Source organism: Phacochoerus africanus, chromosome 4, assembly GCF_016906955.1.
Source record: "Phacochoerus africanus isolate WHEZ1 chromosome 4, ROS_Pafr_v1, whole genome shotgun sequence".
In the NCBI taxonomy this organism is placed as follows: Eukaryota; Metazoa; Chordata; class Mammalia; order Artiodactyla; family Suidae; genus Phacochoerus; species Phacochoerus africanus.
This window is the reverse complement of record NC_062547.1, coordinates 38,537,484-38,793,162: the sequence shown is the minus strand read 5'-3', so window position 1 is coordinate 38,793,162 and position 255,679 is coordinate 38,537,484. Positions and strand designations below refer to the sequence as shown.

General features: G+C 37.5%; 2 protein-coding genes and 1 pseudogene across 3 annotated transcripts; all 3 read left to right on the top strand.

The window, feature by feature from the left end:
- Positions 1 to 42,773: 42,773 nt before the first annotated feature.
- Positions 42,774 to 124,726, top strand: ANO5 (anoctamin 5). Of its 2 annotated transcripts, none has more exons than XM_047776131.1 (22): positions 42,774 to 43,484; positions 53,833 to 53,879; positions 60,710 to 60,757; positions 67,456 to 67,497; positions 70,415 to 70,528; positions 74,067 to 74,135; positions 76,163 to 76,447; positions 82,088 to 82,201; positions 85,099 to 85,214; positions 94,819 to 94,953; positions 95,763 to 95,868; positions 95,967 to 96,027; positions 101,123 to 101,274; positions 103,640 to 103,714; positions 104,838 to 105,060; positions 107,235 to 107,404; positions 107,757 to 107,854; positions 113,210 to 113,340; positions 116,192 to 116,397; positions 118,390 to 118,568; positions 120,173 to 120,278; positions 122,539 to 124,726. In XM_047776131.1, exons 1-22 carry the CDS (start codon positions 43,013 to 43,015, stop codon positions 122,758 to 122,760), a joined length of 3,171 nt encoding a protein of 1,056 aa, XP_047632087.1. In that variant the 5' UTR covers positions 42,774 to 43,012; the 3' UTR covers positions 122,761 to 124,726. The 2 variants fall into 2 exon arrangements, with proteins under 2 accessions (XP_047632087.1, XP_047632088.1); XM_047776132.1 differs by lacking the exon at positions 42,774 to 43,484 and adding an exon at positions 43,495 to 43,669.
- A 19,880-nt stretch (positions 124,727 to 144,606) lies between these two features.
- Positions 144,607 to 145,519, top strand: LOC125124505 (40S ribosomal protein SA-like; annotated as a pseudogene).
- An 11,963-nt stretch (positions 145,520 to 157,482) lies between these two features.
- On the top strand, positions 157,483 to 196,339 carry SLC17A6 (solute carrier family 17 member 6). The gene is made up of 12 exons (XM_047774275.1): positions 157,483 to 157,980; positions 160,674 to 160,926; positions 162,485 to 162,603; positions 181,803 to 181,917; positions 182,580 to 182,667; positions 183,177 to 183,263; positions 185,811 to 185,953; positions 188,951 to 189,100; positions 192,271 to 192,403; positions 192,814 to 192,924; positions 193,388 to 193,515; positions 194,208 to 196,339. The coding sequence occupies exons 1-12, from the start codon at positions 157,895 to 157,897 to the stop codon at positions 194,541 to 194,543; spliced, it is 1,749 nt and encodes a 582-aa protein (XP_047630231.1). The 5' UTR covers positions 157,483 to 157,894; the 3' UTR covers positions 194,544 to 196,339.
- Positions 196,340 to 255,679: the final 59,340 nt, after the last annotated feature.

Genomic DNA, 255,679 nt, shown 5'->3' with positions numbered 1-255,679 from the left:
CAGGAACTCCAAATTTTTTTTTTTTTTTAAGTGCCATGCAGGAGTTCCCGTTGTGGCACAGTGGTTAACGAATCTGAGTAGGAACCATGAGGTTGTGGGTTCGATCCCTGCCCTTGCTCAGTGGGTTAACGATCCGGCATTGCTGTGAGCTGTGATGTAGGTTGCAGACTCGGCTTAGATCCTGCATATGCCGCAGGAGCGGCCCAAGAAATGGCAAAAAGACAAAAAAAATAAATAAAGTGCCATGCAAACTAAACAAAATAGATTGCAAATCACATCTGCCCTAACATTCATTTTTGAACATCAGGCCTCAGGTCATTTTGACTCTTTTTTTAATCCCCTCTGCTGAAATAGATCATCATCCATATCACCACCTTATTGAAGTCTAAGCCCTTGTCATTTCATGCCTACATTACTGCAGTCATCATCTAACTGGTTTCATTACTTCTTTGCCAGATTAATCTTTTTTTAAAACTTTATTTGGCCACACCCACAGCATATGCAAATTCCTGGGCCAGGGACAGAATCCAAGCCACAGCTTCAACCTATACCACATTTACAGAAATGCCAAATTCCTAACCTACTGCACCAGGCTGGGAATTGAACCTGTATCCCAGAAGCCAGATCCTTAACCCACTGAGCCACTAGGGAAAACCCTAGGTTAGTCTTTCTGGAACATTCAATAATCTATAATGGTTCCCTACTATCTATCACATTAATTTCACATTCTTCTACATGATGTTGAAGATGCCCTCTAGTTGGATCCCCTCTTATTTATCAGATTGCTCTTCTGCTCTTCTATAAAGGCAAAACTAGAGTTTCAAGAAGCTAGACTCCTCCTTTCCTTGGAGGCAAGTTTGTTTTCACTATGCCTTTGCTCTAATAGTCATCCAATCTGAAATATGTTCTGACCTCTCCATACCTATCAGACATCTATTTTTTATGAGATACCCTTGATACCCTCACCTATACTAAACTGACACTACTTTCTCTGAATTTCTATCTCACATACATTCAGTAACAAATAGCTTAACAATACCCAATTATTCTCCAATTGTATTATATGTTAGTCTTATATATGCAATTGGATTATAATATTCTCAAGAACAAAGATGATATATTTTTCTTCTTTAGATCTTCCATTGTACCTAGCATGGTGCTAAATACCTTAGGTGGTCTTTAAAAGGTTTTTTTAAAAAAGTAGGGAGTTCCCGTCATGGCTCAGTGGTTAACTAGGAACCATGAGGATCTGGGTTCGATCCCTGGCCTTGCTCAGTGGGTTAAGGATCCAGCGTTGCCGTGAGCTGTGTTGTAGGTCCCAGATGCAGTTCGGATCCCGTGTTGCTGTGGCTGTGGTGTAGGCTGGCAGCTACAGCTCCGATTAGACCCCTAGCCTGGGAAACTCCATATGCCTCGGGTGCATCCCTAGAGAAGACAAAACAAACAAGTAATACAATCAAAAGAGCATAAAAGCCTCAACAGGAAAACTAGAGTTTGGATAGGAGCTTATACAGAGCTGGATCCAAGTCCAGGATCTACCATGAAGGAGTGTGAAAAATCAGTCTTCTTATATGAAATAGTAATAATAGCTACCATTTATTGAATACTTACTACTCCAGGCCCTCTTCTAACTACTTATAACTCAATAATCATCACAATTCCCAGGCTAGGGAATTTTCCTATTCCCATTTAATCTGACATGAGAAAACTGAGGCATAGAGAATAAGATTAACTTACCCAGAATCAGAGCTAATATGAGTTAGAGTCAGAATTTGAAACCCAGCAATCATTGTTCAGTCTACATTTGTAATCACATTGCTATGGTAATAATATAGTACCTTGTACAGATGGCTGGTACCAAATTGTGACTGTAGTCAGAGAAGCAGTATCTGTTTCAACTTGGAAAATTATTTCTGTTCTCTGGTGTTCAGGGTCATTTTTACCATACCTACTTAATTGGAGCTACTGGAGTATACAAATGGGATAATTCATAAATCTTTAAGTGAACACTATAGATTCTTGTTTTAATGACATTATTATACTGTGAAGGACTCGGCCTTTCTACCACAAATAACTTCTTAATTTTTCTTTTGTCCTTGCCCATAGCATATTGAAGTTCTCAGGCCAGGGACTGAACCGCCTCCACAGGAGTGACCACACTGGATCCTTACCCCACTGTGCCAGGAGGGAACTTCAAGTTTTTTATTTCTTCACAAACCATTGTAATTAATGTCAACTACAGCCAATTGGAAAGAAACAAATTCTTTGACACAGAGAACAGAGTTTGGGTTTCTGAGGAGGGTGGAGTGGGATGGATGGAGGTTTGGGGTTAGCAGACACAAAAACTATTGGAGTGGACAAGCAATGAGATCCCGCTGTTTAGAACAGGGAACTATATCTAGTAACTTGTGATGGACCATGATGGAGAATAATGTGAGAAAAAGAAAATATATACTGTATGTATGACTGGGTCACTTCACTATACAACAAAAATTGACAGAACATTGTACATCAACTATAAAAAATAAAATAAAAGCTCATCAGGCTTTCAACCTGCCACAGATAACAGACATCCTAAATAACTCAGGAGATAGACTTCCAGGCCAAAACAAAGAAACACATTTATTTTGGTTTTTAACCAACAGGGTATCATTATGATAAAGTATGTGCAATTTTTACTTGGTTTCAAAAAATATTTGGAGGAAAGTAAAAACACCCACATTTTTGCCTTCTGGATCTCAGGGTGCTAATTCTTACATGCGTTGGTAGAGAGGCTAAGCTGATTCACTTACTCCTTACACTTCCACCCCACAGATTCAAATATCCAAAATGGCCTTCAACTCACCCAGGTATGTTTTTATTTACTGCTTTCTGATTTATCGACAATCAAAACTTCTGTTTAATTTTTTCCAAACGGTCCTATGATGACTGTTGTTTTTTCCTTTGATTCAGGAGTTATAAAATCTTGAATGTGAAATCAGTTCTGACGGATGATCCAAGAGAAATGAGTGATAATTCGTCAAGTGAGCAGTTTGAGGAGAGCCAGCATAAATAGTTCAAGGGAGAAAATGAGGTGGAGTTCCCTTCTGGAATGCAAACATCCTGACCTCATAGGGCTAGCAGTTTAGGGGCCACTGAGGGAGATTATGCTCAAATAAAATTTGAATCAGAGTGCAGACAACTGCTCAGGACTTTCTTTGTTACAACAGTGAAGACCTATTTACCATGGGCCCTATGAGGTATTCTAAAGACAGGCAACTAGAGTTCCCATCGTGGCTCAGCGGTTAACAAACCCAACTAGCATCCGTGAGGATGAGAGTTCAATCCAGTGTTAAGGATCCAGTGTTTCTGTGAGCTATGGTGTACGTCACAGATGAGGCTTGGATCCCGAGTTGCTGTGGCACAGGCCGGCGACTACAGCTCCGATTCAGCCCCTAGCCTGGGAACATCCATATGCCTTGGGTTCAGCCTCAAAAGACAGTAATAATAATATTAATAAAGGACTGAGGAGTTCTGGAGGGCTGTCTCCAAGAAAAAATAAAGACAGTCTGCCTCCATTTGCTTGCAAGAATTGTAGAAAATTATATTGATTTTACAGCAATCCCCACACTTATGGGTTATGCAGTATCTTCTTGCATCTAGCCTAACTCAGATTGAAAACATTCTTAAAGGTTTTATGCTTTTTAAAATTAAATCAAATTTTAAAGTCCCTTCTAGCTAATCTAATCCCGTTCTCAACACCATACATATTCCCAGATGTCGTCGGGAAAGAGCTAGGAGATGAAGAAAAAAAAACAAAACAGTTATGGTAGCATTGCTCTAGTTCTAAGTGGCTTTTAATCCTTTTAAATTCAAACTAAGCTGTGACCAGGAGACTTGTGCTACACATCAAAAATCCAAAATTCTACATTTGCTTGTTTTGCAAATTGAGGGAAAGAGAAGTTCTTCACCTTCTACCTCTAATTTTATTTATAGATGGTTGTGTCTAGGAACCAAGTGTGAAAACATCTTTGTTTAATAGGTGTAATCTAACTTGATTAGCTATGAAGGAGAGGAACAAAGGACAGCCACTGCGTGACAATGTGATCATTTTATGCTGTTCTGCACAAAGATGAAAATTTTCATTCCCCTCTCAGTTCACTAATAACTCTATCATTATACTTCAATATGCTTGATTATAACTCAACATTATTCTATTCCTAAATAGTAGCAGCCATTAAAACTAAACCAACTGTGAATATGGAGGTTGATGGCACAGAGGGGGTATTCATCAGGCTTTCATTCGGGAATAATAATAATGTCAGCAGCAGCCGTGTTCTCTTTTTTCTCTGCTTGCTGATCTCTCTCTTCCTCCATAACAATAGTACAACCAAACGTGAGTGAACCAAACAAGGCTAAGACAGCTCTTGCCATAGGAGGAACACATACTTGGGAAAGGACTTCCTCTTTTCTGAGATACATCATGCTTAGAACTTTGCAAACGAGAAAAATATTTCTGGAAAACCAAAGCTTTAATTTTATCCTGTATTTTTATCCTGTATTTTTAAGTGAAGAAGACATTACAAAGGATTTTTTTTTCTTTTTGACAAAGGTCAATGAAAACTAAATCAACATAGGAAAAAAGTGAAAACAAAAAAAAAATAAAAAGCATTTCTAAAAGTTGGCTCTATTTTTATCTCCTTGCTCTTTACCAACCTATAGCAGAGGCTCCCAACCCAGTGTTTCATAACTCTCTGCCATGCCATCAGTGGGCTGATGGTCTGACCACATACTCATCCCCACCCACAGCCTTCTTCATGGCCAGATGTGGCCTGGAAAAGCCAGAGCTGTTAATCTTCTATACAACCAGACCCATTAACTTTTTTCCCAATGTGTCTACAAGTATTATCATATTTTATATATGCCATTACAAGATAAAAGTTAAAACATACATGCTTACATAAGCCTTCTCCACAGGATACACCATATTAATCTAGCCATTTCTCTGTCAGGGTGTGTGTGTGCACACTCTTTCAGAATTAAACATTCCTAATGTTTTTGAGAGCAGCAAATCAATGGTCTAAAATTTTCCACTGGTACAGTATACAATGCTCCACTCATAGGGAGATCTTGATAATAAAATGATGGTTGAATCAGTCCTTTTTGTGTCCAAATGAATAGGGACAGACACATCACCCACTCATTCAACTGAGGCAGCATTCAGACCAATCCAGATGAGGGAATGATTTTTACTGTCAGCATTCAAGTGCTGATGAAAAGACACTGAATTCAATGTAAAAAAGAGTGCCTTGTATTTTAATTTTTTATTATTTTCCCCAACAAATTTTTTTCCCCACTGTATAGCATGGGAACACAGTTACACATATAGGTATACATACTTTTTTCTCCCATTGTCGTGCTGTGTTGTATCTAGACATAGTTCTCAGTGCTACACAGCAGGATCTCATTGTTAATCCATTCCAAGAGCAATAGTTTGCATCCATTGACCCCTAGTTCCCAATCCCTCCCACTCCCTCCCCCTCGGCAACCACAAGTCTATTCTCCAAGTCCGTGATTTTCTTTTCTGTAGAAAGGTTCATTTGTGCTGTATATTAGATACCAGATATGAGTGATATCATGTGGCATTTGTCTTTCTCTGACTTACTTCACTCAGTATGAGAGTCTCTAGTTCCATCCATGTTGCTGCAAATGGCATTATTTCATTCTTTTTTGTGGCTAAGTAGTATTCCACTGTGTATATGTACCACATCTTCCTAATCCAATCGTCTGTTGATGGACATTTGGGTTGTTTCCAGCTCTTGGCTATTGTGAATAGAGCTCCAATGAACATGCGGGTGCACGTGTCTTTTTTAAGGAAAGTTTTGTCCAAGAGTGGGATTGCTGGATCATATGGTAGTTCTATGTATTGATTTCTAAGGTACCTCCATACAAAAACAATACCTTTTAAAATCACAAAAACAAAAATACCTAGGAATAACCCGACCAAGGAACTGAAAGACATGCACTGAGAATTATAAAACATTAATAAAGGAAATGAAAGACAATTCAAATAAATGGAAAGATATCCCATGTTCTTGGACCAAAAGAATATCATTAAAATGGTCATACTACCCAAGGCAATCTATAGATGTAACGCAATCGCTATCAAATTACCCATGACACTTTTCATGGAACTAGAACAAATAATCCAAAAATTTATATAGAACCATAAAAGACCTGGAATTGCCAAAATAATCCTGGGGGCGGGTGGGGAAACAACAACAAATCAGGAGGCATAACTATCCAAGGTCTCAGATAATACTACAATGGTATAGTAATCAAATAGTGTACTGATACAAAAATGGACATAGGATCAAAGGAACAAACTATATAGCCCAGAAATAAAGGCACATGCCCAAGTTCAATTAATTTTTGACAAAGGAGGCAAGAGTATAAAATGGGAAAAAGTGTCTTCAGTAAGTGGTGCATGTAAATCAATAAAATCAGAACACACATTCATACCATGCACAAAAATAAACTCAAAATGACTTAGAGACTTAAATATAAGACATGATACCATAGAAGTCCTAAAGAGAACATAGGTAAAACATTCTGACATAAATTCCATAAATGTTTGATTAGGTCAATCTCCCAAGGCAGTAGAAATAAAAACAAAAATAAACAAATAGGACCTCAAACTTACAAGATTTCCCAAGCAAAGGAAATCATTAAAAAAGACAACCTATGGAATAAACAAGCCAATTGAAAAGTGAGAAGAAGACCTAAATAGATATTTCTCCAATGAAGACTAACAGATGCCCAGTAGGCACATAAAAAATGCTCAATATCAATAATTATTAGAGAAATTAAAATCAAAACTATAGTGAGGTACCACTTCATACTGATCAGAATAGCCATCCTTAGAAAGTCTATAAGGAGTTCCCACTGTGGCACAGTGGGTTAAGGATCCAATGTTTTCTCTGTGGTAGTGTGGCTTCCATCCTCAGCCCAACACAGGGGGTTAAGGATCTGGCATTGCTGCAGCTGTGCCGTAAGTTTCAGCTGCAGCTTTGATTCAATCCCTGGTCAGGAACTTCCATATGTTGTGGCTGTGGCCTCACCCACCCAAGAAAATTGTCTATAAATAACAAATGCTAAAGAGGGTGTGAGGAAAAGGGAACCCTCCTACACTGTGGGTGGGAATGTAATTTGGTGCAACCACTGTGGAAAACAGTATGGAGGCTTTTCAGAAAACTGCAAATAGAATTACGATGTGATCCAGCAATCTCACTCCTGAGCATATATCCAGAGAAAACTCCCATTCAAAAATATATGTGCACCCCTATGTTCACTGCAACACTATTCACAATAGCCAAGACATGGAAACAACCTAAATGTCCGTCGACAGATGACTAGATTAGGAAGATGTGGTACACATACACAACAGAATACTACTATTCAGCCACAAAAAAAAAAAAAGAACAAAACAATGCCATTTGCACAACATAGATGCAACTAGAGATTCTCATATTAAGTCAGAAAGACAGATACCATATGCTATCACTTACATGTGGAATCTAAAATATGGCACAAATGAACTTATCTTCAGAACAGAAACAGACTCATAGACATGGAGAACAGACCTCTGGTCGCCAAGAGAGAGGGGGAGGGAGTGGGATGGAAGGAAGTTCGGCGTATACCAACTATTATATTTATAATGGATATGCAATGAGGCCCTACTGTATAGCCCAGGAAACTATATACAATCTCCTGATTAGATAGAAAAGAATGTAAAAAAGGATGTGTATATATGTATATAACTGAGTCACTTTGCTATACAGCAGAAATTTCACACCATTGTAAAACAAATATATTTTAATAAAAATTTTTAAAAACTTTACATTCAATGGTTCTAATTTTATAAATGAAGATTGGCATAACAATACTTAACACAAGAGTTGGTAGGTAAGATACAACTCAAATTGGTGGCCACATAGCTGGAAGCTGGTTTCTGGTCCTCAAAATTGCTTTAAAAGTTTTTCTATGTACCAATTTCTCAAAAACCTATTCCTTTAGTTTTAAGTCACACAGTCTGTGGGTTCCCCCTGCTGGCTCTTTTAATGGTTAGAACTGAAGCTAAAGACAGCTATACTTGTACAATGAAAATCAGTTCCAGAGAGATGAAAGACATCTGAACGGTGCCTGCTTCTGGAAGATTCTAGTTCAGATGGGCAGAGAGATGGGAAGATAGGGCTAAGTCTACTTAAGCCAAGAACCACTGAGACTCAGTCTATTGTGTGACATGTTCATCCACCTAATATTTTCATGAAATGGTTACCAATATTTAAAATCTAGATTTAGTTTCCCTTGAAAGGCTGCCAACGGTGAGCCAATATTCCCCCATGGCTATGGTAAACGGCATTTGACTTTAGGTAGCATGTGCTCGCTGTAGTTTGCCACAATTACCAGGATTCGCTGCGACCTAATCCCCACTGACCTAATGTCACCTGATTATCAGCAAATATGAGCCATTCTTTATTGGACATTTGGCCAATTTCACTCATTATTGCTGTGTGCTCAATTTTGTCAGGAATCTTGGAATTCTGCTTTGACACATAATTCAAGAACCACTTTCTCTAAAAACTGCTATTGATTGTTCCACATCCTGATATCTCAACCCCCTTCAAATTAAGTGTTTTTTGCTATTTTGACATAAAAAAAAAAAGAGCTACCATGCCTGAGGAAAGTATACTAGGAAAAATGTAATTCAGGACTTAACTGCTCATAATGAGACAGTTCCTATCATCTGAGGTTTTAAACATGAGAATACATATAGAGTTCTCTTAATGAAGAAAAGCTATCAAAAGAATACAGTTTAGAGTTTCTTCCAAAGTTTTGAATCCATTTCTACAGCTGCAGCAAGGGAGAAGAGGGAGAGTAGTACCCAGAAAACTTTATCAGTCAAATAGCAGAAGAAAAAATGTACTGTGACCGAGACCAAGAAAGGGACGAAAGAAATATTTGTGGTCTTTCAAGAAAAGACCATATAATCTTATCAAGACCTGTCCAAGACAGGCTGGAATTTAGGAAACGCAAACCTCATTTTAAACTGTATTTGGATTTAAAGCAAAGCCTTATTTAGTTTATTATTATGTGATTCCAAGAAACTTGAACCTTCTATCTGGGTTCACGGCTCTTTGACAATAGAGACTTCAGGCATTGACAGTTCACCAAAGCAGTTAAGTTTACTCTGCTTATATATTTAGCATAAAATGAGTTTTTTGTTTGTTTTTAGTACTGGAACAGTTAAATAGTGGTTTTCTGAGAACTTTCTAAGACCCTCCAATTGCATACTACAATTATTCCTTTTGATACATCTCGGTAGTTCTTTTAGACATAATTAAATGGGGTAGCATAAATATTGCAGCCTAAAAGTCAGGATTTCTGGGTCCAAATCAGTTTTGCCACTGACCACTGTCTGGGCTAGCTTCTTCCATTGTCAAAATGCACAGTTTGAAATACAGGAAAATGCATTTCCCCCCCTTTGATGACTACTACATCATTAAGATATCTATGTACAGGTGCTTCTCTAGATTAATATTTTTAACAGGTGAGTTAAAGGGTCCATAGTGGGTATACAAGAATTACCTATGACTCAAATATAAGTAAAATATATATGGAGGCCATATCACATCTATTTCCTTTTGGCAGGAAATCTTGCATAAGGATCCCTTTTGTTTTGTGATGAAATGTTAGTTAAATGAAACCTGAATAGCTGAAACTGCATAATGAATTACTATCAGCATCAAATAAAATTGCTCACTGATCTAAGCCTGTTAGCCTGATACTTGGGGGAGTTGTTCTTACAGACAAACAGATGGTTAGGTTACACAATGCTCAAATGCTAAGTGGTAATCACATTCAAAACAAAAATTCTAGGAGTCCTCAGGGCCAGCCTGGCCATAACTAGCTCATAGGGTGAATAGTGGATGCCAGGTATTAGATGATCATTAATATCTTTTCACAATCTAATATTCCTCTCCTGGTCTTTCTTGCTAAAGCAGTATTTTCCAAAAGGCATTTCATGTGATTTCACTTCAAGTTCTAAAAAAAAAAACAAAACAAAAAAAAACGAAAGTTGTGGTTTTTTTTTTTTTTGGTCTTTTCAGAACCACACCCACAGACTATAGAAGTTCCCAGGCTAGGGGTCGAATCAGAGTTGCAGCTGCTAGCCTACGCCACAGGTACAGCAAAGGGATCCAAGCCAAGTCTTCAACCTACACCACAGCTCACCACAATGACAGATCTTTAACCAACTGAGCGAGGCAGCCAGAGATGGAACCTGCATCTTCATGGATACTAGTCAGGCTTGTTACCACTGAGCCACAACAGGAACTCCGTTTCTTTCTTTTTAGAAAAATGAGAAGGTCTATATTTATTTAGGATATGCTGGATTGAATTTAAAAATGTTCTTTAAGAGGAATTCTTCTCAGAGTCTTTAATATACCAGATGAAAAATTAAAGGCTCTGTGAATTTGCATAAAATAATAGTTACATTTGTTCTTCATGCTATTTTTGGTACCCTCAATCAGGGGTCATTTAAAAATGTTTTAGGGTAATTTTGATTATCATTATGGCTGAGGACTTCCTTGCATTTAAAGGTCAGGTAGCATGGATGCTGAATGCCCTGCAATACTGGGGCAGTCCCACACAACAAAGAATTTTCTGGCCCTAAATGTTAGAAGCTTCTCAGTGACACTGGCAGAGACTGCAACATTCCCCAAAGGAATTTGACCATGGAGCCTTTAATTTAGAGAGCAGCTTTTGAGACTAGTATTCCCTGGGATCCATTTTGGGAAAGTTATCCTAAGGTTTATACTTCAAGGATTAGATTGCAGCACTAACCAGCACTCCTGCCCACCTCCCCATCACCCTATGAATTTCTCTCTTTATAAAACCGAATTGTCTTTGACATTAGTTTCATGTGTTTGATATAATGATTTGGTATTTGATACATTGCAAAACAAGCATCGAAATAAGTCTTGTTACCATCCATCACCACATATAGTTACAAAAACTATTCTCTTGCAATGAGAACTTTGAAGATGTACTTTCTTAGCAACTTTCAAATATGCAACACTGAATTTTTCTTTTTACCTGGGATGGATGAAGACTAAAATTATTTCATTCCCTTTAATAAAGGTAAAGTGAAGGCAGTGGAAGGGAGATGGGTACTTGAAGGTAGAAATTCTGCCTTGAATCCACTGAATCAGAAAGCCCGTTTTGTCTTAGAACATTTATGGTTCACTTGTCTTTCTTTCCTCAGTGTTAGGATGACTTTATAACCAAAGCCTTTCCACAATGTAAGTCAAATTGCTGAAGTAGAAAAGAACCATCATCTACCTACTGGGGCTGGTTTCAGGCCTTTGACCAAAGAGGAGAAGATACAGAAATATAAATGTTTTGGGAAAAAGAATCTGAGTCTTATATACACCTATACAATCAGCTGTGGCACTTCCTCTCCACTTCATCAACAAGTTTCTTCCTTTCCACTTTCACAGAAACCTTCTCAAAATTGTTACCCTTTTGAGATGTTTTCTCCCACCTTAAGTGTTGCTTGCATACAGGTCAAACATGTGATTTCAATTCCAAATGAAATTAAAAAGAGTAAAAGAGAGGAGTAAACTGGGATGTGATAGCCATTTGCTTCACCTTTCCTCCCAAAATGATAGCCATTAACTTCTTTATCCATTGCAAAAACACTTGGGTCATCTTGAGCAAATCATTAATATTTTTTTGGAGTCAGTTTCCCTATTTCTGAAATAAAGTGAATAAAAAATATCTACTTCACAAGATTGTTGTACAATAAAGGAAATGAGAAATGAGATAAAGTAGCAAAAGTCCTTGGTCCTGATACACAGTTAAGGGCTGAATACATAGTAAAACTGTTATTTTTATTATTAATAATGATGAATCAGGTCTTTTGACTTAGTCCATGGGTATTTGGCTATCTGCCATGCTCAAAAGGCACACTTCTGCTTCCAGATGTCGCTAAGAAGATGCCTTATTCATACTGCCCTGACCATACTGATGCAAGCAGACAGCAGCTGCAGCCCACACCCTGGCTTCTCTCCACCTCGCCTTAGTCATTCCCTTCTCTGTCACTTAAAACTTCAGTCAAAAAGGCACTTCAGCAGAGGCCACCCAATTAACAACTTCTCCAACATTCTTTTTTGTGGGATTTACTACTCCGTTTTCAATTTAAACTGATCCCCTGCATAGTTGCTAAATACCATTATAGTTTTTACTCTTTATTAGCTGGCCCTTTTGGCAACTTAGGGGTAATATTTGCATAACATGACTCTGTAAGCAAGAAAAAAAAAGGATCCACAATCATCAGAATTGACTGGAGCTGTATCTAGCAACCAGTCCAACCTCCACATTATTATAGAGGGCAATTCTGAGGCCTAGAGGCATCAGTCACTTGTCTGGACCTCATAGTAGTAAGCTGAAGGATTAGAACTAAACAGATTCTCTTGGTTCCTTCAGAAGACAGAGAATACTAAAATATTATTCTTGGTGCTTTTTGCAACCATAAGCCAAAAAAGCAGAAAAATTCAGATGTAAGAATGTAAATAAACTAGCAATGTATTTAAGTTAAACTCAGAATGTAGGTATGTTACCAACATTAAGGATCCTTAGAGCACTGGACTAAATACAACATCAACAAAACAGGACACAGTCGCACAAACACGAATCATCAGAAAAAACATCCCGTAGTTCCTCCTGTGGTGAAGTGGGTTAAGAATCCGACTGCAGCAGCTTGAATCACTGTGGAGGCCTGGAGTTAGATTCTGCCAGGTGTAGTGGGTGAAAAGGATCTGGCAGCTGTGGCTCAGATTACATCCCTGACCCGGGAATTTTCATATGCTGCAGGTGCAGCCATTTAAGGGGCTGGGGGGTAGGGAGACGAATGAAAGGAAAAAACATCGAGAAGGGCAATTTGTCAAGAGATCCTGAGGCTGACCTTCCCCTTTGAGGAGGATAAGATGGCCAATGTCTTTTAATCGATTCCTAGAGGCATTCTGCCATTAAGCTCTGCCTTTTACCTCAGCTCCTTGAACAATGTGGCTTAAAAAAAAACACTTGCTAGATGTAACACACTAGAGAAAACGGAAAGAACCTTTACCATCTTTACCAACATAGGGGAAGCAAAAGAAGAGTGAATCTCCCCTCCCTGGACTCATCACACACCCCTTCTCCTTCAAGCTTTTGTAGCCTCTCCAGAGCACGGGCTGCAGTCGGGTACTGGCTCTCCACAGCCCCAGGAGCTACACACCTTCTCTTTCTCTTAGTCCTGAACCAAGGGAAGCCTTTCCCTGACTTCCATCACCCCCATCCTCTCAGCCAATTTCATCACACCCTAGGCTTTCTTTTCATATTTCTCAGCTGATTTTAGTGGCTCATTAAACTCAGACCCTCAATTATTTCCATTTCTTTGGGGGAAGAGAGTTCTAAATCTTCAAGCTGTCCAGGGCATGAGAAGAACCACTTACATTCCGTTACTTCAGGTTAGCAAAGAAAAGCAAGAAAGTCAACCAGGTAAGTTTCCATCTTAACATCAATTGAATATTTATGTTCCACCCTAGTTGTAAATGTGAGGAAGAAAGCACAAAATTCGAATCCAAATTCCTTAATCTCAACTAACTAGCTCTCTGCTCTCCATTTCTAATTCCTTCAACAGGGTTTCTGCCTGGTAAAAACCTCTCACCTTGTTTATCCTTTAGGCTCCTCCTTCCTGTATTTCTTCTTAGATTTATCAATTCCAGCTCCTGGGAGCTTACAGTAGGGGAAAAAATGGAAACGGTCCACGAGCAGAGTCCAGGGCAGGACAATTACCAAAGCATCTGCGGCCAGCAAAGCCCACTAACAATTCCAGGGAAATAAAAAGAGCACCTGAGCAAAAAAAAAAAAAAAAAAAAAAAAGTCTAACCTTTCTGTTGTCCTTCGTGCTTCCTCTGGTTTCACTTGGTCCCAGGGCAGCGTGTAGAAGCCTCACACCAGGCCCTTGAGACCAGAGCTCCTGGGCCCAGCACTTCAGTTCTGAGACTGAAAAGATGGCGGTGGGGGTTTGGAGAGACGCTGAGCCAGAGCTGATATCTGAGCAGCACACCTGCACCCACCTGGGAGAACTCCACCCCTTCTATAAAGCAGCTCCACCCAATGGCCTTTCAGGGAGGGCGTTTGCTCATCCCCCTCCATTCTCTGATCAGCAAATAAAGCTTTGCTTGGTTTCTGAACCAAACTCAGCCTGGTTCTATTGGCTCCGGTGACACCAGGCAGGAGAACCTTGTTGGGGCTGAAATTAGTAACACATCCTCTTCTGTAAAATGGGGGTGATAATAATAGGGTCTAATGTATACTGTCGTGGAGACTAAAAGCTGATACTTCATATGAAGTATTTAGCCTTACCCATGGCACATAAAATTGCCTGATAAGTGCCTACTAGTATTACACTTGTATAACAAAATTTTCCTCAGAAAATAACCATTTGGCTCCTCCCTTCCAGTGAAGAATCTAACCTCCATAGCCCACCCTCCTCCTGGTGATCCTTGGCATCATTAGAAGTTAGGAGGCAGTCTTACAAGTTGTAGAAGGGGCCAGCTGAAGTTCATCTTGTACTGGCTTCCCACAGAAGCTGGGAGCTAGGGGCTTTGTCTTCCTTGATAACTACATTTCAAAGAGATGATTCTCAAGTCCTTGACAAAGAGAGCATTCTTGGGTTGAAAAAATGAGCAACTGGCTGTTTAAAAAATTTACATCTCAAAGGAGTAGGGGGAAGATATGGGATTACAGATTCTCTAAATACTCCAAAAAAGGGGAGTCTGAGGGTCTGGGCTCTTGAAGAAACCAAAGTTAATCTGAGGGGAGTGTTAAGGCTGTGTGCTCAGGAACCCCTTCTTTTGCACTTATGCAACCTCATGTCCCGAAACTGTGAGGATAGCATCAAAAAAGCTAAATCCTAAATTGAAACAACACACATCCATTAAGACAGCTACTATATTGGGAAAACTTTTGGCAAGTTGCAAGAGGAATGGGGCAAGTTTTGCACTTAGATTTGAAAAGCGAACACACATTTTACCTAACACCACTTCGGGTAAATGAACCACCGTTTCAATCAGCTCAAATTCATCAGATGCCAAGCATTTTACCTGGCTTCCTAAAAATAACTAAATCCTCACTCAGTAAATGGAGGTATAAAGTGAAACCTACACTGAACTGCAATTGAGTTAGGTCTGGACACCTGAGGTGGCATCAGATCTTAGGAGAAGCAGGATTGCTGAAGTTCCCTTAAGTGCAACGAGCAAAAACACAAAAGGTAAAGACTGTGTTTGGGATCCAAAAAAAAATTTTAAATAACTGGTACCTACATGTAAGGATTCAATTTTTCCCATCTTCTAACTTTTAACATCCGTTTAACAAATGATTATCAGTACCTGGTATGTCCAGACACTTTTCTTTGGTATCTTATTTCTATTTTCTCATGGTGCTTACATTCATTGGGGAGAATACAGACAATAAAACAAGTACATAAATATATGTCAAATGGCTTATAAGTGCTAAGAAAAAAAAGAACATAAGGTAGTTTAGAAGAAAGACAAAGATAGAAGCAGCAGTGATGGGGAAGGGGCAGAACCCCAGAAAGCCCCTTCTCCACAGAAGCTCTCCCAAATTGGACATTCCAGGCTGCCGTCATCACAATGAACTTGTCCCAGAGTCTGCTGGCTCTCTCTGAGAGCAAATAAATTTGGGGGCCGTGATAATAGTAGGTGCACTAAGCATAACATATCACTGATAAAGTAATTTAAAAGTGATCCATAGTCTGCCATTGAGCACAAAAATAGATGAATGTTAGACTTTTCACTCCTGCAACGCTGATCCTATCAACATCAAATATATTTATAACATACTTTGTGGATTTGCTTTAAATGCTGCTTCTCTTTGGAAGTCAGCTCTTCTAAAAACTGCTTCTTTGCATGGAAGTAAAAGCTCTGTTTAGTACTTAAATTTATCTGGATGTTTTTCTTTGAAGAACAAAAATCAATAATACTTATATTGCTTTTATATATTAGTATGCTATGTATTCAGATTTGCTGATATGAATAATAATATTTCACATTTTAAAACTACTTTTTAAACTATTCCTTTATTTTTTTAATTTATTTTTTTTAGGACCACACCCATGGCATATGGAAGTTCCCACGTTAGGGGTCAAATCAGAGCTACAGCTGCCAGCACACACCACAGCCACAGCAAGGTCAGATCCCCGAGCTCTGTCTGTGACCCACAATGCAGCTCATAGCAACGCCAGAAACTTAACCCACTGAGCAGGGCCAGGGATCGAACCTGAGTCCTCATGGATACTAATTGGGTTGGTTACCACTGAGCCACAACAGGAACTTAAAACTATTATTTAATCCTCATAAAAGTCCTATAGAGAATTATTACGCTAATTTTACAGGGGAGTTTAGTGAAGGACACTGATGATAGCTGAAATCCTACACCTGGCAAATGTCAGCTCTACTAACAGAAAAACAGAAAAACTCATTTACGGCTTCATTTGGAGAGGCCATCATCTCAACAGAGCTCTCTTTCCCAGTTTAGAAAAGAAGAGTTTAGACTAGGTGTGGCTGAGGTCCATTTTAGCTCTAAGTTTGTGGTTTTGCTTCAGTGGTTTTTGTAATTACAACTTCAACTCCCAGTCTATATGATACAGCCTGTATATTTGTATTACTAAAGGGCCTTCTGAAGGCACAGTTATCTGCCAAAGGAAAAACTCAACTCTCCTGTTTTCCTTGTGTGAAATTAAGAGACTGGATGAGAACACACCAAAGAGAATCCCCAGTTCTGTTATTCTACAAACTGTTCTGTAGGACTGCAGTTTTTGTAGAATTTTGTCTTTTTTTAATTATACAATTTTTTTTGTTTTTCTTTTCTCTTTCTACTGTAAATATGATTACCCATATTTTTGCATTTTTTTCTGTAAATTCACACAAAAAAAAATCTCTTTGTATTCCCTAAGTGAACATGCGCAAATAACAGAGGCAGCCAATCCAAGCCCATCAACCAGCAATGAGGTGGAGATCTGCTTTTGTTAGATTGATTTAAATACAGCTCATTCCAAGTGTATTAAAGTGTTCCTTTCCAAACCTCAAGTGACATTTCATTCATCTCACTTAGAATTTATTTTTTTAACCAAGGATTCAAATGAAACCACATTTAAGGGGTTATACTCTATGAAAAATGTTGTACCTATACCGCATGTACTCTGACCAATTTGGCAAAATTTCCAAGCCCTTCTGCGTGAAAAACGCGATTGGCAGTGGCAGTATAAAACCAGAGTGGTTGCTCAAAATCCCTGCCTTTGCCTTATTTAAATTATGCAGCTACCCCCTTCCAAATATAAAAACATAATTTATAGTGTACAGCTAAAGGAGCCAACCAAAAAAGTAGAAAAGAAATTACAACCCAGCTGAATTTAGATCCCATTGATTAGCATGTGTGTGAAGGCCAAGAACGGAGGAGGAGAATGCCAAGTTTCACTCCCTCCCTCCAAGGTATGAGGCAAATCTAGAGTCTACTTTCTGGGCCCTCAGTTTCTCATCTGTGAAATGAGGGGGGTGGGTTAGGCTAGTTGTTCCGGAACCCAGCTGGGCTTTGGAAGGGGTCAGAGGGAGATTGACACCCACGCACCATGCTCGCGCATGTGCACAGATTCCCACACCTTAACCACAGAGCACCAAAGCAGAAGCAGGTGTTGCATGTTTAAAAATGCAGAAATATGCATTTGTAAACAGCTGTGAAAGGGGCATTGATGATCTGTAAAGGCCTCCTGCCTCCTTCAGTCTTACCCCAATCCCAGCTGCCCACTGTCCTCTAGTTTGTGTCCTGCTGTCAAGAAACAGCATTTCCTCACCTTACATTTGTCTATGACCCCTGCACCCCTTCCTCCCACCCTACATATGCAAGTAAGCTGCCCACGTATGCTGGTCTATCTTTACCTTTATTGGTGTCTCCTCCTTCCATAACTGCTACATAAATATCCCCTGTCCCCTAATTCTAGGAACACTCCCATTCTACTTAGGTAAGCATTTCTTGGCTGTAATTAAAAAAATATTTGATTCAACTACCATAATGGTTAAAAGCCAGGTTTTAGAATCAAACAAACTACTCTGCCACTTACTGCCTGACATTAAGTAAATCATTTGATTTCCCTAAGCCTTACTTTCTTCATTTGTAAAAAATATTACCTTTTCAGTAGGTTTTGGTATGTGGTTTTTGCCCAATACATATAGCCATTATTTTTGTTATCACTTTATTTTTGTTGTTATTATTAAAGAGAGAAAAATCCTTTCAGAAGAAAAATCCATAATATGGAGGAGGGAAATAAATTTAAATTAGATTAACTCATGGTAAAATGTATATTTATATTATACTGGATTGAGCATTAGAAGATCTAGGACTTGATCATGTCTCCTCATTGTATAACTTTATGCAAGCCCCTTAGCCTCCCAGATTGTAAAATATACTATCATATAACTTTAAGTTGTTGCCAGTTATAAATATATTTCTTGATAGGGCAAAAAGCATAATTCATTTCTGCTATATGAAATAGAGCCGGCCCTTAAACATTTTTTTTGTTTTGTTTTTTTGTTTTTTTGGTCAGCAGGCATCATTAAGCTTCCTCAGTAGGGGGCTCTAGAGAAACATGGCAGAAGGAAGGGGTTTCCCCTCCTGGTCATGCGGTCCTTGTTCAGCTGGCTGCTACTGCATCCAGCTTCCTATGGACAGCAATACCAAGTGGGCAGTAGCTTCTTCTAGAATCCCCACACCCAGGCAGTTTTGTACCTCAGATAAGACAGCATGTTGCGAATAACTTTCCCCAGCCCCACAAGGTAGATTTCCTACAAGTTCAGAGGGCCCACCCCAGCAAGTTCCACTAGTGAAATACCACAATAAGTCCTCTGCCACCAGTGAGCCACAGCAGAGCCTCCTCTGACGAGGTGTGGATCTGAGCTTTGGGGTTGAAAGGGGGACTCCCTATTGAGTGCTTTATCTCATCCCTGGAGGTGCCAGCTGCTCGTTATATCTCCTGTTCCTATATTCTTTAGAACTCTGTTTCTTCCTCACCAAAACCTCATTAGTCCAATCCTGTTACAGTTGATACTTTTTTAATTTAAATTTTCCTTATTCAATAATATGTAGATTTTGTCTTCTGATTGGACATTGACTGCCACACAACTCTAAGATTTTGAGACCCAGAAGTACTGAATTCAGAGGTGATGTTTTTAGGAACGGGATCTTCCGGTTTCACTGCTAAGCCTCCCAGGGGGGCACTGTTTCTGAAGTGAGAGGAACAAGGTTTTTGGAAAAGGAAACCTGTATTTGAAGGACAAACAAACCTTAATTTAGGATGTCAAAGATATATGTCTTTTAGATTCCAAAACCTTGTAAATAATCAAGAGGGGGCATTCAAAAGCTTTGACGTGGTTCTGTATAGCCATGAGTTAGCCAAACTGTGAGATTAAGAGCATAATTCCGCAGACTGTTAAGTGTGCCCAAGACTTCTGACACCAACTGCAAGTTTGGGGGTTCCACCATTGGTTTTGATAACGCACTAGAAAGACTCACAGAACTATTATACTTAAGGTCACATTTATTACAGAGAGAAGACACAAATTAGAACAAGCCAAAGGAAGGAATGCATAGGGCAAAATCTAGGAGGAGTCAAATCATGGAGTTTCCAGGCATTGTCACCCTGCGGAGTCATGGGCAAATATCTCCCTGTGAGGTATGACAATATGCACAAGTTTTTCCAACCAGGGAAGCTTACCTGAGCTTTGGTTCCAGAGTTTTTATTGGCATTCATTTTTGTAGACACGATTGATTGAATCGTTGCACATGTGGGTGAATTCCATCTCCAGGACCCATGCCTTCCCTGGTGACAGGGTAACACCACATGGCCATAGGGGCCCACCATGAACCACCTTGGTAGCAGGTGGTATAAATTATCAGATGAGGTCCAAGGGGACCACCATGAATAACAAAGATATTCCTTCGCTCAGGATAGTCTAAAGGCTTATACGTTACTTCCCAGGAATCTGGAACAAAGGCAGACTTCTCTTTGCAAAGGTCAAATTTATTACCACATATGCATCAAATATATTGGAGAGCTAAGCTATAGTAGTTATTACACTAAAGCCAGATTTTATTGGCAACAAAAGTAATTGCTTACATAAGGTCAGTCTCTTTGAAAGGATAATAGCATACAAAAAAGAAGGGGTAGCAGCAAAATAGAACTTGCTACCTCATCATTTTTACCTGCTATTTCAGATATGGGACCCAAAGTTTCATACAATGTCATGAAACACTGTTTAGAAGTGAAATTAGTCACATTAAACCCCCATTTCCTTTCTTTTATATAATAGCATTTTCATCTACATACACTTGTGTGCATCTCTTTGTAGATTTTCCTCCATAAGCATTCTGAGAGCACAGAGAAATCATTCTATGTCTCCTTCATCTCTCCTCAACCCCAGGAAAGGTTAATATGTCAAAACATCACTGTCCCATTAGCTTCTGTGGTCAGATAGGTTCTTCGCATTTCACGTATAAATTTACAATTTGGCAATTTGGCACAAAAGCTCTTCAAACACAACACATCCAAACATCCTTAAAGCACTGTAGTAGCTTTCTATTTCTCTTAAGATGCAGATGTTGGGTGAACATCCATGCCTTCAAAAGTTTTACCCTTCTTACAATGGTCCATGTCCCATCCATTCAATTGAACAAGACAGAAATCTGGGGTTATTCTTGGTAACATAGGATATGCTCACATACCTTCTACAACCAATCCATTACCAAGGCGAGTCAATTTCTGCCTTAAGAATTTCTTAAATATATCTGCTTTTTCTATCTCCAAGGACACATTCCAGTCCAAGGCACCAAAATGATATGTTCTAGCCAGAGTGACCTAATGATATCACCTCAGCTAAAGCACTTCAGTAGCTTTCTATTTCTATTAAGATGTAGATCAAAATCCTTGAGTAGTTTACAATCCTCTGTTTGTCCTGACACCTACTACCCATTCCTCCCCTGCCCCTTGCTTTCTTTGTTTTAGCCATATCAATCATCTTCAATTAATTGAAGTGTCACATTCCTTCTTGCCCTGTCTTCCACATGAAAGAACCCTATTTCTTTGCTCTGCCCAGGTAACTCCTAACTTGTCCTTAGCTCCCACTTCACTATCTCCCCTCTAAAGCCTTCCTGCTATTCCTGTCTAGATCAAATCTCCCTGTTATACGCTCTCATGGTAACACTGACCTCACTTTCATAATGTTATATTATTTATGTTAATTTCATTAATCTTTATATCTTCTATAGGACCATACACTTAACACTTAGAAGGACAGGGAACATATCAATTTATACTACCCCCAGAACCTACCATAATGGATAGTTAGCTTTAAGAATTTGTCTTAAGTATGTAAGTAAACGAAAGATATATTACTAGTTTCTGAAATACAAAATCAGTTACAATAGCAGATTTACTGCATTTGAGTGTAACATTTAACATTTAACATATGAGGAGGAGGCACTTGGTGGATTTCCCTTTTGTTGCCCTTATTGAGCAAAATGTGTCCATCAAGAACTTGGAAGGTCTCAGAGGTGATCCAGAGGTTGACTGGGAGGGAAACTAGATAGGCAGTTAAATGGTGGGGAACCAGGAGTTCCCTTCATGGCTCAGTGATCAATGAACCCAACTAGGATCCATGAGGATGCAGGTTCAATCCTTTTGTACTCACTCAGCAGGTTAAGGATCTGGTGTTGCCATAACTGTGATGTAGGCCACAGACGTGGCTCAGATCCAGCTATGCTGTGGCTGTGACATAGGCCAGCAGCGGTAGCTCCAATTTGACCCCTAGCCTGGGAACTTCCATATGCCGCAGGTACAGTCCTAAAAAGCAAAAAAAAAAAAAAAAGAGAGAGAGAGAGAGAGAGAGAGAGAACCAAACACCTCCACTTGAACTGGATTAACTTTGATTTTCCCTGTGTTTTACTATAGATTTCCACAGACTACTTTGTTTGAATAAGTGCCTACTCTTCCTCTTCCCCCTCAAAAAGTTTTGAAAATTATTGTACTAGGTAAATTTCAGTGTAGAAATAAGAAAACTGAAACCTCCATTAAATAAATGAAATAACCCAAAGCTGCAGAGGAGGTGAGTGTAGAATCTCTCTATGAGATGGGAAAAATGAGACAAATCCCCTAGAAAGAACATGGTAGTCTTCTGACAAGAAAGAGAAATCACACTTTTCTCTCTTCTGGTTGTTCCCTTCCCCTCCTGCTACTTTTATACTCACAATAATTACTATGTTATCAAGAAGTGGACTTCACAGACTGAATGTGAATATCTCATTTTCTGACTTTGTAAGGTAGAGCCACTCTGGTAACAAAGTTTTCCAGGCAGTTTTCATTCTTTCATTTGCCAGATGGAAATCCAGATACTTTTTAATGCCAGAACTCTTCCAAAATAACTATTGGCTGCCACTCATTTTTATTCCTGGAGTAAATATGAAAATATTCAAACATTAGCTCAATCTGTACTGATATAATTCATCCATGTGAAGGAATCCTAATAAGCAAGAAACAGTGTGGAGGTAAAATATATTGCTATCTTTTCTTTGCAAACACCAGAGGGCACTAAATACTGAAAAAGAAGTCAGAAATTTTACAAAGTGTACACATACAGATTTTCTCACTAGAGGGAGCAAAAAAAAGTTAAATTAAGAATTTGGGGTTAATAGATGCAAATTATTGCCTTTGGAATGGATAACAAATGAGATCCTGCTGTATAGCACTGGGAACTATATCTAGTCACTTATGATGAAGCACGATAATATGAAAAAAAAAGAATGTATATATGTACGTATGAATGGGTCACCTTTCTGTACAGTAGGAAATTGACAGAACATTGTAAACCAGCTATAATGGAAAAAAAATTAAAATCATCAAAAAAAAAACACAGTACGAGCACACTTAAAAGAGTCTCTCTCTATGGAACATATATGCTACGTTAATATAAGGGAACACATATTTATGTTAATCTAGAGAAACATTATTATCAGAAGAATTATAATAAAAATCAGTAAGAAAAATGATCTCTTCTTCAGGAATCAAAGTAATAGAAAATCTATATCTCTATCTATATAGGATATTTCATTGCTATCCTTTCTCTGTGTCTCTCTCCTTTCCTTCTCCTTCCCTCTCTCTATATTTATACTTCTATTTCCATTTTCATCTCAAGCTAGCTTTATACATTTAGATAGTATATGGATAAGTAGCTGTCTTTTTCTCTCTCTCTCACTATATATAACTATATATGTATAGAATGAAAACATAATTCAAAGAAGTAGCATGGCAAAAAAAAAATTATAAGGGAAAAAGTTTATCTACCATAGTAAAAAAAAAGCAATATAACATAAAACTAAAACAAAATTAAAGTGTTAAATGCTTGTAAGTAGATAGCAAAATAGACACTCATACACCACTGGTAGAGGTATTAAGTCAGTCAAACAAATAAGAAATTCCAGAAAACAATGTGAAGATGCACGTGTTTAGACAGATTTCTTTAATCTGAAAATCTACTTCTTTAAATCTACCTTAAGAAGATGAGAGATACATAATATTTGAAAGTACAGACATTTGCCAGATCAAAATAATAGTAACAAAGTAGAAATAAACTTAATACTTTACAGTAAAGAAAATGGTATAATAAATTGCTGTTATAGCCAAAGATAGACTATTATTCTGTTATTAAAATTTAGGTATTCAAAAATTATTAAATGATATTTGATAACATTATAATAAAATGTCAAATTTTTAAATGAGAAATAAAATTATATACACAATATGTTCCAAATATATTTTTTAAATATTCTTTCATTAGCAGTGGTTAGATTTACATAGTAGGGTTACAGATATATCTTACTTTCTTTTAAAATTTTTCATTCTTTCTAAATTTTCTAGAATGGACGCATACTAATCTAATAATTAGAGAAAAGAAACATTTGTAAATTGTATTTTGAAAAAAAAAAGTTACCCAAAAGATGCAAGAATAGCAAAACTTTTATTAAGATACATTTAAAGAACTGAAAATGTTCAGGCTAAAAGATGTGTCATTACCTATCTGTCCATTCATCCTTCCAACAATCACCTATCAAGGCATACACTTAGGAGTTATCTGTTTTGCTATGTACCTACCAGCACTGAATATTATAATTTGTTTGTGTTTCATGTAGCATTGCTTGATTACTATTGAAGCTGAATATGTGTTATGATTTTTGGCCATTAGTAATTCTACCACTGCATTAAATTTCCTGCTATTATATTGTGTACAGACCATATTCAAATTTTACCTATATGCCAGAAATTTCCATCTTAGAATTTTTTCATCAATCAAGAACCCATCCAGGGTTACACAATACAGTTACTTGGAATACTTCCTTAGTCTCCTTTAATCTAGAACAGTTCTTTAGGCTTTCTTTGCCTCCAGAAACAGTGATTTCTTTGAAGACTACAAGATAGTTATTAAGCATAGTGTCTCAACAATTTGTGTGGTTTTTTTTTTTCCTTATAATTCAATTCAAGGTATACTTTCTTGTCTCAGATACTAATAAAGAAATGTTTTCTCCTCAGTGAATCATATCAGATGTCCTATTTTTGGTGATTAGTAAGTAATCTCTGGAAAGCTACTTTGAGATAATGTGCATACCCTATTTCTCATCAAAATTTACATTATAGTTTTATCATCTTTTGATGATTCATGTCTGAGTCAGTCAGTACTGTGATAATCACAAGATGGTGACTTCTCTATACTTTCTTTTTTTCTTTTTCTTTTTTTTCTTTTTATGGCTGCATCTGAAGCATATAGAAGTTCCTGAGCTAGGGGTCGAATTGGAGCTGCAGCTATGACCACAGCTATAAGGCAACACTGGATCTGAGCCACATCTGCAACGTATGCTACAGTTTGTGACAACACATGATACTTAACCCACTGAGTGAGGCTAGGGCTTGAACCCACATCCTCATGGATACTAGTAAGGTTCTTAACCTACTGAGCCACAATGGGAACTCCAATGGTTACTTTCTAATACCATCATTCCTTCTACTTTTGGTAGTTGGCATTCTTCTATTATAAAAAGCTTTCCTTCCCACCCATTTACTTAACAGCAGTATAGACACATAAGTCCTTCTAATCAATGAGTTATAATACATTTCTATGAATTTTTTATTTCAATATTCCAATTGTTGTAAATTTAGTGACTGGAAGCCTCTTAAGGTTAGCCCTTTGTCCTTTTGCCATGTCCTCAGCATTTTTTTTTAACACTTTCTTACTTTGTGGCCCTACAAAATGTTCCAAGCTCATCTTGTGCTTTTAAACCATGGAAAATTCCAATCTAACACTATAGTATTCTTTCTAGCCTTCCTCTATTTCCATAATTGTGTCTTCTTTCTCTAGGACTGACATGCTGGCTCCAAACATCGTCAATGTTCTTACCCATTAGCTTAACACTGCAATACACAGAAAGTAGTTTTTTTTTTTCTTTCTTTCTCTCTTTGTATTTATTTATTTGTCTTTCTAGGGCTGCACCTGAAACATATGGAAGTTCCCAGGCTAGGGGTCAAATCAGAGCTGCAGCTGCAGCTGCCAGCTTTTGCCACAGCCATAGCATCACAGGGTCTGAGCTACGTCTGTGACCACAGCTCATGGCAACACCAGTTCATTAACCCACTGAGCGAGGCCAGGGATCATGGATCAGTCAGGTTCATTACCGCTGAGCCACAACGGAAACTCCCACAGAAAGTAATTTCTGAATTGCTACACTCATACTACTGTGAAATGCAAGCCTACTAAGTATGTTCAAGATTAGTTTATAGTTCTTTTGTCTTTAGAATAAGAGTACAGTTCAATGGTTATTTGGTATAGACAATATTTTTAAAAATTATTTGGTTAGTTCTTTTATACCCCTTAGTTATGTTATCTGAAAAATTATTTTTTACAAAGCTAATTATATTTGTTTAAATTTAGCTTATGTGAAAAAGTTGGTATGAAGGTTCTTCTGAACTTATTAATGCATTTCAATTTGATACCAAATTAGAAATATTTTCATTTACTTTGTTTTTTTACAATATTACCCAAAGTATAAAATAAAGTCCATACTGATGCAAGTAAATGACTGAGTAAATAAGTGGGGAACTGGAAACAAATCTCCTATGCAGAATTCCAAATAATTTATGCAGTTATTTTGTCCTCAAGGAGATGGAGCATAACTCCATTATATTTAAGTGTGGGCTGTGCATTATGGCTTTCTGTCAAAGAGAATAGCATGAAAAAGAAATAAAAGAGTAACTTAACAGTAAGGGAATCTATCAAACACTCTCTTGTCAAGGTTAACTTCAACAGTGATAAATCATTTTGATAGTACTACCCTTGTGGGGTATACAGGAATTCTCCCTGTTCTTTGTAAATTTTCTGTAAATCTAAAGATATTCTAAAATTAGAGGTTTATTTTAAAAACCAGTGTGAAATACTTGTAAAATAAAAATGTATGAGGAGGAAAACTTAATCATTTCCACTTTCCTAAATGAATACCTTTAATATTTTTTGTATATTTCTCTCTCCCCTGCCCTTCCTCTTCCCTTTTTTTTCTTCCCTATTTACCCTTGTCCCTCTATTCTTATTTCCATCTCTTTTAATATTTTTCATACTTCCCTTTCTCTCTCACACACTCAGTGACTCTTTCGGATGAGTATATGTGTAATTTCACTGAATCCCAGAATAAAATAGATGGGAAACTTTAACTGGCTCTTGACTATCACAACCAAATCAAAAGTATAGAAGGAATGGAGAGTAGGCAGGAGAATTGAAGAGAATTCCTTAGAGAAAGCTCTTTCTACAATGTGAGTCCTCACTCCATCCCACTGAAGACCTTGGGTAAGAATCTGCTTGAAGCTTATTGAGGCAGCAGAGAACTCACAGACTTAAAATCTGTTTCTGTAGTTGAGAAAACTTGTCCAGTAAATGATTTGGGTCTGAGAATGCCAACATAGCCTATGGCAGCAAGGTAGAGAGAGTTATATTGGGATAGGTCTAAACTCAGACTGTGTTAAAGCAAGGGAGATGAGAGTTTTCCCATTAACCAGACATAAACCATGCAGGAGCAAGAGGCAGTATTGGGTTAGCCTGGGTCTTGACCAATGCAGCTGTCTAGATGAGCAGAAGAGCCCTAGCTGCAAGAAGCTGGGTATGACAAATAGAATCTTGGGGGCTAAGGAAATGTGCTATAAGCAACCACTTGGAATAAGGATGCAGCCACTTAGGTCAAGGGAATTGCTTGGAGATGTGCTTTACTAATCATAGTCACTGTGGATCTAATAATACCTGCCAGCAACTGAGACCATAAAGCCATCCAGCCTAGTTGGGATGCCTCTGTGACTTTTGTAGGCTAAATGTTCATATCCTCCAAAATTCATCTTTGTGTGATTGTATTTTGAGGTAGGGCCTTCGGGAGGTGATTAGATTTAGATGAGGTCATCATGGAACCCTAATGATGAGATTTAGTACCCTGGTAAAAGGAGAAGAGCATTCTCCTTCTCTCTCTCTGCCTCGAAGAAAGGCAATACAAGGTCACAGTGAGAAGATGGCTGTTTACAACCCAGGAGAAGAGGCCTCACCAAGAATTAAACTGCCCAGCACCTTGATCTTGGACTTCCTTATCTCCAGAACTGCGAGAAATAGATATATTTGGCTTAAGACACTCAGACACTATAAGTCTGTATAGCACCCAAGCTCTTAGCTTGGCGCCTTTCCTAACTTCTACTTCCTCTCTTCTCAGCTTTGCCTTTAGAAACCAGAAACATCAGATGGCAGGTGGATTAGGAGGAAAGGATAGAGATGAAGAGACCAATTATACAGCCTCTTTCTGAAAGCAGGTGGGTGACTTCTACAGACCTCAGCAGGGAGGGAGATAAGAAGTCTTATCTTTCAATAAAGATTGAATCACTTGGAGTTCCCATCATGGCGTGGCAGAAACAAATCCGACGAGGAACCCTAAGATTGAGGGTTGGATCCCTGACCTCACTCAGTGGGTTAAGGATCTGGCATTGCTGTGGCTGTGGTGTAGGCTGGTGGCTACAGCTCCAATTAGACCCCTAGCCTGGGAACCTTAATATGCCATGGGCACAGCCCTAAAAAGCCAAAAAAATTAAAAAATAAATTTAAAAAAGGTTGAATCACTTGACTGATATCTGGAAATGAGCACGTTGCAATTACAGAATTGAAATAATATTTTGTAAACATTAAGTGATATTTTAACTCTTTAAAAGCAGAAAAGTATTGGACTCTTTCCAAATACCACCCAGGGTCAGGAAACATTTACCTCCATCAAACAAATATTTAAGGGGACAGGAAAAGACTAACATGGATTAGCATTTCAATTGTAAAAAAAAAAAAAAAATTGTTCATTATCCTGAAGGTATATATGTGATGGGCTGAACTGTATTTGCCCCAAATTTCACATGTTGGAGCCCTTAGCCCCAGTACTTCAGGATGTGACTATATTTGGAGAAAAAGGCCTTCAAAGAATTAATTAAGTTAAAATGATCCTAATCCAATATGGCGGGTATCCTTGTAAGAAGAGGGAATCTGGATATACAAAGACACACCAGGGGCATGTGTGCACATAAGGACAACCATGTGAGGACAAAGAGTAACAATAGCCATCTACAAGCCAAGGAGAAAGACCTCAGGGGAAACTATACTGAACTGAAACTGCTTACACCTTGATCTTAGACTTGTAACCTGCAGAACTGTAAGAAAACAAATTTCTGTTAAGCCAACCAGTCAGTGGCAGCCCTAGCAAACTAATTCAACATCACCTATTTGACATATCACACTTATTTCCTCAACACCTCCCTGCTCTGTTTCTAATCCTGAATGCATTCCTCAAACTAATTCACTCTCCTTTTTCCTCTGTTGTTGCTCTTGGCTTCCCTCCTAATCCTTTCTCTTGCATTAAGCCTGCTTTTAGCCTTTATAGGTACAGAACAATCAGATCTAAATGGATGCTGTCACTTTTCCTGAGGCCTATTTTACAGGGCTAATGCAACCACCAGATGCTATTCTTTCCATTCTCAACCCAAATCCCGTGGTTGAATTGAAATGAAGTCCACCAGCTCTACCTTATAAACATCTCATCAACTAATATCCCACCAAGGCTTGGAGAAATGAACTCCCCCTAAGCATCAGAAACATGTAGCAAGTCATACAAAACCTGAACTACAAGCTCAAAATCTTTGTTGGCTCCTCAGAATAGGGTCAGCCTCAGGAGAGGGGAATAATCTCTGACAGCTGTAGATTTGCTCTCTATCTATAATCTTCTTCTTTCCTTTTATTTTTCTTGATGCTATTCAGAGTAGAGACGTTTGGTTACGTGACAGCCTTGTCAAAAGTTCCCTTTGGTTGGAAGAACAAAGATTTTTTTTCTTCTTCTTTTTCTTCAAGAAGGAGGTGCCAAAGCAATGGAAGAGATGGAAAGAGTAGAGGTAATGGGACCATGTTCATGGCCCATCATACACCTAGAGTCATCTGAGAGCTCCTGGACAAGAGAGGAGTTAGGACCAGAGTACAATGAAGGCTCTGTCATGAGGGACCCAGAGAGGGCTGAGGGACTGGCACTGCCCCTGTGGGACTTGGTGGCTAAAAAGCTGAGTAGAGGATCATTCCCCTCCCTTCTTTAAAATATTCTGCTTTGACCTCCAGGGACATCAGCAGCTTTAACTTAACTGCATGCATGTATTATCACAGGCACCCTAAGATTCCCTCAAGCAGCTGTGAAATGCTGGATTTTGACAAGGGAGAGCCAAGTGAGATGTGGCAGCTGCTACATGCTAGCTGTGGCTGAGCGGAGAGACTGAATTTTGAGCATGTTTGACACGTGCTCTTTGAAGATACCTGGAAATGGTAAGGCAAGATACTTTGCTGGGAGAGAGGGTATGGAGTACATTGGAAGGAATGACTGGGCATAGTATTAAGGTGGAAATCTACCTCCTTTCTGTTTCATAATTCCATGTACCTCTAGTTCATAATGATCTGATACTCAATTTCTTTGCATCTGTGAAGATTCTATTTCCAAATTAAGTCATATTTACAAGTACCAGGGGTTAGGACTTAAACATATCTTTTGGTGGGGACACTATATAACTCACCACATTTCCCTACAGAAGTGTTCCTTTAGTTGAGAATCACTATATTTTTTGTTCATCGCTACTAGGCAAGACAATTGCTGCAGTTTGTATTATCAAAAATTTCGTGTTTTTTATTTTCTAAAAAAATTATATTTACCTGAATTTTGTTTTTCAGAATAAATTCTCTTACCCTCCTCCCATTCCTATGGGTTAGGAAGCCTCCCAATACCTAACAGTTAAATTGTGTTCCACTGATATCTACCAAGAAAGGCAGCCTTGGGCAGTTCACTACATGGATTGAATTATTATTTCCCTTTCCTCCTTCGCACCATGCAGACTTGCATTTCCCACTGTTCTTTGCAGTTTAGTGTGGTAATACAGCCAAATTCTGTTCAATGGGCTGTGAGCGGAAATACTGTGCCCCACTCACAACTGGCCCTTAAAACCCTCTCATGAGGTTACCTACCCACTTCTCTCCCTAAACTCCCTGACCCAGTACTAATAACTACATTCAGGGCAGTACCCCTGACCCAGTATCCCCAGTCTAGACAACCACATTCAGGACAAACTTGAAAGCCATGGGTTGATGACAGTGAATCTTCCATCAGTCTGAGTCCTCAAATGATTAAGTAAAATAGAGCTCCCCAACTCTGATCAGGAACACCGTCATGGAATAAGAAATATACTTCTCTCCCATTCAGCAGGAAGTCACTGAGATTTTGAGGATTATCTGTCAGAGGAGTAAACATTCCTTTAATTGATATAAGCAAATAAGGAAATGAGTAATCTATTCACCTAGATCCTTCCTAATTAGGAAGACTGAAATCCAAAGACACAGAATGGCAAGGATAATCCATGGAAAAATGAGAGTAAAAGTCACACATTTCACAGTGACTCCCTGCAGCCTAATCAAGAGCCTCCTATTGTTCATACTGGTCTCTTTCCGGAGCTTGAATGTAACACCTGGCCTTTGTGTAGGCCACTCTATCTTATTGGATTACTCTTCCTTCTATTCTACGCAGTTACTTTCTTATCATTTAAGTCTCAGCTTAAACATCATCTCTCTAAAGAAGCCTTCCTAACTGTTCCTATATAAACTATGGGTAAAGTAACCTCTGTCATACCTTTGACCCAACAATTGTCTATCCCATTAATCTCTTATTGTTCCTATAACCCTTTGAAAAATGGTCATTTTAATTTTTTACCTGCTTATTTCTCTCTCCTGAGACACCAAAAGTTTCATTAGAATATGTGTTGGTCACTGACATTATTTTGTCTTTTTGTCCTTTTAGGGCCACACCCTTGGCATATGGAGGTTCCCAGGCTAGGGGTCTAATCAGAGCTTTAGCTGCCAGCCTACACCAGATCTGAGCCGCATCTGCAAACTACACCACAGCTCACGGCGTCCTTAACCCACTGAGCGAGGCCAGAGATCGAACCCACAACCTCGTGGTTCCTAGTTGGATTCGTTTTCCGCTGCACCACGACAGGAACTCCTGTTTGGTGATATATTTTGAATGAATGAATGAGAGAAAAGGGAAAGAGAAAGGAGAGAGAGATATGGCAGAACACCCCAAAAAAATCACTTATAATATACTTACAAAAAACTCTCTCTAGTTAAGTCCTGAGTGTATCTTTTCCTTGTTCTATGAAAGGACCTAATATATGCTACACTCTACTGACCTGTGCTATACCATGCTATTCTATACATACTCTTAGAGAATACTATTCTTTTAAATTACTCACCTAACTTTTTTCCAATGTATTTACTTCATACAGTAATGGGCACACTTCAAAAAGAAGAGAATATTTAATTTGGATCAAAGATACCAGAAAATGCTTTCAAGAAGATTTCAGAGTCTGAGGACAGAGAATGGACAATTAGCTGGTTTTGGTTGCAGTAACAGAAGGGGCCTTAATCGAAGACTATCAGGGCTCAGAGATTCAACATTTTATGGAAAACTGAGACACAATTTCCAATCCATACTGTGCTGCTTACCAGCTTTGGGACCATGGGCAACTTCTTAATCCTCTGACATTCAGTTTCCTTGTTCATAACCGGGGACTCATCATAATGAACTAATAGGGAGGTTCCTTTCCGTCCCCTCTGCCTTTCTCTTACCAAGCACCAAATCCAGTCCTGACCTCCCAGGAGTTCTCCAAGGCTCCAGAATCTTCTCTCTCCTTCTTTCCCCTTGTCCAGCCTTTATACATCTTAAAGGAGGTAACTTGTGTTGCAAACAAAGGAAATTTTAGTGGTGCAATTACAGGCAGGTAGAGTTATCTTTGTCAGGGCAACCCCCCCACCCCTGCCACAGCCCCAGTCATTTACATAACATTGATGAGTAGTCACTTCTGCTATAATGTGTCTGCTGGGCAGTAAGAGTTTTCAGCTGTAATGTATAAAATTAATAAACCATGAGGAGGCAGAATAGAGCACAGAGGAAGAGCATGATCTCCTGTGGAAATCCTGGCTCCATCACTGAATGGTTGTGCAATGGTGGGCAAGTAACTGAAACCCTCATGAGAAAAGGAAGGAGACAGGATATACTGTATGAGGTGGTTAGAGACTAAATGAGGTCATATATATAAAGTGAACTTTGAACAGTGCCAGAACTGGAATTAAAATCAATTGAATAAAACAGTTGAAAGATCCCTAAATATAAAGAAAATGATATATATTCTTATACTATTAACCTTCTTTTATTCAAAACTGCTAAACCTATAGTATAAGCAGACTAGCAAAGTGCCTCAGCAATAGACACCTCATGCTCCTACTAAATGAAGGTTAGGCATGCAAAGATTTATGAAGTATGACACATACTAGTCACTCATTCATGCATTGAGAAGAAAAACAGATGACCCAGTCAGTCAGACATCTTAGCCTCTCTCTCTCACATATACACACACCACATCATTTATTGCTATGTCCTACACTAGCTCCATCTTATTGCAGGAAAGACTGTTAATTTTTAAACAAGCTGAATTTAAAGCCATTATAAAAACTAATTAGGAACTAATTTAAAACTATAGTATAGTAGTTAAAAGCATGAACTCTGAGTCATATTTAATTTCTTTATCCGTTTTGCCTGTCTTAACAGATAAGCAGATTGAGATGAGGAGGTGCTAAAATAATTGCACAAGATGATGGGAGGGGGTGTGAAGTGACTTTTACTGAGCATCTGTAATGGGTTAGAGGCTTAAATTCTTTGCTCACCTAATCCCCACAATATCCCTCCACAAGAAGACACATGCCCATTTCACAACTGAGGAAACAGATCCGATAAGAACTGGAAGTTCACACAAGATTACAGAACCAGTAAGTAGCACAGGTATAAATTAGACTTCAATTTGCCTACTCACATGCCATGTTTTTTTCCTTGGTGAACCTTTGTCACTTTCCTGTAGATGGATGAAGCCATATGAAATTAATATTCAATTTATAGATTAATATGATCAAATTTGGGACTTTTCTATGTATCAATATACTTAGAGATATGCTGTGCATAAATCATCACAGCTCTTTACTACCATTCTTGCTTCCTTTACCTTTTCCTTTCTTTTCTCAGATTCACAGCTTAATACCCCATGGGTACCGACACTGATTTGAAGAGAACACCACTGGAAAGGATTTTAGAGAAATATAAGATATGGTCTCTACTCTCAGATGACTGCAGTCTAGTTGGGAAGATAAGACAGTCACAAAAGAAATGATCAGAAAGAAAAACAATGAAGGAGAGATGCATCTAGACATTAATGCATTTGAATATTCATGTCTAGCCCTGGGCTTGCCTCTGGTGAATGCAGAGATGCATAAGGGACATGATTTGTGCCCTCATGGAACTACAAAGGAGAGATCAGTGAACAAATAATTAAATGATTGCCCATGTAAAATAGGCTTATCTGTCTGTTTCTCTTCTGGCTAAACACCCTATCTGGACAAGTCTTTCAGACCCTGCTCTTGGGTCCCTCTGCAGGGCCTTCTCTAAACCTCAATAGAGTGGCGGTTGACCAGTTAACTTTTGAAGCAGCCTGTTTTGCTTTTACAGACTCCCATTTCTTGGTCTTTGAAGATGACTTTTCTGGCAATTCTGGGATAGAGACATGCCCTTAATGTAAAGCAAATATGTAATCAAGCAGGGTGGGCTCTCCTTCTCCGTGAGTGACTGCTTGAAACTACAAATAAGTATCTGGCTTGCGGGAACTAAATAAAGAATGTGCTTAAGAACTTTCTCCTTAAAACATGAAATTAAAAACCACAGCAGGCTCAGTTATAAGAATGTTCATGATTTGGGGAGAGTCAAATATATTCTTGATGCTTCTTTTGCTACTGGTTAAAACCATGTAGCCACTGGGTGGAGTCCTAGAAAGAGGATTTAATTAGATAGACAAAATGCCAGATGTAACCACTGAGACAGTGAAACTCTTTAATTGCATTTTCTTTGTACTTATGGTTAAGATTGTAAGCAAATTGGGTACTTTGAAAATAGGCTGTTTTCATAAACATATTTTATAAAAGGCCTTCCAATTTCAGTGCAGAAAATTGTAAGCCTTCACTAACTTGAAGTGCCTGTATTTCAGTCAAGTTTGGTTTTCTATTTAACCCAAGTTTCAAGGACTCCTTTAAAATTTCAGCAGTGGGTATAATATATTTTAGGGAACATGAATTGGATGACAGCATATTTAAATCCAAGCATTAAATCATCTTTTAATGGGAAATTGATATTGCTCAGAAACTTTTATTTCACTGCCACAGCACTAAAGATCATCTGAATGCTACATAATGGAGCACTTTAATCAATATGTGAGTCCACTGGGTCTGAAGAGTATTGACAGGTTTTTTTGGCCGTTCCGGCTATATGTGGAAGTTCCCAGGCCAGGGATCGAACCTACACCACAGCAGCAAACCAAGCAAACTGAGTGGATCCCACTGCACCACAAGGGAAATACCCTATTGACAATTTTTTATTGCCTTTTTAGGGCTGCACCCGGGGCACATGGAGGTTCTCAGGCTAGGAGTCAAATCAAAGCTGCAGCTGCCAGCCTACACGACAGCCACAGCAATGCAGGATCTGCAACCAACACCACAGCTCACAGCAACGCCAGATCCTTAACTTACTGAGCAGCACCAGGGGTGAAACCCGTGTTCTCACGGATACTAGTCAGGTTCGTTAACTGCTGAGCCATCACAGGAGCTCCCCCTTATTGACATTTTTATGCATGATTCATTTGATTTCAAAATCCAAACATCTTTCATTTGCTTCAAAGACTACAAAAGAATTATGGACTAATAAAAATAAGTCCTTTCATAGAAATTAAAGGCATGAATATATATATTTGACAATAAAAGGATCCAGCTTGTCAGAAACCTTACCACTTAAAACCAACAGATCAATCACAATAATACCAAATGCAATAAGGTGAAAATGGCATTCCACGGTTTAATATTTGAACAAGTGAAAACATAAGAGTTATATTTATTACACCAAACAATCCTGTGAGTTAAGAGTTATTTTCTTTAACCTATAAATAAGGAAACTGAGGCTCAGGGAGGTTAAGAATCTCACTAAATATCACATTGTTAAGAACTGAGAGAGTTAAAATTTGAGATCAGTTTCATCACACCCCAAAGCGAACACACTTATCTATAAACAAGATTGTCTGATGGAAAGGAAGGAAATCAACTGTCAGGCTGTCACAGGAATCTAAGAGGGAGGTATAGAGTGATCGCTGTAGGAAATGATTCATTGTGGCCTCAGCTGGAAGAAATCATTTTCAATAACTGCAGAGGGAGATGTTTCCAAAGAAGAAATGACATAAAACTGGTCATTTAGATATACATTATAAAAATATTGCACAAAATCAAGGTGATTTTAGTTTCCACATTGCAAAGCTGTATGGTGATTAAGAACATGAGCTGTGGAGTCAGGATATTCCAGGTCCAAGCTCTTCCTCTTTTAATTGCTATGAAATTTGGGGCTTAACATTTTTAAGCCTCGGTTTACTAAATAATTTTTTTAAATAGGCATTAAAAATGATAATTTTGTCTTACCCTGGATTTCCCCTAATAGTGAAGCTGAGGGAAGTAGACTTATATACAGGAAGATTATTTTGGGAAGTGATCTAAGGAAGGTTGGTCAGGTGCTGCTGGGAAGAGTCAAATATGAACAAGCCAAGGGCAGATGGGAAGATTCTCCTGATGAACCCTTTAAGAGCTGTGCTAAATGCACCTCAGATTTGTAATATATGCAAAGCACACTGATGAATATTTTTGATAATAACAGTAGCTATTATAATTACTAGTCACTAACTTGAGATAATCCTGGTGACTTTGAAATAAATGGGAGAGTTGGGAAGCTGAACTGGTTTGGAGGAAGATTGATGTAGCCTTACATTTGTTCAAATTAGAGTAATGTTAAAACATACAAGTGACATATGTTTTGTAAAGAATTTAGAAATTTTTAGTGATCAGTTAGTGTGGAGCTGGATATTTGAGTGGGAGCCTCAAAGAAGAGATAGTTAATAGAAAAAAAAGAGTAAATGGGAATAACAAGGGGGATGCTGCAAAAAGATGAAAGGGATGAGGAAATCATTGAATGTATTAAAAAAGATGAAAACTAACATTTCTTTAATGTATGCTGTGTCAAGGACTTAGCATTATTATTTAACTTCATAACCACACCACATGGTAGATATTATTGTTTCCATTATATAGATTAGGAAATTAAGGCTTAAAGAGGTGCTGAAGTTATGCACTTCAAACTTGGACAGGTCTGCCTGATCCAGAACATCGGATTTTAATGTGCATGCTTTTTCTTCCACATGCTTCCTGAAGAGAGGGAAAGTCAGAATTGTGGATGGAGACTCAGAATGGCCCAGGTCCATTGTGAAGATGTGGAAAGAGGCATTGGATATAATAACTGATACAAGGCAATGAAGGATAACATTTAAGGAATCAGTTTCTTTCAGTGGCATGATAAAGTTCAAAAAAGATTTGATGGTCAAGAAAATGTAGAGGCATCTCTTTTTAAGGCCCAAGATACAGATTCTTATTTGATGAAGCCAGCATAGATCATATGGACTCATTTTTTTTAATTTCCTGTTTATGTGTATGCCAAAGAAAAATAATAGCCTAAGCATCTGCCATTGAAAAAAGAGGATGTGATAACTTTATACTAAAGGACACCTGTTATTAGAGGAATATAGTAGCAGTAAAGCACAGATGGATTTTTGCTTGCCTCTTCTTGTCATCTGCTGCCTTTGCTTGTCAAAGGTCTGGAATATGTCTTCAAAGAGAAGCCAAAAGATGCTTATATGGTGAGGCGAAGTCCTGATTTACTGTCTGTATGTCTGTCGATTCTAGTTGTAAGAAGGTAAATCTGATGTGTTGTTTTTTTTTTTTTTCAGAATTAGAAAATTGTTTCTCAGAATAGCACTGGCACTTTTGGAGCCACAAGCCACCACAAATGTGTCATCCATTTATTCTCCCAGATACAGGAAAGCAAGGGGCATTGGAGGAGTCAGCTACTGACTCAGAGAACAGGAAATGTGATGATAGACTTGGATAATTCATTCAGTAAGTATCTGTTGAGAACCCTTCTGTGTCAGGTAACATTTTAAGTACCACAGATACACAGAGAAGAAAACAGAGTAAGCCTTGGCCTTCCTGGAGCTCATTCAAAAATAAATATGCATGAGCAAATAAGTGTACAAAGTCAGAAAGAGCAGCTATGAAGAAAAAAATCCACTAAGAGGATAGTGATGTGAGATTTTTGCTTTAGGGTAGTCAACAAAGTTCTTCCCAAGGAAGTGACATTTGCATAGAAAACTGAATGCTGGAAGTAAATGAACCATCCAGCATCTGTGTGAAGATTTTTAGGGGAGAGAACAGCGAGTCCAAAGTGCTTGGGAAACAATGGGAAAGTGCTTACTGGAGTTGAGGAAAAGCCTCAAGACAGCATGGCCGGAACGTGATGGGAAACGTGGGATCGGGTCAGGCTCAGATCATGTAAATACAGTGTTGCAGTCCTACTGACAAGAAAACTGTTTAGATTTTCCCCTATATGTGACTGAAAGCCATAGACAGACTGCAAGCAAAGAGGTGGCTATTTCAAGCAGGCACGGATGGGGGGATGAAACTATCACTGCTCCTCATCTTTTGCTGAGAGAGTTTGCCAACTTTTTAGTCTGGGAACCAACGGCATTTTTCAGTTACAAGGCATAGTAAACATGCCAACCTAGGCCTTTATGTTGGCAAATACCAAGCATGCCTCTGAGTGCTAAGTATCATACTGGCTTTACTGATGACTATAATGGTTCCAGAGGCTAGCCTGTAAAGTGAGTTTTTATAGGGGAGGGAAGAATGCCTGATAGTAAGCAGCAATGAAGGTCATAGTAAACAGGACTAGGGCTGATTGCAAAAGTCCCAGACCTAAGAAAGTCTGAATTCAAAGAAATAAATATTGCAAATAGAAAGACTCAGGCCCCTCCTCTGAAACCAGCAGATAGTGAGTGAGGAATCTGCGTGGAGTCAGAACATGCCTTCAAAGCCCAGAGAAATGGCTGAAGCAGCATTTTGTTAGGGTGAAATAACAAACTACACATAATACCCCTATCTACTGGTAAATCTATAACTTTACCCCGGCCAGTCAATAAACCTTTCTCATGTTTGTTGCATTTTTATTGTTTCCAAAGCCCTTTCAACTATGATTTGTTTGACTTTCACAACTTTGGGAGATGGGTGGAACAGGCCAAAGACTTTAATATCCACAGATGAGGAACAGGGAAGTAAAGTTATCTGTTCAAGGTCATTGTGCCCTTGAGGTCATTCAGGGACAGAGACAAGGAGAGAATGCAGGTCTTTTGATTCCTGATTCAAAGATTCCATACCACAGAGCATGCTATTTTACGTGGATTGTAATCATGTTGAAAATACATTGAATAAATGAAAATTTTAGGGGCTAAAACATTAATGAATGCCTATTAGTTCAAAAGGAAGACATTTACTGTAGGAGTTAAAGCCTTGACATGTAGAGAAATTGAGAAAGCACACTGATCCAAACCACAGACAGGGGCACCCATATCCTTACTTTAAATACTAGCCGGTAGAAGGATTCATCAGCTGACTTTTGAAGGGTGTTTCTAGCCTCCAGATTATAGGTCATGAACTTGTCCTCTTCAGAATTAAATCTGTTTATTCAATCAGGCTTCTAGAATAAAAAATATTTGCATGCAGGTGTTGTTCAATTTTATACATTTTAACTTTCAAACAGATCAGGGTTTCATACTGGTATCTGTAAAGTGTCTTTCTTACTGAAAACTCATTCTTTTACTTAAGTGTTGGCCAACAAGTATTTCAAGCAAACCTTTGAAAGTTTCCCAGGTATCATCATTTATATATTTATAGTTGTGTTTCTATTGTCATTTAAACACTTTTGCATGCCATCCTTAGTATAGGACACAAAAGGAGAATTTTTTAAAAAGGCACTACCTGGAGTTCCTGTCATGGCTCATTGCTTAACAAACCCGACTAGTATTCACGAGGAAGAGGGTTCAATCCCTGGCCTTGCTCGGTGAGTTAAGGATCTGGCGTGGCATGAGCTGTGGTGTAGGATCGGATGCAGCTCGGATCCTGCATTGCTGTGGCTCTGGTGTAGGCCAGCAGCTACAGCTCCTATTGGACCCCTAGCCTCGGAACCTCCATGTGCCACGGTGCAGTCCTAAAAAAAAAAAAAGACCTAAAATAAATAAATAAATAAAGGCACTACCAAATGATGCAATAACACTGAAATAAAGACTGAATAATCTGGAAACAAAGGTTGAAATTATTTGGAGAGCTAAAAAAATATAATTTTTTTATACTTAACTGTGCATTCAATTACATTAAAAGAACATGTATTCATTATTCATAATTCTAGAAACATGATTGAAGATTGTGTCTAAGAAGGCCGGGTATAGCAATGGAGGAAATTAGCAGATTCTAAAATTATGAATGGACAAGCAAAATAAAACATTTCAATGATAAGAATACAGAGAAGATTTCCCAAGATCTCAAGAGTTATGGATAAGATACATACCTTTCTCAAAAGAACACAAGTAAGGAGTTCCCATTGTAGTGCAGTGGAAACGAATCCGACTAGGAATCATGAGGTTGCGGGTTCGATCCCTGGCCTTAATCAGTAGATTAAGGATCCAGCATTGCTGTGAGCTGTGGTGTAGGTCTCAGATGCGGCTCAGATAAGGTGTAGTTGTGGCTCCTAGCCTGGGAACCTTCATATGCTGCAAAGAACACAAGGAACATCTAACTTTTTGTTAACGAAGTTGAGATGATACAATATCAGCAAATTCAGCATCAACATATTCCATTTAATTTTGCATAAAATCATTAATGTGTTTTCATATATATATCATTTTAAACATGGTGTACAGTCAAGAAAAATAAAACATAATTACATAAAATTATATAAAATAATTATATTAATTTAATCTACCTAAAGAAAAGATTGTACCAGCAATCACAATATCCACAGCACCTAGCAGAGTACCTGGCATATGGGAAGAAAATGAAACAAACCACATTGTAAACATTTTATTAGATTCAAACCATGATTAATCAAGAGGTAAAAACCCAACACTTGTTACACAACCAGCAATTTATTATAATTACATGTAAGTCTATTCCTCAGACTTATGTATACTCACATTTCTAACATAATTCCAATCTGCATTAGGTAAGGAATTATGTATTGTCTCAAATCACTTGACCAGAATTGATGAAGTCCTAGAGGTTTAAATAGTGAACAGATAGCAAAGCATAGGGAAAAAAGGTGATTTCAAATTCCACAGTTAACCATAATCTCTAGTAAAACACCTCTCTAAAGACCTACTTTCTGTAAAAGGTAATTCCTGGAGTTCCCCTGTGGCTCAGTGGGTTAAGGATCCAGTGTTACTGCTATGGCTTGGGTCACGGTTGTGACACAGGTTTGATCCTTGGTCCAGGAACTTCTGCATGCTGTGGGTGCAGCCAAAAAAAAAAAAAAGAATTAATTCTTGGTCCTAAAATGTCCATAGAAGGAAAAAAAAAGTAACATGAAAATTAAGGAAGGTCAAGTCTTCCTTGGTCATATCCTCATTTAAAAAAAAATAAAATTATTGAAGTACAGTTGATTTATAATGCTGTTGATTTATAATGCTGTGTTAATTTCTGCTGTACAGCAAAGTGTTCAGATATATATATATATACACACACACACACATATATGTATTCAAAGTGTTCAGATATATATATATATACACACACACACACACATATATGTATTCTTTTCTTGGTTTATCACAGGACATTGAATATAGTTCCCTGTGCTACACAGTACAACCTTGTTTATCCATCCTACATATACTAGTTTACATCTGCTAATATCTTCCTTGTTCTTAAACAAGTGACTGCCCCAAACTCAGTCACTTTTTCCATTGGACTCTCAAGGCCTTCAGCTCAGATCTCCACTTCACCTTTAGGGCACCATCATTTGTCTGTTTCCCCCCCCATTAAGACAGTACTTCTTATCTCCCAGTTATTGGGGAGCTGGCTATTGATAAAACCTCAAACACAGAACTAATTCAGAGGAGCCTGTGAAAAGTGGGACCAGGAGTTCCCGTCGTGGCGCAGTGGTTAACCAATCCGACTAGGAACCATGAGGTTGCGGGTTCGGTCCCTGCCCTTGCTCAGTGGGTTAACGATCTGGCGTTGCCGTGAGCTGTGGTGTAGGTTGCAGACGCGGCTCGGATCCCGCGTTGCTGTGGCTCTGGCGTAGGCCGGTGGCTACAGCTCCGATTCAACCCCTAGCCTGGGAACCTCCATATGCCGAGGGAGCGGCCCAAGAAATAGCAACAACAACAACAAAAGACCAAAAAAAAAAAAAAAAGTGGGACCATTGACTATGATTGATGTCGAAGTACTCAAGTCACTGAGAAACACTCTGAGGCCGAGCAGGGCTCAAGGGACAACGGGTTAGTCTTGATAGCAGCTAAAATCTCAACGCGTTTTGCCCAGACGCTTCAACTTGCTCCTCACAAGGCCCCTCGGTGGGAACTGTTAATGGTTCTCCTGAGAAAAAAAGCTCATACAAATTTGACCAAAGCAGTCCAGCTTTTAAGGGGCAGAGGCTGAACTCGAACTCAGGCCAAACATGTTTGCCTTTCCACCGACTGTGTTGGACAGACATCACGTTTGCGTCCAGGAAGCTGGCAAAGTCAGTACTCATGCGCAGGACTCCCGAGGGAGGGGGCTGCTAGAACCTGGGAGGTCTGTCCACGCGCGGGCCTTAAGGGATGGGGTCCCCTTAAGGACGGACGGCTTTTTCTCACCCGACAAAAAATAACTCCTCAACTGGGAAGGGGTTCTCTCCTTCTAGGCGGAGGGCTGGGCAGATGGAAGAGGACCAGGCCAACTGGCTGAGGGAGCAGGTGGCCCGTCGGCGGGCGTCGGAGGAGGGTTCAGAGGAGGGAGAGGCGGCTGCCCGGGAGAACCAGGAGCCCTGGACGTGGGCCAGCCCTGTGGGATGGGACCAGCCAGGACCTTGGAGCAGGGAGCTGCCGGCTCTAGAGAGCCTGGAGGCACCGGGCCCTGGGGGGGAACAGGAGGCGGTGGAGGCGGGACCAAGCAGGACAGAAGGCGGAAGCCAAGAGGAGCCAGGTGGCCGGGAGCCGGGCGGGCCGGGGGGCGGGGAGATGGCGGCCCCCGAGGTGGAGTTCGGGAGGAGGAGAGAGAAGCAGGGAGCGAGCCTGGAAGCAGACTCCAAAGGGGAGTTGCAGGAGGGCGAGAGTAGACAGTACTCAAGGAAGCGGGGTGACCAGCATCCCGGCACGTTCCGGGAAAGGTACTGGGAGAGGTCCCAGGAGCGCTACCGGGAGAAGTCTGTGAAGCTAAAGCTCAAGAGTAAGATCGAGGAGAAGTATCGGCTGGAGAAGAAGCCCAACCGGCTGAATTTTCCGAGGCTGGGGGAAGCCGAGGACAACGAGGTTAACAAAGAAGATTTCTTCATCCCGACTCCGGGCCGGCGGCCCACGATCAGATTCAGTCTCCAGCCCAGAACTCGCCAACTGTCGCAGCTGTCCGCCTTCTGCGTCCCTTCGAACAGTGTCATCAACGAGCTGGCGAAGATGGGCGACCCGGATGTCCTGGAAATGGTGCAAGAGGAAGGTGAGAGCTGGCGGAGTGGGGCGAGTGGAGGCTGGTGGAGTCGGGCTCCGCGCGTGGACCAAGCCACTCCAGGCGCAAGGACCCCGGGGGACGTTGGCGGCCCAGCGGCCCGGCTCCCGGGGACGTTCGCGGAATGGCATGCTCTGCGCGAGACAGGATCTGCCAGGAGAACAATCCCTGCCTGGGTAGGTGGGTAGGTGTCTGCACTCTAGGGTTTCTTCTTCAGCTCCAGCGAGGCCCGCACCTGTGTGGTGCGACCCTTCCCCCTCCCCCCCCCCAAGGTTGCGAGACCGCTTTCCTTGCTCCCGCTACGCCGCGGAGAGGTTGAATAGTGCAGGGAGGAGACGCGAGCATGCTCAGCAAGTGAACCGAGGTGCCAGGGCCTCTGAACCCAGGCAGAGGAAGGAGAGAGTCTAAGCTTAGCAAGCTTGACCGCTGTGCCCTGCGTGGGAAGTCCTGTTGCTTCTAATTGCTGACTACTCTTCAAGCTTTGAGATCCTTGTTAATTATGGGAGGAGCAGAGCAGACCTTAAAGGTCCATGTGCTTAAGATTTTTATGCACTTGGGAAGGCTGTCGGTTTAGAGGATTTCACTGAATATTTAGTTCCCTTGAGAAATGTTTGCCCATTGTTTGCTAAGGCCTTTGCATAGACCTATTTTTTGAGGGTCTGTTTTAGTAAACACATTTTCCTGAAAATGCACGTATTTTTCTGGGTCTGTCTCCAGGGCCCTCAATGATACTCATTTCTCTCAATGACTCTATGTCTTCATGCCTTATTTAGTATTAGATCTAAACATGGAAACAGCTTTTTTTTTTTTTTAGTGATAAATGGTCTAAGAAGTCATACTCCTTAGTCTTCAAAAACACCAAGAAATACAATGCATTATTGCATCCTGTCTCCCCTTTCTTAACAGCTTTATTGAGAGATAATTTACATACAGTAAAAGTCACCCATTTAAAGTGTACAATTAAAATTTTAGTATATTTAGTTTTGCAATCACCATAATCTAATTTTAGAATATTTTCATCACCCCAAATAGAAACTTACCAGTCACTCCCCACCCCCACAACCCCCATTCCCTATCCTCTGCTCTAGGCAGCCACTAATCTATTTACTGTCTCTGTAAGTTTACCTATTCTAGACACTTCATGTAAACAGACTCACAATATGTGGTCCTTTGTAACTGGCTTCTTTCTCTTAGCATAATGTTTTTGAGGTTCATCCATGCTGTAACTTGTATCAGTGCATTGTTCCTTTTTACTGCCAAATAATATTCCATTGTATAGATATACCACACTTTATCCATTCATTAATTGGTGGACATTTGGGTTTTTCTTGGCTACAGTGAATAATGCTGCTGTGGATGTTTATTGCAAGATTTTGTATGATATGTTTTTATTTTTCTTGGATATAAACCTAGGAGTGGAATTGCTGAATCATAAGGTGGCTCTATACTGAGCATTTTGAGAAGCTGCCAAGCTGTTTTCCAAGTGTCTGCACCATTTTTTATATTTTCACCAGTAATATATAAGGGTTCAAATTTCTCCACATCTTCACTAACACTTATTATTTGTCTTTTTTATTTATAGCCACTCTAGTGGTTGGAAGTGATATCTCAATGTGGTTTCGATTTGCATTTTCTTAGTGACTAATGTGTTAACTATCTTTTTCAATGTTTATTGGCCATTGGTACATCTTTATTGGAGAAATAGCTATTCAATCCTTTGCCCATTTAAAAAATTGAGTTATTTGCCCTCTTAATTACTGCATTTGTAAAAGTTCTTTATATAGTCAGTATATGTGACTTGCAAATATGTTCTCCCATTCAGTGGGTTCTCTTTCTGTGTTCTTGATGGTGTCACTTGAAGCAACTTCCCTTTTTTTAAACAAAAAATAATTTAAAGATAGGGGGAAATACAACTGCTGAAAACTGTAAACTTTGATTAATGGCTCTGCTAAATGATGCAGTAAACTTATTTGTTATGGAAAATAATTGATGTTCATTGGTGCAAAAGAAGTCAAATGGGGAGTTCCCATCGTGGCACAGTGGTTAACGAATCCGACTAGGAACCATGAGGTTGCGGGTTCGGTCCCTACCCTTGTTCAGTGGGTTAAGGATCCGGCATTGCCGTGAGCTGTGGTGTAGGTCGCAGATGCGGCTCGGATCCTGTGTTGCTGTGGCTCTGGAGTAGGCTGGCAGCTACAGCTCCGATTAGACTCCTAGCCTGGGAACCTCCATATGCCGCGGGAGCGGCCCAAGAAATGGCAAAAAGACAAAAAAAAAAAAAGTCGTCGAATGTCTTTTAGATGTATAAAATTTGAAATCCCTTTCTGTACTTATTCAGTGGCTTCCTCCTTTGCTGAGAGTTACTTCCTGTTGTAATGTCAGTAATCTGATGCTCTTAATAGATTTTGCTTTCATTTGAAGCATTCAATATTTACTTATAATCAATCCTTCTGAAGTAGAGCTATGAGAAATATGTCCTTCAATGAAGGAAGAGTGGAGGAAAAAATGTGGGTGTGCAATTTTATGTGTATAATGAAGAAAATAATATGTCAATATGGCATTACAGATTTGACCACTGCTCTCTTTCAGATGTTAGAAGATCCAGTTTAGTCTCTCAGGATAATTTTGCTTACTAGACTGTATATTTAAATTAGCATTACTTGAGGTCAAGATTACTGAATCTTTAGTCCATCTGAGGGAGGTTTTAGAACATTTCACCAAATAATAACAGTTTCGTATTTTCTTGGTAAAGGCCTTTGATTTATATTTCCTCTCGTTGTGGTAAAAGCTTTGCCTCTGATTTGGGTGGAGTAGGAGAAAAGGATATTGATGTAGAATACCATATATTTGATGACTGGGTCTCATGAATGCATCCTGCTCAAATTCCTGTAACCTGTTTTGTTCACTGATCCAGAATCCAAGTGGCAGAGAAAAGTGGCACTGGTGAGAGCAGAATCTAAGGAGGAGGGAAGTCTAGGTCTCTCAGATGACTCTTATTTTTCTAAATGTCTTTCAATATGTCAGTTAATTTGCTGTGTTGTTTTTACTGCCCTTTTTTTGAGACTTTTGTTATTTCTAGGATCATATGAAAAGTACATGGCAATAAGGATGGCTTTTTTTTTTTTTTTGTCTTTTTGCCATTTCTTGGGCCGCTCCTGCGGCATATGGAGTTTCCCAGGCTAGGGGTCGAATTGGAGCTGTAGCCACTGGCCTACACCTCAGCCACAGCAACTTGGGATCCCAGCTGCGTCTTCGACCTACTCCACAGCTCACTGCAACGCCGGATCCTTAACCCACTGAGCAAGGCCAGGGATGGAACCCTCAACCTCATGGTTCCTAGTCGGATTCGTTAACCACTGCGCCACGATGGGAACTCCAGGATGTATTTTTTAACACCAACAATCCTGTGGACTTTTGGAAACTCCCTTCTAAATATATGTTTCTTCCTGGAGTTTAATGACACAATTATGAAAATAAAAGTGTTGATTGAAGAAGGCTGAAAAATACTGAGTTTTTTGAGAGCTACTTTTTTTTTTGTCTTTTTGTTGTTGTTGTTGTTGTTGTTGTTGCTATTTCTTGGGCCACTCCCACAGCATATGGAGGTTCCCAGGCTAGGGGTTGAATCGGAGCTGTAGCCACCGGCCTATGCCAGAGCCACGGCAACGCGGGATCCGAGCAGCGTCTGCAACCTACACCACAGCTCACGGCAACACCGGATCCTTAACCCACTGAGCAAGGGCAGGGACTGAACCCGCAACCTCATGGTTCCTAGTCGGATTTGTTAACCACCGCGCCACGACAGGAACTCCGAGAGCTACTTTTTGAGAGTATTTTAAAAAGCTACATTTATAATTATTTGAGAGGGTTTTAAAATATAAATGGATTTCTTAAAGTAAATTCCCCAATATAGGTAAGACTGTATCTTCTGTAATATGTATTTCCTAAATCCCCTTTGAAGAGTAAATATGAGAAAATTAAACAATTGATGTACATGTGATAAAATGAGAATGTTAACATTGTGCGTTTCAGACGTAATATATATTTCTAGAATTCGTTGTATTTCCTCAGTTTATTTTCTTCACAGTTGAACACACAAGCAGTCAGTGATCTCCAATTAGCTATTTTCCTATGATCTAATAATTTTTAAAATGAAATTTTAAGGGCAATGTGCAATAGAACATTTAAATAGTTATGTAAAGAAAGACTGCTAGTAAAATATCAGTGCTCCTGAAATTGAACTATTGACTGGTTGACATTATAAGGAAGTTCAGATTTGAAATATTCATTCTCTCACTGATTTATGATACATCTGGTGTTGGAAAAGACAGTTGAAGGCTTAACATTGGAAAAGGAAGTTTTAAAGTTGAATGTAAAGTTGCTTGCATCTTTACAACTACGTCAAGCATCATGTTTAACCAATCCACCTTTTCCTTTAGTAACATGAATATTTGATTGCATATATGTTATTTTATGCTGCTGGAAGAAGTGTAAACTGAGAAGATCATTTGGCAAATGCAAGAGCTATTTTTGGGTTCTGGAATTGCTAGAGTATGTATTCTTAGTAGGGTGCTTTCAGTGAAAACTCAAAGCTGAGTTTGTGCTGGCTTGAATTTTAGCTCATATTTTATGATTCTCCATAGTGACTGGTATGAAATTCTTAATAGATTTGGTTTCTAGCTGACAGGAAGAGTATAGTCAGTTCTACTCACTTTAGAGGAGTTGCAGGAATAACAAAAAACTGATCTAGGATTGTTGGCTTCACATCCCATCCCTCCTCTTCAAATAGGATTCTGCTTTGACAGAGATTTGGAGATTGTGCATAGTTTTTAACAACTTTATACTTTGTGGGTGAGTGTGAAAGTGTATCTGGGTCTATGACATGTGAATATTTGTGCGTGTGTGTGTGTGTGTGTGTGAGAGAGAGAGAGAGAGAGGGTTAGCATGTTTGAGAGGGAGAATGCTCTATGAGCAAATACTTCTATATTCTTTAATCTTTCTGCTTTTCAGAAAAGGATACTTTAGAAAGTGCACTCCAACTGGCCTTCAGAGAGCTTGAAGTCTTGTGGAGAGAGATATACTTGGGCTAGATACTCACAAAGGGCTAAATCCAGGGTGGCAAGGGAGCAGGTAGGAGGCTAACCCAGAAGCAGATTAGGAGGTTTCAGGCAAGGTCTGAAAGGAGGATGTCCAAACTGATATAAGGGGAAAAATAAGCAAAGAATTAGCTTAGAAAGAAAAATAAGCAAGAATTAGCTTAAAAAGAAATAGGGCGTGGAAGCAGTGAGTTGAAGGGTGAAAGTGTAAGAGGGAATTAGTATGGATAGAAGATAATCTGGAATGGGAGTTCCCGTCATGGCTCAGTGGTTAATGAATACAACTAGGAACCATGAGGTTGTGTGTTCGATCCCTGGCCTTACTCAGTGGGTTGAGGATCTGGCATTGCCCTGAGCTGTGGTGTAGGTTGCAGACGCAGCTCGGATCCCGCGTTGCTGTGGCTCTGGTGTAGGCTGGCAGGTACAGCTCTGATTCGACCCCTAGCCTGGGAACATCGTTATGCCGCGGGAGCGGCCTAAGAAATGGCAAAAAAAGACCAAAAAAAAAAATATATATATATAATCTGAAAGAACTATATCATTCCCTTCCCAGATTCTCAGATAAATTCATTGCATCAAGTTCTGATAGGAGTTTGAAAATATTTTTTAACTAGTTGTTATATGTTAAATGTGGCAAAAATAATTAGAGGAAGGAGGGGTTAATGCTTCCAGTTTTTCGACTTTCTTTTACCAAAATATATAATTACAAAATACTCTACAACTTAGCTTAAGGTGTGCATTTGTTTGCTCTGTGCTTGGAACTATATTTAGTTCTATGTATAGTAGTGACTGTCTTTGTCTTCAAGAAAATAAATCCTCCCTACATCGGTGCTCAAGTACCATACACTGAGAAACAAAGCATGTGTGTCTTAGAATCCTATTCTTTATATACTCATAAGAGTTTATTATATTTACTATAATACAATAATAAATCAATAAATATAATAAATTAATAAATATAATAAATTAATAAATTAAATATAAAATAAAGAGTTTATTTTATATATAATAATTTATTATATTTAATCTTTATTAAAGGTTTCATTTTCATTGGAAGGTCCAACAAGAGGTAGTCAAGACATTGTGGAATTTTGAGCTTTACATATAGACAGCACTTATGAGTAAAAACCCTTTGAAGGTGGTACTGTATGATGCCTTATATTTTTCAAGTAATTTTTGCTTGTGTTTTAATCTTTTATATGAGAAAGCCTATACTCAGAAAAGTGATGTAGTTGTAAGTAGCTACAGTTTGTTGGTTTTCATACTTTGCATACAGTAGACATTACCTTTTTTTATAGATCCTACAACAAAACGATTTAAATACAAAAGAAATTGTTTCATCTTTATTCTGACACTCTAAAATGTATCCCAAAGAATTTAAGAGAGTTCTGAAAATTAATAAAATGATAAAACATGCCCTAATAAAAATAACAATATCAATAAGGATAACTAATATTCACAGAGCTTTCTGTGCCAGTGACTATCTGAAGCAATTTATATGCTTTTTTCATTTAATGCTTGTGCATATCTTGAGATAGGCATTAATATCATTTCTATGATATTTAGTAGCTTTGAATTTATATCGTATTCTAAAGTTGCAAGGAAGACTAGGCAAAGTGGTTTTTTGTTCTTTTTTTCCTAGTGCTCACTGCTGCACCATATAATTAGTGCTTTGTTAGTAAAGAACAAGGGGAAAGGATATTTGTGGGGAGCCAGCAGCATCAGCTGTATTAATTGCCCACCATTAATATTCTTCCCCATTTCATTAAATGCAGTCTTAAAGCCTAGGAGTCTTCAGTCCTCTTTGTCCTTCAACTTGCACATTTGAAATATGATAGCAATCTGTTTCAAAGTTTTACTCAAATATCTGTAATCCTTCTACAATGCTTTCACTTGCCTGCTCCAACTCCAGGCCAGACTGCCATCATTTCTTGCCGTTCATTGCAACAACCTCATAGTTTGTTTCCTTTCTCCATTCTTACTTTCTTTTAACCCATTCTCCAGTCAACAACTACTGCTTTTCCTAAAACTTAAATGTAAATACCATTTAAAAGCTTTTTTTCTGGCAGACTATTTCACTTTGAAAAAAATCCAGGCATACAAGGTCCTCCACAAAGTGTCCCCAACTCCGTGCTTTTCTGGCATCTTCTCATGCCTCTCTGCCATTTACCTACACGTCTAGCTTGACCTTCATTTCTTTGAACATGTAAAGCTGTTCCTGTCTTACAGCCTTCCTGTGTTCTCATATGACTTGTATCCTCTCAATTTGCAGATCTCAGTATAAATATTGTTTCTCGGAGAGCTTTTCTGAGTTCCTCAGGTCCAAACAATACCCCTCCCTGTTTCTTTCTTCCTCTCTGCTCCTTTTGTCTTTTTTATAGCATTTATCACAATTTTCGGTCTGATTCCTCTACAGAACTGTAAATTTCTTAATAATAAAGAATCACTACATGTAGCCATTATTATTACCGTCACTATTATTATTATAATACTGATGATCAATGTTAAAAACTGTGAAAAGTCTGAGATCTTACTGTACTTGGAAGTTAAGTAGCCTGTTACAATTTCAAGGATACTAGTAGGAGACATGAGACACCAGGATCAGAGACAAAGGACTGTTTATTACTGACTGCAATAACAGCACCAAGAATAGCAGCATTTTGTGCCATTTTCCTGAGCCCAGGTTGCCACAGATCAGTGCAGAGGACTTGCCCATAGGGTGGTTTGCAATACAGGAGAGCAATCTGAGTTTAGGAAACTTGAGTCTTTTTTATTGCCCAGTAATTTTGCCTTCCAATTGCTCTAGTGGGAGACACTAATCCAATCTTCCAAGACTGTATGCAGACTTTCCCTTTGCTCCACAATGTGAGGCTATCTCTATCTCAGCAAAGATCCTTGAAAGATAATCTGGAACAAAGGACCCTGAGTATCTAATTTGCAAAATGTGCAGAAGCTTGAAAGACCCAAGGAAAATTGTATCCCAATAGCATCATGCCCTTAAGTATTCATCCCTGAGTAACATACTTTGGTTTTGTGTAGTTAAATTTAGATAGTTGAAATGTTACTAAATATTTCTGCTATTTTTTGCTAAATAATTTTTGGGATATTTATCTATGTTTTTGCATGTAATTGAAATTTATTTAGTTTTGTTGCTAAATATAATATGTGGCATGATTACATCACATTGTATTTATCCATTTTACTATTTCTGGATATTTAAGGAAATGATGGTTTTCTATTTACTCCTAATATACTGTTACTGACATTCTTATACATTCCCATAGTGCATGTATTCTACTGAGTTTGTACCTTAAGATAGCATTTTTCTTTTCTTTCTTTCTTTTTTTTTATTTTATTTTAATGGCCACATTTGTGGCAAATGAAAGTTCCAAGGCCAGGGATCAAATCTGAGCCGTAGCTGAAACCTATGCCACAGCTACACAATGCCAGATCCTTAACCCACTGCTCTGGGCCAAGGTTCAAACTGCACCACTTCTGAGACAACACTGGATCCTTAACCCGCTGCTCCACAGCAGGAACTCCAAGAAAATAATTCTTTTTACAACAGTATCAAAAAGAATAAAATACTTAAGAACAAAATTATCCAAGAATGTGAAAGACTTGTACAAATAAGACTACAAAACTTTGCTGAAATTTGAAAAAGCATAAACAAATGCAAGCTCATCCCATGTTCATTGATTGGAAGACTTAATATTGGTAAGATGTCAATACTACCAAGGCAATTTACAGATTCAAAGCAATCTCAATCAAAATTGTAATGATATTTTGGAAAGAAATAGGAAAATCCATCTTCAAATTCATATGAACTCTCAAGCGACACCAAATACCAATCTTGAAAAAGAAGGACAAAGCTGGAGGACTCACACTTACTGATTTCAAAACTTCCTACAAAGCTACAGTCATCAAAATATAGTATGATGTCAGTATGAAGGTAAATATATAGGGAGTTTTGGGTTAGTAGATGCAAACTATTACCTTTAGAATGCAAAAACAATGAGATTCTACTATATAGCACAGGGAACTCTATCTGGTCTCTTGGGATAGACCATGGTGAAAGATAAAGAACGAGAATGTATATATGTGGATGATTAGGTCACTTTGCTATACAGCAGAAAATGGTGCAACATTGTAAATCAACTATACTTCAGTAATAAAAAAGGCAGATATATAGACCAGTGGAATAGAACAGAGAGCCTAGACATAAACTCTTGCATGTATATGGTCAAATGATTTTTTTTATAAGGATGCCATGACCATTCAATGGGGAGATGACACTCTTTTCAGCAAATGGTGCTGGGATAAGTGTGCAAAAGAGTGAAGTTGGGCCCTACTTAAATAGTCAAAAATCTAATTATAAGCTCTAAAACTAAAAACCTTTTATAAGAAGACATAGGGCAAAAGTTTTATGACATTGAATTTTTTAAGCCATATTTATTTTATTCTTAAAATTTTACAATTAATTTCTTTTTTTAGGTTTTTATTTTTTATATTATAGTTGATTCACATTGTTCTGCCAATTATGACATTGAATTTGGTAGTGGTTTCTTGTATATAACAAAGGCACAAGCAAAAAAGAAAAATAGACAAATTGACTTCATGAATATTAAAACATTGTGCAGCAAAAGACACTATAAGTGGAGTAAAAAGTCAAGCCACAAAATGAGAGAAAATATGAGCAAATCGTATATCTGATCCAGATAAGTAGAGAACTCCTAAAACTCAACAATACAGAAAAAAAAAAAAGTCTGACTCAAAAATGGGCAAAGGACTGGAATAGTCACTTCTGTAAAGAAGATATAAAATTGGCCAAGGAGAACATGGAAGGATACTCAACGTCATAATCACTAGGGGAATACACATTTAATGCTAAGAAGAAGTACTACCTCAAACCCATTAGGATAGCAAAAAAAGCAAAACAAAACAACAACAAAAAAACAACAAAAAAAACAAAATAGCTGCATTTTTTCAGAGATAAGTTTATTTCTTAGTGAGTGAGATTATATTTTACACACCAGTATTTGATGCTGTTCCTCTAGTACAAGTTTTGGTACTGAATTCTTTTTGTTTTGAACAACTTATCTCCAGGAAGATCTTGCATCTCCCAGTATTTTTCCCATTGAACTCTTTTTTAAAAATTTTTGAATTCCTATTTTCTCCTGATCAGACTTTTAACATATTGTGATCAGTCGGCCATTTTAACATGATTTTTTCGTTGTTTAATTTAGAGAGAAAATCCAGTAGAGAAGCAGACCGCTGTTTTGAAATAGCTGAGGTAAGTTAAATATATGTATTAGCTTCTTATATGTCATAACAGAAAATTGAAACAAGTTTAGAAATATACTTCATAGAAATACTTAGGTCTTTGTACCTTAGTTTTTTGCTTGTACTGCATTGTTTATATTTTGTCCTCTAGACCATTCATTTTTGAGTCAGTAAAGCAAATTACATGTTTCATGAAGATTTTTTTTTGGCCCTTCATCGTGCAGAAGTTCCCAGACCAGGGATCAGTCCCAAGCCACAGCAGTGACAAATGAGACAGAGCAGTGACAGGGCCAAATCTTTAGTTACTAGATCACGAGGGAACTCCTTGCACAGATTTAGTGTTGAATCTTTCTGGATATTACAAGGGAGCAGACATAAATTTTGATTTATTCTGAGGCTTCCTGTAAAATACACTCAGATATGCTGAGACTTGATATGCAAGAAAATGTTATTTGACTAACACTTCGTCTGAATATAAAGCAAGTATAATATTTGACAACTTTTTTTTGTTAGTTATTAGTAGTACGTGATTAGCACATTTTGATTGAGGTATACTTGACATGTTGATTTCAGATGTGCAACATAATGATTTGCTATTTGTATATACTGAGAAATGTCAGTATAAGTCCAGTTGCCATCTATCATCAAAGTCACAGGTTTTTTTCTTGCGATAAGAGCTTTTAAGACCTTTTTTAGCAACTTTCAGATATGCAATACACTTCTATAGACTGTAGTCACTATACTGTATATAACATCTCTATGACTTATTTGTAACTGAAAATTTGTACCTCTTGATGCCTTTCACCCATTTTGCCTACCCCCAAACACCTCTCTTCTGGTAACCATCAGTCTTTTCTCTGTATCTATGAAATTTTTTTTTGATCATTTGTTTTATTTTTTAGACTCTACATGTAAATGACATCATACAATATTTGTCTTTCCCTGTCTGACTTATTTCACTTGCATAATACCCTCAAGGTCCACTGATGTTGCAGTTGGCCGGATTATATTCTTTTTTATGGTTAAGAAGTATTCCATTGCATATATATATATATATATATATATATATATATATATATATATACACATATTCTTTTTATGGTTAAGAAGTATTCCATTGCATATATATATATATATACACATCTTTTTCATTCATCTATTCATGGATAGTTATGTTGTTTCCAAAATTTGGTTATTGTAAATAATGCCACAATGAACATAGAAGTATGTGTATCTTTTCAAATTAGTGTTTTCATATTCCTTGGATAAATAATTAAAAGTGGAACTGCCAGATCCTATGGTAGTTCTGTTTTTAATTTCTTTGAAGAATCTCCAAGCTATTTCCCATAGTAACTGTACCAATTTATATTCCCACTAGCAGTGCACAAGTATTCTCTTTTCTCCACATCCCTGCCAACACTTGTTATTTCTTGTTTTGATGATAGCCATTCTGACAGGTGTGAGGTCATATCTCATTGTGGTTTTGATTTGCATTTCCCTGATGATTAGTGATGTTGAACATTTTTGCATGTGCCCGTTAGTCATCTATATCTCTTTGGAAAATGTTTATTCAGATCCTCTGCCTTTTTTTTTTAATTGGATTTTTTTTCTATTGAGTCATATGAGTTCTTTATATATTTTGGATATTAATCTCTTATCGTTAAATGACTTGCACATATTTTCTCCCATTCAGTAGGTTGCATTTTGATTTTGTTAATGATTTCCTTTCTTGTGCAGAAACTTTTTAGTTTAATTTAGTCCTACTTGTTTATTTTTGCTTTTGTTGCATTTGCTTTTGGAATCAGATCCAAAAAATTATCTTTAAGACTGATGTCAAGGAGCTTACCACCTATGTTTTCTTCTAGGGTTTTATGGTTTTAGGTCTTACATCAATTCTTTAATAGATTTTGAGTTAATTTTTGTATATGGTTTAAGATAATAGTATAGTTTAATCCTTTTGCATGTGACTGCTCAGTGTCCCCAATGCTTCAATTTGAAGACACTATCCTTTCCACATTGTGTTTTCTTGGCTCTTTTGTCATAAATTAATTGATCCTATATACATGGCTTTATTTCTGTTCCATTGTTCTATGTTTCTGTGTTTATACCAATACCATAATGTTTTGATTACTACAGCTTTATCATAGTTTGAAATCAAAAAGCATATGCTTCCAGCTTTGTTCATCTTTCTCAAGATTGCTTTGGTTATTCAGGGTCTCTTGTGGTTCCAGGCAAATTTTAGAATTGTTTGTTCAGTTCTGTGAAAAATACCATTGAAATTATGATGGATTAGTCTGTAGATTATTTAGGGTAAGTATGTCCATTGTGTAATATGGACACCTCAACAATATTAAATTCTTCCAATCCATGAACATAGATATATTTCCATTTACTCATGTCTTCAGTTTCTTTCATCAGTGTTATTTAGGTTTTCTTAAATTGGGTGCATAAATATTTACAAATATTATATCTTCTTGGACTGACACCTTGCTTATTATGTAATGCCAATCTTTGTTTTTATTGCAGTCTTTATCTTTACATCTGAAGTGAGTCTCCTGGAGGCAGCATATAGAGGCTTCTTATTATTTTTACCCATTCAGCTACTCTGTTGTCTTTTGATTGGAGAATTTAGTTGCTTGTTACATTTACATTAGTTGTATTTATTGCTGTTTTGTTCATTCTTTTCTGACTGCTTTGCCATTGCTTTCTTTTCCTTTCTTCATCTCTTGTTGTCTCCCCTTCTGGTTTGAATACTCCCTGTGTGGTATGGTTAGATTGCTTTCTCATTATCTTTTGTGTACGTGTGTGTGTGTGTGTGTGTGTGTGTGTGTGTGTCGTGTGTATAAATTCCCCCAACAGCACCTTCATCCCTGGAGAGAGCCCTGACAGGCCCTCACTCCTCTGATATATATTTTAAGATTGGCAAACGAATCTTTTTCACAAAGTTTAGGTGCTTTTAAAATTGCCTTTTATGCTAGGATCCATGTTGAGTGAGTCTGCATGTGAGCCCTTTAAGAGTAGAATCTTAGTTCCACATAGCCCTAGGTCTCCTGGACATAAGCCCTCTTGATTTTCAAAACATTCACTTTCGGGACTTGTCTCCTTGGTGCAGGTCTCAGGGGTCAGGGTGCTTGATGTGTGGCACAGTCCCCTCACTTCTCAGGGAGGAGCTCTCTACTTGTGCTCCCTCCTGATTGTGGATTAGCCATGCCCAAAGTAGGGTTTCGGTGGGACTGCATTTCTGCTTCTTCTACCCCCATTGATGTGGCTTTTTTACCTTTGTTTCAGAGGTGCTAGTAAGAAAGTTTTCAGCTTTTTCAGAGAGAATTGTTCCATTTGTAGCTGGGGATTTGGTGTGTCCGTGGAGGGAAGTGAGTTCTGGATCTCACTACACTGCTGTCTTGAACCTGAGAAGTGCTTATTGATAATTATGCCAGGGTTTAAGTTATTCAAACTGAATTAATTAAATATGTTAAATAAAATAAATAAATGAAATGAAGTAAAATTTATAAAAATGCAATATTCTCTTAAGCAAAGACTTTATATTATTTATATAAACTTGCAAATAGATGCTAACAACTTAGATTCGGGGTTTTGGTTTGGTTTGGTTTTGGGGTTTTTTGTACATAGAATGTAAACATTCTAATGGTGTTTCAACTGAAACAACCTTTGGTAGGCTTGGTTGACCCAGAGCAGTGCTCATGGAGTTGGGTGTCCTTGAATTGGGTTAGGGATGAACAGTCAAATAGAAGAAGTCTCTTTAAAAATAGCTTTTTAGGAGCAACTGAAATGCCCACCCTGGGACACACAACCTATAAGAATAGGTTGGCTGTGTGCTAGTTAGCTGGGTAAACTGGCCCAATAAGCTGGTCTACTTAAGATTTCTAGAAGTTCTGGGTTCATTTAGAAGCTTAGTGACCAAAATGCTGAATGAAATAGAATATGAGGTCTATCATATTTTTTAAAAGATAAAGCACTTTGAAATAAAAACAGTATCTCTCTGAAACAAAGATGAAGAATGGCTGATTAAATTTATTAAATAGTTATATTATTGAATTACTTCAAAAATGACTATAGTTTTTACTCTGGAAAAATGAAGTAGACAAAATTGTCTCTAGTTCTTCAGCTAAGTACAGGTAAGAACCCTGGACATTATATATAAAACAAACATCATAAGAATGTGGAAGTCAGAGAAGATAAACTGGCTAGGGACCTTGGGACCCAAGGAACAGCTGTGAAGTTAGTTCCCTGGGTTTTCTCTTTGCTTCTTCATGTGTTAAGACTAGATGCTTGAGCAGCCAGTTAATACAGAAATACTAGCTCAGACAAATAAAACATCAAGAAAAACCTGTTGTCCCTAACCGTTGGACCAGGAAAAGGGTCACCTAGGAAGACAGATAACTTTTGGTTAATAACTGCTCTTTTTACCCAAACACTACAGGAGAGAAAATATTGTAGTCCTGCCACTCTTCTGTGCAAAAGAGCTCAAGTGGGGAGACCAGACTTTCACCTCTGTCTGCAGTAACAAGATGTCCCAACTCCCCTTAGAGTTGGAGTCAGAGAAGGCTGACTCTTCAGCCCCCACTGAGTAATAATGGACCCGTTTACACACTTTCTGCAAGATGTTGGTGGAGACCATGTGGGTCTCATGTTTAGTTTTATACTTGACAAATAAAACATGTACACTGTAGGCTGTGATAAATAATGTATATACAATATAATTAATATCAAAAGCAGCCATTTTAAAAATTATGTAAAGAGATACACTCAAAAGCTGTTTAGATAAATCAAAATGGAATTATGAAAATAGCCCCAGTAACCCACAGAAAGTCATAAAAATAAAATAGAGAAACATAATACAGAAGGAACAAATGGAAAGCACAAAAATAAAATGGCAGATTTTTTCATTCCTAATACACTGATAATTACATGACGTGTAAGTGGTTTAAACACACGAATTGAAAGAAAAGAGATTTGCAGAGTGGAGTGAAAAAAATGAAAGTAAAAGGACTAAAAATATGCATTATGGCTGAAAATAAATGCAAACATTAACAAAAAGAAAGAAGTTCTACATTAATATCACATAAAGTATACTTTGGAGTAAGAAAAATTACCACTGACAGAGCAGGACATTCTATAATAATAAAAGGCGTCCATCCAACAAAAGACACAGCAGTGATAAATTCTCATTTAACAAATAATAGCATCACAATGTGTGAAACAAAAACTAATAAATGGGAGTTCCTGTTGTGGCTCAGCAGTAATGAACCGGACTAGTATTCATGAGGTCACAGGTTCCATCCCTGACCTTGCTCAGTGGGTTAAGGATCTGGTGTTGCTGTGAGCTGTGGTGTAGATCACAGATGCTGCAAATGGGACCCTAAAAAGCCAAAAAAAACAAAACAAACAAAAAAAACACCTCTAGAAAATGGAAACCAGTAATATGCAAATCTATAATTATAACCAGAGATTTCACCCTTTTGCCTAGAATAAGATCAACTGAATACAAAAATCAGTAAGAATATAGATGAACTCATCTCACATCAACCAATAGGATGTAATCAACATTTATAGAGTACCTCACCTGACAACAGCAGAATTGACATCTATTTCAAGTGCTGATGGAATGTATGCCAAGACAAACTACATTCTGGGCGATAAAACAAAACTTAAATTTAAAATAATTGAAATAGTAGAGAGTGTTCTCTGACTACAGTATCATCAAACTAGAAATCAGTAACATTGTTAACAGGCATATCTCCAACAATTGTAAACTAAACATACTTCTAAACAGTCTAAGGGTCTGGAAAGGGCCTCAAAGGAAAAACAATACAAAAACAAAAAACTCCAGTGACCTGAATAAAAGTAAAAATGCAACATATTAACATTTGAAGAAGTAGACGTAGCAATTCTGAGAGGGAAATTTGTAGTGCTATATGTTAATATAGAGGAAAAGTCTCAAATCAATAATAAGCTTCCATTTTAAGAAGGAAGAGCAAAATAAACCCAGAGAAAATAGGAGAAAAATAATAAAGATAAGAGCAGAAATTAGTTAAGTTGAAAATAGAAAAACATTAAAGCATTGAAACAAAAAGCTAGCTCTTTGAAAAGGTAATAAAATTGAGACTTCTAGCTAAACAGATGAAAAGAGGAGAGAGAGAGGGAGGGAAGGAGGGAAGAAAAGAGAACAAGAGGGAGAGGAAGAGAGAGAGATGTTTGAGCCATCTCAGGAGTATATGCTGTGGTATGTGATCTGACATGGAACATTTAAAATCCGCCTTACAGCAAGAGAGGCATCACTGTTGCTTTAACAAAATTGATGTATGGCTTTTCTCTTGGGTTATAAGTACAAATCCTTAAGAATTCTGGTGGTGCATTTTTCCCAAGGTATTCACTTTAATGGTTGCAGGCAAATGTTGAAAGGCCTAAAATAGCCAGATAATTCTGTCCTTCCTTTTAGTCCTGGATTCAGTGTCATTCAAAGAATGGAGCTCCTTGTTATTTCTATGCAGTGTAGTACTTCTTAACCATTTCTTGTGTCTCAGATTTTTTTTATGATTTGTTAAAGCTACCTTCAAAATTCTCATTTTCTCTCAAGGGCTCTTTGCGTCTTGCCCCATTCCCCACATATGTATACACACACGTTACACACCTACATATGCATGGCTATACGCATAGATACAGATAGTTCTGCATCCAGTTTCAGGTGTTTCATAGATCCCTTGAGTTGTAGGTTTAGAATTTATGCATGAAAAACCTAGAGTTTTTGTTAAAATATATATGCTCTCCATTTGTATTGTTATTAACAGTGTTTTATCTTCTCCACGGTGCCATTTGCAGGACCTGAGCAGCAAAGAGTCCAGCTTTCTCATCAATGAAGAACCAGTGGTAAGCAGCCGTCAGTACTATACTTTCTCACATGGAAGTATGTCTTTTTGTAGTTATCGATGGTCAGTTCACAGTTATTTTTCAGGCTCTTATACCTGACAAGTTTGAGAATTTATTACTTAGGAAAAAAATCATTTTCTTATAGGAAAAAAGTAGCATCAGACACATTCATGAGAATGACACATAAAGCATTGCACTTTGCTTTCATTTACTTTCTCAGTTTTACAGATGAGAAAATGAAGGGTCTGAGAGGTTTAATGACTTGACCAAAGTTGTTCATATGTTTAGGGGGCAGATCCTACACTAGATTAGAACCCAAGTTTCTGGGCTGCATTTGTTATTCTTTCTCCATGTATCTTTCTTCTTACCTGTAACTACATACCTAAGAGTAATCATGAAGAAGTAAAATTTATTTAAAAATCAAACTTGAGGAGTTACCTTCATGGTGAAGCAGAAATGAATCCGACTAGGAACCATGGTTGTGGGTTCGATACCTGGCCTTGCTCAGTTGGGTTAGGATCCAGCGTTGCCATGAGATGTGGTGTAGGTCACAGACGCAGCTCGGATCCCACGTTGCTGTGGCTGTGGTGTAGGCCAGCAGCTACAGCTCTGAATCAACACCTAGCCTGGGAACCTCCATATGCCTTGGGCACAGCCCTAAAAAAAAGCAAAAGCCAAAAAAAATAAATAAATAAACTTTGAATATCAATTAAGATGTTAATAAAAGGATTCAAAATTTTTCATTAGTTGCTTAGTAAATAAAAATGCTGTTTGGTAAGATGGGGAAGTAGAGTTATGTTCTTATACCGACAGCTTTGATACATATATTTTGCTTTTCACTAATGTATTTTATGTTCCAGAGTTGAGATCATGGAGTTGACCAAATTATAATACTTGAGGAGTTCCCTTGTGGCACAGTGGGTTAAGGATCCAGCTTTGTCAGTGTAGTGTCTCTGGTCACTGCTGTGGTGCAGTTCCATCCCTGGCCCGGGAACTTCCATGTGCTGCTACGGCAGCTGAAAGAAGAAAAAAAAAATTTACAAAAAATATTTGCCCGTGAAAGCATATTGCTTCCTAAATCCTTGAAGGGGCTGGTGCAAGTAAGAGGCACTGAAGCTTAGCTTGTATTAATTTGAAGGTAAATCTGTCTCAGTTTGCAACTATAAAGCAAAGCAGTTCAGAGAAAACTTTCTTCCTTTTCTCTCTTAATCCTTCTGTAGCAACCATTTTTATTTTGTTTATACTTCAAATGTGTGCTTTACTTTTCTGTGGGTATATATACAGATGTATATTTATATTCCTCTTGCTTCTTATACTAAAGGCAGCATTCTTTGTATACTGATCTATTCCTTGGTTTACACTTAAAAACATATCCTGGGGTTCACTCTATATTGTGTACAGATTCCACTCTCATTCATTTGTATGCAGCATAGTGTTCTATTGCGGGAGTTTAGAATTGTGCATTTATCCTTGTCAGGTTATCCAGTCCCTTTACTTATGGACATTTGAGTTGCTTTTAATCTTGGGAATCTTTTCTCTTTTTAGTCCTTAACCCTGGAAATCAGTCTTATAATATTTTGGACAAATTGTATCTTTCTAAATAGGATTTAGGTATCAAAAAATAAAGTCATATGAAATTTTACTGTATAGTGCCAAATTCCCCTCTGTTTTGCATTTCTAAGAAATATATGAGAGTTCTATTTCTCCACAGACTCATTAACAGTGTTTTAATGAGTTTAGAAGTTTGCCTATCCATTAGAAAGATAGACAGTTAACTTTTTTCATTTGGGAGCTTTTTCTGTTAGTTCTATATCCTAGAATATTTTAAATGTGCATTTCTCTCAATATGAATGAGACATTTATCTTTTTTTCTACATTGATGGAATGAATTTCATTCATTGATGAAATGAATTCTATCATTTCAGTTTATCTTGCTGGATCATTCTATTTTTATTGTCTCTATTTTCCTGTCAAGCTGTTATGTTTTTCTTTTTCCTCTTGTTTTTGGAGCTGTTTACATATTTATTATTGCCACCTTACCTGTGATATAAGTTGCAAATAATTTCTTCAGTTATATCATATACTAATAATTGAAATTTTAAACTCCAAATGATTTTAAAGTGATTTATGCTATTTCATTCTATATGATGACATTGTCTTTGGTTAAACAGTAAGTTGTTAAAATTAAGCAATAAGTTTATTTTTTAATCAACTTTTTTTTAGTATACTTTTAGGCTTACAGATTTATTGTGAATCTAATACATAAAGTTCCTTATACCTTATATCAGTCCCCTCATTATTAGCATCTTGCATTAGTATGGCATATTTGTGGCAAATAATGAACCAATATTAGTACATTACATTAACTAAGTCCGTATTTTGCTCACATTTCCTTAGTTTTCCCTAATTTATTCTTCTGTTCCAAGATCCCATCTAGGGTACCACTTTGAATCTAGTTGTCATGTCTCCTCAGGCTCTTCATGGTTGTGATGGTTTCTTAGACTTGTCTTGTTTTGGATGACCTTCACAGTTCTGAGGAATACTGGTCAAGTGTTTTATAGAATGTCCCTCAATTATGACTTTCTTGATATCTTTTTCATATAGACTAGGGTAATGTATTTTGGGGAGGAAGACGATAGAAGTAAAATGGCTCTTTTCATCACATTATATGAGGGGTACATCCTGTCATTGTGACTTACTATTCTTGATGCTATCCTTGGTTGCCTGGCTTGAAGTGGTATTTGTCAGGTTGCTCTACTGTGAAGTTTTTCTATCAATTTTCCATTTTTATTCTGTCTTTGGAAGAAAAATCACTATGTGCAGCCCACCTTTAAGGATTAGGGGGATTATGCATCACCTCCTTAAGGAATTCTATAGGAGAGATGTGATTTATTTATTCATCAATAAGGATTATGCGCCACCTCCTTAAGGAATTCTATAGGAGAGATGTGATTTATTTATTCATCAATATATTTATGTGTTTTATGTATGTATTTATTTATATCAGTTATGAATTCATGGACATTTATATTTTGCACTATAAACCCAATTTACTTTGTTGCTCGAATTCTCCTTGCTTTGATTATTAAGAACTTTTTTGATTGACCCCTGTGTGCCTTTGATATAATCCTATTGATTTTTTTTTCATTTTCTTACTTTCTGGCACTACAGGATACTCTAAGCTCATCTCATCTTATACTTTTCCCATGTCAGTCCTAGAATCAGCCATTTTTTCAGGGAAATTTTCTTTTCATGTTACAGAAATATCACAAAAGAAAAATCTTCTGTTTATCAATCAAGGTCCTATTAGGCATATTCAAAATAGGATAATTGAGGAAGGCTTAATTAAAAAAAACTTTTACAAAAATGGGGTGCAGGAGAAGCCCAATGTGTATAGATCTAATAACCATGAATCCATTATCATTCATAGAACTGAAGGGAATATGGAGGGAACAGTTATTAGAACTCAGGAGAGAGTCTTAAATAAGATATTCTTGAGAGGCTCAGTGACCTGCAGGGGAGAGATACAGACTTCCTGAATCCAACCTCAGAAAGGAAGGCACACTCTTTTCCCTCCCTCCAATCATTTGTGGGAAACCAGAGGTCAAAGGAGCTCTTTGATGTCTATAACTAGTCACCCTCCCAAGAAAAAAAGAAAGGTAGAGAGGGGGTAGAGAAAGGACCAAAGATATCCAGCAAGATATCCCTGGACATGTGTTCTTTTTGGAAAAAAATTATGATCATTGTTATGATAGAACTCCACTGCTAATGATTCTGTAAATACAGAAGAATTAACATAAATGAACATTTTATTTTATATAAAATAGTCAACAGTGGATTCGATTGAGTACCCAAATGGCTAGCTAAATTGCTTGTATAGAAGGATGCTAAAACCATTAAATGGAATAGAGGAAAATGGAGAAAATTATACCTGAAAGAACCTGTCTCAGAGTGAGTACCATTTGTGTTTGGGAGGAATAATTTGAAAAGTACTTAGTGTTTAAAGAAGGAGAAATGGGAATTGGATGGGCATACTAAAAGCATGCCTGAATAACAACCAACATGCCTTTACCAAGTTTTGAAGGGGTGTGGGTCTTGTTATCCTCAGGATGATATTCCAAATATTTAATGACATTCATGGCATAGGCAAAAACCGACCAGAAGGTACCACTGAATAAGTAGATCAGAAGCAATTAGTATGACTATAGCTTAGTATTTATAATTGATCTATGTATATATTTAGATATGATTGCTCCAGGACTCAGACATTTAATTCAGACTCCAAAGGATCTTATTCAGTCTCATGGTTTTAAATGCCATTGATATGTTGTAACCCTAAATTTAAGTTTCCAATATAGACATCTCTCCTGACCTTCAGACAAAAAATATCCAAATGCTTTCTCTATCATGTCCATTTGGATATCTAAAGAAATTGTTGCTGAAATATGGGCTACATATGTACAGTGATGGTGAATATAAACACAGAGGCAGAGTTGGAGGAAACAGCAAAAGTAGCTGTAATTGCCAGGCAGAGAGTGAACACAACAGGCTAGTGCCTCAAAGACTGTATCCCCACCCCCTGGAGAAGGTAGTAAGGGGTCTTACAGTGTTCAAGGAACAGCTCCTGGACATTTTCCTGATTCGTTGGTGGAGAGGTAATTGGGAGTCTGGGGTCTCCGTGCCTGTGGGCAGCATACTGTTAACTTTTTCCACCTGATGGGGGCTTCACCACCTATAGAACAGCTCTAAGGGCATGGTTCAGAATATTGTCTGTAATCCTTGAGCAAGACCTAAAGGTCCTTGATTTCGCTGAGTGGCTAAACTAGTATTATTTTGTCTTTTTTGACTGTTTTCCTTTTTCTCTGTATTTTCTCACTTCTGTGGTTAAATTGATTGTTTAAAGTTTCTCTATAGACAGAAAGGCAGGCAGGCAGAGGACACAGGTGGGGTCTGTTCTGGGAAGGCCCCACAGGGTCCTGTTCAGTTACAACATCTACAGATTTACATATCTAAATTTTTTTTCCTAACAAAAACTGTTCTGTTGAAGTCTTTCATGTCTCAGCCATACACTGTCTATCTTTCTAGGTGTTCATGACAAAATGTTCTTTAAAATTATCATCTTTATTTTTTTATACATTACATACAATAAAATGTGCCCATTAACAAATTTTAACGAATTACAACAATCTCAGCACTTGTAATGTGGTGGTATTTAGTTAACCCATAACTCTAGGGCCAACTTACTCTTTATACATGGTAGTCACAGTGCCTACTAGGGCCCATGATACTTTTTGGAGCCTACAGAAATGTTTTAATTTTAATTTCTTTTAAAACCAGAATATAAAACAAAACAAAATATAATCATATATTATATTTACTTGGTTTTTGTTTTTCAATTAAATTTTTTAATAGAGGAAGGGGCCCATGAAAGTCATAATGGGGCCCTGTATAGCCCTTTAGTATAAGACTCTTTAATTTCCCTTCACAATTCTGTGATTTCTCAGATGACATCTGAGAAAAACAGTAACCTGTGAATCTTGAAGATTCCCAAGGAAATCAAAGTGCTGAGATGAAATATTTCAGCCTGGTAGAAGAAGATAGTTTAAAATATGCTTTATTAAATGCTTCCATCTTGTATCTGTGGTTTTTAAATAACAGCAGTATTAACTGATCTTTACGTACCAGGTGCATCAGTTTACAGAGCAGGGATTTTCCCTGCTTAGTCACCAGTTGCTCAGGTCTCTGCAGCCTGTTCCAGACAAACAACACTTTAAGCAAAACTGCATGAAAAGAACTGAAACTTTTTATTGATAATTTTATTAGATTATTTACCATTTTGTTATACTTTAAAATACTCACAATACTTGCCTTTTTTGCCGTAGGTTGTTTTTCTTTCAAGTATTATTGAATATCCCAGATGTTTTTAGATCATTGCTTTGGTATTTTAAAAATAATGGTCATAGTAACTGAAGACTGAAGACAACCCAACATTTAGATAATTAAATGACTTTCCTTTCCCTCCCCTAGGATATTGGTAATGAAATGTTTTAATGGTAATGAGAGAATCTTATTCTTTTTTGAATCTGATTAAAGATTTGGAACCTCTTCTAAAAAATATAATTACACACATACATGATAATTTCAGTATACTTTTCATTAATGAAATATTTTATACTATTGGGTGAACTTTCCGTACCATACATGGTCGCAGTGTAACTGCAGTAATTTTGCTTTCTTTGCCTGGTGTATACAAGCATACTTAATAGAATACCTATTTTACTTTACATTTCCATTATTCTCATGTTTTTCTTCATTATTCTCTTTCCTTAACCTAATTCCACAAACACATATTATTTATAGTTACTGTAAAATGATTTAATTGATACAACACTGTAAATCAACTATAATAAAAAAATAATGCAACAAAAACTAAAAAACAAAAACAAAAAAGAATTTAGGGAAATGTACTTTGAAGTCTCCTTTTTCCTCTTTCATTTATTCTTTATTATTTTCTTCTTATTTTTGTTCTTTTCCTCTTGCTGTCTTCTCCCACCCTCCAGTTTTAAGTATTACACACACACATGCACATTTGCATGAGTGATCATCCTGAGGGTTTGTTTGTTTGCCTGCCTATGTTTTGGGAATCTTTTCTCTAATCCTGGGCAGAATTTGATAACTCTCTATCCATTACTTCACAGTCTGCAAAGCGATACAATTTGTTCCTGAGGCGGCGTCTTATGGTAACCAGTGCTGAATGATGCTGCTTGTGCTTTGAATGGCTGCAGTGCTAGCCTGAGACATTTTTTGCTGCAATGAATACTATTGATATGGGGGAATTTGTCACTGATTCCTATTCCCCAGCCACCTGAGTTTTTAGAATGGTTATTCTTAATATTTGGGGGGATCTGATTAAAGCTTTGGAAAGCTCTTCCTAAAAAATATAGCTTCACACACACACGCACACACGCACCATACACATATACAATTTACATACAGTTTCAGAGGTTTATGAACCTCCATCATGAATCTAGGTTTGGGAGTTCCCATTGTGGCTCAGTGATAATGAACCCAATCCATGAGGATGCAGGTTCGATGCCTGCCCTTGCTCAGTGAGTTAAGGATCCAGTGTTGCTGTAAGCTGTGGTGTAGGTTGTAGACAAAGACTTGGCTCCTGCATTGCTGTGGCTGTGGCCTAGGCCAGCAGCTGTAGCTCTTACTTGACCCCTAGCCTGGGAACTTCCATTTGCTGCAGGTGTGGCCCTAAAAAGAAAAAAAAGTATAATTTAGGTTTATGAACCTCAGAATAACTACCTAATTCAAAAGCCATGCAGATATTTGCCTCATGTCCACACTCTGTGGAAAATGATCTCAATGTCTTGTCTAGAGCAAAACGAAAGAATGTTGTGTTTCAATAGTATTCAGTTATATGTAATGAATTACCAGGTTTTTCTTCCCCAGTTATTTAGTTTCAACCAGTTTTTGTTAACAGTCCTAAGATATATATCTCATGGCGATTTACAAGGCTACCAGTGATTTCACAGTATTTTTAAAAAATTTACTGTTTATATTAGAGCAGGACATAATGACAGAAGTTTGGATTTTCCTGGGTACCCTGTGGCTTTCCAGAGAAGGGAGTTATATACCAATTTGACTAAACATTCAGTGAATAATTGGATTCACTATTCTAGCTACTTCATTCCCAAATAGTCAAAAACTCTGAGTGTGATTTTTATTAATTTCTAATGGCACATCTTCTGTCACCAGAACTTTTCTCTGGGGACCTAGATTTAGCTTGTTTGAACAATATGAACACTTATAAATATATGTTGTTTAAAAAATGCAAAATGTGACTGTCACTAAATTAAAGCAAAAGGATTATTGTTTCTTACCCCTAATTTTTTTGCTTTGATTATATTTAGTCTACTTAGTATTTTTTCCTTCCCCAGTTAGTTCTAAAAATGTTGGTGAATTTCATAAGATATGCTAACACTGTGATGATTTATAAGAGATCAAATAATTTCTTGTTTACTTTTTAAGTGATTTGTGTCAAGACATAACATGATAACAATTTGAATTTTCTCAGTATTTTTAAACTTTTCTTTTAGGAAAAGAGAGATTATTATGCATTCTTTGGGGTGCAGAGAACTCCGACATAACATTTGCATTAGTGTACTTTGATTTTTAATCTCTAGACCCTCTAAATGTTTTTTGTTTCTTTGTTCTCTTTTCCACTCATTTCCTCCTGTGCATTGGGAACTAGTTCTGAGATGTATCAGTTATGCATTCATATAAAGTAGAGTTATTCTGTTCATAGACCACAGATCAAACATGAGATTTATGTCTTATTCTTACTTGTCTGATCTACATCCAATCCTTTTTTGGGCAGGTCTGCCTGGCCTGATTTGATTGATAAACAGTGTAGTGTACCATAAAAGAAATTCATGAATTAACATGAAACCAGTTGTGAATATTAAAAACCTCCAGTTCTACATTCACACCTTAGCTAGAGCAGTTACAAAGTTGTCTATGTTATAACTTTGCATCACAGGTTAGAGAGATCATTGATATCACTACATCATCTATTTGCTCATTCTAGGTGCTATATGTAGGCTATTGTATATTATATTAAATATTACATATTACATATAAACTAGGAAGAAGACCAAATCAGTCAAACATGAACTCCATTCTTTATGTGGCTTTCTAATTTTTTTTTTAGTTTTGAAAGAGGAGGACTTAATAAACTGTACATGTGAAAGTTTAATTTGTAAATTTGGCCATTATATTGAGAGAATTGATAACACAAATTTAAACACAAGATTGAGGAGTTCCTGATGGGGTGCAGTGGGTTTAGAATCCAACTGCAGCAGCTTGGGTCATTGCAGAAGCATGGGTTCAATCCCTGGCCCAGCAGAGTGGGCTAAAGGATCTGATGTCTCTGCAGCTGTGGCATAAGTTGCAGCTGTGGTTCGGATTCAATTCCTGGCCCAGGAACTTCCATGTGGTATGGGTTCGGACATAAAAAATGAAGAAGTAAACTAAGGATTGATTTTGGCTCACTTAGGAAATTGATATTTAAAGGAGATTTGCATGAGAGTACTTTTAGTGAAGCCAGCTGGCAAGCTAACTTGCTTTCTAATTTTTAACTGCACCTTGATTTTATTTTAACCCTTCAAAAGTTGAGTTAGAAAGTAGTGATTCCATGAAAACATAGTATAACATTAATCATAAGTTTATGTTCTTGCAGTGAGATTCATTAATTGGTCTATAATTAATTATATTCCCAAAGTAGTGAGTGACCATGAATTATTTGTCAGATTAATTGGTATGTTGTTTAATGAAGGTGATGTCATCTCTCTCTGAATGTGCATTTTTGAATCAATGTGTACATATGTTCATTTTGCAGCATTTTTTGTGTGTGTGCATGTAGTCGATATGCTTCGCTTCATCTTGAGTCTTGATTGTTTACTATATAACTCCCTCATGGAATTTCCCTTTCTAAAGTAAGCATTGATGAAAACTCTAGTTGTCTTCCTCTGTCATTTCAGACTGAAAATAAAGGTAGATGATAACCACATTTTAGCTAATACCCTTTATGTTTTTGCCATTTGAAAATTAAACTATAATTTAAAGTTGTGTCTTTCATGTCCTCTGCAGTTTAAAAAAGATGAACAAAGCAAAGATTCTATCTTCTTCCGGGATGGGATCAGGCAGATTGATTTTGTGCTTTCCTATGTTGATGACATAAAGAAAGAAGCAGAACTGAAGGCGGTAAGTACTTATATGAGAGAAATGGGAATAATAAAAAGAAACACGGTCTATAGTTTGACAGGGATGATTCCCCTGAATTATATTATAAAATCAGAGGCCTCAGAGTGTTACTGAAAGCTGAAATTGAGAAGACTGCGCAATATGCAGCCCAAGAATAGATATATAAAGTCAATTTTATTCTTTGGACATTTTGCACAATAACTTCTTCTTCTCCCAAGTGACTGATATATTTTTATATAGAAATATATAACGTTAGAAATAAATGTGACCTTCAAAATTTGAGGTGTACATCCGAATATAATATTTATCTTCTGTGTTAATTTTCAACTTTCATTAATCCATTCTATCTGAAATAACATTGACATTATGTTCTTTCTGAACTTACATTACTATGTTCATTTTTTAAAACTGCAATCTCCAACACCATAAATTAAGTTAAAAAAAACCAAGGACTTTTATCTTGTTCGTTACTATGTACTCAAATGCCTTGAATAGTGACTGAAGCATAATGGATGCTTAATAAATATTAGATATTTGAAATGGATTAATATATTAATTCATATGGGTGAGCATATAAATACACACTAACATACATATGAAATAAATGTCATACAAAATAAAAATAAAATCTATAGATTTAATCCCCATAAGACCCAGTACATAGTCATTTCTGTCCATTTCTTTTACCTTTTCCCTGGAAACTCTTCCACCAGGCCTCTACAGTTCATTCACTGTCATCATTTTCACCTCTTCTCTGAATGTCCCCTGCAAACCTGGCTCCTCATGAGGGTTTGGTACCTTCCCCACCAGTCCTCTCAAGTGGTGTTGGTTTTTCCAGACCCTTTTCCTGGAGAGAGATGAATCCCTCTCCCCTTGTCCAGTATTGTTTCTTACAGTCCACCCTCCCTCGTGTTGCCCTGAAACCTCTGAACTTTGAATTTCACTAGAGTTATCACTACCCTGCATTGTTGTTTTCATTAATCAATCTCTGGTCTTCTGTTTCATTTCTCAACAATTTTAGCTCCTGGTTCACTATCACTCTCTTCACCAATATGCCTTTTTTTATTCATTGATAATCTCAATGCATACATAGAGGGTCATTTTGACATTCTAGCCTCTGTTCCTTGAACTCCCTTTTCCAATTATCTGAGTCTCTAATTCATTCTAGAATGTGTCATTACTAATAACTAGAAATATTTGTAATCTCATTCCAAGTATCCAGCTATCTGACTAACCCCTCATATCTGTTTGAACAATACTCTTCTTTCTTCAACTGCACCAAGATCAGATAACAGTTATCTTAACTACCTTTTTTTTTTTTTTACTGCTGCTCATTATCTTTCTGCTCTTTTTAATGCTTATTCAGTTTAAATCTCATATCTATAGGTTATACTCTATTGCATATGCCATCCAGCTTACCCTGCTCTCAGTTGTAGTAGCCAGAACAACAGCTTTAGTTAAACCCAACTCTCCACCTGCCAGGGCTATGCAGAAAGAAATACAATTCTTTTACTGGTTTTTACCTCGTACTTGTGCCAAGGGACCTCAGCTGCATCTTTAACTCTGTCTGGCAGTCATACTTTACTTCTCTATTCACTTTATCCACTCTTCTTGATGATTGTTTCATAACTTTTTCTCTCTCACACCCCAAATATGCCCAGACCACTTTCAAGCTTAGCTGACCACACTTTTCTACTCTACTGAGAGAACTGACGTAAATGGAAGAGAAATTCTTAATTTCCATTACCACATCCTTCCATCTACCAGCATCTTCACCTGAATAATCTACCTCTTACCATAGGAAAACTATTTTATTTATTCTTCTATCTAATTCCAGTACCTCTGCTTGTGTCCTGGATCCCATTTCTTCTTGCCCCTTATTTAGGAATCAATAAGACTACCCTAAGGTTGCTGATTCATTAAGAGCACTCATAGAATACAGCATATAGCCCATACTCAATGGCTATGTTTTATTACAGCAAAATAGTACAAAGCAGAATCAGCAAAAGGAAAAGAAGCATGCAAAATCCAAGGGAAACCGGGAGCAAGTTTGTAAGAGTTCTCTCCCAGGGGGAGTCACACAGGATGCACTTAATTCTTGCAGTGAGGATGTGTGACATCACATTGGAAGTGATATCTAATAAAGAAGCTCATTAAAGACTCAGTGCAATAGGATTTCGTTGAGGCTGGTCACCTTGTCACCTTATGTCTAGTATAAACCAACATGTCATAGTCCTGGCAGGAAGCATATATTTAGTTATCAACTACATAATTTGTACAAACAGCTGAGGTGAAGTGAACCCCTCTTAGTAGTTCTGGGAATGGTGGGAACCCTCCTGCAAACCGAGTTCCCAGATGCCAGGACCAAGTTTGTCAACAGGCCTTTCTAAGGACAGCAGTGCCAGGTTTGTTACATTCAAACTCTTTTCTGTATGTCCATTTAGGGAGATTGTTTTTACAATCCTTTTCCTCTCTCTCCCGAATTACATTTTGTGTTGTTCTTTACTGAATCATTTCTTTCAACAAATAAATGTGTTGTTAATTCTTCCACATTCAAAAATATTAAAAAGCAAGAACTAAAACCTTCTCTTGACCTCCGCACAACTTACAGAAGAGTTTGTTACTACAATGAAAAGAGATATTCATTTTTTAAATGTTGATAACAATATTTGGAATGTTCTTCTCTTCCCCTTGTTTTTCATTTTGTTTTGTTTTGCTTTGCTTTGGCTTCCTGGAAGTTTTCAGTCTGCCTTTGATAGCATAAGAGAAGGGTAATTGTGGAAGGTGGCAAAGAAAGGAGAAAACTGTTCATGGACATATTCTCACATGTAGTAAACTTTGGAAGTGGAGAAAAAGATCACGTTAAAATGATCTTCACTGACAATTGCTCAAGGTGGATTTATCCATTTGAAGACGTATCCTATGTCTTAGTTAAACATTTTAAAATTTCAGTTGCCATGTTTCACACTTAAATCACAGTTATAATTTTTCACTTAAATTATAAAGCCAAATGATTTTTCAATAATCGATCATTGTTTTAAAGCCTACAAGAAACAGTTATTTGCATTTAAATAATTAAATTTAGTTTTACTTTTTCTAAGTGAAACTCTTCTTCATGATCAAAATATCATGATGGTACTCTGGCTTAAAATTACATTAAATGTGTCATTTATTTGAAAATTACTGATGTCTTTATAATATAAGTTCTTCCCAACTAGGAAGAATATGATATGTCTCTCTGTTTATCAAAGTTTTTTTTTTTTTTTCTGTTAACTGGTAAAGTTTTCTGTGTTTGTTTCCTATCGAGGTCCTGCTAATTCCTCGGAGATTATTCCTAGATCTGTTGGATTTTTACAGTTATATTGTGAATTATAGCACAGCTTAAATGCAGTCCACAGCACTCAGATGGGGATAATACCTAGGGTACTTTTGTATACAACTAGGGCACCATCTGGAGGCACAGTCCTTGTGTGACAGTCAGCTGATCACTGGGCAAATAAAATGTTTTCCATAATTCTACTGATTTGTTTTTCCATAGATGAGAAGAAAAGAGTTTGAACAAAATCTCAGAAAAACAGGTCTTGAGTTGGAAGTTGAAGATAAAATGGTAAGTGGAGTTGTCCATCCCTACCAGAATCTTGGTGTTTTAAACATTGTTTTCTCTTGCTCTGCCTTTGACTGGCTAGGCTTTATATTTGGGAGCAAAACAGTAGCTTTTTTTAACACAGACATATACCATGGGGTTGGCAGGGCCAGTGATCTTCCAGGCAAGTAAGTAGGTCAGTGCTCTCAATTTGAGACGATGAGTGGAACACTTTAAAAATAAGCATACATCGTTCTCTTCAGTATCCAGAGAAAGTAAAGTCATGTTTGTTTGTTTGTTTGTTGTTTTATGGCCACACCTGGGACACTGAAGTTCTCAGGCCAGAGATCGAGTCTGTGCCATAGATGTGACCTATGCCACAGCTACAGCAATGCTGGATCCTTAACCTACTGTGCCAGGCTGGGGATTGACCTTAAGCCTCCACAGTGACCCAAGCTGCTGCAGTCAGATTGGATTCTTAACCCACTGTGCCACAGCAGGAATGCTAGGATATGGTTTTTGTTTCCTATCTGTCTCCTTTCGAAGGCTTATTGTAATCTGACACTGTAACTAGTTAGCCTGGCTACTTTGCAACACAGCTTTCTATTTAAGCAAAGACACTTTTTCTGCTCATGAATATGCCAAGTTCTTATTTTTTTTTTAACCTCCTACCATTTATTGGTTTTCTAGAATTTCCTTCAAAACAGCTTTAAAAAAACCTATTTCTGATTCCACCCTGTCCATAGATCTCTAATACTCTCTAGTTCTAAATTAATACTTTCTACTTTTTATCCCTGTTTTTGACTGAACTAGTAAATATACATTTAACCACATATTCTACCTATAACCTAGTTGTTCTTTGGTGTAATGGAACCCTTATTACTTAAAGTTCTTACTCTGGTGTAGCCTGTACATACAGGTGAGAAGGCTGAGTTGAGGAGAGAAAGTAAGTACCTCCTACACTTTGTGTGTATTTCTCATATGCCCTCAGCACAGCTCTGAGCTTATAGGTAGTTGCTAAAAACTTAATTTGCCCAGAACCCCATATGTTTCTGTGGATTTTCAGGTAGTGTACATTTACCCTGAAATATACTTTTTAAAAATTTTTTTTTATTTTTTTATTTTAATTCTTACTTCCTCAATACAGTTTTTTTTTTTTCTATTGTACAGCGTGGTGACCCAGTTACACATACATGTATACATTCTATTTTATCCCATTATCATGGTCCATCATAAGTGACTAGACATAGTTCCCAGTACTACACAGCAGGATCTCATTGCTAATCCATTCCAAAGGCAATAGTTTGCATCTCTTAACCCCAAGCTCCCAATCCACCCCACTCCCTCCCCTTCTTCCCTGGCAAACACAAGTCTATTCTCCAAGTCCATGATTTTCTTTTCTGTGGAAAGGTTCATTTTTGTATATATTAGATTCCAGTTATAAGTGATATCGTATCGTATTTGTCTTTGTCTTTCTGACTTACTTCACTCAGTATGAGAGTCTCTAGTTCCACCCATGTTGCTGAAATATACTCTAAAAAATATTCTCGGGAGTTCCCATCATGGCACAGCAGAAACAAATCTGACTAGGAACCATGAGGTTGTGGGTTCGATCCTTGGCCTTGCTCAGTGGTTTAAGGATCCAGCATCGCCATGAGCTGTGGTGTAGGTCGCAGACGCAGCTTGGATCTGGCATTGCTGTGGCTCTGGTGTAGGCCTGCAGCTACAGCTCCAAGTAGACCCCTAGCCTGGGAACCTCCACATGCCGTGGGTGCGGCCCTAAAAAGACAAAAGACAAAACAAAAAAAATTCTCTCTTTGTCTCTATGTCACACACATAGACACACACACACACACGTACATACATATAGATATGTGTATATTAAGTATTATATATGTAACTGTTTTGAGCATTTGCTCTTCTAAAAGTTTTGCTGAAATTTTTCAATAAACAAATGCCATGGCATTTTTAATTTTTTGAGATTTTACAAAATTTTCTTTCTTTAATCAACTGAGGAATCTCTCAGTTATTTTTCCTCCATTTTTATGCAGAACTCTGAAGACGGAAGAACTTATTTTGTGAAGATCCATGCCCCTTGGGAGGTATTAGTTACTTATGCTGAAGTGTTGGGAATCAAAATGCCTATTAAGGAGAGTGATATTCCCCGAGTCCAGAGATTGCCTTTTAGCTGTGTGCTCGGGCCTCTGAAGCTCCCCAAGAACGTGAAGCATCCGCATCCCGAATATTTCACTGCCCAGTTCACCAGACATCGGCAGGAGCTCTTCCTCATTGAAAATGAATCAAGCTTCTTTCCATCCTCAGCAAGAAACAGAATTGTAGGTAGAGAAGACCTCAGGGCACATCTCTTCATATAAGGGGTGTGTGCCTGTGTGTGTTTTTATTCGTGTGCATGTGTGATACTCTGTCTAAGGGTGTTTTTGTGTACGTTTGATGAGTATTTGGTGGAACTGGTCAAGTTTGAAAGTCCACATGGACCTCTTACACCTGTTAACCTCCCTCTTTTTCAAACTGTTGTCATAAAATGAATGGTTGATTGTGTGGACACAGCAAAGAAAGAGGCCTCATGCAATACTGGGGAAAGCCCTTAATTGAGAGCCAGAAGACTTTGATTTTATAAGGTCTTTGTAAAATAGTTTTATAATTGTAGAGTTTAGTCTTATAAGTTCATTGAACAGTAGGAGGAATATCAGTCATTCCAAAAGGAAATGAGTGTTTTCATTCCTTTATATGTGGGGTTGACTAAAGAAAATGCACAACCTAAAAGTGGAGAATTATGTTTCATTTGAGATATTACTGACAACTGTAGTCCAGAAACAGCCTCTCAGATAGCTCTGAAGAACTTCTCCGAAGAGGTAAGGCAGGAGGCAGGATATATAGGAATTTTTGCTGGAAAAAAATACATGTAGTGGAACATCAAAAGATTGCTGCTAATCACAAAAACCAGATATCTCATAGTTCCCTTGTGGCCCAGTGTGGTAAGGATCTGGCTTGGGTCACTGCTGTGGTATAAGTTTGCTCCCTGGCCTGAGAACTTTCACATGCTACAGGCATGGCCAAAAAACTCCAGATATCTATATCTTAAATTAATGATTTTAGTGCTTTTGTATATATGGAAAGATGCAAAAATCTAGGATCTTTGAAATTATTCCTTCGATACATACTTATCTATCTAGGATCTATATCTTATTTTTCTCAGTCCTGAATTCCCCACTGGGGGCTAGCTGCCATGGCTAATGGCTTGGTGGCAGGCAACATTATTATTATTATTATTATTATTATTATTATTGGCCACAATAGATAGCATTTGAGAAACATCAGAACTTTTTCCTTTCATTTAAAACCATTTTCATTATTTTGAATAATAGTATTTCCTCTCCATTTGTAGTCCTGGAATCTTTAATTTTCCCTTTAAAAACCTCTCTCCTAATCACAGTTCAATGCCATTGTTTCTTCCTGTTAAGATAGGAATAATATCCACCTCATAGGTTACCCTGAAAATTAAATGAGTTAGAATGTGAATGACTTTGCATAGTTGCTGGAATATACTAAGTGTTCAATAAATGTTAGATATTACTATTATTACTATTGATCTGACTTTAGAGAAAAGAAATTCAGGTTCTTTGTTGCTCTTACCCCTTCCACCTGTTACCTAATAATGAAATCACCAGGGTTCTAAAAATCACAAGACTCTTTCCCTTGAAATTACTCTCTTTCCCTGAGGAATAAAACACTTCATTCCCTTTAGGTCCAGCATTATTAAGTGTCTAAGAAGGATTTTGAAGTAATCATTTTTCTAGATATAGCATCTGAAGACCTGGTTTAAATTCATGACTCTACTTTCTAAGTAGGATAACATCTTAAAACAGAGAGAATGGTAATTAAGACCGGCATCATTGGGAGAAGCAAATGAAAGGATGAATGTGAAGCAGTCTACAAACTATAAACACTTCAGATATACTTGTTGCATTGAATGCTACAAAAGGTCAAAGAACCTGTAGGACCAAGTTAGGAACTTAATCAGGTATAAAAATATCAGTACTCATTTATCTTTACTTGTTCTTTGTAATGAGTGCCAAAACCTTAGGCTAATTCAGCATTAAAACACAACAATTTCCCCTCCTTCATACTGGAGCAATACTGTTCTTGCTGTTTTGGGAAGTTATGTGGAAGACTGATGTAGAAAAAGACCTTCCTATCTTCATCCAGAACACTGTATAGTTCATGTATGTATACATTGCATAGTTTTGCAGGAGCATCTTACATTTATAGAGTTTCATACTTTTCAAAGCATCGTTACAATCATTGTGACATCTGATGCTCTCAATATATATTTCATAGTATCTAATTTATAGATGTAACAGATTTATAAACCATCTCCACTTGTGACAGCTGTTGAATTTGTTTCCAACTTTTTTGATACTGCAGTCATTACTGCTGTTTACAACCTGGTATTTACGTATTTCAGCACATACATAAAATTTTTCTGAAAAATATGTACCACATAGAAAATTTCTGGATTTAAGAGCATGCACATTATATATATATATATATATATATACATATATATACACATATGTGTATATATATATATATATCACTCTTTACAAAAAAGATGTACTAATTTAGAGTGTAACATAAGAGAATACTGTTTTCTACATGTCTTTCTCAGCACTAAAAATTACCTATTTCCTTTTTCTTTCTTTTTAAACTATAGCATAACATAAGTAGAGACAAGCCCATAAGACTTCAGTGTATGGCTATTTGAATTCAGTCACAAAATACACATAGTCATGTAATCACCAGTCAGATCAAAAGAGAAAACCCTCCTAGCCCTCCAGAAGCCCCAGTGTTTTCTCCCAGTCACTGTTCCTGTCCTCAGCAGAGGCCACCTCTTACTTTTAACAGCAAATATTAGTGTAGCCTGTTTTGTTTGTTTGTTTGTTTGTTTGTTTTGTTTTTTACGTTTGTTCCGTTTTTTTCCTTTTTTCAGCTGCAGCAGCAGCATATGGAAGTTGCCCAGTCAGGGGTCAAATCTGAGACGCATCTGTAACCTGCACCACAGCTTTAGCAACACTGGATCCTTAGCCCACTGTGCCAGGCCAGGGATCAAACCAGCAATGCCACGGAGATGAGCCAGATCATTAACCCACTGTGGCATAGCAGGAACTCCTAGTGTAGCCTATTTTTAAACTTTATAAAAAGGGAGTCATAACATATGTATTCTTTTGAGTCTGGCTTCTTTGACTCAACATTTATCTGATTGATTAAGTTAGCTATGGTTAGTTAATTGTCCAAGTTTTGTTCATTACTTTTCATTATTTTCTTCTTCATTTTTTTCTTCCTTCCTTTCTTTTCTTTTTCTTATTGATATATTTTAACATGTACCAAACTCATATACCCAGACTTGTATTCTTAAAGTAATTATATTCAGAAGTACATACTTAATCCAGTATCCCTGCAAATGTGCAAAATAATTTTGAGATTCCTTAAAATACTGGTATTCCTAATAACAGCAAATACTTAAACAGCACTTACTATGTGCTAGGCACTATTTTTTTGTACAACATAGTGATTCAATATTTTTATAGATTAAACTCCATTTAAAGTTATCATACATTGTTGGCTATTTCCCTTGTGCTGTTCAATATATCCGTGTATCCTGTTTATTTTATATATAGTAGTTTGTACCTCTTATTCCCTACCCTTATCTTGCCCCTCTCCTCTCTCTCTCCCAACTGGTAACCACCAGTTTGTGCTCTATATTTGTGAGTCTGTTTCTGTATTGTTATATTCATTTATATATTTTATTTTTTAGATTCCACATATAAGTGATAATGTAGAGTATTTGTATGTCTTTCTCTGACTTCTTTTACTAAGCATAATACCCTCCAGGTCCATCCATGATGTCGTGAATGACAAAATTGAATTCTTTTCTGTGGTTGAGTAATATTTTAGATCTACACATACTCTTACAGTTTCTTCCTTTTGTCATTACTTTATAGTAATAAAGGTTAGACCAGGCCCTCCACATTGCTGTTCTTTGTTTCGTAGAAGTTTAGCTGGGATGTTCCCATCGTGTCTCAGCAGTAATGAACATGACTAGTATCCATGAGGATGAAGGTTCAATACCTGGCCTCACTCAGTGGGTTAAGGATCTGACATTGCCATGAGCTGTGGTGTAGGTCCCAGACAAGACTTGGATCCTGTATTGCTGTGGCTGTGGTGTATAGGCCGGCAGCTACAGCTCCCATTCAAGCCTGGAAGCCTCCATATGCCTTGGGTGCAGTCCTAAAAAGACAATAAATAAATAAATAAATAAAAGTTAGCTGGACTGTTTATCCTCATTGATGCATTGAAACAAAGTACTTGTTAGGTGAATTGACCAATTGTTAACTGAACTTCTTTATTGCCCCAAAGACCCTAAACTTTAATGTACCCTCAAACTGATCCAACATTGGCATGTAAAACAGCCCTTCCTTAACACAAAGAAAGATACTTCCTGAATTTGGTTTACTTCTCCCTACAAAAGAAAAGCCTTTTTCTGCCTGATTTTTCAGATGTTCTTAGATTTCCCTGTTGTAATAGCCCCCTCATCCCCTGCAATAATCCTTTATAATAAGGTCTTTCTTAAGTCTGGATTTGTTTTAATTTGACAATACCATGCTCTATTTATTACCATAACTTTATAATAAGCCTTAATATCTGGAGGAGTGAAATTTATCACTTCATTAGCTCCCCAGTACAAACTTCTTTTAGGTAAATCTTTTCCGGGGAAATAATTCACAGTATGTAAAATAGTTAATATTTATACCACATTATTTATAAAATTAAAACTACTTTGCATAAATTATCTTTTATTTGCTGAGACAGAATATCAAACTGCTCCTAAAATGAATAACCAGATTAGATAATGATGATTCAAGAGTGACGAAGATTACAATCAACAATTCCTTAAACAATAAAATATTTAAAAGGGAAGGAGAGAAAGATATCTTAAACAGTGCTAAAAAGGCCACATTTAGCAAACAGAAAAACAGAAATTCTGCAAAGTTCCTGAAAGACAAAAAGCAGATGAGATTGAATTGACAGAAATACAAGAGCAGAAAACACCAAAGCTCAAATTATATGGAGGAGAAAACTGATAATAATATATAGATGGTTGCAAAGTAGTTGCAGAGGTATAGAAATCTTGAGTTAAAAAATTCTGATATCAGGAGTTCCCGTCGTGGCGCAGTGGTTAACGAATCCGACTAGGAACCATGAGGTTGCCGGTTCGGTCCCTGCCCTTGCTCAGTGGGTTAACGATCCGGCGTTGCCGTGAGCTGTGGTGTAGGTTGCAGACGCGGCTCGGATCCCGCGTTGCTGTGGCTCTGGCGTAGGCCGGTGGCTACAGCTCCGATTCAACCCTTAGCCTGGGAACCTCCATATGCCGCGGGAGCGGCCCAAGAAATAGCAACAACAACGACAACAAAAAAGACAAAAGACAAAAAAAAAATTCTGATATCAGAAAAAGACCCTGAAGAAGTCATCAGAGTAATTACTTGAACAATATTCAAGACAACTTGGCCAAGCACCAATTCTATTCTGTATTCCCCTAACTGAACCATTAGTATCAGTGATGTTGGACTACAGCTCCAAGCCCTTATTACAGTGTGAATTCTGGCACAAGGGACTCCCAGAGGAGCTTGGGATAGAAGCAAAATAAGTTATGACCCATTCCTGTTCTCCCCAAGGAAATAGGGAGCTCTCAGGCCCAGGAGCTGAAATTCCTGTAATTCCACCCAACCCCACCCTCTGTATCTTTCCCCAGATAAAAAAGGTGAAGATTCCTTTCTTAATCAGAGCCCATATCCAATCTGAGACAAAGTAGACATTATTAAATTGTGATTGAAAAACACATGTGGAATTTTGGAAAGCATAGTGTTCTGAAATGTGAGTCTCTTTATGCCTGATAGGTTTATTATATTCTCTCACGGTGTCCTTTTGGCATAGAAGATGGGAAGAAAAGGTTTGGGATTGAAAGACTGCTAAATTCTCACACTTATTCAGCTGCCTTTCCACTCCATGATGTAAGTATGTGCTTGGGCTTGAAATACTGAGCTTTATTTACCTTTCCCACATTCAGAAGTTGCCTTTTGGGGAGATGGAACCCTCCATTTGCTTACTTTTTTATGACAGGTTACTTGCTTCTCTCTCACATTGGGACAATCCTCATAGACTCCCTAGGTTCAAGCTGAGAATATGCTGAGATACATAGTTACTACTGCTACACATAGAGTCTTCAATGGAAATTTATTAAAAATATGATTACCTTTGCACATGGATTTTCTTTAGAACCCATATTGGACCCCTAGCCTGGGAACCTCCATATGCTGCAGGAGCGGCCCAAAGAAATAGCAAAAAGACAAAAAAAAAAATTAATTAATTAATTAATTAAAATCAATCCAAGAATCCATTAATTAATCCATGGATAAATCCATGAATCCAAGCTCACAGAATAGGAATTTGGGGGAAATAAAGCATATATACACTTGCAAAACAAGCTGAAAACTTCAGTCCATAAGAAGAGTCAGACAAACAACTGAGATTCTGAAGGATTCTTTGGGACTACCAGATCCTTGTACAAAAATATTGAGTTCAACAAAGAAGTCACCTTTTATATGATGGATCCATTCAACCAAACTTGAAAATTTGGCTTGACAACCTAGGTAGCCTAGTTTCTGGAGGTTTCTTAGAGAAACCTTTCCTTTTGGATATTCAGTGTTCGAATTTCATCTCCTGTTGTCAGTAGACATTTAGCTAAACTATATAACCTACTTTGAGATCACCTTCTGGAACTTTTGTTTCCTTTGGTCCTGTTTTACTCCCCCATACTTAAGATAAGACTTTTTGATGATGCTCTCTTTTCAAGAAACACATTCCTTTGGAATGTGGAACTAGGTATTACTGTTTAAACAAGTGCTGTCTAAATCATTGCCCATGTTTTTGAAAATGATGTTGCTATCATGGTTTCCTAAAGCCCAAATCCATCTTTCCCTTTTCCATGTTTCCTCTGTTAGTATTTATTCAACTATGATAATTGACTGTAGGTCAGCTCAACATTGGTTAGTAGTTTATCTTTGATATGTTTCCTATAAGAGTACAGCAGAATTTTCCAAAATGAGTGGCAGTTTTCAACAGGGGTATTGATTCAGGTGAATTTAACTTGTGTTAGAGAAACTACCTACCCTCCACACTCAAGCACATGCACGTATTCCCCTAGGGCAAAAGAACTTCTAGGGGATTATGGATCCTAAATAAGGCCCCACATTAGACCAAGTAGAGAGATCTATAGCAAGTTAAGGAACACTTTGCAACTCATTCTTTGTTAAGTGTTCTTCACAAAAGGGCTCATTATTTATTTTTTGGAAGATTTTAAAGATTTTGTTTGTTTGTTTTTAGGGCATTGATTCTTTTCTTATTATAACCAGGTAGTAAAGCCAAACAAACTGTCCTTAGTCGCCAGCAATTTTAATCCATACATCTAGCCCTCCAGTGGAATCCTGCAAGCTCACTAGGAAATCAGTGTTACTGAGCTATTGCTAGAGAGTGTTATCATTGACTGTTAATTTTACTTTTTTTTTCTTTCTTCTCTCCTGAATGCAGATTTAGGTATGGATTTTCCCTTATGTGCTTTAAAGAATTTTAAGATACCCAAATAGGTATACCTATATAAGATACCCAAATAGACTGCTTATACCTATATAAGATACCCAAATAGGCTGCTTATACCTATATAAGATACCCAAATAGGCTGCTTATACCTATATAAGATACCCAAATAGGCTGCTTATACCTATATAAGATACCCAAATAGGCTGCTTATACCTATATAAGATACCCAAATAGGCTGCTTATACCTATATAAGATACCCAAATAGGCTGCTTATACCTATATAAGATACCCAAATAGGCTGCTTATACCTATATAAGATACCCAAATAGGCTGCTTTTTTTTTTTTTTTTTTCATTTCTTAAGATTCAGTAGGACTAGCTACAAAAGACAGAAGTTAGAATCTGGATGATATAAAATTGTGTACCTTATCATACAGAGATTTTCAGATGTGCTTACTTTTAAATTGGATGTTTACTCAATGTTCTGCGCTTTACTTGTGTAGGCAAATGGTTAAAAAGGAAGTATTAAGGAGTTTCTGCTGTGGCACAGCAGTTTAAGGACCTGATGTTGCCACAAAGCTGCATTGTAGGTCACAGCTTCAGGCCTGGATTCCATCCCTGGCCTGGGAACTTACATATGCTACTGGCATAGCCAAAAAAAGAAAAAAAAACTATGTGTAGACAGTACCCTACTAGGCCCTGAAGGGACAGTGATAAAGCTACTCAATTCTTAACAATGAAGATACAATTTATGGAGGGAAAACAATACTGAGGCTCTTAAGTACTAAAGCCTGCTGTATATATTTTAAGTCCTTTGGGAAACTGATATCAGTGAAGGTCAAAGAGGACAGGACAGGTTCCCTAGAGACCATCCAGTCATAGCAGGGTGACCTTGGATCATTCACTTAGCTTTCCTTGGGGTTTAATATTTCCGTCTGTGCAATCAAAGTGTCAGCCTATTTCCAAAGTCCCAGCTGGTTATGTCATTGTGGGAATCCCTGAGCTGTGACTATTGGATCTGAATATTGCTGAAATGAGCATTCCAGGTGAAAGGAGCATCTTGAGTAAAGCCATAGCCTCAGACTTGGGCTCGTGTTTTTAGATAGCTGCCTGTGAGAATAAATAAATCATCATTATTTTCACTTAGTATAGAGTGTAGTGAATAATTTATATCAACAGAATATGAGAGTAAAAATAAAAAAGTGAAAGAGAACATTTGCCTCATTCACTAGCCTTCTTATAAAAGCAGCATGTCTTTATTCACTCTGTGGTTTGCTTTGTCATTCAGCAATTTCTTCTTTTGTATGTGTAGGGTCAATACTGGAAGCCATCAGAACCTCCTAATCCTGTCAATGAAAGGTACATACTTTGCCAGAACTGGGCTCGGTTTTCCTATTTTTACAAGGAGCAGCCTTTTAATTTGATTAGGTAAGTTTCTTGCACAGCATCAAGCCAATTAAAACTTGATTATGTGTTTTTTATTCACAGTGGTGTCATACTCTATTCTTTTTACTACTATTTTCACCCATTACATTTCCCATCTTCCCTGTTTTATATCTACGCTATCATTTAGTTATTTGTTTGTGAGTAAAGTGCTATTGCCAAAATGGTCTTAACCACTGTACAGAGTTAGCCCAATGGTTCAGAGGTTTGGGCTTGGTGTTTAGGTAGAACTGGGGTCAAATCCAAGCTCTTCCTCTTAGACGCATATAAACATGGTCAAGTTACTTAACCTCTGTGAGACTCATCTGTAAAATAGGAATAATAATAGTATTATTTCTTTATGGGGTTACTTGATAATTAAATGATATATGTATTTTTTAGTATGGGGTTAGCACTTACTGTTTAATGTATATTAGTTTCTTTTGGTTTTCTCTGTGTATAAGAATTTAGAAGATAGCAGAAAGGTCATGTATGGATGTTTGTGTGGGTGTATTGATCTCAGAGAGCTGTGAAGACAATTGTCTCTGATCTCAGTTCTTTAAACAGTTTCATTAGCTGTGCAAGAAGACTATGGTTGCAGGTTCTTGCATGAACCATGACAATACTACATACCTACAGGGTTTTAGGATACTCCTGCTGTGCTTTCAATAAAGAAATAGTCAGATTATAGGGACCCCTAGTTGCTAGAGATAGAATTTTTTTCTCAGTGATTTATGCCTTTACTATTATACTTGCACAGTATATATCCAAATCAACTGAAATGTTCTTTCAACAGTTTCATTTAAGGCAAATAACGAGGGAACATTTTAAGAATAACTAAAAGGCGGCTCACATAAAAACGGGTGCTTTCTATAAATCATTATATGAACTCTTCATTGGATGGATGTTTTAGTTGTTCTGAGTAAGGGCCATTTAATTTTTTAATTATAAAAGTAGGACATTTATCTAAAAAATTCCAAGAAATAAAGAGGTGTGCAAAGTTTTAAGTGAAATTCCATCTCCATTGAACTCCACAGATGTTAACTGTGCTTCATTTGGTAATGGCCATTCAGTCGTATTTTCATGTGCATGCATGGTAAAATACATATACAAACTTTTTTTCCTGGAGCAATGGATCTTTATCTACTTTTTTTGCTAGGATTGTCTTTTTCACTAAACAGTATATTAATTGGTGTACTTCCCTGTGAGTACATTCAGAGCTATCTTGTGCTCTTTAATGGAACACAGAATGCCCTATTGTAAGTTTTGCCTAATTTATTTGTCTGTTTTTTTTCTATTGAAGAAGCTTATACTGTTGCAACATTTTTACCATCAGTGCTATTAAGAACATTTACAAATATTGTGCCTTTGGAGAATATTTTCATAGTATATTTTCCAAGAAGCAAAGTTTTCAGAGTGAAAGTTTACGTACTTTACATTGTTCAAAATATGTTGAGAGGATTTAACTTTCTACAGATATTTCTGCTATAAATATTCCCCAAGGGTTTGTATTTATAACCCACAATATACACAAATACAGTACATCTCAGGTCAGTACTTGTTTAGCATTTGCTGATTTTCTTTTACAACAGAATGGAAACGCAGCTATTTCATCAGATGGCAATGTCTAGCTTAAACTTAACTTTTCAAAGTTTGTCATCCTATTTTTATAACTTTTCCATTTATAGCAATTCATACTGCTTTCCATTTCAGTAGTGAGGTCATTTTTTAAATAAACTGAAATTTTTAGCAAAATTTAAGGTAAAGAATTGATCACTATGTGTAAAGTTTTCAACTAAGTAACTGATAAGGCAAGAAAGCAAACATTATGTTATCACAGAGGGAGCAATTGCAGAAAACAGCTTATTATCCCTAAGATTTCTTTTTGGCGATTGTGTAAGATAATATTCATATTCTTAGTAATAGAAAATGAAATATTTGAGAATAATAGACCATGATGTGCATATTCAACCAGTTTACTTGCAAACGATTCAGAAAAAGGTATATATATAACGGAAGTACACGAAGAGAGAGAAAATGCAAATGGAACAATATTTTCACAATAAAAGACTTAAAGGGTATACGGGTATTATTTGAATTATTCTTGCAACTTTTCTGTATATTTTCAGTTAATTCCAAAGAAAAATAAAGGAAAGTCTAGGATTAGATCCACACATATGTAGTCAGTTCATTTCCAACATGGGTGTCCTGTTATTCACTGGGGAAAAGATGGTCCTTTCAAAACAAGCGATGCTAGGAGAAATGGATATCCACATGAAAAACATGAGTCTTGATTCTTTCCTATACAAAAGTTTAAACTATCTTGAAATGAATGAGAGAACTCATTATAAGGCCTACAGCTACAAAAACTTCTAGGAGGATATGTAGGAGGATTTCAGCTTTGGGGAGCACCAGGTTATTTGTGAATTTTGGTCATCCAGTCACAATCTGATCCTATTTCACAACTCTATAGATTATATTTTTCCCCCTGCTTTTAATAAGCCTCTTGTTTTTTTGTATTGATTTTGGTCACCCAGTTAAGCATTTGTTTAATTTCTCTACCATTTTTAACCTTGCTAGTAATAAAGCAATCTGTGGGAAGTTCTCCTACTCATTAAAATTTCCACCTGGATGTAGCATATATACTAATTCTTACCTGAATCAATCTTCACTGTTTCGGTTTCAAAATAATTTTACAACTGCAGCCCTCCTTCCAAGTTTACTTGTCACTCAACATTCTTACCAAAGCTCCATTGTGAGCCCTTATAGCTGGATCCTGTGACAATATAACAGTCCTCCTCTATCCTCCCCAAAACTCTGCCCTCTCACCTCAGGTACAATAAGATATATTTCAGTTTGTTTTCAATTTTAGTTAAAACTTAGGGAAATGGTACTCCCTCCCATTTCCCTTTCACCCCATTCCTTGCCCTCTTCTCTTGTTATTCCTTATAACTAGCTAACCAGCTTCATTATTTTCTGGCATGTCATTTTATAAAATAATGAAAATATACATATTCTCTCAAATTTCTCCTACCCGAGTTCCTGTTGTGGCTTAGCAGTAACAAATTCGACTGGTGTCCGTGAGTATGCAGGTTTGATTCCTAGCCCTGCTCAGTGGGTTAAGGATCTGGCATTGCAGTGAGCTTTGGTGTAGGTCACAGATCTGCTGTTGCTGTGGCTGTGGTGTAGGCTAGCAGCTGTAGCTCTAATTCAACCCCTGGGAACTTCCATGTGCCATAGGTGCGGCCCTAAAAAGCTAAAAATAAATAAATAAAATTTCTCCTACCTTGTTAAACAACAAGTGGATTCTACTTAGACTCTTTTGCAGTTTACTATTTTCATATAATAATATATCTTGAAAATCAATCCATATGAATTCATAGAGGCATGCTACATTCGTCTTACAGCTTAAAGGCATACCATTATGTGTATTTGGACTCAGGTAATTTCAAGTATTTCATAATTATAAAAAGTGCTTTAAGAAATAACCACATACATGTGTATTTTTGTATCCTGAGGGTGCATCTTCAGGGTAAATCTCTATATATGAGATTGCTGGGTTGAAGGGCAAATGCGTATGTAGTTGTATTAAAGATTGATGAATTCCTCTTCACTGGGATTGGACTGTTTGGAATTCCCACCAACCATGTTTGAAAGTATGTTGTATGTATGTATGACAGAGTGCACTTTCAAGTTTTCTAATTTTTTCCAAGCCAACAGGTGAGAAATGGTATTTTAGTGTAGCTTTAATTTGCATTTGCCATTATCATGAATGAAATTGAGTATCTTTTTGCATGCAAAGGGACTTTTTTGTATCTTTTCTTATGACCTGCTTATTGCTATATTTTGTCCATTTTTATAAAGGATTTCTGTTTCTTAATGTTCTCAGTATTCTTTATATGCTGAGGATTTATAACCCTTTATCTGTGATATATCGTTCTCATATTTTCTCCAGATTTGTCATTTGCATTTCAATTTTGCTTATAGGATTTTTGGTTTTTTGTTTGGGTGGTTGGTTGGTTTTTGCTATGCAGAACTTAAGTTTTCTTACATGAAGGCAAAGTTGTCAATTTTTTTAAATTGGATTCATAGTGACAGAATGCCTCCTTATACACACAAGTCATTTTCTTCTACTTGCACAGTTTCATTTTTTTTTTATGTTTAGATTCCTGATCCATTTGGAATTTGTTCTATTCAGGGAATAGATCTACTTTTATCTACTTGTCCCAAAATTGTTATTAAAAGTTTATCATTGCCTCAGTGATTCGAGGTACCACCTTTATCACATACTGGATTTTTATATGGAATTGAGTATATTTCTGTATATTCCAGCTATTCTATTTCTCTAGCTACCTATCCATGCAGCAGCACTAGACTGTTTTAATTGTAGTGGCCTTGCCCTAGAACGTTTTGATATCTAGTTGGGCTAATAATACTTCATCATAGCTTTTATTCTCGGTGTTTCCTTCTACATTCTACATGTTTATTCTTTTTTTTTTTTTTCCCCACTGTACAGCAAGGGGGTCAGTTTGTCTAGCTTGTTATGAAAAAAGATGGTTGGTATTATGGGGATCGCATTAAGTTTGTAAATTAATTTAGACCTGGTATTTTGATGTTGAGACATTGTAATCAGGAAAATTTATGTTAAGGAAAATGACATCTTTCTTTAAGCCTACTTTTGGGTTTTTCAGGAGTGTTGTAGAAATTAAACTTCATGTTTAATCCTAAGTATATTTTTGTTGCTATCATAAATTATATATTCTCTTACATTATGTCTTCTAACTAGCTATTATTTATGTTGAATGCTATTGACTTTTGCGTGTTAATTTTATGTTCTAATGCCTTGATGAATTCTTTACTGAATTAGTTTCATCATTGATTCCTTAAGGCTATCCAGGTATATAATCATGTCGTCTTTATTACCAGTTCTTATGTCTGTAATTATTTTATTTTGTTCAAGTCATTGGCTAATAATTGCAGAACAATGTTAAATAATAGTGGGTGTCTTTGCCTTGTTCCTGATCTGAGTGGAAATACCTCTGAGAATTTCTATAGGATCCTATCTGCCCCTCTTTTCTTTCTCTTTACTGCCACACTTTTAAGAAGTACCACCCTTTATATCAGAAACTTCCCCAGAGACATTGTTTCTCTGAGCCTACCACTTTCAGTCTTACTCAGTTTCTTTCAGGTTCCTTTCATTTCACTAGTGCAGTGAATTACCAGGTCCCAGCACGTGTTCAGTATTATGGCATTTAGTTAGACTTTCCCCTCAGGAGTTATTTTATGTATTTGTTTAATGTTCCAACCCAACTTTGCATATTTTCCCTAGGAGTTCTTAAGAATCTTTTTCATTGCTTTCCCTACTTCAGGATTTGGCAGGTGGTAACAGGAACTCTGTTGGAATTGGGTTTATTTTTTTATTTACAGGTGATTTGAAGATCATGATGTTCTCTGTCATGATGCTTGAAGGCCTGTATCAGGTGTGGCTTTATCTCCTCTTGCTGATTTTTATAGTTTTTAGGAAAGATTTTTGTGGGAAGACTTGATAGAAATAAAAATATCCTTAGAAATAGGAAGGACTTATCCACAGAGGCATAGTTTCAACAATACCTTCCTTTAGTGAACCTTTGTTTAGCATCATTAGATATCAGCAAGAGGCAAGGGCTGTAAAGATAATCAAAACATGATTTCCTAATATGAATACATTTGTAGGAAGACACAGAAATGCATAATAATTACAGCACAGTGATAGCCATGAAAGAATTCAGCACAGAGGGAAAAGCACCTACCTTTATGACAATAAGCAAGTTTCACATTGCTTATTCTTGAGTGCCTCTTGAGAGAGAAGTAAAAGGTTGCTAGGTAACCAAGTTAAGTAAGAATATCCCAGGTGGAGAGAGCAAGTACAGAACACTGGCTAAGGGCATTGTGCATTTAATTCTTCATGTAGGAAGAGTTCCTGGTGAGATTTGAACATTTATCCGTAAAAAGATCATGAAGACGTAATGACAAAACCATTGAAGGAAGGAAGAGGGCATTATTTAATTTTTTGCTTTAGAAACCTCAGTCTCTTGGAAAATGGGCAGATAGTTTAGAAGAATGCAAAGGAGGCTGTTAAAATTTTCCAGTAATAGATATTGAAAGTCATACCCAGGGCATTGGAGAAAGCAAAGGGAGGATACTAGGGATTAGAAAAAGACTTTTATGACAGAATTTATTGGACCTAGTGGATTGGCTATGGAGGATTAAATTTAAAAAGAGAGAGAGAGAGAAAGGATGACTAGGGGTGCCTAGGAAGAGATTTAGAATATAGGATTCAAATTCCTACATTTCACACATTTCATGTTATCTCTACACCAAACTTAGGTACCATGTCCAAAAATTTGTAAATATTTTTACTCCCTTTTGGATACTGATCATTTTATCATATGAGAGTCTACTTTTTTCAGTGAAAACGGGAATACCAAGGTTGCCATTATTGGTTTATCAGTCTTTAATTTTATATGCCTTCCGATCCCATATTTTTCTTTCCAGTATAAGAGCTCTGTGTAATTTATCTTTTGATATCACCAATTGTGGTGGTTTAATACTTATAAATACAATAGATATAATTGTATAATTTCTATGTAACAAATAAGTTAGAATAAATATATTTACAGTGACTATGATGCTACTATTAAAAAGCCAAGATAGTGTAATAGCTAAGTTTCTCAGATGTCCGTGAATTTGTGTAAAAATGGATCACTTTAGACCAAATGTTTATTCATTCCTTAAGCCTGTATTTATTTCAGTTCTATCATCGTTTTGATTATTTATATCTCAGACTACGTACCAAGTCCTGGGAATACAAAATTAGACCAATTCCATCTTACAAGATCATACTGCCAATATTATTGAATGTTGTCTACCTATCTGATGCCATATTTGATATTATGGGGCCACAGACAAGTTCAAAGTTTAGTATATCAAATGGACAGGTTAAGATACCATAGTTGAAGATCCCATTGTGGCTCAGCAGGTTAAGAACCCAACTAGTGTACATGAAGATGCGGGTTTGATACTTGGCCTCATGCAGTGGGTTAAGGATCCAGCATTGCCGAGAGCTGTGGTGTAGGTCTCAGACGCAGCTCATATCCTGCTTTGCTGTGGCTGTGGTGTAGGCTGTCAGTTGCAGCTCTGTTTTGACCCCTAGCTTGGGAACTTCCATATGCCACAGTGCAACCCTAAAAAGACAAAAAAAAAAAAAAAAAAAAAGCGCGCGCGCGCGCGCGAGAGAGAGAGAGAGAGAGAGAGAGAGAGAGAGAGAGAGAGAGAGAGAGAAAAAGAGAGAGAGAAGAAATACCATAGGTGTAAATAAAAGGAAAAATTTCCTAAAAAAATAATACTCAAAAGAAGTATTCATTCTCCTTACATTTGACACTTTATAGTGTATCTCATGTTATTAGACTTTTCTTTTTCTTTGTCATGAATAAGATAATTATTAAATGTTATTTCAATAATATGTAAATAATATATTTGGTTTTTTACCATAATACAAATCTATGACATGTCTCTTGCTTTTTGCATTCTTAAGGGACTGTTTAGTTGTTAATCTATTCTGAAGCTCTCCAAATCCAAAGTTTAGTAGTTTCTATAATTCTATATATAATAACTATTCCTTTGAGACTTTCTCTTTTTGAGAATCTTTTAAATACTAAAGTTCTAGAATTCTTGAGAACTTTTATTTCTCAATGAACAAGATTCTTAAAACTTGAAAGAAAATTGTAGTTCAAGAATAAAGATTTGAAATATCCAGTTTCTTTATGAATTTTCAAATAATTTTTTGATTAAGCCTACAGCAATAATATTTTACCTTAAAAATCAATTCTATCATTTTTAAATATCGAATGGAAGTAGACATGGTAAATAGTAAATTTTCTCAAATAAAATATCTTTATTCTTTTGGGGGGTGGGAATTTTGATATTATAAAGTCGTATAGTAATTTCTCTATTTTTTGGCCAAAAAAAAAAAAGAGGAGGTCCCGTTGTGGCTCATTGGTTAACGAACAGAACTCGTATCCATGACGATTTGGGTTCGATCCCTGGCCTCACTCAGTGAGTTAAGGATCTGGCGATGCAGCACTGCCATGAGCTGTGGTGTAGGTCACAGGCACGGCTCAGATCCCGTGTTGCTGTGGCTCTGGCATAGGCTGGCAGCTACAGCTCTGATTGGGCCCCTAGTCTGGAAACCTCCATATGCCACCGGTGTGGCCCTAAAAGACGCGCACACACACACACACACACACACACACACACACACACACACAAAGAGCAAAAGCAGGTTTACTCATCCTGTGTGAGTGAACCTAAGGAAGTCATAAGTGTAAATTAACAAGGTGATACAATAAATAATTGGCTTTCAAGTTTATAGTCATTTGAAGAGCAGTACAAGGGAAAACAACAAGGTAAAAATGTTTATTATCACTGAAAAAAATGAAATGTGGTACAAGGAGAAAGATTCCTATTTCATTAGAAAATATTCAAAACTTTGAAAACTGAAGAATGGGAGGTTCAATAAAATTAATATTATGAGAAATATTATAAACCTCACTTGGAAATTGTTTTGGTTAAGTCTGTATTAAGTTTATGTTATATAAAATTTAAACCCTTTGTGTTGAGTTGCCTGTTTTTTTGAGCATGTGTGGGAATTACAATTTAATGTAAAGTGCTTTAATAGGTTTATATGTGTAATGCAGTTAGAACCTAAAAGGACTCACATCTCTCTACATAGAAAACTGTGGAAGGACTTCACAGATTTGGTGAGCTGAGCTCTACGTGAATAAGGGGAAAAATTAACCTATTTTTTTAATGTTGTTTTTTTTATAAACCTGGTTTTCTGAGGTAGAGAAAAACCTAGTTCTCTGGTTCTTTGAGGGATTCCTTAAGGGAGAAGTCGCTTTAAAATCAACAGAAAAAAAATTCGGTTATAAGAGATGAACATTGATGCCAAATAATGCTGTCACTTTTCCACTCTTTGTAAAGCAAGAGCTGAACTGTATATTTTATGGAACTTCATTACACAGTCATTCTTGATTCCTTGGTTTGCTGCCTGTCTTACAACCCCATAAGCATCCATCAGTGATCCACATTTGAAGGAAGGTGGACATTCATGTGTACAACGACGCTCACCTGTTGTGGTCCTCGTACTTTCTTCAGTTTTAGAGAGGAAGCAAAAGTTTCTGAGCAGACCGCGAATGTGATTTTGATTTAAGTTAATTACTAGAAGTCACACCACAGAATGATTTGCACTTTATTTTAAACTCTCTTTAAAATTAAAAAGCTTTTCAAGTTACCTTATTATTTCACAAGTAAAACAGCTTGTACTCAGTTGGCTTCCTGTTTATATTTGTTATCTCTTTTAATCCTTACACCAGTTCTGTGGATAAGCATAATCCTGCATTTTATGATGTGGCAACCAAAGATTAGAAAATTTAGTAACTTTATCAAAATTACATGGCTAGAAAGCAGTGGAGCCAAAATTAGAATACAGGCTTGTCTGAATACAAAACCAAGACTCTCTGGACTGTATCATTCTTGCAACCTCTGATTCTATTTTTATTCTCTTTCATAGGGATTATTATGGAGAAAAAATTGGCATCTATTTTGTCTTTCTTGGATTTTACACAGAAATGCTATTTTTTGCAGCAATAGTTGGCTTAGTTTGTTTTATTTATGGCTTATTCTCAATGCATGATAACTTAAGCAGGTAAGTGCAACCAAGTTGCCCAAATAGAGAAAGAAATCTTATACTAACTGAAACTGTTGTTATTATTTTTTCTGGAGTTTGTGTCAGAATGTTTCCTATGGCAACAGATAATTGATACTTCTGAAAAAGACCTAAACAAAGCAGTTACCCCTCACTTGGTACTTCATGGAAAATCTACTGGGTTTTTTTTCACCTTTATTGAAATATAATTGACAAAATTGTAAGATATTTAAAGCATACATCATGATGATTAGATATACATATATATGTGAAAAAATTTCTCTCATCTGGTTAATTGGTGTATGCATCATCTTAACATATTTTTTTGGAAAATCTGTTTTATAATGATGGGCACTAAAGATCCCATTCCTCAAAGCATTTCACAATGATGGGAGGTAAAGATCCCATTCCGCAAAGCATGACTTGACCTGCATTGCTCCTTCTGCCATATGTGACAAGCAGTGTAAAGTTGTTCTGTTAAGAACAGCTTTGGACTTCTGCCCAAACATGTCACTTTTAAAATAACTTTGCTGGAGTTCCCACTGTGGCTCAGAGTTAAGAACCCTTCTAGTATCTGTGAGGATGTGGGTTTTATCCCTGACCTCGCTCAGTTGGTTAAAGGATCTGGCAATGCCAGAAGCTAAGGTCTAGGTCACAGACGCAGCTTGGATCTGGTGTAGCTGTTGCTGTGGCATAGGCCGGCAGCTGCAGCTCTAGTTCCACCCCTGGCCTTGGAGCTTCCATGTGCCATAGGCGTGGCCCTAGAAAAAAGAAAAAAGAATAAAATAACTTTGCTCTTCCTTCTGCAGCACTGAGATCTGTGACCCTGAGATTGGAGGTCAGATTATCATGTGCCCACTCTGTGATCTGATGTGTGACTATTGGAGACTCAATTCCACGTGTTTGGCTTCAAAGGTGTGTATGTATTGTGGTATGTTGAAAAGACTTGCAATTTCCCTCCTTTTGTATTGTGTTTGTTACTAAGCAGTTTTTCTGATGTTGTTGTTTTACAGTTCTCCCACTTATTTGACAATGAGTCAACAGTGTTCTTTGCAATATTCATGGGAATTTGGGGTAAGTAAATAGTCACACTAAAAACAACTTTCTCCATGTTCTGTTATATGGCCATTCATATAACATATACAGATGGCATTTCTTATAAACCCAAAGTGGTTTTACATCTTTGTGTCTTTGCTAGCTTCAGTACACTGATGGAGTCCACATCAGTGGTCTTTAGGTCTTGGCCTTTGGTCCAGAAAGGTCTCTCTTATTCATCTGCTCATTTCTCTAAAACACACTATGATTTTTTAAACTTTATATATATTCAGCCCACACTTAACACCATAATAAAAACAGTCTCAGTAAGTGCTTCATTCACAAGACCATAAGTATTTGGTGGCTGAAGGATATTGAGTCATGGATACAAATGAACAAAACTCAGAAAATGTTGAGCACTAATCAATCAGTGTTTGAGTTTACATTCCCTGTGTTGAATTCTAATTTCAGCTTCCATGTCCATTTAGTAAAAGTCTTCCATGTAAAGTGGAATTCCCCTTAATTTTGGAAATGTCCCCATGTTTCCTCTTCTATATCATATGGGAAGTGAAAGTGTCATGAGGTTCCCACCATCTGTAGGAAATATTTTCTGTAAGAGTAACTCAGCAAGAGTAGGCCTAAAAACTTCTAAACCATGTCTCAAAATTTGGGGGAATTCTAGGAAAAGAGAGACCTTTTTCTTTCCAAGTTAACAAAAAGTCTTTAACAAACAAAAATATGTCCATTTAAAAACCGGGCAAGGGAGCAGCTTGGTCCAGGCAAATGAATGCCAAATTTCGTAGGGGGAAAGGAGTGTATGTGAGACAGAGGAATTTATGGGTTTCTGTCACTTCTGCTTGGATGCTGTGATCCAAAGGGAATGGTCCAGATTCAAAGGGAGAATAGGGGACACAGAGAGTCTTACCAACAATTCTTGGGCAGCCTCCTCTGGTTAAGTTAGTATATGGACATCTCCCTGTCATATGGCTGCCAAATCCTGCCTCTATCACATTTTGGAATCAGAAATGGATGATAGGTACAAAAATTATAACAAATGTAATAGTTTTCAGTTGTTTACATTGAGAGAGATTGTACACCAACACTAGCCTTATATTTCATAACAAATAGGGGAGCAACCATACATGGAACACCCAGAAGCTGCAGCAACCCTGGGAGTGAAGATATCATTTCAATAGAGATTTTGTTTCCTTTGGATATACACATAAAAGTGGGATTGCTGGATCATATTGTAGTTCTATATTTAATTTTTGAAGGGACATGCATAGTTTTTTCCGTAATGGCTGCACCAATTTACATTCTCACCAACAGTACACAAGGGTCCCTTTTTTCAGTTTTGTTCTTTTGCAAATGAATATCCAGGTTTTCCAAGACGTTTATAGAAGAAACCCTTCTTCCTTCATTCTTGGTTCCTTTATCAAATGTTTGTTGACTATAATAACTAATTATGGGGTTATTTCTGGGCTCTTGATTTGATTCATAAGTTTGTGTGTTTGTTTTTATGCCAGTAACATACTATTTCATTACTATGGCTTTATAGTATAGTTCGAAATCAAAAGTATGATGCTTACTGCTTTGTTCTTCTTTCTCAAGTTTGCTTTGGCTATTTGGAGTCGTTTATGGCTGCATACAAATTTTAGGATTGTTTTCTCTATTTCTGTGAAAAAAAGCTTTGGAATTTTGATAGGCATTGCATTGAATCTGGAGATTACTTAGGTATGAACATTTTTATAATATTGGTTCCTCCAGTCCATGAACATGGACTCTCTTTCCATTTATTTGATATTTGTATTAAAGTCTATTTTGTCTAATATAAGTATAGCTAGTCTTGCTTTCTTTTGGTTTCTGTTTGCATGGAATATCTTTTTCCATCTCTTCACTTTTAGTTTATTTTGTGTCCTTACAGCTGAAGTGAGTTTCTTGTAGGCAGCACTTGGTTGGGTCTTGGGGTTCTTTTGGTTTTTTTTGGTTTTTGTTTTTGTTTTTGTTTTTGGTTTGTGGTTTTTGTTTTTTTAATCAGCCACTTTGTGATTTTTGATTGGAGAATTTAGTTAATTACATTAAAGTAATTACTGATAGGTATAGACTTACTATTGGTATTTTGTTAATTGTTTTATAATTCCTTTGTTCCTTTCTTCTGCTCTTGTTCTCTTCCTTTGGGGAAGAGGATTTTCTGTAATGGTATACTTAGGTCCCTTTACCTTAGGTCCCTTTGTTGATAAGATTTTTTTTCTCTGGGGTTACGAGGCTTACGTAAAACATCTATAACATTTTGAAGACTAACTTGAAATGTATATTAAAGCTCTATGTTTTTAGTCTCCCTTCCATACTTTATTTTTTTTGTTGTTTGGTTGGTTTTGTTTTGTTTTGTTCTGTTTTTGTCTTTTTAGGGCCACACCTGTGGCATATGGAAGTTCCCAGGCTAGGGGTTGAATCAGAGCTGCCGCTGCTGGCCTACACCACAACCACAGCAATGCGGGATCCTTAACCCACTGAGTGGATTCAGGAATCAAACCCACGTCCACATTACCACTGAACCACAATGGGAACTCCATGTTTTATGTTTTCGATGTCACAGTTTATATCTTCTTAGCCTGTCTATTCTTTAACCAATTACTTGTTATACAGTTTTATTGTAGGTAGTTATTTTTACTGCTTTTGTCTTTTAACCTTTATAATATATTTATGAGTGTTTTACCTGCAACCGTTATAACATTAGAATATTCTGAATTTAACTATACATTTACCTTTACCAATGAAATTTATACTTTGATATATTTTCATTTCAGTTTAAAGGGGTCCCTTTAACCTTTTTTAAAAAGCCATCCTTATTGTGATAACTCTTTCAGCTTTTGCTTATCTGGAAAACTTTCCAAGTAGAGTATTCTTGGTCCTCAGGTTTTTTTTGTTTTTTGTTTTTTGTTTTTTTTTTCAGTGCTTTGACTACATGCTACTCCTTTCAGGTGTGCAATGCTTTTGCTGAAAATTCTGCTGATAGTCTTATGTGGGTTCCCTTGTTTGTAAAGATTTTGTTTTTGTTTTCTCTGACTGCTTGTAAGATTTTCCCTTTGTCTTTACTTTTTGACATTTTGATTACAATGTGTCTCAACATGGTTCTCTTTTTTTTTCACTTTTTTTTTGTAATTCAGTGGCTTTCCTAGATCTGATATTTGTGGGGGGGGGGTTTCCTCCCCATGTTAGAGATGTTTTTAGCCATTATATCTTTGAATAAGTTTTCTGTCTCTCTCTCCATCTCTTCTCCTTCTGGAATCCCTATAATGCAAATGTTGGTCTATTTGATATTGTCCTATAACTCCCTCAAGCTAACTTCACTTTTTTCACTTATTTTTCATTTTCATTTAATTCATTTTTGCCCCCCTGACTGTATGAATTCCTCTTCCCCTGTTTGGAGTTTGCTGATTCTTTCTTTACTTAAACTAGTATGCTGTTGAACTTACCTATTGAATTTTATAATGCAATTATTGTATTCTTCAGCTCTATAATTTCTGTTTAATACTTTCTTATATTTAACATCTCTTTGTTCAGAAACTTAGTTTGTTCATGCATTGTTTCCTGGACCTTTGTTATGGAAACAAATCTTTATGACCATTATTTTGAACTCTTTATCAGGTAAATCACTTATCTCCATTTCATGAAGATCTTTTTTTGAGGTTTGTCTTGTTTTATTTGGAACATATTCCTCTGTTTCTTCACTTAGCTTGCCTCTCTGTGTTGATTTTTGTGCGTTAGATAAAACCATTACCTCTCCCAGCCTTGAAAGTGTGGCCTGTGATTGTCCAAGCTGCCTTCTTTATTCTTAGTGGCTCCCAATATTTGGGAGTTGTGCCAAGACCTATTGGTATCTCAAATGAGAAGATCTCCTTCAGCACCCAGATTCAGACTGTTTGCAAGCTGAATTATCAGGCAACTGCTTTTAAAGTATGCAAGTAGATTTCTTTCAGGGAAAGATTGGACCATGGGTATTTGTGTCTGCCGCCCTGGAGAGATAGCCAGTCAGGAACTATTTGTTTTCTATAGCAATCAAAACAGTATGATAAAGATAGACCCACAAACCAGTGAAACAGAATGGAGTCCAGAAATAAATCCACCCATATACGGTTGACTAATCTTCGACAAGCTTCCAACAAAAAAAACCGCAATGCAGAAAGGATACTCTTCAACAAATGGTGCTGAGAAAACTGGATATTGACATGCAAAAGAATGAACTTGGATCCTTATCTTTGTTGACTGAAAAAGAAAAAAAACACAATCTAGAAAATGAGAATTATGTATTTTGTTTGTTTATATGTTTGCTTTTTAGGGCTGCATCTATGGCATATGGAAACTCCCAAGCTAGGGCTCAAATCGGAGCTGCAGCTGCTGGCCTACACCACAGCCACTGCAATGTGGGATCTAAGCTGCATCTGTGACCTACACCACTGCTCACAGCAATGCCAGATCCCCAACCCACTGAGCCAGGGATTGAACCCACATCCTCATGGATACTAGTCAGATTCATTTCCACTGCACCACAGTGGGAACTCTGAGAGAATTATGTTGTATTTGGTGGACTTTCTGAGGACTTCAAGCCCACGAGGTAGCCTCTCATACTATATATAATATCGTATGTTATACATATAGAGAGAGACAGACAGAGCAGGAGAGAGAGACATACTGCACTGTGAAATGGGTTCTTATGTTTTCCTTAAATTTCCATAAGCATGAGCAAGTGGTACAGTTGCTTGAATGATTTCAATAAAAAACAAGCAAACAAAATCTAGGTAAAAGTCAAGTTAGTAAAAAGTCAAGTTCAAATATTACTTCAAATTATCTGAATGAAGAGAGAGAATAATGTTCCTGAAAAATTTTTTCTTGTATGGACTGTTGTCCAAGAAATCAATTTGTATTTATGTATGTATGAGTTATTTTCAGTACTACTAAGTAGTATTATGCAACATTAATACTTTTATATTTATCATCAAACATTATAGTGACAGAAGAACCATCATGCAACCAAAATGCTTTTTAAAATAAAGAAAAACCCGGTTATTTTTTCGTATTCATTTATTTCTCCATCTCTTTATTATATTTGTTTTTATACATTTCTTTCTCATAGTCACATTATTTTTGGAGTTTTGGAAACAGCGACAAGCCAGACTAGAATATGAGTGGGACCTGGTGGACTTTGAAGAGGAGCAGCAGCAGCTTCAGCTGAGACCTGAATTTGAAGCTATGTGTACACACAGGAAAATGAATCCAGTGACTAAGGTAGATGAGGGGAGCAGCATGGGCAGCATATTTCAACAGACACACTGCTGTAGGGGGCCTCATAAATAATGACGTGTATTTTAATTAGCCTTTAAAGTAGTCTCTAACATATAAATCATATAAACCTTTTTACTTGCTTCTAATATACATTTCAAATACATGTGAAAGTAGATAGAAAAGTATGGTGAGACCCAGGATGGAGCCATCACCCCGCTTCAATTATTATTAATTCATGGACAGTCTTTTTTTTTAATTATACACCTGTCCCTCCCTGCCACTAGATTATTTTGAAGCAAATCCAAGTCATCATATCATGAACTATATCATTTTAATACTAAGTGAAATAAAATGAAATGGAAAATAGTGTGTATGCTGTGGGCTTTGTGTGTGTTTGTGTGTGTGTTTATACATAAATGGAAATGATACTAAGTTAATATGCAAAAGTTAAAATTGTATCATATTATTGTATTAAGATAGAGGGCTTATGAGTGATTGCTTTATCAGGCCAAAGTTTATTCACTTAGTCCATTCTAATTATAATGGGAAGATCATTGCACTGGGGTCTGGGAAGGGAAGTCTAGGCTTTGGGATAATTGAAAAACTGGCTGTACGTTGTTGACTGAGTTGTTTGGCTTCTTGGTACCTCATTTTTTTCTTTTCTTTTATTTGTTTGGTTTTTTAGGGCTGCACCTGTGGCATGGAAGTTCCGAGGCTAGGGATGGAATAGGAGCTGCAGCTGCTGGCCTACACCACAGCCATAGCAATGCAGGATCTGAGCTGCATCTGCAACCTACACCACAGCTACACCAGATCCTTAACCCACTGAATGAGGCCAGGAATCGAACCCACATCCTCAATGATACTAGTCGGACTCATTTCCACAACAGGAACTCCACCTAATTTTTTTTTCCCATGTGAAATTGAAAGGTACTTGGCAGACTTTTGGCTGCATATTCTTTTAGAGTCCCTACCTTTCCACAATCTATAATCACCATGGTACCTGATGCTATTAAAGAGAGAATAGAATATGTCTCTAAAATCTCTTCAGCAGAATGTCCTGTTCTGTTCAGAATACTATTCTTGTGTATAATACTCACAATTCCTTTCACAGTTTAGGCATTAATTAAACATTTATTCAATTTCATTGAATACTACAAGAATTCAGTGAGTGAATGAAAAGAAAAAACCACCTCAGAAAATACATTCACAACCTGGGTGGCAATTTGCAGTTAATTGAAATACATTAAAAGAGATCATAATAATGACATTGCAGGTATCTATTCACACCTCATGGGATAAAAATGAAAATAAAAGCAGGTCTTTTGGCTTTGCCAAAAACTGTTGGGCTAAAAACAAGATGTACTGAATGTTCACCTTTGGAACCAGTTGAAAAATACTGTGTATTGATTCACTGTGAATCATCTACTTCCCTTAGCTTTAACGGTTTTGAAAATGAGAGGATTTCTTTTTTCTTTTTTTCTTTCTTTTTTACTTTGTAGACGTGCTTCTTCAGTGGCTAAGCACAACCAGAACTTTTACATTTGAGTCTATTGGGAGCACACACAGGCACGCATGAGCACACACACATTGGATATACACATGCATAACCAATCAGATGTATGCACACACATCCTGGGATTCTGTAGAGTTCTTAGGCAACCAACTCTACCTGCTAAGTTCTGTTTCCATTCTGTCCTTTCTGAAAATCCCTGGGCTACGAAGATGTAAAATCTTATCTGTTAAATAGAATTACATGATTTAGATTTCCACTGACAGATATTTTTTACTATGTGACAGTACTTGAGGGGTAAGATCTAACTGCCTCTTGATATAGCTAAAAATATCAGCTAATGTAGTTAATATATTCCCTCAATGACTTAAAAAACTGTTATGGTGGAAAAGTCTGGGCCTCTGAACTCTGTGGAAGAAGACAGTTAATCCTACGCGTATAAAGAAGGTACCCTATGTAATATCATGCAGAGCACTTACAGAGCACTGCAGTTCAATTCAATTCAATTTAACTCAATTAGAATAAACTTTTAATGTCATTAAGCCATGTCCACTTCAGCAGAAGCTTAGGCTTTGACTTTGTTTTCCTGTCTGCCTGGACCTGAATACCATTCTAATTCAACACTCAGGAAATCATGTGGATTATTTATATCTCATGTCATTTGTAAATTATCTCATCTAAGAGCCCTAAAGGTTTCTATTTAAACATAAGGACTCGTTACTAGAATGTAGCTTTCCATGAGCTGTAGTGAACCCATTGGGGAGGTTTCTACCTCAACTGGGCTTTGTGGACTGTTTAGAGTCTCAACTTTGAGGGCAGATTTTGAATTGTGTTGTGATTTCTTCAAAATTACAGGAGATGGAACCTTATTTGCCTCTGTGTAACAGTATCCCATGGTACTTTTTATCGGGAGCCACCGTGACATTATGGGTGAGCATTCTTTAAAAACCGTTATCATTTATTTGACATAAGTTCATATTGAAATTATCTCAACAGTTTCATCTACAATGGTTCTTGAGTCCCTCTCTTCCCTCCCCCTCCATAGTATGTTTTATCTTGAATGGAATTTTTATATAAAATAAACTATAATTTACATGGGTGTCCTGTAGTTGAACCTTGAAAAAATAGTTAGGGGGAGAGGGGTGCTTTATCTTAAAGCCTGTCCCTCACTCTCTCCCTTCTCTTTGTTAATTTGGTGATAACTTGAAACCAGAACAAGATAGCAAACAATTGGATTGCAGAGTATACGGTTATTTTTTAAATTATTAATTTATCTCTATCTCCATTTAAAATAGGATATAAAGAGGTAATGAACAGTATAAGAAACTGCTTAAAAATATTCTGGAGTGTGGTTCCAGAAAGATCACTGTTACTTATTTCTAGTACTCATTCGATTTGATTCAGTTCCTCAACTTTCAGAATAAAATCTTCCAATCATTAAATCTTTATGATTTTGCAATAAGGGAAGGTATAAAATTTATACTAGGCATATCAGATCACTAATAGCAGTATTCTAAAATGGAATGAAATCTGTAAACATATCTTTTGTGAAAGGAAGCAATCATCACACAACATGTTTAACTACAACCTAGAGCAGAGATTGCCAGACATGTGCTATAAAAGATATATTTTAGCCTTTGCAGGCCGCAGGTAGCCTCTGGCACAAAATTGTCTTTATTGTCCTTAACAACCTTTAAAAATGCACACAGAAAAAATTCTTACCTCAGGGGACACACAAGAACAAGTAAGGCCGTGAGTAGACTCTGTCCTGATGGCTAGTTTCCCAACTCATTCTAGAGGATGGACCTAGAGGATGGACAATGAATACTTTTGTATTTTTGATTTACTCAGCTGATGTCATGCACCTTCTCTCTGATCCTCTTACTTTCCTAGTTTTCATTTCCTGCCATCGATGGTGAGAGGACCTAACTTGCCTTGCTTTCCACATCAGAGCTGCTAAACTTAGTACATGAGATGAAGGAAAGTGTGTGTTTCAGTTATGCAAGTATCACAGGAATACAAAGAGTGACCAGTTTTTGTTTCCCTTCTGCAGATGTCTCTGGTCGTCGCGTGCATGGTGGCTATGATTGTATACCGCCTGTCAGTCTTTGCTACATTTGCTAGCTTCATGGAAAGTGAAGCATCCTTAAAGCAAGTCAAAAGTGTCCTCACTCCCCAGATAACCACATCTCTCACTGGGTCATGTTTGAACTTCATTGTCATCTTGATCTTGAATTTCTTTTATGAAAGGATATCAGCCTGGATTACAAAAATGGGTAAGCTGGCCGAATCATTAGTATGACTCTGAAAAAACGGTTTCTACCAATGATGTACCTCCATTTTTAGATTGTTGACTAATAAAATATGCACAACCTAAAATGAAGAGTTATATTGTATATGGTGGACAAAACTGAGGCCTTAAGCCTGGGAAGCAGCATCTCAAGAACCCTGAGAAAACTGCTTAGAGGAGGCAAAGTGGGGAGCTAGGATGCATAGGAGTTTTGCACCAAGGGCAGGTATTCTGAATAAAAGTAAATTTAGCGCTTTTCTAGGGGAAGATGCGAGAGTCTGGGCTCATTGAAATCATTCCTTTGATAGGCACCTCAGCCATCTGGGGCCAGTAACCTATGTTTTCACATCCTCAGGGCTCACCATCAGGAGTGGCTGCAGTCTGATGGCTGCTAGTTGGCAGGTATTCTTTGTTTCCTTCCTGAGTTCCTTCAAGGCTCCCAGATCAGAGGTGGTTGCAATGGCTGATGACTGTGACATCCTTGTTTACGGATATGGCAGCCAGTATTTTATTTTTCAGGATCATCTCCCAGGGAGTTCGTTTTTTTAAAGGCACATTTTAAGGCAGTTTTGCTCTACAGGTAGACCCATAACCTGGTACTTCAGAATCCTCTAACAGCTACATTCAGGCCTGTTATAATACAAGCACGAAGAAGAACTAAAAAGAATTAGGACTCTGTAGATCTTCTTAATCCTTCTTTGATGAGGTTAGTTGAAACCTAAATAAAATCCTCATACTTTTCTGAAGGCACAGATCCTTTTTATTTCATGTGTATGGTTTTTAGAAGGCATTGGATTTTGAAAACAATTGTGAGGAGAACAAAACAATCGGGTCCTCCTGAATAAATTTAAAACTTAGTGCTCCTCTTTTCAGTTGCCATGTCTTAGAACCTGGATTGTTTTCTTTTAAAATTTTTTAAATGTCTCTTAAAGCCATGAGGGAATGAAGGAGTCACAGGTAGGGTGGGAAGTTCAGTCAGGGAGAGGAGCACAGAGCAGACCTTCTGCTGGCCTTGCCCCCAGCAAGTTAGAGATAAGACCAGAGACTCAGCTCCAGGCCTCAGCTGCTTTGGGGACCTCTCTCTCTGTCGGACCTCTTGCCTCGCCTCTAAATCTGTACACTGACATTGTGCTCAATGGTAACCAAAAAGGTAGCATAGAAATTACTCTAGTGCACTGGAGTAACCATGAGAAGCAGATGTTATTAAATATGGAGTTCTTCCTCAGTTTTATTTTTTTTCCATTAGCAACAGCAAAATATATATATATTATATATATAGTTAATATGTGTGTATATATAATATATATATATATATATGCAAATAGCACCTAAAAACTAAGCACTTAAAAATATCTCACTTTCATCAATGAGAAAAATCACTTGTATTCACATTAGAGATTTTTTTTGTAGTGCAACTAAATTTTAGTAAGATGGGGTAGTTTTTAGAATACGGGTTGCAATTTCAGTGTCACTGACGATGTCATGGATTTGGCTGGATCAGCTCAGGCTATCAAGAGATCGTAAGCTTGGAAGACACTCTCCCTTACTCTTAGATACTTCCCCTTGTTCTACTGTGCCGTGGAGAAACTCCATTTTTCTTGTCTTTAGAATTCATTAAGTGATAGATCATGATCATGCATTTTAAATGAAGGAGAGGGAAAATGGATACTTTTTACTGCCACCATTTGCGTGACATTGTTTTCAAAAACTGATGAAGCCATATAATTCATGAGAGGAAAGCACAATTCAGTTTGGAAATCCTCCTCTGCCCTTTAGATGATTTACTTTGTTTAAAGTGGACTGAAAACAGACGAGAGGGATCTAAAATGTATACAGGATGTTGTATAATGTAACAGGAATGAGCATAAGGCTCTTCAGTCTGGTAAAGGTTTGAATTTCATATTCCAGTAGTTCACCCCTCTGAATGTACTAATGACAGCTCCTGAGGCTTCTCCAGTGATTAGATTAATGCAAAGTCTCTAATAGAATGTCTAGCACACAGCCATAGTTACTCAATATCGGTCAGTTATGAGCAAAGTGGGAAGCATTTCAACAGACTCTCAGAATAGTATGACCAGATATCCCCTTGTCCTAGGGAACACAGAATTTGGGGAGAAACAGGAAGGCACATTATTAAACTCTGGTGTTTTTATTTACCAGAGATTCCTCGAACTCACCAGGAGTATGAAAGCAGTCTTACCTTGAAAATGTTCCTGTTTCAGTTTGTAAATTTTTACTCGTCCTGCTTCTACGTCGCTTTCTTTAAAGGGAAGTTCGTGGGCTATCCCGGAAAATATACATATTTGTTTAACGTGTGGAGAAGTGAAGAGGTAAGAATTCTCTTGAGACGTGAGCCTGTGGCTTCAGCAGCTCAGTGTTAACTACCTACCTTTTGATGTGCCTGGCACAAACTCAAGTTTTTATCCAGCCCTCACCCAGATATAAATATACGAAATTTTCTAAGAATGAGGCCCAGAAACTTGTTCTTAACATTTCACAGCTGACTCTAATATAGCTAGACGGTACTCATCTGTGACTATGCTTGGGACTCTTGAGCTAAATATATCTTTACTATCCACTCAAAGACAGATCTTCAGAGTCTCCTTCTGGTTTGGGATTTCTCTTGTGGAAATCCATCTTTCATCATTCACTTTACTTTGGTTTTTTTCCCCTTCTTACCAGTGTGATCCTGCAGGCTGTCTAATAGAATTGACAACTCAGTTGATCATCATAATGACTGGGAAACAGATCTTTGGAAATGTTAAGGAAGCCATTTATCCGTATGTATTGCTTGGAATTTTTTGCTTAATTTAAGTAACTAGGAGAAATTTCCTTTGGAAGAAGATGGAATTCTTTGATTATCATAGTACCTTTGTTAGCAAATGTCAACAACAATAACAACAACAACAAAAAAAACCTTCAGTCAAGACTCCATTAAGGTAATACAGACTTTTAAATATGCATATCTGGAGTTCCCGTCGTGGCGCAGTGGTTAACGAATCCGACTAGCAACCATGAGGTTGCGGGTTCGATCCCTGCCCTTGCTCAGTGGGTTAGTGATCCGGCGTTGCCGTGAGCTGTGGTGTAGGTTGCAGACGCGGCTCGGATCCCGCGTTGCTGTGGCTCTGGCGTAGGCCGGCGGCTACAGCTCCAATTGGACCCCTAGCCTGGGAACCTCCATATGCCGAGGGAGCGGCCCAAGAAATAGCTAAAAAAAAGACAAAAAATAAATAAATAAATAAATAAATAAATAAATATGCATATCTGTTACTTACGTTGAGGAAAAGGTAATTCTCGCCTCCTGTGAAGATTCCACTGGAACATCTAAATGTTATATGCTTTCTAGATTATTCTCCATGTTGCATTTTATTACAGATTTCTCAAAATTTGTATATTTGTGAAAATTACTAAAAGATGAGCTCTTTTAAAAAAATCTACGTGTCATGGACACATGGACACTGAACCAAACTTCAGTCCACCTGCCTGCATACATTGGCAGAAAAGCCAATGTACTGATGATACCAGGTTGTGGTGAGGAAAAGTTTAAAGTTTTTTGTAAGGCACACTACAAGTAGTCCAGGACAGCTACTGCTAAAAAAGCCTGAACTCTCCAATGTGTTTCTGTTTCAGGAACACATTTTTTTTATTTTTATTTTTTTTTATTTAAGTGATTTTTATTTTTTCTATTATAGCTGGTTTACAGTGTTCTGTCAATTTTCCACTGTACAGCAAGGTGACCCAGTCACACATACATAGATACATTCTTTTTCTCACATTATCCTCCATCATGCTCCATCATAAGTGACTAGATATAGTTCCCAGTGCTATGCAGTAGGATCTCATTGCTTATCCATAGGAACACATTTTTAAAGGCCAGGTGAGGGAGGGGATGTTTCAGGAACACTTTTTTTTTTTTTTTTTTTGCTATTTAGAGCTGCCTCTGCAGCATGTGGAGTTTCCCAGGCCAGGGGTCAAATCAGAGCTGTAGCCACTAGCCTACACCACAGCCAAGGCAATGCCAGATCCCAGCTGCATCTGCGACCTACAGAACAGCTCACGGCAACGCCCAATCCTTAACCCATTGAGCAAGGCCAGGGATAGAAACTGCGTTCTCATGGATGCTAGTCAGATTCGTTTCTGCTGAGCCGCAGCAGGAACTCCCAGGAACACAATTTTAAAGACCAGGTGAGGGAACTGGTGTGTATGATCAGCTTGTGAACAATTCTCTGACTGGTTGATGAGATTGAACCCACTCCAGAAGGACTGGGGTCTATGCGCTCAGGATCATCAAATAGTTACCATCTTCCATTTTATTGGGGGGCAGGGAGTCGTTTGTTTGTTCTCTGCTCACAACTGTGCACCTGGAAGTCCCCAGGCTAGAGACTAAATCTGAGCTGCAGTTGCAACCTGCATCACAGCTGCAAAAATGCGGGATCCTTAACCCACATTGCTGGGCTGGAGATTGAACCCTCACCGCCTCAGAGACAACACTGGATTCTTAACCTGCTGTGCCACAGTGGGAACTCCTCTATTTTTTAATTTCTTTTTTTTTTTGTCTTTTTGTCTTTTTGTTGTTGTTGTTGTTGTTGCTATTTCTTGGGCCGCTCCCTCGGCATATGGAGGTTCCCAGGCTAGGGGTCCAATTGGAGCTGTAGCCGCCGGCCTACGCCAGAGCCACAGCAACGCGGGATCCGAGCCGCGTCTGCAACCTACACCACAGCTCACGGCAACGCCGGATCGTTAACCCACTGAGCAAGGGCAGGGACCGAACCCGCAACCTCATGGTTCCAAGTCGGATTCGTTAACCACTGCACCACGACGGGAACTCCATATTTTTTAATTTCTTAATAGTATCTTTAACCATAGGTTCTCATCCTCAGTACTATTGACATTATAGAGCAGATAATTCTTTGTTGGGGGGAGGGGAGTTGTCTTTTGAATTATAAGATGATTGGCAGCATCCTTGGACTCTACCCACTAGGTGCCAGTAGCCCACCCTCCCAGCTGTGACAACCAAAAATGTCTCCAGATACTGCAAATGTCCTCTTGTGAGCTAAATCACTTCCAGTTGGGAACCACTGCTATGGATGGACAAAAGTACATACATACTTTAATATAGTAGAATTTATCAGTCTTTCCCTTTATGGTTTAGCATTTTTAAAGTTTTGTTTAATATAGTCTTCCCTACCGCATAATCAAAAACCTATTCTGGAATTTCCGTCGTGGCACAGCAGAAACAAATCCGACTAGGAACCATTAGATTGCGGGTTTGATCCCTGGCCTTGCTCAGTGGGTTAAGGATCCAGCGTTGCCATAAGCTGTGGTGTAGGTCTCAGGCACGGCTCAGATCTGGCATTGCTGTGGCTCTGGCGTAGGCCAGTGGCAACAGCTTGGATTAAACCCCTAGCTTGGGAACCTCCATATGCCACAAGTGGGGCCCTAAAAAGACAAAAGAGACAAAAACAAACAAAAAATAAACCTACTCTCGTGTCCTTAGGTCTAAATATTTTTAGCACTTTACCATTATTATTACCTTTCTCTTTTAAATTTTTCACATATATGAAAAAGATTTTTGTATTTGACATGAAGTTCAATTTCTTGTGCATGTGTGCGCACACTCACACACCCACAACCACACACATATCGTGTTACCATTTATTGGGAAGACCTCCCCTCTCTGTGACCCACAATACCATTGATGCCATACAGCAAGTACAAGGCTGTTATACTAGGGCTCCATTCTGTTCCAAGATTTGTCTGTCTCTGAACCAGTACTATACTATGTTAATTAATACAGCTTTATAATAACTTCTCATACCTGGTGGGGCAAGTTTGACTGATTTATTCTTCATCTATAGAAATCTCTTGGTTATCCTTGTCCTTCCTCTTTCTGTGTTAATTTTAGAACCATCTTTTTTTTTTTTTGTCTTTTCTAGGGCCGCTCCCTCGGCATATGGTGGTTCCCAGGCTAGGGGTCTAATCGGAGCTGTAGCCACTAGCCTACGCCAGAGCCACAGCAACGCGGGATCCGAGCCGCATCTGCAACCTACACCACAGCTCACGGCAACGCTGGATCGTTAACCCACTGAGCAAGGGCAGGGACCGAACCCGCCACCTCATGGTTCCTAGTCAGATTCGTTAACCACTGCGCCACGACGGGAACTCCTAGAACCATCTTATAAGATTTCACATGGACAATTATTTTGTTTTCTTGACTGAAATTACATTTCAGTTGTTTCAGTAAATCAACATTTTGTTATGCCAGGTCTTCTTATTCATTAACATTTATTTTGGACTTTAATGAGTTCAAATAAATATTTAAACTTTGGCAAATGGGTCTTATAAATCTTTTGTCAAACCAATTTCTAGGTATTTTTAACTTTATTATTTTAAATGGTATCTTTTAAAAAATTATTTTCTACCTATGTTTTGTGGATATATAGGAATGAAATATATCAATTAACTCATTATTTCTAATAATTTTTATTTAACTTCATTTGGGTTTTCTATGCAGATAATCCATTCACATTACTGTTAATAATCATGGATTTCTCCTTCATTTCTAACTCTTTTGCATTTTTCTTTTTCATCTTATTATGCTGGATAATATCCCCAATAAAGTCTTGAATGTGATCATACACACTCTATTTTCTTCTTGATTCTAAAGAGAATGCTTCAGACTTTTCCCTACTTAAGAATGATGTTCATCCCAGGATTTTGGTAGATGCTTTCTATCAGATTGAGTAATTTCTTTCTTTTCCTACTTTTTTTCTTAAATAGGTTTTAATAGGTAATTGAACTACCTCAAATACATTTTTCTGCATCAATCAATATGATTTCGTATTTTTCTCTTTAAATTTGTTAGTATGGTCTCTTACATTGATTGAGTTTTTAATAAAAAGAAAACTTTTGGAGTTCCCGTCGTGGCGCAGTGGTTAACGAATCCGACTAGGAACCATGAGGTTGCGGGTTCGGTCCCTGCCCTTGTTCAGTGGGTTAACGATCCGGTGTTGCCATGAGCTGTGGTGTAGGTTGCAGACGCGGCTCGGATCCCGCGTTGCTGTGGCTCTGGCGTAGGCCGGTGGCTACAGCTCCGATTCGACCCCTAGCCTGGGAACCTCCATATGCCGCTGGAGCGGCCCAAGAAATAGCAGCAACAACAACAACAATAACAACAAAAGACAAAAAAAAAGAAAGAAAACTTTTGATCCTTAAAGTAATCCATCATTATCATGATCTACTATTTTTTATACAGTGTAGAATTTAGTTAGGTATTTTTTTGTTTAGGATTATTTCATTTGCTTTCATAGTTATATTAACCTCTACATTTCCTTGTCATACATTTTCTGTTGTAACCAATTTCTCATTTCCCCAAGTGTCTTTCTGAGTATCATGGCAACATCAAGGTTAGTAAATTGAATAGAAAAAAAAAAAAATCCTGTGGTGACCCTCTCCTCTGCAGAACTGTGTCTGAGTAAATACATTTCCATGCAGAGTCAGGGTTGTCTTTCTTTTCTTTTCTTTTTAAATTTATCGTATTTTTTTTTTATTTTTTTACCTTTTACTGAAATATAGTTGATTTACAAGGTTGTGATAATTTCTGCTGTAAACAAAGCGATTCAGTTATACATGTACATGCATCCATTCTCTTTCAGATTATTTACCCATATAGATTGTCACAGAATAATGGGTAGAGTTCCCTATACTATACCTTCCATATACCTCAGTGTGCATGTGCCAATCTGAAATCCCCAGTCCATCCCTCCCCCCACCCCACCCCCTTTGGTAACCATAGGTTTTTCAAAGTCTGAATCTGTTTGTATAAGTTCATTTGTATCTGTTTTTTAGATTCCACATATAAGTGAAGTTAGACAGTGAAAGACAAACATCATATGATATTACTTGTTTTACTTTCTTAAATCACCCTAATAAAGATCTTTTGCCCTCAGCAAATATTGTGAACAGAACACTAGATTTTGACTTGGAGTTTAGCTGTAGTCATATCTTTATTTGTTCTGTGATCTTAAGTTACTCAACCTCTCTTGCTGCCAATTTCTAGCTCTACCATTTTGATTATCTGATCTCTTCCTTTTAAACCCTATTTCCTATATATTTACTCTTATCACTTCCAACAGCTTGATTCTGAATTGGTGGAGACGCCGAAAAGCTCGAACCAACTCGGAAAAGCTATACAGTCGATGGGAGCAGGACCATGACCTTGAAACTTTTGGTTCTCTTGGGCTATTCTATGAGTACTTGGAAACAGGTAATTTTCAACCACTGTCTTGAAACACAGAATAGACTGAGTAAAATAAGTGTTTTTCAGCACTTAATATTTCTTCCTGCCTTGGACATAGTAAGTGTTCAATAAATCATTGGACAGTGGATGGATGGATATGGAAAATATTGGTTCACTATTTCTATTGGCCACCAAATAGAATGCAAAATGAAATTTAGTTTCAAAACACCAATCTCAGAGATAATTTTTCCTACCAATTAGAAGTTAATATTGTTGAATCAAATAAAGTAAGGATCATTTTTAATACCTGTCCCAAATTAGTTTAAATAGCTTTCTCCAAAGGATGGGGGGAAAAAATGTAATTGTAATGTATACATGTAAGGATAACTTGATCCCCTTGCTGTACAGTAGGAAAATAAAATTTAAAAAAAATAAATAAATAGCTTTCTCCTTTGGTTTGCCTCAGTAACTGCTTAAGAGGAAATACATTGAGAAACATTTCCAGAATCTGACATATATTAGGTGCATGCAATCCTTTGTTTCCAGTTGAAAAGAAGGCTAAAAGCAGTTATGTAAGGAAAACCTGAATTGAATACAAAAAAATGCATAATATCCTAAGGATTAAACAGAGAAGAGATCTAGAAGTGAAATTTTAGGAGAAATAATGATGGGGACTGCTTGTAGAGTCTACCTGCTTCTTCTCAAGAGACCTTTTCTGTTTCTTTGGTGGAAATAAGGAGGACAGTTCTCCCAACTTATCCTCATGGCCCATAAAAGTCATGGTAGAATAAATGAGATGACCTGAATTTGCTAACATACATCTAATACCTGAATTAAAATAGGAAAATTAGGACAGATAAGAAGAAGTTTCCAGTTGTAAAGTCAGGTAGCCCTTGCATTATGGAGTGATAAAGCTGTAATTTTAAATTAACTGTATGTTTCAAGTGAATTGATACATAAACACAGCTGAGATTATAACTGAAATTAAAAGATGCAATCAAGGTTTCATAATAAGATTAGCTACCATTTATTGAGACACAACTAAGAATAATTTATTCTGGGAGTTCCCGTCGTGGCGTAGTGGTTAACGAATCCGACTAGAATTCATGAGGATGTGGGTTCGATCCCTGGCCTTGCTCAGTGGGTTGAGAATCCGGCGTTGCCGTGAGATGTGGTGTAGGTTGCAGACGTGGCTCGGATCCTGCGTTGCTGTGGCCCTGGCGTAGGCTGGCAGCTATAGCTCTGATTCGACCCTAGCCTGGGAACATCCCATATGCCGCGGGAGCGGCCCAAGAAATGGCAAAAAGACCAAACAATGATAATAATAATAATAATTTATTCTGGATGTTTTACAGGCATTATCTCTAATCTTGAAACATTCTACTCTATGGTCATTATTCACTACATTTTATTTTAGAGGATAGTGAAACTTGGATAGATTAAGTAATCTGCTATGGCCCACAGAGATTATGAGTAAAGATCTGTGTTTAGAATCTGGAAATTCAAGCTGTTTCTACATAATACTTCATCTCTTTGGTTTCTATCTCTTGGTTCAGTAGAGAAGGCAGGTAGGATGCAGTTTGTTCCCTTGTTTTAGCAGATGGCAAGACTGATTCTACAGAGAAAGTCTTAGAGAAAAGAAGAAATCCAGAAACACTTGAATCTATCTAAAAATTGAGTACTAGTGGAAGATTCTTTCTTCCTTCAATGGAAAGCCATTTTTGCATCTCATTATTTTTTCTTCACTCACATGGGAATCCCAGTCTACCAGCTGCATGGATTTGTTTACCCCAAGCATCGATGGAAACAAAGGCAAAGAAAACAAAAACAAAAATGGAGAGAGAAGCCAGTTTACCCAGGTGTTAAGTGTTAGTGAGGAAATAGAGTAAAACTTATCTTAAAAGATGCCGAGTTAGGGAGTTCCCATCGTGGCACAGAGGAAACGAATCTGACTAGGAGCCATGAGGTTGCGTGTTCGATCCCTGGCCTCGCTCAGTGGGTTAAGGATTTGGCATTGCCGTGAGCTGTGGTGTAGGTCACAGACATGGCTCGAATCCAGCGTTGCTGTGGTTGTGGCGTAGGCCAGCAGCAACAGCTCCGATTAGACCCCTAGCCTGGGAACCTCCATATGCCCCAGGTGCAGCCCTAAAAAAACAAAACAAAAAACAAACAAACAAAAAAAAAGATGTTGAGTTGTTGCAGAGGATCAGGATCGTAACAAATACCTCATTCCAGGATATGTGTATTTCCTATGCCCACATAAAATTTATATGTATATGTTTCTGATACTTTATACGGTTCATTTTCTGATTTATTCTGAAATGTCTTGTTTATACTACCTTTTCCTCTGTTAGCTTCTTCAAATCTTAAATAATGCATTCCTTCATAAGGCTTATAGTTAAGTACTTTTATATGCCCAGAGCATACAAATGAATTAGTCATTATCCCTGATCTTAAAGTTAAGTACCTAGTTTACAAGATGGAAAACCTGATTACCCCCCTGATGTGCTGATGCCAATGTAAAGGCTAGACCAGCATAGACTTCAGCACCAACCATAATAAAAGACTGTTTTACAAAGAATAAGAAGAATGTCTTATCTAACAAGAGTTAGTGCTTCCTTTAAACAAGCAGATCTCAAAATAGACATCAGGGATGGAACTGGGCTTTGCAAGCCCAGTTTCCCCTTCCTGTTTCAACACCCAAATAAGTCACCATACTTCCTACAGAGAAGAGGAATTGGGCAGCTAGAAAGAGGCCTGGACTGTTTTGCTGGTGTAAATCCCTTGAAAATGAAGGAAGTGGCGGGAATTGGGCAGGGTGTTCCTCCCTTGCCCCTCCACAGTGATGAGTTTGTGAAATTTTCTTTTGTCCCTACAGTTATCCAGTTTGGATTTGTCACATTATTTGTGGCCTCTTTTCCTTTGGCTCCTCTTCTTGCTCTCTTGAATAACATTATAGAGATTCGAGTGGATGCCTGGAAGCTTACTACTCAGTACAGGAGACCTGTAGCTGCTAAGGCTCATAGCATAGGTGTTTGGCAAGACATTCTTTATGGAATGGCTGTCCTTTCTGTTGCAACTAATGTAAGTAGACCTGTTTTGGTGGAATAACTTTGTACTTGGTTTTCTTGAAGATGGGGAGATATGAATGATGTGTAACTCAATCTTTACTTATGTTGATTTTATCATGGTGGTAGTCCATAAAGATAAAACATCCCTAAACTTATATGCGCTAAACAACATAGACAAGTCTATGACATACAAAATCTCAGAAATACAAGGAAAAAATTAAAAAATTTTTTAAATTTTTAATTAAAATACCATGGTATAGTTTTGTAGCATGTAAAAAAGTATATAAAAATAAGTAATGGTATAAAGGATTTAAGTCGTACAATTAAAGCTCGATTATATATAAAGTTATATGTGACAGACAGAATATACAATATTTACCTATTATTTTTATGGAGCACTTATTAAAAACAGTAATAAAACTGAATTCTCAAAAGCAGAAACTTTACAATGCATATTTGCCTATAATAATAACATAAAAATGAAGTTGATAATAATATAGACAAAAAATAAAATTTAACCACTTAACATTCATGCTTCTAAAGAAGCTTTATTGGACAAAGAGGAGATAAAATTGAAATTTATAAAGAGAGCTTAGGGAGTTCCCGTCGTGGCGCAGTGGTTAACGAATCTGACTAGGAACCATGAGGTTGCAGGTTCGGTCCCTGCCCTTGCTCAGTGGGTTAATGATCTGGCGTTGCCGTGAGCTGTGGTGTAGGTTGCAGACGTGGCTCAGATCCTGCGTTGCTGTGGCTCTGGCGTAGGCTGGTGGCTACGGCTCCGATTAGATCCCTAGCCTGGGAACCTCCATATGCTGCAGGAGCGGCCCAAGAAATAGCAAAAAGACCAAAAAAAAAAAAAAAAAAAAACAGAGAGCTTAATTAAAATGAAAACTTTAGGAATCAGTTAAAACCACAGTTACAAAAAGTATGTGGCAAAAGATGCTTTTTTTAAATGACTTATTTTTTTTCCATTATAGCTGGTTTAGTGGGTTTTTTGGTTGTTTATAATGATTTTTAAAAGATACTTTTATTATTAAAAAAAGACAAGAAAACATGAGCTGAGCATGTAACTTAAGATATTAAAAAATGTGAAACTAATCAATAGAAAGTAGTAAGAAGAAAGAAGATCAGAAATAATCAAATTAGAAAACAAACAAAAAGCAATATAATTGCTAAGTGAATCAAAAGTTGTTTTGTTGAAAACACAAAATTCTGAAAATCTCAAACAAGGAAAAAAAGAGTTATAAAGTACAGGAGAAAAAAATATGAGTGCTATGTATGCATTTATTCCAACACATTTTAAAATCTCTTTGAAATGGTCACTTTTTCAGAAAATAAAACTACCAACATGTATTTAATAAGTGACATAAAGCCTGAAATGAACCAGCAGATATAGAAGCAATATTAAAAGATTTTAAAAACCTACCACTAGCATTGTAGATAGCAGAACCAGATGTTTTTAAACTGATTTATCTCACAGTTCTACAGCTTGAGAAAAAGCATGGGAAAACACCATTCCTATGGAATCAAATCCTGAAATTAACTGTACTGAACTGTGGCAAATTTATGAGCACATAGTCTTCTCTCTCTCCATTCTCCATTCTCTACACACCCACACCCACACACACACACACACACCCACACACACTCAGTCTGTCCTAGCTTCTGGAATTGGTCTAGGCAAGTAAATTTGGTAAAGAACAGTAGAACTGTGTTAGGAAACAATAAGAAATATAAGAAATAGCTAAGTATGGTGGAGAGCAATAGAGGCCAGGTATTTTTGGAGACATACATTTAGGTTAAATTTTCAAAGTAGGCACTTGTAACCTAATGAAATTTTAGAATACTGATCATACACTGTAAATGAACTATTTCATGTTCTAAGCCAGACTCATATTGTTAACGTGATTCATCATAGCATTCTAATCCTTTTCCATCCATATGGCCCAGGGAACTGAAAGATATAAAAATCAGCTGATGATCTCCCTCTTGCTTTTTCCTTTAGGCTTTTATTGTTGCATTTACATCAGACATGATTCCCCGTTTAGTTTACTACTATGCCTACTCAACCGAAACCATGCAGCCAATGAAAGGGTATGTCAACAACAGCCTGTCAACATTCCTGATAGCCGATTTTCCAAACTACACTGTACCTTCAGAGAAGCGAGACTTCACCACATGCAGGTTTTTCTCTTGTTTTCTTAGATTTTCATTTTGCTTTTTAAATGTCTTTCTTAAGTTCTCCATTTCCTTCATGTCTTACAAAAAAAAATTACTTGGGACATTAAAAATCCTGGAAAAATAAAGTGTATCAATTTTGGAATCCAAACATTGTAGGGTTCTGATTTGGGAAAGTGGAATGAATATTATGGGTAAAAATAATATCAATTTTGAATTGTTTATTTTCTAAAATTATTGGAAAAATTTTCTCCAACGAATGCCCCTTTGGTTCCAAGTTGTAATATCTATAGATTACATTGTGTAGTCATGTTATATGTGCATTTAACTTATTCGAATTTAACTATGTGTCCTCAAAAAGAGACAGAGTGAGAAAGAAAGAAATAACAATGTGATTAGTTCACCAGCCATCCCATTTTAAGGTTAGTTCCATGTAGGGAGTGTGAAACTGGATTTGTAAACCTGCTGTTTTTACACTCAGTGTCTCATGTGCTGTGAGGATCTTTTTACTTTAGGATTTAAAGATTTTATAGATATGTAGATAGATAGATAGATAGATAGATAGATAGATAGATAGATAATGTATGTATGGTACATCAAGATTTTTAACTTAAACCTTAAACCAAGTGCTTCATCTGGGATTCCAACTTTAAAAAAAAGCAAAATATGGCAACACAGGTGGACAAAAACATCATTATATTCCACATTTATATAGAGAGGCATCATAACATGGACAATTGTCAGATTTCTTGATGTTATCACTTCCCAGTCAAACTAAATCTTTGAAGAACATCAATATCTAGACATTTTGAAGGAAAAAAATGAACTCACAAATTGAGCACCCAAGAAAACCCCAGAAAGATAATATGGAAAACAAAAACCGTGCAGTGTCAGATAAGCCAAGAGAATATAGAATCTCAAGAAAATAGAAATAGTCAGAGATCCCATCATGGCTCAGTGGAAACGAATCTAGTTAGTATCCATGAGGATGCGGGTTCCATCCCTGGCCCCCCCTCAGATAGGTTAAGGATCCACTGTTACTGTGAGCTGCTGTTTAGGTCGCTGATGTGGCTCAGCTCTAGCATGGCCGTGGCTGTGGTGTAGGCCAGCAGCTGTAGCTCCAATTTGACCCCTAGCCTGGGAACTTCTGTATGCCACATCTGCTGCCATGAAAAAAAGAAAGAAAGAAAACAGAAATGGTCAATGATGTCCAGTCCTATTCCTCACAGTCAAATAAGATGTAGATTAAAGTGGTCCCTCAATTTAATGACAGGGGACCATTGGTGTCAGTGAAAGATGGCAGCACTACCTGTGTTGAGAGGAACAGAGGGAATAGAATGGAAAGAGCAAATTTGCTAACTCTCTTAAGAAATTTATCTTTGAAGGACAGGAGAGAAGTTTCACTTATGTCTTCTGCTACGTCTATACTATACAAGTAACAAAGCATGATTTTTATCTGTATAAGAAAAATATTTCATAATTGCAGTTATTTTCCTTTGACTTGACTTTTGTGATCAACTAAAAGTGTCTCTTAAAAGAAATAATGTGAATTTATGCTAGATGTCTTTGATGTTACAGCTAATTTTTTTCATGTACTTCCTTTTTTTCAGGTACAGAGATTACAGAAATCCTCCTGACCACGAGGACAAATACTTTCATAATATGCAGTACTGGCACGTCCTTGCTGCCAAGATGACATTCATCATCATTATGGAGGTAAAGCCTTTCTTAACTCTCATTCTAGTTGATCTCTTTTCTCCCTTTAGGCCTACCTTTCTAAAGATATTGGCTCCTGAGAAAATTAGCTTTATCTCAATAGCGTGTTTTGAAAGAAGCTTTTGTTGTCATAAAAAATAACGTAGGAATATTTTCAGTATAAGGGATTGCCTGTTATTCACTTCCCATTGTTGAAGATACTAAGGTGGCAGAAAAGAAAAAGTAGGACCTCGTTCCGTGAGGTCAATCCAAGGGCAGAAGATCCCATTGATTTACTGAATACTTATATACTGGTTCCAGGGGCTATATATAATAACTTTGTAAGTTCGACTTTATTATTTACCCTTGACAAATGAATCTGCCAGTCAGCAAAATCAGGTAATTAACTGATTTTAAAGATGATTAGCTAGTAACAGAGCTGGATCTCAATGCCCAATGTCTCACTGCCAAACCTCTGTCTACTAGATTATGCTTCCTCCCTTGTGGAATAACTAGAATAATTATGGATATAAGGCATGCAGTAAAAGAGAACCAATACAGATGGAATATTTGACTAAGTTACAGACTGAGTGCTACCAATCATAAGACATGAAGGCCAATGAGAGAAAGATAAATAAATGAAAGGCACTTTTTCACTCAACAGTGAAGGCCAGTAGCAGACTAGAGAAGTCTAATGTGAGCATATTTAAATTCCAATCAGTTTTTATTTGTTTTATTTTCATCAAGGTTATACATGTACAGTAATTTAAATCCCCAGCTGAGTTGAGAGCTAAGCAGGACAGAAGAGAAGTTATTGCTACGGCACAGTGGGTTAAGAATTTGACTGCAGCGGTTCCAGTTGCTATGGAGGCGCAGGTTCCATTCCTGACCCAGCACAGTGGGTTAAAGGATCTAGCCTTGCTGCAGAGGTGGTGTAGGTTGCAGCTGCAGCTCAGATTGAGTCCTGGTCTGGGAACTTCTATTATGCCATGGGTGTGGCCATTAAAAAATAAAATAAAGGAGTTCCCGTCGTGGCACGGCAGAAATGAATCTGCCTAGGAACCATGAGGTTGTGGGTTTGATCCCTGGCCTCAATCGGTGGGTTAAGGATCCAGCATTGCTATGAGCTATGGTGTAGGTCACAGACACAGCTCGGATCCCGTGTTACTGTGGCTGTGGTGTAGGCTGGCGGCTACGGCTCTAACTGGACCCCCTAGCCTGGAAACCCCATATGCCATGGGTGCAGCCCTAAAAAGCAAATAAAATAAAATAAATAAGATAAATTAAATTTAAAAGGCAGGAGAGACCAGATAACTCATGACTCAGCATGCTGAATTTCATTGTGTTGCCCTGTTTTCAGCATGGTGCCACATCTCCATCTTCTGCTATCTCTGCTGCCCCTGAGTTCACAGCTTTCTGTCTTAATTTCTACAGAAAATAAAGCAATTAATTGCTTCCAGGGTTTGGAGAGAAGTAGTACCTGGACATGGATGGGAGAGATGTTGTGAACATGCATCCGTCCCTTATACAAAAATTTAACTAACCCTCTTTTAGTTCCACCCACACTGTGTCTTCAGAGTTCTTAATCCTTCTTTATTGAACTTTTCTGATGATTGAAAAGAAAATGGGCTTGTGTCTTGGTTTCTGCCATCACCATATCACCAATTGCAAATTTAAGTGCTATCTTTTTTCATTCTTTCAAGTCTGTTTTCACTGTTTCCTCCCTTTTCTTTGTGTCTTTGTGAATGATAACAATTTTTAAAATTTCTTTACAGACATTTTGTTAGGTTTTCATTAGGAAGCATACGTAAAGATTATGTTCAGTAGCCACATTCAATTAGAATCTCTATAATTACATATTTTAGGATAAATTTACTTGTTTAAGTTGGTCTTTTTAGGAAAGTTCCAGGACAGGGGCTATATCTCCTTGCTTTTTTTTTTTCTACTTTCTGTATTGAGCACAGTGTATACTTTTTGGGGGGTTTTTTTTTTTAGGGCCATACCCACGGCATATGGAGGTTCCCAGGCTAGGGGTTGAATCGGAGATACAGCTGCCAGCCTACACCACAGCTCATGGCAATGCTGGATCCCTAACCCATTGAGCTAGGCCAGAGATCAAACCCACATCCTCATGGATGCTAGTCAGGTTCATTAACCACTGAGCCACAACAGGAACTCTAGAGCACAGTTTATTAAATGAATGAGATGATTTGTAAGAACTTTCTGCTGAACATTTGACACCTCTAACAGTGCCTCTGATTTTCTTTTATGTTTCCTCTAGCACGTTGTGTTTTTAGTGAAATTTTTGTTGGCCTGGATGATCCCTGATGTTCCAAAAGATGTTCTGGAAAGAATCAAGCGAGAAAAGTTAATGACTGTCAAAATTCTCCATGATTTTGAGCTTAACAAACTAAAAGAGAACTTGAGGATTAATTCAAGTGAATTTGCCAAGCATGTCATTATTCAGGAAAACAAAGTACATCTTGCTAAATCATCAGTCTAATCAACATAACGAGCAAGCAGCTAGTTGCCTATCTGGCTTCATGATTTTCCCTGGGTTTGGGGCCAGAAGTCAGAAGCCATGTGTCACTTGTACCCTTTCTTCTTTTTTTTTTTTTTTTCAACTCAAAATTCTTGTATAGTTTTATAGAGATCACTTAGTAGAGGTTGGAAGAATACCTTTTGTCTGCTTCATTGGCTGGGCCCTCCCCAGGTATCATTTTCTGAGGTTCTGTAAATGATTGTTAAATGTATGTGTGAAATCAGAATATTGGAAAATCATGGGATGTTACAGTTTAAAAGTAAACACTGGGTATGGGCTGTCCCATCACCTTCCAGTGCAGCTGCACATTTTCTTGGTTTTCTTTCTATGGGTTATTTTGTATCTCCTTCCCATCAAAAAAAGAAGAGGTCTACTGAACCATACATATATCCTGCCATTTTAGACTATGCAGATGAAAAACCAGAATCAGATGACATAAGAAAACTCACATATTAAAAATATTGGTTAAAATATATTTGTTCCCCAAGTCATCCTGCATAAGGTAAATTTCCATCAGAATTCCAAATAGTCCTTCCAGGTAAATACAAAATTGATTTTTCAAGAGATTGAACATTTGGATTTCAGTAAAAGACTTAACAACTCAGTTCTTTTTATATAACATTTTGGTAAAAAATTGTTTTAAGACTGGACTGTCTTATCTGGGAAATAGCATTGAGAAGGTGTTAGATTGTTTCAGCCCTTCAAGTAAATGAAAGGTATTATAGAGGAATTAATGTATCTTCCTAGTAATTAGTGATTGATAGACAATGTATGTTGATTAATTTATTGACTTCAATCTAAAAAAATTGTTGATTTTTTAAAATCATTTTTCTTCCACAATGTCTCTTTTGCATCATGAAGCCTAGTTGAGCATTAACTATTTGTATCAGTTAGGTACAAGTTGTTTATGAAATTTTATCTTGTTTAAAGTAGTCTCAAATCTTTTCATGAGTTTACAGTCTTTTCTATTGATACACCTCTGTACAGTACTCAGTGCCTTGTTCCTATGCCTTTGACCCACAAGATGTGGTTGTACTGGTGATTTGATGTGATATAACATCTCAGATGTGAGCTTGCTTTAGAGAAATTATAAGTTTAACATCAATAACAGAGTTTAACACCAAATGTGGATCCAAGTAAAAATGAGGTGATGGATTTGATATCTGAGTAAAAAATGCATATACGTATTTTTCAAATTATTTCTCTCATACTTAGGCCTATGGAACAGGTACCCCAGTTCTTGTTTTTCTTTCCCTTAACAATACTTAGTATATATTTTAACACCATAGAGACATGCAGTTTAATTATATAACATTTAAATCTCTAGTTTCAAATTACATTTCAGTTTCAAAAGAATAGTGTTTGTTAATTGTACACAAAAGAAGAAACCTTATTACAAGATTTTTTTAAAAAGTGATATTTCATTATTTGATCCTAATATGTTTTTTACAAAATTTTCAGTATTAAGTGTATGGCAGATAGTATTAACTAGTGATCAATATTAAACATTTAGAACTGAGGATTATGAATTTTATGAAACCATGAGACAGTTACCCCAATATTGGCAGTAATGATTTGTCATCCACTAGGTCAATTTTATGAACATTTTTTGCATAATTTGAAATGATCTCACTATTAAAGGATGATTTCACATGTGAAGGAGACATATGTTCTTGCTTGAGAGAAACAGTCAGTGTTAACTATGAAATTAGCCACAGATGCAGTATCTTTGGCTTGTCAAATCAAACTCTATGTTACTAAGATGTTGTACATTTTGCATAGCTCATATTGTTTCCTTCCTGGGTGCTAATAAAAATAAGGAAGAGCATGGAAATTGGTTTCTTGGATATAAGTTTTAATTTTTATGGCTTAATGTTGTTTATAGAGCTAGACTGTAAGATAAATAAAGACAAATTTAATTCATGAAGTTATCTATACATTGCAATCTTAAACCAACTCAAGTGTTGGGTCTCTAGGCTGTGTGAAGAAACTGGGAAGGGAAGAAATAGGTTTTAAGACAAGTAAATAGTTCCTATGATTGGTAAATATTTTCCTTTTAAAATGTTATTGACAAGAGCTTTGCATTTACATTTCAATTTTCTACAAAAAACTTTCTTCATGCTTCACAGATTTTAAAAGGAAATACAAGTATCCCTCAACTTCCTCAATGTTTAGTAAACAAATTCTGAAGCCAAACCAATTCAGATAGGTTTGTTTCATCTAATTAAACCCATTAGTATTGTGAGCAGGCTGAATTGAGCACCTGACAAAATGTAAATTGATATGTATCAGCGTGGCAGATGGTTTTTTTTTTTTTTTCAGATGTTTTTATCATTCAGTCAAACCCATAGTTATTTTTTCAGAAATGCTCCAAGAATTATTGGGGACTTTATTTGAAATAATATGAAGTTCATAAATCAAAAACACATAACCTTTCAAATGGTATCTCAAATCCTTGCCTCTATCAGTTTTTCTTTGCACAAGAGAAGCAGAATCCACTTAAAAACTTTTTTTTAGAGGAACCCATCAAGAAAGGGGGTGTCTTAATTAAATGGAATGCTGTCTTATTTTTGCTGCATCTCATGACTCCTCTTGACTTTAACAATCTTCTTTTGACTAAGCCATCAAGCAAGTTATCAAGAAAAAGAAAAAGGACAGAAGACAATAAAGAAGGGGAGAGACAAAAGTAGGAGATAGGCTTGCTTTCCTTTGAACCTGTGTTTGTGCTTCTATGGGGAGAGGGGTCGTGAGGTGCCTGGTGCTGCTGTGGGTGGTAAGAGGGATGTCTCTTTCCTAAACCATCTAACGAGGGTGACAGAAAAGCCAAGGAAACTTCAAGTTGGAAACTGTTATGTGTCCAAAGTAAAACTTAGGTTTCAAAGTAATTTTGCCGTGTCCGTGGCTATGTGTAGTGCTGGATCTCTGTGTTGATTTACTTCATTTGAGGGTGAGGAATTTGTACCGCTGATTCAAAAGGTGAATCTATTGTTGTGAAAGAACCTCTCTAATGGTTGTTTTTAGTCAATGGTAGTTACTATGTTATCCAAGAATGTCATTAAGGAAAAGAGCATTGCAAGAAGTGCCCTTGGCCAAGCTTAGAAGTCAGCTACTGTGAATCCCTATAACTATTATGTTATTTTTTTCCTAGACAGATTTTCACGCCCCTACTTTATGTGTTACAATTCAAATATGTCAGTTATTGCAGGATTATGTAAAAATTTGGGAGAATATTAAGAAGAATAGTGTGGTTGAATGTGTGTGCAATGCTTCTGTCCCCTAAAACTGTTTGACTAGGTATGCCTTTCCTATGAATGATTATGTGTCAGCCATAACCAAGAAAAGATGTGCTTTCTTTTCTTTCTTTCATTTTTTTTTTTGCACGGATGCAGGTATTCAGGAAAAGTTGCTCTTAAGTTACACATACATAAATTTCCTAAATCTCAAGGAATTCAAATTGTGTAGTGAATAATTAATTTTAAATTACATTTTGACATGACCTCAGCTTATTCTTACAGTAAAGTGTTGATGTAATTTTTCTGAAGAGGTTTTTAAGTTATTTTTTGTTGTTCAGAAACACTAAAATACATTACATGTAACATTTTTAAACAAAATTACATGTTTATCATACTTAGAGATGAAAACTTCTTAAAGGAAGAGTCTGGATGGTCCAGAAAAAAATGGAGAAGGTGGTAATATTGTTGTTTCGCCTTTTTATCTTTTCTACTTTGAAAAATGATTAAAATGAACAGAAAGGATCAAGGAGAACAGTGGTATATTGAGGTATTTCCCAGTTTTTTTCTAGATGCACTTTTCCCAAAAAGAAGTCCACAAACACCTTCCTTAGAATTATCTGGGCTAGTTGTGAGAAATGCATTTCCCTTGATCCTATCCCAGATCCCTTGGAGTAGAGTCTCTGGGATAAGGGCTTTTAAAATTCTCCAGGATATTTTTGGAAGGATATAAGACTGATGAGAATTTCAAAAAAAATATATCAAGGCCTGTAGACTCAAAGTTTCCAAATTTGTCAAACTGTTTGAACCCTGCGGTGCGTAGAAGTAATTGAAATTTTAACACTGCCAGTGCCCTAGGCCTGTGTATTAAGAAAATAATTACATAAAATAACTATAGAAAAACATTTTTAAAAACTTTATTTTGTTGTTTTTAATAGTTATAAGGTTTAGGGTGCTCGTTCTTTCTAAGTAAACCTTTTTTGAAGTATGACTTACAAACGTATGGCAGATAAAAAGCTGAGAGTACAGCTGATCGCTGTTTACAAAGTGAACATACACATACCCACCACCATGTGGAAGATAGACAACACCAGCACTCTAAACCTTCTCTCGTGCTCTCACGGTCATCTACCGAATGTACATCCCCCTTTCTGTTAGATTCGTATAAGTGAAATTGCTAGCATGCATATATTTCACTTTAGTGGATATCGACATTTCTAAAAAAGGGCTTGTATCAACTTATACTTCCAACAGAAGTTTGTGAGAGTTCGAGTTGCTCCAGATCCTTGTCAGCGTTTGGCATTGCCAGTCCTTGTCTGGTGGGACTGTAACAGTAGATTATTGTGATTGGGGTGAGGGGTGTCTGTAAAGCCATTTTATTTTTAATGTTTTAAATTATAGTTGATGTGCTATGTTGCGCCAATTTCTGCTGTACAGCAGCACGACTCAGTTATACACATATCTTATACTGTCAGAGACCTAGACCTGTGCAGTTAAGAAAATCATCACATAGGCGTTCCCATCGTGGCTGCAACTAGTATCCATGAGGATGTGGGTTTGATCCCTGGCCTCGCTCAGTGGGTTAAGGATCTGGTATTGCCGTGGGCTGTGGTGTAGGTCACAGACATGGCTCAGATCCAGCGTTGCTGTGGCTCTGGTGCAGGCCAGCAGCTACAGCTCCAATTCGACCCCTAGCCTGGGAACTTCCATATACCGCAGGTGCAGCCCTAAAAAGACAAAATAATAAAAAAAATAATCACATAAAATAACTATAGAAAAAACATTTTTGAAGGGGGAGATAAAAGTAAATGTTTGCTTTTACCAATAAAAGGAAAAGTGCATACTGGTGAAAAATTAAGTGCACAACTCAGGAAAAGTGCATACTGGTGAAAAATTAAGGTAAACATATCACATTCTAAGTTTTAAAAGAGTAGATCACTTATCAGATAGGACTTAATCAGGGCTGCAAAGCTATGAATTATAGAATAGAGGATTTGTTATAGAAATAGGCCTTTTGAAATTGTGGGAGGAACCAGGAGGCCGTGGTCGGGGAGGGAGATTTTGGAGAGTCAGAGAAAAGGCATCATTCCGCTCTCCTGAAACTTTGCCATGCATGGACCCACGGTAGCATCCAGGATATCCCAGTGCTGAAGTGAGATGAGGAAGGAAAGCTCAGGAAGAAGTCTGGAAAGCTGTGGCTCCAGTGTAGTTACGGCTGTGAGACTTCAGCCAAGCTTCCCTCATGGGCTTGGGGCCGCTGCTGGTTAGAAAAATCTGTACATGGAGTAGAAAACAGTGTGGACAAGCCAGAGCCCACTGGATCCCATTCTCTGTATCCTTGACTCTATCTGGCTTCAACAGACATTGCTGCTTCCCTTTTGCAAATCTGACCCAACACTGCATAAGGACAAGACTTCTGGGAAATGCAGCTCAACCTTAAGCAAATTGACATAGTACAAACTACCACAGGGACAGTTAATAAGTAAGTAAATAAATAAATCTATTGATCCTTTGAACAATGTGATTTAAAAGCTGAATTAATTTGTCTTCATGAAAGGTACTCAATAACTGAAGAATAGGAATTTCTTTTCAAGCATATTCTAAATATTCACAAAATCTGACCAAATACCAGGTCATTATAAATGAACAAACAAAACCCCAGCAATTTCCAAGGGCTAAAATCAGTCTGATAATCTTCTCTGCTCACAACAAATCAATGTATAAAACAATTTTTAAAAAGATAACTAGGAAAATTATGTAACAAATTTTGAAATAACTCATGGATCATATAATCAAATTTAGAAAATAATTCGATGGTGGTACTGAAAATATCATATAGCTCAAATTTTAGTATACACAAGAAGTATTTGTGAATAGTAAATACTTGTGAGTTGTTTTTAGGGAAAATATATAACTTTTAATTAGTCTATTTAAAAAGAACAAAAATAGAAAAAACAGACTAAGCATCAAAAGAAGTTAGAGAACAGCAATATAAATAAAAATAAAGGAAAATGAAGAAAAAGTTAATTTAAGAGGATAAATTAAAGAAAAGCATACAGAAAACATTATTCTTAATGGGAATGTGTTGGACCCACCCCCTTTTTAATCAACAACAAGAAATTACAGTTCCAGTAATATCCTCAGTTTTGTTCAGATCTTTATAACTGAGAACAACAAAAACAATGGGGTAAAATGTCTTAAAAATTGATTTAAAATATCAGAAAATTACTAGGCAAAGGGAACTAGAGACAGAACCAGTATCTAGAAGAGGAAAGAAAAAACAGACTAAAGGAATCAAGCCTGCATTTGTGGTGATTATTTCCTTGAGGAAATTGAAGATTTCAGAAGTAAAAGTAATAGCAAAAAAGAAGAGCAGTTCAACTGAGTGTTCAACAGACCTTAAGGCTTATGAAAAATAGTCAAGTTTAGGTCCCACCAAAGACAAATAGCCCTGGTAAAATCCCAGAGCTTTCCTTTGAATCAATGCATGTAAGGACACAAAAAAGTTTGGAAGTAACAGAATGGACAAAAGATACATCAAGGAAAGGTTAATGTAAATGAAATAAAATAGATCTATTCATATATCACACAAGAAGATTGTGAAGCAAAATGTAATACTAAAGATTGAGAGATTTTATAGTGAAAAAAGTGGCAATTTAAAAAATACAGGAAGTTCCTATTGTGGTTCAAGCTGTAACAATCCCAGCTAGTATCCATGAGAATTCAGGTTCAATCCCTGACCTCCCTCACTGGGTTAAGGATCCTGCATTGCCATTGCTGTGAGCTGTGGTGTAGGTCACAGACACGGCTCAGATCCCACGTTGCTATGGCTGTGAAGTAAGCCGGTAGCTGCAGCTCTGATTCATCCCCTAACCTAGGAACTTTCATATGCTGCAGGTACAGCCCTAAAAAAAGCATAAAATAAAAAATACATAACTAGTCTAAATATTTTTCTAATAACACATAGGAAAATATATTTTTAAATGTTATAGAGCTAAAAGGGAGAGTAAATCACAACAGTACTTAGAAATGTTAACATAATAACTGTTAGACTAGGGAAAAATGCAATAAGAATATAGAAAATTTAAATAATGCAGTCAATGTGACAGCTGATAGATAAAATTACATCCAACTGGCAACATACACTTTCTTTTCAAGTGCATGTGAAATATTTACCAAAATGGAATATATCCAGGTTCATAAAATGTGTGGTTAATTTCAAAGGGCTGAAATCATTTTTAATCCAGTTCTTTGATCACAGTGGATTGAACTAGAATTCAACAACAGAAAGATAATTAGAAAATTCCCTAAATGTTCAGGAATGAAGCAAAACAACCATCAATGCTACGTGAATCAGAGAGGAAATCTAATGGATATTAGATAATATTTTACAATGAATATTGATATTTCAAAATGTGTGGGAAGCACCTAAATCACAATTATATATTTTTACAATAAATAATGAAAATCAATTAAACTTCTATCTCAAATATATAGGGAGAAAATTAGCGAAATAAGCCCAAACAATTACACATCATGACCAAGTGGGATTTACCCCATATCTACTAGGCTGGTTGAAACTTCATAAATCAGTTAATGTAATCCATTCACATCAACCAGGTGAAGAAGAAAAAAAAAATCACACAATCATATCCATAGGTGCAGAAAAAGCATTTTACAACATCAAACACTTTTTTATGATAAAAATTCTCAGTAAACTAGGAAGAGAGGGGGATTTTCCCAACTTTATAAAAACAAAAATCTATAAAAATCCTACATCTAACATTAAATTTAATGATGAGAAACTTGGGGGAGGGGGAACTACCAAAAGTTGAATATACATATTGGGAATGATGAAATAAAACTGTCTTTATTCACAGATGATGTGATCATCTATGTAGAGAACCTGAAATAATAGGGGGAAAAACGTCTGGAACTAGGAAGCTATTACAGCTAGGTTGCAGGATACCAGGATATTATAGAAAAGTCAATCACTTTCCTACATAATAAGAATGAACAAATGGAAATTGAAATTAAAAACATAGTATCATTTACATTGTCAGGCCCAACATGAAATACTTATGTATAAACCTAGAAAAATAGGTACATATCTATATGAGGAAAACTTCACAACTCTGATTAAATCAAAGAATTTAATAAATAGAATTTAATAAATAGGATAGGAAGACTCAGTATTGTCAAGATTTCAGTACTTTCCCATTTGATTTATAGATTCAATGCCATGCCAGTCAAAATCCCATGTTAATTATATAGCAATAAAAACTTTTTTATTCCAAGTTATCTTGTGGATATCAATGAACTGATTTCAAAGTTTACATGGAAAGACAAAAGACCCGGAATAGCCAACACAATATTGAAGATGATAAAGTTTGGAAGACTGACATTACCCCACTTTAAGACTTACTATAAAACTACAATGGATCAAGACAGTAATGGTAGTGGCAAAAGAACACACAAATAGGTCAATGGGACAGAAATAAAAGAGTCCAGAAATACAAAACTCTACTTAAAAGAGACACGTGTACCCACATGTTCATTGCAGCACTATTCACAATAGCCAGGACATGGAAACAACCCAAATGTCCATCAACAGATCATTGGACTAGGAAGATGTGGTATATATACACAATGGAATACTACTCAGCCATAAAAAAGAATGACATAATGCCATTTGCAGCAACATGGATGGAACTAGAGAATCTCATACTGAGTGAAATGAGTCAGAAAGACAAAGACAAATACCATATGATATCACTTATAACTGGAATCCAATATCCAGCACAAATGAACATCTCCTTAGAAAAGAAAATCATGGACTTGGAGAAGAGACTTGTGGCTGCCTGATGGGAGGGGGAGGGAGGGGGAGGGAGGGGGGAGGGATCGGGAGCTTGGGCTTATCAGACACAACTTAGAATAGATTTACAAGGAGATCCTGCTGAGTAGCATTGAGAACTTTGTCTAGATACTCATTTTGCAACAGAAGAAAGGGTGGGGGAAAAATGTAATTGTAATGTATACATGTAAGGATAACCTGACCCCCTTGCTGTACAGTGGGAAAATAAAAAAAAAAAATTATTAAATTAAAAAAAAAAGAAAGAAAATAGTTTCCAGAGGGGGGGGGAAAGAGTCCAGAAATAGACCTACCTCCATAAATACAGACAATTGATCTTTGACAAAGGAACAAAAGCAGTACAATGCAGCCAAGATAGTCCTTTAAATAAATGCTAGGGCAGTTGGACAATCACATTAAAAAAAAAATCTAGACACAGACCCTATAACTTCCACAAAAATTAACTCAAAATGGGTACAGACCAAAATGTAAAACACCAAACTCTAAAACTTTTAGAAGATAACATAGAAAATCTAGATGACCTTAGGTTTGTTGATGACTTTTAGACAAAACACCAAAGGCACAAGTCATGAAAGAAAGAATTGATAAGCTGAACTTCATTAAAATTAGAACTTTCTACTCACAAAAGACTTTTCTATTTCAAGAGAATAAAAAAGACAAGCTACAAACTGGGAGAAAAGATTTACAAAACACGTATCTGATAAATGACTGCTAATCTTCATGGGAAAAGGAGCAGGAGAGAAGAAATAGCTGCAGTAGCAGCAGAATTATGAAGGAAGCATAAATTTGAGTGATGTTTTCATTTCAATGATGGAATCATTTTCAGGTATGATAATGATGTTATTGCTATAATTTTGAGAGTGCATATATTTTAGAGATAAACTTTAAATATTTGCAAGTGAAATGACATGATGAATAGATCCCTCAAAATAATCCTAGATTGGGGAGGAGAGGTTAATCCTGTCATGGTGCAGTGGAAGGGAATCTGACTAGCATCCATGAGGATGCAGGTACGATCCCTGGCCTTGCTCAGTGAGTTAAGGATCCAGCGTTACCGTGAGCTGTGGTGTAGGTCACAGACGCAGCTCAGATCTTGAGTTGCTGTGGCTGTGGTATAGGCCAGTAGCTACAGCTCCCATTAGACCCCTAGCCTGGGAACATCCATGTACCTCAGGTGTGGCCCTCAAAAAAGACAAAAAATAAAATAAAATAAAAAATAAAAATAAAAATAAATGGGAGAAGATATAAATAAAACAAGATTCCTGGTGCTCACACTTGTTAGAAGTTCAGTAATGGAGACATGTGAGTTTTTAAGAGCTATTTTTTCTACTTTTGTAAATGCCTAAAAATTTCCAAAATGAGCAATTTAAAGCAATAGCCACAAACTACATATGCTCTGACTGGCAATTTCACTCCAAAAATTGACGTTACAGAGATACTCACAAATTTGTCAGCTTCAAATAGATAAATGTGTGTAGAAAGTTAATAGGTCAAGTATATTTTATTCATTGTGGCAATGTCTGTAACAAACAAGTATTGGAAATAACCTAAATGTAATAAAGAAATGATTAAATAAGTTAACATTATAGGATATAACACAGTTCACCCTCTAAAATTAATATGGCGATTTTACAAAACAGTAAACTCATTTGTATACAGTTAAGTTCACAATTTAACTCACACTAGAAACTAAGATAAGCAACAAAAAGTACTTTTTCTGGATACTCTTGACTGCCACCTGATGGTAAGCAGGAGAAAATATAATTTTTAACTGTCATTAGGCTTCCACTTTAGACGGATCTATCTAAAGACATAAAGAGTACTTTCAGGAGGATCTGGGTAAAATTCTAGGATAAAAATGCCCAGTCTCTCAGAAAGCCTGTCTCCTGTCTTGTTTCTACTGCAAAGATGGCATTCCAGTTTATTAGTAGAAGGAAATATGTCACAGGAGAAGGGTCTCTTGTTTCATGCTGATTTTGATATATGTGCTGCTTTCTGCTCTTCTTTGGCAAAATAACCCTTGTAAGTCTGTCACTGGGATCCCTGCTGGCATCCTATAGCAACTGAACCTGTGGTATTTTCTAGTGACATCCTATGGCAAGTAAACCCACTGTATTGGCTTGGATAATACTCCTAGAGAGAAGCCATTATCTTCCACTTGTCAGCTCTATTCTCCTCCAGATTTTGCTAACTAAAAGCCCATAGGTTTTTGTCATGTCCCTTTCTTGTCCCTTGGCCCAGTGGCCTTCTACTATCAGCCTCTGCTATATAGGCTCTCGGTCTTTCAAGAGCACGAAGTGGCAGTTTCACACATTCTCAGTTTATGATCCACTAAACACAAAAACTGAGGACAACTAGATATTCTTTCTGATCATACCCACCTATTCCTTGTTATTATGCTGGGCTGATCCATATTCATGTGCATCCTTTGTATAACTTCCTAGTTTCCTCCTAGAGACCCCAGCTGGAAAGCAGGCAATTACCCCCTGCTTTCAGTGTCCTCCTGCTTATTGAAGAAGCTGCAATGAGCACTTGGGTAAAGTACTGCATTTAGGATGTAATTTCAGGGAATGCGACAGGAGGTAAAGCATATGTTTATTGGTGGGTTTACCACTCTGGGAAACTAGGGTTCAGTCTGAGGGTCTTTAAAGACTGTTTAACATAAAGCTAACAATTACTATACTGAGGAATAAACAAGATATGGTCTTTATCAACCAATCCCCATCACACATTGATTGGGGGTTGCTTCTAGGAATAACTTATGTAGTTCTACCTGTCCCACCAGAATAAGAACATTCCCGCAACCAGAAAAACAAACAAACTAACTAACAAACAAAAAACCCAAACCAAACCAAACAAAAAACCAGGCGAAGAAATCCATGGTCTTATGGAAAATGTCCACTGGAGCTGCAGGCAAACTCTAGGTGAGTGAAGGCAAGGGGGAGGTACCAACAGCATCTGTTTCCATCCCCTGACCTTATTAGGACATACATTCCTCTACTGACTGAAGCCTAGGAAGATGAAAATAAGATCCAGATCTAATTAGTATGATTTCCTCCTTATGGCTTATCTTTCTTACAACCATCCTTCAAAGCCACAAGCAGTGGGATTTCCCACTTGTCATACTTGCTTCTTCCTAATTCTAAATCCAGTCTTGCATACGTTTTACTTTTTTTAATGGCAAACTGAAATTGCCTCCTCTATGAATTGGAAGAACTCTATGGGTGACTTGTCAAGTGGAAGTCAAATGAATTTATTTAGATAAAACCACGCAGTTTATTGAGCTACAAATACACAACATAACATTCAGTGACTTTTTTAGGAGGAAGGAGTCTTTTTTGTTTTAGGGCCTCACCTGTGACATATGGAAGTTCCCAGGCTGGGGGCCATATCATGATCTACACCGCAGCTTGCAGCAATACTGGATTCTTAACCCACTGAGCAAGGCCAGGGATTCAAACCTGCATCCTCATGGATACTATTTGAGTTCTTAATCCACTGAGCCATGAAAGGAACTCCAACAACATACCATTCAGTCACTTAAAGTGTGTAATTCAATGGCTTTTATAGTATTCACATATATGATCAACAACACAATTTTAGAGCATTTTCATCATCTCAAAAGAATAACTCTATACCATTTAGCGGACATCCCCCCCATAGTTTTAAGCAACTACTGTTCTACTTTCTGCCTCTGTCGATTTTGCTTTCTTTGTCTTTTTGCCTTTTGAGAGCCGCTCCCGCGGCATATGGAGGTTCCCAGGCTAGGGGTCTAATCAGATCTGTAGCCACCGGCCTACGCCAGAGCCACAGCAATGCGGGATCCGAGCCGCATCTGCGACCTACATCACAGCTCATGGCAGCGCTGGATCCTTGACCCACTGAGCAAGGTCAGGGATCAAACCCACAACCTCATGGTTCCTAATTGGATTCGTTAACCACTGAGCCATGACAGGAGCTCCGGATTTTGCTATTTTAGACATCTAATATAAATTATATCACATAATATGTAGTCTTCTGTAACTGGTTTCTGTCACTTAGCATAATGATTTAAAATCCATCCATATTATAGCATATAACAGTATTTTATTTCTTTTTATAGATGAATAATATTCCATTGTATAAATATATCAGGTTTCATTTATCCATTTGTTGATGAACATTTTGATGGTTTCTACCTCTTGGCTGTTATGAGTAATACTGATATAAATATTCATGTACAAGTTTTTATATAGAACTAGTTTTCATTTTTCTTGGAAAATACCTAAAAGTGGAATTGTTGAGTCATATGATAAATTAATGTTTAATCATTTGCGAAACCAAGTGAATTAGGTAAATGCTTTTACTATATATAATGCTTGTATTTCAATATATCAAACTCCTGCAAGATTCTATTATGGATATTAGATGCTAAATATTACCCTGTGCTTTCTCTTTATATTCTTTTTTGAATAAATCTTAAATTACTTCAGTTGGACCAACATCTTGTTCTGACTAAGGTGAATATTGCATGTTTGAAAATATGGATAAAGTACACAGATAATTTTGAAATATTATTCTCTTTACATGTGTAAAAATTATATGAGAATGTGTATGAACCTACAAGGAGCTTTGTAAGGATATATACCAAACTCAACAGTAGCTTCTAAAGAGTAGGATGAGGGTAATAGGGAAAACATTCTTTCTGACTTTCTGACATTGGTTATTATATGAATTTTGTTGCAATCAGTATATAATAAATATATTTATTTTTAAAGCCTAGATTATCCAAATGTATGATGAAAAATCATCAAAATGTGATGAAATCCCAATATTCCTCTTCAAAGTACTCATACATTTAGATCTCATTAGGTGAACTCCTTATAGTGTTACCTAAACTGATTTGCAGTTTTTATTTTTTCCAACTTTATTGAGATACTATTAACATATAGGATATGTAAATTTGAGGTATATAACAGGATGATTTTATATGAATATGTATTACAAAATGTTTACCACAATAAGGTTAATATCTCTGTCCTCTCACATAATTAACTTTTATGTGTGAGGGTTACATTTAAGATCTACTCAGCAACTTTCAAGTATATAAAACAATATTGTTAACTATAGTCACCACGCTGTACATCAGATACCCAGAACTTATAACTGGAAATCTGTATCTTTTGACCATTTCCTCCTTCCCCGAACCCTTGGCAACCACCATCTTACTCCCTATTTCTATGAGCTTGGCATTTTTAGATGCCACATCTAAGTAAAAGCATACTGTATTTCTCAGTCTGACTTATTTAACTTAGCCTACTGCCATCGAGTTTCAGCCATATTGTTTCAAAAGGCGGGATTATCTTATTTTCAATGGCTGGACAATAATCCATTATATATTCTAAACACGCACAGACATACTTCATTTTAATGCTTCACCAATATTTGGCTTTCAAAAATTGAAGGTTTTTGGTAACCTTCAATATCTAGCAAGTCTATCAATGACATTTTTCTAAAAGCATTTGCTTTCTCTGTCAAATTTTGGTGGTTCTCACAATATTTCAACTTTTTCATTATTATTATATCTGTTATGACAATTTGTGACCAGTCACTTTTTTTTGTCTTTTTTGTTGTTGTTGTTGTTGCTATTTCTTGGGCCGCTCCCGCGGCATATGGAGGTTCCCAGGCTAGGGGTCGAATCAGAGCTGTAGCCACCGGCCTATGCCAGAGCCACAGCAACGCGGGATCCGAGCCGCGTCTGCAACCTACACCACAGCTCACCGCAACGCCGGATCGTTAACCCACTGAGCAAGGGCAGGGACCGAACCCGCAACCTCATGGTTCCTAGTCGGATTCGTTAACCACTGCGCCACGACGGGAACTCCGACCAGTCACTTTTGATGTTACCACCATGACTAGGCTAAGATGATGGTCAGCATTTTTTGAGATAAGATATTTTTAGGAGTACCTACTGTGGCACAGTGGGTTAAGAATCTGACTTCAGTGGCTCTGGTTGCTGCAGAGACATGGGTTCTATCCCTGGCCTGGTGCAGTGGGTTAAAGGATCCAGCCTTGCTGCAGACACACACACACACAGCTTTTTAGGCCTGCACTTGCGGCATATGGAAGTTCCTGGACTAGGGGTCAAATCAGAGCTGTAGCCATGGGCCTAGACCACAACCATAGCAATGCAGGATCCAAGATGCATCTGCGACCTACACCAGAGCTCATAGCAACAGTGGATCCCCAACTCAGTGAGCAAGGGCAGGGATTGAACCGGCATCCTCATGGATATTAGTCAGATTTTAGGTTTATACATTTTTTTTACATATAGTGCTATTGCACACTATAGCAGAGTATAGACACAACTCTCATATGCACTGGGAAACAAAAAAAAAATTGTGTGACTCCTTTATTGTGATATTTGCTTTATTGTGGTTGTCTGGAACTGAACCCACTATATTTTCATGCATTTTCTTTGTCCATTCTTCTGTCAGACTTTTAGGTTCTTCCCATGTCTTGGCTATTATAAATAATGCTGTCTTTTCATTTTGTTGCTTGCTTCTTTTGCTATGGGGAAGCTTTTTAGTTTGATGTAGTCCCACTTGTTTATGTTTGTTTTTGTTTTTTAAATTTCGATGTCAGATTTAAGACATCATGTCTCAGCCCATTTGGAATACACATGCAACTTCATTATGAGGATAGGTAAGGTATCATTAACTCCATTACATATGTGGGGAATGTCCTATGTATTATATCAGAAATTTCCGCCATTTTTTTCACACACTGTGAATTAGCTGCAAAGGTTCATAAGAACACTGGCTATTTGTCTCCAGTCTCTCGCTATGATCACAGAGCCACCTTACTCTATGCAATGGCACCAGGAATGGGGAAGAGTTCTACACAGTGATGAATGCAGCTCAAGTGCCAGCTCCTCCTGAAATATGTCACTACTGGAACATATCTTTCTCTCCTTGGTCCTCCACTACCTCTTCTACAATCTTCTGCCTCAGTCCCCATAACACATCCTTGCAGGAGTTTATTTTTATGTCTGTCTCCTCCACCAGCTGGATGTTTCTTGATGGTACTGACAGTCTTAATCTTTCTCATACTTAAGTTGTCAGCATAGAACCCAAGACACTGTGATTACTCGATAATATTGGTAAACAAAAGGATGAAAATCAGGTGCATATAGGCATTCCTTGGTTCAGCTGAATCTGAGTTTAGAGTCTACCTCAAATACTGAAAAACTGTGGGACTTTGGGTATTTTTACTTTTCTATCTGCAACATATTGCATTATTATGCCCTGTGATACCTTGTATCATATCACCAATGTACTACTTCATAAGGAGACAATAAGGATTAAATGAAATACAATTTATAAAGCATTTCAAACAGCACCCAGAGCTTGATAAATGCTCAATGATATGTAATGCTTTTAGAAAGTGCGAATGGCATAATGATGTGTTTTTGTCTTTCCAAATAGAATCAAAGCTCCATTGGGATAGAAAATCATCTGTCTTGTTCACCCCTCTTTCCCAGTATCTGAAATTGTCTGGCACATAGAATACGTTTAATAGCTAATTTTTTTAATGGCCACAACCATGACATATGGAAGTTCCCAGTCCAGGCATTGAACTACCTGGATCGTAGCCACAGCTACAATCTACCCCACAGTGGATCCTTTAACCCACTGCACTGTGCCAGGGATCAAACCTGCACCCACCTGGTCAGGGACTCAAGCCACTGCAGTCAGAGTCTTAACCCACTGCACCACAGTAAGAACTCCTTAATAACTATTTTTTGAGTAGATGAATGAGTTGAATTTTGATGAAAATATATCAAAGGGTCCAAAAATGCCTAATTTTTCCCCCAAATCATGTATCTCCTCTCTGTGGGTTCACTAAGGGGATTTTATACTTAAGGATTCCAAAGATGAACCAAATGACTCATAAAAAAGATGTTTCATTGTAAGTGTTTAGGATGAGTGTTTATAAGTTTTATGATAAGTACGCCCCAATGGAGACCTTGGAGATGGAACATGTAGCTGGATCTTGTGAGCTAAGTGAGAAATGATCCCTTTTTCTCAATCTAGTTGTTGGAATTCTACCAAGTTTTATACAAACACATGAAGGAAGAAAGTCCAAACAGAGAAGAGAAGAGGGCCAAACCCGCTTAACTCTTTCCCTCAGTTACATTAATGAAAGAGGTTAAAAAAAGGCGGGGGGGAGGGGGACAACACAAGGAGGTGCTTGATGCTTTAACCTAGTAACTGGGCCCATTACTGTGGGTTGCCTAACTGATGTTTTAAATTCATCTGGGGAATCAAGTCTCTTTCGAGCGAGGAGAAAGAGAGGAAGTGGAGTAAAGGAAGCCAGGGGCCTCCTTAAAAATAAAATTATTTTGGGAGTTCCCAATGTGGCTCAGCGGAAATGAATCTGACTAGTATCCATGAAAACGCAGGTTCGATCCCTTGCCTCTCTCAATGGGTTAAAGATCTGGCATTCCCATGAGCTGTGGTGTAGGTCACAGAAGCTGCTCAGATATGGCATTGCTGTGCCTGTGGCATAAGGGTGGCAGCTACAGCTCTGATTTGACCCCTAGCCTGGGGTCCATATGCTGCAGGTGCGGCCCTAAAAAGAAAAAAAAAGTAATTAAAAAAAATATAATATATCTAGCATATATATATAGTATGTGTTTATAAATAAAACCATGTTTACTTATGTTCACACTTCTTTCCCAGTTATTAAGAATAGTTTGGTACTAAGAAAGAGAGAGAGTTCATCTTTTCTGGCTCTCCATACAAATGGAATCCAAGGTTGCACTTGCCTTACCTGTGGGGAATAATAGAACTGTGAACCTGAAACTCAGTAAACAGATGAGACAAAGTTTCATTGCCCTTCTAGTCCAGGAGTTGCATGATTCTGCATCTTAACCTTAAATGGAACAGCTGCTCCTACTAGATGAGCCAAGCAGTGAGGGAAGGAAGGGTCTGATAACTGTACAGAAGATCCAGTTTTGAATTCTGAATCCAAAATACCAAAATGCAGTGTGATCCTAGTCAAGTCACCTAACCTCTCTGCTCCTCAGTTTTATATTTTGTGAATTACAATATTTGGGCTAGATAATCTTTAAGTTCTAGAATGACGTGTCTCAACCAAAAAAAAAAAAAGTCATTGTTTTACTTTCCCCTACTTAAGGAAATATGAATGACTTCAGCCATTAAACTGTCGACCATCCCCCTCAAATAAAAGTGAGGAAAAGAATATATATATATATGTGTATATATATATGTGGTTGGGTCACTTTGCTGTACAGTAGAAATTGACAGAACACTGTACCTCAACTATAATGGAAAAAATAAAAATCATTAAGAAATTTAAAAAATAAAACCTGTGTGATTCATGACTCATTTTAAAATGCAAGTGACACTTCCACCAGAGTTTTAAACCAGGTCAGACTGATAAACCTGTGCCACGAAATTGTCTCTACTTCCATAAAGGCAAGGCAGAAATAAATATTGCTTGGTTTTTCAGCGGGCATGTTTATTCTAGAACAGCAATTTATTCTTAGGGAGTGAACACTTTTAATTATTGAAGCCACTTTTTTATATCCATGCAACATTTTTTCCCCCCTAGAATGTAGAGAAGCACATTAAAAGCTGCAAAAGTCCTAATGACTTCTCTCTGTTCCCACATTTAGGCACTGTTGCCTCCAGACACACTTCACCTGTTAAGGACCCGGACTTGCCTGAGCTGATCTTTTTCACTGCCCTGCCAGAAGTCTTTCTCCATCTCCAAAAGGTCACCCTGGGGCTAGAAACAAATTGGATTCTATGAAGCTTTTTTTTTTTTTTAATTCTGGTTTTAATGGGATCATAAGGTTATAAGAGAGGAAATTATTTGGGGTAGTGGTGTTAGGCACCTCTTCCCTTGGGCTTTTTAGCGTCTTTGGTTAGAGAAAATCTAGTGAGGACGAGGTCACTGGAACATATTAAATGGCCACACTGTTCCGTGGCATAGATTGTATTCCTAGATGTGGCCAATAACCTACCTCATTCATTCAGTGTCAATTCATTCACTTAGTCAATTAGATGCCAGAGATGAAAAAAATATTAATACTAAGTAGCAATTTTTAAGCACTTGGGTGCCAGGCACTGTGAGCTCTGTGTTTTCTAGACAGGATCTCATTTGACCGTACAATTGCTTAATGTAAATAATGTTGTTATAGCCGTTTAATATGAGGAAATGGATACTTGAGCACATTAAGGAACTCACCGAAGGAAGAAGTGAAAAGCAGCCAGGATTCAATCTCAGGCAATATGAGTCCATATCAAACTAAAGAGAATTCTCATTCCCAGGAAACGTGTACCTCAATGGGGCGGGGGGGGGGGGGCAGACACCAAAGGTTAATAACCTAATGTGCATCCAATTATTATTTGATCATAATAATTAATCGGTCATTATACAATTGTGATAAGGACTGAGAAGAGGGATTGAGGACAATTAGATTCTGTTGAGACATCAGAGAATGCCTCCCTGAGGAAGTGACACCTAAGCTGAGACAAAAAAGTTTAGGATTTGGGTAAAAAGTGGGAAAGGTAGTGAGTTTTCCAGGTGGACGGATTTGTCCCATAAAACATTTTAAAAATGAATAATAGGAGAAGACAACATTTATTGATGGATTAATAATAACGAGATTATATTAAGTCCTTCATAAGGTTTATCTCTTTTAATCTACACAGAAACTCTTTAAAATCGATATTATTATTTCTCCTTATTTTACCCATGCAGAAACTGACACTGGGTATAGTTAAGGATGTAACCAAAGCCATAATCCAGTTAGGGTGGGACAGGGCCTGGACTTCTGCAGTCTAGCTAGAATTTATATTTTCAGTTACAATTTGTTTTAAGTGGGAAGGAGACTTGTGCATACTTGTTGGGGGTTGAATAATGTTGCCACAAAATTCATGTCTACCCAAACTTGGGAATGTGGCCTCATTCAGAACTTGAGATGAAATCATTCTGGACTTGGAGTGGGCCCCAAATCCAAAGACTAATGTCCTTGTAAGAAAGAGGACACTGGGGAGTCCCTGTTGTGTCTCTGCGGTAACGAAACCGACTAGCATTCCTGAGGACCCAGATTCAATCCCTGGCCTTGCTCAGTGGGTTAAGGATCCTCCTCAGCTGGGGTGTAGGTCACAAACGTGGCTCAGATCCTGTGTTGCTGTAGGTCAGCAGCTGCAGCTCCAATTCAACCCCTAGCCTGGGAACCTCTCTATGCCACAGGTGCAGCCCTAAAAAGAAAAAATAAATAAATGAAAGAAAGAAAGAGGACACAGAGACATGGAGAAAAGAGCAATTATGAAGACAGAGGCAGAGATTCAAGGGACGTGTCTACAAGGATAAGGAACTACAGGAATTGCCACCCAACACTAGAAGCTAGGGGAGATATGGAACAATTTCCCCCTCACGGAAGGAACCAGCCCTGCGGATGCCTTGAGTTTGGACTGCTAGCCTCTTAAACTGTGAATCAGTTTCCAATATTTTAAGCCACCCGCTGTATGGCAATCTACTGTGGCAACCCTAGAAAAATAATATAAGACTTTTTGCCACAGAGGAGACTAGCAATAAAGTATAGGAGGATTTATTTATTTATTCACTCTTAGTCACTGTTTATACTTATTGTCAGATATGTCGACAAGGGTTATGAAAAACACACATGATGCAAATATGGGCTCCTCTTCCAAAGACTACAAGGTGAAAAGTACAGGTGTAATAGAAAAGTATTAATCAATCACAATAATAATAATAATAGTCTCATTCATGTACTAAGTACTCCTATACCAGGCACTGTGAGAGATGGGTTTACATGCATTATTTAATAGCCAGAAGGTAGATATAACTCATTACATTTAACAGGTAAGGAAACTGAAGCATAGGGTTCTTTTGTGGTGCAGTGGGTTAAGGCTCTGGCATTGTCACAGCAACAGCTCAGAGAGCTGCTGTGGCACAGGTTCAATTCCTGGCCCAGGAACTTTCGCATGCCATGGGCACAGCAAAAAAATAAATAAATAAAAATTTAAAAAAATAAAAAAGAAACCGAATCATGATGAAGTTAATTACCACCTTCAAGACTGTACGTTTCTGCCAATGATAGGGCTGGATTGCAATTTCCAGTGAAAGGATAAAGGAAGGAACTCTGATCTGGGTCTTGAGTGATGAGCAATGTTGGGCACTGATAAATGGAGGGCAAGGGCCATATAGGCGAGAGTAACAGGGAACTTAAAGACAGAAAAACAGAGAATGGGCGTTTGTTGGTAATAGAGCGCTCTGATTTGTTGGAATGTGTAGTCCACCAAAAAGGAAACATGGGAAATTGATCTGGAATGGCAGATTCAGACCAGTTTGAACAATGAGCAAATTATAGGAAGAACTGCAAAATGATTCCTTAAAGAGATTGAAATTCAGAATGATTGCGCTAAGGTGAGTAGAATGACCTGAGTGTTGCTTCAGGGAGATGGATCCCACAGGAGTGTGGAAAATGGACTGGAGAATGGGACAGACTGATGCCCAAAGAGATATTTATGAGCCAAATGTCATAAGAGAGAGGAGAAAAACCCATTCACATTCCTCAGAAAACAATTCTGAGTGTAACCCCCATCACTCACCTTTTACAATACCTGTTGAGCTTTGCAGTGCAACCCAAGCGGGGTCCATATGGCAATGTCCTGGGTTCATATCATACCCCAGGAAATCTTTCACAATGTCTCAGCCCTCAGTATCCTGCAGATGGTGGAGGAGGATATTGTCAAGTTTCTTGCAGCAGGAATATACTTAAGCAACATCAATGCTGACTTCCAAATAACTGTACATCTGCCAAAGGAAATAAGTGATGGCATCTCCATCATAAACCTGAAGAGGACCTGGCAGAAACTTCTGCCGATGGCTTGTACCACTGTCACCATTGAAAATCTGCCTAATATCGACGTCACATCCTCCAGGAATACTGGCTATGGGGCTGAGCTGAGGTTTTCTGCTGCTTCAGAGTAAAAGTAGAGTTTTTCCCAGAGTTACTTTTATTACTGGCCACGTTGGTTCTGGAACCTTTACTAATCAGATTCAGGAAGGCTTCCAGGAACTACGTCTTCTGGTGTTTATTGATCCCAGAGCCTACCACTAGCCTCTTCCAGAGCTGTCTTATGTGAACCTGTCTGCCTTTGCTCTGTGTAACAGATTCTCCTCTGCACTATGTTGACATAATCCTCTGTAACAACAGTGGGTCTGATGTGGTGAATGCTGGTCCAGGAAGTTCTGTGCATGCATAGTACCATACGAGCACCTATGAGAGGCCATGCCTTATCCATACTTCTACAGAATCCTGAAAGAGATTGTAAAGGAAGTGCAGGCTGATTCTGGAAAGGATGTGACCCAGGAGGAATTTCAAGGTGAGCATACCGCTCCAGCTCCTGAGTTTACTGCTATTATATCTGAGTTACAGACCTGTCTGAAGGCCCACGTGCCCTCTGTGCCTGTCTATCAGTTCCGGGGTGAGGACTGTAATTCTCAGTCTGCCACTGGGGACTGATCTGCAGCTTCCACTGCTCAGGCTACTAAGGGAATAGATGCGATCTCTTAAGTGGCCTCAAGTTGTTCTTCCATACATCAGGTTGTTCTTTGGTGAACTACACATTCCAACAAATCAGAGCGCTCTCACACAAAAAAAATGGAATAGAGCTGACTGGAAATAAACACCAGTTTCTTTAAAACAAACACACAACAACAAAAAGCCAAGGCTAAGATTTCTCCCTAGAGCATCTAGAAGAAAGCAAATCTGTTGGCATTTTGATTGTAGCTTCGTGAGACTTCGTCAGGCTGCTAACTTATAGAACTCTAAGATAATGCATTTGTGCTCTTTTAAGCTACTAAGCCGTATTCATTTGTTACCATAGCAACAGGAAACTAAAACAGATAGTAAACTGAAAAAAAATCCAAGATCTTTTGGAGGTAGTATTATAATCTAGAATGGAGGAAAAAAATGAGGATTTTTAAAACTGATATGAACTCAGATATTATAGTTTTTTCTGTAGTGAATATTATGTTTTTTCTATGCCCGAAAAAGACAAACATGGACCCTGCTTAAGTTTTTTTGTTTGTTTTGTTTTCTTTTTGGCCACACCCATGGCATGTGTAATTTCCTGAGCCAGGAATCGAACCCGTGCCACAGTTGCAACCTGCACCATAGCTGCGGAAATGCTGGATTCTTAACCTGCTGCACCACTGGGGAATTGCCCTTGCTTAAGTTTTACATAGCAAAGGTGACTTTTTTGTTTAAATTAAGGCTTTATTTTTTAGAGAAGTTTAAATTTCACAGCAAGATTGAGAAGAAAGTATAGACTTCCCATATACTCCCTTTCCCCACACTTGCATAGCTTCTCCCATTAACCAATTCCCCATCAGAGTGGTACATTTGTCACGATGGATTCTCCTACACTGACACATCATAATCACTCAGAAACTGTAGTTTAGGATTCACTCTTGGTCTTACATGTTCTATCGATTTTGATAAATGTATACTAACAAGTATCCATTGATGTGATATCATGTTTTCACTGTCCTAAAAATCATTTGTGCTTCACCTCTTTTCCACCCCACAAACTCACCCCCCTCCCCACAACCCCTGGCAATCATTGCTATTTTCCTGTCACCATAATTTTTCCTTTTCCAGAATGTGATACTGTTGGAATCATACAGTACATAGCCTTTTCAGACTGGCTTCTTTCACTTAAATATTCATTTAAGATGCCTCCATGTCTTTTAGTGGCTTGATAGCTCATGTGTTTTTAGCGCTAAATAAAATTTCACTGTATAAATGTACCACAGTTTATTTATCCATTCACCTACTGAGGGACATCTTGATAGCTTCCAAGTTTTGGCAATTATGCATAAAGCTGCTAAAAACATCCAAGTGTAGGTTTATGTGTGGACATAAGTTTTCAACTGAGTTTTGTTTTAAATATAAAATGGATACAGATTTCCAATGAAATCTGGATAATTGAACATATGGTTTGTGTTCATTTTCTCTTGGTATCCCACTAAAATCGTAATGAAAAGGGTTTTCTTTTTTTGCATGTTATAAACATGCAAGTATAAAGAGAATGGGACACCAGGCAACAATGTTTAGAAGACATTAACAAACTTTTAGAAGATGGGAAGCTGAGGGACATGTGGAAAGTGGTCTAGAGAGGGGGAGAGGATGAGCTCTAAATGCCTTTCTGTGGGAAGCCAATCAGACGTCATCTGATTCATGCACAAACCCTGGAAAATCTTGGGAGCTGAAATGACCAGGTAACGCTCAAAGCAGGATTGCGGGCCCCAAGTTAAAAATAGGTGGTTTGGGGCAATTCTATGTAAAGTGGAGTTAGACCTACCTAGTCTATACAGACAGGTAATAGACCTAACCTCACATGGCAGAATATGAAACTGTATCTTTGCAGGGCAGTCATATCATCGCAGACCTCAAGGACAGAGGCATAGCTGAGGGCTGGAGTGAAATGCCTTATTGAAATAAGGAGGAACAATAAGTTTTTGTACTGAATAGTAGGACTCCATCCCCCATTCCTTTCTCTGCTCAGCTTCTAGAATGCTAGTTTCCAGTTGTGAAATCTTCTCCAGGAAAAAGCTCAGAGGACTCCTATATAGACAAGGAGGCAGGGAAATGATCAGGAAGTTGAATAAGAATGTTTCCTGATTTGAAGGACTAAAAGGCTCTGCGTCTGAATGATAAGCACAAAGGTGAGAAACATCTCTTATTCATTTTTCAGAACACTAGACATAGAGTATCACAGTTTCCAGGGAAGGATGTTTTTAAAAGCATACATGATGCTTCAGGAATAAGAATGGTATTAATCTTCCCAGTAGCAACACTAGAAGATGGATAGTGATGAGACAATGCCAGCAAAATTATCAGAGAAAAATTACTGTACTTAGAATTCATAAAAGCAAAACTATCAATCAAGTGTGAAGGCAGAAAAAATATCAATTTTTTATATTTGCGGGGTTTCAAATAACAATCTCTTGTTATAAATAAATAAACAAACAAACATGAGGCCCCTGTTTCTATGTATAAACAGGTTCCTGTTTCAGGAAACGGTAGGCATATGTAATCCAGAAAGGATGTAGTCTCCAGAAAACAAAAAGGTGACACAGAAGAGAGGTGGAAAGACCCCCTGCCCCAGAATCACAGTGACCAAAGACTTCAGGTTGGCATCTGTATAAAAAAGCTTCTCTTATATGGGCAGAAAGTAGAAGGGCAGAAAGCCCCAGGAGAAACGTACCCAGGGAAAAAAAAGGATTGATGAGTTTAATTACATCAAGAAAAATTTGTAGTTCTCTTGGTATGTTTTAAAATGGATTAATGACAGGAATATAGAAACATAATAAAACAACATCAACACATAGAAGCATACAATAAACTTTAGGGAAGAGAAAATGTTATATAAGAAAGGAAATGAGAGCAAAGTAGCCCTAGGGTTTGGCTGTGAGGCGGAGAGTTTGGATGGCATGAGTTGGAATTCAACTCTGCCACTGAACTGTGTGATCCTGGGAGAGTTGCTTACCATTATTATGTTGACTGTTATATTAATATCACATTTTGTTTTAAATAAAATTAGTGAGAGAATGGGGAATAGCAAGTCTTGGAGTGGCGAATCAGAATTAAAATCATTTCCCATCGTGGCTCAGCAGTAACGAACCTGGCTAGTATCCATGAGAACACAGGTTCATCCCTGGCCTGGCTCAGTGTGTTAAGGATCCAGTGTTGTCGTGAGCTGTGGTGTAGGTCACAGATGTGGCTAGGATCCTGTGTTGCTGTGGCTATGGCGTAGGCCAGCAGCCAAATCTCCGATTTGACTCCTAGCCTGGGAACTTCCATGTGCCTCGGCCCTAAAAAAAAAAAAAAAAAAAAAAAAAAAAAAAAAAAAAAAGACAAAAAGAAAATCTGATTTTAAAGAAAAAAAAATTAATACCTCATCTTTCATAGGAGGATGTCGTAGACATGCCAAACATTGAAATCTAGCCAACAGCAATGAAATGGTTATAAGAGCTGACACATATAGTGCTTACTTACTCCATGCCAGAAACTCTTATCCTTTCACACACACGCACATTTGATATTCAAAAAAGTGGTCCCTCCTAGTAACAAGAATTATCAGTAGATGAAATGGGTCAAAGTACTGCTGCTATAAAAAATAATAACTTGACTTTTAAGTCTAGGTTAATATATATCACATTGATAAAATAAAATTTACACTAAATATAAAATATATAATGGATTAGAGATTTTTTGTATTGTCTTTCTTGCTATGATAGAAAAGTACTTTAATATCAGACGTTATCAAAATTTTGCTTCCCTAGAATGTGAAGTCATGAACTATTGAAAACTACCCTTCTCTCCCCCCTTCCCCTCTTCTGATCTTATAACCTCTGGGATAGGATGCTCCATAAGAAAACTGTGTTTCATTCTAATGACGGGGCTGCTACTGCACACAATTTGCATCTTCTGATATTGTTTCAAGACTCATTCCAACTCTGAAGACTTTCCCTAGAACAAAAATCCAACTGGCCAAAGAATGGGGGTTCACTTGCTTCCAAGTTATCTCAGTCCAAAAGGAGTCAGTCACATCTTATTCATTGTTAGCTGCCTGTTTCCTGAGGAGGAATTTGCAGATGGTGAAGGGCCCAAGGATAGGAAGAGTGAGGGTTGTCCACTGATGTTATTTGCCCTCGACATTTTCCTCATCTCCACTCACTAAATAAATGTTAAATAAATGTGCTTTTTTTTTTTTCTTTTTTGATGTCTGGAATCACGTCAGTGATGAAACAGGAAACTGGGCTAGGGAGAAAAAAAAAATATGCTTACTAGAAATCAAGCTATTTGACAGAAGCCATCTCCCAATGTCATATGAGTCCATAATTTTCAAACTGATCAAAGCAATTGTTCTAAGGATGGCTCTCGTGTACTAGCAGTGTATCTGGATAATTTTTCGCCAATCCTTGAATAAGTTAAAAGTCTTCTGATCGGAGTTCCCTTCGTGGCACAGCTAAAACAAATCCGACTAGATGTGGGTTCGATCCCTGGCCTCACCCAGTGGATCGGGGATCCCGAGATGCCTTGAGCTGTGGTGTAGGTTGCAGACATGGCTGGGATCCTGCACAGTTGCTGTGGCTGTGGTGTAGGCCGGTAGCTGCAGCCCTGATTCAACCCCTAGCCTGGGAAATTCCCTATGCCTCAGGTACAGCCCTAAAAAGACAAAAAAAAAAAAAAAGTCTGCTGATTATAGGGGAAAAGGAGACTAATTTTTAAAATATTCTATCAGCTCACACAGACTTTGCAATAGCTATTTTTTGAATTGACATTCTTTTGCCTTCACCTTCTCTCCATATTATTTATCATACTGTTGCCTGATAAACTTCTAAGAACGCTATTGTGCTTGATAAAATAATTTCTTTGCTCATTATTAAATTTTTTCCAATTAGCCATAAGAAAAAAATCTAAATTTCTTATTTAAAACCTGAGATTTCTGAGAGCAAAATATGTGTCTTCTTTATCTCTGCTTTCCTGGTATCCAGTAAAAGATGAGGCACATAATTATGACTTAGCAATGTTGAATAAACATTTAATTGAATTAACTTGAAATTCAAGGCTTTCTTTTGTGTTATTCTGTTCTTTCTAATATTATATTCTATAATTACTCTTATATGACCCTCCCTTCTTTGCAGTGTTTTTAATTTATATTCAAAACCTTGGATTTGTCTCTCCATTCTTTTTCCATTCATCCACTTATCCATTCATAAAATACATTTAAAGTGATATGTCAAGATTCTCTCTGTTGCAAGTTATGGAACCTCCAACTCCAACTGGAGTTAAGTGTTAATTAAATGGGATTCATTGGCTCAAAACTTTGGAAAATCGGTCTAGTTAGAGAGCATGTTTTAAGTGTGGTTTGAGCAGATTTCTGACTCTGCATCTCCAAAAGAATGACAGAAGGTATTCACACTCAGTATCCAAAGGGCTTCAGTGAATTGCCACAATGTCTTCATTTTACACCATAAAACCTACCCACTATGGTTCTTACCACCATATAATGGTGTATTTGCTGTTCTTGTTATCCCACTGGCAGGCATAACAAATTATGTGAATTGCAAAATCATTCAATCCTGATTTATCAGTGCCCTTTTATCTCTTGTACTAGGAAAAAAGCCACATATATAATGTGAATATTATTTGAAACATCTTTTCCTGCTAACTTTCAAATAATTTAAATCAACCTATTTATTCTAGGTTGGTCTTTTTGGCATAAAGAAAAATTTCTATTTTACCACTAGAGGGCAGCAGTTAGAAACCATTTATAGTTGTCAATGCATTTCATTACATATTTGTTGTTCTTCCTCCAAAATTAAGATTAAAATAGGCTTACAGCAGCAGTTAAATAGGGTATATTTTAAATATCCTATCTTATTAGCAAACTATGTATTCAGATATTTACTTCGTAAAATGTCATTTTAAATGTCTAGAAGTGAAATCTTTTGACATGCTTTTCACAGCTTAAGTAATGTAGAAAACAGTATGAAGTTAAACAGAAAATCCCTAGGTATCTGCAGTCAAGTAAGAGAGTTCAATAATCTTATATGCTTTCTTTCAAGAAAGAGCATATTCCATAATCTGGAATGATAAACATAATGGTACCCAAAGGGAATCTGTAACCCAGGATAATGAAAGCAAAATAACATCCTTATAGCAAAGTGGGAGAGAGAGAGGGGTATGGAATTTGAATTAGGTAAGATTTCATCAGACCAGATAATGCTGCATATTACTTGTCATTTAATCTATTTATTAGTCTGCAAAATATCTTAAGTCGGGGTGATCTCTGTTTTAGTCTCCTCCACATTGAAGTGTGTACTTCTTTTATTCTCTTTACAAGTTGCATCTTTTTTCTATTAAATTTTAATCAGTATTCTCATACAATTGTACTTTTTACTTTAATAAACAAAAATTTTGAGAATTTAAAGAGGCTAATACTTTCAAAATCCTTTTATAATTTATCATATTCCTCCATGTATGTAATGTGGGATTCAAAATTAGGAATTCTGTTCTGGCATTAGGAGAACAATAGTTGGTCTTCATTCACTTTATCTATTTATTTATTTTTGCTTTTTAGGGCCACACCCACAGCAAATGGAGGTTCCCAGGCTAGGAGTCCAGTCGGAGTTGCAGCCAGCCTGCACCAAAGCCACAGTAATGCAGGACCCAAGCCACAAGTGTGACCTACACCAAAGCTCACTGCAATGCCAGATCCTTAACCCACTGAGCGAGGCCAGGGATCTAACCCACATCCTCATGGATACTAATTGGGTTCATTACCACTGAGCCACAACGGGAACTCTCTAATCTTCATTCACTTTAAAACTTGGATTTTTCCAAGGCACAATGTTGTGTAAATGAATATGTATTTTTCCCCCTGGAGACAGAAATAAAGAAATGGAATAAAATGTATATATCTTTCTAATGGTAAATTGAACAGAGTAAAATGTACACAAAATGGACATACATAATAATATACATGTATTTCAGTAGTTAAATTTGGTTAAATAAATGTACACCAAAATTACAGTGTACATTTATTTAAAATTTCCTGCTTCCAATTTTTAAATCAGAAAGATCACAGGGAAATCAAAAGATAATTTATTTTAGGCCATTAAACATAGCAGTGCAGAGTACTAAGATATGTACAGAGATGTGGGTAAGACAAAACTAAATTATTTCTTCCATCTCTGATTCTTAAGCAACTGTATGATCATAATTTCTTAGTAATGTCTCTGAGGCTAACACTGCAAAGTAAAGTCAAATAAAGCTGAACTAAAAACTGTCCACTTGAAAATCCTTCATAAGAAAAAACTCAGAGATGAATCCTGGAGCTTATTTGTATAGTCTCAACCTGAAAGAAATGGGTAATTAGAATGAACATTGATTTAAGAATTCAAAGTCAAATACAGCCATACTATAAAAAAGCTTTCCAAAGCAGTTTTTCCTATAGGAAGGTGCACACTGTACAATTATTGAAAAGCTATGAAACTGCTGAGTTAACTGGTTTACTATACCCCCAAAAAGCACCTACTCTACAGTGGGTGCAAATATCTGTTGAATAAATGTTTGTGGATAATAAATAGAAAAGGTTGCCTTCATAACATCCTCAGAATTAGACACTTGGAAATATTTTTCAAAATAAATTTGCCTTAAAAAACATCCTACCAGTGATTTATAAATAGCATTAAATATGATGAATATGTATATATTTATAGATTATCACCATATGAGGAAGGAAATTTATCAAACATATTACTATTTAAAAATATATAAAATTACCATAATTTATTCTACTGGGACAAGAAACTTTAAGCCATTTTCCCTGTGATTATCATATCATTTCTAAATCTTAACAGAGTGAACTTTCCTTATGACTTTTTCATTAACTAAGGGGTTCCCAGACAACCAAGTTATTTCTAAGGACATTTAGTACATGGTCAGGCAATTTCAAACATATTGCCCACAGAGGATACTTCATATTTTAGGTGTAGCTTTTAATATAACAAGAACCGAAAAAAGAAGAAGGAGGAGGAAAAGCTAAAGGAGGGAAGAAAAGAAGGAGAGGAAAAGGATATAAAGAAGGAAGGAACGAAAGAAAACAGTTTTAATTACTTAAAGACTACAATTGCTTCTAAAATAAGAACACATCCTTCCACCAGAGGGCAACATTTGCAAGACATTTAAATAATACCTCAAAAGTATTTCCTAACACACAAGATAAACAAATGCAAACTTGTGTCATAGCTATTGGGTAATATCTTAATATTCTTAAATTTCAAAGAATACTCTGATGACAATTATTTAAACATTGCATATAAACTTAATATCTACTCAGTAAAACACAAGCAATAAATTGGTTTCTTTAAGTGTATAAGAAAATAGAACTCTGAGAAAGGAACATATTTCTCTCCATCATTGGCATTTTCTTCATTTTGTTATTACCCATTTAGCTCAAATACAATAGAAAAATAGGGTATAAGAAGGGGAAAAAATGTTCTGCATTATTGAATAAATTAATTAAAAAATTCATAGATTTGCAAGTGGAAGGGATAATAGAGATCACTTACTATAAGCCTTCATTGGTACAAATAAGAACACTGAAGTTTATCAAAATTAAGTAATTGATTCAAAGTTGCAGGGATGATAGCAGAATCAGGACCCAAAATCAGGTCAGCTATTTTCACATTTTGTACTCTATAACACTGATATTCAAATTGTGACCCATGGGTGCAGCCTTGGAAACTGGTTAGCACTGCTAAATCGTGGGCTCCACTGTAGAGCTGTTGAATCAGAGTCTGTATTTTAAAAAGATCTTAAAGGGTGAAAAACTACTCTCACCCAGGCTGCTGCATCACTGGTTGTATGACTTCGGGCAATTCATTAAATTTCATTTCCCCTCCTCAATAAATTGGGAATAAAAAAAAACTGGGAATAAAATTAGTTTGAACAACAATTATAAAAGATAAATAAGACCATGTAAATGAAAGTCATTCATAAATTATAATACTTCACACATTAGTCATAGTCAATGAAACCTTCTCCTTTCATGGCTAAGCGTGCTTGGGAAGAGGAAACAATTCTCCTCAAGGAGGACATGTCTAATGTAACTTAAGGCTAAAATTGAATGGAAGATAGTAAAGTTAAGGGAAGATATCCAGAGAATGGAAGATTTTTTTCAATATCCTTAAATGATGGCCATGTGTATAACTACTTATACTTACTAGCATAAAGATAAATCTGGTGAATTTAAGGTCACAAAAGCGCATGTTCAGTGTTTGAATTTGGGCACCATGCAGTAAGAAAATCTGTTAGATAAGTAAATAATATCTGAATATATTTCTCTTATATTGGGAGTAGCTATTAACTTAAGAATAGCCTAAATGGTAATATAGTAACTATTCTTGTAATTTTCCACATATAACACTTCCCCCTTGTTTATGACTTTCCTCAGGGTGTCTCCTCTGGCCACTATGCTCTCCAACTATCACCATCTTTTCCCACCCAATATTTTTGGGGAGGTCATCATTTTTTATAGCATTAAGTTTCTCTTCAAGTATTAAGACAAGGAAATGTCACCTCCTGAAATCTTTTCTGTATACTTCCACTCCCAGGCCAGTTACTTAACTTGTCCAAGTTCACTCATATGTATTTGTGTGTTTATTTCCCTGGCAGCTTGTGAGATCTTTCAGGGAACAGTCCCAGAACCTAGTGAAAATTTTAGCAGTACATAAAACAGTTTAGAAAAAATAAATCAATATAAGCAGGAATTCTGATTCAAACATTCACCCTTCTACCAAAGGATAGAGGAAAGAGCCAAATGACATTCATTTCAATAAGATGAATGTTAATTATTTTGCTCTATAAACAATGCTTTTTTTGTTAGATATATATCTCATGCATATATGAGACTTAGGAGTCATGTTCGCCACTGGTTTGGATTGCTAGTCATTTGGAGTGAAACTTAGGCAGGAATGTTTAGAAAAATAATTTTTATGTCATCATCATAGCTTCACAGATATTTATTTGACTTCTATTTTTATATAATTTTCCAGAATTTCAAAATCATGGATATCCCTAAATGAATTAAATTTAATAAATTTGGTCACTAAAGATAGGATAAACATAGATATTTTGAAAATTACTAGATTGAGTCAAGTCCTGACTAGCTTTAATATTTTGTTTGGAAAGCGGTGTTTTCAAGAGATTTTTTCTTTTTTTTTCCTTTTCATAATTGATCACCTTTGGGGATCAATATTACTTTGAGGCATCCCAGAGTTTTAGAAAAATCTTGTTCAGTATTCTAATAAGATGTATATTTTTTAATACATATCAAAATAAGAGATAGATGCCTCCAGAATCCTTTTCTTTATTATAATTTATGAGAAAATATAATGTAATATATATTAAATTTAATAATGGCAGATGGTTCTAGCTACTTTTGATAATTTTTTCAGCTAGCCACTCAATGAATGCATATTCATTATATTATTTGACCTATTCAGGGAATATTCTTATATGATTTTGTATTTAAATCCATGCTCCTGAGACCTGGCACCAGTATCCCTAAGAAAAATCTACTCCCCCTGTTGGCTTAAAGGAAATTCAAGGATTTTGACTTTGAGAATGTGGTTCAAGGACAATCTGTTTTGTCACTATTTGCCTGAATTGCATCTAAGAGCTTTGTGATTCATGTCAAGTGCATTAATAATTAACATTAAGCTTGCATAGTTTTCTAGCCTTGCTTAATGAAATAGATTCATTAATGTTATACCTATATGTGTGAAGCAAATGTCTTATATGAATGTTTATCTGTAATTCTGCTTTAGGAGAAGAGGATATAAAATAAAAATTACATTATAAAAATTTACAAGTAATTTTAAATGTCTCAAAAGTATCATCAATGATAATTTGTTAACAACACAAGGTATAGCCACGAATTTCATCAGTTTATTGATATTTCAGTAGTGTGTTGAAAATTAAGTGAAGAAGCATAAAATTCCAAAGAATTTATATTAAATTCTTGTCTTTTATTTAACCAAGAACACCTAGAACAACTATTCTTTTATTATTATTCTCTAGTCTTTCCCTCTCTCTCCCTCCTCCTGCCTCCCTCCTTCCCTCTATCCCTATTATCTCTTTTCTTTCTCCCTTCCTTTTCTTCTTACCTATCAGGGGTTAAAACAAAACACATGATCAACATATTTATGCATTTGGGGTCCATATTTTTTATATCCAAGGGAGACCAGGCTCCCGAATACCACAAACAGAGGTAAAATATGTTGTAATCTTCCTTCCCTGCAACACTGTCAGAGCTGGCATCAGCTTGCTGGGCAAAACGTAGGAAACTAGAAGTAACTTGTCAATTTTTAATAAAGTCTTCCTCCCTTGCAGAGCCAAATGCACCATTCTCCCTGTAAACCCAGGCAATGATGACATCTTCTCATTTTGTTTCCATAGCATCCATTTCTGAAGATCCCCAGTAAGGTCCTTGGTCAGTGCAATCCCCCCAGTTTCCCCAGAAAGTTGGTAACCTGACCAGCCAAAGGAAGCCTCCCCTTTTCCGGAAACTTACTCTGTCCGTGGTGCTGAACCATTTTGCCGAGAAGCGCCCAGACAGGCGCTGTCAGCGGTGGTGAAAAAAAATCAAAAAAAAATAAAAAAATAAATTCTGACGCTGCCCAAATCAGAACTGTGTAGCTGTTATTTACTCACGTCCTCAAAGAGCAGCAAGCTTTCTCCATCTTAATTCGACTTTACCGCAGAGCAGAGTTGCGCTGGCGTGTTGGGAGGAGATCACGGGCAAGGAGGAAAAACTAATAGCAGCATCGCTCACCTGAGACCTAAGATGGTCCCCTGAGTTTTGGAAGTGCTCTGCTCCTCACAGCAAGGGCACCATTTTAAAAAGTATTATTTTGACTTGGCCCTTATACAAGGGTTCTGTGGTATATCCACCCGCATTTAAAAGAAAGAAGATTTGACAGCAACAAGGCTCTCAAAACCGGGAATTCACATTGTTTTTCAATGGACTGACTTCCAGGACAAGGACTCATCTGCACCCACCCAAATACCATGGCACTATGTGCTCCCTTTGCCACCGGATCCTCCCCTTCCAATGAGACTTTCTGATTGTGTCTACCAACTCTCCTATTAGGAAACCCGTGGGTTGCATGCAGCTATTCTGTTGTATTCTCATTCTCACTCTCCCTCCCCTCTCTCACTAGCACTCTTGCAAGAAGCACACGGATACCGTTCTGCTGAGAAGAAAAAACCTACAACTATCTTAAGCGATTAAGACAATATGCGCAACTCTTGCCTTTCATAGCGGTCACTATTTAAACCTGGCAAGAGCTGACACCAACCTTTGCAAGAATGGAGTCGGTGAAACAAAGGATTTTGGCCCCAGGAAAAGAGGGGCTAAAGAATTTTGCTGGAAAATCCCTCGGCCAGATCTACAGGTAAGAGAAAGCAAACCTATGTTTGCCTGGGACTTGGCATGAAAGAAAGAAAAACAAACAAACAAACAAACAAAAAACCTGCAGAGCTATTTCCTTAAACCCTGGTTGCTTAGAGAGATTGTAACATGATCGGAAAATCTTTTTTTGTTGCTCAATGCTGAAGCGGGGCTGCTCTGGAAACCTACTTATTAATTCAGGAATGTTGCACTAAATTAACCTGTCTGCTTTGTGGGGTGTGTCGTGAGTGTGAGTGTGTATGTGAGAGAGAGAGAGAGATTGCTGTTTTGGTACCTGCAGATTCTTATCCTTTCTTACTGAGGATTTATCCTCTTTACAATTGAGAAATAATCTGCACCTGTTCAAAGAGCCTCTCTTTTGCTGCTCATAGCAACACCAAATTAAATTCCTTTAATGCAGAAAAATGAATAAAAAACACAATCATCTAAACAAATTAACCAAGAAAATCTCAAAGAGTAGTAGCAAAAAGAAATCTAGAGCTCAGCTTCAAAACCAGAGTAGAGAATACCCCAGTGGAATCTTTCTTCAGTACTAAAGGACGGAGAATCAAAATATATAAATAATTGATAGCTGAAGCAGTTCTTCTCTTTAAATCTGAAGCAGTGTACATGTATTTTTAATTATTTGACCTCTCCTAGAAGTCTATTTCTTGCATGGGAAATGCCAGAGTGCTTTTAAGAAAAAGCCATGATAATAATCAGCAAAATGATTTTAAAAGTACTACAAATGATTTGTTTTTTATTCTGCCATAGTCCCTGTACTAATTATTCTGAAAATTTCACAACTTCAAATCTTTTCAAGAATGTTAATATGAATACACATTTTGTTAATAATATGAGCAAAATCAAGGAGAAACAAAGGGATAAATGATTCTGAGAGAGAGCTAGTTTTTACATTTGGGAAATTAAAGCCTTTGGAAATATATAGGAAGTGTAAAGAAAATAACCAATGCCCCTGCCCCCAATTTTCCAAATCTCTCTGGTTCTGGTGGGTTTTTTTGTAGGTACTATCATGCACCTATGCCGCAGTAGATACTGCAAGGGCCCTGCAGTACCGCAGATGCCCTGGAAAGAGCTATTCTTTCCCAGCCCAACTGCCATCAGGTGGGGAGTTCAGGTGCAGAGTTTAATTTGCATATATGAGCATATGAAGCCAATATTTAAAAAATCACATTAGTTGGAATTTTTTTCTCCCAGAATAAATTGCCATGTTCTCTAACGTTGGAATTGGACTTTAAGAATAAGTATTAACATAGCCGCAAATACCTTTATGATCTATTCCCCAGGTGGTATTTTGCAGAATTTGGAAGTCTAACAGTTTTCCTGGTGGCCGTAAATTGCTTAACAGTTATGTCCCAAGTTATGCATTCTTAACATTGGTCTAAAAATTTCATTTGCTTTACCTGTGTAGATGAAAACAATTGTTTGTGGATATAATCATTTAAAAGGGCACATATAGAGAAGAAATGTATGGTGGGTTGGAAAACATCAGCAAATCTTAAGCGGAGAGGTTCTTTGTCTAAATAGCCATTTCAAGGGTGTGTTACCCTTCACATTCTTCCTCTTTCCTAATAGAAATTTCACGGATATATTGTGAGCCAGAACAAAACTACCAGGTTTTTGTTAAACCATTCCATCGCTTTGCTTAATCCCTCCCCTTTCCCCAAGCCTAAAAGCAACTGAATCAGAGCGGCGAAATCTCGAGAAATACTATGCAAATTAAAAAACACCAAGCAAAACATAAATGTGAGACCTTCTACCTTGGTATGGAACATCTTACCCGAAATTATTTGGGGGCGCGTTCCTATATCTGGAAGTCGCATTTTTACGTCTTTGGAAGTGGGCCCATGACACTTTTCGATGTTTGTAACCGAGATAGTAATGACGCAAGATTATGAATAATTAATTATTCATGCTCTGTCAGTAGGAAGCTTAGGTGTCGGCCATATGTTGCTGAGGCCTTTGTTTCAAATTCGAGTAACAAGAGGGAAAAGAGTAAGCCGTGTAACAGGAGAGTTGACGTTGAACCGGCACGCTCGGTCTGGAGGAAGGGCAAGGAGTGCCTGACCCTCAGAGGGCTTTCACAGACCTTCTCTGCTCGGGCACCAGACCGGACGCACAGGACTTGGTCCCCGGGGGCTCCTGAGCTCAGCTGGGGAGGCAGGATCCCGCCGTCCTCTACCCGGAAAGCTTCGACTTGGCTGGGAAGGAAAGGCTAGCGCAGGTGCAGGACGGTGCCTGGGCCCTCCCGCGGCATAGCAGCCTTTCGGAGACTGGGTGGTTGCACAAAAGCGGCTGTCGCCGAGGTAGAGAACTGTGGGTAGTAGGCGTCTACCCAGGTGCTAAGAAGGCGCCTTTCAGGTCCTTTGTCCCCTCACAAACTGCAGACCTCGCAAGAAAGTTGGGCCCAGGCCGTGTATATGAATCTAGGCGCCGTGGGATGTATCCCGAGGGAATGGGGATTTGCTGCTGTAGGCCAGAAGGTATTAAAGTTGAAGAGACGCTACTGCGGGTAAGGGGAATGGGAGGAGACTGGAGATCCCCGGAGGTCCTAAAGCCTGGGTTCAGCCCTAGCACCCTAACCCCTGAGGGAGAGGTAGCAGGGAACTGGGAATGGCCCGGCATCCGGGGTGCCTAACCCGCAGCATCCTTGCCTCCCCTCGCTCTGCCGCGCAGGGTGCTAGAGAAGAAGCAGGAGACCGGGGAGACTATAGAGCTGACGGAAGATGGGAAGCCTTTGGAGGTGCCGGAGAAGAAGGCACCGCTGTGCGACTGCACGTGCTTTGGCCTGCCGCGTCGCTACATCATCGCCATCATGAGCGGCCTGGGCTTCTGCATCTCCTTTGGCATCCGCTGCAACCTGGGCGTGGCCATCGTGGACATGGTCAACAACAGCACCATCCACCGCGGAGGCAAGGTCATCAAGGAGGTGGGCAACTGTGGCCCTGTGGTTTCGCGAAACGACTTCACTCGTTTGAGCCCCACTATCCCCACTAAATTGAGGAAGCCTGCCTGTCCCCTCAGACTCTCTAGCACTGTCCTTCTAGGATGGGCGCGGCAGTATAATCGCCTCCTTTTTCACGCTGGAGCAAGTCCCTCGTGCTGTCTGGGCCTTCCTATTCTCCCCTGCAAAATGGAAAAGAGTCAATAGCTCACCAGGTTTTTGAGGAGAGTGACTTCATACAAGGAGTTGGTGCTTAATACTGCCCGCTAACTCTAAATCGAAATATTTTTCTTTTACTAGGAGTAACAGAGCAGCGGATTAGTTATAATTTCCCCCCTGATTTTCTCCAGTTCTCGCCAAATATTCTTAATTGTCAAAATGAAACAAAACCGAAAAATAAAACAACCGTGCGCACATATCCGCAGTTTTCACCGAAGGGCCTTTGGTAGCTGTCCAACCGACTAGCGTGGAGAGAGAGGAGCCGCAGAGAGGACAGTCTCGGGGTCACCGGGAATCCAGTCTCATAATCTTATGATGTATGTTGGGTGACGCCTAAAGAGAGGCGGGTCATTGTCAAGGTCACAGAAACCCGTGGGTCCAGACTTCCTGTTTAGAGACCTTAAAGTACGCCAGGCAAAGCAAGGGTTGGGGGTTGGGAGGAGGAATTTAGAACCGGCTGTGGGTGAAGGGTTGGGGGTTGGGAGGAGAAATTTAGAACTGGCTGTGGGTGAGAAGCTGTGAACGCTGATGGACCCCGGGTATTCCGAGAGATTCTGGAAAATGCGTTTTGTTTCAAAATTTTATTCAAAGAAGAAAAAAAGAGGGGGGGATCCCCAGTTCCCCAGGCCAGATAAGCGCTCTTCCACATTTCCTGGGCAGATAGTTCGCTCCAGGTTCACCTAGTTCTGCCGCCCAGGTTGGAAAAGGCGGGGCTAGGCCGTGACCTTCAGACACACCCCACTCCTGAGCTTTGGACCACCTCTGAGCAACACCTCCATCTCCGCTCTCCCGCAATTGCCCTGGGCTTCTCCAAATCTGCCGGCCCGCGCAAATCCCCCACTTGGCAGAGACCATCCTTCCCACCACCTACTCCGACTTCCGCACCTTTCTGCCCCAGAATTTCCTCAGCTGGGTTTCATTCTCCAAGCGATTTCATTACTGCGTCCACACAGGTCAGTGTCGGCTAAACGGACGCCCACCAAGGGTCTCTTCAACCTCTTGGTGGAGAGTTCTATTTCCCACCCAAGCTCTCACGGTTCCCGGTTCAGGGAAGTGGTCCGACAGTTGCCGGGCATCAAAGCCAGGGCGCTCAGCTTCGCTATTAATCACCTTCCATTTCCAATGAGCATCAGAGGCATTTCTTCTCTGTGAGACGGTATAGGCTCAGTTTTGTTAGGAAACGAAATTTAAATCACCCCCACGCCCGGAATGCAGAAAGTGCCCCAGGTGGTGAGGGATCTTCGGCTGAGAACTACTGAACGTGTATTTTCAGGCCAAACACTGATTCTCTCTCTCCACCTGTTTTATTTTCATACTGTCTTAGAAAGCCAAATTCAACTGGGACCCGGAAACCGTGGGGATGATCCACGGTTCCTTCTTTTGGGGCTATATCATCACCCAGATTCCGGGCGGTTACATCGCTTCCAGGCTGGCAGCCAACAGGTAACGCGGGGGGCCGGGCGGGGGCTGAGGGAGGTCGGACCTGTACCCTCCGAGGGGCAGCGGAGGCTGTGGGCAGGGGCGACAGCCCCGCAGGGGTGGAAAACTCCTGGACTAGGACTCCTAGTCCCCTAGAACCCACTCTCGGGGCTGGAACATGGTGCCTCCTTACAGAATAAGGTGCCCCAAAGGATTTGGGTTCTCCAAGGCGGGCGTACTTTGCCGCTGCCGCCTCCTCTCTGGCTGAACTGGCTTCTCTCGAAACGGTAGACGTGGCTCTAGGCCCGGTAGGAGCTGAGGCCTGGCTGGGAGCCGGTGAGCACAGAGAGGTGTGGTCGGGCGCACAAAGAGGTGAGGGCCACCACTGTGCTCTGGTTTGTGTTTCCCTCGGGTGCCCCGGCTCTCTGCGATGTTGACTTCCCGGTAGGACGCGTCGAAAGCCGGGCGAGGGATCCCGCCTCGAGATTTGTTTCTATGGAACCAGGAGGGAGTTCAGGCGCCCAGATGCGATTCTACCTGTTAATGAGCTTCGCTAAGTAGGGGCGGGGTGGGGAAGGCGCTCCGTGGCGTCCTGCAGCTGGGGTCCTAGAGCCAGCCCTCCTTAGTGCCCCCAGCGCCACCTGCGGAGGCACCCCGGAGTATGAGGCAAAAAAAACTGATGGAGTGAGGGTATCAGGGAGCACAGCCTGGCCATCAGATAGAAAGGGCAGCTTCATTTGCTTCATTGTATTACGACAAATAAAACTAAATGCTGCTAAAACTAAGTCTAATTGTTAAGCTGAGAAAGAACAGCTGCATCCGCCCTTCCAGCTAGTGCTGCATAGAGACCCCAAATAAAGACTTGGAGTCTTCTTTCAGACTCTGTAGCTATGACTTCACCCCTCTCCTTCCCCCTCAAAGGGTCAAGTTTTCTAGAAAGTAATCTAGAACTGGGCACCTCGCTAGTCTCCACCTCCCCTCTGCTTCCCTCAACTGGTCTCTCCTTATTTCTCAGTGAAATCTCCCAGGCCCCTTCTCTGTCTTTTGTCACCTACAATCCCATTCACCAGTTGTGTTTTCCTGTTCAAGATTTCTCTTCTCCCTTGGAGGATTAGGGAGAAATTCTTGGAAATTTATTTTAGGCTTAATGCTCCTAGGGTACAGGTTTTTGGACTGTCCTTCAAAATGTCAAGAGAAGGGTGCAATAGATTAGGAATAGTGCCTTTTGATATGGCCTTTTCCTTGACATTAGGTGAGTTAGTACTCAGACCCAACCCAAGACAAAATATTCTTTTAGAAACGGTGTCAGTTTAAAATGAAACTTATTAAAGTGTGCAGAGAAACCAATTTTATGGATGGGATAAGTCAAAGAAAAATTGATATAAGGCAGAAACATTTTAAGGAAATATTCCCTTACATATTACTGGTAATAAGCATGTTGTTACATTTTGGGCTTTTAAATCCCTAATGCATAGTGTCTTGAATTTATTTCCCCCCAAAAATTTTCTAAAATACAATAAATTTCCCAGAAAATACTCCAAACATACATTTATAAAGTATTTTCACTTTGGTGAAAAAACATCCAACAATTCATCAAAATATAATTGAGGAAATTAATTATATATATAATTGAAATTAAGTATAATGTGAAATAAAAATATAATGGCTATGCCTTTAAGTTTTGTTTTTTTTTTTCAGAGTCAAAACCATCAGCTTGCCAAATGTTAAAATGCTAACATTTTCCTGCCAGGAAAAAACACCAGGGATGCCCCAGCTTTCCCTGTTTCTAACACTGGGAGGTCAGTAAAGAGGTTTTCCTGGTTTTGGAAAAATGCAAGCTTATTGCCATCATTTGTGTCATGTTAAGTACAGAAAGGACCAATGTTGACTCAAGTTCTAGTTTCTTTGGTAGATTTTCCTCAAAGGAAAAATTTCTGAATTTTGCAATACTTATTTGGATCCAAAAGCACCTTATTTTTAAATGGGCATTTAAAGGAGAAAAAAAATATTTTCACATACAATGTTTTGTGTTTTCCAAGACTAAGAAAATAAAGTCAAAATTTACTATAAAATTTATGAACAGGTAGAATATTATAGACTCACTTCCTTATCTCCTTTTAGAATTTTCACATATTTGCTTCAATTTTTTTAGAATATAATAAACATTATGAATAAAATGGAATCCTTCTGTGAAAACAGGTTTAAAAATATATAACATAACCTTTTCAGATCATAAAAGCATTCTGTACTAAAAAGAAAGGATAATAAAAAAATCATAAATAATTTAATCACCCAGAGACACCTATTATTAATATGTTGATGAGTGAATATCCAATTTAGCCTCATTTGTGCTACACAGAGTTTTATCTTAGAAAAGTGTTTTAACACAAAGCCTGAGAGATTTTATGAACTGGTTGAAAGATGTGTATTTACTGTTTTTCAAAAACAGTAAAAACACAGCAAGACCAGTTTTCCGCCCACAAGCATGTATGCTCATTCTCCCTGTAGATTATTTAATAATAGAAAAAGATTTCCCTTGAGTGGGATGCTGGGGACAGATCTCTTTCCCTCTAGGTGTAAAATAAGCTCACTTTGGAAAATATTTGCCATCACAGTTGTGGGTGAAATTGGAGTAAAGTCACTGAGGAGTGTAGAGACAGCTCCTCTTGTAAGCAGGGCTTCTGGTTACAACTCCCTGCAAATTTCTCAATGAAAAACAAGCAGCAGTGATTTGGCTTCTCCATTTTATGGATTAAGCAAAAGCATCCCCACTATTGGTGGGAACACAGATTCTTGGTCCCCTTTTGGTTAAATTCTATGTATTCTTGCTTTTCTGCTCATTGAGAGAAAATGGTGGGGAAGGTGGTCTCAGAGGAGAGCTCTTGCGTCTTTTTTTTTTTTTTTTGCCTTTTGCCTTTTGCCTTTTGCCTTTCCTTAAAGGGCTATTGTACATCCAACACTGGAGAATGTAGTCACCTCCATAAAGGGCTTTAGGATGGGCATCAAAGGAAGATTCCTTATAAAATCTGTAATCTCTTTAGATGAGAATATTAAACCCAATGATAAAAAGGTATTGAGGCAAATTAATTTTTTCTTTGAACAATAAAGAGCATAGGGCTTACAATCACTCAGATATTTACAAGTGTGAAGTTGCTAAGGCCTATCTTTATCTTACATTTAGAGAGTGAAGAGGAACCTGGCCAAGTATTCAATGGGAGAAATAATAGAATGTTTACAGACATAGCCAAAGACAGTCTGATTTACCAAAAGAAGTTAGGTCAACATTATATTTTTAATGGGTGATACTGTACTCACAAAGACTGTTCTTGTCTCTGTCTAGGTAGCAATATGATTTAAGTTCTATTTAAATATTTTTTCCTATTGTTCTCCTGTCCCCCTGATTTCCCAACTATGCTTTAACATTTTATATAGCACTTAATGCCAGATATCATACCAGTATTTTTTGTAGCAGTCTATAACTAAGAAATAACTGTCTTTCTTCAATAAAATGTAAGCTCTATGAGTATAGGCAGTTTTGTCCATGCATGTACACCACTGTATCCCTAGCATCTCAATGAGGGCCTAGCCCATGATAGATACTTGTTGAGTAAATGAAATGAACATCACAACAAAATGTTTTACACTTTTTAAAAAAAGGCAATATTGCATAGTGGTTAAGATACAGGCTCTAAAGCCCAACGATATAGGTTCAGACTTCTGAATGTGCTACTTAATAACTTAATGACATAAAATATTCCTTAATCTGAGTTTCTATTTCTGTAAAAGAGAACTAATCAAACCATCTACCTGGTATGAGTATCATGACAACTAAATAAGAGAATATGTGTAAAGTTCTTAGAAACCTCAAGCACTTAGAAATTGTCGGCTGCTGTAATTTATTTTTAAGAACATCTTAAATTCAGGAAAAAATTGATCTTATAGTCATTCAGTATCACTTGTATTTAAATTAGCCTTAAGTGTTAGTAATACAAAAAGATGATTTCTATTTCGATGAAAATACCTCTTTCCACATGTCATATTTCTGTTTTTAAAGTTATTTTGCCATACGCATTATTCACAATTAAAATAATTCTTACGCTGAAAATACCATCTCATTTGAAGGCTTGTAAAGGGCCGTTTTAAAATATTTTTAGCCAAGAGTATAGAGAGTGCTAGTATTTCAGTGCATATGCAATCTTTGAATTCTAGCCGGGTGTCATAGATGCACTTAAGAGCAATCCACTTAAGTTTGAGGTTAGACTTCTCTGATAAAAGTTACAGATTATTTCTCCCCACCCCTATCCTTTATTCAAAAAGGGTTCAGTTCCTAGTGGACATTTGATCTTTTCAGGTGTTTCTTGTGTTTTTAACTTGACATTTGCTGAAATGAAAATAGTTCTTTATTCAGATAAGAGACTGAGGATCACATGCATCTGCAGCACTTAGTGAACTCCCTTATAACAGAAAGACCCCACGTAGAACCAGGCAAGGCTCATCGAACCCAATCCTCTCACTTATTGATTGGGAAAGGAAATAGGGAATCAGGGAGGTGGTGAGCTGCTCACAGTCACAAAGAGATTGTGACTAAATCTCAGATGTCCAGTAATGCATGACCACAGGCTCCTCTACGTTGACATTTAACACCTCTGCCTGATATTATGCGCTTTATTGCAAAATTCACTTTCGGTAGCAAGCTGAACCCTCTGCTCTCTGAATGAGTGCCTACCATCTATCATGCCCCATATCCAGGACAGAAATCCACAAATTAGAGAGAGAAGACTTTAGCAGCCCCAAGGGATTCTTAGATTTTTGTGACAAGAGAAACATAGTACATTTTGGTGTGTGTACTGGCTCCCAAATAATTTGGCCACGCATGACCATGTTCTTTTCCTTCCAAAGGCAAAATCCAAACTTGATAATGACGCAAGTGATTTTCTTAAGCAAATAGTGTGGTTTTCTGGAGAAGAAAACATGGTATTTGGAACTTCTCCTGACCTGGCCCTTTGGTAGTTTGAGCTTCTAGACGATTACAGTGGTTTGAGTGTGACTAGGATAGTTGAGCCCTTTTGTTTGCAATAAAGAAAAGGTTCTTCCTTACAATTTTGATTGCTACAACTCAATTCGTACCACCGATATAAAAGAGAGAGGATTTACACTTAAAAATGAACAAATTCTTACGCATGGATTATAAAACTGTTTACTAATGTGCATTTGCATTTATAAAAGTGGAATTTGATATGCTTTAGGTAAATATTCTGGCTTGCCTGATTATGAAAAATCCTCTTGTGAGAATGATTTTCAGAAAGAGGAGCAAAGATATTTTAAACACAACATCTTCATATTTTAAGCCCAGAAAGGAATCATTTTACTGGTGTTATTCTGTCATTTTCTTTCACAGAAATGAAATAATGAAGATGTACTTTATTTATTGTAATAAGCTTTGGAAATGAATTCTTGAGTCGCAGCACCTATTTATCTATCATCATTTTTCCTCTGTACTTACTTACACATTGCAACATCTGTTGCAAGCAGAGGTTTCTAAACCCTTCCAGTGAGAAATATGTGCAAATCCCTTTTGGTAAAAAAAATAATTCAGACCAGCAACATAAAGCATGCTACAGGAGACCACCATCCTGCTATGATGGAATTGGTTTATAATTATCCAGTCTTTTAGGGCCAGAGGCGACTATCTCTATTTCACTCATCTAGCTGCCTATCAGACATTGAGCCATCTTCCCATTGTGGGCTCTGTAGGTTAGGTATCTGGGGCAATGCAAAAAAGCCCTTCTTTTTTTCTGACAAAAGAAAATACCCTTGAATAGATGTATCAGGGAGGAGGCGTCCCTAAGGGCTTGCACGTGGTTTGCTGACAGGAGCTTCTCTCTTTCCATTCTCCTCTCCTCCCATCCTTACTAGCTCTGGCTTCCCCTGTGGCTGCCACATCCTAGTACCACAGTGCAGACGCATCCTCTGGGGGTGGGGGTGGGGGGCATGATTTTGAGGGAGGAGAGAATCAGGCGGGCAGCTGGTAGAATGATTCTCCCGTTGCCATATGCCAGTGTTGGGGCTGTCTAATTTCTCTGTCATGAGTGATGAAGTCATTTTTACAACATAATGATGTGCCAAGGGACTCAGAGGGCTGGCTCGTGCTTGTGTATTCCTTTTTTAATTTGGGAATGGGGGCATCAGATGTGACAAAGGGAAGTACCCGAACCCTGGTTTGATTAAATTAAATCCATTAAACAGCCTGAATCCGTCTATTCCTTCAGACCCTCTAGCAGAGGATTAGTGCCACACCTGGGGTGAGGAACACTAGATCCTTGTTAAGTGACAAACCCCTGCCCAAATGGAAATTGATGGATTCTATTCCGGGAAAATAGAGATCATGTGTAGAAATGACAAGTCACCGGTGTTCCTGTCACCTCTCTGGCCAAAGCCTTGTTGGGTGGGTTTGATATGCAAGGGTGTTTGTGGCAAAGTGTCATAGAAAAAGAATATGACTGAGAATTTCACAGCTAACTCACTCTGGGTCACACTGAATATTAATCATCTGGTGGGGTGTGATGCTTCTTTTCAGCAACTGCATTTGCTTTTCCAAATGTCTCTATATCCAGGCTACTTACTATATGCCTCTCAATTCTGGCTTACCTGTTTGGTGATACAGAGCCTCCTTTCTCTCTCTCCCTCTCACTCCCCCTCGCCCTCTACCCACCTCCACCCTCCCTCATACACACACATATACACCCACCCCCACACCGATACGTTTCCTCTTTTTTGAGGAATGTTTATAGTCTCTTCTCTATAATCACTCTATGAACATTGGAGTGGTGTGTGTGTGTCTGTGTGTATAATAAGCAGAGGAAAAACAAGTAAAATTAGGTTTTAACTTGAAAATAAGAAAATTGAATTTACCTAAGTATGTCATTTGCTGCAGAGGAAATGATGAGGAAAATAACAATTTTAAGTAGCTTTCAAGTGGTTTATCATTTTGAAAAGCAATCTTAATAAGCAAATGGCCCTTATTTCATTTCACAGAAATTGTGATGATGTTCTATGAGAAATTGAGAACAGCCATCAGTTTCTAATCCTGTTCTTCAGACAGAAAAATTTTCATATTTAGTTTGCACATTTCTTTGCTTTTTTCCCCCCTTAGCCTAATCACTGACTTATGTTAACACCAGGATGGGGTTTTTAAGGTAGCCCTGTAGATTCCGATTTTAAGGAGAAGGATTTTAAATAAAATGAACTATCATTTTAGTTGAGATTCATCATACTATTTGGAACTTCAAGTTCAGCAGTGTTTATTTTATTAATAATTATATAGTTTGATTATTTGTTCAGTGCATGCAATATTTTAATTTAACTCACTGCTAAAAAATTAGTGTATTTGCTAGAATTTTCATGGATGGTTTATTTTTATATATGGTATCAATATAAATATACTGTCTGATATTATAGAAAACCTAGATTTACAATTAAAAAATTAAAAAAATTGAGATGGCAAAATGTTTATTTGGAGGAAATTTATTTCTACAAAATTTTTCTCTATAAAATAAAATATTTTTTCTACACATTATTCACCTTTATTTGGAAGGAATGGTGATCAGAACTTACCTGAGTTTCTTAATTAAAATGAATTATAAAGCAAAACACAAGACATAAGGGAACTCCACACTATAAATCAGAAATTGAATTAATATTACAAATGTGTAATTGGTTAATTTTATTTAATAGAGTCTTAAATTTCTATCCTCTAGTCACCAATTCATTAAAACATTTTCAGGTATCATTTTTATTTGGTATGTTTTAAAAATTAAATTTAGTCTATGGAGAGGCAGCAAAAATGTACCTGAGAAATCCACAATGGAATTTCCAAAGACAAAATGTTCATAAAAATAAACCCAAAAAATAGCACAAATGTTCTCTTTAAGCCTTCTGAAGTCAAGCAGTGGCATGACTGCTTAATTTATATGATCGAGTAAGAGACAGCCCTCCTCCCCATAGCTAAAAAGATTCCAGAAATCTAGCTTTTATATTAAAATGAGGAAAAATACAAAGCCAACTCCACTGCATGGAAACACAGAAGAGACACTCTAATCACACAAAGTGGAGAGGAGTGAGTGAATATCAGAAGAGCTTTTCAATCAATGTGAAGTAGATCATTCAGGGATAAAATTTCTATCTCTCCCTAAGTAGGATATTTGTATTATAGGTGGGAAGAGAGAGAACATAAAATATAAATTGTCTTCATAATTGCCTTAATTCTCTATTTCAGGAGGCAGATGCAATTAGAAATAAATGGAATTAATAAATACATGTGTCACTAAACTTTATATATCATTATTCTATACAGCAACTCTATAAGGCAGACATTCTTGTCTTTGTTTTACTGATGAGAGAATTGAACACAGAATAGCAGAGTTATGTTGCTAAAGATCCCTACCTGGTAAGAGGACGACCTGTCATGTGAGCTTCAGTATGTCTTATTTCAAATGATGTGCTTCTTTCTTTACTAAGTACACTTCTCCTATTGAATAAATTTCTATGTGTGTTCTTTTAAAAAAATCTATTTTATAGTCTCTTTAAAAAAAAAGTATTATTTAGTGCTCAGCTAGATCTATAGGAAAGAGCACAGCTGTAGAATAATTTAAAATATTTATTTATTTGTAAGGTTTTGATTTTTAGACAAGTCCTTTGATCAGAGGAGAAACTTGAAAAACTGTAATGGCAGGTATTATTTTCAGGGCAACATTGTCATGAAATGCAATTGTTTGTCAAGGTAGAGATTAGTGCTATGGGAAATAAAACTCACATGAATACTAAGTGTTTCTTAGTATAAAATCTATTTCCTTCTGTTGAGGTATCAAAAATGTATTCAATTCTCATGTTTATGTGTTTGATTTTGTAACATCAAGCCAAACAAAAATGATGACTGTTAACCATAATGCAACATACACAAATACATTAAATATTGATAAATGGAGAGATCTTTTAAGAGGGAAATATATCACCTCTGAAGCATTACCACCTAATTTAAATTTAAAGCAGAGCTTCAAAGAGAGTGGTTTCAGAAGCTGATGATGTTGTGCTGAACAGAATGTGTAATGGCAGTTGGTTTCAGGAGATTCCACAGTGTGGTTTGGAAGTTTTAAGGATGAGGCCAGACTGGGCTATGTTCTTGAACTCAGCAACTGTTTCAAGCAAAGATTTATCCGTAGGAACACTCTAAATTCTGTAGTCCGGAGTTCCCGTCGTGGTGCAGTGGTTAACGAATCCGACTAGGAACCATGAGGTTGCGGGTTCGATCCCTGCCCTTGCTCAGTGGGTTAACAAGCCAGCGTTGCCATGAGCTGTGGTGTGGGTCGCAGACGCGGCTCAGATCCCATGTTGCTGTGGCTCTGGCATAGGCTGGCAGCTCAACTCCGATTAGACCCCTAGCCTGGGGCGGGAGCGGCCCAAGAAATGGCAAAAAAGACAAAATAAAATAAAATAATTCTGTAGTCCATAGCTACCATTTTACAGTTTTTCTATAAGAGTAACTTGTCTTCCTAAGATTGTTAGTCTACCCAGAGCAGAAGTTTGTGCCCCATCAAAAACTCAAGAACAAATACATGGTCAATTGATTTTAAAAGACATTAGGATAAAAAAGGTTCAGAGAAGAAAGACTTGTTAACACCTACATGTATTTCTGGAAAGGGAGATAGCATTTCTCTCTACTTAAGATCTGTGCAAAAGTACCTGGTGATCATTTCTTAAGAGCATGCCACATGAAAAGTGTCCTGCCACTGTTAAGGAGTTTGAAGAAATGAAAGACCTAGACTGTCTTCTTCAAAAGACACAAATGATGCAGGATATGAAGGACCACATGATGTCTTGGATTAAGTCTCATAAAAGTGATGTATAGTGCTTGAGGAATATCTGAGAGAGACAAATAACTTGAAAAAATATGTGCGTAGCACAATGGGTAGGTATTGCAGGCAAGCATAGGGGCATACCAAGACAGATATAATTGACTTGGAGAAGGCTCTAAGTTTTGTCTGTTTCCTGTCATATATTTTATTTTATATATATATATATATATATATTTATTAAAGTATATTTGATTTTTGATGTTTCTTCAATTTCTGTTGTACAGCAAAGTGACCCAATCATACATAGTTCCTGGATGCCATTGCCCACCCATTCCAAATGTAACAGTTTGCATCTACCAACCCTAAATTCCCAGTCCATCTCACTCCCTCCTTAACCCCCAGCAACCACAAGTCTTCTCTCCTTGGCTGTGATCTGTTTCTGTTTTGCAGATGGGATCATTTGTGCCATATTTTAGATTCCTCAAATAAGTGATATCATATGGCATTTGTCTTTCTCTTTCTGACTTATTCACTAAGTATGAGAGTCTCAAGTTCCATCCATGTTGCTGCAAAAGGCATTATTTTGTTCTTTTTTATGGCTGAGTAGTATTCCATTGTATATATGGCTGAGTAGTATTCTATTGTATATATCTTCTTAATCCATTCATCTGTCAATGAACATTTGGGTAGTTTCCATGTCTGGCTATTGTGAATAGTGCTGAGATGAACATGAAGGTACATGTATATATTTTTGTTGTTGTTGTTGTTGTTGTTTTTATTTTCCCACTGTACAGCAAGGGGATCAAGTTATCCTTACATGTATACATTACAATTATATTTTTTTTTCCCCACCCTTAGTTCTGTTGCAACATGAGTATCTAGACAAAGTTCTCAATGCTACTCAGCAGGATCTCCTTGTAAATCTATTCTAAGTTGTGTCTGATAAGCCCAAGCTCCTGATCCCTCCCACTCCCTCCCCCTCCCATCAGGCAGCCACAAGTCTCTTCTCCAAGTCCATGATTTTCTTTTCTGAGGAGATGTTCATTTGTGCTGGATATTAGATTCCAGTTATAAGTGATACCATATGGTGTTTGTCTTTGTCTTTCTGGCTCATTTCACTCAGGATGAGAGTCTCTAGTTCCATCCATGTTGCTGCAAATGGCATTATGTCATTCTTTTTTATGGCTGAGTAGTATTCCATTGTGTATATATACCACATCTTCCTAGTCCAATGATCTGTTGATGGACATTTGGGTTGTTTCCATGTCCTGGCTATTGTGAATAGTGCTGCAACGAACATGTGGGTGCATGTGTCTCTTTTAAGTAGAGTTTTGTCCAGATAGATGCCCAAGAGTGGGATTGTGGGGTCATATGGAAGTTCTATGTATAGATTTCTAAGGTATCTCCAAACTGTTCTCCATAGTGGCTGTACCAGTGTATATTTTTGAATGAATGTTTTTTCCAGATATATATGCCTAGGAATAGGATTGCTGGATCATATGGTAGTTCTAGATTTAGTTTTCTGAGGTACCTCCATACTGTTTTCCATAGTGGTTGCGGGAATTTACTTTCCCATCAACAGTGAAGGAGGGTTCCCTTTTCTCCACACCCTCTCCAGCATTTGTTTTTTGTTGACTTGTTAGTGATAACCTTTCTGACCAGTGTGAGGTGATATCTCATTGTTGTTTTGATTTGCATTTCTCTAATAATTCATGGTGTTGAGCACTTTTTCATGTGCCTATTGGCCATCCATACATCTTCTTTGGAGAAATGTCTGTTTAGGTCTCTGTCCATTTTTCAGTTGAGCTGTTTGTTTTTGCTGTTGAGCTGTGTGAGTTGTTTGTATATTTTGGAGATTTGTCTTTTGCCTGTTATATTGTTTGCAAAGATTTTCTCCCATCCTCTCAGATATTTTAGATAAGACTATTGAGGCACAGATCCAGAGGCTGATGCATTTCAACCAGTTCTCTATGCTCTCAGAATGGAAGCTAGAATTCCATGCATGTTTAGTTGCTAGAATTTCAGAATGATATGGAAAAACTTTGAATTCATGGTCACAGAAATAGCATTATTTAATCAGAACAGAAACATTCTGGAAGAAAAAGGGCAAGGAATAACGATTCTCTAAAAACTCAGTTGAATGTCAGGAAATGTCTATATCATCATAGCTGATGTTATAAACCACTTATTATTAACTTGATACTGTCCCTTTCATAATTAATTCATTTAATCCCTTGATGTATGAAGACATCTCCATTTTAGAGATGGAGAAAATAAGGCTTAAAAAATTCAAGTTGTAACAACTTACACATGGTCAGACCTAGTAAGAAATTTGAGTTGGAAATTAAATTCACACAGTGTTAACCGCAGAATGCATATTCTTAACGTTATGTCATTCTGGGTTTTGGGGTTTTTTTTGTTTGTTTGTTTATTTTGCTTTTTAGGGCCATACCCATGGCATATGGAGGTTCCCAGGCTAGGTGTCCAATCAGAGCTATAGCTGCTAGCCTACACCACAACAATAGTAACACCAGATCTGATCTGCATTTGTGACCTACACCATAGCTCTCAGCAATGCCAGATCCTTAACACACTGAGTGAGGCCAGGGACTGAACCCACAACCTCATGGTTCCTAGTTGGATTTGTTTCCACTGCATGATGATGGGAACTCCTGCCATGTTGTTTATATGTCCCCAAGAAAAAATGGCAGCTGCTTGGTCAGTTTAGTCAGTGAGGGCAACCAGAGCCAGGTCAGAGAACTTCACTTTGGGTCTTGATTAATTGAGTTACCTAATTATTGTTTGTATTTTGTAAAGGGCATTGTCCCTTTCAGCAAGTGTTTCCATTCCACCCCTGCAGCTCCCTCTATTATTAAAGGTAAGGACCTTATTTCAGCTATGACAAACTCTGCTCTTTTGGGGCCTGCTCCTTGGCCTAGATCTGTCTCCTGTCCTGATATCCAGCAGGAATATCTAGCATAGTATTGCTAGACCAATGATCCTCATATCAGGAAAAGCAGCATAAGCATTGCCAGAGAATTTGTTAGAAATGCAAATTCTTAGGCCCCACACACACCTATGGAATCAGAAACTTTGGTCCCTATTACCATGTATTTGAACAAGCTTCCTAATGTGAGGATCATGCATAAGGAAGTTTAGAAATCACTGTGCTAAACCACACTATTTTCTGAGCTTCTTTTCCATACTCTGTTTTACTACTTCTTCCACTTCTTTTTTGAGGCTCAGAGACTTTGCTCAAAAAAAGACAAAACTCTCCCTAAATGAGCCTCTCCACTTAATTACTTACTTCAAAGCAAACCACTAAGTATAAAGTCAATAAGTGACAATTTATTATAAGGTACAGCACAGGGAATATAGGCAATATTTTGCAATAACTTTGTATAGAGTGTAATCTACGGAAATTTAAATCACTGTGTTGTACACTGAAAATAAATAGAATATTGTAAGCAACTATACTAAATAAATAAACAAACAAACCCAACAATAGGAGAGTAGAATTTTGCTTTTTCTTCCCACTGCTAAGACCATCCTTCTTTCAGTAATGCTTTGGTCTTTCAGAGTTTTTGTTCTTCTATCTACTGCTGCTGGCACTGTTAGTATTAGCATTAGATCTAAAGCTATTAAAGTACAATAGAGCTTAATGGTTAAGTATCTAGGATCTACGGACCAGATTGAGTCATTGTAAACCTTAGCTCTCTATTTAATGTCTATGCGACCTTAGCAACTTATTTAACTCACTGGGACTTGGTTATTTTATTAACAAAATAAAAATGGCCATGGTGGCCTCTAACATAGTTGTTGTTAGTTTAAACTGAGACTCTAAAACAATGACTGACACACATTAGTGTAGCACCATTGGCTATTATTTCTATTTGACTGACTCACATTTATGGATTTATTTTTATATGTCAGGCACCAGACTAAGCCTGTTGAGTGTATTATTTCATGTAGCCTCACAGCAATCCTACGAAATATAAGAGATTAATATAATCGTTGAACAACTCCCAATACCCTTTAAATGCTTAGGAGATGCCAGGCATTCATCTGGGTGCTTGATTTGTAGTAACTCATAAGTTCTGTTACTATCTCCCTTTTATAGAAGAGGAATGAAGCGTAGATAGTAAAATAAACCGTTCAAGGTCACTCAAGTAATACATGACAGAACTGGACTTTGAACCTCAGCTCTCTGGCCCTGGTAACCATGCTCTCACCATTACATAGCATTGCTCTTTTTATAGACAAGGAATCAAAAGCCTAGAGAGGTCAAGTAGGTTTCCTGTCACATGGTTATTAGGCAACAAAGCTAGCATCTTAGAAGAATTTCTGTACAATATTTGTCATCTTTTTTTCCCTCTGCATTTAGTGACTTTGGCCCCTTTTCTCAGTAAGCCTTTATCTTGCCCAGACTTACATGAATCCTGGTCACTTTCTGTCTTCTTGACTTCATAGTTTCCTCTCTCCTCAATTTCAGTAAGCTTCATAGTTCTTTGACTTAGGGGGCAAAATTGATCCCCCTAAACTCCACCATCTCCAAGACATCATAGAATTATGGATGCATCTAATTCCCCTCCTTGTCCTATATACATTTCCTCAAATCCTCCTCACCGTCTCATGCCTGATTGTCTGACTCATCAGTACCACTCTGCCTAACCATTTTCAATACTGCCTGACTTTCTGATGTATAAGGTCCTCTCCTCTTTTTTTTTTTTTTTTTTTTTTGAGTTTTGCTGATCGATTTCCTCTTTGGAATTTCTCCATTCTTTTTCATATTAATCTTGCAAAGCCCAACTTGAAAGTTTCCCCCAAAGGACTCATTTCCTGGTCACCCCAGCTGGAAAGGACTTTTCCCTCCTTGCTTTCTGTTTGTACTCTTGATACGGCCTTTGGCATATGTGGCCTTTTGGCTACTTGTCTCTTTCTCTTCAACTATACCAAGGGCAGCCTTGTCTTTTTCTAACGCTTAGTTCCATCCTATATATAAAAGTGTACAGATTTACAGATTTCCATGTCAGTGAGCTCTAGATTCAAATGTCAACTCCACTGCTTGTTTTTTTCTTTCACAGTCTGTCTCTATTCTCTGATTTGTAAAATGAAAGGGAAGTGTAACTTGGAGAGTTGTGGTGAGGATTAAATGAATTAAAGTAGGTGGAGAAAGTATAGTAGGTGCTGTGTAAATTTTAGCTCCCTTCTCCCCCTCAACACAGTTCCCTGAATATAATTGCACAAAGGTTTGGAGTGTGAATGCATAAATGAATGTTGAATGAAGTGGCTGCTTAAACTTTGGCTGTGTGTTATACAGCAAGAAAAAGTATAAAGACTTCCCATATTGGCCAATAATTTTAATAATCAGAATTTTAATTACTTGGATAATGATTTGGATAACATTTTCATAAAATAAAAAATGACTAGATTCTAGGAGTTCTCTTGTGGCACAGTGGGACAGTGAGGTAAGGATCCAGTGTTGTCACTGCAGTAGCTGGGGTCACTCTTGTGGTAGGTTCGATCCCTGGCCAGGGAACTTCTGTATGCTGCAGGTTCAGAAAAAAAACAGAAAGCTAGATTCTGAAAAGTTTGATGGATTGTAATCTTAAACAGTTAGAAAAAAGTCAATCATTTTTTGATGCAGTGGCCACTAATAATGAAAAAGGATGGTTAAACAAATTAAGAAATTTAGAAGTAGGAAGCATTTAGAAATGTCACAGATTACATAATTGGAAACATTATTCAGGGTAAGAGTGGAAAGTAAACATTGAAAGTGATCTATTAACATTTTCTCTCAGGAATAGTAGTATGATGTCAAGTAACTTTGTGAAGATGATTATTTAAATTTATAGTTAGAATCCTGAATACATTACTAAGCACACATTATGTGCTTAATCAGATGTAAATCCCAGTGACAAAACCCACTCGTTTTGGAATCAGACAGACTAGATGTTAACCAGGGCTCCTCTGCTTGGAACTGGTTAAAAATTTGGGCAAGTGATTTAACTTATCTCAGGCCTAGTTTCTGCATCTATAGGAAGGGTATATTAATCATGCCTACATCACTGAGTTGTTACGTGAGTGTGGATTTTACGGCATGTGAAGTGTTAGCATGGTTCTGACAAGTTGAATAAGCACTCAGACTTAAATTTAGCTCTGACTGTGGTGTGAGTTGAGTAACAAAGACTTCATAATTGATTTAGCTCTACTGACAGGTGATTTTGTCCCCCAAAGGTCATTTTGCAATTGCTGGAGACATTTTTGGTTATCACAACACGGAGGCATATGCTACTAACATCTAGTGCATAAAGGTCAGGGGTGCTGTTAACATCATACAGTGCACAGGACTATATCCCACAACCAAAAATTATCCATCCCGAAATATCAAGTATCTATTTTGAACTAAAGAGTGGATAAAATTCATCTCTCTCCATCTTATCTAGAACTACTTCCAATAGGGAGAAAGAAACTAATGATTAAAAGCTATATTCATAGAAAATAAACTTCATGTACCATTTCTTCAAAATAATTATTAGAAAAGAAGACATTCATATTAGATAAACCTGGATGAAAAACTTACAGTGTTTGTTTTTTTGGTTTTTTTTTTTAGTCTTAGGATGCAAAATTATCACCTGTACTGCTGATTAACACAGATTTCTAGGCTTCACTCCTAGCACATTCTTGTTTGGGAGGTCTGGAGTGGGAAAACTGCATTTTTAATAAGCACTCCAGGAAATGCTAATGCAGCTGGTTCATGGACAACCGTTTGAAGGAATTCTTCCAACAGGCTGAATGGGGTGGATGCATAAATCTTTGAAACACTTTCAAAAATCCTGTAGCATTATGTAGCTCTGGCTCTCTTTATCCTTGATGTCTTAAGCAGTCTCAACCTCATTATTATCGAGGATCATAAGCAAAGAGAAATGGATTTACAGAAGGGGACTGTTCAACACCAGTTTTTCAGTACCCAGATAGCCTATCCATATGCCCCCAAGCTCCTGTGCTGTGTGCCCTTTCTACTCGCATCCTCCCTGTTGCACAGGTACAACATTCAGACTCCCAGAAGAGGAGAAAGATATACTCGCCTCCCTGGCCTTTGAGAAGCAGGTACCATTTACCCCTAGATTCAGGAAACATGCCCCATACATTCCCTTCTAGTTCCTCTCAACACCAAAGGAAACCTCCAAAGGGTTCTGGGGTTTGCACACAAGCACATCGATTTCACTGTTAAGAGAGATGAAAGTTCTTTCAATATGAAAGTCATCAAGCATGATTTTTACATTTTACATCAATTTTAATAATTTTGGATATTTATTGTATAAAGATTATGGGATTTGGGGTTTTATTTTCTGAAAAATAAATCCCTATCTGGTGGGCGTTTGATATCACTGGGTGTGTGGCATTTTAATGGGAGTAATCATTTCTATATTAGATTAGTAATCATTTCTGGAAAGTTTCTATTTTATGCCACACCTTTAGGAAATAAGTTATTCTTTGACTCAAGCCCAAAGATACCTATTCCGCAAATAGCACAGAGGAAGAATGGACTGGAACATTCACCCCCTAAGTGACTCTTTACCTCTGAAGAGAAACCATTGAGGACAGGCAGATATAAGGCTGCATCACGTAAACAAAATATTTGACCCAGCCTATGATTCATAGAAAAAGAGCTGGTCCACCTCAGCCATTTATAAAGTTATTTCTCAAATTTTAACAGAACCAATCTTGACTGAATTCAAAACTCAATGTTTGACTTGAGAAAACTTGCACCAAATATATCTTAGCCTATTGGAGATGGCGTATCCATAAACCTCTCTGCAAGAGAAAATATATTATTTTTTGGCTGTGCCTGCAGCATGTGGAAGTTGCTGGGCTGAGGACTGAATCCGTGTCACAGTAGTGACCTGAACCACTGCAGTGACAGTGGAAGATCCTTAACCCACTACACTACAAGGAAACTCCTGCAAATCCTTCTAAAGCTATCCAGTTGAGGGGATATTTTTCTTGCTCAGTATTAACATTATGAAATTTTTTTTTAATAATGGTGAAATGGGGAGTTCCTCTTGTGGCTCAGCAGGTTAAGAACCCAACATTGTCTCTGTGAGGATGCAGGTTCAATCCCTGGCCTTGCTCAGTGGGTTAAGGATCTGGCGTGACTGCAGGCTGTCGCATAGATCGCAGATGCATCTTAGATCCAGTGTTCCTGTGGCTATGATGTAGGGATGACAGCTGTAGCTCCAATTCGACCCCTAGCACAGGAAATGCCATATGCTGCAGGTGTGGCTGTAAAAAGAAAAAAAGTAGAATGGAATTTTTACTTACAGATGGATAAAGATGTTAGCATCATATTTCCTGCAACTTTTTCTTAAATTGTTGTGTATATGTATGCAGCTAGAGGTGTGCCTCAGACAGAATCCGCCACCCTGCCCATGCACCCACCGACACCAAAAGAAAGATAAATGTAACATATATAATTTGTAAAATATATATAAACCTAATGTTTATAAAGTATCTATCATTTCTATTATAAAAATATGTCCTGTGGGATCTGATCATGAGATTTCTTAGGACATTTAAATATGATTCCATTCATAAAATTTTTAGGTATAAGCAACCTCTAGGGAAGTTGCAAATAGTTGTATCATGTGAGGCATAACTCCCTTTGGGCATTTATTATTTTTTAACAGCTCTTCAGTGAGTATCTACTAGGTATTAGGCACTGTGCTATGCTTTAGGGATCTGATAGTATATCTGAAAAACAAGCTTCATCTTAAGCAGCTTACATTATAGACTGAGATGTAGACCAAAAACATTTAGAATGATTCATTTAGCATTTGAAATTTGATTTTAGATTTATGAAGAAAGTGAATAAAAGTAAGTTATAACCAGATCCTTCTTTTATTTCTTATGCTTCAAATAAGGTAGCAATTCAAAATTGTCCAAATGTTGGGAGTTCCCATCATGGCTTAGTGGTTAACGAATCTGACTAGGAACCATGAGGTTGCGGGTTCGATCCCTGGCCTTGCTCAGTGGGTTAAGGATCTGGTTGCCCTGAGCTGTGGTGTAGGTCGCAGATGAGGCTCAGATCCCGTGTTGATGCTCTGGCTCTGGCGTAGGCCGGTGGATACAGCTCCGATTAGACCCTAGCCCGAATACCTCCATTTGCCATGGGTGTGGCCCTAAAAAGACAAAGACAGACAGACAAACAAACAAAATAAAAATTGTCCAAGTATCTATCTGCAATGACTAGCCAATCAAGGCTGGAACCTATTTTATTCTTTTAGAAAAAAACATTCTACCTTAGAATTGCTTGTAACTAACTTGATCTGAGAATTATAGATCTATTCACTCCCCCCCTTTTTTTTCCAGGGTTTTTGGAGCTGCCATACTTCTTACCTCTACCCTGAATATGCTAATCCCATCAGCAGCCAGAGTGCATTATGGGTGTGTCATCTTTGTTAGGATACTGCAGGGACTTGTTGAGGTATGGAACTGGAGGATGACATCATCTTAAGGTTGGCATGCTAATAAGAATCAGAAGATTGTCTTAATCTACAAGTAAATATATTTTACTAGGTTGTGTCTAAGTGTGCTAAATAAAATTGGAAAAAGTTAGGCAAGCAGATATTTTGTCTTTTTCTTTTTTTTAGGGTTACACCCATGGCATATGGGAGTTCCCAGGCCAGGGGTTGGAACTGAGCTTCAGCTGCCAGCCTACACCACAGCCACAGCAACACCAAATCTGAGCTGCTTCTGCAAACCACGCCACAGCTCCTTAACCCACTGAGCAAGACCAGGGATCGAACCTGAGTCCTCATGGATGCTAGTCAGATTCGTTTCCACTGAGCCACGATGGGAACTCTTAGAGTCTTTTTTTAAGCCTTAATCAGAAGGAAATTGAGGTAGAAGGAAGACTTGAAGGGTGAGGAGAATTTAAACATGTGACTAAAAAGAGGACATGGATTACCTGGTCTGGGCTGAAAGTTTTTAAATAGAATTTCAGAGAGTCAGCAAAGAAAGACCTATGAGTAGCAACTTTCCCTGATATCTTGCACCCACTCAAGGAAACAGTATCAGAGAAGAGAATGGGCTTATTTTCCAATGATCCTGGATCTAAATGATGATACATATCTTCCCCCATCACAGGGTGTCACCTACCCAGCATGTCATGGGATATGGAGCAAATGGGCTCCTCCACTAGAGAGGAGTCGATTGGCAACCACCTCCTTTTGTGGTGAGTGTTACATGCAGATACAGTTATGGTGGGTAAAAGCTTAGGAACAACTTACAAGTTGGTAAAGCTCACCTGTGAAACCATTCGTGGAGTGTCTGTATGTGTACATGAGGAAAGGTTTTTGACCCACCATTTCAATTTCTGTACTTATTATTGGCCTCCTCAAATCCTCTATTTCTTCCTGCATTTTGTATTTTTCTAGGAGTTTATTCATTTCACCTGGGTTTTCAGATATATTCATGAATGATTTTTATTATAGTCTTTTCAATTTTTTTTCTTATAGTATTGTTTTTATATTTCTCCCTTGGGTAAGTAGGTTATATTAACTTGTGTAGTCTTAGACTCATGGCTAAGTCTGTAGACATATGTGTTTGGATGTGCATGGGTGTGAACACACATAAAAGCAAGTGTACACGTGTGTTTGTGTGAGCCAACCAAGGAACATGAGAAGAAGTCAAGAATTGCTATTGATTTCACTTAGCTTTCTCCCATTTTCTCTTCTACTTTAGGTTCCTATGCTGGAGCTGTGATTGCAATGCCTTTAGCTGGCATTCTTGTACAGTATACAGGCTGGTCTTCAGTGTTCTATGTGTATGGTATGTTGCATTTCTGTATAATAGAGTTGAAAGAAATGTGCATAAACTAAAACAATTTGATAAATAAGTGAACATATTTCTGTGTTTACTCACTGTTTTTTTAATTAAGAATCCTTTTCTTATATTCTCAGAAGATCAAGGAAAATGTTCCTATCTCTGTGATTTTCCTTGTTATTTATTATTTTAAAAAGCAACCACATTGCTGATGGAAACTTTGTAATGTATGGTATAAGTTGTCCTTGATTATAAAAATAAATTACTTCTTGATGGAAAGCTGATTAGGAAGAAGAAGCTGGGTGGCCACGTCTCTTTTTTGGCTACTTCTTTCTTGGTCATCTTCCTGATCCTGCCTCCTCAAAACTGAATAGGAGTAGAAAAGTGAAAGATGATATTAGGGCTGAAAGGTGATATTAGCGTTAATGCAGCAGCAGCAGCAGCAGCACATTTTAGTCCACAATTCCGCAGAATTCAAGATTAATCCCACAAGTGGAAATAAAAATGACAAGAAATCCAAAGTCCAAACTCCCTTTCTGTTCACTTTCTAACCAGAAGCTGGAAGTTTGCTACTTGAAAGTACACTACCATCTCTAAGACACTTTTTTTTTTTTAAATAAAGAAGAAAGAAGAAATCTAAGAGATCTGGATTCCAACTGATGTTGTCACTGATTAATACCATTTTTGGACATGGGAAGGAGTATCTGAAAGAGTTATGTGGCAGAGCAGAACAGTCTTTGGCTGCTTCCAAATTTGCTATGATCCATTCTTATTATTTTTTTTTTTTTTTTGTCTTTTGTCGTTTTCGGGCCGCACCCTCGGAACATGGAGTTTCCCAGGCTAGGGGTCGAAATGGAACCGTAGTCACTGGCCTACGCCACAGCCACAGCGACCCAAGCCACGTCTGTAACCTACACCACAGCTCACAGCAACGCTGGATCCTTAACCCACTGAGTGAGGCCAGGGATCGAACCCGCAACCTCATGGTTCCTAGTTGGATTCATTTCCACTGTGCCATGACGGGAACTCCCATTCTCATTTTTGAAATATTCTCGTCAAAGCACATTCTTATATTTGCAGAACGTTATTAATGTACTTTATGATCTTAGCTCAAAAGCCAGAATAGGTTTTGGATTCACAAATGCTGTTTGCAATAATCTTATAAAAACAGAATTATCTCATTTTGTAGTAGAGAACTTCAGGGATTCAGTTAATGATTAGAAGAAGTAACTAGTGAGAGACATAGTGAGGATATGATTCTGGGAGAGAATGATTCTGGCATATTCCACAACCACTACACTGTACCAAATTTTCACATACCATCTGGCCCAAAATTGTGTTGGCTGTCATGTTCAGTGACAAAAAAGGCACAGCACATCAGAAGTTATAGTATTAAGGAACACTTCTTAGAAACTGAATAAGCAAACAGAAAAACAAAAAATCAAAACAGTATTATAGAGATCAGGGGCATTTTAGATTGTTACCCAGGAGGAAAATGCAAGAGTATGAGGCAAAAATGAAATGGCCAGTTGCTGGGAAACCAGAATGAATTCTGTGAAATTCTTTCTATTATTAAGCCTTCAGAATTATATTGCACAACAAGGGCATATTTTAATGGTGAGAGTGCTAAATAAAAGGATAAGGAATAAACTTGCAAATAGTTTATTATACTGGAGTTCATAACTTTCATCTACCCACACAATGATCAATAGTATGTGCTGTTGCGTACAGTCACATAAAGTGTTAAATGTTACCACATTAATTACAGAAGACCATCTTTCCTGTACAAAAGCCATTCAGGCTAAAATAATCTTCTGGGTTTTATTTAATAATCTGTTTATTAGATCCAGAAGTGCTAACAAGAGAGGGAACACAAACATTTCTTTTCCCTAGAACTGCAACCATTTTCATGTATTTAAGACAGACAGAAATAAAAGGATTCACCCCTAGCAAATTTCTTTGAAGACAGGAATTTTGTCTTGTACATCATATTTCTCTCACTCAGCTGAGGGCCTGGAACAGTAACACTACTTAGTAAATGTTGGATATATGGACATGTTCCACAACTATCCCATTCAATAATTATTTATTGTGAGTTTCATGTGCAACAACATTTTTTACTAGTGACAAAGAGTAGTTCCCACCGTGGCACAGTGTGTTAAGGATCCGGCATTGTCTCTGAGCAGCTCAGGTTGCTACTGAGGCATGGTTTCGATCCCTGGCTGGCTGATGCAGTGGGTTACAGATCTGGTGTTACCACAACTGTGATGTAAGTCACAGCTGTGGGTCAGATTCAATCCCTGGCCTGGAACCGTGCCCAAAAAAATATAGTGACAAAGAGATAAAACTACAGGACCAGAATTCAGGATGCTTAAAGTCTAGTAACAAAAGACAAGTAAAGATAGCTAGATTCATTTGAAGTAATATTAGCTCAAATTCGCATTCTATATTATGTCACAAGATTACTATAGTTTTATTCCAGCAAGTGACTGTTAACTGGAAGTATTTATGATGGCTTTCCTTGACTTCCTCCTTTTGAACTCTTGCTTTCAGGAAGCTTTGGAATGATCTGGTACATGTTTTGGCTTTTGGTGTCTTACGAGAGTCCTGCAAAGCATCCTACTATTACAGATGAAGAACGTAGGTACATAGAAGAAAGCATTGGAGAGAGTGCAAATCTTTTAGGTGCAATGGAAGTAAGAACTTTATTATGGTGTATATTCCTTATTCTTGTTCCTCATCTCACCTCCCTTCACCAACCAGATTATTTTATGATTCCCTATTCAACAAAACTAATCTGGTATCGATCATGATTATTTTCTTTACACCATGCATATTCCCTGACTTATAAATGACTGCTATTTCTTCCATCTATGAATTCTTTTTTTTCTTTTCTTAAGCATCTTTAAGTTTTACCTGGATTATAGCTATGATTGTAAACCTCAGCAAGGTTTTAAAAGCAGTTCATTATGGCTTATAATTGAAACAAATTCAACCAATATTTTAAAATTTAGATTATGGGAAGTGTCAAATCACTTAAAATAGTTATGAAAAGGGCTATTGTTTGTTTATTAAATATTCCTTTTCTTTTTAGCTGTGTCTAAAGGCATGTGGAAGTTCCCGGGTCAGGGATCAAACCCATGCCACAGCAGTGACCCAGTCTACTGCAGTGGCAATGCCCAGATCTTTAGCCTGCTGTATGACAAGGGAACTCCTGTTTATTGAATATTCTGAATCTAAGTTTTATACATGTATATTTCTATGTGATTTAGTAAATTCTAAAGCATTAGGATGCCAACCATAGGTAGCTAACCTGAAAAATAATCTTATATAATACAATATAATTCTTTTATTGGTAAAAATGTTACCATTTTTAGGATTATTATGTGAAAAGCAAGTATTATAAAGGCAATGATGCGAAGTCTTTTTCTGATTATGATTTAGTTTCTTCGGCAGGACTTGCTTATGAAGAGAGAAATGCAATTCTATATCAATAATGCAAATATTTTAATATGTCATAAGCAGTAATTAAAGAATAGCCATCTGATACTATGAAATATAAAACAAAACTGTTAGGCACAAGTAATATATTTAGACAGGTTCAGTAATTTAGCATCTAATCAGTAACTCAATTTTCTTTTTTTTTTTTTTTTTGTCTTTTGTTGTTGTTGTTGTTGCTATTTCTTGGGCGGCTCCTGTGGCATATGGAGGTTCCCAGGCTAGGGGTTGAATCAGAGCTGTAGCTACCAGCCTACGCCAGAGCCACAGCAACGCGGGATCCGAGCCGCGTCTGCAACCTACACCACAGCTCACTGCAACGCCGGATCGTTAACCCACTGAGCAAGGGCAGGGACCGAACCCGCAACCTCATGGTTCCTAGTCGGATTCGTCAACCACTGCGCCATGACGGGAACTCCTTAATTTTCTTATGTTAAGATTTAGAAGTTACTATGTGCTGGCTGAGGACCAATGCCCCTTTTGCATTATTTTTCTCCTCTGTCTTTTAGAGGCTTCTTTTCCAACTTTAATTGTATTTTATTCCAGCTCTGATTCTTTACTTCATTTGTTAGGGAGACCTGTCTTTGACATTTCATCCTACGTAAAAAGTCGATCACCCATTGTCGTTGAGGGTATCTTGGCCTTAAATGAATAAGAAAAATACCATATTGGGTATCATTCAGAAGTTAAACTAGTACTTAGAAAAAAATCTTACATTATAGCTGTTCCATTAGCTAAATAGACTGGCATTAGAACTTTCTATTTTCCTTCTGCAAATGGACTGATAATTTCTAATGGTAGCTACCAAAGAAACAAGTAGTGATAAATGGGGGTGAGGTGGATGTTGGCAGTAAGGTCTGGTGCCCACCGACTCCAGTTGCTCTGAACAAAATCTAAATATAGGGTGATCTATGGTGAGTTAAGTACTTAGCTTTAATTTTCAGTAAAAATAATCTGATCAGTCCATGTCTTCATTGGTTTAATATACTATTTACCAGTTCTTGAGAGATTGTATGTTAAAGTCAAGCACAAATTTTTTTAAAACAATAAAAAAATTCAGTGTAAGTGAAAACCACTTTCTGGAAATGACCCAAAAAAAGAATAATTTGTTGGTTGATAAAACAATAGATAAGCTCAAATTCCCCACTTCCTATAATGTATTCTTTTTCTAAACACAGTATTTTTCTTCTTGTTGATGCCTTTATATTTTTCTGTAGCTTCAAGTAAATTGAAAAACAAGATCAAGTAGGAATAGCCCTTGCACTTTAGTTATTTTGGACTTTTTATTGTGATCAGGTTCAATATGCAGCAGGAAGAATATTGGGCTTTTTTTTTTTAATTATCTTTGAAATAGGTATGTTTATCTGGTGGCAATTTTCCAGAACATATCAGAAAAAATTAAACTTGCACTTTTGAATCTGTCAGTGATGCTGTCACTAGAAACTTTTATTTAAAGTCACAATACTCACTATATATTATTAGAACAGATTCTTGTTTTTTGACTTGTTCCTCATGATCACCCCAATCCGTTTTCCTATTGCGTTGCTTTAAAGTCATCTGTAAAATATTTCATTAGGTTCACAATCAATGGTAACAATTATGAAGGTCTACCTCCAGGAATAATTACTAAATCTGTATGAAAAATACTTGCCACTTCTTTTGCTAATTTGACCAGGTGAAGAATCACAAGCTAGCATTAAACAACGTTGTATCAGGCTATTGTTTCTTCACCAAACAGTATTTCTTACTCAAAATCAAGGATTCAGAAAGTGCTTGGAATTATGAGAGATATTTTAAGGTCTAAAAATTTTAATTTTTTTGTTTTGTTTTTGGCATCCCTGGGTGGGCCCTAAAAATTTTATTTTTGATCTGCCACTGCCAAAACAAAACAATCTTGAACTGGGATCTACGCTTTTAGAATTACTTTTCTATAAATATAGAATCTTGTATATTTCTAAAACTGATACAGTTTATCAGAAGGAGAGACTAATATCTTTTTTTTTTCCTCTGCCAACAATTATGGAATCATACAGCTAAGGTTAAATTGGACTGTTGCAGTTCACAATTCACTATGCCCTGCCTCCTACTCATGCTCCAACATACACACATCTTGAAAATACAAAGTATCTATTATTCCCATTTAAGTTAGAACATATTTTAAATGGACAAAATGGCTCTCTTTTTTGGGATTTCAGAAATTCAAGACACCATGGAGGAAGTTTTTTACATCTATGCCAGTCTATGCAATCATTGTTGCAAACTTCTGCAGAAGCTGGACTTTTTACTTATTGCTTATTAGTCAACCAGCATATTTTGAGGAAGTCTTTGGATTTGAAATCAGCAAGGTATGTAAAAATTATACTTCTTTAATTGAAGAGTTATTTTTGTATTTAAGTGACTATTAACCTGCTTTGCCAAGACAGGGTTTTTTCTTCTAAATTTTGTGAGTTATTTATTCATTCAACAAATAACTTCTCGGAAACAAAGATTAAGTAAGGTGTTTGAGTGCTTACTGTCTTCAAATGCCTGCTAGAAATTGCTCTACAGGAAAAAAAAAAAAAGAAAAGAAAAAGAAAGTCCTAATCTCTCCCCTCATGGAGCTTACATCTTGGTTGGGGTGGGCAGCAAAGTAGCCTTTTCCCTTAAAAGAAACATAACTCCCTTTAAGTTTCAGGTCAGAGAAAATACAACAGTGAATAAAATGGTATTTGATTAAAATGGAATTGTATCTATATAATTATCAATCTAACTCTTCTTCAGTGCTCTCAGAAATCTATCTGGCTAAAAGATTTGAAGAGAGCAAGAATATCTGAAAACATCCTTTTAGGTTGTCGATCCAATTTATTCATTTAGCAAGCATTTGTTGTTCATGGTATGGAATGCTTTATGTGTTAGATTCAGAAATAAAAACATGGTTCTTCTCAAGAGTTCACAGCTTGGTGTGTCGACAAAAACAATACATCACCACTTATAGCACAGCATGTACAATGCTACACTTATTTGTAGCTATGAAAATATAATCATTTTGAGGTTTTCTATAAGGATAAAATTAACATAAAAATACTGCTTTATATTTATATAAGGGTTTGAAGTTTATAAGGTCCTTTCATATTCATGAACAACCTTGTTTGGTTGACCAGCTGGATGACTATCATCATTTCTGTTGAAATGATGGAGAAACAGAAACTAGGGAAGGTATTTAAATTGCCTAAGGCCAACCTGGTAATAGATGACAGAATCACGTTTAAGCCCATATCCTTTCATTTATGTTTCAGTTTCCTTTACTATGCTATTCAAATTCAAGTAAACCGTAATTCATTTAAGCTTTTGGCAAGCATTTGTTGAGTGCCTTCTCTGTGCCAAGCCCTTTTCTGAGTCCTGAATACATTTGTCTGCACTGGCCATGGACTTGCCATTTCTCTTCATGTATTACATAAATCCAGCTGGGCGCGCTATTCATATTATGTCTCTACTTGAAAGACTATCTGGGGCCTGGAACTGAAGAAAACCTGAGTTTAGGAGTAGCTATTCTAAGAGCTCTTTTGTAATCCTTGTTTCTAAGGAAACTGTTTCCTCCATTCCTGAGAAGAATGGCTGCTTTAGACAGGGCTCTTCTCTCTGGAGCTGATCAAACATTTCAGGGTAGCCTTTGGGAGCCCTGAGAGGTGTTATACTTCTCAACAAAGGCTGCTGGAGGTGTGAGTCCATTTTCATAATCTAGGACAAATGTGACACTGAGAGGCTATTAATAAAGTCAGGTTCCATGGGGAGAGAGTGAAGGAGCCAACTGATGTTAATGAAACTGTGTGGTCATTCAGGCCCTGTAGCTCCAATTAATTGAAAAATGCTTGAGTCAAAGCAATGGTATTTTGCAAAAACTAAATATAATAACCAGATATGCTGATTTGATTCACTTACTATATTTTTACCTAAAATTTTGGATCAATTCTACACACACAGATTGGCCTGAAAATCTTGATTATACTGGTTTAAAAAAAATTACTGACTTAATGTGAAAAATGTGAAAAGGAGGTGATGAAGAAGATAAACCATGGGCTTTGGGACCAGGCTGACATAGTCCCCAGTCCAAGCTCTATAGAATACTTTGATATGTAAACTTGTGCCTATTTTTGAATAACTGCTGTCCTCAGTTTTTTATCTGTAAATAATGGTATAATACCATCTTTCAGAAGTGCAGCAAAATTTAAGTGAACTAAAATATTTACATGGAAGATGGTTCTTACCAACCTTAAACTGATTATCCCACAGACAAAACCACAAATGCAATGTCTTAGTTTATATATATATATGATATATATGACATAGTTTTATATATATAAAACTAAGGTATAGTTTTATGTATATAACTAAGATATAGTTTATATATATTATATATACATATATCATCAACCCCTTTTGATGACATAACTCTTCTAAGTCACACTTTCTTTGTTAATGCAATGAAAATAATATGAAAAGTTTTCATTAGGAGGGAAAAATAGAATTAAATTTCTTGGGTATTTAAGCTATTTTAGAGTCATTTACTATCTCAATAATCAATAAAGATCTCAAGTCCATGGTCGTGACAGCACAGTATACAGCACTGTAAAATAAAAGAGTCTCTTCTCAAACTTTCAATACTCTAGTCTGCAAAGACATATTTACACAGGTAATAAACATTTATCTAGTACATACCATTTGCTAGGAATTGTACTTCAAAGTATAGTTAGTAAAAATCTTGTCTACATGTTTATCTATGCAGTATTAACAAAGTCCATATATGTGTTAATACACAATTAAAATGCATTTTATTCATAATTTCTGCCACCATAATTATTGATCAGAAAAAGGTGTGTTGAATTGACTCTGGCAGGTTTTGGATTGGACCACTTAGTATGAAAAAAGTGTAGAAACTATATACAACAGTATGATAATGTGACCAAATATTGATATATGACATGGAAAATTCCTAAAATTGAGAATTAATCTGCATTTTCTGGGCTTTTAATCTATAGAAACTAAATATAAAACTCATAAAAGATACATAGTTAAAATGCAGTTAAGATTTTAGCCTTATTATGCATTAAAGATGAATTTTAAATTAGTCTCTTCAAAATTTGTCTGATGTTATTTCTCTTCTCTTTGATTCTGTCTCCTTTTTTTCCCCCTCTCTCAACTAATGATGAATTTTTTCAAACATATATAAGACTATAAAATGGACATATAAATGTGAATCACTCTATAACTGTCAGGATTGTTTGTTCATGAAACTCAAAATTTACTGACTCATTACAGAAAAAAGTATTATCTCCTAGAAGAAAAAAAGGAATCAAAGTAAATTTACTTAACTTTCCTCATTTATTCTGTGGAGGTTATTGGTTATTCTGGGAATGAGTAAGTGGTCATTTGGAGACAGTATTGTTTCCTTCCTTTGTCTAAAAGAGCTTATTAGGCCATTAAATTACCCACATTACTTATGGTCACGAATATTTCTCCCTGTTTTGTTTTTCATCAGGTTGGCATGCTGTCTGCCGTGCCACACTTGGTAATGACGATCATTGTGCCTATTGGAGGTCAGATTGCAGATTTTCTAAGAAGCAAGCAAATTCTTTCAACTACGACAGTAAGAAAGATCATGAATTGTGGGGGTAAGTATATAAGTGATATAAGAACATGTTTTTAGTTCAGAGTTCTTTTATGACATAATTGAGTTACTTTTTCTATGAGTATCAAATATGCTGTTAAAATTGTACCCTTTCTGTTCATTCATAATCATTCTCCCATCTTCAAATTTTCATAACTCCCAGTTTTTAATGATTTCATAACTAATTTTACTCTTCCCACCATTGAAACCTAGGGTTGTTTTTGATGTTTTTATTAAAACACAAGGAAGTCTTCAGTAATCTTTGTGCATAAATTATTACTGTAAACATGTTTGAGCTAGATTCCCCAAAGTAGTTTGCTAGATCAAATAAGTGTGAGTGTTTTTTAACAGTTTTGACTCATGGGAAAGATCTACATACATTTCTGAAGTGTTTTCATGTATTCGTTTCTGAAGGTTTTGGCATGGAAGCAACACTTCTTCTAGTTGTTGGTTATTCTCATACTAGAGGGGTAGCCATCTCGTTCTTGGTACTTGCTGTAGGATTCAGCGGATTTGCTATTTCTGGTAAGATACTTTTTTTTAAAAAAAATGTACTTATTCTGATTTTTGCCAGTGATAAAAATCAAATCTTCTGCTTTCCTCTTTAACATGTTGACTATTGAGAAAGTTTACTTAACATGTTTCTACTATAAAACAAAAATGATAAAACATTTAGAAACCTTTATTTGGACTTGTTACTACTCATGGCCCACTTTCTCCCTGCTTACCTTTCCTCTTTCCTCTTTTTTTTTTAAGCAAACATCTCCTCCTCACTGTGGAGTGAATATCGCATCTTAAGTATTGGATACGAAATCATGCCTGCTTCCATTCTTATTATGTCTTGAGCTAAATAATCAAAAGTGGTTATTAAGCATGTGCTGTGAACTAATACCTAAGGAGGGCAGTCACTGTGATAGAGGATGTTCTATCTTCACCTCCTTTTTAGAGGTTTGGGGTTCTCTGAGTCAAATTGTGTGTGTATTTTCAGGTTTCAATGTTAATCACTTGGATATTGCTCCAAGATATGCCAGTATCTTAATGGGCATTTCCAATGGTGTTGGCACATTGTCAGGAATGGTTTGCCCTATTATTGTTGGTGCAATGACAAAGAATAAGGTAAGATGGAGCAAAAGAAATGCTTATTTGTAGAAAACCCCTTCTCGTGGTTGGGAAAGACATTAATATGTTTTCATTGGCATTCTCTTTGTGGAACAGACACCACACCTCTGAGTATGAGAAATAAAGGAGGCTTAGGAGAGAATCTCTTTCTAAGAACTCTGAGAGTTCCCTCTTTCCCAACCAAGAAGTATTATGCTTTTCAAAACCTTTTAATAGTTCTGGTATCTTTGGTGCGCCAAAACAGCACACCTAGCTCATTGAGGCAAGCGATAGTCTTCTGAGCTTTATTTGTAAACCTCAGTAATTGATGGCAGAATATTGTTATCAGCTATTTGCCTTTATATGTAGAGCTTCTAAACTATGGTTTACCCAAGGAAAGTAAACAAAAGAAGTGGGACAGAAAACATAAGACACTCAATGGCAATTAAAAGAGAGATTATGCATGTTTTAAAAAATTAGCAGACCATAGATATATTTGAAGTTTATTTCAGAATTTTAGACTAAAAGTGTTTAAATAATGAAAGTCGCAGTCTTCTAGAACATTTCTATCACAGTATTTGCTTTATGTAATTAGGGTTTCCCCTGAAGATAGCATTTTATTAAAAGCTTGATGGAACATTCAAATAATATGTTAGGCTTTTCAGATGTGGAGGGTTTGTTCTCACAGTGCCACTTTTTTGTCACTGCAGTCACGTGAAGAATGGCAGTATGTCTTCCTGATTGCTGCCCTAGTCCACTATGGTGGAGTTATATTTTATGCAATATTCGCCTCAGGAGAGAAACAACCCTGGGCAGACCCTGAGGAAACAAGTGAAGAAAAATGTGGATTTATCCACGAAGATGAGCTTGATGAGGAAACAGGGGACATTACTCAAAATTATATAAATTATGGTACCACCAAATCTTACGGTGCCACAACACAGGCCAATGGAGGTTGGCCCAATGGTTGGGAAAAGAAAGAGGAATTTGTACAAGAAGAAGCACAAGACTCATATACTTACAAGGACCGAAATGATTATTCATAACGAAGCTAACTGCTGGATTTATTTTTAGTGTTTGTGATTAAATTGTGATTGCACAAAAATTAAAAAAAATGTGCTGTAAACATGTAAACATATCAACCAGGCAAGTCTTGCTGTAAAAATGAAATCAAAACAAACTCATGAATTTACCTTCAAGTGCAATCTGTAGAACTTGTGAAATTCCATCATTTCCATTCAGGTTATCCATTCTTGCATTTGTGATTTAAAGGTTGACTGGTCAAAATTGTAGAAGTAAGTAGTTACTCATTGGATTTGTATGAGCTAAAACTCATTACCATTTAAAAAAAGCACAACTAAAACAGTTGGCACATCCCATTGCACAAAGGTTAGGAAGCCAAAGCTCCTTGATCATGCAAAATGCACTTATATATTTGTTACACTGTATTGCAAGATACCTGCAGAAATCCTGTTTAAAAAAAGTAAAGTCATTTTGGCTGCATCAGGTGTTGGCAACACTTATTGACTATAAATCATGGAGTTGGGATATCTCTCATGCAGAGAAGAATGCTGTGGGCTAGCAACTAGCAAGGAGTACTAAATAATTATTGTTATTACATAATGTAGAATATTTTGTTGGTTCTCAAGAGAAATATCTTGCAGTGTTTTCTATGAAATGCTTGGGCACAAACACTTATCTGTGACAAAGAACTTGTAAAGTGAGGGGTATGCTTCATGTTCTTCCATTCATTTACCTGACAGTATAAAACACTTCACATTTCAATAAAATCTGACTTTTCATGTAGCATATAACATAACTTTTTTGCAAAAAATAAATAGACTTCAGTGTATTTTTATTACAACTTTGTACTGGTTGTAACATGCATTAGGAAAAAAAAAGATGCATACACCACAAAGAATCTAATAAGAAACCTACGATGAAGATAGAGCCCTTAAAATGCAATATTAACAACAAAAGAAATAGAAATGATATAGATACCTTTCTTCCTTAATAATTAAATATATATGAAACTTGTGCCACAGAGCTATATGTAATATGAAAAGATAAATTTAATAGAGATATTGTAAGTAGATGATTTTATGACTTACTTAAAGTCCCGTTAAAATAATTGTCTTAAATATATAGGACAATAAATTATATTAAAATTATATCTATATCTATCTATCTATATATATATATATATATCTGTATATCTTATACATATCCATACACTGGTACATAATAAACAATCTTCACAAAAAACCAAAAACAGCATACACCTAATGTTGGGTTAGGGAACTGCAATTTCTACTTTCATAGAGTCCTAGAATTTTAGATGGGGCAGAGGCATTTTGCTTGTCATTTCTTAATAAATCTCAACAGGAATTGCAACATTTGTGTACCGAGCAATAAGTGCAATGCATAAAATTTCCTGTCTGTATATTATCTTCATTTTGCTTGTGGTAGCTGTTTGGGTGGTTGGAATGAATTTTTTTCTTTTAAAAAAGTTAACATCAGACCTCTTTATAATGTTCTAAAATGACGATAATGCATTTCCCCATTCAACTTAAAATATTATTGGTGTGTTTGTCTATTCTGGATATTTGATCCGTTCATTGTATTGTGCTAGTGACTGGAGGCCCTTGCTACTACAAATATGAAACATAAAGTTTGTTTTAAAAATGCAAACCATTTTTGACCTTAAGATAATAAAAATATCTTTCGCTTTGCATCTCGAAGTGATGTAATGTGATCATAGCTTTTGTTGTATTGAATGAAAAGATGAGGACTATCATTTTGTTGCTGCAAAAAAAGTGTTAATAAAATACTCTATCCTTTTGCAAAAAATGAGTACATTAATTTGAGTTTGTTTTATTTTTTGTTTGTAGCTATGATGTGAATTTGGCTTGTGTGTGCCCCAATGAAATTAAATCTAGGCTCAAGAATATAAAAAGGCTGAAGAATCTAGGCTTCAGCCTTTTTAGTTACTTGAGGTTTAATGGAAACACATGGCATTCTTTAGATTGTGTAGGATGTGATTCCACAAAGAGAAATAGGTCTCATCAAGAAATAGGTCTCTGAGGAGTTCCCGTCGTGGCTCAGTAGTTAACAAATCCGACTGGGAGCCATGAGGTTGCGGGTTCGATCCCTGGTCTTGCTCAGTGGGTTAAGGATCTGGCATTGCCGCGAGCTGTGGTGTAGATCACAGATGAAGCTTGGATCCTGCATTGCTGTGGCTCTGAGTAGGCCAGTGGCTACAGCTCCAATTCGACTCCTAGCCTGGGCACCTCCATATGCTTCAGGAGTGGCCCAAGAAATGGCAAAAAGACAAAAAAAAAGAAATAAGCCTCTGAGTCAAACTCTCTTTCAGTGACAGTCTTCTCACAATCTGTGCTAAGCTTAAGAAAAATTTAGGAAAAATCTCAAAACTTGTCAGGTCAATGATACTATCTCATTTTGATTGTACATGTATCTTGTGCTGGAACTGTCCTAACCACTTATATGGAGTATCTTATGTAATGGCACAAGGACCTCCAAAGTAGGTACTCTTTTTATTCCCACATTTCAAATGAAGCACAGAAAGCTAACTTTCCTAAGGTGAAATTACGTCATGACATTTTAGTATAATGTGTCAGCCAAACCAGCAACTAGTGACCAAGATTTATCAGGGAAAACAATGGAATGACTATGTCACTGGAAAGATGATAATTTACTGTGATCCCCTCTTTTGCAGATGTGTGGAAAGGAAAGACTGTAATTACATAGTACTGGTGACTGACACTTGGAGAATTCATTACTCAAAGGGGCCTATGGGATGATTTAGTTGACATCTCTTATTTAACAAATGAGCACACTGCAGGTCAATAAGGGAAACTGATTTGATCAAGAGGACACAGAGGGTATTATGGATTTGCAAAGAAGTTGCTCTGATTAGCTATGCTTTTACTTTTATTTTTTAAATCAGGTTTTTATTTAAAGAATTAATTAAATAGTATTTATTGGTTCAACCTTTATCCACCATTCACATAATCTCAGAATGGGAGGTGAAGGAATCCATTTTCTCTTCCTATAATCCTCTGCATAAAGAAACAATGCCCAGAGACCCAGTCTAATTTTTAAGGAGGCCACATGCCATCTTTGCATAACTTGATGGCAAGAATGAAAATGTCTTAATCTAACACTCTATAATTTTCCTAATTCCACAGTGCAAAAGTTTACAGTTCCTATCAGAAAATTGTTCTAATGATGTATCTAAATATTACCACTGGCCATACTTATTTGCTCTGATCTCAATCTTGCAAAGTCATCTTCCCCTTCATTTTCCTCCTCCATGCCCACTCCCATCTCTACAGCTATATGTATCTAGTATTTTGCAGTTGGCAAAATGCTTTCCCATGCATTCCGTCATTCTGTCTGCACATCTGCCTTATAAAATTGAAAGGCCACATATCATTATTAGTATGTCTATTCTCCAAGTAAGAGAACTGGGTCTAAGCAATGTAATTAACTTCCTAAAGATTCCCCAGGCAGGATTAGAACAAGAATATAGACTCTCTGGCTATAGCAAGAGAAATTTCTTTTTTTACTTTTAAATGACTCTATTACTCTTCTGATTATAAGTGCAGAATGAGGGAGGGGGAGAAATCTTCATTAATTAAAGGACAGTACTAAAACAATCAAAATAAGGGTAATTAAAAATCTTGGTATCCCAAGAAAAGCATTGTTAACGTATTTAGATTCTTATCTATGAAAAATATGCAGAAAACTCCCATATACTTTTAATTTGCAAATTTAAGGTCATGCTTGATCTGCTGCCACCTACTTTTTCTTATTTCACAGTATAGCATGAACATGTTCCTATTTAAATAATGAGTCCTATAGTCTAATATTCTATTACATAACATGAACTATATTTAATTTATTTATGTAATAACTTAGTTATGAACGTTTCATTTTGCACCCCTTTCCCTTTATCTTTGGCTTGTGTGGTGTTTTGGGGAAATGTGAAGTCACGTATACACATACTTTTAACTTCTATAACTGTGATGGCTATTTAAGCTATTATTTGTAGTTTACCGTTCCTGTTTGTCTACAGAGAATGCTACTGGCAAGTGGCTTTTCTGGAGTTCATTTACTTGCTCACTTATTCACTTAGTAAATGTCTATTAAGGACCTACACTGTGCAATCACGGGAGATACAGAGGGGAGAAAATTGCTCCTGCTCTCTTGGACCCTAAAATCCAATCCCCTTCCTGAGGTGTTGGTGCCACAGCAGCTGCCCAGTCAGGCCACAGGGATGTGACCAAGAGACTATGCTGCTGGATACCATGAACTCACCAACCTCCCTGCGAAAGGATTTTTCTTAAACCCCCAAAGACCTAAAGCAGACTGCATTCAATGTGTTCCCCATGTCATTGTATAAAAAGTTTCAGGTGAGGAAGCTTTTCTCAGCCTCAGAGATGCCTCAGTGCTGCAAGGGGTCTAGGCCATGGGGAGGAGGCCGGTATCAACTATCCTCAGGGCCTGACTCTTCAGGAGGGTGATGGATGGACTGTTCTAAGTGCACTTCCCACTTCTCCAGATTTCTTTCTGTTGTGTCCCTCCCCTGGCTTCCCAAGGACCCAATACATTTTCTCTTTTCGTTGTTTTCCCTTCATCTACCTGCTGCCTCCCTAAGATTTAACCACAAATAGCAGCTATTGAGATTTAATGCTACTGTAGTGATATGATTAGCAGGTTTTTCTTATTTTCTGTCCATCCTCATACAAGACCTCACACCTAAATTTTCATTCGGCAGCTGTCAAAAACACTTTTTTTTTTTTTTTTTGGTGAAGGTTGGTCTGTGCTATACAATCCTTTAAAATGCTCCAGCTTCTCCAAGCTTCCCCCTGAATGCAGCTGGCACCTGAATGCTGCATAATCTGGATCTGTTACCCTGTCTCTTGTTCAAATTCAGCAGCTTTATTGAATGAAAAACCCTCAGCTTTCAGCAAGATCAAGCAAAATAAGAAACCTCTCTAGTTCTGTTAAATCACATTTAAGGATGTGTTCTATTACTTTGTTTAATACACATTAGATAAAGATCCTTGCATTTCTGAGGGTTTGAGGGATGCTTTTCCTGATGCATTAGAGCACCGTCAACAATTAGATATGAAAGGACCTGAGACTACCCCCCTCAACTCTCCATGGCTCCTTTGTCTGCTTTTCAAGGAGCTTAGAGGCTCTTTTTTGGCTCAGTTACTGATTTTATCTCCCTTCTTCATTTTCATTTCATTTTTATCTTTCACTGTTTGTTGGTTTGTTTAGGTGTTGTTTACTTTCGATTTTATTTTGAACGAGGACGTGAATGAGGGATCAAGTATAATAATTATGACAATGGAAATTATTTATAGCTTATGAGATGCCAGACACTATTCTCAGGGTTTTGTTATGTTTTAAGTCACATAATCTACACAAATACCCTTTGTGGTAGAGACTACTATCAACTCCACTTATGAACGAGTGACCTTGGGCACAGAGAAGTTAAGTAACTTATCCAAGGTCATACAACTAATGGAGTAAAGTTGGAAAGTGAACAGAAAACTGTCTGGGTCCAGACCCTGTGCTCTTCATCACTACTGCCCACTGACTCTGAATAGTTGTGGGAATTTGGAAATTTACTTAACTTCCCTGGGGCTTAGCTTTTTCATTTGTAAAATGGCCATCTAACACGTCATTATTAGCTGGGTTTGCAGTTAAATCAAATAACATAAAGAGCTTATTATCACAGTGCCCTGCACACAGTAAGTGTTTAACAAATGTCCTTTTCTTCTTCCTCACTATACTAAGTCAATATTAACTCTTCAAGTATATCTTCAATGTCAGATTCATCAAAACTGACCATTCTGGACAGTATCTGTAAGAAGTACTTTTATTCTTACCATAACTAAGTTACTCAGGTTGGTTCGTTCCCTAAACTTTTTTTTTGGTATGTATATGTTATCAATTTTATATAACACAAAACAAGTGCAGAACAGTAGACACTGTAGGATGCTATTTATGTAAACTATAATACATGAAACTATATGCTGCTTAGTAAAATGAGAAAAACATAAATTGGAAGAACACACACAAAAGTATTCATAGAGGCTGAATCTGTGGAGAAAAAGGAAGAGAATGGACCCAAGAAGAGCATAAAAGAATTTTCAAAATTGTCATCTTTTAATTTGAAAGAAGATCCAAAGCAAATATGAGAAAACAACAATGTTTGTTCTCAGAATTCACATATGGCTTTTTATTATATTTTTCATGATACTTTTCTATATTTTAAAGTACAAAACAAGCAAACTAGATTGGGATATATTTCCCAGAGAACACACGTCTTATTTCTTTTCAGTTTTTTTTTTTTTTTAATCTCTGGACTGCCAATAAAGATATTGTCATGATCTTCAAGAACATTTGACAGTTTCCTGAAGCCACAGAATTTAATACAACAGCTTTGGAAGAATGTTTTTATTTTATAAAGTCAAGATAAAGGTAGAACGATACACATTTACGAACAGGTTTATGAATCCAAATGAAGTTCTTCTGCACAAAGCCAACAAAAGTGTGCATGAGAATAAATGTCAGAGATGAAAGCCATCATTCTGACAGATCTCATCAGAGTCTATTGGACTGCTTCTCAAAGATTAAAAAAAGAAGTGTGAGTGAGTTGGGGGTAGGGGGCATGTCTGTCTCCATGGATTCAGAGTGGCAATAATTAGTTTATTGCCATTAGACAAAAGGCACATTAACTCTCTCACTTCCAGTTGCAATAAGATCCCGAAAAAACAGAATTGTTTGGGTTCAAGCCCTAAACCTTTCACTGCCCCTTTACATAGTCCAAGGCAAGTCATGTTGGCTCCCTGGGATCAGGCTTTCTCATCTGAAGAATAAAGGGATTGGCTATCCCAAATGGTTTTTGAAGATTCTTCTAACTTTGATACTCTGAAATTTTCTGACTTTGCTCTTGCTGACAAATAGCTGAGTTCCTTAAGTTACCTTGATGAAACATTGTGATTGTTCGCAGAATTCTGCTAAATATAAGACTAAATGCTTATTTTCTGCTTACATTTCTATTGAGTTTTTGTTGCGGTTGCCGTTTGTTTGTTTGTTTGTTTGTTTGTTTAACCACCCATCTCAATAGCTAATAGAATGGGCACTCTTGGAAGCTCCTTTCATCCTGGTGGCCTTGTTTCTCTGATGCACCTTTCATTTCGATCTGAGATTTGAGAATTTCATGAAACCATGTATTAAAACTACACATCCTGCAGTGAGTTGAAATATGTGTGTGAAAAACACAAATCTAAGTTCCCATAACAAGTCACACTCGCCTCTTACTTGTTTAATGGAATAGGTGAGAGCCCTGGAACTGGAAAGGATGGAAATACATGCTCAAACGCCTTCCTTCTAGATGTGGGGAAGTTGCAGTTAGAGAAGTGAAGTGGTGGGCTCAAGTCTACCCAACTAGTTAGTGGCAGAGGTGTAACTTCGACCTATATCTTGGAATTCACAGCTGTACATTGGAGATAAAAAACCACTCGCATACAGTAAGTTAGTTTTCAAGCAATATGTATGCACTGATAATCATTATGTGACTCGTCCTAGGAATACAATAGGGAAAAATGACTAAATGGATCCTGCCTTCATAGAACCCTTAAGACAGTGGTGTGACAGATGGTTAAAAAAAAACAAAAACAAACAAACAAACAAAACAGGAGTTCCCAATATGGTGCAGTGGAAATGAATCTGACTAGGAACCATGAGGCTGCGGGTTCAATCCTTGGCTTCGCTCAGTGGGTTAAGGATCCAGCGTTGCCGTGAGCTGTGGTGTAGGTTGCATATGTGGCTCAGATCTGGCATTGCTGTGGCTCTGGCACAGGCCGGCGGCAACAACTCTGATTAGACCTCTAGCCTAGGAACCTCCCTATGCCATGAGTGCAGCCCTAAAAAGACAAAAGACAAAAAAAAGAAAAAGCAGAAAATTCTATTACAGTTGTGATGCTATGAAATAGAAATGCACAGAAGATTATAAATGGGCAACTTAATCTAGTATATGGGTTGAGGAAAATATCTTCAGAGTTGGGATATACAATATGAGTGAGACCTTGGAAATGAGAAGAAGTTAGCTTGGCTGAACCCTACAAGAAGAAAGTTTCAGAAAGAAGAAATGATATGTGAAGAGACCCCAAGATAAAAAGAACTTGGCAAGTATTTCAGTATTTAGTGTTAGCATTTCCCAAATGTTAATGAGTATACATAGAGGATTTAGCTAATATGTAGAAATGCTAACAAGTAAAGCTTAAATCTACCATGCTAAATTTTTTTTCCAGAGTTGCCATGTTTTGGATTTCCTGTCATGGCTCAGTGTTTAACGAATCTGACTATGAACCGTGAGGTTGCTGGTTCGATCCCTGGCCTCACGAAGTGGGTTAAGTATCTGGCGTTGCCATGAGCTGTGGCGTAGGTCACAGATGTGGCTTGGATCCTGAATTGCTGTAGCTGTGGCTAGGCCTGCGGCTACAGCTCTGATTAGACTCCTAGCCTGGGAACCCTCATATGCCCCGGGTGCGGCCCGAGAAGAGACAAAAAAAAAAAAAAAAAAGATTTTCCCTGTTTTCCTATTCATTACCTCAGTCAACATCTATTAAGCTACTTGCAGGGCTCTATTGCACTGTAAGGATACAAAAATGAATTACACATGGTATCTGCTCTTGAGAAACTACTGGTTTAGAGAAGAATGATACAAATAAAAATAGATATAGATTGTCACCAGAGCAAATATAAGAGAATTTCATGTATATACAATCTTTCATTTAGGCAGGAATCCAGATATTCGCAATCATTCCTTACATATCACTTAACATTTTCAGAACAGTTTTTTATAAGATTTATCCAATTTGCACTGATATTTTTTCATTTGTTTATAACTTTAGCATATATTTCTCCCACTAAATCATAAATTACATGAAGCATGTCTTTTGTTCTCCATACTATAGTCAAGTCCTAACATAGATTGAGAACTCAATTAATATTTAATGAATGGAAAATTTATGGTCATATTGATATGCACAGAAAATTATTATAGGTAGACAGAATGATATTATTCTCATGAAATTAATTCTTCCCAGAAAAGAAATCAGAGAAAAAGACATAGAAATAGATTTTGAAATTGGAATAGATGGTTGTCCACCATGTAAGTGGAGACTAGGCATAGTGGCAAAGGCCACATCATTAGCAGATTGTGGAGGTGAATCTACCATGGTAGATCTGGAGAAGTGAGTGTGGTTGGACGATCAAGTGTGCTTAGGAGCAGGTATTAAGCTCGAGAGGATGATTAAGCTCTTTGTCCCGTGCTTTGGATGCCAGGCTAAGATGTTCAGGTGTTATCTTTTAGTTGAGGGATTTTTAAGTGGGGCCTGAGTGATCAGCTCTGTCTGGAAGATGTTGCACAGGAATGAGGAGAGACTGGAGGCAGGTTCTGTCTGAGTGCTAAAGAAGACATGGAGGAAAGATGGTGTGCCCTAGAGACCACGGTAAATTTATAGATGTCAAGACAAAAGCACGGCATATTCACCATTTCCATGGGCACCCACTAGCAGGTCAAACCCCACAGCAAGATGTGGATAACCAATGCATGATTCATGCTTTCTGGACCTTAAACCATGATTCCGAAGGCAGAGTGATCCACTTGTCCCTGGCTTCCACAACTCTAGACAGAACGAATGCACACTCTTTATGAGATAATCCTTTTTTCTTTTTCGAAATTCTGTACGAAACTCAATGTTATACATAAGAAAAAGTATCTCAATTTTGACTTTGTTTTCTCTCTCATGTCCTAGTTATCCCAGAAGTGTCCCCAAGTTGTTACATTTTCTCAAGGAAATTGATACATTCAACAAAGGGAACATTAGACTTGTTTCAATGGGAGATTCACCTTGAGATTTGACCATATCCCCATCATTTTTTTGTGCTTTTTTCCCTTTTGTATTCCTTCCTCTTTTTCTTGACAGAGCATAGTTATTTATGATGTGTCTAGAAATATAAATGAAAACTTGATATATCATCAGTGGGTTTTCAAGGTCAAACATCACACTTCTTCATCAGTAATGATGGACAGTATGATTGATTAGGATTTATTTTTTAAGAATCATAGAAAGATATGTGTGATCCAAAATATTCCCCTCAGTGGGGTTGCCAAGTGCAGTGCGAATAACATTGGACTTGGCTCCACAGCGAATATCTAATCATGTATAAGCAAACCATTCCATTTCTCTGAGCCCAGTATCCACATCTGCAAAGTGGGCATAACAATGCATATTTTACTGAATTGTGGTAAAAAGCAAGGTGATTTGATTTACAAGTTTTGTACATCTTTATAAGGTGTCAAACAGACGCATGGACTTTAAGTTCCTCCATGTAGGTGAAGGTAGTATTCTCCCAGAAGCTCTCAGTAACAGGGAAGTCTATTAACTGGATGCAAACATATTAGACCACTGGAACTCTGCATATTTTATGCTACATTACAGGTTTTCAAAGTGCCTCCAAACATTCTCTCTTATTTTATCCTCACTTCAATGCTATGAGGTAGAATGGAGAGGGATTAGTATTCCCTTTTGTTTTTTTTTTCAAAAAAGAAAAAATCAAAATCAAGATTTGTAGAGTCTTTGATTGTCCCATCCTAGGCTCAAATCCAAGACTAGTGCTAATTCAGTTACACCAGTTATTCATTCTTAGATGGAACAGACTCAAGTGAAATAAGTCCCAAGAGGGGTAATAATTTGGAAGGACTTCTTTCCAGGAAGGATAGGTTCCGTAGGGATACCTTTGGGTGGAGATGGGCAGAAGCAGCCATATGACTGCATGGAAGCCTTGGTGGGGTGAGGAGAAAGGGAACACTGAGAGGGAAAGGAGTGTGACTGGTACATCAGGCTTTCCTCTGCTCACTGACACAGACTACTTTTATTTCCATGGACCCCTTATTTATCATTGTCTTATTTGTGCCTAAATTTCTGCTCTCCAGCAAACTCACTGAAGGTAGAAATCATGACATTTCTTTTCATATGTTCCCATGTTACTCAGAACTATGCCTCCCACCAAAGAAACATAAAATCGAGAGGAGGGAAGCTCAGAGTATCTCCGCACTAGTTTCCTCCAATGGTTATAAAGAAGCACCATGAACGGGGTGGCTCAGAACAAGAGAAGCTTAGTGTCTCATTGTTCAGAAGTCTGCAATCAGGGGTGTTCTTGAAATCATCAAGGTCAGGTACTTCCTGAAGGCACTAGGGAATGACAAGTTCCAGGCCTCTCTCCTAGTTTTGGTTAGTTCCTTGGCTTATTGGCAGCATCACTCCAGTCTTCACATGGTATTCTTCTTTGTGTGTGCATGTCTATCTTTTCACATGGAATTCTTTTTCTAAAGATACCCGTCACATTGGATGGGGAGCCCACCCTAGTCCAGCATGACCTCATCTTAAGTCAACTTGTTACATCAGCAATCATCCTCTTTCCAAATAAGGTTACATTCTGAGGCACTGGAGGCTAGGACTTCTACATATGAATTCAACCCATAACTACCTCCCTCTGGTCTGAAGAGAGCCTACTAGGCTCTCCATTTCTCAGAGCTCGTTCAATTAGTGATCGCAAAGCAGCTCTTTTTTAATACTCTCTCCATTTCTCCTTTTTACTGCGGGTAATAAGGCTCTTGCAAAATGTTGTTACACTTGGCTTATTGTGGGCATTTGTTTCCCAGCATTTTCTCCAAGACATGCAGCAATACGAACATCAGATCCCACCACAAACACAGCCAGAAATGGGAGAGTGAACACGCATTCTGGACAGAAAGGAAGACATCACAGAGACACCGCATGGCTGTTCTGCCCACGAGGAGTCCGTCGGACAAGACATGTTGTCAATTCCCTCAAGGATCAGATGGCAGAAGTCCTAGATCAAAGGGCAAGAGGTAAAATGAGCACCGAAGACAAGGGCATGAAACAAATGGACTTGGCTGTGTGACTGGTATCTCAGATCACTCAAGAGCCTTATTTCTTCCGCTTGGCAGTTTGTGTCTTACTCTATGCTTAATGTCACTCAGAAAATCCAGTGACGCTGTTCAATATAATGGCACAGCAGTCACTGCAGGAGGTAGATCAGATATTTAGTGTAAATATTCTTTTAAGAAGCAACAACCATGCATATCTCAGAGTATGAAACTGAAAAGTTTCCTAAAAATCAAATAAAACCAGAATTCCTCTAGGTTTTTCTGCTTCTGGAGTCTAATGAGGTCACATAACAGTTAAACCTGTTGGCTTAATGCTCAACTTTCTTTGGGGGGAGCTTCCCTTGGGCCACCATATCCATCTGAGTCACTGATAGGGCCTCTGCTGTATTTGGTGCCAGGGAGCTGACCCACTTCCACTGCTACTGCTGGAAGTTTCAGCAAGGATTCTTACTGCTACCACCATGCTGGCCTGAGATAGTGTGGCTCTCCCACAGATATATCTTCTACATATGGTCTGCCCATGGCTAATGAATTACAAAAAAGGTAGATGAGATTTAAAAGGGACATGGTTTCTTCCATTTCAGGTGGACTGATATCGGAGTATGTTATTTGGCAGGAAGGATTCTGGCTGAGTTGAATCATGATGGCTCCCTCAGCCTGGTCCTTTGTGCAGACTACACTTTGCACAAAGTTATGAGATGGTTCTATAAGCTCCTGCTTATCCTCTAATATTCCCTATAGTCATTCACAGCACAGCTCAAGACAGACTGATGGTTTCTCCAAAATTCACCAAAGAAAGGATCCATGTTATAGAAGTTTTCAATACATAGCTTCTCAACTGGTCACCAACAGTATTAGAAACTGCACAGTGATCAAACCTATTATGCAAAAAAGGAGGAAGGCTAGTGGGGATGTGGGGCAGGCAAAACTCATGCCCAGCCAAAAGGGGGCAGCAGCTCCTCTGTTCCAGTAGACTGTGGCCATGTGGGAATGAGGCTACTTTTTTCAAGAAGCTAAAAATCCAGATATTTAGGTGACATGGCCCAATTTTTTTTTTAAAATGTTGGCAAACATAATTTCAGTTTAATAATCAACCTTAGTTTAGCAAAATGTCTCCAGGCCAATTTGGCCCTCAGGCTCCTACTTGGAAATTTCTGGGCTAACAGTTTTAGAGCCTGCATGGCTGGGAAATTCCTCAGGCATTGCTGAGGATGCTCCACACTCATTACAGTCCTGATTTAACAGTAAGATGTAAGGATAACTTCCTGCCTCCCTCTTAGCCTATGTCTCTGTGGCAGAGATCACCTTTTTCCTCCATCTGCAACGATGCTCAAAAATATTTACCCACCTCGGAGGCCAGACATAGAGATCAAAGTCTTGAGAGAGAAAGAATTTCCCTTCTCATCTATGTCTAAAGCCCAAATTCCATGTATTCAACGAATATTGACTATATGGCCACACATTAACAGGTATTGTTACATAGGTATATATGTCATGGAGTTTATTACATGCCTAGAAACCAGATTTTGTTACCAAGTCCAAGCTCAGATTGCTCACCATTGAGAGGCCAATAAATGGAGAGACAAGTTGTTTGGGAAAGGAATAGCAACTTTATTCAGAAAGTCAGCAGACTGAGAAGATGGAGGACTTGTGTCCCAAAGAACCACCTTGCCCAATTAAGAATCTAGGCTTCTTTTATACTGAAAAGGGAGAGAGTCAAGTAAAAAATTTCCTAGTTCAAGTCAGCCTCTGGAGGGGATGTATTAATTTCTTCCTTCCTGCAGTCATTCACCGGTTGGCCTGGTCAGGATGTTGCCTGTGAGCTAAAGAAAGGTATTTTAACTTAATGCTCATTACCTAGGAGGCAGGGTTCCCAGAGATGGATGTATAATTTAGGCTTATAGACAACATCTGGTTAGTGATGAACCTGTAGTAGAATACAAAGTTTCTTCCCTATTACAATTTTTCTAAGCAAATCAATAAATAAGATAATTTCAGAATGGTATTTTTAGGGCAAAAATTAAAGAGGCTAATGAGATAGAGAAGAATGGTGGGGAGATGGAGTTCTACTTTAGATCCAGCTATCAAGAAAGCCTCTGACGAGGAATCTTAAGGAGGGTTTTTTAGAAATAAAGCCTGAGGTGGGGATTCCTGAGTGGTTTGTTGAAAGCATGCTCTCAGGAGAAGAGGAACTAGAGGAAAAGAAAGCAAATCAAGGATGTTTTCTCAGCTGTGGATCCCTTAAGCCTGGGTCCACCAGGATCTCTAGAACATGAAATGAACCAACAGCTGGTGCCATTTTGAATCAAGAGGGCTGTCCTTCTGTGTCTCACTGTCAGTGGGTCATTAGCTTCAGTCAGCTACTTGGTGAGGGGAACACAACCTCTCAGGCTAGGGGCCCGAGGGCAATTCTTTTTAAAAGGCATCAGCTGTGACCTGTTAACAAGTAACACCCAGCAGCCGAGGATGAGTGCACCAGCATAGCAATGGGTAGGAACCAGCCACGTTCACTACGGGGGGAAAATATTTGATCTCGGTCCTGGAAATAAGAAAAGCCCATCACATAAAATCTTGAGGAAGAGTACTTCAGGAAGAAAGGTAAGTGCCCTTTCTATTATGGCAATGAGTTTAGCCAATGCTTCTGACGTTGAATGGGAATATGTAGCATGAGACGAAATGTAGCTAGAGAAGACCTGGATATATTTTCTTATAATACTATGGGAAAATCATTGTAAGGTTTTAAGTGAGTAGTGACATGATTTGACTTAAATTTCAGAATAAGATCTGAGGTTCCTTGCGGAGAATAAATTGCAGAGGAAGCATGAAGGAAAGCAAGAGACCAGTTCGTTTACTTTAGCATCTAGTCGTCAGACAATGGAGTTTGGATGGGGAAGGTAGTCATGGAAAAGATGAGAAGCTGTTAGAGTTGCAGAATATTCTGAAGGAAAAGCTGACAGATTTCCTGATGGATTAGATTATGAGGTGAGGGAAAAGAAGAATCAGTAATGGCATCTCGAATTTCTGGCATTTGAAATTAATCAGGCTAATAGGGTGGATACAAGAAATTTAAAAGTAGAGAAATGGCCAATTCTATGTTGGATATTCTAAATATAAGGTTCCTATTCCACATTCAAGTGCAGATATTATAAAAAGTTGGATAAATGAATCTAAAGCTCAAGGCAAAGCTGGGGCTAGGGATATAAATTTGAGAGTCCATACTGAATAAATAATATTTAAAGCTGTGGGACAAAGTGAGATCAACCAGGGAGAAAGTACAGAAAAGAGAGGGTGGGTCAAGCTCTGGATCATGCAGTATTTACAGCCTGCATAGAGGAGGGGAGCCAGTAATGGACACTAAGAAGGTAATGTGTGAAACAAGAGATTTTCTCACTAAAGCTGAATTTGACTAAGCTTTTGTTTAACTAACAGGCATCAATTTCACTCCTTCTTCATGGCATGGTAGCCATGGAATTTGAGTGGGTTTGACTCAGTCCCATAGAAATTTCCCCAAACTGTGAATCTGTTGGGATAATCTCAATCCCCTTGACTGAGTAATTGGTTTGGTCGCCTTGGTTTAAGTCAGTTAGTGCATGACATTATCTTGACTGCAGAATTACACTCTAGTCTGTTCTTGTCAACATGAAACATGTATTTTAATTTTTCCGTAGTTAAAACCTATATTTTCTTCCTAATTGTAAATGAGGGAGCTCTTAATCTAGATGTGGCTGGGGGATATCTGTAACCATAAAGAGCACACCTGTGGATGAAGCTGACTCTTGGAGGATAGTGCTGAAAGAATTGTGTATAAATGGAGTCAGAGCCTGGACCAAACTCTGCCTAAATCTATCCTATGCCATCTCTGAACTGTTTATACTTGTATAAGTCAATAAACCCCTAGTTTTTAGAGCTAGATTTTACAGCATTTAGTAACTTGCAACTAGGCTTTCTAGTTGATACGTAAGTCAGAAGAGAAGAGTATTTCAAAAAGGAAGGGGTTACCACAGTGTCAAATGCTGCTGAAAGTAATTTAAAGGACAAAAATTAACGCTTAGATTTTGAAACAAGGAAATTGTCAGTGTTGTTAATGAATGTTCTTCTCTTGTGACAAAGTATTCCAAAGGAAGCATATATAACTCTATGAGATATTTTGGAGGCATAGGACTCTAAATCTGTACTTGGAAATGAGACCTCTTAACGAAACACAGGGTTCAGAGACATAGCTATGCTTAACGTCCACAAGCATTCACATCAAACAGTTCAGTACCTCACTTCCACAGCTTCTGAGATACCCCTATTACTGATCATAATCTCTACAAAGCACTTGTCTGAGTAAATAACCCATTATATGGTTTTCCAATAACCAAGAAATGGTCTACCACAAAGGTATCATTATATGATAATTAAGTTCCCATCTCTTGTATTATAGAAATGTAACAGTTGTGATAATTTATCCATCAAGGTTTAAACAATCGAAGGGGTAATATTGGCCAGATTTTTAGTGTAAGCTAGCATATGTTCCCCTTCAACTAATAATCTATGCAAACAGAAAACCTTCCTAAGCCTATGGCCCAGGAAGACATCTAAGTGCTAGGACTATGACCATGGAGAATCCGTTTTTGCTTTTCCACATTTTTCTCTGGGGGAATTTCCTGGGCATTTGGCGGCTGACCTCTGGCCAGGTACACACTCAATTTCTGCTCAAGCTGAGCTGGAACACCTACTAAATAATTTTTTGTGTGCGTGACCTGAGACACAAAGTCTAATCTTACAAAAATTAACAGAGTAGCTGTGTAGATATCACACTAAGAATAACCTATATTTTAACTAGCGAAGCTTGCTTAGCTGACTTTAAAATGATACCATAGCAAATGCTAAATATTCTTGGAATTAATTACTGAACAAGCTTGGAAATTTTATCTACACTACAATGGATTTGTTCCAATAATCTCTTCCTCTTTTGCTTTACTCTTTGAGTTTACTGAGTTGCTCCATAAGACTGCTTTTAATTTTTTTTCATTTTTAATATGCTCTGTTATTTACTAGATGTCACTTAGTTTTCTTTTCCTGGTTTTGTACCACCCTGAACTGATATAACCTGAATTATTGCTCATGGTTCATTGCACATAGTTGTGTTAAAATTACCTTTCTTGTTTGAAAAAAAAAGTTCTCAGGGTAGATTTTTATGACTTTCCAAGTTCTAGGTAAGTGAAGAAAATATTCATAATATTACTATATATTGATAAATGGAGTTGTTGGACTATATGGACTTTTGTCATGAATTCTAGACATGTTACTTATTAGGCAAAAAGAACTTGGGCAGGGGCAGGGGCTGGAGCTGACGTGGCTGTGTTTAAAGCATCGAGAGAAAAGTCAATAGCTGGGGGATTCAGAGAAACAAAGAAATACATTTTGGTATATTCCAATACCTTTGGGTAGCCAAAACAGATAAAGCAAGGAAAAGACTATTGCTTCCCAGCCTTTGTAGCCTTTATACAAAGCCCTTCAACCTAGTAAGCTACAATCCCCTCTGAGGCAAGACCTTGGCCAGGAAGTGGCAGAGAGGACTTAGAGGAGGATTCAGATTCTATTCAGGCAGGGTCTTTTCCTAGATGCTAAGAAAACCTTCTTTGGAGGGAGTATACTTTGGACCTGCCCTTTTCAGTCCTACAGTTATAGACGTTGATAGGAATTAGATTACTTTCCTCCTTACATTCATCAACCCTGACTGTCCCCCACTGATCCAAATGTTTCCCTGTTGGGTCTGCTCTTTCCTTCTGCCACGAATCTCCTCTCCTTTTCCTTGCCATTTCTCCCCTCTTCCACTTATCATTTGTCTTGGTGTGACCTTTTGATAAGCTTATGAACCACAGCAATATGTGCTCTTTGAATACTAGCAAAGAGCATATATTTAAAAGAGAGGTTTGATTAAGACAGATAGTTTAAAGTTCAGTCATTTTTTCAAGTCTGCTTGATGTGAATAATGCTGCCTGTAAAATCATGATCAAGAGAAATTCTACAATTAGTCCTTTGGCTCACAAGGTAGCTACTTTTTCTCTTCTTTGCAAAAATAAATGGAATGTAGAAAAGAAAGCCAAGTCCTTTTGGAACAGAGATGGTTTTCGAGCTAAGAGCTTCCACAGATTTCTCTTTAGAAGGAACTGGTAATTGAGATTAGAATCTATGTATTAAACAAATGTGCATTGGACACCTTATTAAGGTCACAAGAAGCACAGAATTTAAGTGCACTGTCTCTTGTGTTAAATAGACCTGTGCTCCTTTACTAGCTCAGCTACTTAAGAGCTGTGTAGCTTGAGCATAAAACCTCTTTGGTGCCTTAGAAACTTCATCTATGAAGCAGAAATAGTCAAGAGTATCTGCATGATAGCAGTTGGAAGATTAAATGTGAGAGAGTACAGGAAGATTTAGGGTAGAGCCTGGCATAGAGGAGATAATCAATAAGCAAGAGTTACTGGTATAAAATGGTGCTATGACTTGGGGATTCAGTGATATATGTCAAGATTCTTGGCTTCGGGAGAATTTGATGGGCCAGTATTAAGAGGATTCAATGACGTAGGGGAGAGTATTAAAATAAATTATTTAAAATGGAATTTCAAGTTCTATCAATAAATGAAATTGAATGAGAAAGGGCTGAGAGTAGGTTCTGAGAGAAAAATCTGATGTTAGGCATGTGACAAGAATGTGGTGAAGTGTGAGCTGAGAAGGCCTTGTCAAATTCACCTTGTTTCTGAGAGCCATACCTAGCCTCGATATGACAGAGATTTTCTTTGTTTACTTGTCTTTTCCTTTCCCTGTTGTTCTGTAAAATTCTAGATGTGCCAACATTTTCAGAAATAGTGAAGTTCAAAAATATGGCTACTCTTTGAATTTATGGGAAAAGGGCTTAAGAAAACAGCATTTCTATAAATCAGATATTCTATACACGACAATATAGTGAGATAAAATAAATACTTAAATATGTGAGCATTTTTAATATTCAGAACCATCTTTTTGATTAACACAATGATGTGTACATTATAATGTAGTGTTTAATCTCTTAAAATGTCAGGACTAACTACAGAGAGGCTTACTATGACTTCATTACAAATTGACAATATTTCCTGATAATTGAATAATCAGTTTTTAAATTTTGAGCTTCTCCTTCACAATGTGGAAAGTCAAATTAACATCTGCATTTATTTAAGCAGTAATTTCCAGATGCTTCTATGCATTGCTTTAAATAATTGCATATCTCAAAGATATTGTGGATTTGGTTCTAAACCATAGCAATACAGCAATAAAGTTAATATTGCAGTAAGTTGAGTCACATAATTTTTTTTGGTTTCCCAATGCATATAATTACGTTTACATTATTTTGTAGTCTATTAAGTATGCAATAGCATTGTCCAAAAAAAACAAAGTTCATACCTTATTTGACTAATACTTCATTTCTAAAAAATGCTAACCATCACCTGAGCCTTCAGTGACTTGTTACCTTTTTTGCTGATGGAGGATTGAAACATTTTGAGAAATACCAAAATGAGGCACAGAGACACATAGTGAACAAATGCTGTTAGAAAAAAATTTGCCAATACACTTGCCTGATGCAGGGTTGCCACAAACCTTCAATTTGTTTAAAAAACAAACAACCAAAAAAAACATATACAGCAAAGCACAATAATACGAGTTATACCTGTATATCTAAAATGTTTATATGTGTACGTTCAAAGCCAAGTTTGCATCAGGAAGTAGCACACTCAAACAAGGTAAATGGAAAGGGCTTTATTACAGGGTCTATTTTCCAAGCATTGTTTTGGTAAAAGGAAACCAACAAAAGATGGTGAAGCACCCTTGAGTTAGAAACCCCATGGAGGCCTTATCTGCCTTAGACTGCCAGGCCAAAGATGAAGGAGGATTTAACTGACCTGGAGAGAGTCAGTGTAGATTCAGCTGTAGGAGAAGGCTCACTGAGAAGGTTTATCTCTCTACAGCTATGGCTTTGGAAGAGGGACATGGCCAATCCACTGTGACTCTTGCAGAGAGGAAGCAAAGGAGTGTAACTCCCTTTTCACTGTCTACCCGCCTAGATTTCCCTTTGGCCAAACCCAACCAGAAGCCAAGACAGGGGAATACAATGAAGCAGTGCATAGAATTCATATCAAAAAGTTGAATCATATCTTTGGAAAAGATTGGCTTATATTTCCCTCTTGAATTCTATTTTTGGGATAGCAACATGTCTAATATGATTTTCTCTTTGTTAGCATTGATGCATATCATTTTTTCCAGTCTTAATTTTGTTTTATTTTGGTTTAGTGCCTTTCTTAGTTGTGTGCCTGGCTTTTTAACACAAGATTCAACCTTGCGTTTAATTGTGAGACTCTAACCCATTCAAAATTATTATTCCTGATTGGGATATTGTGATTTATCATACAAATATATATATAATTGTTGTTCATTCACTGTTCTTGGTTCACAAGTCCCCAAACGCTTTGAATTTCCTCAGCAATAAGAACAAATGGAACATCTTTTGTCATAATATTTGGCCTCTTGTCCTCAGTTCCTGAAATTGATTCAGAGCCATAAAGATAAAATGGATGTCCTGTTATATAATAAGTGTTTTTCCACAACTGGGTTTATGTTTATGAGGTGACTTTTCGAAAGCACCTAAGGATGGGGGCTGGTGGCCAAGTGAATCAACCATAATGGAGACTTAGAACTTTCTGTCCCAGCCCTGACTTCTGGGGAAAGGGAAATACTGGAGTTTGAATAAATCACCAATGGCCAATAATCAATCATGCCTATGTAATGAAGACTTTATAACCCTCCTTCCCCCAAAAGATCAAGGTTCAGAGAGCTTCTGGTTTGGGGAACATATGAAAATTTGGGGAGAATGGCAGGCTTGGAGAAGGCATGGAAACTCCTCATTCCTTTCCACATGGCTTGCTCTGTGAATCTCTTCTGTTGGGATGTTTATCTGTATCGTTAATTATATCCTTTTAAGATAAACTATTAAATATAAATAAACTTTCCTGAGTTCTTTGAACAAATTAATTGAACCTAAGGAAGAGGTCATGGGAACCTCTTTTTTTTTTTTTTAGTTTATTTTTTATTGAAGTAGAGTTGATTTACAATGCTGTGTTAGTTTCAGGTATACAGCAAAGTGATTCAGATATATATATATATATATATATATATATATATATAAAATCTGAAATATATATATATAATTTCTGAATTTCTGAAATTTATATAAATTTCATATTATTTTTCCCTTACAGTTTATTGCAAAGTATTGAGTATAGGTCCCTGTGTTATAAGAAGGTCTTTGTAATTATCTATTTTAAATATAGTAGTGTGTTTATGTTAATCCCAAATTCCTAATTTATCCCTCCCCACCTTTCCCCTTTTGTACTGTAAGATTTTTTTCTATGTCTGTGAGACTGTTTCCATTTTATATTAATTTGTATCATTTTGTTAAGATTCCACATATAAGTGATATCCTATATTTGTCTTTGGTTTACTTCATTTAGTATGATAATCCATGTTGCTGCAAATGGTATTAATTCATTCTTTTTCATGACTGAGTAGCATCCTATCGTATACATGTACTATATCTTCTTTATCCATTTATCTGTCAATGGACATTTAAATTGCTTCCATGTATCAACTATTGTAAATAGTGCTACACTAAATTTAGAAGCGCATGTATCTTTCCATATATGGTTTTCTCTGGATATATGCCCAGAATTGGGATGGCAGGATCATATGGTAGCTGTTTTTAGGTTTTTTTGTTTGTTTGTTTGTTTAGGCAACATCCATGTTATCCTCCATAGTGTTGGTACCAATTTATATTCCCACCAACAGTATTATTTATTTGCAAAATAATTATTCTCCAGTTTATGGGTCACCCACCTAGGAGTATGGGATTTGATTATATTATGAGTATCCCCCTCCTACCCATCTCATTTTGATTCCTTCTTTATATCTTTAGCTATAGAAGATCTTTTCTGGTAGGCTCCACCTTGTTTATTTATTTATTTTAGTGGATGGTTATTCTAGAGATAGTTGTGATTTTGGTATGCTCCTGAGAGGAGGTGAACTCAGGGTCTTTCTAATCTGCCAATCTTGGCTACTCTCTTTGTATATCTTTTTTGTGAGATATAATTGGCATACAGAAAACAGAACATCATTCAAATGTATAGCTGAGTGACTTTTACATATATTTAAATAATATATCTACTAACTAGTTAGAGATATAGAACATTTTCAGTACCACAGAATACCACCTCTTATACCCTCCCACTGAGTACCTCTACAAAGTTAATAACTGTTTCGTGGCTATCGCCCTAAATTTTCATATTTTTGAGCTTCATATAAATGAAATCATATAGCATATATTCTTTTGCATCTGGCTTATTTATGTAAGATTCATCCACGTGATTGAATATAGCAATATATATCATTTTTGTTACTCTATATTATTCTAATATATGGGCATACTATATTTTATTTATTCAACCTACTATTTGTGAATCATTTTGTTGCTTCTACTTTTAGCCATTGTGGATAACACTGCTATAATTCTTACACATGTTTTTAGATACACATAAGCACTCATTTCTGTTGTGTACATACTCTGGAGTAGAATTGTTAGGTCACACAAAATCTATGCTTAGCTTGAGTAGATACTGTTAAGTGGTTTTCTAAAGCTATTGTACAAATTTACATTCAAATCATCAAAGAACTAAGTCCAGTTGCTTCACATATTCACCAGTATTTTGTATTATTAGACATTTTACATTTAGCTGTCCTGGTGGAAGTAATGAGATCACATTGTAGTTTTGATTTGCATTTCCCTGATGACTAATGATGTTGAGAGCCTTTCACATATTTATTTTCACGTGATATTATTTTTTATGAAATACCCTTTCAATTTTTTCCCATTTTAATTAATTTTTATTGATTTGAGGAGTATTTTAGATATGATGGATACAATCTTTTGTCAAATATATGTATTGCAAATATCTTTGCTTCACTAATGGCTTGAATTTTATTTCCTTAAATTTGCCTTTTAATAAGAAAAAGTAAGTAAGACCTAAATAAATGGAAGTATATACCTTATTGATCTATTGAAAGACTCAGTATTCTTTATATGTCAATTCTCTTCAAATTGATCTGTAGACTTGATACAATCTCAATTACAATTCCGCCATATTGTCCTGGAAATTTACAAGATGTCTCTAACTCAAAATGCAAAGCAGTTAGACTAGCCAAGACAAATTGAGAAGAACAAAGCTGGAGATCTTGCACAAACAGATACCAAGACTTTATTACAAAGCCCCAGCAATTTAGGCAGTGTGGTATTGACATAAGAATAGACAAATTGATCAGTGGAATCAAGAAGATTGCCTAGAAACATATTATTACATATATTTATTTATTTATATATTTATCTGATTTACTACAAATGTGCCACTTTCAATGCAATAGAGAAAATATTTTTTTTCAATAAGAAAAATGAGCAAGCTATCTAAATGAAAAACACTAAATGAAAATACTAAATGAAAAATACTTTCTTGTTCAAAGTTTAAAATGTCCAGAAAAATAATACAGGAAATTTAAGCAAATACTTCTTAAACAGGATACAAAAAGAACTCATCAGAAAAAAACATTTAGTTGGACTTTTTTAAAATTTGACATTTTTGTTATAGGGTTGAGAGGGATTTGTAATGATGTCGATGAGTGTTGAGATATTAGAGTTTACCTCCAAGTTTCTGACTTAAGCAACTAGTTTCATGGAGGGTTCATTACTGAGATGGGAATCCTGGAGAAGAGCCAATTTGATGGGAGGATAAGTGTTGAACTCTGATATCCTGTGTTCCTTGTTTAATGCTCCTGTTTTAATTAAATTGTCATGAATACATAGCATAGGGATTTTAAAATAATCTTTTAATTTGATTGCTCTTTGAAATGATGTATTTTAGGCAGACATTGTGTGTATACCCAAAACTGGGCAATATCTCTGGGTCCAAGACATCTCAGAAGCCCTAGACCAAATTAATGCTTCCAAGTGACTATCTTGAGCGTGGATGGCTCATTTAGTGCTCAGGAAAGAAAACAAATGTTAACAGATGATGACATTCCCTGAGGACAAGGGTCAACACTGTCTGGTATTTAGCCTTAATAATACTTCTGTTTCCTTAGTATGAGCCACAGGCCTGAATTTGGAAAGAACTATGAATTGTATTTTAACTGGAGAAATGATGTTAGACTCACCTCAATGAATTTAACATCTTTTGAAAATCTTGGTACTTCAAGTTCTAGCTGCTTCAGCAACTCATCTTACCCTCAAAAAAAAAAAAAAAAAAGATGTGTTTTTGTATTTTATTTAGTTGTTCTATGTAGAAAAAAGACAGACATGGAAATAATCTCTGTCATCTCCTTTTAACATTATCTACTCACCAGGTAAAGGGCTGGTCTGCAAAGAATCAATTATAGGACTGGAAAATTTCTATAGCAAGGAAGGGAAGTTCTGAATGTTAGTGGGTGTGTGTATGTTGAGAGAGCCATGTGATTATGGGCAGCTCTACAAATTTGTTTGGAATCCTATGTAAGAGGTTACATGGGGAAGTTCTGCTGTGATCTGTGGGTTAAGAATCGTACTGCAGCAGCTCGGGTTGCTGTGGAGGTGTGGTTCTATCCCTGGACCAGTACAGTGGGTTAAAGGATCCAGCATTGCTGCAGCTATGGCATAGGTTGCAGCTGTGACTTGGATTCAATCCCTGGTCCAGGAACTTCCATATGCTATGGGTATAGCCATAAAATTAAAAAAAAAAAAAAAAGTCTCATGGTTATAAATCAGCTCTCTCAAATCCTACAGAAATCTGGGCAATTTTAATACAAACCCAACTTTTCCCATCTTATACATAATTCATTTACCCAGGTTCAAGGAATCTCCCTCAAGAAAGAATGCAAAAAAAAAAAGAGCCTCTGAGCGACAGAGTTTGATTCCCAATATGGTTTGTACCGATTGGCTTTGAAGGTTATTGACTTGAGCCAACCAATTAGCCTATGCAGAACTCTGTTGTTACGTTTAAGAAAAGTATTGTTATCACTATATTTAATAGAGCACATTATGTTATGAATTATTTATGTATGTATTTATTTATTTCCTATTTCCCTTTCCTGACCACAGCTCTATGTGGGCAAGATATTTTCAGTTTAGTTTACTGATATTTCCCTGGTGCTTAGAACAATACTTAAAACACAGTTGGTTCTCAATAAGCATTTATTGAACGATGGATCTACCTGTCTCTCTCTACTAATATCACTGCCCTTCTGTTTATTTCTGACCTCTTTATTTCAATGATCAATCAGTTATCTCTGTGTCTAATTTGTGCATCATGCTAAGCTGTGTAGTGAGTTATCATGCCTTTAGCTGATCATATCTCTGTTATCCTATCTTCTGGGATCAATGTTAATATAATGGTCCTTCAATTTGATCTTAAAATGCAATTCTTGGTGTTGACTTCCTGCATTAAAGATGCCATAATAGTCTCCCTGTCAGCAATCCTTTTATTAAAATCGCCCTGAAACACAGAACCATTGGAAAGAGGGCATGTGAGTGGCCATAGTTGGATCACATAACTTGACCTCATTGGGCAGGATTGAATGGGCCAGAATGGGTACCTTGCCCAGGGGAAATCCAAACATAGGATTTATTCTCTCTACCTCTGTCTCTTTATTTTCCTGTCTCCCTTTCTTTCTCTCATTCCTGAATTTAGATACAGAGGTCTAGCTGTTTAGAGTGGGATAGGCACTAACATTAATAGGTCACTGAGAGCTATGGTTACAGTTTTTCCATCACTAGCAGAGTCCCCAGAGACACACAGGAAACAAGACACTTATGGAAAGAGCAAATCCTCAAAGAAGATAAAGGAGTGGATGTGCAGAGAGGAGCTGAGATCATAGAGTGCAGGGCCCAATGGGAGAGAGAGAATGTAATAGAGGCTGGGCCCACCTTTTTAATGTTTGACTGATAACAGTGTTACAGTCTCTCCCTCCTTTCTCTTCTGCCCTTCACCTAAGCAAACTGGTAAGAAAGCCCAGTGCTACCTCCCTTGGCACTAGTAGAAAGTCTAAACTATGCCAGGCCCAGTTTGGGAATCCTCACTCCAGCACCACCCCCAACTATAATAAACTCCAAAGCCTTTTGCCCATCTGCTTTCTTGAGCCACTTTTGGAATTTCTTGAGACCCTGCTCTCCCCAGATAGCTTTATTATATGAATAATAAATCTTTACATAGTCTCTTGCTGTGGATGTGTAGTATTCTTATTCTCTACACAGAAGCTAAGTTGTTAACAGAGGGTCCCCTCTGTTCCTGAGCGATGACCTCTGAAGGAAATGAGAGAGGAGTTTCCAACAACAATTCAGTCCATCTAGGACATTTTCTTATCCTTTGTTGCTTGTGAGACTCTGCTTTTTTTCCTTCTCCTGAACTCTATTCTACTTAGCTTTAGATGAGCTTTAATGGATTTCTGTGCTTTGCATTCAAGTGATCTCTGCTTATGACACCTGATGACCCTTCCTTTACCGTAGCCCACAGATCTTGTAAAATATTGATGCCTTTTCCTATAGTTCCAAAGCATTCTTGACTGCCTTGATTTTTTACTGGATTTTCACTTCCTAGTATGCTGAAGGAACGACCATTTCTTGTGAACGGAAACTTATTATTTTTGGCTAAGTAAAAATAATAATTGCCCAGCCTCTAGATAAAGTTAAGTCACAGGAAATATTTGAGTCATAAGTTCCCAGAGCCAAGAGTGTGAAAAATGTAGAGACTGTGTCACTAGGGCTGAAATGGTGTCGTCCTCCTGGGGACACATGGTAGAGTCATTCCTTTTGGCTGTCAGGGTTGCCATTAATTTTGTCTGCATTTGCCAGCAAAGTACAGGAAGATGTATGAGAATGAATTATTGATTTTCACTTGCATTCTGATTGGAGCAGTTTTGCAGCTTATTTCCAAGTAACTCTTTTCATCTTCATGGCAATAAATACAAGCATCTATTTAGTTTATCTCTCTTGAGTTAGCACCTTTCACAATAAACTCAGTAAAAGAACTCTTTCCTTCTTATAATCAGCAAATGAAGAGCTACAGTTGAACAGATACTTCCCTTACACCAAAATTTAGAAATAGCACCTTTCAGTAAAAAGAAAGATTAATGGAGGGTGAACAGAGCTTGTGGAAGGTTTTAAATACAATGTCTTATGTGCTTGAGAATGCAAAATATTCCTGTGGAAAAGAGTTTGACAGTGATTGAGGAATATGTTTCTTTGCTAAAATTCGATTCCTGTTAGGAATGCTTTGGTTTAATTATGTAAACCCTCTGTGCATCTGGGACTTCTCTCACTCCCCCATCCCCCTATCCTGCAAGAAAAAAAAAAGACAGCATCTCATGTGGTCCAGAGCTAAGCTACCTACTCTGAAAGCACTCACACTACATATTATCTCTTTGTCTGCTGTGTCCTCTGTAGTGCTGAAGAGCTCCCATCCCCTTCCTTCCATTTGCTTGGGAGACAAAGCTTTCAAAGAACAACGTGGATGGCTATTGGTTGCAAAGTAGGCCCTTCACTGCTTGGCAGCTGTTTGAAATTTTCTGGTCTCAACCTGCATGAAGATTTGATCTTTCAGGATTTTATTTAATGAGGGTAGTGACAGACTCACAGCTTCAGAACAGATCACCTGTCCAAAATAGGCTCATTTTACCAGAAGTCCTAATAATTCAAAATCATTTCAGTATGGTGTCTTACAAAAAGACACCCTGTCTTCTCTATCAAGCTGAGAAGTAAGGCTTGCCCAGTCAAATTAAAAAAAAAAAAAAAACTCATATATGGAAACTCATTTTAGCATCTATTTCAGGAGTTTTTCTTTTGCTTGAGAACATTTCTGGGGAGGAAAGTTTAATTAGGTGTAGACCATACTCATTAAACATTTATCTTCTTAGATATTATCCTTCTACCTTTCTTTATTATGCTTGATTTAATTTTGAAAAATCTTTGATAATTTTGTAATTTTTAAGATATTTGTTTTATTTAAAATACACAATCCGTGTGTGTGTGTGTGTGTGTGTGTGTGTGTATGCTATGTTTATGCATACGTTTCCTTGGATGTCAAGAAAAAATATACAAATCAGATATTTCCTATATCTTGAAATAAAAATAAAAAATAATAGCTCTGTTCTTGAAGATTACAAGGACAGCATGACGAAATTTACAGCCAGAAATTTTGTGAATATTATTAGCCCGAGACATATTTTTCCATGATGTAGAACTGCCTTGAGATGGCTCAGAGAGTTTAAATTGTCTTTATTTGTAATTTTCACTCTCACCTCCCAATTAGAGCAGAGCTGCAAAGCTGCAGGGAATTGGGCAGGGGGTGGAAGGGGGGGCTGCTAAGCAAAGGGATAATTTGTATTACTTTATTAGATAAGAGCATCTGGCCCAAGAAAAGAAGACTCTGACTGCTGGGCTGATCTTTTGCATGAGAAATTGGGTGGCTCTCTCTGTTGTGTGATTTTTTAAAAAAAATATTTATTGGAATATAGTCGACTTATAATGTTGCGTTAGTTGCAGGTGTACAGCAAAGTCATACATATACAGAAATCCATTGTTTTTCATATTCATGTCCTACCTAGGTTTTTACAAAGTATTGGGTAGATTTCCTTGCGGGGAGGGATAAATAGGAGGTTGGGATTAATATATGCACACTACTACATATAAAATAGATCAGTAACAAGGACCCACTGTATAGCACAGGGAAATCTACCCAGTTGTCTGATTTTGGAGACATTGAAGTCTCCCCTTCTTTCTCCTCTAAATATATCTTTTATTCATTCAATTCAAAAATACATGTATGCTTTTTTCCCAGGATTCACATACCTCTACTACATTTAGATAGTTCATGTGTAGTGGGGCATACAGAAAGAAGAAGAGATATTCAGCGTACAAGGTCATACATGTTATGATAAGGGGAAGCATAGAGACTATGGAGCATAAAATGGAAACATTTACCTGGTCCTTGGAGGCAAGGGAAGCTTCTGAAGAAATGATAGGCTAGCACTGAAGGACCAACAGAAGAAGGTGAAGCAGAAAGGAGAACAGAAAGAAAAGGCAAGAACATGATGGATGGGAGGAGAAACAGGAATAAAAATTGTTTAGGGGCAGAGGGATCACATCCCATTCGTATTCTACAAGTTATCAGTGGTTTGACTTTGGACACATCTTCTTTGAACCTCAGTTTTCCTGTAAAATGTGGGTAATAGCACTTAGAATTACTGAAAATTAAGAGATTGTTGCTCATTTAAAATGTTGCTGTTATTCTTTAGCAAGAGAGAAAAACTCAACTTCAAGCAGTTAAAGTATAAAGGGTAATGTATTGGAAGGTTATTGAGATATGCTATAGGAGGTGAACCCCTTATGAAATGCAAGGGTGTGGGAGTATCCCAGAACCAACAGCAATCAGAAATTCAAATGCCATTAAGTCACTGTTCTTCTCATATCTATTTGCATGTGGATGTTATACCTCCCTCCTACAGAACACCAGCCTTTTATTCATAGTAGATGACTGTGATCTTCTAACCCATCTTCTGAGTTTTATTTCTTTGGCAGAAGTGACTCAAAGAGAGTTTGCTTCTCTGAGTTACAAAATTCGTAGGAAAGTACTGATCATGTTCCCACCCCCATACCACTGACAGTGGCCAGGGAGTGAGGTCATAATCTATTCACATGGTGGTTCCTGAAGTGACTTTGATGGTAGAAGAGTTTTTCCAAAAGGGAAAGCATATTAGAGAAGCAGTTAAGTTCTGGTTCTTAAAACCACTATTATGCTAATAATCATAAGAAAATACCTTTGGTGCACATTCACTATGTGACATGTACAATGCCACAAACTTTAGGCGAAATAGCTAATTAACTGTTAACCTAATGGAGTAGTTACTATTATTATCTCCATAGCACAGATAAAGAAATTAAGTTACAGTGAAAGGGTCACTTGCTCAGGCTTCATACAGCTAAGAAGGTAAAAAGCCAGGATTCCAAACCAAGCTTTCTTGGCTCAGAATTTTAGCTGTTGACTATTATGGAGATTTAATTGAATAAATGTCTCTTTTCAGCTGCAGACCAGACTTCTACTTCTCTTCATGAAGTAGAAGAATTCTGAACCCTGGTAAAGGGGGAATAGCTCATTTCTCTCTCTCCCTGGTGTTCAAGCCTGTCCAGAGGTTGCAAGCAATTCTTCCATGAACATGAAAGCCAGAGCAGAACTCAAAGACAGGAGCTCTTTAGATGTTGTAGGTCACACAACTTTGATGTGGTTTTGTAACCTATGTCTATATCATCTTCTTCTTTCCAACAGAGTGCAAAACACCTTTCATGCTCAAAGTGACTTTCACATGTGGTTGCTGACTTTTCATAAACTTTGGTGGTGTTAGTCATCACCTAAACCTATAGGTCTCACTAGAAATTAAAGAGATGTGATTCTGTGATTCTAAAAATGGATGTGGGCAGATTCAATAGATTGCAGTTTTAGAAAGACGATGCATCTAGTACCTGCAAGTTCATAAATTAAGCGATGGCCCGAGTATGAGTTTATTCAAGATTTTCCAATAGGGTTCTACAATAAATAACTGAATATATTTCCCAGAGAAGTTCTTTGACATCTTGGATGGATCAGAACCTCCACCTCAACTTTTTTCACTTAAATCTGCAGGGTACATTCATTTATCAGTGTTTTAGTAGAGTAGAGGGTGGTAACATGACTTTTTTGAGAAAGGGGGAAGATGTTACTGCAAATGTATTTGTTAATTTGTTCTACAAATAGTTATTGAGGTGGAGTGAAATGTAATTGTGGAGGGGATACAATGGTGACTTAATTTTATCTGTAATATTTTATTAAAAATTTTGAAGCAACCATGGCAAAATATTAAGAGTTGTTCAAAGCTGACTGTAGGTACATAGGCATTTGTTTTAAAGACAAGTATTTTTATTTTAATGTATAGCACTTGTTTGAGAATGAAGAATAAGGGAAAAAGAAATGTATTTTCATTCCTGTAAGTACTAAAACCACTCCATTTTGCTTCAGTTGTTTTTAATGTTTAGTTACTATTTTGTGCCCATAAGTTCTAATGTGCCAGCACTCTGTGGGTTTTAAACTTTGAGTACATGATACATTGTTTCTCTATGTCCCCTATTTGGTTAGAGGTGGTAATGGTACATTTGGGGGCTAGAAATGAAGAAGGCACATCAGATTGGGAGGTGCAGACCTCTCAGAATTGCCTCTTTTCAACCAAAAATAGAAACTTCTTGTTTGAAATGTTACCTGGTATAATTACCATACTTAAACCTCAAGCTCAATGTATAATTTGTCCTAGAATTTTAGATTGCCCCACTCTGAGCTTTAAGACATGAGGCAAGTCACTCTTCCAAATCTCATATCCTTCATATACAGTTGGGAAAAATAAAAATAATCATACTGTTCTCACTGGTTGTTATAAAAAGAAATGAATTTACCATGACACAAGTAAAGGATAAATTTCAAGTCAACACGTGGGCATATTTTTCCCAGTTGAATATCTGACTTTGTATCTGTAATTTTGTATTGTTTTTCTTAAGAAGGGCCTCCTAATTTAACTACTTTCAAGAAATGTGATGTCTGGGTCTACCTCTGGTTACAAAGATTAAATGAGATAGTAAGCAAATATAAAGCTTTAGGGATTATTTTACATGGAGGAGAGAGAAAGGGAGAAAGGAAGAGGGAAAGGAGGGAGGGAAGGAGGGTTGGTTAAGGAGTTAGCTTACATGATTGTGGAATTTAGAAACTTCAAACATTGTAGGGCAGGTCAGCAGGCTGGGAACTCAAGAAAAATCAATGTTGTAATCTTCAGTCTGAATTCTGACTGGTACACAGGAAATTGAGGCAGGACTTTCATGTCAAGAGTCCTGATGTAGAATTCCTTTCCTAGTGAACCTCAGATTTTGCGCTTAAGGCCTTTCTCTGATTGCATCAGGCCCACTTGCATTACTAGGGTAATCTCCTTTACTTAAAGTCAACTAAATTTAAATACTAAATTATAACTACAGCACACCTCCACAGCAACATTCAGACTAGTGTTTGGCCAAATGACTGGGCACCATAGACTAGCCAAGTTGACATATAAATTTACTACACCGAATGAGTGTTCAACAAAACGAAGTATTCTGCATGGTCCTAATTTTTCCTCTTCTTCTTACCCTTCCCCTTCTTCATTTCTTCTTCCTCTTCTCCCTCCCCCCCCCCCTCGTCTTCCCCCCTCCTTCTCCCCCTCCTCCTCTTCCTCTTCTTTGCTTTATTACCACCGAGCTTTCTAGAACAGCACCTGGAATTTGAAAGGTTCTAAAAAAAAAAAAAACATTTTGAGAAAATGAATAGTGAGAATGCATGAATAAATGAATAAAAATGTCATTGCTAGCAAACAGCTTGATATACAGACCCTTCAAAATGGTTAGCCTAATGAAGTTCAATGAGTTTCTCTGGATAGCACAACAGATAATGACAAATGGAGTCTAGCATATTTCCTGTATATTTGTCCTGGTCCAGGAACATGCATCCTAACACATGGTTCTGAAATAAAGTTTAAAGTCTGAGGAATGATCGGTAAATGTTATCATCTTTGTATAACTATTTTACTTCCTCAAGCCATTTACAGCCTTGGCGTATCCAATATTTATACCTTCTTAATTACTGTTCTCTGATGGTTGCTAAAATGAAGCTAAAGAATGTAATAAATATTTTCCTTCTAATCTGAACTGTCCACAATACAAGGCAGCATCTAGTCACACATCCTTATCTTTATCTTTCTGACTTTTTTCCATGTTCAAAAAAGTCTGTCCAATTTTAACCTTTTTCTCACTCTTGCCTGTTTCTTAATTCAAAGGGCATTCATTCTTCACCAGAGAGACACAGAGTAGGAGGTGCCAAGCAGAAAAATTATGTCCTAAAATTCAATAAACACTTCTCCCTTATGCAGGGGAAACCTGTAGGCTTGCCTGTAGAGGGATAAATCAAAATGGATTAAAATTAATCCACTTTCTTTCCCTTCCATGTCTCTCCTTTAATGCCTGTGCTAACACTAGGAATCAAATCATTCTGCTTTGCTATGCTCTTAATAAATCAAACTTCTTCAGAGGTCAAAGATCAAAGTGGTGTTTATTTGCATCTCTGTTTCAATCTCTATTCAGTAGCTTGCTTCCAAACTGTTCTTCCTGGGAACAAGTGTATCCTTATCAAAATGCCAATTACATCTGTTCCCTCTGTATTATCAGACCAGACTTCTTGCCCCCATCCCTCTAGTGCTTTGTGTATCTGACTAGTAATTTACACAAATCAGACACTGTCTCACCCTAAGGCCTCTGGAATGTGAAGTCTTACTGGTGACTGAAACTAAGTTTCACTCTCCACACACACCTGGGCCAAGTCTCCCTTCTCAACCTCTCAACATACTTTCCACTATTTGAATGGGATGAATTTATGGGGCTTAAAAAATAAATGCACTTTGGTGGTATTTGCCCATTCTTTTTCTTTTTTTTCATCACTTTTTCTGAGAACATTAGACCTAAACATTCATAAAATTTTTTCAGTTGGTATAAATTTTAAAGATCTTCTAGTCTGGCCTCCCATTTTCTAAACGAGGTAATGCATATATTTATGGCTTTGAATATTGTTTGAACATCAATTTATTAAATATTTCCCGGGTATCCTCTATGGTCCTGGCATGTGCTGGTCAGTGAGTGGTCCTGGAGCCCTGTGGAATTTTCACTTGTGTCAATGGACCCTTAAGTATATGTCATGACAAACGGTTGTGTAATTACAAGTTATGTGAAGGATTTTGAAGAAAAAATGCAGAGGAATTTATGGGTATAAAATAGGGGAACCTGATTTGTTGGTGGTAGTAGAAATTAGAGGTGGTTTTCTCAAGGAGTACTTTAAGGCTGAGACTGGAGAGATTAAAGAAAGGTTATTAAGGAGAAGTCTCTCTGTGCCTCAACTGCCTCATCTGTATTATGAGGGAATTGGACCAAATTCACTTCCAGCTCTAAAGTGAATTTTTCACTAAATTTAGAGATAGGGGATTTAAGTTCGACTGGAAAACAGATGTGACTATTATTCAGAAAGTTGCTGGTTTTTACATTCATGTGGATTGTTTATTATATAGTTCAGTAAGAAAAGATACTTAAAACTGGTATTTGGGCACCCGATCTTTTTTCAATATGCTCAAATCCTCTACCTTGGGCTGAGCTCTCATGGGTTTTCTATGGTATCTTTTAATCAAAACTTAAGCATAAACTATATAATGGCTCCAGATTTCTCTTTCAATACACACAGAGTGGCTAAGGGAGTTATTTCCTTTTCCATATAAAATCATCTCGCCAATGGAAAATATGGTTCAAATTAGGTACTGATTCCATGAATGAGTGCAGTGTGAATGTTCTATGTCAACATTTAAAAGACTGTTAAAAATGAGAAATGTACATTTTATGTGTTTATGCTAAACACTGGACTTTTTCTCTTTGGAAGTATTGGCATCTCTATTCCCATCTGAGTAAAGCCATCTTATTTTAGCTTGCAGAACATTTGAAGGAAAAAAGTAGGGAGAACAGTTGCCTTAGAAGCTGATCTTGGGATGTATGCACAGCAATTCTGAAATTACACTGGTATGGAAATTAGGAGCTCACTGAACTAAACTGGAGCAGTCCACTTCCAAAGTGAGCAGTGGTTTTTTTGGAAACAAGTATTGGCTCAAATTTTAAAAATTCTTCCATTTCTATTTCTCAACATTTGATACTTTCTACAGCTTGTCTTTAAAGGCAGGAATGATTGAGGAACATGCATGTGGGAAAACTGAGAAATGGAAATAAATGCTTGCTTTGACTGCTTGTCTTCCCCCACTCCCAACCCTAGGACACCCATGGTTGGGACTTTACGGCACATATGTAATAGAGTCATAATTTTGGCTAACATTATGTCTAGTTCATATGACATAATTTACTATATAAATATTTCATGGCATTATGCATTATGCATACATATATATATATATGTATTCATAACACACTAAAATCCCAGTGAGACTTCCTGCATTCCCCCAAATCAAATAGGAGAGAATCATCATTTGAGTATGTAGAGGCCTTTTTAATTCTAGCTCTTCATTAACAAGTTAATCTAAGTATTTATTTATTTATTTATTTTTTAGGAGATAGCTGTTCTTGTAGTCCATTTTACAAATAGTGACATCAGGACCCAAAGAGAACTTTCCTGCCTAGGCACACACATCAGTATTCAAATAAGGATTCGGATTCAAGAAATGCTGAGAACACAGATTTCCTCCATGCCATGTTCACTGTTAATTGCCTGCTATTCAAAGTTGGCTAAGAGCCAGCTGGGTTCCTACAATAAAGGATTTATCTTATTTTATGTTGGCAAAAAGAAATAACAAACTTGTCCAAACTTTGCCTGGTCTTATCTCTCTATCCTTCCATTCTCCCTGGAGAATGCTGAGAGATGGTCCAGGCAAAGAGAAGGCCATTGGGTGCTCAAGTAGAGACCCCACCATTGGCAACAGGGAATGTTAGAAGTTAAGGCGGGACTATGGCCAAGACTCTTCCTGATTATTGATGTACTAAATGCCAGGGATAGATTCTGAGAGGTTACAAAATGGGAGGGAGCAAAATATGGTATCAAGTCAGGATCTCAAAACAAGAGTTGGGACTTCGTTAGTAAAAACAGAACAAGTAAATTGAGAAAACATAGGCAGGAGGTCATTGGCTTAGCCTTCAATCATGAACTTTTGCCTAGGTCATCCTGAATATTGTGACATACTTGTCAAAGTCATTGCATCAGGGTGACAGTATCAGAAGATTAAGGTATCCAGAAAATTACTGAATATAATCTCTAGAGTTTCTTTTAAAATAAGCACTTTTCCTAGGTTTAGAAATATTGATTGATCAACACTTGGAAGAACAACAGTGACAATACTGTGTGGATAAGTTCCATGGCATTTGACAATCTGCTAACCAGATCTCTTTATTAAATGATGTTGAAGCATGCTTCCTGATGACAACCAATGGGGAATCTATGATGTCCTCAACTGTCATAATATCCATAATTATTTCATCAGGGAAAATTGTTATGTTTATTGGGGTTTTCATGTATTTCATGGTATGCATGATTCTTGGATAACATTTATGGTATAGATAGTCTCTTAAAGAGGTTATTTGTTAATATCCTGTCATACACTAAACTTTTGATACTTTAGGAAGTTTTAGTTTTCGAACTACTAAGTGATTGATTGTTTAACTTGGCAACAGGCATTTACTGGGTACTTAATGTATTCCAGGCAGTGGCTAGGGACTGAAGTTTAAAGACATGTGGATACCATTTCTAGACTCAAGTAACTTACCCCTTAGGGGAAGAAAGAGGTGAGCCACCAAAATAATACAAAGTGAAATGCCCTGTGTTAAGAGGTGGACATAGGATACTTCAGAAGTCTCTAGAAGATAAGAAGCATTGAATTCACCTACTGTGAAGGGCTAGTTAAGGCAAGGTTGATCTGAGTCATTTTCCTTGAAGTGATTAAGCAAATGATGAAAGGTATTTTTAGCAGAGAGAAAAGTACATGTAAACTTCAGTAAACATGTCATGCAAATCATTCATAGAGTGTGGAGTGTATGGGATGCAGGAGAGAAGAATTAGGCTAAGAGGTGAGCAAGGGAGAGATTAAATGAATTCTGTATTCCTAGAAAATGGGAGTTTTAGGGTGTGTGCATGTGTGTGAAAAAGTACAAAATATACATCATGTTGACTTAATTGAAAATTGATATTTTATTGCTTGATATATATATGTATGTATGTATAGTATATATATGTGCGTATTATATATATAATATATGTATATATATAATTACCTAGTTCTTCTTGCCCTTAGTCTCTTAGATTGAGAGATGTCATCTCAGAAAGCAGAAAGAGCAAGCACTAAAGGGGACATGCAGAGAAAGCATGACCTTTGAAGTCAGATGGATCTGGGTTTGAATTTCATCCCCTTTACTTCTTGGCTCTGTAACCCTGAGAAAAACCACTAAATTGTCAACAAAAGGACAGGGTTGTTATGAGTTGTAAATAAAATAAAAAACATAAAGATCTTACCCCAGGGTTTGCAATGTGCCTTAATTGCTAATTATGTGTTTTTCACATGTGTGTCCTTTATCCTCAAATACTACATTTGCTATTGGAAGTAATGAGAAGAATAATAAATGATCTGCAGGAGAGGAGTAATCAACTTGGCACTATATACATGAATGATATTAGATAAATATGGATTTAGGATCAATGACGATAGAACTAACTTCCCCTTTTGGACTACCACAACATGTGTCCATACTTGAGACTGTAGTATTTGTATCATTCAATGCCCTTGGGCTAGTCTGGACATCTAAAATCTCTCCCATATGGTACCTCCTTATTGCTAGCCCCCTCAGAATAGCACTGTATTTGCCAGACTTGTTTAATGCCCATTAAAAACTAGTGTCCCATTACTTTTTTCTTTGTGAACTCACTCAAAGAAATTTAAGAGTGTGCAATCCTTTTCAGCTTAGATATTTGCATTCTGACAGGAGAATTTTATCAGTTAGATCTTGTTATGTGTCAAGCAGTAGAAACCAACTTTAGCTGACTTTTTTTTTTTTGGTAAGAGCTTTGTTAGAATATAATTCATATACAAAATAATTTACGTATTTAAAGTTCACGATTCAATGTTTTTTAGCATATTCACAGATTTGTGTAACCATCACCACAATTTTATTTTTTTATCTTTTTATTTTTTTAAATTATTTATTTATTTATTTTTTGTCTTTTGTCTGTTGTTGTTGTTGTTGCTATTTCTTGGGCCGCTCCCGCGGCATATGGAGATTCCCAGGCTAGGGGTTGAATCAGAGCTGTAGCCACTGGCCTACGCCAGAGCCACAGCAACGCAAGATCCAAGCCGCATCTGCAACCTACACCACAGCTCACGGCAACGCCGGATCGTTAACCCACTGAGCAAGGGCAGGGACCGAACCCGCAACCTCATGGTTCCTAGTCGGATTCGTTAACCACTGCGCCACGATGGGAACTCCCATCACCACAATTTTAGAATGTGACTTTTTTTAAAGGAAACCATATTAAAAAATATTAAGAATACCATAAAATTATGGAATTAGGCTTGGAATTAGCCCAGATCCAAGAGAGCTCTGTAAGGTGTAGAGATGGTTTCATGGTTGAGAGAATCTGGTAGGCACTGCAGCAGCAATGACAATCTCAAATGGGCTCCTTGAGTTCTTAAATACTTACCTAAATTTCAATGTCCTGGAGAAGCTGTCTAGTTGGCTGTGAAAACCATCTGACTGTACTGAGCCTTCAAGTGTAGGAAGTTGGCAGCTGGTTTACCACCCCATATAGACTGTACACAGTGTGGGACAAAGTTGTACCACGGAAGACAAGTACAGTGCTATTGGGCAGAAGATTAGGTCCTGAAACCCAACCCTATACCAAGATTGTTGGATAGTAATAAAACACCAAAAAACATATGGTAATGATGTAATTTCAGAGTAAGAGGAGTATTGGGGGGAACTTGGCAGTGGGGAATTTTTACTTGGTCATCTATTAAAACAGATTATCTCAAGGATCTGTTTCCCCCGTAGAATCACAGTGAGCGTCACAAACTTGCAAAGATGAAATTTCCTTCTTTTCCTTTTCCCCTCTTTTCATTCTAATCTCTATTGAAATGTTACTTCTGTGCAATATTATGAATCTATTTCATCCTTAGAGAAGAAGAGTGGAGGCAGTAATCCAAAAGATGCTTATTTGTCACCAGATATTTTCAAACCTTCTTTCACATTTATTGCAAAATAGATTTCCAATCAGGTGGTAGTTAGCATTAAATACTTGTATGGTCCCTTCAATTCTGAGATTCTGTGATTTCTTAACTTTTTGGTGAATTGTTACATGTAGAAAGGAAACTCCACAAGGAGTCACTAGATATCTATGAGAACTTTGCAAAACTTCAAAAAAAGAACACCTAGTTAAAAATGCAATAGCACTATAAGTCAAGTTAAAGTTTTCCTTGAAGGTCAAATGAGCCTTTAAACAGCCAATTCTCAATATGTGTCATCAGAATTTAGGAAGTATTTGGGGTTAAATTAATTTTACTTTCTTCCAAATGAGTGAACGAGAGGCTCCTGGGATTTTTGACACTTTCTCTCAAAGCATTTCTTTTGAGTTCTGTGAGGATTCCCTACATTCTCTGAGAAATATGTAACGAATAAACCTAGAAGCTCAAAATAAAGTGCAAACTAGACTCTCAAAGTGAATCAAAAGTATGTTTATTTTCATCTTATGTATTTATTTACCTCCAGGTTTTTTCCAAAATAGCTTAAGAAAAATGAAGGTACAACAGTAAGATGATGTAAATAGAAATGATGCAAACAGAAATACTATGTTAAATACTCATTATGTATCGATATAAATGCATAAATCATAGTTGTTTTCTACTGCTTCAAGCAGTCCCACTAGTGCCCTGACTGAAACCAGCAAGAATAATCTTTCACTGTTCAAGAACATTGACACCGATAGATGACAATTTTCCTGCTGGGCTTGGTGCAGTTTATGAGGAAGCATGAACTGCCCAAAGCAGAAAGATCTGGTAATGTCTTCAGACTGCCGGCTACAGAGCCTCATCAAGGTGAACTCCTTTTGGCCACACGCTGAGCCCTAAAATCTCTATCACCTAGTCATCCTCTGTCCCACCTTTTTAGGCCCCCTTTTCCTAACAGACCTGCTGAAAATTGTCAAAATGAATACCTGATAATATCTTAATAGGCCCTCCTAACATTCTCTCTTCCCTCTTAAGGGTCAGTCCGCACTGAACATTTAAGAGCCCAGCAAAGCAAAGACTGTACTTTAGGAGAAAATCTGATATTACACTGGTCTTCTGGCTATTAGTCTAGTGTTCATTTACATAACACCTACTCTAAAGGAGCAACAGTGGCTGTCATGGTGGGACATTGCCTATTACATACGTGGACAAGCAAGCTCTATGGCATTCTTTGTGATCATTCATATGTAGATCAATTATTAAAGAACTTTATATATCTATATATGTCAGATATATGTGGGGCACTGAGTAATACATATTTGAATCCTGGTTTTGAAAGGTTCGCAGATTGATGGGGGAGGCAGGTACATAAATACGCCTTACAGCAATGTTTTTAGAATCATAACTAAGATACAATTGGGAGCAGAGAGGAAAATCATTAAGTCTGCCTAAGATGATTGAAGAAGAGTTTTCAGAGGTGGTATATTATATCTGTGTTTTGAAAGAAGAGTTTGAGTTTGGCTAAGTGGAAGGGACTCCTACACAGAAGGAAGAACTGAGAATTAAGACAGGGCATCCTTGAAGCTAATGACTTATTTGGCAAACTGTAAACATTGTTTGGGCGGTGGTATAACAGGTAAGAGCTGGAGCCAAGCTTCCTGAGTTTATATGCTAATACTTCTTAACCATGGATGATGAGATTGGTTACCCTCTCTGAGCTGTAGTTTCTTCATCTGTAAAATGGGAAGAATACTCTAGGAGTCATACTTACCCCATAGGTTTTCTGAGAGAATTAGAACAATGGCCAGATGTACTAAGACTCAATTTGTGTTAGCTATTGTAGTCTTATTATGGCTGAGCTCAAGAGGTAAGAAAGGCAGTGGTGCTGCACTGGTTGCCAGGAACTGGGCAATAATAAAGACTTCAAGACTGAAAAGCTTGGCCCTGCACCCTGAGGGGGTAACACTCTGGACTGCCAATTAGAAAATCATGTGGTCAACTATTTCTCCATTTATAAATGAGAGGCTTATGGAAAATCAGACCAGAATCCAGAGCACGTATGCACTCTGAGAATGCATACAATGTGCTTATTAAGGCAACCTTTAGTTTGACTTCATCTTCTAAATGTTGTAAACACATGTCCTCAGTTTAGTGGTGTCTTACCTGCTCTAACAATTAGGTTGGAAAGAAAGACACCGTCCCAGAGTTTTAGACCAGAGGTATGGATATGTGAGATGCTAAAGTGACCCAGGCAATGTATCATCCTCTAATTGCTGAACTCATAAAATGCATGCTTTGAAAATGTTTCCAAGCACCTAAAAATGCATATCTGAAAAGTTATCAGAGCCTATAGTACCTTTCCCTGGCTTCTAATAAAAACATACTTACTCCCATTAATACATTACTAATAATTCATTAACCACAAAAAGCTTATTATTAATGGCTTTATTAAAGATGTTAAGCTAAAAATAAAAGTAACTGGCAGTCCATAATTTTGGAGCTAATTTTCTGTTATGTATGTAATACATTAAATATTGTAATATGAAACATTTTATAAAAATGGGATCACATTGTACATTCTGTATTTAACTTGCCTTTCTTTTCACTTAACACTGCACTGTGAGCACTTTACTGTCTCGTTGAATAGTCTCCATTTTCAGGCTTAATGGCAGCATACCATTTTATCATCCAGCTGTAATGTGATTTCTTTAACTCTTGGACATTTATGTGCATTCTAAAATTTTACTGTTATAAAATAGTATAAAAATAAACATTCTGTAGCTCTGTCTTTGCCCAGGTCTATGATTTATTTTCCTCGGGATAATTCACAGGGAGTGGTTCTTGAGGCTGAAAAGGGTTCAGTTTCTTTGTATCCATTGGTCAGGCCTGGTTTCTTCCTTAGAAATGAGTTGCCTTAAGTGTACTTCTCACAAGCTACTTGACAAATGTCAGATTTACTCTCGCCAGGGTGAGAAAAGAGCAGTTTCTCTAAAAGATCAAGTAGTCCTATGTGAATGAGATGGCAAGTTGAGTTCCCTGCTATTCTGGGGCCTGGGTACCAGGACCACAGGGAAAGCTGTTTTGAAGGATTCACCTTTGTGCACGATCTGGCCCTGGAGCCAGGCCTCTCATCAACGCTCACGAATTTCCACTTTCAACCCACAACTGCTTTTCAATTTACAATTCTACAGCCAGAGAACAAGAACAAAATGAAAATCTTAATCCACAATAAAGATATATGACACTAAAACGTTTGTGAGTATTCCTTAAAATCATTATGCTCTCAGTGGAGACCCATTTTTGTTTCCTTTGGTGGATACTGGAGAATTAAAGAAATATTTCCTTTCCAAACAAAATTCAAGTTCTTGGACATCTGAGTGGGAAAACCAAATGATCAGTCTGATTCAGAGCTCTTTTTCTCTATTAAAATCTTCCCTTTCCTTTGACAAAAATAACATTAATTTTGACCAAAGTGTAAACATACTATAATTAGAGTATTATAAATATTTTTATTTATTTATTTTATAAACACATCAGAGAAAACATTGTTTTTTATTGTTATATATAACAATACAAAATAATTCATGTCACTGTCAAAGAAAGAGAAGGAACGATATAAAGTCACTTATAATCTACCACTCAGACATACCATTGTTAATAGTTTCCTTATTAAATACATTTAATAAAATAGGATCAAATTAATTACTATTTAATATCTACTTTTCATTTAGCAATACATCATCAAAATAACTTGCTAGGAATTATGTATCCTCTTATTTCATTTTTAAAAGATACACAGTATTTCATTGTATTGATTTATTTATCCAGTCCTCTGTGTACATTAGGCTGAATTTAAAAAATATGTTACCATGAGCATCTTGTAGCTATGTGTGGTTCACAGTTGTAATTATTTTTTGAAAGAACTGCCTCCAGGAAGATTGTCTCAAATCTTTATCACTAGCCATAGATGAGGGTTTTGCCACCCATCAACACTGGTTATTATTAAAAACAAGCAGAAGTTCCTTATTTTATAGCATACTTTGGCTATTTTAGTTTGCATTTCTTTGATGACTGAGCCTGCAATTTTGTCCTTTGAGGTCATTATTTTCAATTACTCACAATTAAGAATATTTGTTTATGTATCTACTTTCTGCAATGCCATTTCACTGGGCATTATGGATAGGCCATAGCTAGAGAGAATATTGTATTTCAAACATTAATTACAGGTGGGAGAGGGTGAGAAGGTAGTCCTGTAATTATGAATAGAGTATATATAATAGTCTATAATAATTATATATAATTATTCATGATTTGTATGTCTTGAAACAGGCCTCCAAACGTTAAAATGGTTCCAAGACTAGTGTCGGCAAATTGGGGTTGAATTTGAATCCTGCTTCTTCCAGTAATTGGGCTGTGCTTCCTTGCAGGAGAATGACCAGATTGACATGGTTGGCCCCGAAGTGGTGGGGAGAACATTTGAAATACATGGGTAGTTTTTTCCAGCTTCAGGAAGCAATCAGATGAGCAAAGAACAACAGTTAGGAAACTAAGCCCTCAGAGGACCGCATTAACTTGCGCAGTAACAAGTTCAGGGACACTCCGTGTCTCAGCTGTTCAATAATGAGAGAGGGAGAAAAGGAGGTTGCCATGGCGATGCCTTGCCGCACGTGCAGCACAGAGGAGGGCGGTTCAGAGGTGACCTTCTGCAGAGTTAAATGAAGGCGTGGTGGCCTCGCCTTGGCCTTGGGAGGTGCCCCGAATGCGGGGCATCTTGGCCGCTTCTCCCCTGCTTCTCTTGCACCGCAGGCCCGGGGCGCACTGGGCTTCTTGGGGAAGGCAGCCTGCCCTAGGTCTTGAGCATCCCTTCTCCTGGCAGCTGCAAAGCCGGCAGCCATTTTAGCACAGCTCGTCCCCTTAAGGGCCAGGCCTGAGTGGAGCCCAGATCCGCCCATGACCCGCGAGGGGAGGCAGGCATCCCCGCAGAGCCAGCTCACTCATGCGCGCCCTTGAGCCTTCTCATCTCCCCTGCAGCTTCGCCTCCCACGGGCTTGCTTTTTCTGCTGGTTTGTTAGCTGTCGGGAGGGGATCTGGAAATTTAATTCTCAGCCTACTGAGATGCAGTTTCTCATCTCGCTCTGGCTGCATTGCGCATGAGGAAAGGAGACGCAGATGTGATGTGAAAGTGAAGGCTGCAGTCTAGGCGCACTTGGCAAGGGCCTCTTACGGTGTTTGCATTTTGCAGCAGTGATTTCTTCGGAGGCAAAGCTGCCGCGGACTTGCCTGGAATTAGGAAGGATAACTCACACATTTTTTAAGCACGGGAAGCAGACATTAATTTCTGCCTTTGCACAGAAAAGAGAAAATATTCAGGCATCACATGTCTTTTTAAAAGAATTTTTTTTTAACTCCACCGCTGTGGGGAGATGCAAAGCAGGCCCTGAGCATTGAGAACTTTGTCTAGATACTCATGTTGCAACAGAACAAAGGGTGGGGGAAAAAATGTAATTGTAATGTATACATGGAAGGATAACTTGACCCCCTTGCTGTACAGTGGGAAAATAAAAAATTAAAAAATTTAAAAAAAAAGCAGGTCCTGAGCAATAGTTTGCTTTATTACATTCGGTACAGGGCTTGCTCTAGGCATTTTATTTTCCACCTGATGGATAGAGTGACACTAAACCATGGCATCTTGTTCTGCACTGCGTTTTTATGTCTGCTATATGGCATATAGTTTAGTCCAAGACTGGTCTGATTTTTTGACACTGGAAGTAGTGACTTCTGTAATTATAGTGAGGTAATCAAATATAAATCCTTTGGCAGGCAAAAACTTAGGCGGAAAAAATTGTTAAAGATAGGCGATGATGTAGATTGGAGCTATAAAAAAGATGACAAAGCAAAAACATTTCTATTGCCTTCAGACTAGGAGCAGAGATCATTTATAATTCTCCTAGTTACAGAATCTAAGAGCTAAAAAAAAGCTTCATTGAGATCATCTTGTCTAGCATTACCTTTTAGCAAAAGGAGAAATACAGATTTGAAAAGATCAAGATTTAATTTCCCAAGGTCACGGAGACCTAGGAATATAGATAGACCTGCTTTTCTAGCTTGATTACACTAAGTCAAAAAAACACTGTATGGGATTTACTACACTGTTAATCAGTGATTCTCAAACTTTTGACCTCAGACCCCTTCTTACTCTTAAAAAATTTTTGAAGACCCCCAAAGAGCTTTACTTTCTTGACATACCTGTTAATATTTATTACATTAGAACTAAAAACTAAGTATAACTAATCCAGTTTGTATAGAAATGAAAAGATTACATGATTACATTAACTGTTAAAAAGCAAAAATATCAATTGAGTAAATTATACAGATCTTATTGTCTTTATTCAGTGATCCCTGAATCAGGCAGCATCCAGTCTAGCAGATTAAAAGGAGCTCTGATGAGCTATAGAAGGCAGAGATGTTACAGGTGGAAGTGGCAGGAATAAGGAGGTTGTACTAGCAAAAAAGCAGATTGGTAATTGCAAGGTTATTCTCTTTAGAGGGGATGGCAGGGGTTTATCAGGCAGATTACCTAACTAATACTGATGAGGAGATTCCTGTTGGACTGGTTTAAGATTTCATTTTTTGACAGCTGAAACTGTAATTAAGTCCTGACATGATGAAGAGGAGCTTAGCATAAGCAACTCCATTTTGGGCTTGTTGTCTTTAATATAACACAAATAGCACATTTTTATGAAAAAAATTAGCAAGAAGAAGCCCACTGTTTTACATTTTTTGAAAATTAATGTCTAGCTTACAATTGGAGTCTCATATCTGCTTCTGCATTTAATCTGTTTTAATACTTGTTTTGGTTAACATGTATGGAGAAAATCTGGCCTCTTACATTCAGAGGGAAGACTTGGTAGATCACCTGAAAGGGCAGTGTGAACTCTCAGGAAATGGTGTACTGGTAAACATTTTGATAACTAGCTCATCAGGGAAGAAAGAAAAGCTAAGTGTATAGCATTTGCCAGTTTCCCGGGTGTACATATTCCCAACTTTGGCTGATGATGAAGAGTTGGGAAGACATGCAGAGTAGCACACCAGTGTATAAGATTTCTATATAAAAATATAATACATATAATAACCTCGAGAACCTAGAAATAGTGAAATGCACTAAAATATTTAGGAAATGATGGGTTTTGAGTTTTTATTACTTATTTATATGCAATTTAATTATAAATTTGTATAATTTAATTTTTTTTTGTCTTTTTGCCTTTTCTTGGTCCGCTCCCTCGGCATATGGAGGTTCCCAGGCTAGGGGGTCTAATCAGAGCTACAGCTGCCAGCCACAGCCACAGCCACAGCAACACAGGATCCAAGCCACCTCTGCGACCTACACCACAGCTCACGGCAATGCTGGATCCTTAACCCACTGAGCAAGGCCAGGGATTGAATCCGCAACCTCATGGTTCCCAGTCAAATTTGTTAACCAACCACTGAGCCACAACGGGAACTCCTATAATTTAATTTTTACTTATAGTCATATTTAACAGCTGGCTCATACACTTCTCAAAAAGTTGACAATTACTGCTTGTGTGATGTTAGAATATGCTCTAGCATACCACGGCCTCCAGGGGCCCTCAGACCAAATTTTGAGAACCACTGTATCAAATTAATTCAACAAAAATTTATTAAGCATTTATTTTGTGCTTATGTGCCTGGATATAACACAGGTTGAAATCTAGAAATAAAACAAATAATATCAGCGTTAGGGAAAAATAATTAGCAAATATATCAATTAGGGTCATTTTAAACCTTCTATTATTGACTCAATTAATTTAAGTATTTGGTTTCTTTAATATCTTCCCCACTCCCCTACCTGCTGCCCCAAATGATAATGTGTTCAAATTTCCTCTAGAAGAGATAGTTGTTACTATTTTATATTTTGTAATAGAGCTGTAGGCTAAGTCAATATTTTCATCTGACAGCTGTGATCTGGCTATAAGACCTCTCTAAAGGTAAAATATCATCTTAACCAGCAGAAGTTTATAAACCACCATGATTTATGAATTTAACTTTCTCTGCTACAGAGGGCAGGATCTGTTTGGTCTTCAGTGCAAGCATAGAGTTTCCAGATTAGAGGAAGCATACTTATGGTGAATGCATGAAATATGTACTGCCTTTGTGGAAAATTAGTCATTCAGTGATCGTTTATTGATCATCTGTTCTGTGCTAGAAGCTGGTGAGCTTATCTGCTAAGCAGCCACTCAGTGCTTAAGGCCAACATTGATCAAGGGTATTTCCTAAGCATTGGAATTGGTACGTGGTAGGTATTACCTTGAGGATCATGGGATCCTTTTGCGTTCTATTCTTCAGCTTCCCAGCAATGTTAACTGTGAACCCACACATGAACATCTTTTTTTTTTTTTGTCTTTTTGCCTTTTTTCCTAGGGCCACTCCCATGGCATATGGAGGTTCCCAGGCTAAGGGTCTAATCGGAGCTGTAGCCACCGGCCTACGCCAGAGCCACAGCAACGCAGGATCCAAGCCATGTCTGCAACCTCCACCACAGCTGATGGCAACACCGGATCCTTAACCCACTGAGCAAGGCCAGGGATCAAACCCGCAACCTCATGTTTCCTAGTCGGATTCATTAACCACTGAGCCATCATGGGAACTCCACGAACATCTTTAGTGATAGCTTGAGTCACCTTTGCTTTTGTTGCTACCTTGCATCATTTGAAATGATAAAGTATTTTTGCAGTTGGTTTTTTTAAGTCTCATCTATAAAAGGAAAGTAATGAAATTTCAAGTGATACCAGGCAAGAGCCTTTCCAAAGGGCCTTGTTCTCTAAAGACTTGCACTCTGTGCTCCTGCCAAGTGCTGGCATTGCCAGAATGTGCTTCCACTCTAGTGGCTGCAGTCTCTGAACAGTGGGGCCTGCTCATTATAGCTGGGTGTCACACTCGTCAAAGTACACCTCTGAAAGATGGTGACCTGGTTGCAGCAATGGAACAATATCTGCTATGGTTGAAAATTAAAGCCCTCAACTTAACATCCCAGGCCCCATTTCTTTTGTGCCTTTCCTTGTCATCTTAGGTTTTAGAAAAGTAAGAGCTGAGGATGAGGCAGAAGAACTGTGAGTTTGGGTTCATAACATTATGTCTTTAATTTCTTTCACTTTTTTTTTTTTTTTGGCTGCACCCATGGCATTTAGAAGTTCCCAGGCTAAGGACTGAATCTGAGCCACAGCTATGACCTATGCCACTGCGGTGGCAATGCTGGATTCTTAACACACTGTGCCACAGCAGGAATGCCTGTATTTCTTCAGCGTTAAAATGAAAATTTATTCATGCAACAAAATAGTTATTGAACACCTAGTTTGTGCCAGACGCTTATCTTAGGCACAGGAAATATCAATGAATAAGACAGATGTAGGCCCTCTTCCCATGGCTAACAATGGATGGATGGAAATGGACAATTAATAATAATTAGAAATATAGAATAGAATGTGAACTGATGATAAAATTTGACAAGTGGTAGCTTCCTAAGTGTTAATTGCAATGTTGCATCTAAAAATCATATCCAATAAGCTTTTCATATTCCATTACAATAATAACCATCAGTTTATGCTTTGAATGGATCTTTTAATCTTCATGGTTTTGTAACATCATACATTTGTCATCTGGAAAATAATTGTTCACTGAGTTATGCACATATACAACATTAAAAAAATCACATTTGTACACAAAGCCTAGTGTTCAGAGCAGCACTATTTACAATAGCCAAGACATGGAAGAACCCTAAATATCCATCAACAAATCAGTGGGTAAAGATGTGGTACATATGTGCAACAGAGTATTAGTCAGAAAAAAGAATGAAATAATGCCATTTACAGCAATACAGATGGACCTAGATATTATTATACTGAGTAAGGCAGATAGAGAAAGAAAACATCATATGATATCACTTATATGTGGAATCTAAAAATACTATACAAACTTATTTACAAAACAGTAATAAACTCACAGACATAGAAAACAAATTTGTAGTTACCAAGGGAAAAGTGGGAAGAGATAAACTAGGAATTTGGGGTTAACAGATACACACTATTAAATATAAAATAAATAAACAATAAGGACCTACTGTATAGCACTGGGACATATAGTCATATCTTGTAATAACCTATAATGAAGAAGAATCTGAAAAAGAGTGTGTATATATATATGTATATATATAACTGAGTCACTTTTCAGTAACCTGGAACACTGTAAATCAACTATAGTTCAACAATAAAATTGATATACCAAAATGTCACATTTGGTAATATAACCACAGCTCTCATCAGAAAATTCTTAAGTATTTGGAAGCTTTCAACTCAAACTCTTAAGTATTTGGTGGCACATAGGAATTTTCAAAAATTCTGATTTTTTTCTTCTAGAAAACTCAAATTTTATTGCTGACAGAAAATACATTCAATTGTTTTCCTTGAAGTGGCAGATTCATTTTTTACATTTTAGAAAATATCTGCCAAATACCCAAGTTTCTAGGTTGTGCTTTTGAATAGAAACACTATTCTAGGGAAAAAAATCAATAATTCTGCTCTCAATTCAGTCATACTAGTGCTTTTCTTTGGGATAATCATACCTCAGTGTGCATCAAAATTGCTTTGTAAGTTGGAATTCCCACTGTGGTGCAGTGCGTCAAGAATCTCACTGTGGCTCAGGTCCCTGAAGAAGTGAGGGTTTGATCCCTGGCCCAGTGCAGTGGGTTAAAGCCCAGTGCAGTGGGTTAATCCAGCATTGGCCTGGGATTCTATCCCCTGGCCTGGGAATTTCCATAAGTCTTGGGTGTGGCATAAAAAAAAAAAGAGTGTTTTATGTGTACTATCCACTTCATCACATAGAATACTGAAAAAAATATGTACACAAGAGTGAAGCTTTCATTAAACTAATATATTTTACTGGTTCATCAAGGAGATATACATATATTATTTTATTTTATTTTATTTTATTTTATTTGCTTTTTAGGGCCACACAAGCAGCATATGGAAGTTTCCAGGCTAGTTGAATCAGAGCTACAGCTGCTGATCTGTGCCACAGCCACAGCATCATAGGACCCAAGTTGTGTCTCCAGTCTACACCATAGCTCATGGCAATGCCAGATCCTTAAGCCACTGAGCAAGGTCAGGGATAGAACCCACATCCTCATGAACACGAGTCAGAGTCATTTCTGCTGTGCCACTACAGGAACTCCAATCAAGGATATTCTAAAGTTCCTATTTTTGCTTATTATTTATTTATTTATTTATTTTTGTATCCTGTGACTGAATGACACTGATGAGCGCAATGACCAGTAGTGCAGTTGGTGCCAATGACTTGATTCATACAAGGGCACCAAGGGTCATATCTGCTGTAGCTTTTGCACCATTAGTACAAATGTCAATACAGTCAAAAAGGAAAAAAGCATCTTAGTGTTATTATTAAAATATTGTTCTCTTCATGGTTCCCCTAAAATGGTGTCAGAGATCCCCACAGGGCATCAGAAGACATTTTTAGACCCCCCAAAGAAGTTACATCAGGAGGAAGAGGTAGAGAGTAATATGGGAGAGGCAGGCAGCAGCTTTAACTTGGGTAGGCAACAAAAGCCTCTCTTAGAAAGTGAAATTTAAGCTGACACCTGAGGGATGAGAAGGAATCCACCCAAGACTCTCAGGGAAAAGAGTGCAGGTGGGGGAAACAGCTAGTGCCAGAGGCTCTGATAAGGAAATTCAAGGACTAGTAAAGGTCACAAGGCTGGGACAAAGTAAGCAAAGAAAGATTTTAGCAAATGAGTTTAGTCAGTAAAAATAATTACAGTATCTAAATCATGGAGTTGGTATTTAAATAAAATAGTGTTTATCAAGATCTTAGCTCGTTGTGTTTCCCCTAATTAGCACCCAATAAATAGTAGGCTGTGTTCTTCCTGAATGTGGTAAAATTGATGTGCTCTATAAACCTTGAAGTCTGTTTTTCCCTGGCGTGTACAAGCCTTGCAGCAGAAAAGAGTCAGGTTGTTGTCTTCCTTTTAAGGAAAACACTGTCAGGGCAGATAGGAAACTCATAATATTCTAGCATTCATCTTATAAAACTTAGAACTTAAACAATTGAGCTAAGTAACAAGACTACATCTTATCCAAAATTTGAAAAATGTAATATCTACATATGTTTCTCAAACTAAATGGTTAGCTTAGTAGATGTAGAGTCATTTTCTAGGAGAAAATGTCCCGATAAAAGGTAGAAAGGAGAGAGCCCAGCCATGATGACTCAGCAAAGTCCAGCCAACTGCCCCAACCACCCCTCCCCCACATATCTGCTTCTGTAAACTCGTTTCCACATCTATTACTTTGCCAGTTCTCACTCTGGTCCGCCAAGCATGGACCTGGAAGAACTAGCCCATAAAAGCCTTGTGAAACCCCTCTTTGGGGCTCAGACTCCAGAGAGCAATCTCCTCTGAGCCTGCCGGCGTAGTAATAAACCTGAGTTCTCCAACTCTCCGAGTGCTTGCTTGGTTTCTCCCAGGTGAAACAGCTGCTGGAGTTGGCACACTGCAGCCATAGAGCTGCTGGAGCTGGTACACTGGCCATAGGGCTGCCACCAGAGCTGATACACTCTGGCCTTGGGCTGCTGACAGCCGCCGCAACATTTCGAGATCCCAAGATGCCAGAAATGAGTAGAGGACAAAATGAGATGTATACCAGGATAAAGAGGGATATTCTTTTCTTCTTTTCCCAGCATAAATTTTGTATGTGTGTTACATTTATCAAGATATTGCATTCTTCATGACTGCCACAGAGCCTTCAGACATTAAATAAGCAGAAAGTAGCCTGCTGGATAAGCTTTGTACAGCACCATATTATGGCAAGATCTGGGCTTGATCTGATTATTAATTCATTTGACCATGATTAAATGATGCCCACCATGGACTAAAAGTTATTCTGAAAGTGGGAGAGATGAAGATAAAGGACATAGTTTCATACCAAGGAATTCCCATTTTTGAGAGATTTTACATATAATATTTTATTTATTTGATATATAATATATATTATATGCATTGTATAAAAATATTTTATGTAATACACATTTTATTTGAAGTGTGTACCAAATGTTGCAGAAGTATATAAGAAAGACAACTAGGAGTTCCCGTCGTGGCGCAGTGGTTAACGAATCCGACTAGGAACCATGAGGTTGCGGGTTCGATCCCTGCCCTTGCTCAGTGGGTTAACGATCCGGCGTTGCTGTGAGCTGTGGTGTAGGTTGCAGACGCGGCTCGGATCCTGCGTTGCTGTGGCTCTGGTGTAGGCCGGTGGCTACAGCTCCGATTCGACCCCTAGCCTGGGAACCTCCATGTGCCACAGGAGCCGCCCAAGAAATAGCAAAAAAAAGACCAAAATAAATAAATAAATTAAAAAAAAAAAGAAAGATAACAACTAAATCTTTGTGTGGGTAGTGTCAACATAAAAAAATGTACAACCTGAAAGTTAAGAGTTTTTATTTGGGGCAAAATTAGGACATTAGCCTAGGAGACATCCTTTTTTGTAGCCCTGAGAAACTGCTCCAAGGTGATGAGAAAGGAGCTAGGATATATAGGAGTTTTTGTAACAAAGGGCAGGTAGCAGGAACAAGAGAGGCCTGGGCTAAGTGAAATCTTTCCTTTGATATGCACCTCAGCTATCAGGGCCAGTATCTTGAGGTTTTACAGCCTGCAGGACTCACTGGCTCTCACCCTTGGAGGTGACTTCATTCAGATGACCATGACATTCTCTGTTTTACCCTTGACTGTAGACCAGGCAGTGGTATTTCAAATACCACCCCAAAGAGGAAAGGGGGAATATCAGGATATGATAAAGGTGAGGGGGAGGTGCATGCAACCATGCACAGATTTTACAAAATTTTGTTGCTGATCTCCTGAAGGTCACAAGGAGCAGGCATCACCGTGAAGGATATTAGTGTTTTTGTACATATGAGGAGATGCAAGAATTGGGCACATAAAGTCTACTAAAACTACTTGACTATCTGAAGAACTGTTCCTCCAGTTTTCCCAGAACAGAGAGCGCTTCATTCCTGATTTTCACCCTGAGCTCTGCTCAGGGGGTGCAGGGTTGGCAGCTGCAGTGGCTCATGATTTAATTCATGTAGAAGCTGATGGCAAGTGTCAAACTTCAGTTCACAGTAGGTAGCCTAGAAGTCATTAAGGAAGACTTCCTAAAAGAATGTGAAATTTGAGCTGCGTCTCAAAGAATGAGCAACAATTACTCAGTGTCAATGCAAAAACTGTACCATAGTTAAACAGGGGCGAATGACTTTATTCAAGGCTCTTACAATCAGGGAAAGAGGCCAAAACTCAATCTGTATTCAACCCTACTGAAAGAGTGTTGCTGAATCTCTGGCCTCTGTCAGCCATTGCTGAAGAATAGAAACCCAGAAAGAAGAGCCTTGGGTAAAGGAGAAAAATAGAGCTGGGTCACAGCAGGCTAATGCATCAAAGACTGTGTCCCTCTTGGGAGAGATTAGGAAGTGGTTTTATAGTTTGGGGAATGGAAAATAGGGATGCAGATGAGGATCAGGGTAGAGGCAAGCTTTCATTGTCTTATAAATAAGGTGTTCAGTGGCCCCAGGACTAGTTTGGGTGGTCCTCCTTCTGCCTGGAATGAAGAATGCTTCCATTGTTGGGGGCTTTGGTTCTGTGAAAAGGCTCAAAGATATTGTTATGTATATTCCTCAAGGAGGAACTAGGGCCCTGCCCCAAGGCTGCTCTGCTCCTTCCTGGTCTTTGCATCTCCTCCCTTCCCTGATTAGCAACTGCCCTTTGGAACTCAGGGAAGATCATGAAGGCTGAGGCTTATCCCTATAAATAAGAAATGGAGGACACAGAAAGGGTTGTGTGTCTAGGAGCACCACACTAGCTTGGTTACATAAGGAGGAAGAGAAGGGTGTATAGTGGGCTAAAAGATGAACATAGTTTTTGATGCAGTGAGTCTGAGGTGTTTGTGGGAAATTCAAAGAAGAACTGTCAATAAGCAATTGAATATACAGGCCTGGACCACGGAAGTGGATAGAGATGGACATTTGGTAGGCTTCAGCACTTAGTAGGACAGATTGCCAAAACTGGGATGGGAGAAATACCTGAAGCACAAAAGGAGAAGAGCCTCAGAACATCAGGGACAGCACTCTACATGAGGTACAGAGAAGAAAAGAAGACTTGGAATGTGGATCTAGAGAGACAGATGGTAAATCAGGAAACACTAGTGTCCTGGACCAATAAAGTGCTTGGACAGCTAACTAGAAGGCAGTGCTCCCCATTCTTTAATATGCATATACCATTTAGTTAAAATACCGATTCTCTTTCAGTAGCTCAGAGGTGGGGTCTGAGATTCTGCATTTCTAACAAGTTCCCAGGTAACAACAGTACTGCTGATTCGCACTTATAGTGGCAAAGATCCTGGAAACAGACAATTAAAAAAAAAAGAAATTCTTCCCCAAGGATGCACCCTAAGTTTCCAGTCTATCAGCCTACCCTTGCCATCCTCAACAAATGCATAAGCCATTTTCCAAGATAAGTCTTTTCATGTGCATGTATACATATTGATCTTGTGCTGTTTCTCTGGAGAACTCAGATTTATACAGATTTTTTTCACTCTTCATAATAGTTTTGAGATGAATCTCTGGTGGTTGTATGTATATTGCTGAGTAGAATTCCATTGTATGAATGCATCATGGTTTGTTTACTCATTGATGGACTCCTGGGCTATTTCTAGGTTTTGGCTAATTATGATAAAGCTGCTATAAATATCTATGGCAAAGCACTTTGTGAACATGTGTTTCTATTTACCATGGGTAATTATTGGGAGAGAATTGCTGGGTCACAGAATAAGTGGATATTGCATTTTATAAGAAATGATCAGATTTTTTCTCCAAAGTTATTGTATCATTTTATATTCCCACCACAATGTATGAGAGTTCTAGTTGCTCCACATCCTTACCAAGACTTAGTATAGATTATAGCCATTCTTGTGGATTCATAATGGTATCTCATTTTTGGTTACTTTGCATGTCTCTAATGAATAATTCCTTCTTGTGCCTTATTAGCCATTCAAATATCCTCCCTCGTGATGTATCTGGTCAAAGCCCCTGTCCACTCCTCTGCTGTTCTTTCTATTATTGGTGTATCAGTCCCTTGCCATATATGTATCTTGAGAATATCCTCTTCCATGGAAGATGATCTTTCATTAATAGATCATTTAGGTGCTGATAAAGTCACTCTCTTCTACAAGAAGCTTTCTAAGAAGGATATATCACTGATTCAAAGATAATATTAGCTAAACGTTTCTTGAAAACTTTAACTCCTTTCCCTCTGAATTCTAGATTGGTTTTATGGTGCAGGGTGAGTTAAATTGCACTGTATAACACCTTATTGAGCCCTCATTTGCAGAACACATAATTTCTTAGTTATCAACTGCAATTGACATCTTTTCTTAGGTCATCACTTTAGTCTGTTATTTGCCATCACTTTTTATGAGTGTGTTCTCTTACATAAAATATTCCAATCACTTGTTTATTGCTTCTATTTCCTATTTCTGCAGCAGCAGAGAAACTTCCAGTCAACATCTCTGGGAAAATTATTTGTGCCAAAGAAAATGACAAAGATCCTAGTATGTATACACTACAAAGAATAAAAATTCTCTGTTTTAATCTCTACCCTGATCATTACTGCCTTACTCGAGTGATGAAAATACATTCTTGAAAAACAATTCCATTTCTCTGTGTTAGAAATATAAAGAGTTATTTCTTTGTCCTCTTGATCAGTTTTATAGCTTTACTTTTCCCTTCATTTCTCATTCCTAGCTATAGAAAAAAAAATGCTCTTTGATAAAACTGTCTTTGCTGGTCTCACATACTTAGAACCTTTATGAAATGAGTAGGTTCAGTAAGAGGTCTCATTTTTTTGTGTTGTTGAGACCTTGAGACTGTCTCTCCCATTTCTATCAGCAGTCCATGTCATTTCTCAACAGTTATTTCACTACTTCAGGTCATATCAAAATAGGAAATTGTATAGGAAGATAAAAAGCAGTAATTTACTCATTCTTACCTATTTTTAGAGCCAGAAACTTAGCAGTTCCTTGACTGTATCTAGAAAGATAGGAAACTCTTTGGTCTCTACTTGTCTTTTTGGCACTTACTGAAGTGATACAGACCTTAGTCCTCCCACCAATTGGAAATCTATATACTGGCTAATGGTGCCCCAATCTAAGGCATCTGATGACTTAGAGAGTCATTGAAGGAGGAGACATAAAACCTACCTTACTGGTGTTGTTGGTCTGAAGCTGCTGCTTCAAGTACGCAAAACCTTTCAATTTCATAACTGTTGTGGGGTTTGTGGGAATTGGGGAATTAAATATAGCAGACTCTAGCCTGAGGCTATGAAATAGGCAGGCTTGAAGAGTTTGTTATGGCTTCATTCACTTGGTCTGGGTTGGACAGATGTGTCCAAAGTCTCTGGAGCTTCTCAGCATTCTTCATTGTCCAAAACCCATGTTCTTGTTTGATATTTACCGAGAATCCCTCTAGTTGTTGCCACACCATATCAAACTGGTGCTACAAAAGTCAACTGTAGGAACAAAATGAAGAAAGTTCATACACTCTCTCAAAGAAAAAGATAAATGTTAGATTACAGCCCTCATATACTCCTTGATTAAATATTTATTGAGTGCCAACAGTGTCCCATATGTTCCTGCTCATTGCTGGAGTCCACAGCTCACGCCTAGTGGAGAAAGACAGAGATGTACACAATTCAGTTTCCTTAGATATTAGGTATAGAGGTATGTACAAGAGCCATGGGTGCTCAGGGGAGGATCCACCTGTATGCATGGGTGTGTTAGTCTGTGTGTGTGTGTGTGCACACGTGTGTGTTGCTTGAGGTGTCATTTGTGGTTGGGGAAGTTGCCTGTATCACTAGATAAATTTTGAATGGATGAGTGATAGGTAGCCAGGTCAGTAGGGTAGAAAGCATATCTATGGTAGAAGGGACAGTGTTTGAAATGACAGGCATGTGAGGACATGGCCCTTGAAGTAGGTTAAGTAGCTTAGTCAGATTGGTGTTTAAGGTTCACTGGGGAAGAACGGAGAGAGATGAAACGTGAGATGTTTGTCAGATTATGAGGGTTGTAGGTTGCTGTGCTAAGAGTAATAGGTGGACTATCAAAGAACTTTAAGCAGGGGAATATCATGAGGTTTAGATCCAAGGCTTAGAAATATCACTTTTGCAAGGTAATGAATGGATTTTAAAGTGACTCAATGAGTAACAATAGAAAACATTTGGCTAGTATTCAATGTGTGCCAGTATTATGATAATTTTATGTTTTGATTCCTATTATTATCCCCATATTACACATAAATATTGGAGGGAGAGAGCAGTAAAGTAACTTGTTCAGGTTCACTCAGATGTTGAATGACAGAATAAATATTCATGTCCTTACCACTTTGCTAGATTGCCTTTCAGTAATCACTGACATTTATTGAGAACTTTCAGCACACCAGGTAGTGTTCTCAGCATGTTATACAAATCAGCTAATGTACTTAAAACCATCTTATGAAGCAAGTACTATTATTATCCTTATTTTTAGAGATGATATAATTACAAGGAGACAATTAAATGGTTTGCTCAAAATAACTCAGCATGTAAGTTACAGAGGTGGGATTCAAATGGTCTTAGATTTAGAAATAAGTCTGAAGTAAGAAACTGAGTTCTCCTCTGTGTTACGTGGCTATGGGTAGATTGTTTATGAGGGAGTTGAAATAATCAAGGTGGAAATCACAATGGCCAGAACTGAGAGACTGATAGTGAAGGTATAGAATATAGATCTATGGCATAGTAGGAAAATGGGTTTTATGGGATTTTAAGTAATTATTGAGAGAGTAGTGAGCAGTGAGAGGGAGAAATTTAGGATGATCTGGGTAATGGTAACAACAGCATTTACCAAAGTGGAAAAATTAAGGATGATCTGGGTAATGGTAGCAACGTATTTTGCAAGAAGGTTTTTAAGTTTAATTTTGGACTTTTTTTTACTTTGGAGTGACTGTGGAACATTCAAGTAGAGATGACCAATGAGCAGTTAAATGTTGAGGTAAGTTTAGGGATGTGCATTTGGAATTATAAGAATAGGGGGAGGTAATTATCAGTATAGACATAGGCATGATTTCCCTGGGAGGATGGGTAAAAAGCGAAAAGAGAAACAGGCCACCTATCAAAATACTTATCTCCCTGGCATCCCCTTTCTTGGAATTCATAGTACCTGGTTTGATGGTCACTGACTTAAATCATGAGCAGAGAAATAAGTGCTCAAAAAAGAAACTGGGACACAGGAAGTTATGGAGGTAAGAAGGAAACCAAAAAGAGGTGATGTTCCCCAAACCACCAAAACAGTGAATTTCAAGAAGGAAAGAGAGGTCAACCATGTCAAATACTACACTGATATGAAAATCCTTCCTCTGAATTGGCATTGATAATCTAGGAGGGGCAATTTCAGTACATTGTTGGGGTGGAAGGCAGATTATTGCAGATAGAGGAATAAAATCAAGGAGGGAAAATTGTGAGAATGGACAACTTAAAAATAACTCTATTGTATCAGAAAGAGAGTGTGTGCCAAATAGAGGTAATCTATGCTTAAAGATTTTTTTTTAAAAAAAAGGAGAGGCAACATATGAAGCCATTCCAGATAATTGGGCCTTTCTATAGTATCAATAACGGAGAAGAAATAAAGCCATTTGGGACATGATACTCCAGTACCTCATTCCAGTGACCAAACATCTGCAATGCTCTTCCTGGGTTATGGAGGAGCAGGGTATGTAGTGGATTTCATAGACTGACTTGGAGATTAAGATGGGACTAGCAAATCCAAAGAGAAATGCAGAAGAGTCTCTTCTATCATTAAATCTCTCCCCTGCTGGTAATTTATTATGATTGTTTGAGACATTATATTTCTGTTCTGTGGTACGGCATTTATTCTGTGTATCTGAATCTTCTGCACAAGTCACACTTGTTAGGGAAGTGATGCTCATCCTGATGCACCAAATGTAACTCATATTTTGAATAAGTGCTAGGAAGTATATTGCTTGCTTTGAATACACTTCCAACCAAGTTTGTTTCTCCCACTTTTATCTTATGATCTAATGAAACTTCTTCTCCTGGGTTCTCTTAGTTAAAATACCACCAAATAGCCTGGAGAGGCAGCTCTAGTGTAGCGGTTAAAGTCACAGGCTCTAGAGTTAAACTATCTGGCTTTTCAGCTCTCACATTAATTAGCTGTGTGACTTTGGGCAAAGTACTTAACCTCCCTGTGACTCAGATTTATTGCTTGAAAAATGGTAAATGTTTTACCACCTGTGAAATGGTAAAATCTTGCTCACTGGAATTGTTATGAGCATTAATGAAGTGCTAGCAGTCAGAAAAATGCCTAGCATATAGGAAGCACTCAACAAATGTTGGGTGCCATCATAATCACCATGGTTATCACCGCCACTGGAAACCTGTTATTAATCCCTCCAGCTTCCTTCACCCTCCCACATCTGACTAGCTCTTCAGTCTATGCTACTTTCAAAATAGTGAACTTGTCTTTACTAAGAAAATTTTAATTAGTGGTGTTAGACACAATGCTTGCCTGCTTGAAGCTGTGACAGAATATTTTACCCTTTGCCTCAAAAATGGTTAATGATGTTACTTAACTATGCTGAGTTGAACATTGTTATCCCCAAATTCATGTCCACTTGAACCTCAGAATGTGACCTTGTTTAGAAATGAGATTTTTGCAAGTATATGTAGGTCATTCTGGATTAGACTCTAATCCAATTAGACTCTAATCCAGCCCAAAGAGAAAACAGAGAAACAGAGAGACACAGAGAGAAGGCAGCCATGAAGGTGAGGGCAGAAATTAAAGCAATTCAGCTGCAAGCGAAGGAATGCCGAGATTTGCCATCTAAGAAAAGGCAAGGAAGGATTCTTTCCTAGAGCCTTCAGAGGGATCATGATGCTACTGACACCTTAATTTTGGACTTCTGGCCTCCAGAACTATGAGAGAATAAATGCCTGTTGTCTATAGTCAACAAGTCTGTGCTAATTTGTTACAGCAGTCTTGTGAAACAAATATAGTTATCCACAGACTTTTCCAAGCTCTTTAGCATGTCATCCAGTGACCTGACCTTTTGTGTTCTGTCCAGATTCTGCCTCTATGTTAAGACCTTTTGTTCATCGCTCATGCCGTTTACTCAGCCCAGTAGGTCTGCACCACCCCCACCCCCACCACTATCCCACTGATACTCTGACGTCAAGACTCAAATCAGTTCTGTGTCTTCTGATCAGAATGATTTGTCTACGCTTCTGTATTCGATATGCAATGTGTTGCATTTACCCCATCATCTATTTTATGCCTTTGTTCTTTGTTTATACACTTGTCTCTTTTACCAGAGTGTTAATTTCTTTAAATCAGGGTCTGTGTCTTTTTGGCCTGTTATGTGGATGTGAATGGATTGGGTCAATAATGAACATAGTGGTCTGCTGATTGGAGTTCATAATACATTTTTTAAATGAATGAATGAATGAGTGAGTGAATGAATGAACCTGGGGAACAACTAGTGTCCTCAGCTTATGGTTCAGAGGCAGACCTCCCCATTCCCTCTATCAATCAATGAGAGCAAATCTAGAAAGCCCACCATCAGAGATTCATTATTTTATGTTCTCAGGATTCTCATCATATCTCTAGAAGCCACAGCTCTGGGAAGAATAGGCCATTAAATCCAGAACATTTTCCTGAGAATGTATTTATCAAATCAAAGACAAAGAGAAAATATAAGAACAGGGCTACAAGGAAGAACAGGAGGGGAGTTCCCTGGTAGTCTAGTGGCTAGAACTCAGAGATGTCACTGCCATGCCCTGGGTTCAATCCCTGGTTTGGAGAAATAAACCACAAAACAAACAAACAAACAAAAACCAGAAGGCAGCAGGACAGTATGGGTTTTTTACTTAAGGAGGAACCTCTTTGTACAGTTTAGACAACTGAGGAGCCAGGAAACAGGCTCCAAATTTTTTTCTTGCATCACACTTTTATATGTGAGGCAGACAAGGATGCTTAGTCATTGTGCCATTGCTGCAACCTGACAAGTAGCCACTTTGTGGAGTATAGATGTCCTATTTCTGGAGGAGTA

Bases quoted from the DNA above. Each gene is read 5' to 3' on its own strand.
- ANO5 (XM_047776131.1), top strand. From the start codon at position 43,013: ATGGCGGCCCCCGAGGTGGAGTTCGGGAGGAGGAGAGAGAAGCAGGGA. The intron at 85,215-94,818 runs GTAAGTTTCTTG...TCTCTTTCATAG, and splicing joins CAGCCTTTTAATTTGATTAG to GGATTATTATGGAGAAAAAA. The intron at 96,028-101,122 runs GTAAGTAAATAG...TCTTTCTCATAG, and splicing joins AATATTCATGGGAATTTGGG to TCACATTATTTTTGGAGTTT.
- SLC17A6 (XM_047774275.1), top strand. From the start codon at position 157,895: ATGGAGTCGGTGAAACAAAGGATTTTGGCCCCAGGAAAAGAGGGGCTA. The intron at 157,981-160,673 runs GTAAGAGAAAGC...TCTGCCGCGCAG, and splicing joins TCCCTCGGCCAGATCTACAG to GGTGCTAGAGAAGAAGCAGG. The intron at 160,927-162,484 runs GTGGGCAACTGT...ATACTGTCTTAG, and splicing joins GAGGCAAGGTCATCAAGGAG to AAAGCCAAATTCAACTGGGA.